Source organism: Folsomia candida, unplaced genomic scaffold (assembly GCF_002217175.1).
Source record: "Folsomia candida strain VU population unplaced genomic scaffold, ASM221717v1 Fcan01_Sc001, whole genome shotgun sequence".
In the NCBI taxonomy this organism is placed as follows: domain Eukaryota; kingdom Metazoa; phylum Arthropoda; class Collembola; order Entomobryomorpha; family Isotomidae; genus Folsomia; species Folsomia candida.
In genome coordinates, this window is record NW_019091193.1 from 4,164,969 (window position 1) to 4,434,109 (window position 269,141).

The following is a 269,141-nucleotide window of genomic DNA, read 5'->3' on the forward strand; positions in this document are numbered from 1 at the left end:
GATGGTTTCATGGTTGAGGGGCCAGGTATGAGACCAACCCTTGAACGGTATCCCGACTCGATTTACGTATTTTTGTTTCCATCAACCCCAAAACATCAATTTTCTCGGACATCTGTAAACCTCTATAACACCAAAATTCCCTTATTTGGCATAATATTCCCCCCTCCGGCGGGACCTCTAAATACATCTGAACTCTGCTTTCACCTACAGCCTATGATGGAGCCGAGATTGAAGTACTTCAAGTGTTTCGCAGACTTACGGATTGAAGATTATTTCCTATCTGATGAATCTCAATTTGCTCCCGATCTTGACCAATTTTGGATTAACCTGTCGCCCCAAAATGTGGATTATGATTTTTTTGCAAACTTTATAAAAAGAAGGAATAAAACGATTCTACATTACAAATGGTGTGCGCCATGTCCCCAAGCCGCCTTCATGTCGCAACAAAGTCCAACAAATTTTGTCTCTGGCCCCAACGAATATTTGATCTGGGTGATGACTTCCTTCGATGGGTTGACCTTTTTGTCCTGCTATACCGAACCAAGATTAGAATTCGCTGTTTTCTTGTCTCCCTTCGACTCCAAGGTTTGGGCCGGAATTGGACTGTCTATTCTAGCCGTTACGGTCCTGATAGACGCCCACTTCCGGTATTACCTCAGAATAATGAATTACTCCAGTTTACTATTTTTCTTCGCCCTTTTCCTCGAAGATATGACTTCCTTGCCGGAAAGGGTTCTAAAATCGGTCCCCTTTAAACAAGTCGTGGTCCCATGTTTGCTAATTGGCACCCTTCTTACCAACTGCTATACGGGGATGGTCATAACTAAATTGAATTCACCGCTGCCTGCGAAACAATTCGACACTTTTAAAGACATCATGTGCCTCCGTTCAGACAACGATATGGTCATAACGGAAGATGATTTCACGGATTTTATCAACCGATGGGATCCATTTGCACCGAATGGTGATTATGTGTACGACACCAAAGTCACGGTTTATCCTCCGAATTATTTTGAATGCTTTAGCCTCTTGTCTGCCGTTAATAGCGTTGTTCTACAGAAGTATTCGGCATTCAATCCCAAATTTTACCAGCTTTTTTCTGTCGCAGCGACCCCGTGGTTTGATGATATTCCCCAAAGGACTAAAAAGATTGCTTTTCTTCTTCATAACCTCAAGTCACGATGGTTTCCTGAAAATCTGCGAGATCCTCGTGATGACCCGGAAAAAGTTGGACAATACATCGAACAAGAACTCGTGACTTGTGGGAGGTCGGCATACATTGGATCGTCGAGTGAAGTTGGTGCTTACCACGAACATTTGGCAGAATTGCATCCCACCATCCAATTGTACAAGTCGAAGCAGCATGTGCTTGAATACTGGGTGGGATGGTTGTTCAGAGCTTGCAGCAAAATGTCAAAGATTAAAAGAGATTTCGAAAGAATTTTGGAAAGTGGGATTTACAAGAAACGTAAAGAATATAACGTGACTGGAGAGTGGGTGAAGCGGAAGAAGTTTGTGATTAGTAAAACTAGAAATGATGCAAGTATTAAAGATAAAGTGAAACCATTAAGTTTACAGAGTACTGTGCAAGCCGTTTTCGTTCTAGGAAGTAGCGGAATTGGGATAGGACTTGGTCTATTTTTTAGTGAGTATTGGTGTAAGTATGGAATGCTGATTTGTTTAGCAGGCTGGGAAAGGTTTAAACGATGCGTAAAATTTAGAAAGGCTAGGGGTAAGGTCATTGCAGACAAAGCAGCTAGTGAGCATTTAACGATACGTGACAAGTCCGCGATTTCTCAGCAGGAGTGATAAAATTGAAATATGTAAATATGTTACAGTAGAAGAGAAGAAAACCTTATCATGCAAAAGATTCCGTATCCTCACGGTTTTTAAAAAATTAGTGACTAAATATAAATATGTATGCGCACACCTCTTTAAGCTAACATTTTTTACATATGTATGTATCTACATATGTGATATGTATGATATGTGCATGCATCTTTTTGGAATAACCAAATCTCATCTGAATGTATCATTTTCCCATGTATATGAGTACATATCTAAATGTTTTAACCATGTAAATTACATGGTGTAATTTATTAAATCGTTGGATAAATTTTACATAACGTTGGACATTAAAAAAAATCTTTTCGTTGTGTAGTAGTAATATGGTGTAATAGTAAAAATAATTGATCGAGTTCTGTCGATTTCGTCGACAAAGTTAGATGACAAGTATTATGTATTATGCACTTATTAATAAATAAGTCTAAAAATTTAAATACCTACACATATTTACATATATTGTGCGCATGCTGCTACTGCATATTTACAAACATATATACATCTGCATGTACTTTATGTACATATGAATACACACATTGTCAAGATTACAGGTAATTATACAATTTATATTCATGTTGATATGTATGTATGTATATATGTTTGTAAGCAAGTAACTGCATGTACATATACATATTTACATACATCTACATTATTTTCTTAGGATGGCATTCCACATCCTTGATAACCACGGAATTGGACTTGAGGAAAATATGTATTTCTGGCTTTATAATGAGTGTGTGATTTAGTATGTGTAAGGCGTAGTTCGGATCTCAATAGAAGCGCATTTTTGCCAACGACATGAATATTGCAATCCTTTAATTAGTCTATTAGTGTAATTTGTTGTTACAATTCCTCCGCACGAAAATATTTGTTGCACTTTTTCTTAGGTGAGGCAAAAGTAAAAATAGGTGCCCGCAAAAAAGCGTCACCATGGTTACGGCGAAGCCTAAGTATGCTTTCGTATACACCCTTTGAAAATGTCAGCGAGGCTAGAGCCTAAACGGTTAATCCTACGCAAATGGAGTAAAGAGCAATCGTGCAGAGGAGAATTAGGAGATGTGGTTTTTCAATATGCCCGATATAAAAGTTTTATTCTTCGCTCTTAAATTTGGATTTGCAACTTTAAAATCAAAATTTGAGATACTTGTGTCACAGGACTATATGCATAAAACCTGATTTTATCATGCAGAAATCGGTTGTGCGTCATTTAAAACAAATCCGACTGAGATCGGTCCAAAACTGGAAAAGTTTTGATGGAAGCGTCTGAAACCATTCATGTTGCTAACCATTCTGCATCAGAATTATAATATTCCTAGTTGGTTGCTACTAGCTATCAATATAACAATTTTCCAAATACAAGTAGTTGTGTTACGCAATTTTAATTTGTCAAATTAATTGGCCAATTGTAATCTTCCTCCCTAATCCAGATTGTTCTCGTGAAATAACTAATCCCCGTAAAACCTAATATCTGAAAAATTATTTTCTGCTAAATTAATTTAAAAATTTAAATTATTTAATTCTTAATACCCTTTCAAATTAATTTTGCGACCCCCTGTACGTATTTTCAACTAATCTTGTAATGAAAAAGATTCAAGACATTCGGTCTTTATTTAAAAAGTTTAACAAGTTTGAGGTGCAATTAATTGTCTGAAAATGTGCATCACCTAAAATCCATGAAATAAAATAATTTTAAAAAAGCTTGCTTAGGCGAGGCGCTGCTAAAAGTGAAAAACAAGGGCATATCTTTTAAATATCTCGTACCTGTATCATTGTAACAGGAGTTGGTGGCTTTGCATCACCGCGAGGCCAAAAATTTTACGCCAAGCCTCTAGCAATAAAGAATATATTCTCAAGAATTCGCAAGAACCTAATCTGGGTTCACGAATTTCTCAAAATTATCATTTATCACTTTTTAATTTGTATTGAAAACTAGTTATTTTACTATGTAAATAAAATTAGAAAATACATCCTCGCGTGAAGTCCTCCTTATTCGAGTGTCAGCACCTTATTTTATTGAATAACACCTGCGGAATATTGTGCACGTCCATCAAATTTTATTGGCTACCTGAATTATTGGTTAACTCTTGAATTAAATTATGAGCTAAATAAACATTATTGATTATATTGGTCCTTCGCATAATACGTTTACAAGCTCCACTCAATTTAACAGCCCTTTCGAAGCAATAATCGTTTGTTTAAGCATTTATGTAGATATATACATACATAGATACAATTTTAATTAGCAATAATTGAATTTCTTAGCAGTAAATGTAAGTAATAAACGTCGTGGTATGGTAAACGGTAAAAATGTTTGGCCTCGCGGTGAGACAAAGCCACCAACTCCTGTTACAATGATAAAGGTACGAGATATTTAAAAGATATGCCCTTGTTTTTCACTTTTAGCAGCGCCTCGCCTAAGCAAGCTTTTTTAAAATTATTTTATTGTTAATAATAAAACAATTAGTAAAGTCTTTTAAGCGAGTTACAACTCTAAAACAAAGTATCTTATAGGACAATTTATTCAGGTATTTGATTTAATTGCAGGTAATTTTTTCGGTCAACAAATCCAAAATATTTTTTAGTGTGAACTAATTTCCTTTATGCAGCTCAACTTAATTGGCGAACTGTTGTTTAGATAATTAGTAATAATTAACATAAAGTATAAAACCGAACATGCGGATGGCATTTGGCACAGTTTGATCTAGTGAACTTCCACTTTTTTCCACAAATATTTCAAGTACGATTTTGAAATTATTTTTAAACTCTAACGAAGGAAATTGTGATACAATTTTGAAAAATAAAGTTAAGAATTTAACTCTGACAATTTCGTGCTGGACACCTCTCTTCGGAACATCAAAAAGGTATGCAAATTATTTAATTGCAAAAAATGTATCACAAATTTATTCGTTATTTTTTAAATGGTTTTTAGAGTTGAAAAGATGCAAAACATTTATTGGACATGTTTGGCACTGGTGTTGGTCCTATGCCAAACCCTGGCAAATTCTCTCACACTTCTGGATGAAGGACATTTACCAATGGTTGACGCAACACGAGGTCAAGGGGATGTCGGTGGGACGAAAGGGTTGTACAATGGGACGAGCCTGAAACGCGTTAAGAGGAATAAATCCCGGATACGTTTCCGAAATAAGAACATTAATCGAAGCGCAAATGAGTTTAATTTAGAGGGACATTAAATCTGGACACAAGTTAGTCTAACAGTGAGAATTACGTTTGTGATTAATTGTGCTTAATTCTTGATATAAATATTTGTAAGTACATAACATTAGGGGTCATATTATGTACACACATACATATGTATGTATCTAGTTCGAGTTATTGTAAATACGAATGTTTAGGAAACCAACATTTTTAAGAGTATGTAGTAGGGTTGCCCCGGGTACCGGGTAGCTACCCGGTACCCGGCATACCCGGCCTGTTTTGGGATACCCGGTACCCGGCCGGGTATATTTAGGTACCCGGTCTACCCGGCCGGGTAATTTAAATATTCAATTTTCTTACTTAAAATGCAAAATTATACAAAAATATAATCCGATGGATTTCAAAATTTTGTACTTGATATAAAATAATATATTTGGAAAGAATGGGTACAACCTCGGCCAGCACTTATTTGGAAATTACCATACAAATTTTAAAATTACTTTGAGCGCACTCACGTCAACGAGTTATCAATCAATGAATTTGCATATCTTGCACATAAGGCATGACTTGCGAAGTTTTTAGAAATCTACAAGATTTCTCAAAGCTTTTGCTAAAAAGCTATATTTTTTTCGTAACACTGTTTCGCAGACTCATCTTCGGGATCATCACCGAAAAATTTCGAACATCCATGACATCAAAATAGACTTATTTGATTTGCAAGACTTTCGAAGTGCTATCTTGCTAATCGATTCGCAGGATATCACCTCGAAAGTCTCGCAAAATTTGTTTTGTGAGGTGATACGAATCCCGTCAAGAAATAACTTTTTTAAGCCAAACAAGTTTGCTAAATGATTGCGATGATGTCGTGAGTACGCTCTTTGTGTGTCCAACATTATTCTTGGATTTCTGTAATATCCACGTTCTAGCTCGAATTATTAGCTTGAGACGTTGACATTTTTACCAAATGCATATTGGACAAAGATATAGGAAACAAGATAGGCTACATGGGTCACCTAGTTGACCTGTGGGGGCCGTATTGGTGGATTGGGGGAGCAAAGTGTAACCATAGTGAGTGTAACCATAGAGAAGGTGACCCATACCAATTTTTAAAAAATATTACTTTCATCTGAAATTTGGTATGGAGGTTGAAAATGAAGTCTGCACTGTAGAAATGTAACTTGTAATTTTTAAAGCTTATAAAATTGTTGCAAACTCAAGAAAAAGTAGAAAAATTCCCGTTATTTTAAAAATATATATGTTACCCGGCCGGGTAGCCGGGTACCCGGCAAAAATTTTAGGCCGAGTACCGGGTAGCCGGGTACCGGGTAGTAGCACTACCCGGGGCAACCCTAGTATGTAGAATTGTCTGGGGAATAATTTTATTATTTTTACGCAAGTAAATGCGACATTGACTATTTAATACACTCAAATGCGAACTCAAATTTACTCACAGTTTCTTCAATTGCATACGTAAATAGGTATGTAAATATAAATGCATGTACATATGTATACATATATACACACACACATTGTTCGATAACTTGTTTAATAATTTGAGCATGCAACTGGCTGCGGTCTTCTAGAAATTGATAGGTTTTTATTAATTTATCGTGGTGAAAAGAAATGAATAAAGGCAATTAAAATATATGTAAATATGTACATTTGTACACTGGAGATAAACTAATCTGTTTACAAGCATGGACCCCCCTATTTATTTATAATTATTTAATAACTATAAATGAATGTTTATCCTTATGTAAGCCCGAAATAATATTACGACATTATATTTGTGACATAAAGAGGCAAAGTGAGGTCAGGCTTTATACGGTACATCACCGAAGCGTGGTAGGCAAGGGACACAGTTGACGTCAGGTTACCGATCGTAGAAGATTTATAAAAGCAAGCACAATTTGACTCGTTGACCAGATATACGCATCAGCAATTCAAAAATAAAATAGACCTTAATTGATAAAGAGTTTTTTATGATTTATTTCTCTATTCACACATTGGGAAAAATTTTAGGGGTACAATTTCCTGCAAAATAAACAAAAATAAATTCTTATAAGACATGCATATTATTTAGTTTATTAGGTTGATAAACCTACCAATATTAAGTGGACGACAGGATAAAATAATGTTGCATTTGCCCTATTGTCGATTAATCCAGCAACAATTAAGTCTTGCTGAACCGGCAAAATCTCCAATAGATTGGACAGGTCCTACAATTTGGGCATCGTTGGTCCCATCGAAATCACCCCCAAGATCCACGTCGTCCACAAGGTCGGACGGATTTTCCACCAATTTTCTCCACGGGGCGGCTAAGGATGTTGCAGCCAAAGAAAAGGTGAGGACAATGACAAGCACAGTTTTCATGGTTTCCGAAAATTGAGGTGTATCGAGGCTGCGGATGAGTGAAGAATGGAACTGTCAATGGAGCGTCACTGACAATAAGGAACGTCTGGTGGAATATTTTCAGCATTTCAGGTTTGCAATGAAATTAATTCAGCAATTTTAATCTGGTTATGTGGATGTAAGCTAATTATGTCATATGTACATTACGAGTATCAAAAAATTATAAAACTCGCGAAAGTTTTGTATCTTTAAACGTTTTGGTTTTCATGTCTGATAAAAATAAATTTCTACATCATGGTATAATACGAGTATATCTAAATAGTGCATAATTTGCATATCACTAACAACAGGAATAACATATTTAGGTATTTAATATGTGATTCGCAGAATATTGTGATCGTATTTGAAAATGTCTATCAAATATTTGGAAAATATCAAAATATGCATGTAAGAGACGAGAAAATCCCCAACTTGGGCTATGCCAAGTCTACAGATACATACCTATGTGGAAGATTTTGGTTGTAGAATTCTTTTGTTTTAAAAATCTAATAATAGAATGCATTTGTATTTTATCTGTGTAATATTGGATGGATTAATGTTGAGCGTTGTAAATTAATGAAAAGAAGAGTAAGCACGTGTCAAGGCTTTGGTTTATTCTGTCGACATTAACACCTGCGAGGTTGTATAAATCATTGAATTGAAAATATGGAAACGTTGAAATTAGACTAGTGAAACGTTAGTATGTTAATTTATTGACAATCATGCATACATAATTAGGTGCTAAAAGTAGCGATCATATTCCGATTAGTCTTCTGTGTCATTGGTCCACCAAATACTTATGTATGACATCAAATGACATGATAATATGCAGCAACCCACCAAACCAAAAATTCATAATTTTTACCACCCCATGCAATGTTTTTATTTTACAGTGAGTGAGTTATGCAAGTTCCATCCCCAATAACTCTCGATGCGAATAATTTTACACTGAAATTTGTATGCCCATCATTTCAAATTTATTCATAAAACTTTTACGCGATTAATTCATTTTAAGCATTAAGTCGAATTGTGTTCCTAAAAAATAGAAATTACCCCAATTAATTGTGAACCATTCAAAAACCAAGTGCAAAAATATGTACCGATACTCACCCAGATTAAAAAGTTGGCAAACTTATATTTGATTTGTTTGTGGAAGATAAGCGCAAGTCGAATAATATTAATTTTTGAAATCTTAACTGATCCAATCTTTTGCCTAATATTCCAACAAGTTTATCCTCGCCAGCAGCCACACCCATTTTCTTGTTGCAAATCTAAATCTGCAACCTTTAGGGCGTCCACAACATCGCCATTTCCAAGCGATCGTTCCAAATTACCGTCGCTTATTAAATCTTTCCCAGCTTCTGCCAAATTTTCGGGTAGATTTCTTTCGGGGCAGCAAGTGATGTTGCTACTAAAGCGAGAAAAACAATTAGTAAAGTTTTCATTTTTGAGTCAAAGATTCTGAAAAAAATTAGAACTCGATTAGAGTTTAACACTGTACAGAATCTGAGTTAGTGACGTTAAAGGCTATCCAATCCAAATAAATACCTGCCTCACCACAATGACTTGATTGAAGAAAATCTGGCAGAATATTTTTTAATTTAATTTTACAAGGAAATCATGAGAATACTTGAGTTTTTATTTTGTAATGCAGATATACAGGTCTCATGACCCATGTAATAAATTTTTAAATCAGGGAGGTTTAATCCCAAAAAATGTGTGAATTTTAATCTGGTCATTACATAAAGGTTAGAAAATTTAAATATTTACCCAGAATTGTGTTTTACTAAATAAATATAAATATGTAAGGAATCCGGATGGAATATGGTTACCTACTTCACGGTGACGGTTCTACAAAATTGCAAGGACTTTTTATAAAAGAATTTATTCTGCCAAATGTGTTTGCAATAATGATTTACATTTGTATGAAAAAGTTGAATTACAAAAATGATTTTGTACGTCATACATACATAGAAACTCATATTTTATATGATGTGTATTGTTCTGCTAATAGAAGTTGAGCACGTGGAATTGCTGATGGGTTTGTGAATCGCTGCAAAAATTGTAGACAGACTGAGACGGGCATCATTTCATAAATAATATATACGAAAAAATACTCAACTAATGTGGAATCGTTATTTTAATGTCTTGTTTATGATATGATCTCATCCATCCTTCCGTCTCTCCTCTTCAACCATTAACTCGTTTACATAATACTCCTATGGGTTTATGCATTCTCAAATTTTCTTACATTTTGAATTTTTTCGTATTTTTGTACTGGAGATAAAGTTGAGCAAATTACCTTTGGGGAAACTAGGATGCAAGTCCTAGTCTTAACCCCCTCTAAGATACATTTATGCCCAGTATCACAAATAATTTTGTTACCTGCTTGAAGGATGAAATTGACATGATTGTTGCAGCTCAACTTTATCCTTCAAACAGGTAACAGTGTTATTTGTGATACTTAGGATTAGAATGAAAGAATTTCGGGTGGAAGAAAGAATTTATGAATGAATGAATGAATGAATGAATCTAAATGTATGGATGTATGAATGCATAAAGGATGGCCGAATGCATGGATGGGAGGGTAAATGAACCAGTCTGATCGACTGAATATGATTAACACTTGAATAAAGGTAAATTGAAATTGAATTGATTGCGAAATCATACGTGTAGTTAAGTATTTTTCCTATAAGAACTTAGGATTAGGGTGGTGGGGTAAACTTTGTGGGGCGACGGGTAGGGGGAAATGAAGCTGACTCACATAAGGAAGATTGATGATTAAATTATACAAAATTCGAGCCGCACTGGCAGATAAGTTGAGCAGATAAGCATAAATGTTAGCATGCAGGGAAGAGGACACATGTTACCTTTGTCACGTGCCGCCTCAAAAGGCCCCGGTGTGCAACAGACAGAACCCGTCAACCAAAAATCGGGAATGAGCCGGCCGGAGTTTTTCGCAGCTGATTCATTCATGGGTACTTTTTTGTGTGTATTTTTACATTGTTCCTTCTTCTGAAGAAGTTCTTCAGCGTCAGCCGGGGTTGCCATAAATTTTGATAGTGGAATTTTAAGGTGAATTTAATTACTTAATCATGCTTAGCATTGTTGCTAACTTAGCATTAAGCTGTATTAAATAAGGGGCCGTTCTTAAATTACGTAACGCTAAAAATTGTTTTTCTCGACCCCCCCCCCCTCTCCCCTTTAACATGGCGTACATAGGCACAATATCATTGGAGCCTAAACCCCCTCCCCTCCCTTCAAGCGTTACGTAATTTAAGAACAGCCCCTAAGTACTATTTACTTAGGAGTAGAAGGTCACTACTTGTCGGGCCCCGATTTCGATCTCCTTTGGATATGTTGTAGTACTACATGAGTGTAGAAAAAGTGAAGGAGGGTTAGACTCCATGAGCCCATTTACGCCCGCCACACCCCCTCAAAGCCGCCCAAACCCCCAGACTTGCCGCACTAAAATCATCGCCAAAAATCGAGTTTTGGTCAGATTTTCAAAAAATTTACGTTATTGTGATCCCAGATAGTTGCTTTATCATATCCAATAGCAAACTCAACTTTTTTGAAATTTTCAATATTTTCGAAAATTTTCTGACCAAGGGTATGTATTGAAAAAAATCGAAATTTCAAAAAAGTTGAGTTTGCTATTGGATATAATAGAGCAACTATCTGGGATCACAAAAATGTAAATTTTTTGAAAATCTGACCAAAACTCGATTTTTGGCGATGATTTTAGTGCGGCAACTCTGGGGGTTTGGGCGGCTTTGAGGGGGTGTGGCGGGCGTAAATGGGCTCATGGAGTCTAACCCTCCTTCACTTTTTCTACACTCATGTAGTACTACAACATATTCAAAGGAGATCGAAATCGGGGCCCGACAAGTAGTGACCTTCTACTCCTTAATATTATTTAAGTAGATGGTGCATAATAATCGCCGGAGCGTTTTCATGTCGTCTTCTTCCTCTTCGTCATCATCCGAAATGGACCAGCCACCTTCCAAAATTCTAAAATTGGAGTTGGACGACCCAATTAAAGTAAAATTATCGCAGTATCTCGACCAATTCACGACTTCCGTGAGATCTGGTGAATTTGTGGTGCAAACTAAACTACGTGATGTTCCGCCGATTGGACTAAGAGTTATCGAGGTAATTGTTTTAATTCATTCAACCACAAGTATAAATTTAAGATTCGACTTTCAACTTTAATCTTGAAGTGATAAATTATGACTCATTTATGTTGATATTTGGCGTGACTTTGACCTGAGAATTTTCTTTTACAGACTGGGAAACTGATTAAGTTTCCGCTACAAGAGGATGAAGTAATGATGGAGGAATTAGCAGCTTCACAGTTTGAGGTAATAAATTTATTTTTATTAATTATTTATAATAATATTTAACATAAGGTGTAATTACGTGATGTGATGTTGGTTAGTTTTAGGGGCCCTTCGTAAGTTATACGTATCACAAAAATCGCTATTATCTAGATCCCTTCAGTGGCCTTCAGGCCCCTCTCTCCTTTAACATGTGTGACATCACGATATCATTGGAGACTTAGACCCTCCCTCCCCCTCTCGCGCTACATGACTTATGAATGCCCCCTCAGTTCTTATTTAATTGTGCTTAATTCCGATTTTTTTCAGATAATGAATAACGAGGACTGGTCTACATTCGAGGAAAATCTGTTAGACGATATTCAAACCGAATTTGGTTTCGTTGACACGGACAACATTTCCGTTTCTTTACAAAAAGTCTTTTTCCAGAAACCCGGAAGCAAATTTCCCATCAATTTGGACCACTTGTTTACCACCACCGGATCAGACAAAGTTGATAATAATAACGGTGAAGAATCTTTGAAAAGGTCGGCACCTTTCGGCCATCTTGTCATCCAACTGCCCTCTCACTACACCGGCGGCAACTTCCACTTCCGGCATGACGGAAAGGAGAAAGAATTCGACATGTCGGCCAGCATGACGAAAAGAGAGGGATGGTCTGCTCAATATTCTCTCGCCTACTATGCGCACCTTGACCAGAATCATGTCAGCATCTTGTCCGGGGTCAGATCCTGCTTAATCTACAACTTGGAAATAGAACTGGATCACTCCAAGTCTGCTTTGCTTCCGAGGGCCCCCACGCTCAAAAACATTGTTCCCAGTTTTTTCCAAATAATCCAAGAATGGAAAGGCAGCGACAAAATGGGCAAGGTGTTACCTCTGCCGTGCACTAATGAGGTGATTACACACCATGATTTGCAAATCATGATTTACATACTATGATTTTTACCATCAATTTGAGCATCATGATTTTTAAAGTTAAGTTACTCACCATGATTTACACACGAACACTAGTTTACACCATGATTTACACAGTGTAAATCATAGCGTGTAACTATTGTACGTGTATAAATCATGGTATGTAAATCATGTGTGTGAAACGTTTGACAGGAGATCAACCCTTCCGTCATATCCACAATTCTCGGCCCCACTCTGCGGGACAATGGGGTCACCTTGTTTCACGGGAGAAAGGAGTCATCACCCGGAAATTCAGCCACCGATGATTCGATCGAGTTCATCAGCAGCTTGAGAATATTGGCAAGTGTAGACGTACAAGTGGAGGAAGCGTTTGCCAATTTTTTGCAAAATGAATCCAACGATAACGGGAACGACGATGGAGACGATGTCGGGTTGGAATTCGACCTGAAACAAGACAAAATTTCCAAATGTGTCAGTCCTCGTGGTGTAAGCATGTTTCTCTTCTTCTTGTCTGGCGATTCTGATGGTGACAATGACATTTTCGAGCATGAAGACTGGTTCAAGTCTCGAGAATTTTGGCGATTTCGGAGCCACTTGTTTCTCACCAAGTCCAAAAATGTGGGAAAAAATGACCCACAACTTTCCCACGCGGCGAACGCTCTCGTATCCCTGGAAACCGTGGTGGAGGAATACGAAGAAGATTTATTTCCTAAGACTGACCACTTTGAAAACCTCCTCGAAAAATTTCTCCTCCTCGAAGACGACACTCAACCTTTGGAACAACTGCTGAAAATTTGTCAAAATAAGTCCAACTTCTTGAAACTGTTTCCCGCCCTTGCGAAATCTGGGATGGACTGGACCATTTTGAAGTTTGCGTGGCAAGACTTCTTCTGCATGACGGAAATTGAGAATGGGTCACAATTTATGGAGAAAGTTAACAATTTCAGCATTCACATTTCAAATTGCAGCTTTTTGGGAGACAAGAATCGGCAGGAATTATACGTCGACACGTTTATAGAAATCCTAGAAAAGTTCAAAGTGTTACAAACGGAGGAAAAGTTTGACAGCATCTATGAGGAAACGCAAGCTGTGAGCGAGTTCTTTGGAATTGCGGAGGTTCTGCGGTACAATTTGTTTGCATTTATGAAATCGATGTCGGCCACTTTCGTCAAGCAAGTTTTTTGCTTGAGTAACGTGGATTCAGATGAGTTGGGCGTGGTGTGGGTCCGACTCGTCACGGATCTCTATTCCTGCACAAATTTGCTGAAATATTGGCCCGAGGAAGACGACGATCTTGACGAGTACACCCTTTTGCTCTCCTACTTCGAAGTCGTGGAGCGAGTGGGGGCAGACATCAAAGGGATTTTGGGTAAAGCTGTTTTTTCTGCACTCGCTTTTCTTAAGTCACACACTCTTAAAAATAATGTTACCCTTTTGAAAAGCAAAATGTACTTTGAATTTTAAATTAAGTAAACTATGTATACATACCAAATCCAGTCAGAGCAAACTTTTCTCTTTATCAAGTTGAAGTTTATCAAGTTACTCTGGATTTAGTATAGTTTACGTAATGTAGAAATGGAGTGAAGTGCATGTTGTTTTCGAGAGGGTAACATATTCATGATAAAGTCATATTTTTCATCGCAACAAATCCAATGGTTTTCAAGTAAAAGTTTTGCGAAATCTCGCAAATTTTGCAAGTTGTGTTGCCATGCTCAATTTACGATATTCGAAGTTTGACCTGAATACACTCATAATTTTTAAGAGTGTGTGACTTTTCCGTCACTGCAAACTAAATGTATAATACATGCTTGATTTTAGGAGATGCCAAGAAATACGGCGTCCTGGTGAAGGCCTTATCGCGCCATTCAAATATAAATGATGAAGACGACTGGGACTCTGATAACGATGAAGATGTCCAGCAACTTTCTAAATTTTGGGTTCCCTTTGCGACCAGGTTGGAGGCAAGAATCGAAGCTCTTCTCCCTTCCGAGGTGGACAAACGTCCCCAAAATGGAACTGATAATAATTGTGATCCTCCAGATCCCTCCGAGGAAATGGAAATGCTGAAGGAAATTCGAAAATTGCTAGCGAATGTTAAAACCGAAAATGATAAATGATCGAAAAATTAAGGACATTTATTTATTCCTAATTTTCCATATAATAGATGAAAAAATATAATATATATTTATATCTAATATATTTATAATATATTTATAATATATTACTTATACAGCATTCAAATTATTATTTTGAATGTTCTCTTGTTTTTTACTGGATATAAAATTCGGAAATTTATGTTCGTTTTGATTGAAAATTGCGAAGTCATGTGTATCTAGTTATGTATTTTACCTACGAACTGTGGGGAAGACCGGTGGGGGATGAAATGTTATTGAATCACATTTTAATGGCACTCATTATTCCAAATTTTTACAACAAAATCTATTTGTTTGTTATTCATGGGTATGTACCAGTTGGTTATATGTATTTTATTTACTGTAAATACGTACATGTATCATGTAATATAAACGTTTTTATTCAACAAGTTTAGTTACGACTATTTTGAAATACATAGAATAATAATTCGTCTTATAATCAAATTTGTACTATTGGATTTGTACATCCATTTATTTATAAACGCAAATTAAATCCAACTCAATGAATCATTACAGCTTTCGAAATGAACTGTGCCATGATTATTTCAACGCACATAGCTGCATTGTTTTTATACTCATTTAGGTTATTGTCGAATTATCAATGAGTAACAATAATAATCAAAACCGGAAGCTGGAGGGACACAAAAAAATCAAAAACATGAAATACTCAACAAGTTCAAAAAATTTCAAAACCAAACTAATATTTTTGTGACCAATTTCTTCGTTTCTCGAATTAAAAAAACACTCGATTCGGGTTTCGGGTGAAAAACTTACGAATCTTTTGGTTCTTGTAGCATTTCGATATCTTTCCCCATCATCTGACTAGATTAATGGCATCCAAATTCTCTGTAGTATGGCCATCCCCATCAAGCTGCATAACATCGTAGCACTTAAGGGGCCTTTTGCACAATGTTAAACTGTTCATGTAACACAATGCCCCACACCCCTACAAAAAGTGGACCCTTCCACCGCGAAATTCAAAAAATCCTGAGTTTCTCGTGCTTATCTGTTTATCAACCAAGCTACTCTCCACCGGTTTATCAAACGAATATTCGTTAAAAATTTCTTGATGACTTCTTGATGAATATGATGACCCACCTCTAAAATGTCCCATTTTTCTTGAATTTTCTCGCACAAATAAGAATTATAGTTCTCATCAGAGAGCTGGGTTACCAGGAATTTTGCAGGGACGGCCATCGTCACACTTCAATCTTATATAGTAATTCAAATATTATTAAATTCCTGACTTGAAATTTATAAATGTTCTTTACCAGATGTGAACAAAGAGTAAAACTTCTTTGACGAACGGAAGTCGGGTCGTGGTTCGTGGTCACTGCTTCGTGACAAGATAAGACTTTCTTACCGGTTTGTGGTTTTAGTGTCTCCACCAGCTTGCCACTCGGTAAGCTGGTGGAGAGAGATGATAAGCTTGTGGAGAGTAACTCGGTGATAAGCTTGATTAGTTGATGATGAAGATTTGGTTGTGATGGGAAAAAACAGCGAAGACAACCACATTTACCACGCTTCGTGGCGTACCATTTTGCCCCATTTTTGGGAAAAAAATGATAAAAAAACAGATTAAATTGCAATCAACTCATTCATTTTTGAATTAATTTTAATTTTGATTAATGTTTTAAAAATGTAATTTTCAGCTTCACAAACAAGTCGATTTCAAATTTTAAAATGTTCAAATTTGACACAGATACGAAGGTGTACCTCTGTCAAATTTGAAAAATTTGAAATTTGAAATCGACTTGTTTGTGACGCTAGAAATAAAGAAACTAGAATGAGTCCTGGGCATGACAATAAACTGCCCCTTCCTCGTGATGAAGTAAAACTCACGTATTATGACTTATCCGCCGTGGGCTTGGCAGGGTCAGCTTACCCCAATCTCGACAAAAATTAATAAAAACTATTTCAATTGTCATCATCTCCTTCATTTCTGCATCAAAATTAGTGAGGTGTGTTGCAATATGAGCTTAATTTATAGGTGAACAAACAAGTGTAGTTGAAATTTGCTAGAAATGAATTTGAGCTGAGATAAATCCTTTCTTAGGTTAATAAATTAAGAAAGGATTTATCTCAGCTCAAATTCATTTCTAGCAAATTTCAACTACACTTGTTTGTTCACCTATAAATTAAGCTCATATTGCAACACACCTCACTAATTTTGATGCAGAAATGAAGGAGATGATGACAATTGAAACTATACATGCATGCTTATGGGGCGGCACCCCTATTCAAGTCCAACTTGAATAGGGGTGTTAGGAATGTCGTCATCCAATTTCACCTTAAGCTAAGCTTCGTTCAGAAATATTTCATGCATGCATGATCATGAGCATGACATTAACTTTGGACGAAGCTTTATCTAATTGAGTTAATGAAATATGTACGAATTTACTTCCCAATATCCTTCAAGTAATCGTGCCAGCTAAAGAATTAATTCAAAAGATAGTTAGTTTAGTTACCTCTCCACAAATTGTAAGTAATTCAGCAAAGCGACAACTCCAGCAAAGAAAATGAAAATTATCCAAATACTCCCACCACAGAATGCACGAAATTGCATGTAAGCATCGAAACTAATAATGCCAATTTTTACGATGCAGATGCATGATACCTTGCTGGTACTTGTCAGGTATGATTTTAATATCGAGCAGAGAAATGGAGGCATGTAGGGATCCCTGATTAGCAGTGCAATCTCCGCAACAGGTACCAAGTATGTCGAAAAACAGAGAATTTCCATAAATATTGGAGTTATTTTTGCCAAAAGTTTGTTCTCACGGGACGCGTGATCTATATATTTAATAGAAACAAATCATAAATATATTTGAGTGAGTGTATGTATAAGCATCTGTTTACATAGTTTATAAGCAATATATGACATGTAGATACTCGCCCTATCACAATATGCCTTTTAAAGTTGTGGTCACATGGGGAGTAAATGAACGGATAATACCTGGTTTTAAAAGATTATCCTCTAAAGACACGAAAGAGTTGGCGATTTGAATTGGTTCGATGTCCAAGTTTGGGTTACCCAGTCCTGCCAAAAATATGAAGTTGCACGTAAGGAAAACAAAGCCCTGCAACTTTTCTGGTATTGGGAATTGACCCCAGATGAGAATCAGTAGCAAAACGAGACAATAGAAAAGTGAAATAAAGCATTGAATGTATAATTTTTTACGAGATTTGACTTTGATAAGTTTATCGCTCGTGGGTGATTCGAATTCGAGTGGGTTGCAGCCGAGAAAGCGAATTCGATTGAAATGACGTCGCATGATTGGGAGGATGAGGGTTGAATACATTTTTACAGGAGAAATCTAAATTATTCAACTTTTAAGAGTAATGATTGCATTTTATTACTAATTAGTTATTTTATAAAATATATGCAGAAAGCCAATTTTTGACATTGGTATCAAGAGAAACGTGTAGTAAATGAGGAGGCAGGTAAAAGATGAATGAGTCAACTTATCGATCTTATGTATGATTATATGAAAAAAATTACTACGTGTTTAAAATATTTATGTACATGCTTTAAGATCCATATTTACATAAAATCAATAAACACGAGCCTAATGGATAAATATTATACGAAGTATCCTTGTCCTTAGTGTGCATAATTAAACACTAGCCTAATGGATAAATAAGTATTATATGAAGTATTTGTATCTTTGACCTTAGTTAGTGTGCTAAATTTAATTTACTGGTTAATGTTGTACGCCATCTTGAATAAACAATCGAACATTAACCAATGAAGTATTTACTCATAACATCCGGCGTCCTGCACATGTATCCGGTGGTGGGAAGAGATTCAATATTGTAGACATTTTGACCCTTTGGTTTTGACGCATTATAAATAATACATTTTTTCACTTATACGCATATTTACCAATAGCCAGAAGTAAGTAATATTATTAATTTTACTTTTCAATGAGCAGAATTGTCGACTTTCAGAGAAAAGTTATGAATAAATAAATGTTAAAAAACAAACTTAGGTGAAGGACATGCTTATAATATTAAAACATGAAGCATTCAAAAATGCCATAATATTGTTTAATACTTACTAACTTTGACATACCGTGGGCCCAAACAATACACTCTAAGAAATCCAGCGATAAGCGTGACTCTACCGGGTCTTTTACCGTGTTGGTGGTGATATGCTTCGGCGTGGGGATGATTACCATTGAGCTGGTAGTTGGTTATTTCCATGTGGTGACCTCTGTTAGTAAGCCGGTAACAATTTACGGAAGTGTTTATACAAACTACCTAATGAGACAAAATGAGACAAAATTTGAGGTCAAATGGGATATTTTTACCCGGCCGGGAACACCAGATGAAAGCAAGCGGGCAAATTCGTTGTCTTCTTCGTCATTCGTTGGCGAGTCTAGTTTGTAGTTCGCAGTTCTCACACCCCAGCAAAATTACAAGTTTTATTTTCCGAACGGTTAATTATTCGACCATGGATAATTTCGATGGTGAACTGCTCAGCAGGACCTTTAGAGGCGTGCCGTACTGTTTCTGTTTTAAATGTTGTATGTTTGCCGGAATGCCGAGAAAATTGCCAAGTTTCATTCGACAAGTTGGAGGGAAGTTATGGAAACCTTTCGCAATTCTGTCAAATATTGAAGGTCAAAAGGTAACATCAATCAATATACATATTTCATCTGAAATTTAAATTTTCTAAAATAATTTTTATCATTTTGAATTGGTGTTTTTGTACTTATTTGCAGGTTACAATTGGAGAGACCTTCACCAATGGGGAAGAACAAGGGGAATTCATTTTCTGGAAACGTCCCATGAAGGATCAACTAAAGATTACAACAGGAGGAAACTTGCCAATTTGTGAGATCACCTGCGCCGAAAATAAGTACTGGATCACACCATTATTATCGAGGGTAAGAAAAATAAGATAAACTAAGGTTGTTTTGTAGAAATTATTTATATATTTTCATCTTTTCCAGGGGGAGGTGGTTGCCGTGAATGATGTCGAAATTCAGGACAGAACAGAGCTCAAATTTGGCGATTATTTATCCTTGGGGGTTCCTGCCACTCCAGAGGAATTGGGAAAATGGAAGAAGAGCCACGATAACTTTATCCCTTTTCCTTCTACTGATAACGAGGATGACCTGCCTGGCTGGGCTAAATTTGCCTTGGATGCTTTTGAAAGTACTCATCGTCTCGTTTTGTTGTTCCAGGTACATATGCTATTAATTCATTACAGTTCAACAATAATTTTTTTAACTGAGTTTGCAAGTATTACTATATTTCACTATTTTTGTAGAGGAGAGAATATGACTTCGATTTGTTCTGGAAGAAGGAGCTTGAAGAGAAAAGGATCAAAACGAGTAAGAGCGAAGGCGATGATGACCTGAATTTGGAACATGTCGAGAAGACAGAAGCAGGTTTTACTCCACAGTTGGACGAATTGGTAAATTAATAGGTTTATACACCGTTGTCTTGGTCAATTTAATAATTCTGTAATTGTTCATCATCCAGGTGGTGCCCCACATTTTGTCATATCTTCCGTTCGATGATCTGAAAAATGTGCGTTTCGTCTCAAAAGTTTGGAATCGAGAAGCTCTCCGCCTCATTAGGAAGAAGAGTTACGTGAAATTCGATTTTTTACTCGGTTACAAGAAATTGGACGATCCCACAAAACTGTTCCGATACAATCACGAAATGCAGGATAATCCAATCCCATGCTGGCAAATTGCTATCCCTTCTATCGGCTTGGAAGATTATCTGCACGAGGTTCGCCCAGATCAGGGAGAAAAAATCATCGCCGATTTTCACTGGTTTCTCGGATTGAAGACGCACAGCGTTACATGGTTACGGCTTGCAGGAAAGATTGCGTCTAAATTCGACTATAATACGCAAATCAAAATTTTGGGAATGTGTCCAACCCAAACTATTCAGCATTTCGAGTTGAACTGGGATTGGAGTACGATTAAAGCATCCGGACGAGGGTATCGATTTCCTTCAAGTATTAAATTCACAAACTTGGAAACCTTCGTCCTCTCGATGAATGTTGGGCACTATGATGTTCAAGGCGACGGTGGACCCAGTCATGACTGTTCTTCCCTGACCTGGTTGGCCCCACTAATTTCTGCCGTCCAAGGAGTACGCGTGCTTATTCTGGACACTTCCTCCCCACTTTTGGAAACATTCTATAACCAAGCTACACCATTCCAAAACTTGGACGAGATTACCATCCAAGAAAACCTTACACCAGAAGGGCTCAAATTTCTGAATAAATTGCAGCAACCCTTAACAAAAATGAATCTTGGCAGACTTGAACACTGGAAAAAACCACAATACCTCGGATTTGGACGACTCCTTCAGAACCATTCCCAGACTTTGACCTCACTGAAGATTACGCTTGGAAATTGTGTAAAGAGCAATACGATTCTTAGCCTGCCAATCTTTCCTTCGCTCAAAAAACTCCACGTGGACATGGATTCCATGGGCGAGCAATATGAAGAAGAAAAGTTTCCAATTGATGTGTCATTCGATGGAGATAATGACATCTCGTACGCCAAGCATTTCCCTTCCCTTAAATCCTTGGAGTTTGGGTACAACGATGGAGGTTTTCTTATGAGGAGGAATGAGAACGCAAATGATTATCTTTTCGATGTATTTTTGCCCCTCGGACATGGAGAAGATGGCGATGCAGGATTTCAAGTTTGCAAAACTTTGCGACATCTCGACCTCCCGACTAAAGCAATTTCGGAATCAGGTCAGCTGTTTGACAGATTAGGCGAAATTGCAAGAATGTTCCCGAATGTTCACAACCCGTGGATCAACAAGACTCGCGAATCATCAGAGAATCAGACTGAGCAAGTTTCTTCAGATTAAATTAAATGAACTACTTATTGACCTGAATTTTTGGATATGGACGGAGTCGACTCGACAAACATGATTTTTTTTACTTTGATTTCTTTCACCTTAATTCACCCATGTAATTGACTTTTTTTATTTATTGAAGGCTTTCATCCGTTCGAGATTGATTTTGTTATTCTTTTTTGTTACTCTTTCTTTATGATTTTAACTTCGATAGTTAATGCAAATAGCTAAAAATTGAATAATTAATAAACATACTGCATTCCTAATGTCTTGGTCTGTTTGACATAATGTTATAAATTAAATTGATGATTTAAAACTCTTGTTATAGTTTTGAAAAATTATTCATGCAAACCTCACATTTTTTGTATGCACATCACTAATCTTAAATTACATGAAATTTAAATTAAAACTTGGTAAAATTTCATGGAAGCATTATGTCGTAAGTATGTTTCAGCATGCATACAAACTTATTTTTTATTTTACACATAATTATAATGTCCTGCATTTAAGTTGCACTAAAAATTAATTAATTGCCATTAAAACCCACATCCCACACTTTCCACGTCATTCACCGTCTCGAGACAATATTCGCCCCCTCTGCTCCACCCACTCGCTGCACTGCTCCGCTTCCTCCTCCCACTCGGACCAGCCAGCCACGTGTTGGTCATGTCCTTCACGGGCATGTTGAGAAACCATGGATACGCCACGCCATCATGGCGTGACGCCCCGACACAATTATTTATGTCGGTCAGAACTTTCGCCACATCGCCGAGGAGACCGCCATACAACAGGCCGGAGCTTAAGTCATAGCCGGCACCGTCCTTACCTAGCCTAAAACATATTTTGCAATAATAAAAATTGCAAATGGTGCCAAATAAATTGTGCCAAATTGTACTCACCAAATGTCTTGAATATCGTTGCTAAAAAGCGGCAACATGGTGACTGTGAAGGTGTGGTGGTCATTGTAATAGTCTGAGAATCTCGTGTAACAATAACTATGCGCGTTGACCATCATTTTCCAAACGGTTTCCGTCAACGGTTCATTAATCACGACGCCAGATCCGTTACCGGCCCGAATTCCGGTCGCGTATTCGGGAACGGTGACGTTCACGATGGATGGCGCAGGGTCGGTCGGGTCGAGAAGGCGAAGGGTCTGATTGGAAGTGTACATCAACTGAGGGGCAAAAGAAATTAAAATTTTGAATGTTCCCAAATTTTTGAAATGTATATGAAGACTTACGTCATCGGCCCCTTCGCAATACTCGACCGGAACGGAGGGTGTTGTTCCCGTAGAATTTGTGCCATTTGTCTCTCCGCCACCGCCGCCGCCGATTGTCGTGACGTTTCTCTCTTTATAGAAAACGTGTGGTTTTGCATCCTGTACGCATCTCTTTAAGGCCGACTGGATTCGTAAAAAGGCCGGGTAGGAAATATACGTTTCGCGCAGGTGGAAAGTTTCCAGTTGTAAGTTTATGAATGCTGTGGTCGCCATGGTGAAGAAAGTGGGGGTGATGGCGGGACAAGTTTTCTGAAAGGGAGGATGGATTTTAAATTATTTTTAAGGCGGGGATACTTAATTATTTCTATTGCATACCTGCATTACTACTTTGGCCAACTCTAAAAGTCTGAGAATGGGATAGCGACGCTGTAGATTTTCTATGGAACGTGGATCCGTCGTTATGCCGACTAGGTTGGCGGTGGTGGCGAGGATGTAGCGTCCGATTTGGGTGCGCATGAGTTCATGGCCGATTTCTTCTTGGGTGGCGAGTGGCGTATCCTCGTCTAAGGCGGGGTCGATGGCTGGACCTTTTTAAGCATTAATTTACCGTTATTAATAATGGATTCCCAGGAAAAGTACATTCTTACGGTACTACCGGAATGGTAACAATTTTTAAATTCGCGAACAATTTGCTATAAATCACTACCAATCTGTTGCACTGTAAGAATATGTACGTGGAAAAAGTCGATAATTTGTTGTTTGCTTACCAGTCCCATTCCCTCCTAGAATTACAAATATGCAAATTATATAGGCAAAAACAGCGTTGATTATAAATTTGAGAATACTCACCTCCTCCTGCTGCCGTGTCGTTTGCGTCACGCTTGTAACGCGTCAAAATAATTTCTTCCTGATCGTTTTCTTCTTCAATTTTCTTTTTGGTACAGAATTTCTCCTCGTCAAAAATTTTGGAACACAGTAAACTTTCGTTTGAAACGCAATCGTCGATGGAGACAAATTTAAAGACTGCGTCGCTGTTTAAATTCCACTGACAGATTGAACTTTTTGCTCCTACTGCGACACAGATTTCTTTGTCTTTTCCATTAATTGAAGTTTTGATTTTCCAGGCGGATTCTAGAAACATTGGGATATTATTTTAAGCTATTGTTTATATACAATTTTAGTGCATGCATATTGATAAAATCGAGTAGGATATTTGTAACAGGAAGTAAGGGGCTGTTCTTAAATTACGTAACGCTTGAAGGGAGGGAGGGGGTTTAGACCCCAATGATATCGTGCCTATGTACGCCATGTTAGGGGGGAGGGGGGGGGTCGAGAAAATCAATTTTTAGCGTTACGTAATTTAAGAACGGCCCCTAAGTTGTGCACAATTACATATTTTACGAAATTTTGCAAAAACAAAGCGAACCAAATTTACATGTAAATATGTAAATTTACATTATTTGTAACTCATCCTATGAAAATTTAAATTCTGAAGATCTTCAGCTTACAATTTTATAAAATTTGCTAGGTTGCAAAGGTCTGCATGAATTTCATCGTTACGAAACTTTATTACCTCCGGAGAAAGCAAGACCGACAATATTTTCGGGTTCCACCACCTTCCTCCCGTCCATCCCGTACCCAATGGCGACCGGTTTTCCGGTCACTTCTCCAAGAAAGAAATGTTTCTCTCGATTACTTGTTTCGTAACAATATGTACTCGTCGTCATGGCAACCACCCTAATGTCCGTCTCCAGACAATTGTTTGAAGATGTTGTGATAGAATAACTGGATTAAAGATTTAAGAACATAAGACTTTTGTTTTAGAAATGTAATTATTTGTTCGGAAACAATTATTAAAAATGACTGTTAATTTTGTACGTAATTACATTCCTGGAGATGCCAAACAGACGCAATCCTCGTCATTGAAACCGCCGACAAACTTCCCATACTTGCACATTTGGGCGGAGGCACTTATTTGGGGAAGTAATGTCAAGAGGGGGAGGAGGAAGGGCAAAATTTTACTTTTGTAAGGCACGGACGTTGTCATGGTGACGGGCGAAATGAAAGTGAGGTGATTTGGTGAGAGTTTGAAATTTGATTGATAATTTAATTATTATGCAATTTGGGCATTGTTTTATTATGTGCGGTTGTATATTCATAACAGTGATGTAATTGAGAGGAGAAAGTGAATGCATTGTTTAAAATATGGGAATTTTTTAGTGTGTATGATGTAATGCGTTGGCATGAATTTATTACGGTTGAAATTTCCCGAAGGTTCCTTATCCCCTTATTCATGTCATGTGGTTTCTTGAAATTGATGCATCTTGTGGGTACGCATGCACGTAAATATTTACATACGGCTATGTTTGTCGGGGGGCTTATGACTCATAAGCCCTGCGACCCTTTAAGAAAATGATTTTTGTGGTTGGGCATGCATCAAAGAAAATTTAGTCACGAAATTTCGCTTGCATGCAAGTCCGATGGAGACCAAAAATTTGTGTTGTTATGAATTTTCCTCTTTGCCAGTTTGAACTCAGATACATATGTATACACAGCAGTGTTTTAGTTCACTAAAGCTTCCGGGAACTATTTATGTAGTCTTACCATTTTTATGGAAGTACATACGATATCCTACGATTAGAAGTAACAGTCAAAATAATTTTTTTATCCCAAAGATTTCTCAGAATGGCATGTGATGAGTGTCTTTGTTCAGAAAATATTTCTGAGCGGATAGAATTGCATCATTCACGTGTTAATTTCTCACAAACGTAAGTGAGAAAATAAATACTCAGAAGTTTTCCCATGCAAGTAAGCACAAGCATGCAAGTAAGTGGAAACTCATTGGCACAAAAGAACGACGTCCTCGCGACAAGGAATGCGCAAAAATTATATGCATGTATGCAACTGACAAGCCACGAGGAACATGGTTTTTTGACGAACTACAGACTAAACATATTGCTTAATGTATTTAATTAATTGCTTGCTCCATAAGACAATTCGTTTTGTTGAATTGCTGCAGGGAACAAGTATGAATGCTGGATATGCTTCTGGATTGTTACATGGAATAAATATGCAAGAAATTTTAAACCCTAGGGAATTATTCATCGATAAAATCTCACTCCCATCGGTTCCAGCCATTTTCATTCGACTGCCGCAAACTACAATTCATACATATGTATGTATGCACAGTTACATATGCATATGCATACGCATTTTCTACCATACAAACAAATAACTTGGAGACTGCATAAATACATACCATACTTCTCATAACGAACCTTTGCAAACGAAATGCAACAAAGGTGTGAAAACGCATGGAATACATTTCACATTTGTATGCTTTACCTCTCCTTATATTAACTAACGTCTGCATGGTTCGAAACTAAAAATTTGACATTTTATAGCTTTGACCCCGTTCAAAAGGTCACGGGGTCGTCGTATGTCAAAACTATGTAGATTTTTGAAATCCTCACCCCACCCCAGACTAGGTCTGAAACTAAAAATTCCACATTTTTCACCGTGGCACTGTGACCATGTCGCCTAAAAGTTCCCTCTTCGAACTTAACCCCTCCCCAAAAATTATGAGTACGCTTGTGAAGACCGCATGTCCAAATTCGAATCAGGTCTAAAGTAATCATGAATACGGACAGATCGACAGGACCGGCAAGACATTTCCATAAAAAGGTTTCCACCCATTAATAGATAATCATCTTGGAGTTTACCAAAACCTATGTATTCAATATGAATGGAAAATATCAAACTACACACTATCACTGTACGTTTCAACTTGGCAACAGGTACATAGGTCAACTTCAAAATAATCCTGACTGTATTAAATTTCTCTAAAAATGTTCCTCGCCTTGCACATAATTCTCCTTCAAGTTGTCGCTTTTCCACTATTCATGATATTTGGTCCGATAATTCGGATATGGAGATATATCTCTTTAGAAAGTGAATTTTGGTTGGAAACGAGCTTAAAGCGTCATGAAAAAGAAGTGGGAAAAATTGTGGAGCAGGTCAAAGTTTGGATACAGAGTGGACGAGGTTCGAAAATGACAACTGCTCGGCCAGGATGGAAAAACATTTCTTTAACGAAAACGGACAAATCCAAGTATTTCCAAGTTCATATTGGGCTCGATCGAATTATTACATGGAAGGAAAATGAAGAAGTAAATTATATAGTAAATCTCTTGAAATGCATAAATTGCAGAGATTTAGATTATTTTTTCCGCACAAGTCCATCACAGTCGAGCCAGGTGTGATAATTGGTCAATTGTCTCGCTATCTTTTCAAGAGGGGGTGGACCATCCCCGTTGTACCAGAATTGGACTCGCTCTCGATCGGTAAGTGCAACGTAAATACTGCTTTTTTGAGTTCTGTAAACTTGACAAAATTAACTTCAGGCGGATTAATCTGTGGCGTGGGAATTGAGTCCAGTTCTCATAAACGGGGTCTTTTTCACGAGACGGTGCTTTCGTATGAAGTTGTGCTTGCCGACGGCAGTGTCGTGACATGTTCCAAGGTCAGTTTTTTCTGAGGTATTCCATAAAATAAATTTGATTCACTTTAGTTGGGTTGTTTACACTGTAGGACAAGGAGTCGGACTTATTTCACGCCATGCCCGGATCATTCGCCACGATTGGATTCTTAACTGCGGTCACAATCCCGATAATTCCTGCAAAGCGGTACACGACCAACAGTACATAATTCCTAATTATAATAAATCATAAACAACAAATTGACCCAATTCATCCAGTGGTTAGTAAATTATGTACATGGTAAAATTCGTGCAGTTTAATTTTACAACAATTTTCACAAAAATCTTTCTACACTTTAGCTTGAACCAGACTACGGCCGTTTTTTTCTATAAAAGTTTTTAAACAATTCTCAACAATGACAGATTTTACAATGTTATCCAGCTTTAAGTTAATTTATAATTATTTCGCAGCTTCGTGAAGCTAAACTACCGACCAGCTTCCTCCATCGCCGGACTGAACTCTCTTTTAAGCTGCCCGGGATTGAGGCATAAAGAGAAAGCCCGGCACTCGCCAATCTCACTGTAGTGAGAAGAGCGAGAACCCCGTCAACCTCTCTTCTCACCACCACTACCATCATCATCACCACCAACCGCCATCCCACCATCCCACCGCACACTTCCTCTTGTTTTTATATAAAAAAATTTTTATAATAAAAATTATAAAAAAATAATGGGCCAGAGCGAGGGGGAATGCACCCCCACACCTTCACCCTTCAAGAAAAGCGGAAAAGGTGAGAGAGAGAGTATAAAAATACTCCAATCCCCCTCACCTTCTCAACTCTTGTTTTTTTTGTGCAGAAGCGGCCAAGGGGAGGATCCGCCATAGCAGATCCTCTATCCCCAGCCACCGCGCAACTCATCGCCAGTCCCCAGCAAGGAGCCGAGAACGTGGCGGACATGGAAAAGGTGAGCAGGGAGAGAGAGTATAAAAATACTCCCTCAATCCCCACCCACCTTCTCATATTGTTTTTTTTTGTTGCAGTGACCAAGGGGAGGACCCGCCAAAGCAGATCCTCTACCCCCAGCCACCGCGCAACACGCCACCACTCCCCAGCAAGGAGCAGAAGCTCGACTCGCCAAGAGAGTCGTGGCAAAGGAAAAGGTGAGAAGGGAGAGAGAGCAATATTACTCCCTCGTTTCACACCCATCTTCTCAACTTGTTTGTTTTTGTTGCAGCGTCCAGGGGGATGACTCGCCGAAGCAGGTCCTCAACCCCCAGTCGTCGCGCATCTTGCCGCCACTCCCCAGTCAGGAGTCCCAGGACAAGCCGGGACTCGACCCACCGAGAACGTGGTGCAAAAGAAAAAAGTGAGAAGGAGAGAGAGTATAAAAATACTCCCTCAATCCCCCCACCTTCTCAATTTGTTTTTTTTTGCAGCGACCAGAGGGAGGACCCGCCAAAGCAGGTCCTCAACCCCCAGTCGTCGCGCATCTTGCCGCCACTCCCCAGTGAGGAGTCCCAGGACAAGCCGGGACTCGACCCACCGAGAACGTGGTGGACAAGGAAAAGGTGAGAAGGGAGAGAGAGTATTAATACTCCCTCAATCCCCACCCACCTTCTCAACTTGTGTTTTTTTGTGCAGAAACGGTGAAGGGGAGGACCCAATGCTTATAGATATGGCCGTTTATTCCAACGGATGTTTAGGCGTCATTTTTTAACGAAACCGATATTGGATCGGTATTTCTGTGGGCAACATCGTTCCCACAGACATACCGATCCAATATCGGTTTCGTTAAAAAATGACGCATAAACATCCATTTTTTTGTATAATAATTTGCAAAACGGGGTGATGAGAGATACCAATTTTGCGGTAATCTCAACACCACACCATCATCATCATCATCAACAAAACAGCGTGACCACCACCATCACACCTCCTCCTCGATTGTAACCACCGCCACACCTCCTCCACGAGCGTGACCACCGCCACACCTCCGTCTCGATTGTGACCACCATCACACCTCCTTCTCGATTTTGACCAACATCACACCTCCTTCTCGATTGTGACCACCGCTACACCTCCTTCTCGAGCGTGACCACCGCCACACCTCCTTCTCGATTGTGACCACCGCCACAACTCCACGACCGTTACCACCGCCACAACTCCACGAGCGTGACCACCGCCACACCTCGTTCTCGATTGTGACCACCATCACACCTCCTTGTCGATTGTGACCACCGCCACAACTCCGCGAGCGTGACCACCACCATCACACCTCCTCCTCGATTGTGACCACCGCCACACCTCCGTCTCGATTGTGACCACCGCCACACCTCCTCGAGCGTGACCACCGCCACAACTCCACGAGCGTGACCACCGCCACACCTCCTTCTCGATTGTGACCACCGCCACACCTCCGTCTCGATTGTGACCACCGCCACACCTCCGTCTCGATTGAGACCACCGCCACAACTCCGTCTCGATTGTGACCACCGCCACACCTTCTTCTCGATTGTGACCACCATCACACCTCCTTGTCGATTGTGACCACCGCCACAACTCCGCGAGCGTGACCACCACCATCACACCTCCTCCTCGATTGTGACCACCGCCACACCTCCGTCTCGATTGTGACCACCGCCACAACTCCGTCTCGATTGTGACCACCGCCACACCTCCACGAGCGTGACCACCATCACCGCACCTCCTCCACCTCAACCAACGGGATCAAAATGAAAAGCAAGAGAAGATTGCAGTTACAGAAGGCGTCCAAACAACGCTGGGAGGACAATGTTTCCGAAAACAAGGAGGAAAACCAGATGGAATTGTCAACCCTACCGGCGACCTCACACTCTCCATCGAAACAATTGAGAACAATACATTCTCCGTCGAAAAAATTAACATCCATACACTCTTCACCGAAAAAATCAACATCCATCCTTTCTGCAAAACTCGAGCCGAGGAAACTAGTTCTCCGTCGAAGTCATCCTCTAAAATACAAATGCTATGGAAAACGTAGCGTGCCTACGTCATCGGTATCCGAATATATACAGGATCCTGTCGCAAATGATGTCCCTGTCGGGCGACGCCTAATCTCGATTCAGTCTCTGAACCAAATAATGTCTTTAGCTGCTGATCATGGAAGACAATGCTCATTTCCACTTTTGCAGATCGTAAAAGAAATTCGCAAAGGACTTCAGTCGACACTGACGGCGTCTTGTGAAACTTGCATGAAGCTGTTTCAGTTCAGTAATGACATTGGACCCTGCACTCTTCCTGTCAATGAGGCTGGCGTGTGGGCAGGGCACACCAACGGGGGAGGATTCACAATAATGAAACATTCCTTGACGGCATTGGATCTCCCTTTCATGGACAGCAAAACTTATACAAATCTGGAAAATAGGTTTTCAAAACAACTGCATAGCGCATTTCTCTCAGAGTTGCAACGAAATGGAGAGGAGGAAAAAAGAATGGCTATTGAACTAGGCCAGATTGACCACGATGGAGTTCCATGGACAGATGTCTTAGGAGATGGTCAATGGAGCAAAAGGTCGTTCAATCAACAAGGCAGAGCACTGTCAGGATCGGCCGTACTTATTGGATTGCTAACCAAGAAACCACTCTTCGTAGGGGTTAGGAACAAAGTTTGTTTCATTTGCAAAACTCAACCAGAGAAGGAACATGAGTGTTTCAAGAACTGGGACGGATCATCTTCTGCTATGGAAACGAACATTATTATGGAAGGCTTCAAACGCAGTATTGAAATGCATGGGATTCGTTACCGCCGCTTTGTAGGGGATGGTGACTCGAGTGTATATCAAGGCATAAAGGATACCTACCTAAATAAGGACTACTTCACTTGTGTGCAGAAAATTCAATGCTACCTTCACGGAATCCGAGCGATGAATAAAAATTTACTCCTCGCCATCAAAAATAGCAACAGGAACAGTGGTTACCCAAAATTTCACAGAGACTGTCTTGAAGACCGTGTTCATCTATTTGGCAAATACGCGAACTATCTGATAGCGTTACACATCCAGGAACGCCCAAACGGAACGAACTCTGACACACTGGCTGAGGATTTGATTCAAATGCCAAGACATATATTTGGGGACCACAGAAAATGTTCAAAAATAATGTGCAATAACGGGGAAATTGTTATCCCACAAAGCTACAGAAAGGAAGACCCGTCACCAGCAAGGACTCTAAAGAATCCGCCTTCTGCCTTTTTTACTGGTGCTTTATGGAAGGAAATAGAGGACATCACTGGAAGGCTTGCCACACTTTCCGTGTCATTGCTGTATAGGATGAATACCAATATTGCGGAGACCTTCCAGGCCCATGTCAACAAATTTGCTCAAGGCCGACGAACTAATAATATCCTTAGGGGCGGGTATAACAGGAAGGTTGAAGAGGCGACATTTTCTTTCATGTATGGACCGACCTGGTATGTTGACCTCTACCAGAAGATCGAAGAAAGGGAACCATCTTCAATTTGGTTACGGGCACGGGAAGCACAACAGAAAACTAGTTCTGCCAGGCGAGCCCGCCCACAGGCTAAACGTCCCCGACAATACCACGTCGGCAAAGGAAATACACCCCAGTTCTTCAGCAAAAGAAAACCAGAAGGTGATAAAGATGATGGTCCAAACGCCCAGCGCGAGGATCTTCCCGAGGAAGAAATGCAATTTCGGATTCAGCAGTTCTTAGTTCAGCATGGTGTAGAAACCAAGGAGGAGCAGTGGGAATTGCATAGCAACACTGTTGGACAATTCGACAACCCTACCTACGTGCAGCACAGACACGGAATGATAACAGCCAGCATAGCAGGGACCATCGCCGGACTGAAAAACTCAACCAGTAATGTCAGCGTTATCGACCAGATTCTCTGGATCTGAGCGGAAAGCCCGAGATTGCGTGGGGTCACACAAACGAAAGCAGGGCACGGGAACTTTACAGGAAAATGACTTCAACTGTTGTCGAAAATGCAGGGCTTTTTGTCTCGTTGGAATTTGGAGGACTAGCAGCCAGTCCTGATGCTTTAGTTGGGACAAACGGCATTCTAGAGATAAAATGCCCCTACATAGAAAGAAATCTGTTGCCTACGGCTGTCGCTGACAGGAAGAAGGGAAAATTTATAATTAGGACTAATGGACCTAATGGACCTGAATACCATCTATTAAAAACTCACCACTACTACAAGCAGGTTGTAATGCAGCTTCATATAACCGGGAGGGATTTTTGTGATGTCGTCGTATGGACACAAGGTGGAACAACGTCGGATGCCACCCAAGAAGAAATCCCCATTGTCCCGGAGGGGCACATACTCATAATCCGAGTCATGAGGAACGATGAAACCCTGAAGGTCTGGGAACGAATGAGAGAGAAGCTTACGATTTTTTTCAATGAGGACTTGGGACCAGAAATTGTCGATTCTAGGTACGAAAGGAACTTGGGTTACAGACAACCACCATATCGTTTTGCTGCAATTGAAGCTGCTGCAGCAAAAAAAGCCGAAAAGGCAGGAGCGTCGACTACAATGGAGCCGCACAAGAAACAAGTGGACACGCCAAACCTTTGTGGAGGATATGGACGTAGACGAATTACAGGGAGACTTACTGGCACAAAGATAACAGGAACCAACTACAATGGAACTGGAATAATACCATCTGGGGGCCCAGCATTCAATGAACACATAAGGATGGAGCCCAAAATAATGCTTACAGAAAGATGTAGTTTTATAACACTTTCTATTTGCATTTAGTTGGGCTACGTCTGGTTAGTTGTGTTTTATACAACATCGTTTTTTGGCAGAACCGATTTTGAGACTTCTGGGTATATATATAAATCTATGGGTCGAACAATTACAATTGCACTGAACTTACTTTTTCATTTCGTCACCTTTTTTGGGTGACAAAATTCTAAAATTTTGACCCCATTCTTTCAGCATGTTTTTCAACACCCTACCCCGAAGAACATCACATTATCAGCAGAAGAGTTCAAAACGGCAATGCTACGACCTATCAGCTCAGAACCAAAGTTGCGTCAAGGCGTCGTTATTTCTCGAACGTATGGACCTGCCGTTATCAAAACGAGCGAGGAGAAAATGATAGATGCCATTTTTGAAAGCTGTGTTTTCAAATGTGCCATGAGCTGTGTTTTCGGCAAGTTAGTTAGAGTACGAAAAATTTCATAAAAATATTCCCAAAGCACGTGTTTTTTTTCTATGAAACATAAAATTGTACTTTCCAATCAGGCTACGCCTTTGGTGGTGTCATCGGCCTTTTTTCCGCCTCCGTCAACCCCACAATTACCGGCGCAGATGCGAAACAACAAACTCCACGAGAAGTATTTCGCGACATGAGGACGACGAGGATGAGCCATGCGAAAAATTTCGCCATCGTGGGTGCCATGTTCGCTTCGACGGAGCGCGTCCTCTGCGTGTTCTTTCACTCTCTCTCTCTTCTGTGCTTTCTCTCTCTCTCTCTCTTCTGTGCTTTATTTCACTCCCTCTTTCTTTCTCTGTTTTCTCTCTTTTTTGTGCTTGCTTTCTCTCTCTCTCACTCTCTTCTGTGCTTTATTTCACTCTCTCTCGTTCTTTCTCTGCTTTCTCTCTTTTTTGTGCTTGCTTTCTCTCTATTTTGTGCTTTCTTTCTCCTTTTTCTCTCTGCTTTATCTTTCTCATCCCCCAAAAAAATAAAATTTAAAAAAAAACAATAGAAAAATTTATTTCATAAAAATTATAATGAACGTTGTCTCCTCCGAAGGGGACAACGTCGTCCTTTGGGGGGGGCACCGGGGCGGTGTTCCAGGGTCTCGCTTCACGCGAGCCTCATCCCTCTTGGCCGGCAACGTCGGCCGAGGGAAGTAGACCGCGTGGAAGGTGGAAGTGGCGCCTGGGTTGGGATGGCGGAGTTTTCTGCTGCGGGGTGAGGATCTTCCTTGGCGGGTCCTCCCCTTCACCGTTTCTGCACAAAAAAACACAAGTTGAGAAGGTGGGTGGGGATTGAGGGAGTATTTATACTCTCTCCCTTCTCACCTTTTCCTTGTCCACCACGTTCTCGGTGGGTCGAGTCCCGGCTTGTCCTGGGACTCCTCACTGGGGAGTGGCGGCAACATGCGCGACGACTGGGGGTTGAGGACCTGCTTCGGCGAGTCATCCCCCTGGACGCTGCAACAAAAACAAACAAGTTGAGAAGATGGGTGTGAATCGAGGGAGTAATATTGCTCTCTCTCCCTTCTCACCTTTTCCTTTGCCACGACTCTCTTGGCGAGTCGAGCTTCTGCTCCTTGCTGGGGAGTGGTGGCGTGTTGCGCGGTGGCTGGGGGTAGAGGATCTGCTTTGGCGGGTCCTCCCCTTGGTCACTGCAACAAAAAAAAACAATATGAGAAGGTGGGTGGGGATTGAGGGAGTATTTTTATACTCTCTCTCCCTGCTCACCTTTTCCATGTCCGCCACGTTCTCGGCTCCTTGCTGGGGACTGGCGATGAGTTGCGCGGTGGCTGGGGGTAGAGGATCTGCTATGGCGGATCCTCCCCTTGGCCGCTTCTGCACAAAAAAAACAAGAGTTGAGAAGGTGAGGGGGATTGGAGTATTTTTATACTCTCTCTCTCACCTCTCACCTTTTCATAATAATGTTCGTTTCCATAGCAGAAGATGATCCGTCCCAGTTCTTGAAACACTCATGTTCCTTCTCTGGTTGAGTTTTGCAAATGAAACAAACTTTGTTCCTAACCCCTACGAAGAGTGGTTTCTTGGTTAGCAATCCAATAAGTACGGCCGATCCTGACAGTGCTCTGCCTTGTTGATTGAACGACCTTTTGCTCCATTGACCATCTCCTAAGACATCTGTCCATGGAACTCCATCGTGGTCAATCTGGCCTAGTTCAATAGCCATTCTTTTTTCCTCCTCTCCATTTCGTTGCAACTCTGAGAGAAATGCGCTATGCAGTTGTTTTGAAAACCTATTTTCCAGATTTGTATAAGTTTTGCTGTCCATGAAAGGGAGATCCAATGCCGTCAAGGAATGTTTCATTATTGTGAATCCTCCCCCGTTGGTGTGCCCTGCCCACACGCCAGCCTCATTGACAGGAAGAGTGCAGGGTCCAATGTCATTACTGAACTGAAACAGCTTCATGCAAGTTTCACAAGACGCCGTCAGTGTCGACTGAAGTCCTTTGCGAATTTCTTTTACGATCTGCAAAAGTGGAAATGAGCATTGTCTTCCATGATCAGCAGCTAAAGACATTATTTGGTTCAGAGACTGAATCGAGATTAGGCGTCGCCCGACAGGGACATCATTTGCGACAGGATCCTGTATATATTCGGATACCGATGACGTAGGCACGCTACGTTTTCCATAGCATTTGTATTTTAGAGGATGACTTCGACGGAGAACTAGTTTCCTCGGCTCGAGTTTTGCAGAAAGGATGGATGTTGATTTTTTCGGTGAAGAGTGTATGGATGTTAATTTTTTCGACGGAGAATGTATTGTTCTCAATTGTTTCGATGGAGAGTGTGAGGTCGCCGGTAGGGTTGACAATTCCATCTGGTTTTCCTCCTTGTTTTCGGAAACATTGTCCTCCCAGCGTTGTTTGGACGCCTTCTGTAACTGCAATCTTCTCTTGCTTTTCATTTTGATCCCGTTGGTTGAGGTGGAGGAGGTGCGGTGATGGTGGTCACGCTCGTGGAGGTGTGGCGGTGGTCACAATCGAGACGGAGTTGTGGCGGTGGTCACAATCGAGACGGAGGTGTGGCGGTGGTCACAATCGAGGAGGAGGTGTGATGGTGGTGGTCACGCTCGCGGAGTTGTGGCGGTGGTCACAATCGACAAGGAGGTGTGATGGTGGTCACAATCGAGAAGAAGGTGTGGCGGTGGTCACAATCGAGACGGAGTTGTGGCGGTGGTCTCAATCGAGACGGAGGTGTGGCGGTGGTCACAATCGAGACGGAGGTGTGGCGGTGGTCACAATCGAGAAGGAGGTGTGGCGGTGGTCACGCTCGTGGAGTTGTGGCGGTGGTCACGCTCGAGGAGGTGTGGCGGTGGTCACAATCGAGACGGAGGTGTGGCGGTGGTCACAATCGAGGAGGAGGTGTGATGGTGGTGGTCACGCTCGCGGAGTTGTGGCGGTGGTCACAATCGACAAGGAGGTGTGATGGTGGTCACAATCGAGAACGAGGTGTGGCGGTGGTCACGCTCGTGGAGTTGTGGCGGTGGTAACGGTCGTGGAGTTGTGGCGGTGGTCACAATCGAGAAGGAGGTGTGGCGGTGGTCACGCTCGAGAAGGAGGTGTAGCGGTGGTCACAATCGAGAAGGAGGTGTGATGTTGGTCAAAATCGAGAAGGAGGTGTGATGGTGGTCACAATCGAGACGGAGGTGTGGCGGTGGTCACGCTCGTGGAGGAGGTGTGGCGGTGGTTACAATCGAGGAGGAGGTGTGATGGTGGTGGTCACGCTGTTTTGTTGATGATGATGATGATGGTGTGGTGTTGAGATTACCGCAAAATTGGTATCTCTCATCACCCCGTTTTGCAAATTATTATACAAAAAAATGGATGTTTATGCGTCATTTTTTAACGAAACCGATATTGGATCGGTATGTCTGTGGGAACGATGTTGCCCACAGAAATACCGATCCAATATCGGTTTCGTTAAAAAATGACGCCTAAACATCCGTTGGAATAAACGGCCATATCTATAAGCATTGGGTCCTCCCCTTCACCGTTTCTGCACAAAAAAACACAAGTTGAGAAGGTGGGTGGGGATTGAGGGAGTATTAATACTCTCTCTCCCTTCTCACCTTTTCCTTGTCCACCACGTTCTCGGTGGGTCGAGTCCCGGCTTGTCCTGGGACTCCTCACTGGGGAGTGGCGGCAAGATGCGCGACGACTGGGGGTTGAGGACCTGCTTTGGCGGGTCCTCCCTCTGGTCGCTGCAAAAAAAAACAAATTGAGAAGGTGGGGGGATTGAGGGAGTATTTTTATACTCTCTCTCCTTCTCACTTTTTTCTTTTGCACCACGTTCTCGGTGGGTCGAGTCCCGGCTTGTCCTGGGACTCCTGACTGGGGAGTGGCGGCAAGATGCGCGACGACTGGGGGTTGAGGACCTGCTTCGGCGAGTCATCCCCCTGGACGCTGCAACAAAAACAAACAAGTTGAGAAGATGGGTGTGAATCGAGGGAGTAATATTGCTCTCTCTCCCTTCTCACCTTTTCCTTTGCCACGACTCTCTTGGCGAGTCGAGCTTCTGCTCCTTGCTGGGGAGTGGTGGCGTGTTGCGCGGTGGCTGGGGGTAGAGGATCTGCTTTGGCGGGTCCTCCCCTTGGTCACTGCAACAAAAAAAAACAATATGAGAAGGTGGGTGGGGATTGAGGGAGTATTTTTATACTCTCTCTCCCTGCTCACCTTTTCCATGTCCGCCACGTTCTCGGCTCCTTGCTGGGGACTGGCGATGAGTTGCGCGGTGGCTGGGGATAGAGGATCTGCTATGGCGGATCCTCCCCTTGGCCGCTTCTGCACAAAAAAAACAAGAGTTGAGAAGGTGAGGGGGATTGGAGTATTTTTATACTCTCTCTCTCACCTTTTCCGCTTTTCTTGAAGGGTGAAGGTGTGGGGGTGCATTCCCCCTCGCTCTGGCCCATTATTTTTTTATAATTTTTATTATAAAAATTTTTTTATATAAAAACAAGAGGAAGTGTGCGGTGGGATGGTGGGATGGCGGTTGGTGGTGATGATGATGGTAGTGGTGGTGAGAAGAGAGGTTGACGGGGTTCTCGCTCTTCTCACTACAGTGAGATTGGCGAGTGCCGGGCTTTCTCTTTATGCCTCAATCCCGGGCAGGCTTAAACCGACCATGTATGAAAAAAGAGCCAGTGACAAATGTGCGTAAACTCTCAATAATTCGAGTTACATATGTATGTAAATGTGTACGTAACAATAAAATAAATGTTATGAGACTATAAACAGTAAAACTCCATCGCGTACATAAATCTGGTTTTCTTCCCTATTTAATTTGAGTACGAAGCCTACCGAATTTAGCATGGAATGCATTAAAAAAATAATTTGTTAATGGAATACCATAGAAATTGTGTATATGTATATTTTATGACATTAATACCCACTCCTGCAGAGGTAGATATACGAAAAGAAGGTTTGCACAATTAGTCAACAAATCAGTCTTTCATATTTGTCAGTCAAAAATTCTGAACCAACCACCCCACTCGACCTATAGGAAGGAATATATAGATTATCCTCATGCATAGAGGGGAATATTCGCATTATTAAGTAGCGTCAGCTACTTATTGTGATCGTTTTGTCCGTCCGTATGTCCGTCTGTCCGTCCGTCAGCAGGATATTTCCAGAACGAGTCAAGATAATCAAACGCGGTTTTCGCCATTCTGCTTCTAATTTTTAGTTCTCGGCCGAGTTCGAAAGTGGGGTCAATTGGACCACCCCCCACAGCGCCGGGGGGTGTGGTCCAAAATTAAATTCAGGTTAATTTTCATATGGGGTGTCATTTTAAAGGAAATTTGACCGCGATTTCAATGACGTTAATGTTTTTGACCTCATGGCCTTGTGGACGAGGTCACAGGTCAAAAAGATACTTAATTGTCATATGGGGTGTCATTTTAAAGGAAATTTGACCGCGATTTCATTGACGTTAATGTTTTTGACCTCATGACCTTGTGGACGAGGTCACAGGTCAAAAAGATACTTAATTGTCATATGGGATGTCATTTTAAAGGAAATTTGACCCCGATTTCAAGGACGTTAATATTTTTGACCTCATGACCATAAGGACGAGGTCAGGGGTCAAAAATACACAATTGTCAGATATGATGTCATTTTTAAGGAAATTTCGATCGTTCTGACGCTACTTTTTTATATTCGTTTGTAAGGGTTTATTAGTAATCTTATCGTATTACTTGAAATCATGTTATCGGCAGCCAAATCATCGACACGTCATTTATGTAACATAAAATCAAGTAGTTAGTCTACAGTGAATCTCATCATCCCACTCCTTGTAAATTATTTTGTACGTATAGCTGAAGCTTCATTCTTCCTGCCTGACACAACCACATACTGACATAGGGCCACAGAGCTAAGCTTCATATGACATATGCAAATATGTATTGACTTGCTGGGTGTACCCGTATAAATTTAATTTTATATTGAATATGTACATTGATTGTTTAACTTTTGTGCTTTTAAAAAACTTAGAGTACTAATTGTTATCTAATCTCACAGGTTAAAGTGATTAGACATGCATACTTAAATACGTCATATTTTGAAAGAGGTATTAATTGCATAATTAATCAATTCATCAAATATGCCGTGATTTAATCATACGTATTTTATGACCGTCATAATAAGTACCTATGTTACATTTTCCGTAAAACAGTCAGTACCTAATAAAGATAACTTAATGCACACACTTAGCTCACAATGCACATATTACATATTTAGCAGACTTAATTTTATCAGGTAAGCACTTTTTATTTGATTATGCATATCCTTTAATCCGAGCTTCCGTACCGATGCAACTCGGTTAAAGCATATACAACCATACATGAGTATCATCATTTGTACTGTACCCAGTATCTCCAAGCTCTCAAACACGCATTCAGAAATATATTATTTTCGTGCATAAACAGTAAAACTAGAGGTGCACATTTAGTATATATGTACGTGTAATTTACTCAAAAATGTGTTTCAAAGGTTTGTCTTCTATCTTCTGCGCTCTGACGTTTCTTACAATATGTCATAGTTTTAAGGTCCATCGAGCAGGTATGGAATTAATCGAGATACTTTGGTGCATACTGATTATTAATCAGTGATTAAAGTGTTATTCGTACAATGACGCATTGATGCGTCATAAGTTTGTCATCTCATTCTACCCGTGTCAAATCTGTTCACTTGCAAATTTCTAAAATGTCATCAGCTTCATGAATTTTGAGATGCAAAGTTAATTGTTGGTTGGTACTGTAAAACCTTGAACTTGAAAAAAAAATTATTTTTTAGGAAATTTAATGTGAAAAATGGCAAAACATAGACAATTTTTTGCAAGTTCAAGGTACCAAAATTAACTAAAAAACTACATAAAGCATCAAAGATTGTATTTACCTATCTCAAACCTTATGAAACTCAATTTTAGAAATTTACATTTAAAGGCATTGAATAGAGGTAGAGTGGGATTAAAAATCTCGCGTCATCCTATAGCCTTCGCCAATCTTTGGTATAATTGAACAATTTTTTTGACATTCAAGCAGGACCTGGCATACTTATCATTGGGGGAAGTCCTGCCGCACGAGGCGAATTCCCATGGCTCGTTTCCATCCAATTGAAGAGTCGTGGACATATTTGTGGAGGAACGATTTTCAATAGTGAATGGATTCTAACAGCGGTAATTTTAAATTTTGAAATTTTCATGAAAGCAACTAACTCATATGTATTGCACCCAGGCGCACTGCATGTTTGAAGACCTACCACGTGGATATCAAATCGTAGCAGGGGAACATTTACGAAATGAAACTGACCCTTCGGAACAGATCGTGGATGTCGAGGGCTTCTTTGTGCATGAAAGTTATGATGAGTGAGTAAATATATGCATAGAGTTCACAGTTGGTTAGCGTTTCACAGTCACGCTTTTCATAGTTTCTTAGGATATGCGATTCATAGCTGCATTTTACTGTACTATTTACTGTATTATAAATGCATGCTATGTAATACCTGACTTTCGAAAGACGACTAAATCTACCCGATCTAGACTCTGACTCATTAATACACGAAAACTTGTCTCGAGGAAAAGTCAGATACGCTCCCAGAACTATTTATTGACCACGCAAATTAATCAGTATCACAAATGTCTGATTTCTGACAAGCACACTATTTTACTTTACAGAATTATCCAAAACGGTATCGAGTTTTTTCTAGTCTATCACTTTCTACATATAACGCCATAGAAATGTCTGCCAATTATTTTACAATTAAATTATCTGTGTACATTACGTCATAATTTAACACAGACTATGAGAAGGCTTTGCAATGAAAACGAAACTATGAAAAGATGACTATAAAATGCATGAGACCGGAGTACGCAATTGTCGACTTATTGGTAAAACTCCTGTTATAATGCTTCACAGAGACAGCGCTCAAAATGACATTGGTCTAATTCGCCTAAAATCCCCCATTAATTTTCACGATTTTGTCAAACCTGGAGTGATTGGGGATAATACGACCACCGAAGAAAACCAGCTGATCGCAGCTGGTTGGGGTTACACACAGTCCGGGACTCCCTCCAGCAGTATCGAACTGCTCAAGGTGACCGTTCCACTCCGACCGAATGCTGACTGTGACCTAGCCTATGGCGAATTTGGATATACCGGCGTTAAGCAAATTTGTGCAGGGATTGGCGGGAAAGACAGCTGTTCCGGTGACTCTGGGGGCGGTTTGATTAACGCGGGAGACAAGACGGTTGTGGGCATAGTTTCATACGGTATAAAAAAATTATTGTCAAAGATTTTTTTCGATAGGATTCATTGATTTAATTTGCGAAAATTTCCAGGTATCGAATGCGGGCTTCAAGTATTTCCTGGAGTTTACACGAGAATTAGTTACTATCATGACTGGATTATGGCGACGATTAGTAAAGCAGAGAGTACGACGACGACAAGAAGAGTGGAGAGTACGACGAATGGATCCTCAGATAATATGGGCAACATTATCGGACTCTATACAAAACTTGCTGTATTGTTGGCATCCGTTTTCCAATTGTTATAAAATATTGAATAAATTTAAAAAATGTAGGATTCGATGGTAGCCATGTTTTTCGTTAAAATTAAGGAAACTAGTATTTTGAAACGAAGTAGTAAATAAAAGTGTAAAGTAAACCTACAAAAAGAATAGACAGCATGAATTATTTTCTATTCTTCTAAATTACGCGATATTTGCTAAAATATATTTGAAGTTTTTATATTGTATAAAGCATGCATATTAGCACATAATGACTCATTGGTTAGTAGACCGATTGAATGCATGTTTAACATTTACTGAGAGATATGTGCTACGAAACCCGTTTCCATATTTAGCGAGAGGCAGAGTGAGACTCGGATTCTGGATCATTTCTCAGTTCACTTGTCTATTGCTTAGTAACTATATTTTGTTACGGCTCTTGCCATATGTATAAGCCACTCCCTCAGAAACTTTTACCCCAAAAACCTCCTCGTACCCACACTTTTACTTCGCACTCTTAGAAATGTATCTAACTTAGCGCTGAGTTGCTTGCCTACATACACTGTACGGGGTATTGATAAGTCTACACAGGGTAAAGTGGCCAACCCTTCACCGGGTTTGCCCAAACTTTACTCTGTTTAGCCAACATTACTTGCGTTTACTCGAGCAAGAGTTGCCAATGCATATCTTACCCATGGCAGAGTTATCTGAGTTGGGCGCGAGGTCGGCTGGTAAACCACAAAGCACCTCATTCCACACTCAACCGCCTTCCGCATACGCTGCGAGTGTCATTTTGGCAGTGGAAATTTATTTATTTTCTGACCCCCATTTAATTTTAACCACCCCCACTCGAAAATGGCAACACAAGAAGTGCAAGGACTTCTACAGCAATTTGGATTACAAGAATCGTAAAAAATTGAGGGTAAATAGATATTTAAGTAATTCTTGCAAATTGTACAATAAATTTTATTCTTATAAATTTGATTTGAATTTTCCGTCTTATTTTCAGATCACCATATTACAGATGACGAATTACTAGAGCCATCGAAGGGGGAGAGACGAGGGATGAAATTTTAAAATTGATAAATAATTAATAAAATTTTAAATTGAAATTATGTAAGCAAAATTAAGTAGATTTCAAGTTATTTGCATATACCGCTCTCACAGAAATAGCCCGGTACCGAGTAAGCAGTACTCCTATGAGGGTTACCAATGCGCAGTGCCCTGGCTGGAAGCGTTACTCCGCTGAGAGTAACGCTGTATTTTCACGGAGTAAAACGCGTAACTCTTTTGCATTTAAGCTCCCACGTACACCATAGAGAGTGCAAACACTATTAACTCTGGCATGGATAGAATTTTACTCCGTGTGGGGTTATTTATTCTTACAGTGTACGCATAAATCATTAAAAAAACTCATGGTTCCCGCACTTTTACTTCTGACAACCTGATGCCAGATCTTTCTCCTTGAGAAGAACTATATTTTCAGCGTTTGTTGTCCGCACTGTAAGAATAAATAACCCCACACGGAGTAAAATTCTATCCATGCCAGAGTTAATAGTGTTTGCACTCTCTATGGTGTACGTGGGAGCTTAAATGCAAAAGAGTTACGCGTTTTACTCCGTGAAAATACAGCGTTACTCTCAGCGGAGTAACGCTTCCAGCCAGGGCACTGCGCATTGGTAACCCTCATAGGAGTACTGCTTACTCGGTACCGGGCTATTTCTGTGAGAGCGGTATATGCAAATAACTTGAAATCTACTTAATTTTGCTTACATAATTTCAATTTAAAATTTTATTAATTATTTATCAATTTTAAAATTTCATCCCTCGTCTCTCCCCTTCGATGGCTCTAGTAATTCGTCATCTGTAATATGGTGATCTGAAAATAAGACGGAAAATTCAAATCAAATTTATAAGAATAAAATTTATTGTACAATTTGCAAGAATTACTTAAATATCTATTTACCCTCAATTTTTTACGATTCTTGTAATCCAAATTGCTGTAGAAGTCCTTGCACTTCTTGTGTTGCCATTTTCGAGTGGGGGTGGTTAAAATTAAATGGGGGTCAGAAAATAAATAAATTTCCACTGCCAAAATGACACTCGCAGCGTATGCGGAAGGCGGTTGAGTGTGGAATGAGGTGCTTTGTGGTTTACCAGCCGACCTCGCGCCCAACTCAGATAACTCTGCCATGGGTAAGATATGCATTGGCAACTCTTGCTCGAGTAAACGCAAGTAATGTTGGCTAAACAGAGTAAAGTTTGGGCAAACCCGGTGAAGGGTTGGCCACTTTACCCTGTGTAGACTTATCAATACCCCGTACAGTGTATGTAGGCAAGCAACTCAGCGCTAAGTTAGATACATTTCTAAGAGTGTAGGTAAAAAAAATCGCCAATTTTCGAATCTTGAAACTTTTGATACATCATAACGTTCGTATTCATAGGACAAGTCAAATGTCAAATGCAAGTTATGTTGTTACCTAGTGTACATTGACTTTCTAATTTTTTCCAGTTTGTTTCCATAATTTCTGAAGGGAGTGGTGGTTTCAAATAATTCTAAAATAGCCATGCTACATTAATGGTTGCCACGGAAATGTTGTTTCCAAATTTTTGTATTTAATTCGATGAAATCGATGCAACGCGGCATGGCACATTTCCCTTAATATGCCTCTACAACGACATACAGAAAAAAAACTTAAATTACATGATTGTAACAAGTTTGCCGTTTGCGTTATTCCGTTTTTTGTATCCAAATTGTTTGAAATAATGTTCCTCGTAGACTTATGATCATGAGATTTAGTATTTCGGGGTCAACGTCAACGGTTTGTCTTGTCATTACTCATTACTTGGCATCATGTAAAAAGGGTGATGAGGTAAATAAAGTTTCTTCCCGATTTACCAGTCTGCATTTTTAATGAGGATGAGCATGAACATTTATTAGGAGGAGATTCATTGAAGCATTAAACGAGGTGATTAATGCATGGTGTAAATTATTTACATATGTATAAAAACAAATTCATCATTTCTACCTGACACAGGCACATATTGACAAATGTATCGACTTGCATGAATTTGATTCTATATATAGATTATGTGCTTTGATAACTTTTATGCTTTTGAACAACTTGGCGTACTAATTTTTACCTAATCTCACAAATTAAAGTGAAAAGGGCATGCGTATATACACGTCATAGATATTTAGTACGAGGTATTAGTTACATAATTAGTCATGTTCTCAATGTGTCGTGATTTCAATACACATTTTACAGAGGTGGGCAAAATCAAAGACCAAGATATTATAGCTTTTGATCTTGATTTCGAACTTCAACCGTCAACTGTATAGTCTTCTATCTTTATCTTTTAGTTCAAGATTAAAATTGCAAATATGAAAAGTATCGTTTTAAAACCTTTTACATACATTTTACATTTTATTGATCATATTGATAATTTTTATAAATTTTCGCCTATATTCAGTACTCTCATTGTATTCAAGAAAACGCAAAATATGAGATTTAATTTGTTTCCTGATCAATCATAAGAGTTGTTCATCGACGATCTATTCATGTATTTCCATACATATGCGAGCGTTTTTAAATCGTCACAAATTTATATGCCCCACACCCGCAAGTTACCAAGACGTGAAGTGTAAACCAAAGTTAAAACATCACAGCAAATGTTTGGGTAAGTATTAATACATACATAATTATAACCACGGAAAATGACTAAACTATGCGTAACGCGTGCCTGTATTTACCGATTGATTTGTATGAACAAATATTTGCAGAATGGCAGGATTTTAAATCTCGGCTTCATTCACTGTATACGTACATATGTATTCATATAATCTTATGATCCGGTAGTTGATCTTTTATCCTTTTATCTTCAGTATTAGACAAATTTATGTTTATCTGTGACAATTTTCTAGCGTAATGAGAAGATTATCTTGATCCTTTATCTTCATGTCCAAAAACTTTGATCTTGCCCATCTCTGATATTTCATAAGCGTCATGATATGTCGTATTTTCCGGGAAACAGTACTTAATAAAGACCGTTGGAATAAAAAGAATTAAATATGAGCACTGTAAATACAGTTAATGAGCAGAATTGTGTTTCATCAGTATTCACCTTTTATTTGATGATGCATCTGTTAAGTCAAACTTCCATAATTAGATATTATCTAAGTCGGCATAAGCATATAAAACCAGAGATGAGTATCGTAATTTTTATGCAGTATCTCTCAGCTCTCGTGCATACATTCACATATTTTCATGCATAAGAGCTGTAGTTTTGCATAATCATTTTATAAGTGTAATACTCAAAAATGTGTTTGAAAAATTTGCCATCTCTCCTATGTGCCTTGACACTTTTTACAATATGTCATAGTTTTAAGGTCGATCGAGCAGGTATATTTGATTACTTTGGTAAACAATAACCCATATTTGGTGCGAGTAATGGAACAATTAAAATAAAATTCAAGCAGGGCCTGGCACACTTATCGTCGGGGGCAGTCCCGCCGCAAGAGGCGAATTCCCATGGCTCGTTTCCATCCAATTGAAGGACTTTGGACATATTTGTGGAGGAACGATTTTGAATAGTGAATGGATTCTAACGGCGGTAATTTTAAATTTTGGCATTTTCATGAAAGCAACTAACTCATATGTATTGTACCCAGGCGCACTGCATGTTTGAAGAATATCAAAGTGAATATCAAATCGTAGCGGGAGATCATTTGCAAAACCAGACTGACCCTTCTGAACAGATCGTGGATGCCGAGGACTTCTTCGTTCATGGAAATTACGACGAGTGAGTAATATATGCATAGAGTGCCTTGGATTTTATGTTTGGTTAGCGTTTCAAAGTCACGCCTTTCATAGTTTCTTAGGATATGCGATTCATAGCTGCATTTTGCTATTTAAATTGCGACTGTATAAACGCATACTATGTAATACCTGACTATGAAAAGGCTTTGGTATGAAATCGAAACTGTGAAAAGATGACTGCATGACGCCGGAGTAATTAGATATTTGTCTACCTAAAACTTCCTGACACATAGCTAACAATAATTTTATAATGCTTCACAGCGATTATCTTAAAAATGACATTGGTCTAATCCGCCTAAAATCTCCCATCAAATTTGACGACGTTGTCAAAGCTGCCAAAATCGGGGATAACACGACGAGCGCAGAAAACCAGCTGATCACAGCTGGTTGGGGCGACACAGAGTATGGGACTCCCTCCAGCAGTATCCAGCTTCTCAAGGTGACCGTTCCACTCCGACCGAATGCTGACTGTGACCTAGCCTATGGCGAATTTGGATATACCGGCGTAAGGCAAATTTGTGCGGGGATTGGCGGGAAAGACAGCTGTTCCGGTGACTCTGGGGGCGGATTGATTAATGCGGGGGACAAGACGGTTGTGGGCATAGTTTCATATGGTATGCAAAAATAGCTGAGTACTAGGTTTTTGCGATAGGATTCATTGGATTAAATTTGCCAAAAATTTCCAGGTATCGAATGCGGGCTTCAAGCATTTCCTGGAGTTTACACGAGAATTAGTTACTATCATGACTGGATTATGACGACGATTAGTAAAGCAGAGAGTACGACGACGACTAGAAGAGTGGATAGCACGACGACGACGACTAGTCCAACAGACAGCACGAAGACGACTACGACAACTAGTCGAGTAGAGAGTACGACGACTGGACCCCCAGATAATAAGGGCAGTACTATCGCTCTACACACAAAATTTGCTGTATTTTTGGCATCCATTTTCCAAATGTTGTAAAATATTGAATAAATTTGAAAACTTTAATGTATGTTTCGATGGTAGCAAGGTTTTCATTAAAATTAAGCAAACTAGTATTTTGAGTACGTAAAGTATCTAAGTAGTAAATAAAAGTGTAAACCTACAAAAAATATAGGCAGCATGAATTATTTGCTACTCTTCCATATTACGCGATATTTTGCAAAGATATATTTGATGTTTTTATATTCTGGAACTGATATAAAGCATACATATACACATAATAACTAATTATTTGGTATATACATCAATTGAATGCATGTTTAATATTCCAATATTCGTGGGGAATTTGTAACTACAAATAAAAGTGTAAACCTACAAAAAGTATAGGCAGCATGAATTGTTTGCTACTCTTCCATATTACGCGATGTTTTCCCAAGATATACTTGAAGTTTTTATATTGTGGTAAACCAAGTGAATGCATGTTTAACATTCAAACTTTCGCGGAATTAGTAACTACACATGGAAAAAACTTAAATTACATAATTTCAAGTATTTAGTTTGCCAGAATTTTTCCATTTTTTTCATCCAAATTGTTGAAATAATGTTTCTCGTGGACTTTATGATCTCTTCCAAATTGGAATTTCCAATCACTTACTCATTTCTCTTTAGCTAAGGGAGTTGTGTATGACGAGATCATTGTATGTGATCGAATAAGTGCTACATGAGATTTAGTATTTCGGGATCAACGGTTTGCCTTGTCATTACCTGGCGTCATGTAAAAAAGGGTTTCCAGCACGCAACCAATCTTCCTGATTTACATGTAGTCTGCATTTTTAATGAGGATGAGCATGAAAATTTATAAGCTGGAGAAATTTTATGGAGAAATTTGAAATATACATATCTAGCAGTCGAGTGAAACCTTGCACTTTAGTTGACACATTCGTGGACGCATTAAACGAGGTGATTAAATTAACACATAGTGTAAATTATTTACATATTTACATATGTATAAAAACAAATTCATCCTTTCTATGTACCTGACACAGGCAGATATTTACAAATCAGATAAATGTATCAACTTGTATGAATTTTATTCTATAGATTATGTGCCTTGCTTGTTTAACTTTTGTGCTTTTGAACAACTTGGCGTACTAATTTTTATCTAATCTCACACATTAAAGTGATATGGATATGCATATTTATGTATATGCACGTCATATTTAGTACGAGGTATTAATTGCATAATTAGTCATGTCCTCAAGTGTGTCGTGATTTCAATACACATTTTACAGAGGTGGGCAAAATCAAAGACCAAGAAATATTATAGCTTTTGACCCGAATTTCGAACTTTAAAGTTCGTTTCACGCTGAGGAGGGGAGGTTGTGTACTATCAACTCCCGGATCTCGATGCCCTTTGGATATGTTGTAGTGTCCCATGAATGTACAACAACCCTGAAGTGGTTTGATTCCATGGCCACATTTGCGCCCGCCACACCCACTCAAAGGTGCCCAAAAATCGCTTTCACTCCAGCTTTCACTCACTCAAATCCACCTCAAAAATCCAATTTTACTCCGATTTTCAAATTTCTTTCACCATTATACTCCCAGATAGTTGCTTTCTTATTTCCAATATCAAACTCAACTTTTTGAATTTCTTAGTATTTTTAAAATTTAAAATTCTGAATGAGCATTGTTATAGTAATCAACAAAACAAATTATGCCTGCGAATTAATCATCAAAAAAGTTGAGTTTGATATTGGAAATAAGAAAGCAACTATCTGGGAGTATAATGGTGAAAGAAATTTGAAAATCGGAGTAAAATTGGATTTTTGAGGTGGATTTGAGTGAGTGAAAGCTGGAGTGAAAGCGATTTTTGGGCACCTTTGAGTGGGTGTGGCGGGCGCAAATGTGGCCATGGAATCAAACCACTTCAGGGTTGTTGTACATTCATGGGACACTACAACATATCCAAAGGGCATCGAGATCCGGGAGTTGATAGTACACAACCTCCCCTCCTGAGTGATCTCGGAATTTCTGCCGTCAAAATCACGTGCCCATTTACTTAACATTGGAGCCGGGCTGAAATTCTATTTGAATGTGCAATCAATCAGCGTGAAACGGAGTTTATCTTTACAGTCTTCTATTGATCTTCATCTTTGAGTTCACGATTAAAATCGCAAATATGAAAAGTATTGTTTTAAAACCTAAGTATTGATAATTTTTGTAAATTTTCGCCTTTGTTCAATACTCTAATTGTATTTTAGAAAACGCAAAACATGAGATTTAATTTGTTTCCTGATCAATCATACCAGTTGTTCAACGACGATCTATTTTTGTATTTCCATATATGCGAGTGTTTTGAACTCGTTACTAATTTATATGCCCGGCAACCGCAAGTTACCATGAAGTGAAATGTAAACCAAAGTTAAAACATCACAGCAAATGATTTTGGTAAGTATTAATAAATACATACACTTAATTATAACCATGTTGATGCTGTCAGCTTTGAATAACTATCTAATATAGGTATTGTGTCATATTTGTAGTGTTCGAAAAATTACTAAACTATGCGTAAAACGCGTGCCTGTATTTATCGGTTTATGTGAACAAATATTTTCAGGATGGCAGGGTTTTAAATCTCGGCTTCATTCACTGTATTCATTTGATCTTATGATCTGGTATTTGATCTTCTAACTTCAGTATTGGACAGATTTATGTTCATCTGTGACATTTTTTTTGCGTAACTTATCTTGATATTTTGTCTTGATGTCCAAAAACTTTGATCTTGCCCATCTCTGATATTTCATAACGGTCATGATATGTTGTTTTTTCCGGGAAAGAGTGCTTAATAAAGACCGTTGGAATAAAAATTATTAAATATGAGCACTGTAAATAAAGTTATTGAGCAGAATTTTGTTTTATCAGGTATTCACCTTTTATCTGATGATGCATCTTGTTGAGTCAAACTGCCATATCAAATTCGGCATAAACCAGAGATGAGTATCGTAATTTTTATTAAGTATCTCTCACCTCTCGTGCATGCATACATATATTTTCATGCATAAGAGTTGCACATATTTTTTTGCATATTTATTTCATACGTGTAGTACTCACAAATGTCTTTGATAAATTTGCCATTTCTCCTCTGTGCCCTGACACTTTTTACAATATGTCATAGTTTTAAGGTCGATCGAAGAGGTATATTTGAATACTTTATAAAACATTAGCCCATATTTAGTACGAGTAATTGAACAATTAAAATAAAATTCAAGCAGGGCCTGGCACATTGATCGTCGGGGGCAGTCCCGCCGCAAGAGGCGAATTCCCGTGGCTCGTTTCCATCCAATTGAAGGGCTTTGGACATATTTGTGGAGGAACGATTTTGAACAGTGAATGGATTCTAACGGCGGTAATTTTCAATTTTGACGTTATTGCGAAAGCAGCTATTTTAACTCATATGTATTGCACCCAGGCGCACTGCATGTTTGAAGACCTGCCACGTGGATATCAAATCGTAGCAGGAGAATATTTACGAAATGAGACTGACGCTTCTGAACAGATCGTGGATGTCGAGGGCTTCTTCGTGCATGAAAATTACAACGAGTGAGTAATTATGCAATTGTCGAATTAAACTTTCTGCTACATAGCTCAGATTGTATATGCTTCACAGAAACAACGTTCAAAATGACATTGGTCTAATCCGTCTAAAATCTTCCATCAAATTCGACGACGTCGTCAAAGCTGCCAAAATTGGGGATAAGGCTACCACCGCAGAAAACCAGCTGATCACAGCTGGTTGGGGGTACACAGAGTATGGGATTCCCTCCAGCAGTATCCAGCTTCTCAAGGTGACCGTTCCACTCCGACCGAATGTTGACTGCGACCAAGGCTATGGTCCAGGATATACCGGCGTGCAGCAAATTTGTGCGGGGATTGGCGGGAAAGACAGCTGTTCCGGTGACTCTGGTGGCGGTTTGATTAACGCGGGAGACAAGACGGTTGTGGGCATAGTTTCGTACGGTATGCAAAAATACGAAGTAATCGAGTGACAGGTTATTTCGATAGGATTCGTTGGCTTAAACTTATTTAAAATTTCCAGGTAACGAATGCGGGCTTCAAGAATACCCTGGAGTTTACACAAGAATAAGTTACTATCATGACTGGATTACTAAAACGATGGGAAGCTCAGGAAATATTGGCAACACTGTCGCACTCCACACAAAATTTGCTGTATTTTTGGCATGCATTTTCCAATTGTTATAAAATATTTAATGCATTTGACAAGTCTGACATATGTAGGACGCGATGGTAACAATGTTTTTCATTAAAATTTAGCAAACTATAGCTTATATAATAGTATTTTGAAACGAAATAGTAAAAATGCAAACCCACAAAATATTAGCACCGTGATCAACTTAATTAATTGTAATATTTTGCTACTCTTCCATATTATGCGATGTTCTGCCAAAAAATACCCATGTTACAATATGTCATTGCCCATCAGGAAAATAATGTCTGCAATTTGATGAGGTCCTTTTTCATTTCATTGATAAACATATATACAAACATATATTGCCGATCCGAAACTGCACGGTGTTTTTTGAAATTTTTATATTGTGGACTGATCATGTATAACTCCTTGGGTTGTATGTAGACCAATTGAATACATACATATTTAACATTAAAGGAAGACGAGATGAAATTTTGTTAAAATATTAGCTGAATTAGTAACTTTGATGACACATATGATATAAATTGTTCAGATAATGCTAAATTCCTCCTCCCGGCCTGAAACAACTAAATGTATATATGTATTTATGTATTTCTGTATACATATGTGTGTTACCTTGCTGTGCAATGTAGATAAGTATGTTGCTTGTTGTACTTGTACGTACATGGTGGCCATAAAGTTTCTGATGACTCAAAAAATTCCCAAACCCGTTCCTAAAACTTTGTTGTTGTTGTGTTCTCGGAACTAATTTTTTCCGAAAATGTCCCCTAGACGTTCGTCTTCATTTGTGGAAAAAATTATTAAAATAACTCAAGGTTTGGATGAATGACAGAAAACCCTCCGAAATTTGGGTTGCCTCAAATATTGTTAAGTTGTGGAGGAACCGGAAGTAGACATGGGACTAAATTCATCCAGGACGACCCACAAGACTCCTACCCATCATTTGGAATGCGGTATTAAAAAGAATGTCCCGAAAATCTGGTACTTCGACAATAAAGTGTAACGCAGTCCTAAATCGCACAGGTCGATTTAATGGACTAAGGTAGAAAATCTGTCGTTCCACTATGCAGAATCATGCAGAAACCAGTGAGTTGGGTCTCATAGCTTTCTAAAAGTTCCATCAAAATCACTTTTCGGACAAAATTTTCACAATCGACCTGGTTTTGGCGATTTTTTCGATAAACACGGCTGCTTGACTGCATTTGAAAAGAGGCTAGAAATTTTGTGTAAGCACAACACCTGAATACATGGTCATCCTGCGTCAAATCCTCACTATACAAGGTACTAAATTGTGGATAGAAACGGGGTTCACGAGACAAGGATTCCAAAAAAAGGACTACATGTAACGAGTTACGGTGGGCGCTGCTGTCGAGGCGTGATGGAGATGGACATCAGTTTTGCTGGTCAGTATGTGGACGGATCGTTTTGCAGCGACCACATCTTCCCTATCCATTAAGATACTATGGAGACTAAGCAATTTTTTCCAAATTCGAAAGAAATTCCATCTTGAGATGGCGGAACACCAGCCCACACTTCAAATTTTACGATTTGCTTTTTCGAGTGGCGGGCGTTAACCATACTGGCGAAGGTGTGTGGCTCGAAAGAAGACCGGACATGAACCAAATAAAAAATTTATGGTCCTACTTCAATTTCAAAGTGTTCGACAAACCAGTTCCAAGCGATAGTGCTTCCCAGTTTCGACTTTTTCAAACCACTTTGAAAAAAATTCTCAAAACAGTTTTGGAAAATCCGTCAGAAATTTTCAGGGCAAAACTTTAGAACCAACAAATTCGTCTGGAGGACGCACAAATTACTTGTGCAGAATATGCCATAAACGATTTGGCTAATAAAATTTTTTCCTTGCGAAAATAACACTCGTTTAAAACAATGCTTTGCCTCATCAGAAACTTTATGGCCACGATGTACATATTTAATTGTATGCATGTATGTACATATTGGGTTAAGTGTTCAACTTTTATGATTTCCAGTAACTTTTTCCGTACTAATTTTTTATCTAATCTCACCAATTAACGTGACACATACGTATTAGGTACATACATATGTACGAATGTATATTCGCATACACATTGACTAATACTATTTAGTATGAAATATAATTTGTCATTCCATTGAATGTATGTTGACGTCATTGCGTATTTTATTACGATACGCACCTAACCTCTCACCAAAATTGCGATGGGTAATTTTGTTGGCTTAATGGTGCGTATACATGTGGGTCTTTTTAGATACACATGTCCAATTAAAAATATATTTTTTACATTAGGTTTCCATTTAAAGCGAGCCATTTTATTCAATCAATTTTCCCTATGTTCTAAATTTTAAAACACTGTAACCTCTACAATGTCCCATTATAATAAACCTTAAACAATTCCCCGGTCGAATCAACGGTAACGATCATGTGTCCATTGTAGTCAAAGGTTACGCTCACGGGTCTGAAACATGTCGCTCTTTCACCATTGTTAACACACCGCTCCTTTTCCGGGTCATAGATCACGTTAAGTATTTCTCCCGTGGGGATAAGCGTGGCCTTATCGAAAGGGAGGTGAGCCACGCGATAACCGACGGGAGGCGTTGCTCCACAGCACGTCGAGCCATGGAAGGACACGAAGGCGTCTCCCCTCATAATGCAGGGAAACGAACCTTCCACACTATTACAGCCTCTCCCATCGTAGAAAGTTATCCCCAAGGGTGCCTCGTGTGCCGGCATGGCCAGGACGGGAGGCTCGACCTGATAATTATTTAAAAGGGGTAAGCGATGTACATATCTTAGATGGATAAGGATAATACCTAACAATGGAGGTCTCCAAGTGAATGCTCTCAGATTTTTGCAAAATTAATGTCAATAATGTAATTAATATTTACGACATTTGCAAAAAGATATTAACTGCCAATGCTCAGGTTTAGCAGAGATAGTTACATCTAAAGAGGAGAAAAAGTGCTCTAAAGTTAACAAATTTCAGGTACATATTCCAAATTTATTGAGGGTTTTCTCCTCTCCGGATGCAAATGCCTCGGTAAAACTGACAGATCTGTATTTTAAAGCTTTCATATTAATTAAATTTGTGATCGATTGATACTAATTTGGTCAAAATCAGAGACCATAAAGTACGCTGGGAGCCTTCCATGCTAATTGCAAAGCATGCTCAACCCAATTTTTGTTTGGTTCGATATTTTCCTACATACATAAGTGCACGAAAATTCAGCGACTTCTTGTCACTGGAAATTTACTGATTGTAAGACATCGCCAGTTTAAGGGTAGATTATAAGTGATTTTTGTACTTATTTATAACCTAACAAAGCAAGTGTATTGAGACGTTTGAGTTGGTAAAAAAAATCTTGTTAAACATGGTTTGCATTTGCATTGCGGAAATTATTTTATATAAAGTGAAATCTAATAATTTATTGCACATACATTTGATCGATTCCTGCACCATTCATCACTGTGAATACCGTCGTTCAAGAAGGAATGCCAGGCGAACTGTGTCCCAGGTGGGTTATCTTGCAACATATAACTACTGAAACAGTACGGATAACCGTAATGAGCCCCCGGTTTGTTAAAGCGGTTCAATTCTTCGGTCGGATTAAACATTGTGAAGTCATCAGTTCCGAGATCTGGCCTCGTTATTCCTCCAGTGATACCATTTTCTACGCCCCAAAGTGTCCCGGAAGCGTCAAAATCGACCCCTACTTCGTTTCGGACGCCATCTGCGAAAACCTTGGAGATTGATAATGATAAATATTTAGAATATCAAGTGAATCCAAAATGAATGCAGCGAGATAATTTTGAGCACGCAGAGAGATACACAAAATTGGCTTGTGATAAGGGGACACAATTTTGTTGAAATATGACAGTATTTTGACTAAACAAATTTGCTGTCTATGTACCTCTCCATTATCAAAGTCAATCGGGAAATTGTCACTATTCAAAACTCCGAACTTCCGTATCCTGGTACGATTTGAGTCAGGCTCCGGAGGAGTATTGACACCCGCCCCAACGCCAACGTAGAAATTCATCCTAGCATCAAAAATAACCGGTCGGGTGATAAACGCAGCCGATTCGGAGCCAGGAATATTGTGGACGACAAGCTGGGCTGGGACGTCAATCGTCCTTCGCTGTCCGGGTGTATACGGCCACCGATATACGGACGACTTACTGGAGGCGTACAGATATCCGGCCGAGTAGGTGAGGGCGTGATTCAGTTCGAGACCAGTTTCGTTCGTGATCTGTAGAACGACCGGGGTTCCTTCGGGGTCATCAAATACGGCGAAGATTTGGGCGACTGACCTGGAAACGAGAAGTACGTCGCCGAAGGAGTCCATCATGATGCCCCGTGGGGTCGGAACGTTGGCCCATTTAGCGGCGTAGAAGGATGGACCCGTCGTGAAGTTTGCCTGACCGTGGACAACAACGGCAAAAAATAAGGGGGCGAGAAGTACGGTTAGCGTGACACGGGATAAATTCGCCATAATTGATGGCAATCTAGTTATTTGCAGAGATGTGACGAGTGAAAAGGATCGACGGTAAATGAAGGATGTAATCAAGATATTTTTAGTACAGTAAAAGTGAAGTATCGAATCGCGTCACATTCCGGGTGTGAAGATCCAAAGATCAGGAATTAGTTTGAAAAGGGATGTTCCACATATGATAAGCTGTATGGACCCTATTGTATAATTGTGTGATTAAACTGTCACGCAGCTGTACATATTACATAATAACGAATATCTAATGAAACTAACGTACATATATATGTACATATGTAAGTAAACAAGTACTTGTGATTGTTGGAGATATGTATGTATGTGGTTGCCGAGATTAGCAATAAGCGTAGTAAATTAAAAATATGTTGACAAAGTTGATTAATTTTGATTGATGGTTTAGAGTTGTAAAAAGAATGCGTAGTTCAATTAATTTACAATTATGTAACGAATTATTATGCATGCCTAATGGTTAACTACTAAAGAAGCCCCTTCTCATACATAACTTGATTATAAAGCGACGTATATATGTACATATAAATGCACCGTTATTAAGGACAAAATGTTATTCTTTATTAAATAAAATAAATTCATATTCAAAGATAGTCAATAAATTGCATAAATACATAGTCATGGATATTGCTGTATCTATTATATCATGTCATGTAACAAATTTAATAAGTATAACTACGCATTGAGATACATAAGTATGTATTTAGGTACCATTCATATCAGCCAGTACCGAAAGATAACTTGCTTCTTGAAGCAAGTTGAAACTGGATTTCTACATCATATTACAAGCGTGTGTTAATGAGAATTTAAAAAGTGAAAGTCAACACACCAGAATAGCCAAGTTCTGTGGGACATGGAAATATCGAAAATGAAATTGTAGATATTGTAAATATTGCACTGGTAGATAAATATATTGAGCGCATAGATTAATTGGTCTTATTATAGTAAAAATACATATTTTTGGCAAATAATATCGTGTGAAGTATTGTATATGTACGAAATGTACATATATAAAAAATAATTCATTAAGCGTTTCTGAAAGAACTTAATTTTTTCGTGGCCTCTTGGTGAACGGTTCGTCTCTACCATTTGCCTCTGACGACCTCAAAGTACGGCGTTTAGGTGTCCCATCGACATTGTTGTTCAAGGTATTCCATTGTTGATTTTGCTGTCCTCCCGTCAAGGTTTTCAAATCGCTTTTCATCTTATCCAATTTTGTTTTCAAATTATTCGTCTTATTCGCCATGGTCGCTTGGTGTTCTTCAAGTTCTTGGATGTGTGGTCCGTTTCTTACTTGAACCTCTTCTCTCGCCACCATAGCTTCTTTCAGACTGGGAAGAAGTTGAAATATCTTCTGAATTTCGATTACTCTCGGATTTGGGGCTAAACCTAACTGGTAACGGTTTCCATTTTCTGGGACATGATTTTTCGACCCACCCATAATTCCCGAGCTTCTTACTAGATATCCATCACGTGTCAGAATGTTGGGACAGCTTGGTCCATTTCTTGTACTGTTGTATTCCTTCATGAATCTTGTAGCATGGGGGCGATCATCAATTATAATCACTTTGCCAAGGATATTGTTAAATACTTTTTCAATACTGGGCAACGATCTGCTGTCTCGATTTGTAAATCTTAACAGGGATCGTGCATAGACAGGATTTCCCGGTCCGACAAGAGGCGGAAAAGTGGGACAGAAATCGCGAACGATCTCCAGAACCATAAATTCTTCGCCAGGAAACCTGTTTGTGAGTTCGTGCCCTTTTTTCTCTGTTTCCACTACGACGACTTTCATTTGGCTCTGTAAATGCCAAGAGAGGACCCGTTGAATTTGCTGACAATTCTCACCACCTTAAATTTAAAAGGACAAATTAGATACTTTTTTGCTGCACAATAAATATTTTTTAATTATTTAAATGTTATGTACGTTACCATCAGAACTAATTTCAGCGAGAAGTCCAATCGGGCCAAGCACGTCCTGCTCACCAGCGCCTGGTCCACAGTGCACGTTTGATTTATACTGGTTTCTTTCGCGTTCCAATCTCTGGTGATCTTCTCGAAGGAAATTTTCATATCCAATGATATCGGAGGAAGCCCGTAAGTTCTGCATGTCATCTTGTGGGACGATCCTGCTCAGCTTCAATCTTTCCGAGTCTTCGTTTCTTTTGAATTGTGCATTCTCACTTTTATATAGATTAAGATCTTTCTTAACTTGGTCCAATGTCGAGCTACTGGTTTTAAGTTCTTGCTCAACATGAAGAATTTTAGCTTTAAGGTCACGAATCTCTTCCAGTTTACGAGCATCGTTGTAAAACCAAAATTCCAAGTCGTAACTCAACTTCTGGTTATTCTGAAGTGCTGCGGTGAATCGGATTTTGTGTTTTATATTTTCGTTCAAGATAAGATTTGGAGGGAGAATAAGGGGTGGAATTTTAACTTGTCCATTGCTGATTGGGATTGGTGAGTCGAATTGGTCATGATTTTGTAGTTCTACACAGGGCATAGCAGTGTTGAGCGATAATTGACCGACTGCGGACTGGATGGGATTCTCAAAACTGTCTGTAACTTGCAGGATGAGATCATTCACAATGACTCGGGATCCTACGTCGTTAGGGTCATTTGAAACGGATAAGTTGGAGACGTCTTTATTTGCGAGGAGGCCATGAATAGGTCCACAAGTCATTTCCAGTTCTTCGTTAAATTCTTGGCCAATGTTGATATTTGTGGTGGGATTGTTGTAAACGAATCTTGCATTGTATCGGCCTGCCTTGGTGGGAACCTTTCCAAAAGTATACACACCTTCACGAACATTTTGAGCTGGGCATTCATATTGTCCACCGGATGGGTCGTCCTTCCTGGTCAGGATGAGGGTCAAGTGATCTTTTTCTGCCAGAGCATATTTGCTCTCATCCTCTGCCTCCAGAGTGACACGTAAGTAGTTAAATGAAGAGTCAGCTTTGTAAGAAAATTTTCCAGTTCTCCCGTCATTGACAATTTTCAGATGGGAAGGAATATCGGATCGGCAAGTTATGTGTAAGTAGCATATTCCGGATACCTTTTTTCCTCCAAGTATGGCGTCAACCTGAATTAATACATTTTTTCCGTAACATTTTCCTCCACAGGATTCCACCCGGCAAGGGACCCCCAACTTTTGATTCTGTTGTTTCTTCACGGCCACCACAAACCCGTCAAAATTTACGGTTCCATTTCCATCCGGTCGTATGATGGCTTTCTGTCTGACTGGTTTGTCCAAAACGACCAAGTCATTCACCGATTTCAAGGACAATGTGACTTGTATGTTTTCCGTTGGCTTTGTCGTATTTTGGGCTACATCAATTAAACGGATACAAGTACGAATGTTGGACTGATTTTGGGTAGTGAATAATCCACGGTCTTTTTGAATTTCGTCATTAATTTCTAACAGGAACCGGTCCGGTGGTCCGGGAATGACGTTCAGGTTTATTGTTGTCTGAAATTGTTGTTTGAAGCAAACTGTGAATGTTATTTCTCCGAGGGGCAAATTATTATTGGTGGAAGTGGAGCAAATTTTAAGTTGTTCGATTGCAAAAGACCCATCGATTGCGTTACATTCTTCTGAATCTGTCACTACTTGATGGTCCACAATAACTTCGCCAATTGAGACTTCAACATACGAGGGTAATTCGTCTTGGTCAAATTGCTTGACAACATTTCCGTGACGATCGGTCAGCTTAGCAATCAAATTTGGGATGTTTTCTCCTAATGGCAGGTCCATAACGCGGGTGTCAGATCCTCCTACGAAGGTCACGCTCAGATTGGCAGGCTTTCGGGGGAACGACGTCAAAAAGAAGTCGTGTCGAATTTTTTCGGTATTTCCAGATATTTTCAAACTTGTCGTAATTTTCCTTCTGTGCTCTGCCATTTTCGGAATTTCCAATTTCGGTAAAATTCCATTTCCAGGGATATCCTCGGCCCAATTTAGTTTGATTTTGTGCTCATTTTCTTCAAATGGAATTTCATTATCGAGACAATCAAATAATTTGTAGCTGAGGTGCAACTTTTCGTTGACTTTGCATTTTATTTCGGACTGTTCTCCAATTTCGACTGGATCTCCGGAAGTCTGGTAGTATAATTTCAGCTTGACGGGTTTGGTGCTGGGGACCACCGTAATCTGCACGGGCTCTGATCGAATGGCTGGTTCTGAATCTTCCAGCCCTTCCAATCTTAGGGATATAACGCAAGATAGGATCATCTCTGGAAATTCCTTTGTTTTCAACTCTACAAGTTCGACGGCTTGATCCATTTCTTGCAGTTCGTTATCATTTGAGGTTGCCAATATTGAATATGAATAAATTAATTCCATTTCTCGGTGGTTAATATCTTTGTATTTTGAAATCTGGCAATCCAACAAGATTGGCTTGTCTTTGGTTTGTGTTCGTGTGATAATATTGTCGCAGACGTCGAGAACTTGGCACGCGAGGCGGACTTTGGATCCATTTTCTATTTGCACGTGATTCGTTGAGCAGGCTATCTTGACAGGGGTCCCAGGATAAAAACATAAGCGGGGCATGGCTGATTTTCGGAGATTTTGATCGATTAGTAACCCAACTTCGACTTTACAGTCCTTCTAAAAATTGTAAATAAATAAATTACATGGATTTTAGAGAATACATAAATGTGACAATTTTACCTGGAATTCATGTCCATCTAGTTTCCCTGACGCAACGACATCGACCACGACGAGTTGCCTGTCTTGAGCTCGGACAACTAAATCCCGGGAAGTAAATGAGAGTCGAGGGTCGGGACGCTTCCTGAAATCATATATACAATTTCCATAATAATATTTTACTATAATAGTTCATGATGAATTTATTAGGAATGTGTTTGAAATAGGCAAGGAAAACTATTGATATTTAACATAATTAACAATTTGCCGAACGAATTTTTTTCTTGAATTCCAATTCATAAACTGGCCAAATTTGTAACCCGAAAAACTTACTTGTTTGGGACTAAGGAAATACTCGGTATTTGATTCAGCATAGGTGGCCAATCTGTCGGATAAGTCATGTTTCCCTTCGAATCTTTGAATGACAATGTAATGTTGAATGGTTGGCCGATACGAAGTTTCACGTCTTCATCGCCTAATAATTAATAAAAAATAAAATTTATTATGTTCGCCATGAGAAATTCATCACTTGTCACAAAAACATCATAAATTTGCTCTATTTTTTAAATTTGATTTAATTAATTTAATTTGACGTTGAGGTGTCGTGTTGATAGAATTTCTGTATTTGTGTAATTTCATAATTACTTTTGCCTTGGTTAATAAATTTCAAAAAAACTTTAAAAACTTAGGAGTCACGCAAATAACGCTAAGTAGTAGTTTTACACGAAAATATGTAAGAAAGGATCCCGTACCTCAGCCATTGCAATTTCAAAATATGAAAACTCACCAAATTCTACGATTTCAAATTTGTGTGGTGGTCCAGCCACGATATTGAAGCGAATTGCATAATATGGCATTCTGATGAGTTCGTCGTCAACATTGAATATTTTCTTCCCAAGCGAATCTACTTCCTGGTTCCACTCTATTTCATAGGCTGGATCTACAACTCGTGTATTGGAATCGGCAAGAGAGGGTGTTTTAGGCCGTGAAGAACTGTCAACTGACGACACACGGCGGGATTGAGTTGGTGAAAACACGTCGGCTTTACCGGGCACAGTCCTTCTTCCAGGGGTCGACGCTGGCTGATTCCATTCAATGTATGAACGGAAGGTGATGATAAATTTGCCTGGCTCGTTCAAATCTATCATTTCTTTCAAATCTAATTAAACAATAAATTTAATTTATGAAGGTGAGATTTATGTATTTAGATAGGAAACACGAAATATGTGACATAAAATAAGGCTTACTTATGTTCTTAAAATAGTAAGCTTTGGAAAGATATTGGCAAAGTTTACTCGTATTGTAAAGCGTGTAGGTCCCATCTTCATCTGAAATACATAATCAGTTTCCATTTTTAGTCAGGGACTGGAGTAAGAAATTTGTTAAGGCTTTAGTAGATCTGCCACAAGAGGTGACGATAAAATAAATTCAAAACACTTACTAATTTTATGAACTCTTGCCACCATGAAAATATTCCTTTTATTTTTCCCTTCATAATACGGCAAATGTCCACCCACTGAGGTTCCATCTTCTTTCGTAATATCGAATGTGATTCGTTTCAGGAGAACGCCGTCCAGTGGAATATTAGACTCTCCATTTTCGTCCAGCGCTGGTTCGGCAGGTTCGACAATTTTCAACTTTAATCCCTTCAAGTCACTGAGTTGTTGAGCAATAATTTTCTTTGCGACTTTGTCGTCAGTATCTGTGTCAATAAGTCGCATTTCCATGATACGAGTAGACCCCTCTTCTTCAGGTTTTTGATAGTAAGGGGCTGGTTGTAGCTCAACTTCAACGAGGGAAAGGGGAGCGTGTACTTTGGACAGCTCGGTGCCGTCTTCAGACATGCACAATTTCTTCTCTACCAGAAAACATTTTACTATTCCGACCATCTCGGGGGTACTGCGTCCAGGCTTATTATTCTTGAACTTGATAGCACTTCCGACTTTCAGCTTCAAATTTTCCCATGCTGCCATTTCATAAGCGAGGAATATACCCTTCTTGGCGAGTGTGCGGGGTTCGACAAGGCCTAATTAAATAAATAAATGGATATGTAGCAATATGTAAAATTAGTTGCATTGCTCATATTAATATGCTTTTGGTTACCTTCTATTTTACGTAATTTTGAGAATGCAACTTGCTTATCCCATTGTTTGCACTTTTTGAGCCACTCTTCAAAAGTTGCTTTGGCACTGGGAGTCATTCTTTTGGCTGCAAGTTCTTTATTTCCTTGTCTTTTTACGGTCACGCGTTGAAATGTGGACTGCTGGGTTCCAATTTTTTTCTCGCTAAACATCTCTACCAACATATTTGTGGTGGTCAGGTTCAACTTGTTTTCAGAAATTTCGCTGATTTTAGAATTGAAGAAGAGTGAGCCAGAAATTCGCCCGTATGGTTTAAACAGTTGGTCAGTGCTCTTCATCCTTTCGCCGGGACTGCACCAGTTAAAAGAGTCAAGTTTCGTGTGTGGAATTAAGCGTCCGTTCCACCAAATTTGGAAAAACTCTTTGGATTTTCCAAAAATCTCGCCTTCTTGTGACCCTTCTTCGCTAGAATTCCCTTCATCGTCCAGAGTTACGACATCTTCATCGGTCTGTTTTCTCGCTACGATTCCAACCGGATTTGTTTCCCGGTCATATTGAAATGGATGATAGCGAATAATTCCGCCGACTTTGAAATTAGTGTCAGATTTTCGCGAGTTGTTATAATCTCGTACTTCAATCGTAAAAAGGAACGGGTCTGGGGCTGCACTGTGGACAAATTTGGATTCGAGATCAAGCATATTTCCATCATCCAGATCGCGTAGATTTGAAGACGAAACTAATTTTCCTCTAGCATCGAAACGTTTGACCCAAATTTGAACCGGATTTGGCAACGTGGCATTGCTCCGTCCGTGTAAATAATAGTAGTAAATGTGACCCAGTTGAGTCTCGATGCTGGGACCTTGTATGACCTTGTCGGTGTCGCGCCTTCGTAAAAGCAGGTACGGAGAATTGGCGTCACCTTGACAAATATTTTGTACGATGATGTGTGTAAAACTGAGATCTGATTTTGTAATTTCTTCTTGTATGATTTCCTTGATTATTTTGTTGTCATTAACGGCGACATCCCTTATTTCACCAGGGCTTCCAGAATACGTTTCGACCTCCCAGGGATCCTCGTCGATTACGAGTTCCTTCGCCTCCATGACTCTTTTGGATAAGTTGACTTCGCAAACGTTCTCGTTATCTTTCGTCTTTGTCATTATTCTTGTTTCGTTTCCCAAATAAAAGACGGCATGTTTCAGACCGGCGCCAAATTTTGAAATGTCTGAGTTTATGTAAAGTGGATGAATCTCGTCATCTGGATCTTCGGGTGGATCTAGTTGTTGCGCAGATGGAGGTAGGATTTGACTACGGTCTCTGTCTTCTTTTGGTGCTTTGAACTTTAAACTGGGCCTTAAAGTTTCAGAGTTCATGCCGGAGCCATTGTCCAACACGACCAGGCAAGAGTTGGGACCATCTTCGTGAAAACGGATTTCAATGACTCGTTCCCCATCGTTTCCGACGGTGGCCGCGAGGGCGTTGTCGACCAACTCGGCAAGAGCGAAAGCGGCTGCATTGTGTTCTAAAAATGTGCAAGTTTATATTTCAGTGGTTAAATATTTTGTGATAATTACATTCATTGATACAGTCTAATGATCCATTTTATTACACGATAACACTTCTCATTTCCACTCTCACGACTGATAAAATTAGCATTTTTAATTTTTTACATCATCGTTAACTTCCTTACCTGGTGATCCATAAAATTTCCCTGTTTGATCCGTCACTGCTCTCGTATGTGGGACGGTGGAATACTTCTGCTTGTACGTGAATGGGAATTTGGTTTGACCTTTGTCCCGAAGGATTAAATTGGCTTGATTTCCTAATTCCAGAATGTTGACGGCAGTAATTTGAACAAAATCTGGGGTGCAGATTTCAAACTTGGCAGTTTTTGATTTTTTTGCGACCTCGTCGCATAGATTTTTGAAGGAGGTGGATCCGTTGGCAGAAATAATGGATACATTGAACTTCCAGTCTTTTTGAATACGTTTTTCAGCAGGAACTTTCCTCCATGTGCTATCCCGGCAATCCGTAATGATTAAATCCACATTCCTGGTCTCGCCTCCCTCGTTTGATTGTTGGGTCGACATCTCTAATGAATCTGAAAACATAGTGGAAAAAAGAGTCATGATTATTTAGATCCTTACACAAAGATAAACTGTTTTAATTTTGCTCATATGTCACAGTACCTATTTATTATTTTGTTCATTAACTACATTGATTAATAGAGTGGGGTGACGAATCGTCACGTCTCCTTTAGGAAACTATTAGTCAAAAAGTAATTATGTTTTACGTATGTATTTATGTGGTTATTTATAACATGAAAATGACACTACTTACATATGCTACAACTGCAGTGAAATTGTTTTTGAAATACTTGTTTGTACAGGAATACGCTGGTCACTGGAATAGAATATTAGTTATTTATTATGTAATTAATTCCATCATTGCATACTGCGCACCTCTGCTTGTTTCATGTTTTAATTATTTTCACAAATTACAATATGAGATTTGTTCTGAGAATTTGGCTAAATGGTTTTTTTAATGGTATTTATGTCAGACTTACCTTTTCACTCGTGTTTTTCGCACCAACGAAATTTATCGTAATGAATGAAATGAATGTGTGCAGAGAGCGTAGAATTCACGATCTCCACTGATTCCCTAACTTGATATTTCACTTAATTAAAGTTTCAATCCAATTAGTAATTAATTCTGTAGGTAATTAGCAATGTTTTATTTATTTATTGGGTAAAATTGGATTTTGGTGGGATTATATTATACACTGCTCCCCGGTCTGGTGAGCACGGGCTGGCTTTGTGCCGGCTGAACTGCGTTGCTTGCTGGCAACTATACCTGTTGCATATATGTACAACCTGTCATATGTAAGACAGGTTGAATGTATGTACTATTTACTTGTTTCTTTGTAATTGTAATACATTGTATGTATGCTTAAGCAAAGATCTTCACAGATTATCATCCGACATTCCGACTTCCGAGTGTAAGTAAATTAAGCTTAATATGTATGTATAGCAAATTATGTACTTACGCCCACTAAATAACGTGCTATTGTTAAATATGACCATGTATATGTATAAGTAACTACTGATGCGTATGCATAAATATATATTTAATTTCTTAATTTCCCTTGGCTATCTAGCATGAAAACATTTTTTTCTGAAATTTTGTAAACATGAACAAAAAATACTTACAAATATGTTAAATGATAAATAATACGTTTTTAAGATAGCGCAAGACATGTAAGTACGACATATGAATGTTATCCTATAAGTTACAAGTTGGGATATTTGACTGAAAAGATTTACATACGTACGGTACGCATTTGTTATAAATTTACTTAATTCCTTAATGTACAGGGTGGTTAAAATGTCACGCAACAATGGACAATTTTTCGATGGGAAAAATTTGTAAATTTCCATTAGTTACCGAAATTTTGTCTCTAAAATTCAATGTTCTAAGAAGTTCGTCATCAGTTTTCCATCAGTTTTGATAATAATTATAAAAATCTTAATCCAAAATCTTGTAACTAATGGGGATTTAGGGATTTTTCCCATTGAAAAATTTTCCATTGTTGCGTGACATTTGAACCACCCTGTATATGTATGCATATGTATGTATATGTATATGCAGCGTCTTCAGTCTTCAGTATCCTCTTGTGTGATGGGGTTGATCTTGACCTGAATTACAAATAATTAATTACAGTTCAAAATCCCTCCAAATTTGCATCAAACAAAATGTATTTCTTACGTTGGTTCAATTCTCTTTCCAATTTTTTAACAAGCTTGGCAAGTACGTAAACCAAGTAAAATTGGACAACTCCGAAGTACACGTAATAAATTCGAGATACATGAATCGGTTTCCCCACAATATTTGAGGAATCTTCGGAGCTCCTTGGTATCCGTTGTACAAAATGATCCCAATCATTTCGCTGTACATCATGGTGGAACAAAATTTTGCGATCTTGGCGAGTCGCAGCGACCACTTTACGTCATCCACAAAGCAAGCCAATAATGTACATAAGCCGGAAACGTGGAGAAGAATGAAAATTGGTAAGAGTGCTAAAATCGTGGGGACATCATCGGGCAAGGGCGTTTTTTCTTCTTTATGGAAGTAGTACTCAATTTTTTTTAAAACCATTGGCGCCCAGCTTATCTAAATTTTGAATTTTGAAATAGTTAGTAAAATCTTATGAATGGATATTTGTTTGCAAGTTGGAAGTACGGTTCATTCACTATTATCAGTCGAAAATTGCAAATTTCTAGAATTCTTTAATTTTGGTTTTCATAAAATGCAATTAAATTGTTATGCGTCAGAAAATGTTTAATAATTTTTTGCAACTTGATTGAACCGTAGTTTATAAATACTTGGTTAGATAATTGGGTTATCTTACCATGTTGAAGACAGCGATGATACAAATGGCTATATGTTTATCCAAAACCGCCATTTTCTTAGTAATTTAAGTAATTTAAGTAATAGTAAGAAATAAATTGTTGGATCAAGTTGGATGGTTAGCTGAGGATGAGAGAGGGTGTACGTACATAAAATCACTTCTATGGTTTAAACACGTAAAATGTGTCTGGTTTTAGTGAGACGAAGTGGGAATGGGTAAGAATCACAGATTTTACAAAATATTAAGACTGATTAAAATGCATAAATTATTAGAAGGATATATCATTGGGAAAGGTTTGATTTTCCATGCATTTACTTGGATAACACATCATTGTGTCATATTTATATGTATGTATTTATTTACTCAGCTCACAAATTAGTACAATAAGTGCATAAATAAGTCAAATCGATAATGAAAATTAAATACAATAACTTTCTCAGCTAAAATATCATTACTTAAAATAACTTATGTAATACATAAATAGTTATTTTATGTACAGGACTTATTTAAGCTATTAAGGACAAAACAGTATCAGTTAAAATTAATCCGTAATCAATAAATGCAAACCCTTAATGAAATTGGGGAATAAAAGACATGAATTATTTAAGAAGCCTTCAAATATTCCTCCGTTCGACCATTCCAATTCTCTTTACAAGGAGCAGGTCCCTGCACAATGCCAGCATCCGTCACAATCATTGTGAGAAGAGCATCCGACATACTGCAAGTCCCACATGTTGCCCCGCGTCGTCCAGCACCACTGCTTGTGGTCGTCAGGCCGAATCCCGCACCACGCCCAGCAGCGACCCTTGTGACACCCGTAGTCCTGACATCCGTACGCGTACTGCAAGTTGTCAATGCTCCCGTAATCCGCTCGGCGTCTCGTCCGATTTCCTGGGGCTGCCTCCTCTTCCGGAAAATCGGGACCGTCCTCCGTTGGGAACGACGCACTGTTTTCAGCCAAAATGCAGAAGATGACAACCCCCAATTTAAGTTTTGTAGCAGTCAGCATCCTGAAAATTTACAAAATTAAAATCAATTTTTTGAAATTTTGTAGTCTAAAAGGCTAAGCAAGAAATATGACCTTACATATTTTTACTTTTTAATTCCCGTAGTACAACAAATGTAAATTTTTAAGTTTGAATTGGAGAAGATTGTTTGAATGATGAATTTACAGTGTTACGGGAGCATTTAAATACCTGAGTGGACACCCAATCTTCATAAGTAATTTCTTGGTAGAGTTTCTCTAAAAATAAAATGTGTGACGTGCTACATATTTATTTTCATCGATTTTCATTCATTTCCTTCGTTACTTGTTGTTCCCATTCATTCTGATGTGTAAACATTTTGACATGGTCGAGTTCTTTACCAATCGTGTTATGCATATCATAGATACTTATGAGCAGAGGAGTCAACAGTCCAAAGTATTCACATAAATGATGTCTTTGTATAACTGGGGATTAATAAACTTATGATTAGACCAAGTAATATGAACCCATTCACTCGTCCAATGATAAGGTGTCAACACCGTCACTTTTTCTCTGGATAAGAAGCAGAAATTGCACTGATGATGTTTGTTTTTTCAGCAATACGCAATGATGGTGAACTTATCCATATGCAAAAAATGTAACACACTACTTAACAACACTCCTATCATTTACGATCCATGTTTTTTGCCGTACTAAACGTGGTCCACATTTAATTAACGCAACATTTTTAGCCGATGTGTTTAGAAGCAATGTTGTCCTTTCGCTTAATTTAATTACTTATCTCATGCATGCAGAATGTGTGACATGTTTTTATCTCACCACTGAAATAAAACGCACATTCATCGCAACACGATGAATCTACTTGGAATTTATGAATCATATTTTGATCTTAAAATTTCGGACTAGAACTTTAATTCATGACGTCGAACGGTCTGGGTATTTATTGCCATAAGCAGCCGCAAATGGTCATCAGATTTTTTCTACAACCACTTCAACTATCTACAAACGCAACTTTTTACACAAATCTACCACTCATCTGCATACATTAAAAAAATCAGGTTTGTCCTTTTTCCATTAATTGGTATATTTTACGGACTTTCTCCCAAATTCAGGTTTAATTTTTTTCAGGATGCTGAAAACTACCATTGTTGTTGTGGGGGTGGCGGTACTTTTCTGCATAATTCGAGACATTAATTCGCACCCAACGTTGGAGGTTGCTGACGCCGAGGGGGTCGTAGGAGACGAGGAGCATGGAAACAGAACCAAGCGATCTCTGAGCTGCACGAATTACGGGTGTCACAAGAATTCCTGCTGGGCGTACTGCGGGACAAAACCGGAAGCTCATCGGGAATGGTGTTGGACGACGAGGGGAATCACGTGGGATTTGCAGTACGTCGGATGCACTTCCGACGCCCAATGTGACGGATGCTGGAGTTGTGCAGGGACGTGTTCCTTGTAAGAATGGGAGCCATAAATTGTGTACATTTTAATAGTTTAGATAAGTATGTAGAAATATATCCTAGGAATAAATATGTAATACTTTAATGTGTGTATCAATTAAAATTGCAAGTTAATGCTTTCGTCTTCATCAAGAGAAGATCACGTGACCTCACATCTTTCAAATGGAATGAAGATGCTGTTGACATTGTAGATTCATATACCTATCTAGGAGTGACTATGCATAGAAACGGGACTTTCAATCTAGCCCATAAAGAGTTCAAAGAAAAAGCAACTGCGGCCGTAGTGAAAGTCCTTCACATTACGAGAAGATCTGGTGTTCCACCCTTATCAACGCAATTTAAAATATTCAACTCCATTGCGCGGGCTACTCTACTTTACGGCTCATCAATCTGGGCCATGAAGTTTATAGATGACATTGACAAAATACAAATCCGTTTCCTAAAAAAGCTACTCAGACTTCCCCCATCGACTCCTGATTACTTTGTGCGATTGGAAACTGGTGCACGGGACACAAGAGTACAACATCTTGCCGACACATTGGGTTTCTGGGAGCGAATATTTAGAAAAAAAGAAGACTCCCCGTAAGACAATGTATGATTACGCAAATGAAGTGGACACGGCTCAACTCGTCAACAATGCAAAGGAACCATTGCTGGGGAGAAGACTTCCTTAATCTACTCAAGATCGCAAGATGTGAAAACCTTCCACTAACTCTGACTTCCCTAGTGACCATGAGGAAAACTCTCCTAACAAACTATGAGCTACATCTTAGGAATCAGGACGTCGTGAGGATGCAAAAATCCAACTTCATCCCACATTACCAACTCATCAAACCGAAAACTGACACAGAAGGATACTTCAATATGAACCACCCCATGCAGAAATGCAGTTTGATGACCCAATTGCGCCTCAATAAATTTAGTGTTAAAATCGGACAATTCTACATCCCTCTAAATTCAAGTTGTCCCTTATGAAGTGATAATTGTTCTGTTGAACATCTTATGTTTACATGTACTTCATTCAAATCTGAGCGCCAATCACTAATTTACCCATTAATTCCTAGTTATAATCCAACTGAATTTAACAATATGCAACTTTTTGTTGCTCTTTTTTCTGCTTCATATAGTGATAAATTAATGAATAACTTATTTCTCTTTTGGCACAAAGTCGCCAAATATTTTGACTTATGTTCTGACCAATAATTACTTTTACTTTTTTTACGATTTTATGATATCAATATTATGTAACCATTCATGATGTGCAAAGGCTGTTGGCTATGATGCAATAAATTATTATTAAGTTAATGCTTTCGTATTTTAAATTAATCCAAATTTATGTATACGTATGCGACATAATTGTACCTAGGTATACATATGTATGTATGTGTATTTCTGGGTAACTATATCGCGTGTGTACTGATTTTAAATTTAATTTATACAAGTGTTTTTACACCATGACGTGGACAGTGTTACTGAATAATTTAGTACTTGGTATATATGGTCAAATATTTTAGTACTTTTCTCATGTATGCAATAAAACTAAAAGCACACAATTTTTTACAAGCGTTTAAACCAACAATTTTTTCCGTACTTTTCTGTTACATTTTCCGCTTTACTTAATATGAATCCGTACTTTTTGGCTGGCTAAACTTCAATACGTAGGAATATTCATTACAAAAATGGAAGTGAAAGTCGAAATTTTCTTATTTTTTCTCTTCTGCATATTCAATCTACAAATAGTCAATGGTGAAATTATGAGTTATATTTATCCCACAAACTACATAAGTTTGACAGCCCACAACAATATTGGTCATTACTTGGTCCTCATGTTTTCCCACCAGGTTTCCAACCCGAAAGTGATTTTTAACCACAAATTCCTAGTTGAACCAAAACAAACCCGAATCCTATGGGTATCACGACACAGCATAAATTCTGGAATATGTTTCCTTCTCGGGAATCGAAATTTTATAAATTTCGACAACGAACTAAAAATCGGAGGATATTTCCCATCCTTTGTTCCCCTCCTTCCGAATGTTGTCTTCGTATTGTTTGTTGAAAGTGCCGACGTACCAGTCGTCTCGTGCGGTATCTGCACTATTCTGCCCTTGTCCCTTTACCTTCTTTTCTGGACACACCCCTTCAGAGAGGACATTGAAAACATTCCAATTCGACACTACTACTCGAGGCAATTTCAAAAATTTGAACCTATGGAGCGGAAAAATTTCTCTCTGCGGCACATCTATCAAGGTAATACAAAACTACCGTATTTTTCGGGTCAAAGACTTATTCCAAAAGAATGAGACAGTCTTGGATAAATATGTATCTATAAATAAAACTAACAGACCAATATTTCTTGAAGCTTGAAAACTTGAAACCTTTTGTATATGCTTCTTAGCAAACAATTATGTAAGCATTCAATTTAATTAGTAAGTAACTAAAGATTCCATACCTGCTTTACTAGAAAATTCAATTCAAAATATTCAAAATATTTTATGCGATTCTTCACCTTAAAGTCTGCATTTCTTGCACATGTAGATACATATATGTATCTACATATCTACTAATAATACATATATGTATTATTATAAGTTTCCTAACAAGGTTCGGTTTATCTTGAAGCCACAATTGGGCTTCTAAAACTGCAATGATTTTCAGATGTCACGTTGTTACAGTACATTTTGCACAAAGTAAACCTTAGCTGAATTAAAATATTCATACACTCGTAAAAGGGGTGTATTTTTTTTGGCACCAACAGGAGAGCTATTAAAATTATGTTTGAAAGAATGTTACATTTTGCTGTGAAATAGCGTTGCTAAATATTTAGAAATCGTCATAGAGTGCGCTGTCTCATTAATTAGGAGTAGCACATACTTAATTAATGTAAACCCTAGTTTCCTTATCCTTTTAAGGTACCCAACTTTTACCCACCGATGTTAATCATCAAGAACAAGTCGTTGACATATATCACCCAAGACCAGCTGGCCCCGTCACGTGCTATCTGATCCACACAGGAATTTCGTCCTTCTACGAAGGCGAAGATACTACTCGTAAATTCTGTGACCGAGTAACGGAAGAAATGGCATTTCTCTTCATAAACCTCAACTTAACTTATCACTACGTAAACGATAAGCCTGAAATCTCGTTACAATTTTCCACCCCGGACGAAACTGCATTCGGCCTGACAAGTAGGAATCTTTGGTGCGGAGACTCAGAAACTTTCGTGGTCTACTGTCGGCCTCACTCGTGGTTCAGCGGATCACTTCAGGATTGGATGAAACCTTTTCATGCTAACGTTTGGTTTGGACTTGGTCTTGTATTTTTGATCTCATCTGTGGCCAATAGGCATAATTCTGGACACAAATCGAATCTAATTCTCCTAGAATTTTATCCCCTATAAAATCCTCGCTTGAAACGTCCTACTTCTTATTCTCCCTCCTGATGAGGGAACCTATTCGAAATTTTACCCAGAAACATATACCCTTTGTCATTTTAGCAGTTTTATGAGGGCATCATAATCGGCATTTTAATGGCACCCTCGAGACCGTATCGGTACAAGGACGTTGGTGATTTCATTAATTCCTCGAAACAGGTTGTGGGATACTCTAGAAACTTAGTTTTGCCCGAGGCGATAAGTAAATTCAGTCCGGTATTCTTTAACGTGCTCAAAAGACATGGCGTACCCTTGGATCGAATTAAGGATTCATTTCATATCCTTCACATCTATGCATACATTACTGAGGACATTTTTGCGAAGTGGGACAATTTATCCCGTGTGGGCTATCTCGACGGAAGGGTGACAAACTATATCCCTTTTCGCATGGAGAAGCTACAAGTTTCCGTGGACATGATTACTTCAGAAAAGATGAAAAGTGAGGGTGAAAAGTATATTTGTGACAAGTTTATATTTGGGAATAGACAAACTTCCTATTCCTATTTTGGATTCGCACTGGCCAGAAGAGCCACTCAAATTCATGCGAGCTTGTTAGAATTTGGAATTCCGCTGTATTGGGATGACGTACTGTTCAATCACGACAGATTGCAAAATTTAAGAATCAAGAGAGAAAATAACAGGAAGGGTTGGGATGAAGAGGAAAGATATATTGGTTTAAAACACCAACGACAGTTCCTCGTCATGAATTTGGTAGCTTTATTGTTATGGGGCGGCGTGTTCATAGCGGAAAGGAGAGAAACCGTGATGAATTATGTTAGAGATGTATTTACGGGGTTTAGAATTAGGGTGAAAATTGTGGTATGCCAAGTTGTACAAGTTTTTATGGGAATGATAAGAAATGTGTAGGATGTGACAGGAAAGATAATCATTTATTTTAAATGATAGATCATACATTTGGATCTTACATATTTATTATTGGATTTTTAATCATATCCAATTTATGAGAATTTGCATAAATATGTAAGCTTATTAACACACATTTCACGAAATACTTTGGCAATCTTCGCATTAAAAGGTTGATTGGAATTTAGCTTCGGACATGCGGTACATAAGTACATTACATATATAATGGCTTCGTGGTTCTCAGCTCATAAAATCCGAGTTCGTCGTGTTGAAATTTCGTACATATAGGTATGTATGTACATGTATGTATATGCGTATTCATACATACATACTTACTCTATATTTAATTCACTATAACTTAATACTGTCCCCTCAATAATTTCGACATCAGAGCGATTAATGTGCTCCAGCTTTTGTGAATTTTTACATTTTTCTACAATAGCTAGAAATTCTTCAACTTTAACTGTTTTAGATTCACCAAATCGTCCATATCCAACTTGACACAGTCTGCCTAACTCCAATATTGACCGTGTATCGTCTTCTTGTAAAAAATAGCCTACAACTTTACCTATTAGCGTATCCGTTGCATCTGACAGGTCTTGTCAAATAGTATGTAGGAGGACTGATATTGCAATATTAACTGGAATTTTCCCCATGCCCCGTCCAATCTGTCGCTCAATGCATACATTACACAAGGTTTGCAAGTCTGCAAGATAAGATTCCGTAGTGACAGTGCTAATTAGCCCATCTCCGCTGAATTCCATAAGGTATTTTTTAATCGTGGAGAGGGATCGATTAGCCAAGTCTTCCGCGTAATATTTCAAAACATATGAACAAAATGCTTTCACAACTTCGGTAAACGTGTCTTCGGGGAAATCACCATTTCTATGAAAGTGTAACACATTTTCACAAAATTCTTTTAGATAATTAGAGTCTCCTCTGGTATTAAAGTAAAAGAAGGTCACCATTTCGGTAGTAATAACCGCACACGATTTTGCAGCCTGCGAAAACCGCATCAGTATCAAATGTAAGAAACCAAAATCCTTGATCGCACCTTTTGTTGGGCTATCATCCAAAAACGTCAGTTTTGAACAAATTTTCGACGTCAATGGCGCTATCCAAGCAGTCTCACCCGCCAATATCCTAATACTAGTTAAATCCGTTACGAAATCAAATATTGCGCTGCGAGAAAGATATACCCCTGACATGAACAATTCTGGCAAGTGTAAAACGACATGATCAAAAATATTTGGGGTTGTTTTACACTTTTCGATTATTTCAATAATAACCGGGGACAATTCTGCCTGCAATGTTTCCTTCATTAATTGTCGAACATATTCTCTATCGTGGCCAGATTTTCGTGATGTTTTTGCCAACCAGACGAAATCTCCTGATCGAACGGTTAGTTTATCCTGGTCTGAATTACTTTCTAGTTCAAGAGGTACTGTAGAGTTCATGGTTTCATTTACTAATTCACTGTTTGAGTCTGAGAAAAGTACGACTGCTCGCATTATTAATAAAAACTTTTGTAAGGTTTCGTCCCTTCCGAGCTCGTTTAGAGTTGTGGTTAGAGCCATTGTTTTATCTCTACCAAATAATCGATATTGACTTTTCATCACTTCCAGTTTGACCTGATATCCATAAGAGAATAGGATTCCTGACTCTGCTATGGTTTTGGTTATGAGGTTATCAAAATTTTTAAGTATAGCTTCCACTTTACTCCGTGACATGTCTGAGGTTTGTGACTTTTCATAAAAGGTTAGAATTGGCTTGAAGAAATCAGTGGGATGTTTTCCATGTGCAAATATGTCGTTAATAAAATTAACGAGGACGATGGACGGGTCATACTTCAGTCTGTGGCACACTTCCGACAGCAGCTCCATCTCTCGGAAGAAGTAATGTGTGTTAAATCCATGTGCAATATTGAACTGGGATTCATTGGAAAATATTGAATGAAGGGCGCCAATTATTGGGAACGAGTTTTGAAAGGCTGATCTATTAGATTTAGGTTGGCGGAGTGCGAGGATGTTTAACGTATGATAAATTAATCGTAGAGGGACTAAGAGTTGGTTGGGATACATAAACTTGATATCTGAGTAGTGATGGAGTAATGTCTCTGTGAGATGGACGAAACGTTCTGATATGCCAGAATTTCCGGTGGCAAGTTCCCAACTAATTATGGGTATGAGGAGGATGTCCAACTCCTGATCGTTAATTGGGATGCTATTCTGACGAAGACGGACATCCTCGAGATACTGCTCGACAAGGGCGTCTATTATGTCACCAAGGCCAGAATTGTTGACCAGCTTAAGCACGACGTGTTTTAACTTGTCCCCCATATCGAGAATCATGAAACGTTTTTCTGCAGAAATGCATTGATGGAATTACAAATAATACGTATATCCAGCAAAATTTGGTATTTTAGAAGTATTAAAATCTAACCTAGCCCTTGTCGGCGCTTCATCAAATCAGTATACTTTCTGACAGTTGAGCCGGTTCCATCAAACCAATTTGACAAGTCGTGAAACTCAACGGCAACAGTGGAAGGGTCATCTGATCCGAACTTACTTGTTAATTGGTCTGCAATCTTTGACCAATCGATTTGGTAATCATTCTTTTCAAACGACCAGTTTGGGTTGGGAATGTTAAATAATATGTCAATAGTTGCTTTCCGATAATCAGAGATTATAGCACCCCGCAAGTTGAAGTTGAACGATTGCGAGCAGTATGCCCACAAGTTGACTATCCCTGTTGACCTCAAAGAATCTGAATTGTTCATGTTTCGTATAAGCAAACTAATGAAGCCTGCTTCCATTCCGTTCTGGCGCAATAGCTGTTGAACAACGTCACAGTATAAATCAAAGACATATACGAAGGATTTTTTTTGTTCGGTCTCCTGGATTTGTAGAATGTTAAGATTTGCTAAGTGTAGCATAGATTCAAGTATTGCGCTGGAATCAATATCATCTAGTCGTTCTGTTAACCGTTTCACTGATTCGGACAAATCTTCCAATTTGATCCATTGTTTAGGAAGCAGTAAACCATAAGTTTGAGAATGTCAAAAGTAATAGACACATCTGGAGGTGGGACAATGAATTGTTGCAAGACATTGAAACATGCCTCAAATAAAGAAGGCTTTGAACTCTCGATTTGTTCTTTCAAGAATTCCTGCTTCCGCTCCCTCAAGTGCACCTGTACCTGCCCAATGTTGAAAAAACTGTGAGAACGTGATGATATCAGAGCTTGCAGGTGACGAACGGCCAAGTTGAGCATGACCGGGTGATGGCTCAAATTTGAAGCAATTACATCCACAACTAGTCTCTCTGCTTGGTTTAAATTGGTCATGAAGTCAATATATGGCTCGAGCCGCTCCGTTATGCATTGCTGACATGCTGCAGGGCTCAGCTCGTTAAGGGCTAACTTATGGTCAAAGTCTCCACTGCCCTTGCCACCGTTCGTCATGATTACAATGATAAAATCCACGTTGGCCTCGGTGCAGGCGGTGATGGTGCTGGAAACATGGTCGACATCAGGTTGAAAGACGTTGTCGATACACACGATGACACGTGATGTACCGTGTGGCGGTCTTTTTGGTATTTTCTTGATTAACTTCGACAAATTATGGTCAGGAGAAATGTCTAAGGATTTCGCCAGCCTATTAATCGCTTGCTCTTGCGTGTCTTTGCTACTCCCGTCGAACCATATGCAATGGCTCAGACCTTCTTTGACTAATGAATCGCAGAATTTCCGGACTATTTCAGTTTTTCCAATTCCTGGCATTCCGCTAACCATTAATGTGGTGGTGGGGGGACGACTAGCTATCCAGAAATTTTGCATTATCTTTAATTCTTCTTCCCGCCCAAAAAAGTCGTAGATAGACCTGCCGTCTTGGCTTAGAGGCTTGACCATCAGTGTCATGACTCAAAAAGCCAAGAGTTCGATTCCTCTTGAGTTGTATTATGCAGCAAAAAGTGTGGAACGAACTGGTATGGAAATACAAATTACTGTTCGGTGCCGGCAGATAATCTGCATAGGATTGTCTGGCCAAATCCTAAGATAGTTTGAATATCTCCTTATTTACATCCTATCCTGTTTCACCGTCCACCCCAATTTTCAATTTCAATAATTACTCCCTTTCCTCTACAGTACCTATCCTAGTAAACCTGACATGCCAGCCCTAACTATACCTTTCCTTGTAGTTGTTGATGTCAGTATCTATCCCTGTCTTGGTATTGGAAACGATGTGGCTCATATATCATATACCGCAGACGTAAAAGATTGAACACAACAGAACAGAACAGATAGGTGGGACTAATCCACAGCTGAACGTTGCATCTCGTCTCCGTTCCGACGACACCCTTTCCAGGAAGTTTTCTGCAGAATGTACAAATAAAAAAGTTTTAAATCCCCTGAGACCATAATTCTCCAAGAAAATTCCCTTGAGTGCGATACTGAATTCAGATCTGGTAGCAACCAATTAAATTTTCATGATTTCCTACTTATGAGAAGACACCTATACTTATTTCAGCCGGTTTCCAAGTTTTGAATTTTTTGACGAAAATCACGAAAAATCCACTTTTTAACATTGGTCGGTAAAGAGAAAATTCCAAAATTTGGGAAGAAAAATGCCCAAAAAAGTCAACCGTTTGCCATCGAGTTTTACCAAAGAAACACTCGTATTTTGGGAAATTTTGAAAAATCTACACTTTTGTAAATACGTAATATGACGTATTTGGTCCCCAAGGGGCAGTCGTCATAGTGCATCATAGGATGAATTTGGTATGCAATGGATTTTTTTTGATACGTGATATGATGTTGGATGTATTTGGTCTCTTTGAGACACATTTTGAAATACGTTATATGACGAATTTTGTCTAAATGAGGTTACAAACCAAAGTTATATTACATAATTTTTGGTCTACCTGGATTTTCCAAAGCTTCTAAGACTTGTTCAGCCTTGTATCGGGTGTCGGAAAAGTATGACGTCATTTTCTTAATCAAAGCAACTTCCATTGGAAAAATGAGAAGATCGGGACAATCCAGAACACTAGTTTGAACCTTCGTCTGAAGAAGGACGAAAACGTCACGGATATCTCGTACAAAAGTTATTGTTTCTGAGACAAATAAAAGTTGAAGGTAGACCAGCCCAGTTGAAAAAATGTCTGTTTTCTCCGAATAACGGCCATCCCCACGGAGCATTTCTGGGCTCTGATATCTAAACAAGCGAAACTAGTATCAAATTTAAAATCTACATTTTTTCATAATTTGTTTACAAATTATTTTTGAATTGTCAAATGCAAAAAAATTATAAAAATTCTACCAGTTGGCTAAAAATGATTTATTGGCAGACTTGAAATTTAAAAGGGACTATGTATTATACACAAAATTATTCAAAAACTAAAAAAATCCAGACTTTTAGTGTCTTAAAAAACGGGGTAAAAATTGAACGGCGATTCCTTAACAATTAAAAAATTGTACACCGGGAAAATCTGAGGTTATCAATTTAAATACGCCTTTTTTACAAAGCCCAAAATTACCTGGTAGATCCCACCCGCTCCGTCGTAACCTTACTTTTGTCCCCTTGTAACATTTTGCCAAGACCAAAATCTCCCAATTTAACTGTTGTAATTGATTCGATATTTGTGACGAAAATATTGTCAGGTTTAATGTCTCGATGAATTATTCGAAGGGAATGAACGTGAACCAACGCCCGGAGTACTTGCTTCAAGATTAACGCGACTTCGTCAACGTCCCGATCTTCCTGATTTGGTCGATCGACAAGCCAGCTCTTACGGTAAAAAATCACCAAGGTTAAAAAGATATTCAAATTACTAAAGATTTACGTATGCATATTTACAACCTGGAGGGTACTTCCACAAAGTTCCATTTCAATAAAGAGCCAATTTTTCGGGACTGGTGGAATATCAGGAGAATAGTCGCTGTCATCTAGTAGCGAGTGATTTAACGAGTCCAAGTCGTCCACATCCGGTCCTTCGAACCAATGGGTGAAATAATGTACAAAATTTTCTCCACAATTTTGACCACTTAGCGACACTAGGAGCTCAATCTCTCTCTTCATCCTGGTCACGGGATAGTCTTCCATGGGATAAACGTGTTTATAAAGTTCAATCGAAATTTGTTTGGTGGCAACAGAGTAATCTTTTTTCGTGGAAGGGTTGTATTTCTTAATTTCGAAAACCGTCCCAAATGCGCCAGTTCCCAGCTTTTTAATGCACGAGGGAAGACGACTGCCAAGTTGACGGGATTCGAAGCCATTTTTTTTAAAGTTGTATGAAAATTTCAGATTGGAAATTACAGTGTTTTTAGTGAATAAGTGTCTACACAGGGGAAAGATTTGTCATTTGTTGTGGAGTGGTACATATGTAATATTGTCGGTTAAACCTTATCAGAAAGTATTTATTACTCGTGAGGTGAGGGGTCATTCATAAATTATGTAACGCGAGAGGAGGAAGTAGTGGTCTGATGATAACGTGGCTATGTGAAATACGTTAAAAGGGGGATGTAGGAGGGGAAGGGCCTAGAAAATTGTGATTTTTGCGTTACGTAATTTATGAACGGCCCCTTATTCATGGCGCAGATAAGATTACAGCGGATATTGCACATTACTACAAATTACACAGATAGTAACATCACATACAGCAACCATGGAATTACTCTTTATATAGCTGGATATTCATTTGAACTAATCTCTTGAATTGAGATTCATAAATATAATGGCATACCTACAAATGTCTATGTCTGTACGAAACGAAGATTCTTACATAAAAATCATTTCTTCATTTCAGCCATCAGCATAATTATTATTTTAATGGTGCTAATCCTAAGTATAGTACAGTAAGGTCCAAGTTCCATGTAATAAGCTATTATTGAGTACTAATTTCCTAATAATTTGTGAATTTTGCAAAGTTAAAATTACACCACAGTTCCATTTTCATGCATGAATATGTATGTATATATGTGCATACTGAAGTTTTCATGATCTTGAGGAGAGGAGGTTGTTACGTAGAAGATCTTGCTAGGTGCCTTTTGGATATGCTATGTTGTAGTAAGTAACTGACAAATGTATGTACTAAAATTCCCAACAGGTTTTAGTCCATAGCTCCATTTACGCCCGCCACACCCACTCAAAGGCATTGCAACACAAAAGTCCTGTTTTCACCTTTCAAACTATTATCAAAACTTAAATTTAGCGGAGATTTAGGGTTAAAACTACACACGAAAATCTATTTAAGGATAAGCCACATGAATATTTACGATGCATTTCCTTAAGAAAGAAATATTGACTCTTATATATCCATGGGAATAAAAACAGGTCAAGTGTGCTTCCGTGCATGGTTACGCTGTTTCTCCAGTGCCTGATGGCTATTGATACATGAAATGTATCAATGCAACGCATAATCAGACAGAACAAAGTAGAACAGTAATCTTGGCCTGGTTAAGACTCTTTTAAATTGTCTGGAAAGCTGCCAGTGGCAACTGACATCCTGAATTTCATTTCTATCGTAAAGTTCGATGTGACCACATAATGAATCAATTTTTTGTGATTCCTCTATCACTAATTTTTTATTACTCCTCGAGTCAAACTGTACGTCAACCGGTAACAAAATGTCATCTTCTTCACGAGGTTAAAGATAATTTGTATTGGTCATAAATAACTTGTATTTATTTTTAGAGTACAAATTACATAATTAGAATTTTTGCCAAATTTTGCACTCAGTTTCCTTGCAAAAACGGAAAATGCATTCCCATCACTCAAATTTGCGATAAGACAAATGATTGTGGCGATTCATCGGACGAGGCAGAATGCAATTACATGACCGGATGTCGACAAGATCAGGCAAGTTCATTAAGTTATTACAAATATTAAAAGCATTTTTGTATTATCCCAAATTTATAAATATTCCAGTTTGCCTGCGATAACAAAATTTGTGTCAACAATGACACTCTTTGTGACGCCTTTGACCATTGCAGAGATGGATCGGATGAGAAAAATTGTGCTGATTTTGTATGCAAATCAAATCAGGTAAGTATATAAAAACCAGAAAGATTTGTAATTTCTGATTTATTTATTTATTTTTTCTCAACTCCAGTTTAAATGTGGGAACGGTGCTTGTATTAAGAACGACTTCCTTTGCGATGGGGAGTTTGATTGTCTTGATCGAAGCGACGAATTAAATTGTCCCTGCAAAAATGACAAGGTCCTAAAAAATTCGTCTCAAAAAAGACAAAAAATAGCGTAATCTTCATTTTTCATAGTCTACTTTCCAATGTGGTGGGGGGAATTGTATCGCCGTCCGTGGCGTCTGCGATGGCCGGAAGGATTGCAGTGATGGAAGTGACGAAGCTGAAGATTACTGTAAAATTAATGGTGGCTGTCGTCCCGACCAATTTTCCTGTGATAAAGGAAACACTTGTTATCAATCATACCACAAATGTGACATTATTCATGATTGCAGTGACGGTAGTGATGAAATTAGCTGTCCATGCAATCAAGGACAATATGAGGGTTACCAGGTAAAAGTATGGTAATGACAACTGGGTCATGTTTCAAGTTGACATTGATTTTGTTATTTTAGTTCGAGTGTGCTAATGGAGCCTGCATTTGGTGTAATGGAAGGTGCAATGGGAGTACGTGATAAAGCATAATTACAAATCGTTGTAGAAGGTGCAATATGTGCCATCCCACTATTTGGTATTTGGCTATATCCCGCAAAAAAGTGGGATATAACATATTTAATGCATCTTAACGAGATATGCATCGTAAACAAGGATGCAAATTTGAAAATTTAAGTTCTTGCTAATATGTAAGCAATACGTTTAGGGCTGGACTGCGGTGATGGGTCGGATGAAAAAAATTGTACAGAGCTTAAAATTTATTGGGATTTTCTGATCACTAACGATGTCATGGTGGAAGAGAAACCTTTGACCGATGGGAGAATATGCTTGTTGCGATGAGGTGTAACTTTAGTAACACATTTAACCGTATCAGTAGTTACATATGTATTTATATTCGCAGTTTAAAACTACCCATGAGGCATGGGTATCTAAATATGGATTTGTAATTATAAAATGAGAATATTTAAATGAAAATCAAGGAATACATATTTACATATGTACATCTCTGCACCTGCTTACGTAAGCCTATTCAAATTTACGAGCTCTTCGTTCCATTTAATAACAGTTTAGAGATTGATTCATCATAAAAAATTAACTCGTTGAACAATATGTAAATGTTTTATGTTCATTCAGATGAATTAAAGGTGCTTAGTGCCCCTCAAGATTTATACGTTAAGTTATGCAATAAGTGAACTATTCTTTCATATTTGGACTCCGTACATAAGGATGCCTCACGTTTGGGAATATTTCAAGTAGACGATCCACAACTCGGTTATAGGCATCTTTAGTAACTGCCAGGTTTCGAAACTCAACAGATAATACTTTAATCTGGGAAAGGACTACGTGCTTCCATTCATCTGAACAAAAAAATTCATGATCTTTGAATCCTCCAACCTTTAACTCGAGATGCGTCAGTTTTGGAAATTTGGTTTGAAAAGCAGTACCACCACCCTAAATAAATAAATATGCAACTTTTGCTGCAATCTCCATTTTATATTAAGCATGTGATATTTACTATTAAACTACTCTACCTGAATTATATTTGATGTGATTCTGTTGAAAATATCAAACCCATCAATACACCTTAGCAACTGGACACGACGATTGACTCCTCTCTCATTGAGGCGTCGTTTTGAGTTGCTCTGACGTCTATCGGATCCACGTGGATGACCTGTGAAAAAATTTAATTTTAATTCGATATTTAGTGTCAGCCATGATCAATGACTGTCTAAAATTAATTACAAATCACGCCACACGGCTCAGGTCCAAATTGTAATCGCCTTAATTCTGGAAGGTTCGGAATGTGGAGAATTTCCTCGGCAAATTGTTCATTCAGATCGAGTATTTGAAATCCAATTTCTAAAATGACTAAAGTTGCCGAGTTCCTTCCTAAAATTTCAGAAAGTGAGACAAACTCTGATTGGGGAACGTTACCAAGTTCGAAACGCTTCAGAGAAATATTTTCCCGGCCTAGTATTTTTTGAAGCATCCCAGGTCTGACATTTGGTAGACGTATGTGATTCAGGTTTGTTAAGTTTCTTGATTTTAGGACCTCTTCTAAAATAATGGACCCAATCGAGTCAGGTACTTTGGGATCGATCACTACTTCCAGTTTTTGAATGGCTTTGAATATCTCGAATTTGTTCAATACGGTGAACAAAGAGTGTGGTCGACCTAATTCCTCGCTTGATTTTAGAAAGACTCTAAGGAGTACATTTTTCAAAAATCCAAATTTTGGAATGATCCCTACATTTTCTTCAACTTCTTCTAATTGTAACATGGTTAGCGTAGTAAAATGAATCTCCAACACCTCGAGGTATTTAGTCAGAGGTAAAATGTTTAGACATTGTAAATCCCGAATCTCAATTCTCAAACTTAACCACCGAATATTTCCGGCATATTTCTGAAGGAGGTTTAAAACGGGTTGCCAGTTTTCGATAGGTCCACGGTTATGCCAAATTCTCAAGTTGGGATGAGCAAATATTTTCTCGGCGTCGGCAGCGGCTGTATAATTGGTGATTCTTGTTATGTCCCACGTTGGAAATTCCACGCATGAAAGTTTTAAAAGGTATTTGAGCCCCTCGTGTCCCCAGAAGGGGGAAACTAATCGAAAATTTTTCACGTCTCGAAGGGGAAGGTAAGGCAGAATTTTGTGTAGAATCTACATAAATGCAAAGAGATTATATGTATGTAACTCTCAACTGTAAGCCAATTTAATTTAACATGTAAGGTAGTGATTACTTTAATCTTACGACTTAAATATGGACTTACGAGAGAGTTTCCTACTACTGAAGCAGACAAGATTTCCAATTTTTCCATTGCAAGTTTCTAACTATTTTTATAGATACATGTACATATGTACTGGCTGAACAGAAATTATTTCCATCCGAGCAAATAAGTAAATGACAGGTGAGTGAACTGCTGAAAGTGTTCTCAGTTATCGTTATTCTGAATCACTTGGATTAGTACACACATACGTCAGTACATATGTACATACATACGTGTTACATGCATATGATTTTTGTATCACATTATTATGAGATTACATAATCTCGACAGAGAAAACTTTTACATGCCGTACACACAGAGTGAGGGGAATGGGAGTGGGGCATTTCCTACAGGAATTCGATGTCAACATATTTGCATTTGACATGCTTTAATACCACTGAAACAAATATGCATACAGCGTAGATATGTATATAGTGTATATTTATTTACAGATATGTACACCGTATGTACACATGTGTAAACGTTTAATTGTTGCATCACTCACGTTTCATGGATTTATGAAATCTAAATATGAATATACACGTGTCCTTCCTATGTAGTTATACTACTTATAATATAGTACTATATTAATATACATATGCTGCAAAAAAAATTATAGTGCACTCCATAAATTTTCGCTTATCCTACGAAATATATTTTTTACCGTCAGCTTCTGTATTATTGACACATATGTATGTAAATGTATTTAAGTCTGCATAAGTTATTGTTCTTCTATAATAATCCTGGCACCCATTTCACCCACCATCATGGATGGAATGTTCGTGTTGCCACTTGGTGTTCGGACCATGACCGAAGCGTCAATAACGCGAAGTCCACTAGTGCCAAATACTCTGGAAAAAGTTGCGAAAGGTCACTAAAATTGCAAATAATTTGCACTACTCTAATTCTCACCTCAACTTGGAGTCCACTCCTGCCACGGTGATGTTAGGTCCCATCCGACAGGTTGAGGTGCCATGATAGAACTCCGCGCCGGTCTGATGCACGGAACAACGCCAATGTTCCCGAGATGGAAAAGGGTACTCGGAACAGGCCGGAAGTAGAGGGACATTTTCACTCCACTTAATTCCGAGAGCTTGGAATGTGGACGAATTTAGGAAAATATCCGTCATGAATTCAACACCTGTGTAAAATATGTATGTATCCTTGAAATTTATTATTAAGGACAAAACCCAAAGCTACAAACTACAAGCTAAAAGTTGTACATTTTCAAAATTTTTAGTTCAGAAATCATGGAAATTTCAATGTAAAAAATAATATCTTCAGCTGGAGATATGAAATTGGTAAGTTTGTAAATTTGCGTTATCTTATCCTTCCATTTTTACACGTATTTGTTAATTCGTTTGAAAATTCCAAGATATTTTATGCTACACTGAAATTTAACTTACCATCAATAATTCTCTCCACGTCGTAAATATTTTCAAAGAATTTCCCATCGATTAGCACATCATCTGAATAATTCCCACTCGCCAATCGTACCGTTCCCACCTGTTCATGGCGATCTAGTTCAACATCGAAAAATAATACTTCCTCTTCCACCCCATTTCCCAGGGTGAGGATTTGTTCGTGGATATAAACATGCAAATCTGGCCAGTTCCTATCGTTGTAATCGGCGTGGGTGCTCGTAATGTAGCCATGGGCAACTTGTGGGGCAAAATTAGATGTTCCAATTGCCGTTGGGAACAGTAAGAGTGGTCCTGAAACAGAAATATATAATTAATCAAAACCTGAGAAATTTCAAGGGTCGTATTTTTTAAGTACCTTTCCCCGTGGTCACAAATTCCGCAACATTTTCCGGTGTTAAGTAATCCACTAATCCCAGCGACTTATTAATTGCGAGAGGGTACGACCCTACGCCGGGATGATCTTGGAAATTACTTCCAATCGCGGGAGAGTCAACGATTACAGGAATCTGTGCGATAAATTGTTAGAAAAATTTGGAAAATTTTTGCAAATAGAAAATTCCTCTTACTGAATGTTCCTCTAAATGTTGTCTTGGTCCGATACCGGAGAGCATGAGGAGTTTTGGTGTGTCAAAAACTCCAGCGGATAAAATGATCTCTTTCCTCGCACCGACGTATCGTTCTTGCCCATGTCTCACGTAAGACACTCCGATTGCATGGTTGGTTTCGTTGAAGTGAATCTGCAGATTAAAAATCGTATGTATGTATATATTTTAATATTTCCTTAATTACTATAGAAAAAATTAAATGTTTAGTACTTCCACTGACCTTTGTTGCCCACGCGTATCTATAAATCTTGAAATTTTCCCTGGCTTCAATTGGCTTGATAAAGGCGTGGTAAGTACTCCATCTTAATCCGTCCTTAATATTGTAGTCAAGTTTCGAAAAACCGTACGGAAAAAGGCCAGAATTTAGGTCACCAATCGGGACACCTTTTTCTTCCAGGGCTGCAAATAGTTCGTCCACGCCAGGGAGAAATTCCATCTTTTCGACATGCATTTCCCCCTCTATACCATGATTTGGACCTGACACACAAATTTAGTTACATTAAAATTTGGTTCAGGATTACAATTTTTTATTTAATTTTACTTGAATCATCTTCATAGAAGCCGTGATAATTTTCTAAGCTTTTGAATGCGTCCACCACACTGGCGAAGGACCATCTCGTATCGTTCGTAAATTCAGCCCAGTAATCGTAATCTTTTGGATTGCAGCGATTGTACAGGAGCCCATTTACAGAACTACTTCCTCCAAGTGCACGTCCGCGTGGAAATCTGCAAACCTGAAAAACGTTACATTTATTACAAACAACGAAGCATAATTTGCACGAATTTGTCAAATTTTGCAAAACGCACGATGCGTAAACCATGTAAAAAACGCATAAGCATTATAATTAGGAAGAAAGTACTAACTTACTCTCCAAGTTATGTAATTAAAACAACCCCTACCATTTTAAGGAAATGTCACATTGACAAAATTATTAATTAATTAAATGCTAAATTAAACAACACAGTTAAATATTGCTGCATTATAAATTAGTATAATTAAAATAAGAATCGTATTATGCAAAGATAAGATATGTAGATTACTGATAAGTTAAATAAATAATGGAAATTCCTACACTTATGTAAATACTTAGTATCCTTTTAATAAAAATTATACATTTTCGCAACAAAAATCAGCCAAATATTCTTCTTATTAACACTTATTTACTCACCCCACCATTTTGAAGGCACGCCCTCTCCTGCGGCACACCCGCATATTTCATCACCATTTCACTATCCCACAGCAACAATTGCCCGACTGGAATCTCACTCTCACTCACTGGAATCAATTGATTTGGGTCGCCCCCACCCTCGAGCAAAAGCACGGTGTAATTCCCATCGGCGGACAACCTATTCGCCACGACCGCGCCGGCCGCACCTCCACCGACAATTATGTAATCGTAATATTCCGTGGGTCCCTCGCCCTCCTTGTTCGCAGATGATAACGTGTGGTCACCTATCTTTAATATTTCATCGTACAGCTTAATCTGCTCGATGCCATCATTCTGGTGGACAGTTTGATTCGGATTTCCGGTAAGATGTATGACCGCGATGGCGAACGGAATGGAAAATCGGGCCAAAAAGTCAGCCAGCATTGTTACGAATGATAAATAAAATAAAATATGTTTCTGAAAAACCCACTCCGCAAAAAAAGGAAACTTGTTCCAGGTACAGGAACGTTTTAGTTTAAGTATCAAATGTCAGATGTGAGATTCCCAATATTATTATTAAATTCACACTCGGATAGATTATAGGTAGAGATCACTCTTAAATTTGCTTTTTATCAAAATAAAGCCATCGATTTCATTTGCATAATTATCTGTAATTATTACATCAATCAGATCTGTCTCCGGAATGTGAAACTTCATCCACCTCCCAAGTTTACGTGTTTTAGTACTTTGCAAACAAAAGTATGTACGTGTAAAAAACAGGCATATATACATATAATGCTTATACCAAATTTTGCAACAGTGTATTAATTGAATTACTCAATTTATATCTTCTTAAGTGTTAAACCAGATTCCGATCTTAAAGATGTGCAATTTAGCAATATGACTTGTACATGCATAACGTACATATAGACTATACGAATTCTGGGCGTACTCACGATAATTCCTTCTGTCGCATCGCAACTAATTGGCTCATTAGTTTGCGAAATGATCTTGCAAAGTAAAAACGTGTCATCTATCTCCGAAAAAATCACATGGTTTTCCAGCTTTGTAAAAGACCTGACAATTTGTATTAATACGTATCGGCGCTGTAGGTCCCTAAAGTGCCAAGTTCAAGTTGAAAACCAGTTGGTACCACTACATACCAAGACTTTTTGTGACCTTTCAGGAGAGCGTAAAACCCCAAACCACATACATAATTATAGTTGACCTATTGAACCCAGGAATTGACCTTAACTGCTTGATTTTTGAACTGTTTAATATTTAGTGTAAATTTAAGTTGCATCAAAACCATTAGTAATTTGGCGTAAATATGCATGAATATATTATTAATCATAATATCTCATAAATTCCCTTTCCTATAGCTACGAATTTTTCAGGAAAAAAATTAATGTTTCACAGGGCGCATATGTATGTACATACGTAGATTGGTCATCTTGTCGTATAATGTTTGGGGAGATTTTGGGAGACTTATGTGCAAATAGTATTTATTGAACACATTTGTTCAATCAAAAATAATCCCAAAATTTGTAATTGAAATATGATCTCTAATATTATGCTAATCCTAAATGTGGTAAGAATATTTTTGCATCTTAGGAGGGGAGCTTGCGAGGTTGATAATAACAGATCTCGATGCCCTTTGGGTATGTGATTGATTGATTGATTGATTAAGCTTTATTCAAGTGTCTACCAAGTTCACAGTAACAAACCATGCTCTTCCACAAGTGACACATAAAATATAAACAAATATGTAACTAACTAAAACATTCAAAATCTACTATACATTTCTTATCCATTCACCATATCAAACCATAAAAATTGTATGTAAAATCAACACAGGAATCCAAATTGTAACCTTAAAATCGATTAATTATGAAGGGAATCATATCTAACCTATTCCATAATCTTCAAATGTGTTCATAAATAAGTCATATTTTTTGCTAAAAAGTTTAATTGTAGAGTACATTTCATCATACTGGTTTCGTAAAGGAATCAACCTTCTTGCTAGTTTAAGGTATTTGTTCGGTTTAACAGTTTTTGGTTTACATTCAAAATCAGGAATACAATTAGGACACGCCCAGATTTTAGAAAGAAAACAGTTAAAAAACGACTGGGCCGACATAGACAAATTGCACCTGTTTTTGTGGAAATAATTAAAACAATAAACACATTGAAGCAATCCGTCCTTCCAACAAAAATCTTCAATTAAATCATCTTGGAACATAATATATATAATAGAGTCTTTGTACGTAATAGGGTTGGTATAATCATATACATCTTCACCACAAAGGTGGCACTCTGGTCCCATAAGTCGCTCGTCGTCCCATATTTGACCTTCCAGTAGATTATGCAGCTCCCTGTATTTATCATCCCCTCTACTACCAGAGAGGACCACTGAATTGGTTATCGGATGTGCCAGCTTCACTACATCCTCGACATGCATCAGATCCATTTTTTGTGTTTGAATTCTTATTCGAATCCGTTGATGTTGTTCAGAATTCTGTTCCTTTCCAGCACCGTTGTTGAAATTACTGGACAGAATTTATCAATTAATAGTTGGCCATAGAAATTTAAAAACTGGAACAATAGACCTGTTGAGGATCGAGATTTGTATAGCGCCGTCGTTCAGAGCGCTCTTGTTCAAGGGCAAATTAAACCGCTTTGCCCGCAGCTTTGCCCGGATTTTCAAATTTCTTGCACCATTACACTCCCAGATAGTTGCTTTCTTCAATCCAATATCAAACTCCATATCTTCGAAATTTTTGGTATTTTTAAAATTTAAATTCTGAACGAGCATTGTTGTAGCAATCAACAACGCAAATTATGCCTGCGAAATAATCATCAGCAAAATTGAGTTTGATATTGGATTGAAGAAAGCAATTATCTGGGAGTGTAATGGTGCAAGAAATTTGAAAATTCGAGTAAAATTGGATTTTTGGGGTGGATTTGAGTGAGTGAAAGCTGGAGTGTAAGCCATTTTTGGGCATTTTTGAGTGGGTGTGGCGGGCGCAAATGTGGCCATGGAATCAAACCACTTCAGGGTTTTAGTACACTCGAAGGGCATCGAGATCTGTTATTATCAACCTCGCAAGCTCCCCTCCTTAGTAGAAGTATATCTTCCATTAAAAATTGTCTCAAACACACTGGCTAAGTACGCCACCAGTACATATTATGCCGAACTACAATTATTATTAAGTTCTTAAAAAATTCGCAAATTTTGAAGCATTTATCTAACTCAAAACCGTAAAAAATACCTTATCTTGTATACATTAACCAAATTCGATACATGAATACGCTGCATGTACATGCGACTTTTTGATGTCATCAGTCATCATCAGTCACCATCAGTCAGATAAATATGTATGTACTTACCTATGCGGATGCTCGTCATACCAAGAAGTTGTTAATTATTTATCAACGCATCTCCTCGTCTCATGCAATCAGATTAATAGTTCTCCTTTTCTTGTCGGGATTCCCCCAGCAGCCAATTATTTAATTTCAATACGAGTTCATCACATTTCCAGAATTTCTCATAATATTAAAAGCCAATAATGACGTGGGGTAAGTACACATGAATCTACATACATAGTTGAAAGACTTGATTTGTTCGTTCCAGGTATTGTTGATACATTAATATGTACAAGTGTATGTGCATTCACATCTAATTGCATTACATGTGTGCAGATGTACATACGAAAGACAGACATTGATGCGAAAACCGACTGGAACCACTAATCAAGTGTTGCATACGCCTCCTTGGATCAGTTTTCAAGAAATTGTACATCATACCTCAATGTGAAGGATAAGGGGGAAGCGATGCGTTTTCGTAACAGGATAATCCATGTACATATATTGCTTTGAAAAATAAATAATTGCACATTATAATTTTGTGCAGACTGGTTTTGCAAGTTTATGTATTTGTCCATTAATTGGAAAGACGTCGGAGAGAACGGTTAGGAGCCTTGAGACTGGATTTGGTCTTTATAAATATTTTTAATTTGGAAATCAGATCATTTTTTTGAGATATTTTCATATTACTCAGTCGAAAAAATTGTACGATAATTTACTAAATTAGAGAAGTTTAAATACCGATAATTAGTGTCCCAAGAAATGCAGCAGTTACCAGGGAGGCTATTATTGATTGGGCTAATATGTTTGTTAACCACGATCGCACTTTTCTGGGTCGTAATTCCTGGAGCGATACGATGGCAATTGTCACAGGTAGCTCACATAATATTTAGTATGCGTAATTCTTTACTGATTTTTAGCACGTGTTTTCTTGGTTAAAAATTTTTATTTTATGCCTATTATATGATAACTAATTTACTCTATGCATTTAGATTATCCGATTCGAAGAGGGAAACGAGGTTTATGAGGAGTTTACCAACATTAAGGCAAAAATCTTATTTAGCGTTTACATTTACAACGTGACAAATGCAGAGGATGTTGCGTCAGGGAAAAGCTTACCCAAACTGGATGAGATTGGTCCGTACGTGTACGAGTAGGTGACGAAATTGTGATTTATGCATAAGTATGATTAAGGTGTTCATCAACTCACAGAATTTAGGCACAACTGAAGTGTAGACATATTTGGAAGAACTAAATTGACTAAATAACTGTCTCCTTTTGTATGTAGAGAGAAACGAATGAACATTCCGGTTAATTTGGACCCGGAAAATGATACTTTTACGTATCAGTCATTTATTCATTTCACCTTCCGTCCTGACCTATCGGCCGGATCGGATGAGGATTTCATCACTATGTTGAACGTCCCAATTGTGGTAAATTTTCAGAAAATTTTGGAATTGTACTTGACATGGGCAATTCAAAATTGTCATTGATCGGAAAGTTAAAATTTAAACTTTTTTAAATTTGGGCAGGCCATTGCACACGAATTGAAGGGAATGTCTCGCCTTATGCGATCCATGGCGCAAGAGTATATCGAATCCTACGACATGCCGCTCTTCGTAAGGCGAAAGGTGAAGACAGCTTTGTTCGAGGGGGTCCACTTGGATCTGGTGGAAACAGTTTCAAATCTCTTGGGCGTGGAGTACATGCCGAACAGCACGTTCGCATACTTTTACCACGTAGGTTTTATTTTTTGGAAAATTCGTACATTAGCAAAATTTTAAAAATTTTCATTTTTTGTTAGCTTAATGCGACCCTTTCCCGTCCATTCGTTGTAAACGCGGGATTAAAGGATACCTCAAAAATTGGATCCATCATCACCTTCGATGGAAAGAAAGCCGTTGACGTCTGGCCAGGTGAAAGTTGTAACGCCATCAACGGTTCGGATGGATCACTTTACCCCCCGTTTGTCACCCGAGATTCAGTTCTTCACGGATTTAATGCCGATATTTGCCGATCCGTGGCACTAGTTTATAAAAGGGACGATGAAATGGAGGGAATACCCGGGTATCGTTTCGGATTTCCGGATTCTTTTCTTGATTCCGGGGCGGAAGAGAATAAATGTTTTTGCGGGGAAGAGGATAGAAGTAAATGTCCGAAAAAAGGTGCACTTTCGTTAGCTCCGTGTAAATTTGGGGCACCATTGCTTATGTCGAGTCCCCACTTTTTGGGGGGAGATCCGTACTACAGGGAAATTACCGGGTTAAGCGAGGGAAATTCGGAAATGCATGAAACTTATGCAATCATTGAGCCGGTGAGTAACCGATTGACACATTTTCATATTTCGGTTCAAATTTACAATGGAAAATTATTAAGAATCTGATCAACTCTGAATTACGTAATTTCAACATTTTCTCCGGGTTTCATTGTTCTTTGCACGGTTGCTTTTCAGACGACTGGCATCGTTCTGAAGGCAGGAGCAAGATTGCAGTTAAACATCGAGATGACGAAATCCAAAGATATTAAAGAATTGAAGAAAGTGAAGGATACTGTATTCCCACTTTTTTGGGTGGACGAGGTAAATATTTTTCTAAAACTGATAACACGTACAAGTTCTATGTAGGTAGATATTTTGAGGAAATCGAGCAGAAAAGGTTCAAAAAAAGTGTAAAATATTTAATTATGCACTTGGAAAGTCGGAACTTTTGCCATTGTTCGTGTGAATTTTGATATGGAGATTTCATTATCTATATGTGGAAGTTATTAGTGGATATTATAATGAATAATTTCCCAAGTATTTAATGAAAATAAAGCCGGGTCCATAGCCGCATAAGGTAAAAATACATATGCATTAAATTTTCATGTATGCAACTGCGGATCCGGCTAAAAGTACTATGTAAGTCTTCTCTAGACGCATGTTATACTCTAAATCCAATTTGTAAAATCAAAAACTAGAATTTCGAAAGGTATAAATTTCAAACAAATTGGATTTGGGGCACGAAATTTTGAGAGCAGAAAATCACGGAAAAATCATGCCAATAAGTATTTTGGAATTATATGTATGTATGTAACTGGTCTAATTTTTTGCACTGATTTGTGTAGGTTGCTGTACACCCTCAGAAGGCGTATGACGATATCAGGTGGAAGATGTCGATACCCCTGAAAGTGGTAGAGATTGTGAAATGGGGCAGCTTTGTGGCCAGCATTCTGGTCGTAATAACAGGTGGGATGATTTTTATTCTGAGAACGAGAGACAAGAAGAAACTAGAGTACTACTAACTACATAATTTTACGAGGAAATCGAGTTTATTGGCAGGATGATATTGATGTGATAATGATGCCTACTTAAAATGTACGTGATTTACGTAGATACATTTCTTGCGAAGAGTTTTTACTTTTACATAATTAAAACTGCTTTTTTATAGCTCTCATTAATTTCAAATTGCTTTGGAATTGTGCAATTATTTTGAACATGAGGTTAAGTGTATGGATGAGGGAAAAATGCGCACTTTTATTGAGCCTAATTCCAATATATTTTATAAGTATGCAATCTTTTATATTTTGGTAATTTTACATTTTACATAAGGGGGACTCAAATATATTTAGGGATAAGCAGTTGTTAAGTCATGTATCTTGACATAAATACCTAGGTAAGTACATATATGTAACCCTTCCAACTTTTACTTATTATAATATATGTATATGTATATATAACATGTTTGATAAATAAGTGTGGATGTATGTACATATGTATCTACTTCAGTAAAAAGTTAAACTCTACATAGGTATGTAAATATATAATATTAGAATTTTATAAAATTAAAGGCAAGGATTATATACAACTGCGCAGTACAAATTCAGTATAGTTGATAGATTAAATCAATTATGAAGTTAATAAAATACTTAGATTAATGGCAATATAATCGAGTATTAAATATTTTACTTATATATATGTAGGTAGATATAATGACTGCTAGATTTATAATTATACATAATTCCGAGCATCATTGCATCTTTACACTAATTTATGTGCTGAGCTATCTAAATATTTTGCAAGTTTGTTGTCAGTCTTGATTATGTATGTATATGCGAGAAATCTGTGCAAAATTACTGGACTCGTAAATTGCGAGTCGCAATACTCCAGACTAAATATTAAATACACATATGTACATACATATGTGTAGTTGTAATTTACAACTTGTAAATGTGTTGCCTACATACATGTAAATCTAATGGATGTGCATACTGTGGGAAAAAAGAGTTATACAACGCTTAATTGAATTGCACAAGAATTCTTTATGATCGAGAATAATAAATTATGAGGATTTAATAGAAAATAGTTCGTAGTATAGGCAAATATGTAGGTAGCTATTTACGTCTTTTTATGTATCTGCGTTTATGCACATGTGCATCCATATGTGCATATGATATATATCTTCAATTAGATTTGCACACATTGTTTTCTTGCATTGCAATATTGCCTATGTACATACATACATTTAAGTATTTTCAGGTATTTGCAAACCCTGAGAAAATTCTGGTGGCCACTGCATCGGTGCTTTCTGGGAACTTCCCCATTATTGGTTTTTGTTCAAGGTGCATACAAGTTCAGGGTCAGGTATTATCTATTTTTCACACAATTTCTTCACTAACCTACCGTAACCAGCATACATAAATGTACATACCTATGTACAAATGTAAGTATCTACCCAGGACACATTAACAATACCAATACATAACATGTATATATGCTCAATTACTGGTGATTAGACATGATCATGTTGTATGGTATTTTATTCCAAGTTGCACTGAGGATGAGTCCATGGCCATGGCCATGGCATTGAGATGCCGTGCCCTATTTCACACCGTATTTAAATTACTCTATATTAAGTACTCTATATTTTATAAGGGAAATGGCACCCTTAAAAAATTCCCTGGACATTTATGCTCTTCTTATACTCCAAAACGCCCGGACTTTGTTTTTGCACCCGGGTATTGTACAACTCCATATTTCCGTCCACGATGCATAGGCATGCATACATAAAACCCGAAATGGATTCATTTATTTTTAGTGCAACAAATATGTAATGTATTGATGATGGTTTAATTAAATTCATACAACATTTTTTCCGGACTATTAAATGAGGTCCTAATTGGTCATAAAATATTGCCAGTAGCAAGATTTCAGACTTTCGCCGCTTATATAAAAACCTTTTTGGGAATGGTGTGATCTTCAGAAAGCATCTTTGAAGCAAAGGTAGTGAATGTTTAGGGGTATTTTAAGTTTGAGTAAATGCGAAGATTAATTTGTCAGCCTGTTTATATACATATACAAATAAATACTTGTTCAGTCCATATTCTATTTTCTAGTCAATAACTTTGTAAAAATAAAGACTTTAGAATCAGAAAATGTACAGTTCTTCAGGAAGAATATTTCTAGTCGGGATCGTATTGCTGGTCAGTACAATTACCATATTTTGGTTCCTGGTCCCGATCGCGACTCATTGGAAGATGTCACAGGTGTGATCAAATTAAGAGAAAAATCATAGGAAGATTATGCTTTGCTAAATAAATTGCTCTGAATTTTTAGTTGCAACGCTTAATAAATAACTCAAATTTGCACGAATTTTTACAGCTTCTCAGATTTGAGGAAGGAGGTGAGGTTTTTGAAGCGTTTAAAAACATCAAGGTGCAAATTTTCTCAAAAGTTTACATTTACAACGTGACAAACCCAGAGGATGTTGCGTCTGGGAAAAGTTTACCAAAATTTGTGGAAATTGGTCCATACGTGTATGAGTAAGTGGACCGGAAAATTTAGAATATTTTTATTCCTATAGTAAATTGAGGATGAGTAGGTTCGCAGTTACACAATATTCAAATTAATAGTTTGTATTTATTTGTTTTTAGGAAAACGCGGAAAACCATTCCGCTACGGTTGGATCCTGAAGAGGACACGTTTACTTATCAGACCAAATTTATTTTTCAATTTAGGCCGGATTTAAGTAATGGATCGGAGTGGGATAAAATTACAATTTTGAACGTTCCTCTTGTTGTAAGTATCATCATGCTTATCTACAATAAGACCTTAACCTTTGCAAAATATAATGGGTAAACTCAAGACATTACCCTAGATATTCGCACAGCTAGAAAACTTCGCAAATTGAGCACACCTTGCGAAATGGACATTTGAAAAACTTGTTTTTGCAAAACCAAGTTATTTTGTTTCCAAACTTTGGGCACATTTATGCATGCATATTTTGTAAGATAATTTTGCAATTTTTTTTTCTAAACGAGTAGCAAGCTATGATACCTCGGGTTATACGGATAAGCCATACCCGATAAGCCACACTACAAAAACAAGCCACCCGTGTGTCTGCGAATGCCATGCGAATTCGTAATCCCCCCATTTACAATCTATATAGATGAATATAAATTTTTTTTGTACATGAGGCAGATTTTATCACTATTAAGAACTCTTAACGGTTGCGGACCGGTTAACAGACAGAATGCCGGTTTAAATTATTTAATCTCAAAGGCTATTTCAAAAAAGCGATACATTTTTTTTACAGGCGATCGCCGATAAGTTGAAACAGATGCCACGACCGATACAAATCATTGCGCAAGAATACATCGATCTATTCGAAGCGCCACTATTTTTACATACAAATGTTAAGAGTGCTTTGTTCGACGGGATTCATTCAGACATTGTCGAATCAATATCAAATTTATTAGGGGTAGAAATTATGAGGAATAATACGTTTGGATATTTTACAGAGGTATGCACACAATTTATACAAATTCTTATGAGGAGGAAATTTACTCCAATTTTTATAACCCACCCATTTTTGTAAACTTATAAAAGTTTACAGAATTAAATTCAATTGAAAATTATTTAGATCAGAAGTCTAAATTTATAAAGTAATATCCTGATTTTCCTTAAATTTAGAAAAACGGCACTACTTCTCTCCCATACGTGGTAAATGCTGGATTACGTGATTTCACCAAACTTGGCAGCGTAATTTCCTTCAACGGTCAAACCTCCTTGGACGTTTGGCCAGATAAAAGATGCAATGCAATTAGTGGTTCGGATGGAGTTTTGTATTCTCCTTTTGTCACGAGAGAATCCATTTTGCGCGGATTCAATCCCGATATCTGTCGATCCTGGAGTTTGGACTACAAGGGGGACGAGGAATACGAGGGGATTTCCGGGTACCGATTTGGAATCCCGAAAAATTTCTATGACGTTTCCGCCCCCGAAAATGAGTGCTTTTGTGAGCACGAAGATAAATCGAAATGCCTAAAAAATGGCGCACTTTCTCTAACACCGTGCCTCGGGGCGCCAATGGTTTACTCAAATCCGCACTTTCTATATGGGCATCCTAATTATGGACAATTGGCAGGAAACCCGAATCCGGAAAGGGATGATACAGTCGTTATTATAGAGCCGGTAATTCATTTAAGAAGCGATCACCCTCGAAATTAGTGTATAATTATTTCTCTTAATAGACGACTGGAATTGTTCTCATGGGGTCGTTAAGAATGCAGTTGAATCTTGAGATCAAGAAATCAAAAGTTATTAAAGGATTGGGCAAAGTGAAGGATACGTTGTTCCCGTTATTCTGGGTGAATGAGGTACCTATGTAAATTTACAGCCTTAAATACGTACATGTGACAGTAGGGGCTTACAATTAGAGATGATCTGGATCATTAATGAGTATACTTTGGATTGGTTGTCCCAAAAATCTGACGGCGAAAAACAATCAAAATTAATCCAAATTCAATCTAGATTAGACTAAAATAGCTGAAGGTAGAGATTTTGCACCACTTTTCATATTTATCATTTACGAACAGAGCAGTCTACCACTTTTTGAGATACTTACCACTAGGTGTCAAAAAATACCAGTATCTGTATTTGCCACTGTTATGTACATATGTACCACTTTAAACACCGGTTCTGCTTAGGACTGACGAATTGTATTATTTATTTATAATTGATTCGATTGAACACTTTACTAAAATATTCTCAATTTCAATCCAGGTCGCCACCCACCTTCCAAAAGCATATGAAAATCTTAGATGGCGAGTCGCAATTCCACTAACCTTGGTGGAGATTGCAAAGTGGGCGAGCTTGGTGGCGAGCGTGTGTGCTATAATTGTCGGAGTGATAATTTTCTTTACGAGAGAAAAGCATCGAGACTGGTATGGATATCGATATACGTTTGGAGAAGAAATGCTATTTAAAAATGTGATATCTGTACATAAATTCGATACTTAATGAATACTTGGCTAGCGAGATAAAAAACTGGGTTTTTAGCTAATGAGTAATTAAGTAATTAAAACCAAATGGAATATAATTAATTTTTCACACGACGGGATCGTTAGTTGAAAAATCGTGTATAGTTTGAGTATGTAAATATAAGATACCTTGTAAAACCGTAAAGACAGATATTAACAAGCAACGTATGCAAATATATAAATATGTAACTTATTTAATGCATTATATTTATTTGCGACTTTTCAGAAACTCTGGTAACAAAATTCTCTAAATTTTTCTGCACTTCATGCCACTACCGCAGGACACTTAAAATCCCAAGGCTTATCAATAAAATAAATGTGTAGCGCTGCAGTCCCATATTTTTCGTTCGTTTCCATGATACACTTGGGTGTCCGATCCATTCCAATGATTGCCTAGAACATATATTTATATTATTTAGCCATCTCATATCTCAACGAAATTATCACTCAGAGATAAGACTGTTGCAAAGTAAACCTTGATAAGTCGGCTCGGAGGCACTTCAAATTGAGGGTTTGAAGATTTCGCCAAAATCTGGAACACGAATCCGATCATGGCGCCATCCCAGTTGTAGAGGAGTTGGATGGGCTGGACTTCCCGACAGTTGGTGTCATCCCATTTTTCCACCTGCCAAAAGTTATGGAATCCCATCCCAGGGAGGCATTCACAGTTGGTGTAGCCCTCAGCAGCCGCGTCGGGACGGTAGGTGGGGACGTCGACAACGTTGGAGGGATGTGGGGTGGGACCATTTTGAAAGTAGAGACCACTGCCTGTCCCCTCGGCATGGTAAGTCGTCGGATCACGCCCGGTGGTACAGATGATGGCTGAAAATGTGTCATTTTTTTAGAAGTTGTTCGTTTTTTAAATCTAAAAATGGAGAAAATTACGCATGTGTATGTACCTGGGTTGACGAAATATGCAGTTAGAAAGGTATACTGTTTTCCACGAATTGTCTCATTTTGGAACATTGGGAGTAAATCGAAACGATATGGATTGTTTTGTTTCATAATGTCGTCTTTGGCCAACTATGAAGAAAAATGTCGGCGTAAAAATTTGCAAATTATGTATATGTAAATAAATTAAGATGCATTGCTAAGTTTTATCCTTACCGACATTTGAATCCCTGCAATGACCCCGTTTTTATCAAAGAGTAAATAAATCCCGTCCGAATTTCGGTTTTTATACCGAAACCCGAAATATTTTCCTCCGTTGATGCACTCCGGGCTGGTGTTAACCATTCCTGCCGCAATTGCATTATTGACATTGGTAGGCATTCGTACGAAGGAATTTGTTTCAGTACGATTCTGTTGAGCAAATTAGAAATGTATGAAAATTTTAATTGTGTTTTTTTTACGGGAAGACCAATTTACCGCGGATGGCCCGAATTTAACTGGAATGTATTAAAAAAATGAATTTATTACAGATTTTTTATATTAACTCGGTCTATTTATGTATGTATTTAGTAACCTCTAAAGTCATCCCACAAAATGGCGGATATTTCTGCAAGATGAATTATGTATGTAAAAGTGAAGGAATATTTAATAAACTGAAAAATATGTACATATTATTCCTTTAAATTTTAATAACTCACGTATCGGAATTAAAACCCAGAATAAAAATTGAACTGAGAATGCTTTCAGCATTTTTCCTATCTTCGTGAACACTGATGTGGTGTGGCTTGGGTGTGTCAATCTGTACAATTAAATTGATAAATGGAAGTCTTTAATATTTAAGTCTTAAACTAAAAATATGTGCGTAAGTAGTTCGGTAAAATTATTGCGTTCTATTTGAGAGTTTAAATGACAGAAAAAACGAGTATTAAATAATAACTGTCTATTTACGATTAAAATGCTCTCGCAGAGACAAAATTGAGTTTATATATGTAGGCTAGCTTGGGTCAGAAAACGGAACAGAGTATGGCTAAACTATGTAGATAAGCACAATTGGATAAGTGAATTATGTTATCAATAAGATTGATTCGTTACACTTCTTGCGAGTATGCGTATAACGGAATTTTACGTATCTATCGCAAAACAAGGTCACTGTCCATGTCTCTGATTGACAATGACTCTGTAACAATGACGCTGTAACAAGCTTGGAGTTGTTTGGAATAACGTTTATGTTCATTTTTTGTATATTTTCTGGGTACTAAAGTTCCCCATGGAGTGAGACTCTTTCCGAATACATGTATGTCATACATACGTGTGTATGAAAAAATTTAACGATGGAAGATTAAGTTTGTTAAATAGGGTCAAGTGCATGGAATGTCAAACTGGTTGTATTTATGTATAATCAGGATATGTATGTTCAATGTCGACCATGAACTTGAATGAAGTATGTAAATATTAGGCAAAAGCATATCATGGAAGGTAAGTACATAATAATACATATGCATACATACTAATGACTTGGTATACAAACAAACGAGTTTTTATATTAGTTTGTACATGTATGTATTACACTTCGTTCTATGTTGGGAAAAATAATTATGTTAAGGTCTCACACTATAGAACTGACCTATAATAACTTAATTTCCGAGGTAAAAAGTGCGAAAAAGTTGGCCAACCCGAATATGATTTCCCATTTTATTTTTTTTATAATTCCTGCTAAACTGTTCTGCCAGGTCAGTTTTAAATTCTTTGTTCATACTTAACAACGTCAGAAAATTAATGGCTTTTGTTTCAAATTTGAAACATAACATGTACTTAATCTTCAAATAAAATATATTTTCCATGATATGCCTCACCTAAGAAAAAGCTACGAAGTATCACAGCGCCCCACTCAGGCACGAATGCGGAGAAGGTAGCCGGTCAGCTCAAATCAGTTGTCAATTACTGATTCTTCACTTTACGGTCTATTGTCCGCTGGTTCCTTCATTGTTCGATTTAAATTTTTGCCGGACAATTAACAAGCGATAAGATAAATAAAAGGTACCATTTTCAATAGGATTTAAAATTCAACAATAAGATTCACGAAATCAAAGTGTATTTTTTTCCATTTTTCAGATTTTCAAGTTGCACCAAAGTGAATTTTGATCATAATGGATATTCCTCTCACTAAAAAGCATTTAGACAATTTGGGGTTTGTGGACTCGGTAAGTTAAACTAAATAAATTGTTGTAATTCTTCAATTCAAATGTCAAACAAACTCTTTTCACTAAATGTCATGCTCTACTATTTCGCTTGACACGTACTATCATCATTAACTGAAAACGAGTCATAACTAATTATAACCTTGCTCTGTAGACGATCCAAATGGCGGACGCAACCCATCCAAAGACGAGGGTCAATCCTCACTTTTTGCGGGTCGAAAGGGAAGAGAATCGCAAGTGGAGTGCCATCCTCATCAAGACGCAGGTCTGCCGAAGCTATCCCAGGTACGTGACGTATTTATTTACATATTTGGTCATGAATAATGATCGCGATTCTACTCTAAATGAAATATTTGTGTACAATTTCATACCGAATTTTATTACCAAAGATGGGCAAACGTTGGGTTGGTTCCAGCCGTGCAACCGTTTACAATCTACCTTGGTGTGGTTCTTGACCGATGTAACCCGGCTAATAGACGGGTCATTATCATTGACCCGACAAACGCCCACTTTTACGAGGACGCTGCCACCATTCCACCCGAGTCGCGGATCTTTGCCGACGTAGGGGAAGAGATTGTGAAGAACATCCGCCATGCGGTTAGATGCAAATGTGCATCTGTGTCTGAATGCACCTGCGGGGACGGGTGGACTGTTGAATTTCTCCGATGCAAGGAGTTCAAGAAGAAGGAAAATGTCTCTTACATGACAATGGTGGACGAGTTGGGATCAGCCGGCTGGTTCAACAGCGTGTTTCTCCACTACATAAGCGAATTTTCGAAAGGAGCGGTGGTCACCTCATTTGGCAAGGAGGACAAAACCCGACCAACTTACTGGGCAAACGAGCTGTTTGAAGCCTCCCAAGAGATGCTAATCACTGATCTGATGTATGCGATGGGTTTTGGGTGAGTTGTCCTTATCAAAGTTGTACATCGTGTTAAACACTCTTTAGTTGAGTAACTCAACTTGAGCTGTTGCACATCAATTAGGCCACTTTTGGATCTTTATTAAGTATCATTTTCCAATTTGTTATTGATTTTCCTAATTTCTTGGTTAACTAATTTGTAGTATTATCGATTTCAGTATCACAGCTTCATTTGTACGTATTGTATTGGTGTTGTTTCGTTGGTTACTTATGGAAAATGATTTTTCTATTTAGGGACGCTGAGCCAATAAACCCAGCCCTGAAATGTGGCACTTGTTGGAAGGAGGATGTTTTCAAGGAGGGAATTCTGAAACGCTGTTCGCGATGCAAAGTGATCCGATACTGTTCAGAAAATTGTCAAAAACAAGACTGGCCGAACCACAAGAAAGTTTGTGTGGAGTCACCTCGCTAAAATTGGCGACCTGGTTTTACGAATCGGACCGTTATCTTTGTTACGACCACTCAATCTAATCTACTTAAAGTATGAGAATGATGATGAGGAAGTAAATGTTTAAGTAATTACTACCATGTTTTTAAAGTTGATAAAATTTTGTAAAATAATATGATTTCTTAACCAAGCATTTTCAAAATATTTAATAATTTCCGGAAATTTATTTCAAATATTTCATTTTAATTTTATCAGATATTAACAATGTAATAAAAAGTTAAGTTTGCGAAAATTATCGCACAAACTTCGAATCTGCTTTGCAAAATGTTTTGAAAATTATTTATGGAAAACAATCTCTACAAATGACGCGTCAGGCAAACTCATATAAACGTACAATTTCTTGTATGTGCTTAGTATGAAATGTATAATACAAATTAAAAATCTGCCTACTTTTCCTCACACCATTCGTTCTCCTTTCGAATTTGTTCCTGCTCCTGGGGCGTCAGATCATTCACGATGTTGAACATTGTGCGAATCTCATCTGCCGTCTTTCCTTTGATCATGTCCGCTACAATCTTGCACCCGAGGTCCAACAAGCCACTAATGTCGAGATAGTTTGCAGCCTAATCCAAGAGAAAGTAAAACATTAAAATATTATTTTTCTGACAAAGTACGCTAGCAATGCACTCAATTTCGCAATATTTTTGTTTGCAGGAAGCTTACCAGAATCAGGTCAAATAGCTGGATTTGTTCCATCTTTATGAAATTGGCATCCCACGTGGTAATATCGGTGCGTCGCTCCCGGGGTGGATCGTCCTCGTCATCATCAACGGATGGGAGATCATCCTGTACGTATTTAGTTAGTAATAGTCAATTTAATTTGCAATTCATTTAGCACATATGCAAATTTATAATCAAGAATGGTTTTATTTTTGCATACCTTGTGATGTTTGGCCCATGCAAGGACCTTATGCAGTGTTTCTGTACCAACATTTTGCAGGGGGACGACTTCGTTGTCATCTTCCAGCCCCAAGTGTTCTATGAGAGCGTTGATCGTTACAGAGCATTTAATCACGTCAACATCAACCTTGACCAAGTCCCCATCCGAAGATTCCAAATTGACGAAAGGCATCTGAAATTAATTCAAGTTGATTTTCATATTAAATCATGTAATTTACATGTTACTTTCACTCATGAGAATTATAGTGTAAGTATTTCAGAATAGTTAAAAAATGGGCAGGGTATTCAATTCAAAAGTTTAAATGCTCCAAATTAAAATAGTTTGAGAAATTTGGTATGGTATTATTTGCAGGTTTGTAGAATTAAATCTCGAATTTGAAATACTGTAATTTCAACTTTATTCTATTTCAATAAGTACTTACAATTGAGAGTAGTAGACTTGAAGGAAATTATGTACTTGTGTATTTACTCGAGCAAGAAAGTTTTACGAGTTAACTCCTCCGTATCAAAGTTGGAATGAGGCAGAATTTAATGTTGATACCTTTTTAAAGGCGTCGTGGTTAGGATTTTATAAATATGCTGGTAATAAAAATAAAGCTCCAGTATTGAGTGCTTGGTTTTGTGGAACTTGGAAACCTGATTTGGGATATATCATGCATACATTCGAAATGAAGTAAGTTTATTCATATGAAACGAACCCTTTTTAATCCTTACGTTAACCTGACCTTTCGTATGCCTCGGTTTACATTATGTACATTTGTTGTATATCCCCAACTGGATGAGTCCAATTCCACGAAAGGAAGCTACTAATTTTGACTTTTTGAGGATTTGTTGAGTTTAAGAGTTTTCTTTTTCGAACGAGTACTTATAAGTACTTCAATTAATTAATTGAACAAATACAGATATGTGTGTACGTACGTATGTATTTAGTTCTTGTCTCAACGTTTTTATGCTTTAAAAGTGCAAAAAATTTTGTACATGCACAACTTATATTTTATGACATGACATACTAAATCCATACACACAAAAGGTGTGGCTAAGTAAATTTAAGTGACGAGTGAAAAGGTAAAGGTTTTTTTTCACCAGCAAAATTATTTTTATTTCATCAATTAATTAACGGGTACAAAATTTTCGTTTGTAAATAGTAGGATAAATACTAATGTATAAACTACATATAATTAAATATACATAAAAATGCATGTTTTCGTAATTTGTTAAATAGCGTAAAAAAATATAAAAATTAAAGCCAAACTATTTGCTTAGAAATGTTTTAAAAATTCTTACCAATCTCTGAACAACGAATTTAGCTAACAAATTTCTTATTTTTTTAACACCTCGAGATATACCTAGTCGCCTAAATTCAAGTCCGCTTTTCTCCCCGCGTCTTCCCCCCTAATTTCCCTCACAAAACCTAACTCCTCCCCTAAATCGACCCACTGTTTCACCTTGGCCGCTCTTGCCCTTTCCCAGGCTCCCCCCATGGCCGCGTATCTCACCAAATTAGGAAAAACTGCGACCACCCTGTCCCAAAATTCGAAACACTCACATAAACCGATTTCCCTCCCGCACTCACACTCCGTAACTGTCACCAGTCTAAACTTGTCTCCTGGTGGGAACGGGACATCTAACTGTTTTACACTCAAACCAGGCGAATTACTTTCGTGCAAGAAAAAATCGTACAAAAACGACACGTTCGCTTCAAAATATTCCTGCTCGGTCATTCTATCCTCTGCCTTATCACAGCTGGACATTTCCGCTCTCAAAATTCTGATCGTTTCCAGAACTGGGAGATGAACCCTGTATTCCCATCGTTTCGTGGTGCTGTCAACCCCCACAAATTGTAGAAATAGGCCAGGTATCATGTTCGAGTTTTGATACATTTCCCTCTCCGTGCACTGATTTTGCACAAATTCGAAAACCCTTAATCTCGGCAGAATGGGAAGAAGAAGGAGATATTCGGAACCACGTGGTCTCCGGAGGGGATCCAGATTTGGCACTTCGCAGAATGTCAGATATTCCAAAGTTGCGGAAGCAATTTTCAGCAAGGCAGAAAACCCCGTCCTGCTCTGAAAATAGTGACCTATTTCTAACCGCGTCAGATTAAGCACATTTTGTCTCAGGGGGACGGTTAATTCCATGCTTACAAACTTCAAACGTGTCAAAGTTGGGAATAAATCGATACAATTTTGCACGACGGAATCACCAACGTCCGCGAACGAAAGGGCGACTAGATTTGGAAATAGGGGGGCAAATTGTGGTATTATTGAGGAGAAGAGGGCATCTAGTTCACCAGGTCGGGTACCATCGGACGGGAAATACGAGCAGATTTCGAGTTCCTTAACTTTCGAGAAGGAATACGTTTCTGGGGGGAATTGGGTTTCAGAAATTGACTCAGCGTCATCCCGTAGCGTTAGATTTAACACGAGAGAAGTCATATTGGGAAAGGAATTCGATAATGATTCCAAATATCGGGGCCATGCGGGGTTTGGTAGAGTTAAACCTGTCTCCAAAGTTTTGATTTTATGACCGTTCTCCGAAATAAAATCTACAAAAGCGTCGACCGTGAGGTATTTATCCAATTCAAAAAGTTCGATACTCCTGGGGCAGTTTTTTCGAACTTTTAAATGGTTCTGACTACAGGCGATAATATGTTCTGTGATGGCCCAACGCGATAAAGCCAGGATACGTTTCCGGATTTCAGTTTCCCACGCCGTGTTTATTAACGTGCACGTGAGGAGGTCAGATTTGGGGAGAAAGGTCGCAATCCTTCCCACAATCTAGAAATTATAAAAATAATTTATCAGGAAAAATTGATTTTTGTGCTTCATTGTTTAGAAATATATGTACATTCCAAACCGTATGAATTAAAAATATGATTTCGCAAATTTTGCAAAACTATAAAATCAATCTAACTATCCTACTTTGATTTAATTCCGTTCGATAAATTTCTGCAATTTTATCGCATCTGATTCTGATATGGAGATGAAAAAGGATAAGTTCATGTAATAATTCTCTGAATCTGAAATAAAAACAGGCGAACACAAATCCCATGATTTTTAACTGAAGTTTTGTGAAATCTCGCCATGATTTCCAAAACTTCGCAAGGTATGTTTCCAATACAAAATTTGCGAGATATATAAAGGTTGATGTGAGTTCGCTCATTATATATTTTTTAAACCTCAAAATTCCAAATATTAAATTCACAATTTGTTTCAGGTTAAATACCTCTGGGAGCATAAGGGCGAAATGGGGATTAGGGTCGTCATGGTTATTGCCCAAATCCATTGCGTTCAAAGTAATAGCCAGTAAAAGGTGTCAATCCACTTGTTTCATTCAAGGAGTGCTAAAAATATGATCTTAATTAATGACGTGTTCAAACCAATTTAAATTTCAAGTTGTATACCTTATTAACTACTACGAGTCTTGTACCGCTCTAGCTCACAAATTTCGTCAAGATATCGGTCAATCGATAAAGCAAATTGTCCAAAATCTAAAATAAAACATCACAAAAGTTAATCGTTTATTAAATGTTGAGTGGAAAAAACGTATATCAACAACAAACTGAGGATGAGTGATCTTAAATGATATACGTCTATTAAATAAATATGTAGTAATACAAATACCTATAGACTAAAAAATCAAGGCTGAGGAGTAGAAGGTCACTACTTGTCGGGCCCCGATTTCGATCTCCTTTGGATATGTTGTAGTACTACATGAGTCTAGAAAAAGTGAAGGAGGGTTAGACTCCATGAGCCCATTTACGCCCGCCACACCCCCTCAAAAGCGCCCAAACCCCCAGAGTTGCCGCACTAAAATCATCGCCAAAAATCGAGTTTTGGTCAGATTTTCAAGAAATTTACATTTTTGTGATCCCAGATAGTTGCTCTATCATATCCGATAGCAAACTCAATTTTTTTGAAATTTTCAATATTTTCGAAGATTTTCTGACCAAGGGTATGTATTGAAAAAATTCGAAATTTCAAAAAAATTGAGTTTGCTATCGGATATGATAGAGCAACTATCTGGGATCACAAAAATGTAAATTTCTTGAAAATCTGACCAAAACTCGATTTTTGGCGATGATTTTAGTGCGGCAACTCTGGGGGTTTGGGCGGCTTTGAGGGGGTGTGGCGGGCGTAAATGGGCTCATGGAGTCTAACCCTCCTTCACTTTTTCTACACTCATGTAGTACTACAACATATCCAAAGGAGATCGAAATCGGGGCCCGACAAGTAGTGACCTTCTACTCCTGAGTAAATTATAAAGTTTGAAGTTGTATATTTTTTACTTTTACACGATTACAAATTTCAACGTGCTCAATATTATATGATTTTTATAGAACCGGAGCTGTTGCTCGCGGTCTCTTTGTCTCGCTCGTCTTTGTCTCCTGCTTGGCATATTTCCATGAAAATTATCCATGTGGAACAAAGCGTGGCGACATAAATTTCGAAACAATATTTTTGAATACATTCACATACATCGCGGCAAGTTATTAAAGCGGATAATTAACAGAAAATCCACATTATTTATCATTCTTGTTCACATAATCGACTGCTTTGATCCGAAGGATTTCTAATATGCAAAAGTATGCAACAAAGATATGGAAAGTCATTAATCGCCTTGAAATACAAATAACCACTTTGATAAGGTCAAATGGAACCTTAGAGATGGATTGCACACGTAGAAAATTTGGGTTGTAGCATTTTTCGTTGCTACAAAAGTATAATATTACTGTCGGTTTTCAGTCTACAAAAAAACTCTTCTTGACCATCTTGGGGGGAGCAGAGGAAATCAAGTTCAAATTAGTCTGACTTTCTACAGCCAGGTTTTCTGGACCTTCTCGTATTGTCCTTTAATTTTGTAGTTTGATTACTAGTAACCAGGTTGGTAGCGTTACCTCAATCAAATGCTAATTCCAACGAGAAAATTATGCTCGGTCAAATACATGCATATTTACATATGGAGATGATTTGATTATTTGTCGAATCATATGCCAGCCTCATGTCCTGCCTACATAAAAGGAATGCGCACGCCCCACCTGGTTATCATTTATTAATTATTCTAAGCCATCTGCATATTTTCACTAGTCTGCATAATTTTTACCCGTGATCATCCGGATTCACAATGTAAATGTTTCACGATGCGACCATGTGAACAATAAATGCATATTTACATTGTGACGCTCTTTGTCCCTCGTGAACAGATAACTGCATAACTTTGTAATAAATCCCGTGACAGGAAAGCCCCCAGGATCTCATTATCTAATACAGACACGAGTAATTTCGTTCTTATTTAAGGAGTCTTCGTCTTTTGAGATTCACTCGATCTTTAGGACGTTCGAATCCTAAGAACAAAATAATAACAACTAGATTACTTCCTTTGCTGAAAAAAGTAATACCGACATAAATTACAAATTCTAAAACATGGACGGTATACAAATATTTTAAATAAATTATATTTGTCAACATACATATATTTAGTTAATTTTCTACTTACACAGTTTTCCAGTACATGATGTGGTGTCACAAGCAGCAATTGCTCGACGAGGTCAAGAAATCTGCGGAGGAGGAGCCGAAACCGTTTCATTTCAATGGGCACGATCCAAACAAAATCTCCAAAGCAATGGACAAAATAATGGGAGTCTTACCTGCAGCTAAATTCCCACCAGTGACCCTGGACAAAAATGGGAATCACATTCAACATCCGCCCAAACCGGAAGTGGGGACTAAACTGGTAGAAAGTAATCAATAACTTTCTTTCCAAAGACGACAATTTTATTTCCATGACAGGGAGCGCAAACTGAGCGAGTGGGTGGACCAGTCACGTACGGGTCAACCACGATCGCTAAACACTTTGAAAATTTCGGAAATTCTGAAAGGAATTCTGGGAATTCTGAAAGGGCGAAACATGTCATGGGAACGAAAGAATTGCCAAAATCGGATGACATGGTCATTAGTTTGGCTGACATGTGCCTTCTCGTGTCTGAGGTGGAATATGCTCTCGTGAAAAGGGTCCCATTTTAGACTGGTCAGCTAAATAATTGGTTATGCCCAGCATCTGAAACCCGTTTGACTTTGTGCCCCGAAAATTCTTCACTTTTTATAATAATTGAAGTATATTTTATCTTATCAATGGTTAATTAACTGATAATTTTGGAGCAGAGTCGTATATATACTTGTACATATGGACATAAATAATTACGTATATGTAGAAATCATGCAGTTTGCATTTGCATATCACGTGACTCGTGTTATATTAAATACTTAATTACATATTTATTGTCTATGTATACCTACATATTGCGGAATGTCATGCTGGAAAAATGAGCACCAAAATTATAAGATGGGACGAAATGCTTATGTAACTTGAACTTGGTATTGGCATACATAAAGTATTGCAGAGGAGGATATAAGTGGTCGTAACTAATGGAAATAAATATTTTTAAATTAAACAGTGTTGCAGGAATAACTGGTAATCTGTTTATTGGCTTATACACTTACAATTTAATTTGTATTCACACGACAATACAATATTCATAATATGCTTGTGTATGATGTATTATGTATACATACTGTACTGTATACGTCGCCTAACACATGTGTATAACGTACGTACGTACGTTGGCTCAATCTGTCTCAACCTGCCTCCCATGCCACTTTCCAGTATTAAATAGTGAAGTAATACTTCAGAAGTATGCATGAGAATTTGAGAACATTGCAATTTGCCATCTGATAATGAGGTGTATATATGAGATTCTCATATATACCGTGCATTGCTTTGTGTAAAATTTTCTGCAAATATACATCCATTCTAATTTCGCATTTATCGGGGTGACGCGCCGATGCTGTTGTTTGGTGACTTGGAGAGAGAGTATAATGTATGTACATATGCATGTGCAGCGGATATCGGATCAATTTACTCATGTTTTCCCCATACTTACATGATTTATTATTTAAAGAAGTACAAAACTCATTTAATTAAATACATCAAACATACCTAGTTGTCATGAAGTCATATATGTATATGCATGTACCAGTTTGCTAATTTAACCGATTTTAATGTACTAATTTGAAAATACTCTTCCTCAGATTTAGTAAGAAAATTAGTTCCAGAAAATAACAGTAAAATATATTTACATACAGACCCGTTGCTCGGTTCTACACCGGACAAAAAGTCCTCTTTTGATGGGAATCGAGCGTGCACGCGCTCTTCCCTACTTTTGCACCGAGTCATGTGAAATTTTAAACTTTGTCCTAGAGATGCTAAATTTGGCATGCACATGCACCAACATATGCTACATCATAATATAACATCAATTCCCGTTCCGTTCGCTATAAATTTTTCAGGAAAAATCAAAAACCAAACGGAATAGGGATGACATTTGGTTTTTGATTTTTCCTGAAAAATTTATAGCGAACGGAACGGGAATTGATGTTATATTATGATGCAGCATATGTTGGTGCATGTGCATGCCAAATTTAGCATCTCTAGGACAAAGTTTAAAATTTCACATGACTCGGTGCAAAAGTAGGGAAGAGCGCGTGCACGCTCGATTCCCATCAAAAGAGGACTTTTTGTCCGGTGTAGAACCGAGCAACGGGTCTGTATCTATCAAGCATTATATGTAACTTGAAGCTAAAGATATAATTTTAACTAGTTCAAAAATAAGTAGCTTACCTACTACTGCCATAAGTTTTGACCACTAAACAAATTAATGTAGCGGACTCAGTTTAGTGAATTTTAAAAAACGAACGACATCATGAGAAAGCCTATTAAATTCTCTACAAAATATACCGGGCACTTTTCAAAATTTCCTCCTTTCGAAGCTACAATAGCCCAAAGTCCAGATATCCACATCTCACTCGCGGTACGCACTCATTCCAAGGAATATTAGTCTCATTTCTAAGCGACAGATTTTTTCTCGGATTCCAAACTTATGTGGTGTTTAGCACATGTATCTAGCTTCAGTTTGGACCACATATCGTATTCCAGAAGGCTGAGGTTCGGCGACAGTGAATTTTATTCTTGATCCGAAATGGAGTAAGAAATTTTGGAATTTTACCCCATTTTTACTATTTTGGCCTTATCAGCAGGTCCTGAGCCCTGCTCGAATACTTAGCAGCTATTTTTTAATAGAGTGTGGTCCAGTGGTTCTTCCATTCGCTCGATAACTTCAAAAAATACTTTTTGACAAGAAATTTCACCCCCAGAGGAAGACAATTCACTTTTTTGACCAAATCCAATCTACGCCGAATAAAAAAATCACAGAATCTGGATGGTGGGTCCGATTAATATTTTAAAAAATTTTATTAATAATATGGACTGGTGGGGTGTGGACAAAGTGCTTTTGCTAATTTTATATGGCCTTTATTGTGAAAGTTTACTTATCTTTGAAAAATACTTATTTCAATTTTTCAAGCGCGTACCGCATGATCAGTGCCCGGCTTTCAAGGGTACTATTTTTACTTGGCGTGAAGTTAGCAAGTGTTTCTTTTCTCATCTTAAAGACATAAGTCCAAGGTCGAGCTTAGGGGCCAGGGACGTAGTTTTACTTGGACCGTTCATTTGTAGGGAAATTTTTCTTAGGATCCGGCGTGAATTCAGCCGAGTTCAGGTTTTGTGCGCCTTCGTGATTTTTTGTGAGCTTTTTGACCGTTCCCTTCAACTCGGTTTTCGGTTATCAACACTGCCAATGTTAGTGGATCATTTTATGGTATGGTCGACCATCTTGCAATTAGTTCCGATTTTTAATGATCTACTGAAAAATGCCGAATTTTTATGTTTGCAAAAATGTTTCTGAAAAATTGCAACACGTCGATTTGTCCGATCTGTCATTTTAGCACCTTGTATCACAAAAATTTCGGAAGATGGTTTCTGATAGACAATTGCATGGGGAATTCAATAAAAAATAGTACAACTGGCTAACGTAACTGCTACTGATGTTTTTTGCGCGCGGAATGCTTGAGACAGAATATATGGCAGTAGTAGGTACAGTTTCATCTATAAATTAGAAAAAATACAAAACATTTTGCTTGCTAAACTCTCGTTTTAATTTTAAGGTAACTGTTTAAGTTACTTATGTGTGTACCTATTAGGGTAGATTAATATTTCCCCCACATTGCCGTCCCTTCCAAAATTCCTGCTCCACTCTTATTTAAACCCAGTTTGCCTCGTTGTCCACTTTCATCCCCAAATACCTCTTGACCATGCTGTTCACCTTTTCGCCACCGTTGGCCGGCGTTACGAAAACTTCATTTTCCTCGAATTCCTCAAATTTTTTCCTAATTGCAAACCCCACTACCGTATTTCATAGTCCTTCCATCCCCCCGTGTTCACCATGTCTTCGTACATTTGCTGGATTTTATCCCCCGCTTCCTCCCTGGTCATCCCCATGTCGACATAGTAGTGTCGGAGGAGGTCCTTCTGTTCGGGGGAGTAGTTCTCGTTCCAATACGCCACGTAAGCGTCGAAACTCTCTTTGAGAATGTGTCCATGGTATCCAGTAAATTCCGGAGGGGTGGCAATCTCCAAGATTTGTTGCTTCCCAAGAATGTTCAGTTTTTCAAAGTAGGGTAGAATTTTATCCCCGTGGAGCTTGTTGTCGGGTTGGGAGGCCAGGACAAATTTCCAGAATCGTTTCTCCGCCGGGGCCAGGGCGAGATAAGTGGTGGAGCATTTTCGACAATCCTTAATCCCGGATATGTCAGAAGGTTGGGCGACCCATTCCTATCGAAAAGCTTGGTATTACATATGTATTGGTGAAATTTTAGATTGACAAGATTTTGGATGTCGCTGAGTATGAATTAAAAATCTATAAGGCCGAAAAAGGAAATTTGGCAAAAGAAAGTGGACAAGAATTTTATCTAAAAAAAAGTTCATAATTTTGAAATGATTGGATTTTGACACTTCTCTAGTTTTTCTATCTCTAATTAGCGTTTTAAAATGAATAGGTTACAGTTACAAGTACCCAGGGGTGGGCAAGATACTTGGTCAAGATACAAGATAAAAGATAGAAGATACAAGATAGTATCTTTATCTTGTATCTTCGTCGCCTGATCAGAGAAGTATCTTCTATCTTGTATCTTGTATCTTTTAGAAAGTCGAAAGTATCTTGTGTAAGTATCTTATCTAGATATGCTTGGCAGAAAAGTATCTTAAGATAGTTGACAAGATACAAGATACTTTTTCTCAAAATTCAGTCAAATCAAGTCAATTTCTTACTACTGGCAGTAAATTTGACCATGAATTTGTCGTAACCAAAATTTGGTGAATTTTTAGTTTACGTTTTGCCAATTGGTAACAAACTTGTACGTACATATATACATATATTCATATATATGTATATATGTTCATGTGTACTCTTACACTTGTACACATACATACGTTGCACATGCATGATAACTATGTACCTTCGCTGAACTAGTGTATAGACTTTATAGGGTTTAGTTTGAATAAGCAGGGAATATTGTAAAAATAATACCAACTTCTTAAAAATATACGTATGTCAGGTAGAGTTCTAGTTTTCGAAGTTTCGAAATTTTTCGAAGTATAAGCACTGGCAACAAAATTTGTAAAATGATTATAGAATGATTTTAAATTTTGTACTCACTAGATTTTTTCGTTTAAATGATTAAACATGACTAATTGGGCATGAATACCAAGCTAAGATAAGAAAGTATCTTATCTAATATAAAAGTATCTTAAGATACATATCTTGTATCTTGTATCTTGACTACTCAATTTTTAGGAAAGTATCTTGTATCTTGTATCTTGTGTACTTGAACAAGATGTATCTTTTTATCTTGTATCTTATATCTTATCCTAGAAAGTATCTTATCTTGTATCTTGTATCTTACGACCAAAGTATCTTGCCCACCCCTGCAAGTACCATAACCACCTGCCACACAAATTGTTACAATTATCGTATATATTCTCACCATGATAGTCGGATTAGAACTCATTGCTAGCACCGTCCCAGCAAAAGAAAGTAAAATTAGCAACTTCGTCTTTCCTTAGAAAATTCAACCCCCACTTCGAAATTAAAAGAACAAAAGTATAATTCAAAATTTAAAATAAATAAATATAACTTTAATTTCGACTACTGAAGTTTAAAAATATATTTAAGAGAGCAGGGAGCTATGCAAGAGGGTAGAAATTAGACTGCACCGTACAGAGAGGAGAATCGGAGTGGAGAATTAAGGTTTGTTGGCATTGGCAGCGGAAGCAGGGGGACAGGGGAAGATTGTCCCCACAAAAACTTTTAACAATCGTACCTTGCCCAGTTACCAATTTTAATAAGTCCCTCCTCCTCCAATACTAATGTCCCCATGCATGTGTCCCAAAACTTCCGACGTCACTGTATCGTTTGCAGGGTTGGCCAAGATACTTTGTTTCGAAGATACAAGATACAAGATACAAAATATTTGAACGAAACCCTAAGATACAAGATACTAAATACAAATAATTAGAGTTACACAAGATACAAGATACAAGATAGATTTTATCTGCTGTGATCCCAGATACAAGATACAAGATATTTATTTGAAATAATTTTTTCAAGATACAAGATAAATTATTCGAAGCTTGCAAAAAAAACATGAAATAACGAATCACCACTTGATTTTTTGTATTGTAGCCGAGTAACTTGTTAATAATGATAGTATAGACTCATAACTTACATTGTAATTTATAATGCAAGTCCCTGTTTTCAATTTATAAACAAACTAGCGTATAGCCCGGCCAAGGCCGGTTTCTAGAGTTCCAGTGGGGGGTGTGCCCAAAGCGAAAAATCCGTCATACTATACTTTAAATAATTCCCGGTGGAGACTTTGTCATACTACATACATACATCAGACTGAGGGTTTGCCCAAGTCATACTGCATTTTAATTAACCTGGTCAAAGTACAATTTGATTTCCCCCTGTGGGAGTAGTTGAATAGCTAATTACATAAATTCCCGTCGCGTGGGAGTAACTGCATAGCTAGCTATTTAAATTCCCACGCTTCACGCTCCCGTTAAGTTCCATAAACCCCGTTAACTTCTACAATTAACGCCAAGCTATTGACGGCGTTGGATTCAGCGTCAAAAGTACATTCGAATTGATATGCGACATCACGAATAAGCCATATTTACCCCCACGGTCACGGGAAGGTCACGCGGGCCTCGGAGATCAAAACCATTGACGGCGTTGGATTTGGCGTCAAAAGTACATTCGAATTGATATGCCACTCGCTGTGGGTGGAGTTTCTCAAACTAAAATAATTAATTAATAGTATTTATCACGATCACTTATCATGATAACCACTATTGATGAGTGATGTATGTATGTGGGGTACGGGTTCATGCATGCATTCATTCATGCAGTGGTTGCTCCGCTTCCTTCTTTGTCTCCGCTACGGGGCAACTTGCATCGCTTCACGCGACAGGCAGCCAGGCAGGCAGGCAGCCAGGGATCATACTACCACTTTATTAGAGTGGATATGAGGATTTCATCTGTGGTGACCCATACTGATTTTTTAAAATTATTCTATGGAGCTGAAATTATTATTACCAGTATATTCAGTTGAAATTTGGAATAATTGCTCTAATGGTTAGGAATATAATGCAAATTACAAAATTTGCCAACGTGCGAGGGTTTATTTACTGTGGATAAATAAATATAACGACGTTATACAACAGAACCTTGCATCCGGCTCGGCAAAGCTGTACACTGAGGTTTTTAAATCTTCATAATTCCAAGTTTTAATACTACCAGATATGCAAGTTTCCCGGTTTTCACTAAAAATTTATCTTGTATCTTGACTAGTATTTCAAATAAAATTTGATCGAAATAAATTCTCCAGATACAAGATACAAAATACTGTTTGAGAAACGTTCAGATACAAGATAAAAGATAAGATAAACTCCGTTACACAAGATACAAGATACAATATATATCTTGTATCTTGTTAAACTATCTTGGCCAACCCTGATCGTTTGTTAAGTCGCTTTCTTCATTCCCACGAAATTTGATACATCTATGATTTCTTATCGGTACTATATGTGCATACATATTCATACATACATATACGTAACACCCAACACCGTCAACCGTCTTTATCCAGTGTCTGACATCCAGATTGAAACACAAATAAAACTATGCACCACAAGTTCATACACATGAGTCACCACCTCAATTCTATTCTTCTTGATGTATATGTACTTATCTCTGATATGTATGACTCATTTTCCAATATACATATGTGTATGTACACATACATATTTTGTGAACGAAATCCGAGACTCGGTTACCCATTAAAGATGGTGTTAATTAAAATTTCATGTCTACATAGCTTACATATATACCAAGTTCAGGTTTGGGTAACTGCAAATTTCTTATGTATGTACTGAAAGTACATAAGTATGTACAATGGATAATAATGGCATAACTCATTTCATACTGAATATGTATCTGTGTGTACTTAAATTATTGCAGTTTCTAATTCAGAACTTGGTAATTTAATTATGTCATGAGTTTATTAAACAGTATATAGTTACAGTAAACAGTTGTATAGTTATTTATGTAAGCTGCCAATTTTATTACTTTCCTTGCACTTTATTGCATCATTGTACACATTTTTTACATATATTTTAATTTATTTTCATACTAATTGCATTTTCCTGTGCTAGTATATGTACATATTATCTAAGTTAGATAATCTAACTGCATGAAAAACTTTTCATACAAATTATAATAAAGAACTATAACCATTTTTAACCTCCATTTTTTCTTGGAGGGTCCCGGAAATGAAATCATATTGATATCACCAAGGTCACCGTGTAATACAGCAGCAATGACATAAACCTTGTCTTTGATTGTTTCTTTATTAGGTAAAATGGGCCCACACTGATCCCCAAAAGTCTACAACTGTCCAACATCTTCCGTCGGAAAGTCGATAGTTTTTGCGATTTCCAAAATTGTAAAAACTTTCCCGACTTGAACGTCATGTTTATCGCGATGGGAAACAGGAAGTGAGATGAGGCTGAAATCGTGAGTAGAACCCATACCGTCAAAAACGTTAGGGGATAGGGGACCGTCCAACTCAGCTTGATAAGAAGATATCCAGACACAGAGTAAGCACCGATTGCAACCAGTAATCCGACCGGAAGCATGTAAAATAGGGCCTGGTTATGTGCAACGTTGAGAATTTGAAGTTTTCGATATTTTCGAAAATATAGCGGGAATTTAGCAGTACTTCCAGTTTGGTGAATACATGGACCGTTTTCGATAACGTTCCTAGGGATGCAGTTTTCTTTAAAGATGAACAATTGGGATCGTCGTCTCGCTCTGTATGCTGAAATAGCCTCGGATTTGTTATTTCCCTCAGACAGGTATGAACTGGTAAAATGGAACTTGAGAGGTTGATGATAAACCCGAAAATTATGATGAGACCGTGAATGGAAAACAATACCGTGATGAGTACACGGATTAAGATTTTGACCGGAGGCCCGATAAAGAATGATATTTGGGCCATGTATGGCTTGTGTCTGGGAACTCTGGGAAAATTTGGAAAAAATTTGATGTGGGAAGTATACTTCGGCCCACCCTTGGCACAAAGGTGGTATGCCGAATGTCAACTGTGGACCACGATTGGCCCGTAGTTGAAACCCCAAGTTTGGTTTTATTATGTGTCCACACCGACGGGCCATACAAAATATTTACCAAGTTTCCCGAAAATGAAATTGCAAATGTGGCCCAGAAATGGGACATAGTAGATTTGCCCCAAGTCTGGCACAGTCCGGGATATCGTGCTTTGGCCCCGATGATCCAATCCCATCGTTGCCCCACGTTCCTTTGGCTAGCTGCTGGCCCTATCATTTTGGTGCGCTCGTGATTAACAAATTAGGTTTAGTTTTTTCACGTTGTCGTCGGGAAGCAAGATGTCTTCTCCGCACTTTTCGTCCAAGTTTTCCGTGGTAGAGTTTTTAGAGGAAAAGTCTTTTGCCGCTGTCCCCTCAACTTGCTTGTCTGAAGAGGACGATAAGCAAATGTGCTATTGGCCTAAGGTGTAAAGCTTTTGGAATTGATCCATTACTCAGAAAGTAAGCCCAAGTCAACTTGGAAAAACTTGGAGGTGAAGATTTTTCGATCCTTTGGAAGTGGTAAGTAAATCATATTTAGCAGTAATTATGTACATTGTAATATGAGAAAACATTATTATATTTAACCATATTTATAGATGACTACAAGAGAGCTAATTCGAATGTGGACGAAGCAAGATTTTTGAGTTCTGGCGAAACACAATCAAGCTCCAGTGACTCGGAAAATTTGAATTCGAGGAGAAATAAAATTCATTCGAAGAATCCAGTTGAAACAAACAATTTACCCTTCAAAGCACCGGGTAAGAACTCAAATGGTATTTTTTTAGTATGTTATTGTTTTTAATAATTAAGTTTATTTTCTAAGCATTCAATTTATTATCAGGCCAAGCGACTCCTTCCTCGTCATCGAGTTCAGCTGGATTTTACTCCTATTACAAATTCGACAACAGAAGAGGATCTCTCTGCCCCTGGCTCCGATTTAAATATCTCAGAAGTTACTCTATTTGTTATATACAGTTCCATCGGAGTTTGATAACAGTAATGCACATTAGTAATTTTTAGTTCATTTACAAGTTTTAATCACTACTTTTAGAAATAACCGGCATGGAAAAATATTTGACAGTCAATGTGATTTTTATAATTATCCGTGTCCTAGCAAAAATATCCAGGTTATTCTATGTAAAGGTATTCAGAAATTAATTTCTTTTAAAATTGAAGATATTTTACAAAAGTTATTTAATTCCAACCATATCTGTTAATGCGTATATATGTATGACTTAGCTTTAATTTAGTATGTAGCTAGAAATAGTACTAATTATGTATATTTGAAATTAACAAGGTGCAATAAAAATATGTATGTAAACAGGTATTCGGCAAACATGTGGCAAAGTTATGTCCAAAGTATGGCACCTTAATAGTAGATACAAGTGGCCCATATTAGGGCCAATTAGGGGCAACCACGAAAATGACTATGCGTCCCAGACTTGGGCCAGTTCTGTGCCTGATTCATATGATCTCGGGGAAAAGTATGGCCCAGCTTTTCCCCAACTATGGATCAAATAAGGCAATAATCTCCGGTGCACTATGTTTCCCTGATGTCAAACCGGTACATAGGCCATACTTGCGGGCTACTGTGCCCCAGACACGGCCCACAAATAAATTCTTTATCGGGGGGGAAATCCATGTAAAATTCCGGAACAAAAAATAGGTCGGGTCGATATTGCTGAGTAAGATTGGCGTTGTAGACACAAGAAATGCAACGACTAGCGGGGCGGGATTCATAAGATTTAAGAGTAGTCCGAGGGCGAAGTTGGATTCACCTTAAAAATGAGAAGATAGTATTGTTTTTTATTATAAATTAGCAAATTATTCCGCTTAACAACTATGTAAGTAAGTTTAAGGGAGATTGCACTCTAAATAATGAGATGCATGAGGGTGGAGGGCAAGGAAAATAGGAAATTGTTATATTTAAAATAATACAAATTCTGAAAATGTGAATGTTGAAATACAAATACAACTTGTACCTTCATTTTGACTAAGCGTCCTCATGTTTCCGAATATGAAACAGATTTCGTCTACTTTCAGCATAAATATGACCATGCAAACGATTGTCAGACTATTAAAGCACAAGTAAATGACTAGCATTAAGACTTGTGTTGAAGAAACATCCTTCTGGTAAGCGATTAGTTCTGAAATCGCAAGGCAAATAAAATGAGATGTCATAAAGATTGTCAAAATCGAGAAAAACCACAAAATCAGACACTTTATCGTAGTTGGTCTCGGTTTCCATGTCAACCTGTCCCACGTGATGTATTGAGGGTACAAATATTCGCTCCAGATTGCGAACCTTTCCACGGCGTCGAAAATTCCAAGAGGAAGAAGAGCAAGGTTTCTTGGGTGGAGGTTTTTAAAAATTCGTTTCAATTTTATAAACTTGACATTTTCTTTAAATTTAAAAAACCCCATGATTGCGATGACTAATGTGAATAAGAAATTAATGTGAATACTTCATGACTTCGACTCTGGGCCTTGAATTTATGGATTTTGTTGACTTAATTATGAATTAAGTTAACTAAGTCCGCACAATTAATAGCTTAAGTTAATTATTCAACTTGATTAGGTGAATTAACTATGTACTCAAATATTTAAAATAAAAAATTGACGAGGCTTATAAAGTTGCTTGAATGATCATTTATCTTATTGTCTATACTGCTTAGTGAAGCAGGAAGTTGATTTGATTACGATTACGTCAAGGACAATATATCAACATAATGCATTTTAGATAAAATGTTTTATTCTCAAAAATGATATTAACTCGTCTCATAAATAAATATTTATGCATAGATGTTTACATACATATTTTGAACAAGTACATATACATGCATTCTGCGCCATAACGAATACTAAAGGTTTTGAAATACATAGCCAGATATATTGATTTTGTCTAGAATTTTTAAAACTACGTATGTATTTACATGATTAAAAAAATGTAATCAAAGATTATGTAGATAAACAAATGCGTACATATTGATGAAGGAAATTTCATTAATATGAGGAAGGACTACATAGTACATACGCTGATTTTTTGTTATACCGAATATTTTCTAAGCAGTATTGCCCTTGGCGAAATTTTTCATGTTCATCCGAAGCCATAGAAACTTAATATTACATGAGACGCATGAGACCACGGAATGGTTGTCATGGTGATTCAAATTGAGCAAAAAATCGAAATAATGTTTCATAAGTACACAATAATTCAAACTACTAATTTGTGGTTGGTTGTCATATTTAGTAATTTATGCTTAAGTAAAGTTAAAGTAATGTAAGTTAAGTAAAGTAAAGTAATTAATTTTCATGAAAATGTTCAACTTTTACATATGGCGAATGTGAGACTATTCTCTGCGAATTAAATACTGGATGATGTACTACCTACCGCCTAACGCCTAGCTTCCTACCGCCTAGTGCCTACCAGGTACTTCCTACCGCCTAAAGACCTAGCGCCTACTTCCTAACGCCTAAAATATCTAGCGCCTACTTCCTAACGCCTAAAATATCTAGCGCCTACTTCCTAACGCCTAAAATATCTAGCGCCTACTTCCTAACGCCTAAACGCCTATCGCCTACTTATTAACGCCTAAAATGTTTACCGCCTAAATTTTTTTTACATTTTTCAACGTTTCACACTATTTTATTAGTGGGGTACTTCTAGCTAGCTCTCCTAGCTAGGAGTTCTAGCTAGGACTTCTAGGTAGATCTCCTTGCTGAATATTTCACGCTTTCCGCGTACCTAGTATAACTAACCTAACCTGCTCGCTTCGCTCGCTTAAAAACGAACAATACCCCAATGTGGGGCATAATTGTGACAATCGATGACACTTTACCGCAATAATCTCATAGTGCCCCACTGTTATAAGAAGAAATTATGATTTCCATGATATTAAATTTACAAAAATCTCAAAGTACCCCACTAATAGAATAGTGTGAAACGTTGAAAAATGTAAAAAAAATTTAGGCGGTAAACATTTTAGGCGTTAATAAGTAGGCGATAGGCGTTTAGGCGTTAGGAAGTAGGCGCTAGATATTTTAGGCGTTAGGAAGTAGGCGCTAGATATTTTAGGCGTTAGGAAGTAGGCGCTAGATATTTTAGGCGTTAGGAAGTAGGCGCTAGGTCTTTAGGCGGTAGGAAGTACCTGGTAGGCACTAGGCGGTAGGAAGCTAGGCGTTAGGCGGTAGGTAGTACATCATAATACTGGGAGTATTAAAAAATCCAATGTTATTAAATTGTGCAATCAGCTTTCACTCTTTCACTTTTCAGCTTTTACAAAGATTGCAGTTTTAGAGTTTCGAGTTTGTTAATTTGGAAAAGTTAATTAAATAAAACCACAAAGATAAATTGGTTTCTATGGGAAATATCCTTGGAAACCAACAGCCCGAGCAGAAACAATTATCCGCAATGGAGTTGAAAGAAATTCGTGGAAATTTGGAAAAAATGATCAAGGAAAATAAAGTCGTCGTCTTCTCAAAAACTTATTGTCCTTATGCGTATGTTATCATGAACTTATTTTAAATTAAATTTTGTACGTGGTATACTTATTTACTTATATTTTTTACAGGTTAAAAGCGAAGAAGGTAAATTACTTTTTCTCTTATGTGTTATGTAACATTATTGTATCCATGACAACGACAAATATATTTATTTTAACAGACATTGGACAACTTGACAAAAAATTATCTCGTGATTGAATTAAACGGACATCCACAAGGTATTACAAACAATAAATTTGTATAATAAACTATTTTTAACGAAAAAATTTGCTTAGGGAGTGAAATTCAAGAAATCTTGGCTCAGATGACAGGTGCCTCCACAGTTCCTCGAGTTTTCGTGGGAGGAGTTTGCATTGGGGGAGGAGATGACACGGTCCGATTGTATAAAAGCGGAGAGTTAGAAAAAATGCTTACAAACTGAATTACTTATATGGCAATAAATTTGTAAATTAATTTTTATTATAAAAAACAACAATCGATCGAATCATTATAAAAATAGTTTAAACATGGTAATTATTACTCTCCACCACCCCCACCCATCCTGGTTGGATCCATACTAGGATAATACACCACGCCCGGTGGTGCCATAACATCTGGTGCTAAATTTCCGGTAAAAAATCCACCCAAACCACTCCCACCTACGGCTCCGGTAAAGTCTGGTAATCCAGGCACACCCACAAGTTTACTCCCACCTGCACCTGATGGGTCGCTATCTTTTTTACCGCCCCCACGACCCCAACGCACTGTTAACCGTCGTCCGAGTAAAATAAGTTTGTTAAAACTTTTTTCACTCGCTAATTCTGCACTTTCACGCTTTGTAAATTGTACAAATGCACACTGTTGCTTAGCAACCATGGATATACTTCGGATTTCTCCTGTATAATCAAAGTCAAAATTAATTAGAATTAAATTATTCATCAATTAATTTATTACATTAGAAAATTATAACTAACCAAACTGATAGAAATGATCTCTCAAGTCCTGCTCAGTCATAAATTCTCCAGTATTTCCAATGTACAGGGTGGTAATGGATTTATCCTCCGGTGGTGTCAATGTGGGTAGCGCCGTTGCTCTTCGCAACAATTTGTCCGCCACGGGATCATTGGAACCATAGTAACGATCTCGAATATTTTGATCGGATAATGGATCGTCCGGATCCGTTGGTTTCTCGTGACGATAAGGACACTCTTCTCCTCTGCTGCATTCACCTAAAAAAATAATATGAATTACGTTGCCATGACAACTGAAGGTATTGAAAAATATATTTTATAACTATAACAATAAAAACGAACCTTTAACCCAAAAAGAGCAAACGTGTGGCCGATTTCTTTTATAATACGGCGTAGTTCGTGCTAATTTCATTAATAGATCAGACGGCGCCGTTGCCTTGCCAACCTCGCCCAACGCCACCGTGTTGTCCGTTGAGGAGGACTAAAAAATAATACATAAATTGTCATGGTAACCATTTCAATAAATAATTAGAAACATTGGCAACAAAACCTAAATACCTCCACATTCTGAAGATAATATTCCTTGTTGACATCGCTCCTTGGTAACGCATCTCGAACTTTGAGAGCATTATCTCGAACTTGAGTCGGCAATCCGTACTCCAAATCCAACAAACACGTCTGACAAACGTTTTTCAATTTTGCACATGTTTGGCAAACTTCTGTTTTCTTGAAACGCATTTTTGCTCCGGGACACCATCGGAAAATTGTGAAAGGTCGGTTGCAAATTTTACACTCTTGACCAAAACGATCCTTCGTCATTCGGACATATGGATTGTCTCCCAAACACGTTTCGCACAACAGGGGGAAGTCCTAATAAATTTAAAAAAAGTTAATTTCCACGTTTACTTAAAGTAAATTACTTTTATAATGAATTTTTAATTCTTTTACTTACCGAGTCTTCCCAATTTTGCCGATTATAAGTGTTGGTAGTCTTGGACATGGACATGTTGACTTTTGTATACGTAAAACTGGATGTGGTGATTAAAATTAAGGTGGAAATGTAATTGTATAATTGTGTAATTTAATTATTTTGAGGTGATGTGAAATTAAATTAAATTTCAAGGATTTTTTTTGTAAATATAAAATGCGTTTGTTTATTTATAAACTCGCCGGACAGAGTTTTGATTGCGCAGGATTTAGTCTTTGTTGGCGATGTGTAAGCTTTTTTTTGCATGAATAATTTTGCATGTAACACTTTACATAATAAAAATTAATTAACTAATTAATACTCCCAACAGATTAAATCGTGTTACTAATCCATACAGCATTGATTAATTGTAATAGAAAGCACTAATACGTAACGATTAAGTAAAAATAATATTTCATTATTTCTCCAGCCCTTAAAATCATGGATGTGCACATCATTTTAATTTATCAAATTTGTAAAGACCAAAAGAATAAATACATATTGATAAATATCACTTTGATCTTATTAATTTCAAATACCTCTCCTAATTAAATAGTCTTAAAAATATTCCTAATTAAACTTTCCATATTAAAAAAATATTATTCATGAGAAGCAAGAAACAAACAAAGAGAAGCAAGCCGCGATTCTCATGAGGAGCCATCTGGCCGTCAGCCGTCGTCAAGCTAGTCGTCAGCCGTACTCAACCTGGCCGTCAGCCGTCAAACAGTCAAGCTGACCGTCAGCCGTTAGCCGACTCAACCTGGCCGTCAAAAAAAATTTTTTTCAAGTTACCCCAAATAATTTTTTTCAATTTACCCCAAATTGAAAATTATTTCAAGCTACCCCAAATTGAAAATTTTTTCAAGTTACCCCAAAACATTTTATTTTCAAGTTACCCCAAATTGAAAATTTTTTCACGTTACCCCAAATTGAGAATTTTTTCAACTTACCCCAAATTGAAAAAGTTTTCAACTTGCCCCAAATTGAAAAATGTTACCCCACATCATCAATATTAGTAAAATGTTTTATTCAGGACTACTTGTATGAAGGTGTAAAGTTATATAAAATTGTAGATAGGAGACAAGTACGGTGAAAGTTCAATTACAAGTTAACAGTAAGTGCACCCATTATTTACATATCAAAAAAGTATGTGTAGTGTGTGGTTAGATATAGAGGAACTATAATTGAATTGAATTCGTTATTATATTTGTGTTACACACGGCCTCAGTGGATTAACCAAAGCTTAACCATCCATATAGTGCTGAGCCTGTGCCATTTTGGAGCATCCCCAATCTTGTAATTCGTAAGTGTCTGCGGGTTTAGTCCGTCATATTTATATAGTTTCCGTTGGTAGGAGAACACTGCAGTATAATGACTCCTGTACAAAAGAGTGTAGCCAAATAGAGTATATTTTGTTCCCAGTATGGTTTAAGTCTGTGGAACATCTTGCTCAGTTGGATATTCTTGCCCACCATGGACCAAAGGATAACAAATGAAAGGACAAGGACCCGATTCGGTCCAGGCGAAGGATGTCGTCATTACCGGCCCATCCTCTGGTCGGTTCGCGTTGGTGCAATTATCGCAGCAAGATTCTGATAAATTGTTCAACATTGTAGCAAAGAGGTCTGGGCTCCTGATACGCAAGTCCACCATAGGGTTAGTCACCACTGATCTATTTAAAGGGCAGCCATATGGGCATGAATATTTTGCCATTATTTGGACAAGAAATTTTATTGAATTTAAAAAGTTGTCCTCGGAATTAATTAGATCTCCGTCAGTTAGACTGTCGTTGCTTAATTCAAGTAAATCCAAGGGGGTCATTTTTCTAGCTTCTTCAAACTGGCCTTTCTCAATCTTCCTAAAAATTCCACACAGTTGATTCCCTTTAGCATGATTGGGCTTATCGAATTTATCGATATGTGCTTTTACGTGACGGAAGATAGAATTCATTGCATAGATAATCTGTGAAAAAGATTACTCTTAATTTTATGTATTCAATGTATGTATAAGTACATAGTAACCTGTAGCACACTGTCAATGTTACAAGTATTTGATAGTTTGATGATCCTGCTATTGTGCTTAATAGTTCCACCGTAAGGTATCCTTGGGACACCATGCAAAACGGTGAAACTTTGCGACATTACAGGGGGAGACTGGGGTCTTCTCCAACTTTCACTTTGTCGTTCAGGTTGACTGTTGTCTCTATGTTGAGATGCCACCTGGCCATCCTTGTGTTGTTCAGTTCGCCCTGTCTTTTGGGTAGTTGTCTTATTCTTTCAAACACCTCCTATGTAAGCAGGAACACATTTAATTAACTCCTGTGGGTTTGCTGCATAATATACTCACCGGTGCTTTTTCTCGCCGTCTATTTTTGTTGTTTTCTGTGCAGCTTGCTCTACCTGAAATGATGAAACTGCTGCAGGATCTACTCGCTGTTGTTTAGCAATTTCGTGTTTTACTAAGACATTCTCGAATTGAATAGCCCGGTCTGGTGCAAAATGGTAAATGAAATAAATCATCACTTTGACGCAATTAAATTCGTAGTTGTACCTTTGATAACCGTAGCCTGTTCTGCAATAAATCTAGACATTTTTATTGGTCGGTTTGTGTGCTCATCCTTCTTAACAATTTTATTCCAATTCTCGACAATGCTGTTCGTGTCTTCCTCCACTGCAATATTAATTGATAATTAGGCACACGATTAAAATTGCTAAGGATAACTTACCAGATAAACCGTTTGATACCATTAGTGAATGATCGAATAATGGTTGCATGACAAAGACATTTTCAATCAGGTATATTAACACTTGAGGTTGGTAATTCAGAATTCCAGGTCCTTGTGGTCCACCAGGAGCAACTTCATGTACTACACTTCAATACAACAACAGTTTTTAAAACCTGCTGAAGGTGAGTAAGGTGATCAAGGAAAGAAAAGCTAGTATATCTCGTTACAATTATTCATTAACTTGTTTAAGTACAACCTCGTTGCATACTTTGGATAAGCTTAAAAAATTTTCAATTTGGGGTAAATTGAAAAAATTTTCAATTTGGAGTAAGTTGAAAAAATTTTCAATTTGGGGTAATTTGAAAAAATATTCAATTTGGGGCAAGTTGAAAAATTTTTCAATTTGGGGTAACTTGAAAAAAAAAAATTTTGGGGTAACTTGAAAAAAAAATTTTTTGGGGTAACTTGAAAAAAAAATTTTTGACGGCCAGGTTGAGTCGGCTAACGGCTGACGGCCAGCTTGACTGTTTGACGGCTGACGGCTAGCTTGACTGTTTGACGGCTGACGTCCAGGTTGAGTCGGCTGCCGGCCAGATGGCACCTCATGCGATTCTCCCTCTCACTCTTCAAAGCAAAATATTTATTTGTTTACCTTTAAATTAATAATTAATGATGTTTCGTTCTTTAATGGTACTTTAAATTTTTAGAAGTTTTTCCATAATTTTAGAAACTATTTAAACTACAATCATGGCAGAAGAAATATCCAAAACAGGCCGGGGGACGGGAAATCTCTTTCAAGATTTACTTTCTTCTGTCGTCCTTGTGAAAAAGTGTGACAAGCATATAATTTCTAGTAATTCAATTAAACCTGACGTGAAATCTAAATTACAATCTTTACACTGCTTCATTTGTGGTGTCAAGCACCAGCATGGTCCATTATCTCAAATCAAAATTGAAATTTTACAAGAAATTATTTTAAGCGAAATGTTCGACAAGTTTTCCACGACTTCAACTTGTGCCGTGTGTTCGACAACGCTGGATAAACTGATCAATCTGAAAAAGGAAATTGAGGATATTTCTACCTGCATTCGGAGTGTGATTAAACTACGTCGAAACTTATCTGAAGTTGATGGTAAGCATTTGTATTGTATATAAAATCGGAAGTTTGAAGTTGCTCGAACGAAATCAATAACACTGAAACTTTGTAGGAAACCGATTAAGAACCAATTTGAGCAAGGATCCTGAAGAACATGACTCCATCATTGTTTCAAGAAGCGTAGATAACGTGACGTCCAATAATGATGTCGAAAAATGCGAAAGTGAGGAGTACGACTTTGTGGCAATAGATTGTCCTAACGCCTATTTGAACGAAGAATCATTAAGAAATGGCGATAACGTTGAGGATCTTGAAGTCAGACATGACGACGATACTGCGTCAAGAAATGATGGAAATTTCATGGACACGCCAGAATTAAAGCCAGTCCTTCCAATAGTTGATGATAACAGTGCACTCAATGATAACTTTAGTATAGATGAATGCGTGACGATAGGCGATCCTGTCGTAGGACTTGAGGATGAGGAGGAATCGATAAGAAGCGATAATACCGGTAACGACGATAAAGCTGGCCATCCTGAAGTCAAACTTGAAGATCCAATAAATCGCTCTGATAGAGATTGCATCGTGAACACGCTAGAATTACCCCTGACAGAAATTAATGACGAAGTTAAGCTCAGTGATAACGTTGACGTCGAAGAATTTGTGCAATGCAAAAATGAGTGCGACGATTTTGCGTCCACTAATAATCCTGTTCGAGATATCGTCCCTTGTGTGAAGGAACCGTCACGAGGACTACAAATAGCCAAAGTAAAAAACGAAGATGGCCAAGAAATCAAACTTTTCACAAACTTTGACGGCGTCTATGACGTTATCATCCCTGATGAGGCAATTATTGTTGAGTCGATGGAGCTCACCTTAGAAAGTCTGACCTGTCCCGAGTGCAATGTTTCATTTGACAAACCTTGGCAGCTTTACCGACACCAGAGGAACCCATGGTTGGACAGATCAGGAAAAGAAAATAGAAAGCGCAGGTAATTATCTTAATTGAGTAGCTAATTTAACATATGCATAGATATTAATGAAGTTTATAACTTACTTAACTGTCCATTAATTTTTAATTATTAATTATCTCAGCAATGAAACTGACCTACAGAATGATGCTAAGCGGCCAAGAGTTTCTAGAACTAGGGCGGAAGAACTGATTAAAAAGATGACAAGCCATGACAACCTTAATAGTTATGACAATCAGGACGATTCCGACTTTTATGACACATCGGACAGCAGTTCCAGTGATCAAGATTCGAGTAATGGAGAAGATAATAGGTCTTCCAAAAATTATTATCCAACATTATAATCATTCAGTTATCATTCATTTTAATTTATGCCCTGATGTATGATGAATTTAGTCCAGAATTAAGTATCGATGAGGATGACGCCGAGCTATACACGAAGTCCGAAGAATACAAGTGTCACAAGTGCAATATAACATTCGGTAGAAGGTACGACCTTGCTCGTCATCTTACAACCACTCTGGTACACGCTGAGGAAAACCTTCGTCACAAAGTAGGGTTGGCTGATAACCAGATAATCACACAGTCTGGAGAACATAAATGTCTCAAGTGCAATAAAACATATGTGAATAAGCACGATCTGATTCGTCACCTTATAACCTCTTGTGCACCCAAGCGATTAAAAGGATTTCGCCGTAGTTCTCGTGGGACATTGTAAATTCAACAATTTGATATAACATTTGTCTTGATAAGAACAACTGATAATTTCCCACATTTTTTCTTACTCCACAGCATTTTGAGTCCAACGGAAGATGAAATAGCTTCTTTGACCTGCACCGTTTGCGCCATCAAATTTGATGACCCGGCAACTTTAACCAAGCACAAATCCATGCATACGAATAAATGCGACATTTGTCGGCTAAAGTGTACGACAAGAAGAGGTCTGCGAAGACATTTGCAGACTCAGTCTCATGCCCTCGTGTTTAGGTATCAACTTGGAATATTGCAATAATAATATTGAATAATATTTGTAACTTTTAGGTTGAATTGACCCACTTGTTTGATAATCGGTATTTACTATTTAGAACGCTGGGCCCCACCGAGGAAGAACTCACCACTTTACAATGCACGATTTGTTCGAATAAATTTGACAACCTCCCAACCCTGATGAAACACAAAGTTTTACATTTACAAAAATGCGAAGTGTGTAATGTAACATATCCCAGCTTTCGAGATCACCTGCAGTCTAGGAAACATAAAATCGCAATTAGAACTAGAAGGTATGAAATACAATTTAGCTCGTGATCTTGATTAAATTTCCATCAACTTAATTGCTTAATTAAATGAAATTTAATCCTTTCCGGCAGAGTAAGTGATGACGGCGTCATTTCATTTTCCTGCGATAAATGTGATGATATCGAGTTTCCCAACTTGGCTAAAATATTAGAACACATAAAGAAAACTCATCAACGAATCAGTCAAAAGTTGTAAGCTACGTAGCCTTACAAATGCACTAAAATAATCTAAAATAAACTAAAATAAATAATAAAAATTGTGTTTCGCTAACAAATATTCATAGCTGCTGTATCTTTTTTAGATCTTTCGATCCAACGGAGGATGAAATATCATCATTGAAATGCTCCGTTTGTGCCAGAAAATTTAATGACGTGGCAACTTTAACCATACATAGAAACAAATATAAGGAAACATGTGAAATTTGTGATACCAAGTATTCAAAGACATTCAAGCTGCATAGCCAAACTCGGATTCATTCGGTCGCCCTAAGAACTCGAAAGTGAGTAAATGGTTGATCTGCCTTATTTAATTTGCATCAAACACTTACCTAAAATCAATGATATCCAATAATCTCTTAGATTTAATGACGATGACGTCGTTCTGTTTCGTTGCGATAAATGTGATGAGGCCGAGTTTCCTGATGCACTTGGAATATTTCAGCACGTGAAGCAAATGCATAAGTTGTAAGCTGAATTTACTCACTAAACTAACTTCTTAACGGAACAAAGTCTGCACCCATTTGGTCAAAATTTAGGTCTTTAGGTCCAATTGAGGAAGAAATTGCCACTTTGCGATGCACAATTTGCTGTGACAAATTCGATGACCTGATAACCCTCCTAAAACACAAAACTCTACATTTCGACAAATGTGAAATGTGCAACTATACCTGCCGTCGAATATATGAGCTTAAAGTTCATCTAAAGTCGAGGTTACATCAATCAGCACTTCGATGTAGACGGTAAGCAAATATATTGGACCCTTGCACTATGTAGTTGTCTCAACAAGTTTATGAGTAAGAATTAAATGATTCGACAAGCAGATCCGCCGACTATTTCAAAAGTACAAATACTCTATTGGATTATGTTCCCCACATGAAACGAATTAAAACTTAGCATTTTTTCGGGCGCCAAAATTTCCTTTGGGGGGGTTATGAGAATAATGGGAGATAAATGTGGTGCACATAGGGCACAGCATATCTATGAAATGGGTTGATGAAATTTCAAAAACAAAATTTTGTTACACTCTCTGGATCAGTACCCCGATAGGTTTTTCGAACTGAGGTGGAATTCCGACTTTGAGGGGTTTTTCACAGCGACGCAAAATTGACTCAGAAATTAATTTTTCGCTATAACGAAAAAGTATAACGAAATGTTCATACATTAGCTTTTCACCAATTTTTACTACATTGCAAATTATTAGTAGTAGAATAAAGGTTAAATTACCCAGAAAGTCGAAATCGACCTGCGTGACCTTTTTCGGGGATCGAAAGGTCACATAGCCACATAAATGGGGTATCGTTGGAAAGGTATTGGCGAGAGGATTCAGAATATGTATACTTTGTGGGGTCTGAAACCACTCCCTGCAAACATAGAGCCAAAAGAATATTTTTGAGTTTTTCCCATGCATGCTTCCGTGTTAGCTCCCAATCTACTGCTGTGTTAAATTCTGGACAACTGCCGATTTTCGTTCTTTGGCCTCTAGACTTGCAGGGAGTGGTTTCAGACCCCACAAAGTATATATATTCTGAATCCCCTCGCCAATACCTTTCCAACGATACCCCATTTATGGGGTAATGTGACCTTTGACATTGTGACCTTTCGATCCCCGAAAAAGGTCACGCATGTCGATTTCGACTTTCTTTGTAATTTAACCTTTATTCTACTACTAATAATTTGCAACGTAGTAAAAATTGGTGAAAAGCTAATGTATGAACATTTCGTCATACTTTTTCGTTATAGCGAAAAATTAATTTCTGAGTCAATTTTGCGTCGCTGTGAAAAGCCCCTCAAAGTCGGAATTCCACCTCAGTTCGAAAAACCTATGGGGGTACTGATCCAGAGAGTGTAACAAAATTTTGTTTTTGAAATTTCATCAACCCATTTCATAGATATGCTGTGCCCTATGTGCACCACATTTATCTCCCATTATTCTCATAACCCCCCAAAGGAAATTTTGGCGCCCGAAAAAATTGCTAAGTTTTAATTCGTTTCATGTGGGGAACATAATCCAATAGAGTATTTGTACTTTTGAAATAGTCGGCGGATCTGCTTGTCGAATCATTTAATTCTTACTCTTATATAATATAATTAAACAGGTACATTTACTCAATAATTTTAAACTTAGATTTGATCCCGAGAACAAAGTTAGTTTTGTTTGTGACCAATGCCCAGATGAGACACACTTCCCTGATCATCCGCAGCTTATAAATCACAAGAAAAAGTATCACCCTGAAAATATTTTCTGCAACTCAATCAAGCCGGTCAAGTCATGCGTCCCTTGCAACAAGAGTTTTAATACGAAGAAAGGTTACAAATCACATTTTCTGTCGGCTCTGCATGCCAAAAATGTTGAAGAGTCGGAAGAATTGGAAAAGAAAAAGTAACAAAAATTGTTTCTGAATCAGACTTAAGTAATTCAAAACATGTTTAGTTTTAACAACTCATTTTATAGGGTCTTCGCATGCACTCATTGTGACAGGAAATACGCCTCAAAATTCCTGCTCGAACGACATCTTAAAATTTATAACCGGACCTTGATCTGTGAAATATGTTCGCAGCGCTATCCTGGTTTGGTTGCTTTGAAGGCCCATCAAAAAACACATGGAGAGCCGAAAAAGACCCGTGTCAGGTAATCGGTCAAAATAAATATTTTCGTCACAAAAAAAAACTTGCGTATCACTCCATGTTTGCAGATTCATTCTACCAGAAGATAAACTTTATCCGTGCAAATTTTGTGACAAGCGGTTCACCACTTTATCGATACGCAGTCGGCACGTAGAATGTGCGCATAAAGAAATACGCCACAAGTGTGACCTGTGTCTACGAGAATTCAGGTCTCTAGCTGGATATAGGAGTCACCAGAAAAAAGTCCACAACTTGGAAAATAAAAATAAACGCTTGTATTCCAAGCAACCCGCACAGAAGGAGAAAGCTGTTCCCCAGAAATGCGACGTTTGCTCGAAAACTATGGTTAAAGGAAACATGGTACCCCACACTGAACTTGTCCACTTCCAAGATAAAAGCAAATGTCCTTATGGTTGCTCCGAGCTGGAATTTGAGACTGAACAGGACTGGATTCAACACTTGGAGGGATGTACTTCGGAAAAAATTGTGAGTTGACCAAGACTGTTTTTCATAAAAATAGAAAATTGGGTTGCTGAAAAAACTTGCCTATTTGTGATTTTCATCCTTTGCAGACTGAAGCTTCTCGGTGTTCCTGCTTCTTTTGTGGGGCCGTGTTTCGAAGCCAACTCCTCCGATTGTCCCACCACCTCCAAGCCCACAAAAACTTTAAATGTGAGATATGCTCCAAGGCATTCACACAACTAACAATATTGAACGTTCACAAATATTCGCATAAAGAATCCAAACCACATCTCTGCCCAAAGTGTGGAAAGCGATTTAAACAAGCTTGGAACCTCAAACTTCATTTAACATTGGTTTGCGGGGATGATGAAGAGGCGAGACAGAAAATGATCGAAAAAAGAAAAGCGCAGTATAAATCGTTCAGAGAAAAGAAGATGAATTTTAAGTGTGACGAGTGCTCTGAGGGATTCGTATCGGAGCGAAGGTTGGAACTGCATAAGAAGAAAATTCATGCCCACGACGATAAATCTGAGACAGAAGATAGCGACACGGATTAAACTGTCACGTTCGCCTTTAGGACAATTTAAAACGAAAAAAATCTGGCTCGTCGTCCTCCAATTCATTAAATCTGGAGTGAAAATCAGTCCCGAAATTTTATCACCGATTAATTTCAATCATTACCCCCTTTGAGCCTACCAGCCTTCTCATATTCACGCAATGTGCATACAACGATTTACATTGACTGGTTATACATAAATACATATATTTACCACCAGTTTTTCCAATAAATATGTACATATGCACAAATATTACTAGTGGATTTTAATTTAGAATACCAATTTTTAATATAAAAAAGACGAAATGTCAGACTACAGATAGATAAAATCCAACACATTGTTACATGAAACAATAAAATAACCATGTATTATTTGAAACTGTATTAACAAACAATCAAGACTTACTTTAATTCACGTATATATTTACCTACATAAATTTGTATAGCAAGATAATGGTAAATTTCCATTAACATTTATCCAGTGTAATTTGTACTAAATAACGCTAGATCACCAACAATAATGCATGCAAATATGTACTTATTTTTGCAGATACATATTCATAGGCCGGCATGTGGACATTTAATATATTTTTTGTTACAAAACCATCAATTTCGAACTGTACGACTCTATAATTATAATTAACCTTTAAATTTTCCATGTGCACCATTCGGTCACATTATTCAAAATATATTTACAACGATATTACCAAAGTGATCGTATAATACAACATCAACGAGATAAAATGCGTCCTTGAACTCTTGACGACGTAATAAAAATCCCCAATTGACACCTGAAGTGGGCGACAACTTTTAATCTGCCTCTTCCTGCAGCTCGAAAAAAATTGAAGTTTCCAAAATTTCAGGAACATTTCCGATTTGAGGGTCATATTTGATCCGAGAGGAAACAGGAAATGAGCCGCTCCGAATAAAATTATGATAACAACCATCGCCATGAGAGTTATCGTAAGTGGCACCCTAAAACTCAGCTTTATCCAAATGTAACCCACCACTGAGCACGTCACGAGCGAAATTAATAAAGAAATGGGCAGTATATACGTAGTTAATTGGTTGTAGGTCGTGTTTAAAATTTGAAGTTGTCGATATTTCAAAAAGTATTTTGGAAATCGTCCAATTCGCTCAAATTTGACGAACGCGGCACAACTTTGGGAAATGGTGGCGAAATCGATTAAATTCTGAGAAGGGTTTAAATCTGGCGTGGGATTTGAATTTATAACCGGCCCATGAAAAAGCTTTGGATTTGTCATCGATTTCAAACAAACGTGAATCGGGAGGGTGGCGTAAGTCAGGCAAATGACGAATGTAAAAACGAGTACACATCCGTGCAAGATGAACAGAAAGGTTGTCACGATTCTGAGAAATAATTTGGACAAGGGCGATAAGAAGGTGACGGGCAGAAAGACAAAATACATTGGGTCGATAGTGCTGAGTATTATCGGAATGGTGGACGCGCCCAAGGAAAACGCCAAGGGTGTGGGAACCATGGCATGGAGGAATATGCCTACGAGCAGTTGTGTCTGGTCGTGATCACTGGTGCGGTTATCTAATGAAAATTTCAAAATAAAATTTTCCACCAAATTTTTAAAGAGTTTTTTTTCGAAAAAGTTTATTACCATCCTCCTCCACCTGATCCTTTATCATTTGCACGTTGCTCATCAGGAAGCAAAATTCGTGAACTCTATCGAAAAAAGTTAAGACGCAAACCGTCGCCAGAAGTGAGAGGCAAATGTACCACACGCAAAGTAAAACTTGACGAGACGAAATGTCGGGATCTTTTCGAAAAACTACCAGTTCGTGGATTAGTATGAACATTAAGGCGACCGTGGTAATGGGGAGGAGCAGTGAGAGGATAACCCATGCGGTGAGGGAGACCGATTTTGGCGTTGGGCTAGGTTTCCAAGTTGTCCTGTTCCACGTGATGAATTGAGGGTAGAGAAATTCGGTAAAAATGGCGAATCGCTTAACGGCATGGGAAACAGTGAGGGATGGAAGGGAGACTGATTTAAGGGAGTTTTTGAAATTTTTGATACGTTTAAGAAATTTCATTCCCGATATTTTTGGGGAATTTGGCGAACATGTGAATTCTTGACGGTGTTGTTGTGGGGCTTGAAAGAATAAAGTATAAACATGTGTTTATATTCGTCCCTGAATTCGAAGTCTTATCAGACTTTTAATCTTTGCTTAATACCAATATTTAAATATTTCCTGGCAATTATCTATGTATGTACAATTATACTCATACGGGTTTCATTAAATTACTCGTGGTTTTCGTCAAGTCTTTTAATTTACATTGGCAGGATGCAATTTATAGAACTTGATGAATAAAAGTTGATGAAATACCGATAACGTTCACATTAAATTTCAAACTGTAAAAGTTAATGAAACCTTGCGAGTCACGGTATGCATATGAAAATAATATCATTTATTACAAATTCATGCAGCAATTCAACGTCAACGTATGCCTATGCATTTACCAGAATTCTTTCTAATCGATGAGACGTATAAATAGTTTCGGATGAGGATTTCAGAAATTCTTATGATAACCCCGTGACCAAGGTCTCTGCACTTGGGGGGCTGCTTTGGAGATGAATTCGATGCTACTATATAGGTTGTGTCAGTTTATTCGATTTTTTTTAATTAAAAAAATCCGGAGTTGGGGAATTCGCAAAATATATAGATATATATATAAAATATATATAGTGGTACGTATTAATATTTTATTTTATGACTGAACGTTGCATATGAAGTTTTACTTTCTTTTTCTCAGAAATAAAAAATAAAAAATAGCAATACTCACCAAAATTATAATATACCCAACTCATAACTTATTATTAGTCGACGCAATAATTTTACTATCAAAATGATATATCAATTATCATTAAATTACTATTTAACATTTTAATTTCTCGTTTTCATATGGCTCACCTAAGAAAAAGAACACAATCGGGGGAACCTGCTTTATGAGAAAGTTGAGTCGCGAGGGAATTTCTTCGCGAGGGAAAAAAACGTTGTGCTGCGTGCTCTTGCTTCTCCTCTCATTTATTCAGTTGCATCGCACATGAGCGGCCCAAATTCTCGATTTTAATTAATAGTTAATTAGTAACTTACAATTATTAACTGATTAAACTTTGTTTTAGTACTTACTTGAGCTGTCAAGAAGATGCAGAGTAACACTGGGAGGATACATACTCACGTTCAATGCCCGTATAATTTGTGTCACATTGAGCCGTAAGTAAAGTGGTGGTAGTTTCCTCGGTGAAATATTGTTATTCATTCTGTTTTTAATATTTTGTGTGTTTTTTTTAGAATTCCTGTATTCCCTGACCACCTGCTCAGGTGCAGGAGAGAGTATGAAAGGAAATGTGACCTGGAGGGGAAAGCAAAAACCTTGCGAGTCTGTAAGTTCAACGAAAACCACAAAGTGAACACTGTTGAAATTAAATTTCATGAAAAGTGGTGTGAAGATCGTTTCAATGCGGTGGAACCTGTACGTCAACGTGGTATGGATATCAATTTTATGTTTGTATGCGTATATTTCTTCTGGTATAAATTGTAAGGAAATTTTTACACACATAATTATCTAGGAAATGACCACCGACGGAAAGAACACCACTGGGATGGCAGAAACAGGCAGGACCGTGCTGATGAACAATCCCGATGGATACCATATCGCCTAATTCCAATCAGGCTGGAAAAACACGGTCCCATCCTGATTAAAGATTATGGCCATGGTATCCCCGTCAAGAATGCCAGCAGCAGGGGTCAAGGCGAGGCTGAAGATCCACGATTAATTTCTAAAGAAGCAAGGGTCAGGGATCAAAGTGGGATTAAAAAACTTCCGTATCGAGAATATACTGAGGTCGCTGAAAGTGCTCAAAGTCAATGCAAGTCTAGAGAAGATCAGAATCGAGATTATTCTGTGGTTACGGCTCAAAGAGAGGTTGATAAACTTCACCATCGAGATTATATTTTTGGGAGGGATCAAAGTCAGGGTAGAAAAGGTTCGTATCGGGAAAATTCTGCGCTTCAGGGTCAAGAGGACAGTAATTCCGGTTACCGTCAAGAGTATGGGATCAAGCGTAGAAGTGGTGGTGCAGGTCAGTATCCTCGCAGAGATATTAATAACAAATACGGTGGTCAGGGTATCGTTAAAAATTACGGAACTCACCCCCTTGCCTTCAACCATAACCAAGAGGAATTCAACGCGGTCTCGCCCAAGAAACCGAAACGTGCTAAGCCCATGGTGAATGAGGATCAGAAAAAGGAAAATATTTGGGGCGACGCTGCAGAAGATTGGGAGGCAGAAGCGAAGGCGTAAGTTTTATGTATAAATAAATGCAAGTATATTTTAGTGAAGAAAATCTTATTAAATAAACTTGAAAATAAACTTGAATTGTAATCCTAGAATTGAGGAAAAGGAAGTCGACCAACTGGAGGAGCTAGCTAAAGAACCTGAATTGATCCAGTATGAACCGTGGACACCACCACGCCCCGACTCGGAAGAGAAACAGTTTCAATACAAATCACGATTTTACGATTCTGGACAAGGGTCAGAGGGTGATGCAGATCTAGATCTTCCAGTGGAGATGGAGACGAGTTGTTATTCCAGAAATTTAGGACATGAAGAAGATTGGAACGATAACTGGGTCGAGTGTGCCCCTCGTTCTTCTCCGACGCAAGTCAATTATGAGGTGATGGTGTTCGAAAAAGTGGCTCCTCCAAGGCCCGAAGTCGAAGATTTGGAGAAGGAGGATGGAGAATGTAGTGAGGCTGAATTTGACGAATTCATTGGGGAAGATCCCTTCAGTGGTATTTAGGTATTTTTTTCATGATGACGACTTTAAGTTTTGACTGGACTTTATTAATTCAATTTAAACAAAATACTTAATTTTAGTTACATGTAGCGATCTTAGCTGTTGAAAAAATATTCTTTATTTCATGATGATGACTTTAGGTTTTGACTGGACTTTATTAGTTCAATTTAAAAAATACTTATTGTTAGTTTTAGTTGTATGTAGCGATCTTAGTTAGCTATTAAAAAAATATTTCTTTATTTCATGATGATGAGTCATCATTGATGACTTTAGATTTTAACTGGACTTTATTAGTTCAATTAAAAAAATACTTCTTGTTAGTTTTGGTTATATGTGGCGATCTTAGCTGTTTAAAAAATATTTCTTCAAAATTCATTCAATTTAAAAATTTGAAAATAATTGTTTACTCATTGTTAATTTATTCAAAATTTGAAAATAAATATTTATTCGTGATTCATTTTTGGTTTGCCATATTGACTTGAAATTTGGAACATAAATAGTTCATGCAAAAACGAAGGTTAAGTTCGAAGATGGGTACTGTAGGTCACACCTATCAAGGTCAAAAAGGTCATCAAACTAATTTGATACATATGTCAATTTGGTAGGAAATTTAACCCCGAATTCAATGGTAACCTCCATTTTGACCTCAAAGGTAACAGGAACGTCATCGATACATGGGCCACGACGTGTCAATTTTAACAGATTTTAGACTAACAAAAACAATATGATGATGTTCATTTTGACGTATGACACACTGGTTTCAATCCTTGGTTTGCAACGGTTTATTATTCACTATTTTTATAACGCTTGAAAATTAATTATTATTTTTTAAATATTTATTATTTAAAAATAAATAAGTATGAATAATTATTTATTATTTAACTATGCAGCCACCCCCACTTCCGGGGAATTTAAGATTTATGCAACGCAGTAACCCCACCAGGGGAATTAAGTAGTTGGTATGCAACACATTTAACTTAATGAAAGGCAGGGGCAAATCTTCCGCTGGAAACAAAGCGTTGCACCTCCATGAAATCCACTTCCGCAATATGTAAAAAAGACCCAATAACAACTGCAATATATTTTTTACATTTTGCTTTCAAAGGTATTGAATCCAAACACAAATACATAAGTAAGATCATTTTTGAGTAACACGTTTGGATTTATTTATTTAAAAGCATTAAAAAATTTTGAAACAATCGTAATGTATTTAGTTTGTACATAAGTCCAGATACAATTAAACGTGAAGAGAAGTACAATTTAAATTTGTCAAGAATCCTTAATTTAATTAATTAAAGTACGGAATTCAATTGGTTAAGCGCTGGAAAATTAAAGGGAGGATAATCCCCGTGATAAATACGATCGCATGACCCGGTTGCAGCTCCAAGGCTCCATTTTGCTCAGCCTGCATTCTTTCACAGGAACCATCAAATACTACCTTCACACCTTTATGCAAAAGTCGCAAGTTAATTACGGCATTTTAATTAATTAATTGCTTAATTAATATCAAATAACAACCTACCTGGCTCAGAAAGGCAATGCATAAAGCACATATTTTGATACGATTTCCCATCCGATCCGCACACCCAGGTGTACGAATCCAAACAACCACAACCCCCCTCAGTGGGGGCCACTGTGTAGGCAAGCACTACCACCAAGGCCAACAGGATGACGTGATGCGACCCGTAGTTCATTTTATTTTATGTGGAATTTGATCGATTTAATTCAATTGGCACAGTTACTTCGGCCGAGTTTGCATGCAAACTAAACTGGGAAGACCGAGTTAAAGTGTGAATAAATTCGCCTCTTGGTGAGATCACTTAAGATTAGTAAAATCTAGTGATTGATATAAATAGACGGGAAAGCAGATGCCACTGGGAGTAAATGGTGTTCATATGTATTTATGCATGTATGTATTGCGTATAAAGGTCACACGTGTATGCATACAAGTAAATGTGTGAGTATTTAGAATGCTTTAACGCCTTTAACTGACTTTAATTGATTTTTACTCAATTTTCAACTTGATCTATTTACATTAGGTGATGAGTTCAGCATGTAATTAAATATCTCGAGCAAACCAAGTTATGATTGACCTTGGCACCCTAAAATGTATGTATGTACTTGCAAAGACTTTGCATTTACAAGATGATGGGTATCTACTATGCAAGAAAGGAAAATACATTTGTGCATATGTATATAGTAATTCAGATTTACAGATGTAAAAATATGAATGCTAGATGCACATTAAATTATCATTTGATGTTAAATTAGTGAAGAACTAACGTATGCATGCACGCTTAATATTTATGTAAATATGTATTTATACATGACTGAATTATTTATTTTAAGAGTTTCTTGGAAATATATTAAAAGTATTTTGCATTAATTAAAAAACTTAATATGCATAATTAACAACTCATGCATACATATGTACATGTGTCTATAATTTCATTTGATAATGTAAAATAATAATAATGCTTGCTCTGTGAACACAATTTATATGTACTCCAATGAATAAAAACATACGGTAATTTAAGAAAAAATTAAATTACTAAATGTGTAAAAAAAATAGTTTTTACTGGGCTGGTCAAAGGCGTCGGATTCCATAATTGTTCATGTAACGAGGTCGATATTTATATGGGTTAAAATAGCGTTGACTACCAAATTGACCGTAATCTCCGCCATCACCATAACCAGGATAAGCTGGATTATAATCGTAGTGTCCACGCTGTGGGGCAGGATTGGCGTGGCGTGGGACTCGAAGAACGATTCCTTAATCAGGAAAGAAACAAATGTACTAAATTTGACACCATGTTTTCTATTTTAGATTTTGGGTAATGCATGTAAAAAGCATGTAATATATTTTTTTTAGGTTTTGGCCAAATAATAAATTGATAAAGCTGCTGATATCCTATTTAACATCCCAAAAATATATCGCATGCTTTGTTTGTATGCAATTATTACGTCGTCTCACCCCTTTACTTACCTGTTTGTAAGAAATTGTTCACGTCGTCGTTGGAATACGCAAGAGATGGACAGGACGCAACTACTAGAATTATACCCACCAAGGATGCAACCTGAGTCAGAATCATTGTTAAATCGTGTAAAATTGTTAACTTATTTTATCAAAAATGGCAGCAATAATTATGAAACTGTTTATTGAGTGAATATGTATTTAACTGTGGGATGATGAATTCTAATTAACTGTTACTCTTCAACTGGACTGAAAATCTTTATTTTGCGTGAGACTGGACAGATACGTGATGATGACCATGGAACGGCAATTATGTGCTTATTAAGTTATACATACGCCTTGTAACAAAATATAATTAGCAAACTTGTGCACCTTAGTGCAAGAATAAAATGAAATGTTCACGGTATGCTGATCATTTACCAGTTTTGTACGTACTTTTCTGTATACGTAAATCTGTGAAGGTCAAGAATTCATGTATGTATGTACATACATACGTCACAAATTTGCTCGCGCATATCTTGCGAATGAGAATCAGGAAATGCAATTGCATTATAATCCAGTATTATTAGGCTGCTTAGGTTTTGCTTCTCGTAATTTAAATATTTCCACGAATTTCGAGGATATGAAATGAGATGTGTTAAAAGAAAGCTAGGGCTTCAAAGAAAATGTAAAGCATGATTTTCGAATCTTCGCACACTACGCTTCGAGTAAGTTTTATTGACTAAATTACCATTTTTAAAGTTGGTAAGGATGGATTATCGTTAATGGATTATTTAATATTTTTAACTTTTTATGGGAGCACTGTCCAGTAATCATACAAACTACAGAGTATGTATTGCGTTGAATATAATCTGATTACTTAATCCGATAAGAGTAATCCCATCCCTGTAAATGTGGTATTGGAATGTAACGCTTACTGACGCCCAATTTATTACTTTAGACTTTTTGATTTCTTTGCGACAACTTTCGGAGCGTCCCGCATATCGATACTCGGTATCATCAAAATTTCAAAAAAGTTAAGTTTTATATTAGAAAATAAAGAAATATAATGAGCCTACTCACGTCAACCTTCGCATATCTCGCAAATTGAGCATAGTAACATAACTTGCGAGGTTTTGCGAGATATTTCAAAAATTTTGCTGGAAAACCATGGGATTTTTTCGCAAATTTACCCAGCAAGTGGGCATGTTCTTATTTCGCAAAATTATTTCGCAAACTCATCCTCACCATCTCCATTAGGAGAAATTATAGAAATCTATGGAAACAACATCGAAATAGGTGTTTTCAGTAGATTTGCGAGATTGGAGAGATTTGCGAATCCCCTCACGACAGAAATATTTTGATCTTCGCAAGTTTGCTAAATGAGTTGCGATGTGAAATAAGACGTTGTCGTGAGTACGCCCAATGTTGCAAGAATTTTTCAAAATCAGAGCAAAGTTGGATTTTTAGCGAACATTTGAGCAACTGGAAACAGATCTTTTCCCGTGTTTTTTGCCCCTTTTAGTGAGTGTGGTAGGCGTAAATGTGGCCATGGAGTCAAACTACACCAGGATTTTAGTATGCTTATCGGATACTACAGTATATCTAAAGGGCATCAAAATCTGTTATCGGCAAGTGCGGAAGTTCCCTTATTTATTTAATTGTGCACTACACAATGAAGGTGTATATTCGTGAGCCGTTTCGAATGTGAGGGACGAGGTGACCGAGTGGTTAAGGTGTTGGACTGCTAATCCAATGTGCTCTGCACGCGTGGGTTCGAATCCCATCCTCGTCGATTAATTTTTTTGCATTATTTGTTTTTGCAATTTTTTTTTGCATGTATCTAATTAAATTTTATTAGATTTTTTATCTTACATTTTCCTAGTATCATGAAAAACTATCATAGATATGTAAGTGTAAACGTCTCAATTAGCCCCGTTAATTCCCACCTGCCGATGTCTTAAACGATTAATAAATAAAAATACGGATGGATTTCGCTTTTTAATTTAAATCCTTCAAAATACCTATTTATTATTAAAACAGTGTGGTCACGTAATTTATGAATGTTTTCTAATGATAAGCCCGAATGCGAATGAGAATAAAATCTCATCTCGTTCGATGAGATCGCACGAGAACTGGGTTTTAGTCTCATTTTTCCCACTATTCGTAACCAATCTACAGCAGTTCAGTCTTCTCACTTGTCGTGAAAGAAAACAAGACACAAGACGAGTCTTGTTTTCAACATTTTTTGACAAGTCGCTTCTACCCAAAGCGACTTATCGAAAAGAACGAACTTTATGAGATTGTAGCAAATTTATTTACATCGCAATTTCTGAATTCACAGGAAATAATTCGCACATAAGGTAAGGCTGGACTAAACTTGAGGTATGAAAATATTTATTTATGAAGGAGATTCGCATTTCCATGATAATTTTGATTTTCTTCATTCCATGCCGATTCTACAATGTGTTTCCTTATTTGTCCTTGTCCCGTATATTGCAGGTCACATTGGACCTCAAGATGGCAACATCAAGCCAATCCTGCTCTAGGCAATCCGGAGTTAAATGTCCATCTTGTGAAGAGGTAAGTTTATGGTGAAGTAATTACAATTAATTCGTTATGTGTCACATACAAAGAATTTACACATTTTCCAGGAGGTAGCTACGGAGGAAGTTCACGAATTAGTGTGGAGTATTAGCAGGAACGAGATCCTCTACGCCGAAGAGCCTTCTGATCAGCAAACGGCCTACTTATCCTTCACAATTGGACAAACTATGGATGCGATCTCAAGGTGGAAGTTTTTTATACTCATGGACGACGAGACGGATGCTATTGACCTTTTCTTCAGACTGGAGGAGTACCCAGGTTTTGAAGGGCTGGTCGGGGTGGAGGTATCATTGGATAAGTTGTCGAGATCGCCGGAAAAGTGGGAGTTTAGTAAGTTGATGTTTTTCTAAGGCGAGACCCAAACGTAACCATGCACCCAAAAAAATACGTGCATGGTTACGGCGAAGCCATAGTATGCAGTTAAGTGGACACCTCAAAACAGTCCAACAAGATTGTGAGAGAACCATACGCCGTAGAGACATGCGGTTTCGACTGATGGGTAGTAAATTCTTTGTAGTATTGCGCGTATATCTCTGGCTTGATCGGTTCACACTTTCATGGCGTATTTCTCGTTTTAGTGACTTTTTTTCTGTATCTCAAAATATTCCGCTGAAAGTGAAAAATCGGCAAAGGAAAATCGAAAGAGCTTAAAAAATTATTAAGATCATTCTTTGGGGTCATGAAAATCGGATGCAAAATGACGAAGTTATGGAGGTTTGAAATTTTTTATATTCAGTTACATCCATAGCAACTTTAGTAAAGAAATTCTTTATATGTATGTGTAAATGATGGCCCGAGCCAGGGCTTATATAATCGTCACGTCCGTCTGTCTGTAAATTTGTAATGGCTCGTAATGGGATAATATGAATTAAGTAAAATCGGTCATCTGGGGGGACCCGAAAGGATTTATTTTAATCGTCGTATATATTGAACCGCAATTTGTTACATATGCTGTCAATTGCTACTAATGTAAGAATGTGAATTTAAATTAGAACCATTAGTTTTTATTTAAAAAAATATTGATATGCATTTATGAAAAAATTTTGTGCAAAACTTCGGATTGGGTGATAATTGCAACCTTTTCTTGACTCGGGCACTGCCTGATCAAGTCTGCACTGTGGGTTTTTAATGACGGAGTTAAAAAATTGTTCACTTAAAAACGACGAAATAAATGAATGTAAAAAAATAAAACTAAGGCGAGAGGCGCCATTAGAAACAAGCCCACCAACACCCCCGTCTCGCCGTGGCCCCATTAATATTTTTATATCTGGGGGGTGGTACCATAATTTATGATTCAAACCTTTAACTACTAATGTAAACTGCATTTAAAATTGATATATAGTACAATCTTATATTGCACTGCACTTTTAAAACCTATTACCTGTAGTTCTTACATTAATTTCAATTTAAACATGCAGTTTAGCATTAATCAACAGAGTCCGGATAAATATATTCTTATAAACCCCGAAACATTTATCTAAAATGTTTAATAAAAGCGACAAATATGTATAAAAACATTTTTTTAATTAAAGATTTTTGATTAAAGAAAATGTATACAACAGAACCAAGATACTAAAGTTTCAAGTCAATCGGTATTGTTGTTGAAAAAGTTTGGAAAAAATGAAATATTTACTTCTTAAACCCGACTTTTAACGTAGGCAATCATGTGATTAAATACATTCCAAATTTCCATTCAGAAATTTCAGAATTGAGCTAGCTGCTCTGGTAAACGAGTTAAATAAATAAGCTTTGTAGTCTGATTTTCGACATTTGTGTGACAATTTTTTGACACTTTCATGAAAATGACATGCACCCATGCTGGCATATATATCACATTATTGGTTTTTTAAATTGTGTATAATGCAGGAAAGAATTTCAAAAAATAAAATTGTGGTTACACCCCCCAGATATAAAAATATTAATGGGGCCACGGCGAGACGGGTGTTGGTTGGTGGGCTTGTTTCTTGTTTCTAATGGCGCCTCTCGCCTTAGTTTTATTTTTTTACATTCATTTATATTTGCGTTCATTTGAGGCAATCCGCATCGTAAAGATTACCAAGAGAAATCAGCTTACAATATTTTTATAATAGTTCAGTTTATGATTAAGTTATGTAAATTAAATTCCAAAATTTCGCAAATTTGGCCTGTTGCAAACATCCGGATTTGCTCCGTGCATTCTGTTGCATCTAGGACGTATTTCTTAGTTTAGTTTTCACAAGAAGAGTTGCAAAAAATTTTAAATAGTGTATATTTAGAGATTTTTGAAAATTTTTATAATTGTACTAATTAACTCTTTGTTTTTACAGAGTTGGCTCGTCACACTTTCACCTCAGCAGATGTCAAGAACGCTGCCCCGACCAAGTGTGTCTTCTACGAGTACAGATTATCGGAATATTCTACGTGGGTAAAGAAGGGCACTAAATCTTACACCCTGAACAAGATTGCTGAGAAGAGTGGTGACGAAGATCTTATGCAAGTTCGCATCCGATTCAAACTATTCGACACCAAAGGGATTGCGAACCTCAGAAAGCAATCTGATCTCCTCGTCATGCCAGAGCGCGTCGCGTGGGGCGAAATCCACAAGAAGGGAATGTTCGCCATGCTGCAGGAAGGGGCTGCTTCTACGATCACCCTAAGGGCGAAAAATGGGAAAGAATTCGTGGTCAACAAGGCCATCCTCGCAGCTCATAGCCCTGTATTTGCCGCCATGTTTTCCACGGACATGAAGGAGAAGAAGGATGGCGTCGTCGCCATTGACGACATCGGGGAGGGTGGATTAAAGATGTTTCTCTTGTATTTGTTCACTGGCGAAGTCGATAATAATTGGGGCGATCATTACGATGAAGTAATCAATGCCGCCGACAAGGTGACCGTGCATTACATAAATTCAATCTAGAATAATATGTATTTATTTGCCTGATTTAATTTTCAGTACGGAGTAACATTACTGAAGGAAACTTGTGACAAGTTGCTTCCGAGGTTGGTGACATGGGAAAATTGCGTCGAGTTATTGCACGTTGCCCGATTGTATACCTTGTCGACAGCGATTGAGAGGATTGAAAAGTTTATGAGAAGGTGATTTACATAATTAGTAATTATTAATTACATTCTTTGCTAATCATTTTATGGGTTGTGACTCTAATGTTTTGTTTTAGTGATCCGAAGAAATTAGTTGAGATAGCAATGGGGTCAGAGGCTGGGAAGATGAGTCGAAGCAATTTCTAAATTGATTATTATTTTATATAAGTAGTACTTCTCTTATGATTTATGATCCGGCATAATACTGTACATTTCTGGCTGTCTGTACTAACTAAATAGGTAGTTAATTTCGAATATTTTTACAAATTACGGCTAAGCTAAAGCGTATGTATGAATGATCTGTTACTAATATTTTTCCCATTTATTATTATTTATTAGAACTTAATTATGATGTTAGCGTTATTTTATTATCATTTGTCATATTAAATTATATATAATTTATCATATTTAATTATACTGTTGACATTTGTGGTATTAACAGGATAACACGAAACACTTCTCCCCATAAGAAATTCCCAACTTTACCGAGCCAAGAAAAGAGAAAGCTTTCTTTGTTCTTCTTCTTTGTGTCTTGTTCCAGCAGCTGCCTCCTTCATTCTTCATTCCACCTTCTCGTAGTTTGTGCTGTGTATAATGAGCCAGTAAATTAATATAAAATCCTAATAAATTCGTTTTTTGATAAATAATTTCTTAGTTAATCTGTAAATCATCGAATTCTTCATACTTATACTTACAATTTGTAAGTTACAAAGATTAAAAACAACAAAACAAGTGGATCAAAGATCAGTTAAAGTTTAAAAGTACGTACTTTTCTATTTCGTACATAAAATAATGAAATAGTTGTACTTTAATTTCCAATTAAATCAAATTCAATTGGTTCCAACCTAAACTTACGTTAAGTTTAATGCTAAAAGTAAATTGATGCTAATAATTAAATTCTTTTTGACCAACTATTCTAATATTTCAGGGTTGACTACTAACTAACTTGCAACATGGCAACCGCAGCACCGCCCCCCGAGCCAGTCAACGTCGTGGAACTCGAACTCGGCGAAGACTTGGACCTTGTTAACTACGCTCTCCGCGCCATCGGCGTCGTTCAGGCCGTCCAACATATGCCCAGTGTTCGACAGGTTGAGGAAAACTTGCCCGTTTTCCAGTCCAAGAAAGATATTCTTGTCGATATTGAAGCCTGCGGAAGTAGAAGTACAAAACCATCCACATTGTCAAAGAAGATATTCTCGTAAGATAATTTGTTACATATTTTAGCTGAGATTTTGTATATTTCTAATTGCAATTTTTAAACTCTCTCAGGCCCTTTAAAGCTACTAGACTCATTACGGACGACATATTTCCTCGTGATTCTGAGAAAGATCCCCTCGTCCCGTTTACGCCTCCTGATGAAATTGAAGCGCATGGAGTCAATAGCGTGTTTGAGATAAGGAATATTTACGCATTCATGGAGGCGTGGCAAATACGTCATCATATCTCAGAACCAGACGAAAAGGAATTTCCCCTTGCAGCAATGAGTGCCAAGAAGAAGGTGAATATTTACTGGGCCCTGACCTTACTGGGCAAAACGAATGCAATTGTGTTTGGAATTTTGGGCACAATTCCTACCTTGGCGAAACTGGGAGTAAAAAACTGGGTACTTCCCACAGGAGATAAGGTAACATATGGTAGTTATTAATTGATTGATACATATATTTATTATTCGACCTTGTATCATGTGACAGGTCCCTTTGGCATCTCTGCGAGCCGCAATGCTAGAAACGCTACCGTCCCTGATTTACACAGCCAATATGCTGGCTAACGTCGAAGCCGATGGTCCAGCAACTTGGCCGGGTGCGCAGCCATATGACCTTGAAGACCCCGATTTTCGCGGCCTTCACAAGAGGAAAGTTACCGCAAGGCTGGTACGCCAGGATCTCTTGGTGATTCGACATCCCGTCCTATTCGTCCAACTACCGAATGGAACTCATTACATTGTCGATCCCACCGGTAGGCTCTTTGGGTACGTTGGGGTCCATAGGAGTCTCATCGTCCATGGGAGTGAAGCCGCGTACAAGGCCAATTTCCCTGGGACCGTGATCGAGGTTAGTTTTTGCCAATTATCGTTATATGTAGAGTTATATATAACAAATAAATATTAAATTTTGATATTGATTTATTATTTTGCTAGGATGGGTTGGCGCCGCTCACCTTTCAGGATTACGAAGAAGGTCGGGATGCTCGTTACATCCCTGTTTTAAACCGACTGCTTGAGAAACATTTGAGGAAACGTATCTGCTGTTATTGCGGCCAGCTTGATGGCGTCCATCCATCGAATGAAACTGCACGGCTTCGCCCAATCGGCACGGACGGAAGGCTTCTCTTCGACCAAGAGCCTTGCATTTTGTGGACCTGCCAGCTGTGCGGAGTGGCACTGTATTGTAGCAGGTTTTGTCAAAAGTTTGACTGGAAGAGGCACAAGGAGGAGTGTAAAAAATTGGAATAGATTAATTTGATGGAATCTTTGATACACTGGAAGGATTGTGATTATTGAAATGGAAGTAATTCTTGAGTATGATTTTTTTTCTAAGCTTATTTATACCCCTATATTTTGGGAGATTATTTGTAATGTAATTGTGGCCTTGATTGTGATAAGGATATAAAATAATTCATTGTGTAAATTCAGTATATTTTTTGGTATTAATAAAATTGGCATGCTAAATGCATTATTTTTTCATGGAAATTTTTCATTCACCTTTTTATTTATCCAAAGCATAAATTTTATATATGTAACTGGTGACAATATGGGTGACAAATTTTGTGCAGTCCAAATGTTAAATACTTATTAAATTTGCGACTTATTCCATGCAAAATCGGATCATTTAATAAAACTTTTTATGCCGCAGATTTTATGACAGGTCAGAATATTGTACATAATAATCAAAACATTGTATGCAAATTGCAAATCAACCGATTCAACAAATTACCAACTTCTCGCTTTTGGAAGATCACTCGGATAGTTGACCGTTCTTCTAAATTCCTCCACGCTACAGCAATACGTGTACCCGAAGTCAACCTTTTCCCGTTCTACTTGCACCAACGTGGTCAGCCAAGGGACACGGTGGCAGATATCTTCGCACGGAATTCCATTTTGAAACAGCTCTTCATGCGTGGCGTGAGGATTGTTGACCTGCACAAGGACCACGCCATACTTGGAAACCATGTCGTACACAGCTTTCCAAAAGAATCTAGACATTCAATATAGTTTAGATATTTATGCATTAAAGACATGTAACATATTTTTTGGTATTTACACATAAAGATATTAAATTAGCAGATAATCTCAATTGCATGCAAATTTTGTATACAAAAAATGTGGCATTAGGCATTATGTTTTTAAATTTTAATTTTAATTAATGTCACCTGGGAACCGGGACGGCATTATTGCCCAAATACATATCAATCTGAACTCCTTGGTCGTTCGGCAAAGTAAGCAGGCCATAAGTGCCAGTCCAAACTTTCACCAAGGTGTTTCCACCTTGAGCATAGCTTCGAATGTCTTCTTCGAGTTTCTATCGAAAAAATGTGCATACTCTAATCATTAGAATGCTGTATGGAAAATTTTTAAACGGATAATACGCACATTCCAATTCCCTGAGTTCAAGAGACCCCATTGAGGCGCAGTATTGATGTAAAACATTGTAGACGCCTGACCATTTATAGTGTTCGCGTCGCTCCTCCGAAATAAGTGACCTCTACTAAACCAATATTTATCTTCTGGGAATAATCTCGCAGTGCTTGCTGGACCCAGCTGTAAACAAGATGTAGTAGGTTTGGTTTTGGCGACATACATAAATAACGTTATCAGCAACTAGGGGACATTCATATGGAGGAGGGGTCTAGAGAATCGCGATTTTTGCGTTACAAAATTTATGAACGTCCCCTTAAACAATTTGATTATGATTTGGTGATATAATTTTGACGACTGACGAACGTACCATCGTCGGTCGGGAAAACTTGAACTTTTGCGTTTTGCGGTCGTACAAATAGTCCCATCCTGTGTTAAAAAGCCGCTTCGCTTCTTCCCAAGGGGGCCTGGCTGGATGCACTAGAGTCGCCTGAGTTCCCAGGATGTGTCCCGTAGTATATAGCGTCTGCTTGGTCGTATCGTCAAAGCAGACAGAATATGTGGGACGGTCTTCAAACTAAGAATTAAAATTGTTGGAAATCCATGTAATTGGTCGATATATCTATGTACACGAAAGTTGCGAATATGATCTCACCGACATATCATTGGGGGCGCAATTTGCTTTCCTAGATTTTCAGGATTATGAGATGAAAATATAACATTTAACACGCAAATTATTTTTAATTAACGGAATTAATTACTAACTTTGGATAGACGTAAATGTAATACGAGTCTCCCTCACAGTTATATTTTATCTCTACTTTTCCTCTAGGCCCTTGCCAAATTCGGTTGACTGGGAGAGCGGTGAGAATATTGTTGGTCGAAATTCCTTGTGTTTTTTTAAAATTATAATGTTTAAATTATCTTAATTTTCCTAGAGCATGCCATGCTTTGTGTTTTTAAATATGTGCATACCATGCTCAGTTTTATTCCAAAGTGGGATATCTCCGGAGGGCTTGTGGTTGCTGAGAAGTCAAATGTGAACAAAATAATTTAATTATTTTTTATATATATAATTTAACCCAAATAATGTTACCTCGATGAAGGCGAGTTTTTAAATTGGTATGCAAAATGGAACAAAATAACGAGTACGAAGAGAACACAGAATGCCTTGACTTTGTAAAGTCCCATATTTTCAGATAAATAGTTTCTAAATTCATACGGACTTCTCTTGTCAGTGATTGGGAAGAGAATGACGAAAATTTTTATTTACATTTATGAGACGATCAATAACAATAATTAATTGATTTGTTAAAGACGAAATAAAACAAGGCAAGTATTTAAAATGCGGAGATAAATAATTGCAAATTTGCAACTTATCCACTTCCTTAATTCATGTCTGATTGATTAGTACCAGCGACTAGCGAGTCAATGAATCGTTTTGTTGGTCAATCAGGGGATTGAACTTTAATTGGTACATAATACACAGAATACTTTATTTTCGCTGACCCTAGCGTAGAGATGGGCAATAACTATGTACTATTCTTCACTTAATAAATAACTTATTCATTATTCAGCCAATTCAGGACAGGTTGGAATGCTTTGACAAAGTTGTGTTTTTGTTATCATGCACAAAATTGCAATTTCTGCAAAACACCGATCTTTGGGCTTGTCTCCTCAAGCATATTCGTACAAATGATTTGTAAGTAATTTTAGGCCAGTGATTTTTAGATGGCTCGAATACAGAAGACAGACTTTATTTTGTATGATCCAGTTGCAAATGCACACATGTTAAATACAATTGTGCATAAGTATTGTTTAATTAAAATGAATGAGGTTTGGATTATGTGCTTCTGAAGAGTTAAATGGATTCTTGCTCTCCGAATACATGGCCCAAGCTGAGAAATATTTTAAAAAAATTGAAGTTCTGGGGCAAAAACCAATCCCACGAGTAGTTTACATTTCGTCCGATAATACATCTGTGATTAATGAAGCAAGATCTTTGTAAGTTTAAATTAATGATGATAGAGACTTTAGAGGTTTATAAGGCTTGATTCTTCAGATATCCCACCTGGAAAGTGCTTGGATTTCACTCCTCCCTCTCAGAGTCATTTAGCAAAAGGAAGTTTGGCCTTTCCGAAATTGCCAGAGACATTTTACTCCTTACTGAATGTGAATACGTTGTATGTGGCTTATCTTCAAATGTAAATAACCCATGAAAAATTTGGTAGCATATTAATTTTCAAAAAATAAAAAAATATCTTTGCGCCTTCTTATACAGCTTTGCCGACTAATATTCGAGACGCAAACGTACAAAAAATTCAATCAGGATCCACCCCACCTCATGTCGTTGGACGGACAATATGAATACGCACTACATGGCCATCGCATACCTCGAGATTTTAGGACTCTTGGGAAAATTGGCGACCATGAAACAGCTTTATTTTGTGGTTTCCCTTAGTACTACATATAGAATTATGGTCATAGGTATACACTACCATTGTAAATTGAAGTTAAGGAAATACAAATTGTACAAAACATATAACAGATTAAGTACTTATGATTAATTATTAATAGTGTACAAACCTACTAAAAAACTCATTTACTCGCTTAAGCTCCTTGTAGTTTTATACATTGGCGCATAGTTCCTCTGACTGAAAGGTAAAACATAATTTGCAATTTTTAGATATATTTAGCGTTTTAATGGGACCATAGTCTATATCTAAATATAGATTGCGTGTCTTCCTCTGGATTACATTGTGAAGTTCACAATGTGAACATTACATAGATACATTCATAATGAATGATTCATTCAACGTTAAGATTGTCATAAATTTGCAAATGCTACATATATTGCAAAAAATATCACATGTGATATTTGCATGGTATTCGCATGCATGTGCTAAACTCATGTAAGTAATACGAGTAATTTATGTACATATGTATGTACATACTTATGTACTTACGCGTATACGCATGCGGTCCTGTATACCTACATATGTACGCTTAACTGATTTGTTGTTGCAAATAAATTTAACGGTTTTAGCAAGATTTGTTAGTTTAGTAAAATTCCCCAAGTTTCACAGTTACGATTGCTTAAAAAATTTTATGAGGAAATATTTGGATATTCCAGGATAATGGTGACATACCCACGACTCATCGGTACACACTGATATGTATTTGCATACACTATACTGACACTTGTAATTAGTATGAATCCGTACAAAATTAGACTAAAATTGTTACAATTAAGTACACTTTGTTGACAATTTAAATCATTTTTGAAACTTCTATGTAACTGATCAAGTATGTCGTTGCTTGCGATATTTACACGGGCTGTTTTATTTTTAACTCTCGGTGCTGGTCTTCAACTTGCATTTAGTAAGTCAAAAATCTTACTTAAAACTATAATCTTCCATTTATATTAATTGTTTGAAATGTATATGATAAACGAGGTTCTCCTCTGGAGAAACCTTGCACCCTTATTTATAATGGGCGTACAATTCGGATCGAATTGTTGGATAGGTCGGATCCAGTGCCTGGTTTTATTAGCCGTGATGAAAACGTGGCAATTATTCTCAAAGGGAAAAAGATCAGGGTGGAGTGCGTCGAGGACGACTACGTTTTCCAAGAGCTTAACGTTGGAATACTGGAACTAGGCTGTTTTTCTGGAAAATTAAAAAATTCGGTAATTTTTTAACAGTAAAAATACTTATTAATTTAATTATTAAAACACTATAGTATTTGGATATATGTTTATCTAGGATCACATTATTACTGCAAATCTTGATGCTGTAAGTCTCGACTGCGTTCATTCTAGCAGGGCCCCATTTGGCGAATTGACTCGCAATGGGACCTGTGTCACTGGAGCCACAAACATTGATGTACACGTCACTTCACACTCTGGGTATCCATATTTTTAGCCAATTTAAGTAAATTTAAATAAGCGTACGCACGAAAACCATCGCATATTTAAATATCTACTAACTTGCAAGTCTGTCAAGTTGAGAATATATGTAACACACATAAATTGTGGAATTATTTCGCTGAAACTTTACGAGTGACACTATGAGCTTTTTGTTTGCAAAGTTACTCAGCAAATGGACATTTGCGTATTTCGCAAGATTGCTACGCAAGCTATTTATTTGTTAAATATGTTGCGAGATGTGTAAAATAAGCACATGAGTAATTTTGGAAATCCTCCCACCAAGAAAAGAGTTTAATGGAATTTATTATATTCAAATCTGCCATGCATTTTAATATCATTATTAGCAAATAATTGAGAAATACACTGTTTTTTCAATGTTAAAAAAATGTTTTCTCATGAATAAGCCTAATATTTAAGCAAATTTCAGAGGAATTATTTTAAAAAAACAGCGAATCTCGTCACCTTTACTCGGTCTGTTTTGACGAGATCACGTCCACCACGTTGTACTCGAAAAGTAGCATCGATGGAAAATTGCTCGCTTCAGCGGGGTCGGAAACCCGGTTATTTCCAAGATCAAGGATTTTTTCCATTCGACTTGAAAAAAGCTTACACACGGAAACAACAGAAGATTACGTTGACAAATTTGGTAAATAATAAAAGTGGTAACAAAAGTAAAGTCGCCACGTTTTGTAGTGAGAACTTTATTCTAATTGGATAACAAATCGTTACTAATTGCAATTTTGTTACCACAACAATTACATACATATTAGTTGGAATTTGGCCTTGATTTCTGTACATTACTGGTTAAAGCTGGGAGCAAAAAAGTTTGCGGAATATGTGTCAAAACATGGAGAAAGCTATTTTCTTCAGAGGGGCCACCTTTACCCAAATGCTGATACGTTTTACAAATACGAAAGTTGGGGAACTTATTTCTTCATAAATGCCGTGCCGCAATGGGGGATTTTAAACTTGGGGAACTGGGAGGTTGTCACCTCATAACTTACGAGATAATAATTAATTACATTGGGGGGAACCGCATTGAACTCATTTTGCAATATTTCAGGCGGTGGAGATATCATTTCGCAAAATGGCAACCAAATTAGCATCTCACGTCACGATTTACACGGGAACACATAAAGTTCTCACATTAAAAGATGGTGCCGAAAGGGACGTCGAAATTTGGATAGGATTGGAAACAAAGGATAAAATTAAGCGACTTCCGGTTCCAAAGTGAGATTTATTTATATGTAGTTACAGCAAAAATTGACAAATCTTGTAGGAATATTGTAGGGTACAATTGCAATAAGTTTAGATATTTTTGCAAAAATAATTATGTGAAATGTGTCAACTTATTAATTAGATTCTTGTGGAAGGTGGGCTATAGTGAAGTAGAAGACGCAGCGATTACCGTCGTGCAAATAAATAATCCGTGGGAATTGAATAGAGACGATTACCTTCTTTGTCACGACATTTGTGACGAGTTGGATTGGTTTAAAGTGACGAAACGTTTTTCGGTCCAGCATGGATACACGTATTGCTGCGATGTCAATGCGTTACGAAAGCAAGTTAAAACTATTCCAGAATTTACGTACTCGAAAATTTTAAAAACCGTGGGAAATTCAGAATTTAATTTTGAAGAGATCAGCGAAGAAGTTGATGTCATATTCTGATCTATTTATATACGAATTGATTAATGTGCAAATTCTTTCATTTTTGCATTGAACTTCACCCGTTTTATTAAATCAGTCTTAATTTTCACAAATCAAAATTAATTATTTAACTATATTATTATCTATTTTCTACTTCTCCAAAAAAATAAAATTTTCTTAAACCCTTCCCTAAAATTAGTGTTGAATAAGCCATAAATAATCGGGTTCATTGCCGAATTACTGTACCCAATCGCCACCATGATCGGTTGAGCTATCATAGATTTCCTCCTATCCTCCGGAATAAATCCAATAATCGCATATCCCAGGGCGAACGGGGTCCAACTCAATGCAAACGCGGCGACAATAATCCCCAGCATTTTTGTCGCTTTGTAATCCTGACTAATTATCAAGTCTCGCGTGGCCCCACTTCCCACCGAAGTTGATCTTGATCCTGACCCATTGTCAAAAATTATGTGCAGGGTTCCCCTCGACCTGTAACACGACCGCCCAATCCCGTCCCCTCTTCTCCTAAGTTCCTTATGGATGGCGAAATAAGTTCCCGCGATGATTGAAAGTGGAAGAAATAAGTTTCCGAAGGCGACCGTCACGCCGAGATCGCGGGTCGTGTTGGCAATACAAAGCCCGCTCCCGATTTCTGTCCGGTCTCCGATCGCGTTCCAGTCTCGCATCGGAGGCACGATCAGATATCCGGCCAAAATCCAGATTAGGAGAATTCTCCTCAAAAATAAGGGAAATCGGCGTCTGGCGCGGTACGTGAGTGTGTCGAAAACGACGTGATACCTGTCCCTCGAGATGGCGACGAGGTGGAGGACCGACACGGTACAGAGGAGGAGTGCGATCATGATGTAAAACTGGCAATATGTTCGACCAAAGGGCCATTTATTTGAGGCAATTTCGCCAATCATGGAGGGAACGAGGAAGACGCCGACGAGAAAATCGGCGATGGCGAGGGAAAGGATGTAACTGTTTTGGGGGGTGCGGACAGGGGCGAGGATGAACCAGGAGAGGATGTCGAGGCCATTTCCGAGAAGGGAAGTGACCCCGACGACTGAGAGGAAGAAAACGAGGCTGACTTGAGACGGGAGGTTGAGGTTGGTCATTTTGGGTCTAGGGTAGCTCGTCGAAAACATGGTCGTCTGAAGGGTAACTCGCCGTTTGGGCAAGTGGTCGAAAATAATACTTGTCGAGAGTATTTTTTTTAATAAAATACGATTCTAAATATAAATTATAATTTTATAAAATAATATTTACATGAGAACTCTCAACAAAAATGCCAAACCGCCTGTTCCAGGCCTCCACTGCATTATTGGTTCTGGAAATATTATCTAATACACGTTGGTGCACATTCCAGAAGAGTATTGGAATCATTGGTGCATCGTACACCGATGTAGGTTTTTTGAACATAACTAAAAAATTCATCCAGTTCGAGTTTAGTTTGACCCTTAAAATTGAACGATACTTTCAATTCTCGCAATGCCACTCTTAAATCATCGGGCTGAACAAATGCGAGACCGAATATTTTTTATATTAATAATGCCATTGTAACGTCTTGGTCGTACTGGTTGTTTAAATTGTGTGCCAAATGTCTAAACAATGCTTGAGTATAGTGAAAATGACACCCGTGAAGTACGGCGTCTGGAAACGTGTCGTGTACAGCTGTATAGTGTTTTAAGTATTTTAGAATGTCCGCAGCGTATATCTGTCCCACGATGCACATGTATTGTGCATACTTGTGAACTCATTATATAGGTAAAATTAGTAAAGATGTTGCATGAAATTCGATGAGTTTTATGCCACCTAAATTCGACGACTTGCCTTTCTGACGAGTTTTCCGTTCGACAAGTTGATTTCGACGACTTACCTTTTCGACGACATAGGATTCGACAAGTAACCCGTATCCGCATGAGATCTATGTAAGAAAAATAAAAATATTGAGATTCGTAAACTAAATATTTACTATTTATATAAGGTTTCCAAAAATGTGTCCAAAAAATATATAGAAAACTCTGATTACAATTTTGCTGAATGACAAATGGCACTATCACTGTGCAAAATATTTGCATGAAATTTTCAATTGGAATTTTACTGACCCGTATATTAAAAAACTTACCCTTTGTCTAGGTCACTTTATGCAGAGAGTATCAACGAAATTACCATATTTTCTTTACGTTAAATATGAAAAGTTAGGGAAGCAGTTTTTTGTGCATATCAGTCAACTCAACAACGTTCGTCAATGTTATGAGCAAAAATACGTCATGTACATACTTATGAACGTACGTAAGTATTTAGGATCAGGTCAGCAAACTGATTACACAACATTGTTTATGCATACCAATTTGTGCGATTAATGAAATCTGGCTGTTTGTTTTGAGCTGGACATCATACGTATGAATCATGTAAAGTATGCATACTTTACATGATTCATTCCAGTTCTGGATTGAGGTTTATGTACATATCTACCAACGGAAAATAAGTATGCGACGCTGATAAGTGGGCAAAACTTGATATGCAAAAGATAACCGAAGTTTCGATGAATTTGCGGGTATCCAGAATTTTGCCCATTTATTAATCAATCAGTCTAACCAATCTTTTTCCTTTCTGGGATTTCATGTTATGTATTCCGTTATGTGTTTACTTACATTGATAAGAATTGAATTATCAGAATTATAGGAAATCTGCAATGTTTTTGTTCGGTGGTGTTGATAAGGTAGAATTTTTATAGTGTGTAATACTATACGCACAAGTAAAAATGGTACACAGGTCTCTACTTATTTGGCTTTTACTCTGCTGACGAACCCGACTGATCGTGAGGTGAATGATGAGTCTTCTTGACAACCCTTATCTGTATTCATTGGTATTCGTTGGTTAAAATTCGTCCCGAATTATAATCATGTTTTTTTTGCTGTTTGCGAGCTGGGAAATTTGTATTGTCTGACTAACACACATAGATGACAATCGGATGTTAAAATGGAGACAAGTCGTGATTTAAGTATTTAATAAAGCACGGTTGTGCAAATCATGACATGATTGATTAATAAATGGCTTTATAAATGCATGCTCAAATCAATTGCATAGCGACCGAAGTAAATAGCAACAATATTTAAATACTTATATTATGTAGATACAATGTGTGGAATCTTTCAATGTTATTATATTTTCATTTGTTTATGTATGTATCTATGTATGTACACTGCTAAAAACTGCGAAAAAAGTTGACAGATAATTTGCAAACTTGTAACGTAAAGTACAATTACACAACCTCTACATAAGCTCATTGTCAATCAGGATTATATTGTCTCAAGACTATTAAATTCGCGAGAGAAATTTTCACGACAATTTCACTAACACAATTATTATATGTGCATACATACTTTAAGGGAAATAAATGGATGCATTTTTATGGATAAAATGAGCCCCATTAAAATCAGACCTGAAAGACTTTGCTTTGTATGTTACATAAATATGTATGTCATATGTACACATGTATCTATTTTCACGGGCACAAAACATCTTCTAGTAGATAAGTAATTGAATTAAAAACTTACATAAGTATGTATGTGCAAGTAGATATAATTCATAACACTTTTTATGGTCAGTATCATTCTACGTTCAAGTTTAAACTTATATAGAAATAAGACATCATCAAGTAAGAATTGTTCACTTATCCATATTTAATTATTCTTTGGATAAATCATTAAATTCACCAAATTAAGTATATATGTATGTATAAGTAGCAATATCGCTCGAAAGAAAATTGACAATAAGATCAACGGGTAATAGTCAGAAATGCATCTAAAAATTGTAACAGAGTAGAGACACACGAATTTAGCATCCAGAGTTAATTAGTCAGTAAAGAATTCAATCCCAAATTTTGTTAACTCCTCCGGAATCGTGGGATGGTTTCCTGCACGGACATATTCCAAAGTACCGGTATACAAACGACAATATTTCCTCAATTCTTCGGTCCATTTTCTCAGCACGGCCCTTTCCTGGCCCATTCTCATGCAACAAACTAAAATCGTTGCAGCAACGTCGGGATGCATATTTCTGATTGGGACGTTCTGGAGGAGGGCGTAAATCCTGGTCAAGACGTACATACAGTTTGCATAACCATGTTGGTCCAATAACACGAGGTCAGCAATTACATAAATTCCAAAATTCGTCAATGCATAATTCAGATCTGGCGTCGCCGCACGAAGCCTTTCCACTTCGGCGATTGTATCCAAGTCGCGGGCGAAAGAGTCGCGTTCAAATTGGTACACATGCGTGACTGGATTGAAGGCAAGGCATTTGAGAAGTTTGTCTCTCTTCGCAATCACAACGGGACTTTCAGATCGGTCCAGTTCGCATAATCGACATTTACAGATGAAGCCTGTAATTAGGGTTGCCGCGGGTAACGGGTCGGGTACCCGTTACCCGCATACCCGCACGATTCTTGCGGGTACCCGTTATCTGCGGGTAGCGAGAACTACCCGCACGGGGAACGGGTAGTTCAGTTTTTATTTAATTTTCGTCAAAACTCAGTTCACAAAGAAAGTTAGCAGCTAGTTAGTCCATTTACCAACAAAAGCGTCAATTTATTATTTTTCCATTTCAAAATTTGTCATTTGTCAGCAACAAACGTTTATAGCCGGAGTCTCTTTTCGGAAGCCACAGAAGCCTATGCTAGCCTCAAATATATTTGACGTCCAGAAACTGCGGAGCAATTATTGTTTCTCAAGCATAGTTTGCCTGCTCTAAATATAGTAATAATTTGACTTGTATTTGTGTGTATTTATGTATGTAAGACTGACGAGATTTTAACATGTTCGAAGGTGAAAAACCTGAATCCGATTCAAAGCAAAAAATTTATTTGTAGATAATATTTTCGAATGAAAACTTAATTCAAATCAAAATTTGAAAAAATCAAACTAAAAATTGAACCTTTTTCAAGCCATACCAAGATTGCCCAGCGAGTATATAAAAAATTCAGGCCACAAATTAGGAATCGCGTGATACTTATCTTTCCGTTGAACGGCCCCTTCGAAGAAAAATATCGGCGGCAAAGTTTAATTTTCAAGTAAATGTTCCGTATTTTTTCCTCCATTAAACAAATACCATGGTGGACTTTGAACTCTCTATCCCATCCCAATAGTTTCCATTAAACGGGTCATTCAACGGAAAAATAAGTGTCATGTAATTCCTATTTTTTGGCTCAATTTTTTGATATATGTGCATAAATCGGTTTAGCTTGAAAAACGATTCAATGCAAGCCAAAATTGTTGGTTAGAAAAATAACGAGTGATATTTACGAGCAAATTATGGCATGCGTTACTTGCATAGCATTATCTTAAAGTACATATCAACCCAAATGAACAAATAATTGATCAAATCATATTTATTCTGAAGTTTGGTTAGTTTTTAACCTAATTCTCATAACGGGTAGCGGGTAACGGGTACCCGTGCGGGTACGGGTAGTTGTGCTGCGGGTAGCGGGTCGGGTAACGGGTAGCATTTTCGCTACCCGCGGCAACCCTACCTGTAATCAATAAAGACATGCAAATTTAAATCATTTTAAAATAGAAATAGCAACGCATAAAATCATTTGTCACCATGGGTCTCCATAAAATTTCGCATCGGCAACGGTCGCATCGCGTCGACATAACTGACGAGAATTTCTTCTCCTTTTTTCACCCTTTTGAAAGTTGTAACCATCATGATTAGGCTGGAGTCATGATTGCGATACATGGCGTTGGAATCAATGCAGCTGTGATTGATTTTGGACGAGGAGATCCAAACACCAGTGGAAATGAACCGTTCGCCGGTTTCAACACCTGAGCCTACCGAGGTGGAGTTAAATTTGCAAATATTTTCTATTCGAGTAATGTCCACTTTGGTCATTTTGAGGTCTTCATTCTCCGTCAAAGATTTGAGGTCAGGTCCAGCCCACATGGTGTAAATATCACGGCCAAGTTCAGGATCGAGCCGGATTTTGTTTGCAATCAGGCCGACAAGGTAGGCCCGAGTGGTCGAGTTCAATGAAAATGTCTTATGCTCCTCCGAGGGGACAAAGACCGCGGCGAACGGTCTGCAAACCAAAAGAACTTCTCCAGGTTCGAGATCTTGGGTGGCAAAGAGTCCTTCGCCCTCGCCAATCTTACTCTTCGCGAGTTGAATTGGTCCCCGAAATTCGGAGATGCGGTCCATCATCCCGACCGGTAAGTCTGGCTGAGCTCTGTTGGAATTCCTTGGCGCTGGGTTGAGTAATGCAAGGACAATTTCTTTCGCGGGTGGTTTACCCAGTTCGGAAACGATTGATCTTTATATCGAGAAATAAAAAAATCAAATATTAAAAAATTAAAATAAAATTCTAACATACTCAAATGTAATTAAATTTGTTTGTTGATGAATATATGTAATTTGGATTTTGAATCGCACCTCAATCTGAGAATATCTTTACTCTCGTCTCCAAGGGATGGGTGCTGCTTGAGCTTTTCGTCCAGAAATTCACCACCTTCAGAGTACCGTCCAAGTCCAATTAGTGCTTTGGCGTGACGATAGATCGCCTTGACATGAGCATTGTTGATCTCAAGAACTTTTCCAGTACAGATTAGGGCTGGATTAAAACAATCCAGTTTGATCAGAGCGGCCGCTTTGTTGGACAAGATGTCAACCAGGAGTATCGACGCTGCTGGAGGTATCTTCTTTTCCTCTTCTTCCACAGGTAGGTATTCTAGAGCAAGGTCGTAAAATCGGATTGCGTCGGTCGATCTGTTCTCGACGAAGGCCTTGTTTGCTACGTTCTTTAGCTTGGTGGCAATCTCTAGGTCACTTTCGTCAGGTGAAAACTCCCAGAGGACAGAATTAACCAGATATCGAGAATCATTGGGCAGATTTGACTTCCATTTAACCCCTAAGCAAAAAATACAAATAAAACAAATACAACGTAAGACAACAGAAGATATTTACAAATCGCATCCAAATCTTCACCTGGAAAGAGCAATTTCATTCGTTTTGGACTTAGGATCTCTACATCAGCCGGATTCTCAACAATCAGTCCAAACACGAACAATTCGTCAGAAGGCCGTTTAAACACGGGATTCTTCACGATCAGCATTGTTCCCAATGGAAGAACCGCTTCAAAATCTGACTTCCCCATTCGAGCATCCACGGAATAGTTGAATAGGGCTAGTCGCATGGCTTTCTTTCCTTCGACATCCTCCACACCGGCGTCCACTCCGACCATCTTGCTCGACGGGGTTATCGTTCGACAAAGCAAAAACTTCCCCTTCAAAACCTTTGATAAAAGGAAAATCAAGATTAAATTTGAATTTTAAATTACTTTTAACCCAGTCTCTATTTTACCTGCCCCACATTCTTCACCAGTGTTTCGATACTGACACAGTTTTCCATTTTCAATTCAACCTCCATACTCTCGTCGTAAGTGGAATGCTTATCGGTCGGACATGCTAGCAACATAAGTTCTTCCGGATCGAGGTCAGACGGAGGTTCCAATTTTAACGGACCGAGGACGTCGCGATGGACCCGATTCATCGCAGAAATGACGTTGCGCCTCTTTGTGTCAAGGAGGATGGATTCTTCTTCGGTGGGTTCACAATATCTTAACATTTGGAGTTTGCCATTTATCCATTCCATTTTTATATCGCCATTCTGTGGCGGCTGCATTTTTTTAGGACCCATGTTCTTGTGGATCGTAGTCGTCTACTATTCTGTTTTTTTTTGTGGTGGGGGTGTGCCAGAAGTGGAAATATTTATTTATTTATTTGTTGATGGCTACTCAGGATCAGTGCTCACTGCTCACTGATATTGCTTGACTGACTGGATCGTGCAATTCCTACTGTGCCCCAGGCTCTGACTCCACTCCTAAAAAATCTGTGCTTAGGGAGGAGAAAAGTTCATGAAATTATTTTTTTCTGCAGTATTATATTTCCATCGTTAATAGAAGTAAGTCGTGTTTAATTAGTAAATATCAGTAGAAGGAATTAATGTCTGCGACAGATCATATAATTTGGTGGCCGTAAATGTTAGCCGACTTTAAAGCAATATATATGTACGTATGCACATATTTAAGTTAAGTAATGCAGTTGCATAATTTGCAAATTTTCAGACAGTTTTCAATGCTCGCTAGTTAGATGCCGTAGTAATTAAATAAGTTAAATTTAAGTATTAAGGATTCATTACTTATTACATATGCAATCACTAATTATAAATTTAAGTACATCTTTAGTAGTGTCCATCATATTTGTCTTTGTGGACTTATGAATTGATGAGTAATTTAACATGATTGTGCGCATGCAAATACATGTATTCACATATATCTAAGAACGTACAAGCATATCAAACAGTCATTTTTTCGCTTTTCTCATTAAGTAATTTATTACCTTTAGACAGACACGAAGACATTTATCTAAATTAAATTGAATCAATAATTCATAAAACTCTTCTGTATATTTCTATAAGAACAGACGCAATTACAGTACAATAGTCTCAAAAATATATGCATATGTACGTAAGAACAATGTGTCCTTTTTTTCTTCGAGGTTTAAATACTTCTACCCTTATTAAATATTTGCCATACGTTCTTCATAATTTCCAAAATTGCTGGTTTTTCGAGATGCTAATAAGCATGCAAATACTTTGTCTTCTTCGGGGTTCAATCATCGTCACTTTACTTCTACATAAAATCCCAACTGTAAGCACGACGCACTCATTAAGAAATCTGCTTGCCCCACTTAACAGTGATTGTGACCTTCAGATAATTCGTGATACTGAAGATATCCAGGACAAGATCAGCGACAATTATCACTTTTCAAACCACCACCCCACAACGATTATTAAACATCTAAAATTAAATTGGAAACTCCCAGGAAGCATGAGTAATATTTTTCGGACCCGATTTTCTAAAATGTTTTCCAAGATAATTTTGATATTTTCACACATTTTAAACTCACACAAAATTTCCAACAAGTTCCAGCCACTTGGTTATTTAGTTGCAGTCTCAACAGCAAAATCTGAATATTATTATTACGTGGAACGTAGGAAAATAAAAGCATGGGTTAGACTGAACCCTTATATAATTTTGATTTCGACAAAATCCAAGGAATCTGTAACACCAATCGTACAAACCTCAGAATTGTATACGTATTCCTATGAGGAAGTCGAAAAAGCGAATTATTTCGCCGTCGCTTATTTCCGAAACTTTTCACTCGCAGAAATTTGCTTCTATCCTTTCGGTTTCCTCCATAAGCACCAAATTTCAGAAATAGTGTGCCTAAATTGGAAGGAAAATGAGAATACAAATATTATATCTCGCTTTCATGAAATTGCAAAACCACCAAAATTTTGGTACATACACGAGTACAATATGGCTCAGATTTACCTCTCTAGAACCAATCCGTTCCATCGGATCGGCGCAAATTACTCTTTTCTCCAGCACGTAGCAAATTGTGTGTTCGAAAATAATGAAAATATCACTGTAATTTCGACCCAGGAGCAAGTCAACGATCTTTTCGCCCCATCTCGTCCAAGATATGGAACGGTCCTTGCATCCAACATAAACCTCAACTTAGCAAGCTACTCCAAGACAACGATTGCCATAAAATACAGCGGTTATGAATTTTTGACCTGTTACGCCGAAAATTATATATCGTTTGAATTTTATTTAGCCCCTTTTCAACCCGAGTTGTGGTACGGTTTGGCAGTTTGTTTAGTCGTTTTGATCTCTGTTGTCTCAATTTACCTCCATTTCTCAAAGTTACCCACCTTTCCGGCATGGTTGTTCGTGATAGCGACGCTTTTTGAAGAGGGCTTCACCCTTCCGGGACAAGTTGAGAAAAAACAATATATCCGCCTTATTCTAGGCACTTGGTGTCTAATGTCCATAACGTTGACAAATTGTTACAATGGAATTATGATATCCGAGCTAAATTCACCATTAAAAGCGAGTCAACCAAACAAATTTTATGACCTGGTTTGTCACAAGATTCAAAATTCTAAGAGAAATCCAAACTTTATTTCGGCCAATTTTAACAACAATTTGTCACACCTTGACATATCCGCTCATAAGAAATATTTCAACGAGATTGCTGCTTTTAGAGAGGACAATAACTCTGATTGGAGACTAACTTTACAAAGTGATTTCCAAGACGGGGCATGTTTCAAGCTTTTATCTAATTTTATTCCAACCAGTAATGTCCCCATTCCGGAATTTCTTGATTTTCTTTACGGAGAACATTATTTATTCCTTTATTATTTTTTTACCTTTAGACCGCCTCGCATTTATTACAAGTATTTGACCCATGGAAACTCCTTTTTGACCTTTAACCTCTTAAACCCACTGCATAGCCATGTCCCGAAAGGGATACGGTACTCGGAGGAAGGTTATCAGTTGGATAACCTTCAAAAATTGGTGGAACAAGAGATCGTTTCCTGTGGAAAGAACGTTTTCACAAGCAAGTCAGACATGTTGGAGGCAGAATTCAAATTTTTAGAGAAACATTATTTTTCTAAAAATTTCTACAAGGGGAAAGTTCTAGATGAGAGTGAATTCTTAGGGTTGGTATTTCTACAGGTGGGGGTTTCCAGGGTGGTGAAATGGTACAAGTTTTTGGTGGAGGGGGGAATTTATGGTAGGTTGGAGAGGGAGGAGTGGGAAAATAAATATCTGCATAGGAAACCTGCCGTTAAAATTGGTGGGAGTGGTGAACGCGTGACACCGTTGGACCTGAGTGGAGCTATTGTGACGCTATTTATCCTGTGTGGAGGTTGGATTGGGGTGACAAGTTTGGTTTTTTGGGGCGAAGTTCGAGTTATAGTGGGTCATTGTTTAATTAAGTGGATTTGTGCGGTACATTTAATAATGCTAAAGGTCAAGGGGAAACGGAAAGTCAGGAAGCAAATCAGGGGGTGAAAAATTGTATTCGGTGCCTGGCTTTATAAAATTAATTTATTATGACTGTAGATGGAATAAATCAAGTTATAAATAGTTGAATAGATTTATCATTAAGAATTCACAGCGCTCCTCGGTCCTTTCTCGTGTAGAATGAATTTAATTACTTACTCGACATGTCATGTGCGTATGTATGTATGTATGAAGGGGTAAATTTATGTATCTATGTATTGATACACACATTTTCCAGTATGTTCTAAATACTTATATTGTTGCTGTTTGTACTCTCAAGTTGCAAAATAAAATTAATTACACAATTAATTAATTAAGTAATTAAATTAACTAGCTATGGAATTAAATTACGCATTGGGTTTTACATATGATGTTCAATGTAATTAGCTAAGAATTTGATAATCCATGGGATAATTAATGGCTTTAATTATTCGAGTATTTATGTACTAAATGCCTGATCATATTTAAATGAAAGTACACCAATTCCGATTATTCCGAGGTAGACCAGATTTAATATTTAAATGCATTTATTTATCACATAATATTTTCATAATATGAATTTTAAACTTACACAAGTCAAATTTTAAATTTTAATATGGCCACGCAAGGTCAATAAAATTTAGAAACTTTAAGAAGTTGGACAAATTTTACGCGAACGGAGTGACATCGTAGAGTGATAAGATATCGACTTGATCCATAAAATCTTGCAGTGACATTGGATCTCGCGACTTGTACGTTAATACTTTCGAGGATTCAATCATAATGAAACCATTATCGTTGAATTTTCCATTCGTGTGTTCCTTCAAGTTGACGAAGACGAAGGGGGCCACCTCCTGCGAGGAGAGAGTGATCGTAAAAGTTTTCAAATCTGGGGACGCTGTGTATTGGGTTGCCTGTAAAATTTACAAAAAAAATATTTGTAATATGGGTAAAATTAGGTATGAAATTAAGACAAAAATCAATAAAATTAACACAAAAAAATCAATAACGGAAGTCAAGGTTGGCGATTAGATATGTGGATTATAATCGATTCCTGATTATAATCGGGTCAAAATTCTCTATTGGCGATTAGATTATTTTTCACAAAAAACTGAACGTCGAAATTTACGATTATTTAGGATTATAATCGATTATTATACTATTTTGAAAAAAAAAATTAAAGAAAAATAACGGTGCCATAGCTACAATTGACTTATGCATTTTCGTTGCTGGAAGAAAATAAAATCTATTTCTCGTTGATCGGAGACCACTCACAGTTCCAGATTATAAGCATATGTAATCGACATAATCGTTAACCTTGACTACCGCTAATATTTAGTGTAAATTACATATGCAAATATGTCAACAATCTCCTTTCTCATGTCATGGTCATGAATAAAATTGGGTATGAAATTAACAAGACAGAAATAAATAAAAATTTCTAAAAAATCAATATTTAGTGTAAATTAAACATGTCAGCGTTCTTGTTTCTCGTGTCATGGCCAAAATTGGCTATGAAATTAGACAAAAATAAACAGAACAGTAAACAAAATCTATATTTAGTGTCGAGTGTTCTAGTTTCTCATGCAAATAAAATTAGGTAAATAATTCATTCCAATGTTTGTAATATAACGTAATAAGTAAACTTTGCTACTCCTGTGAAATTAAATTATCTTGCAAAATGTTTATCTATGTTACACCGGTAAGCCAGTCCTTCTTACGACTAGTTGTAAATTTCAGCATTACAAATATCCTAGCGAATTAAATGTTTATCATTAAATGTCCCTTACCCGAATACTGGGATTTTTCACCCACTCCTTATTCGTTGGGTATTGCAGCCATAGGAAATTATCGGGAATCTCCGGCTCCGCAAAGGACACGACGACAAAACAGGGCGACGCCGCGTTGGCTTCCCCACAACCAACAGCAGTCAATTCGTCCGCAGTGAATCGATAGACTTCCGGCGACGTGAGGTAACTCTGAAAAAATGATGTAATTAAGCAATTAATATTCTAACTAAATAAAATAATTAACTTTTCTGGTTACAGTTTCAACTCCTGCGCGGAGGTCGATCAAGGGTGTCAAGCTGGCCAAATTGAAGACGCGGAAGCGCATTTCTCCAGCGAAGGGAGCGACACGATCGGAAATCAGGTCGACGGAAACGTCCCCATTGTCCTGCTTGTAAGGGGAGGCCAGAATTGGGGAAAATGCACGCTGAATGTAGTACGCAAACATTTTCCAACGTCCGTTAATCTCTGCGGGATAAGTTAAACGGGATTAATCAATAGTAAAATTTGAATGATGAAAAACATTTTTGAAATTTTTTGAATAATTTTTAATTCGTTGGTGCACTCTAAATAATGTAGTATCAAAGATTAACAGTCTGTAAAGTGACGTGCGATTTCAAAAACTAAACGAGTTGCGATTCGGAATACAAAATTAACATGAGCACACCCATTGCAAATTTTTTGATCTTACCATTAATCACAATTGTCAAAACTTACCAAAAGTTGCCCATGAACATCCCTCCCAAATATCGTTCAACTGCCAGTACAGCGCACCCATGTTGAACCCAGTGCCATCGGTTTCGTTAAACTTGTCCACCAGTCGTCTGTAACGTTCTGTCTGCGTCTTTTGCGACATGGAGTGAATGATCTGAGCCATGTAAAGCATGGATGGGAAGGCTTCGCTGGAATTGTAATTGAGTGGAAACGGGAGATGTGATCGGGTCAGGTTACGGATTTCTTCCTGACCTCTGGGATGATGTTGACGATTCTCTGCAAAATCGGATTCCCACGTCCATTCAGCAAGATTGTCGGTAACCTTAATTTAAAAAATGGAGGCGTTAAGTTAAAAATGGATAATTTTTTACCTAATTTTGAAATTCCCTAAATTTCTAAAATCATAAAATTTCAAGGCTTGCATGTTGATTAATTTTAATCAACAAGCCTTGAAATTTTATGATTAGCAATTCTTTGCAATTCTATTCTTGATAATTTTATGATACCCAACTCTAAATAATTGGACATCGATTTGTTATAAATTCTCTAGGTATAAACTCTTACGAAAATTGTTGATAATCAAATTCGATGTCGATTAATTTCGAAGGTATTATTTATGCAAATGATTTGTAAATATTTAACTCAACAGATTTTGAGTAATTTCTAAATTTTACGTTAATATTCTCACCTTTCTTAGAGTCTCGATATATGGGAAGGATTGGTACCCGTATTCTGAGGTATAGCGTGGCTTTCTGAAAACCCGGTAATCCCATGAATCCGAAGTGTAGTCATATGGATGCACTTTTATCAAAAATTGTACATTTAATAAAAATCTGAGTTCATATAAATAAAATTCGAAATTACTTACTGTCACCGTAGCGCTGATCACCCGGGTTCTGGGCGACCCAACCCTCTAATTCGGATTGATATCCGTTCGTGGGACTGGACGAAATGCATTCTCGAGATGGATCCAAAAACGTGACGTTGGAGATGATCGTGTCAACATAAAGTTTGATAAAGTCGGCTTTATAAGTTTCAAATCTACTCTCCGTTCCGTACCAGTTTTGTCGGAGGGCGCCCTCGTTCTCATTGTTGGCCGCCCACATGGCCAAACTGGGGTGGTGCTGGAGACGCTTGACTTGCGTGTCGACTTCTTCCATCACATTGGCGAGAAAGTCAGGCGTGGCAGGGTACCTGGGACAGAAGCATAATTGGAAATTGGAATTAGCGAGATTGGAGGTATGGTGGTTATTTCGATCGAGCAGGGACCCCAATCACCCCAATTTTTCGAACGCAAGCTACTCTTCGTTTAAAAATAGAAACCAAAGCCCTGACATTTTTCTAAATTGTTGTGTGCCATATAACCAAACTCTTCCAGATAACCTCTCAGATATTGTTGTCTCTATTTTTTTAACAAACAACAGTGGATTAAAAAAAACGAATAACGTAACCACGTTATTCGTTTTTTTAATTTATGGTAGGAAATTTAGTCCCATTCGGTCGTGACACTCGACGCGACTCGTTTTGACGGTAATTCGTTGAAATTCTGATGTTTAAAAATTGTTACACATCGAATTTGAGCAATGTATAATTTCATAAACTTATTTGACATAAGGGGTTTAATTAAGTTACAAAAATAAAAATTTCAAACTTACATCGCGCAAGCGAACATGAAATCTTCCCAAATGAAGATTCCCATTTCATCAGCAAGCTATGGAATTACAGATTAATTTGATTCGGTGTCAAACTAAAATAAATAAATAGTTTTCATAATTATTTTTTGAACATGTTACGTCATAGAACACATCCGATTCGTACATCCCGCCACCCCAGACTCGAATCATGTTGGAATGAACTTCCTTCGCGGATTGTAACAACCACTGAGTCATTTCCGGCGTTATCCTTTCAGGCAGGACGTGGATGGGGATGGAATTCGACCCCTTCGAGTACAGTGGAAGGTCGTTAACCTTGAAATAAAAGTGGCGTCCTGGAAAAATTAAATTTCGTAAAATTTCATGAAATCCAAAATTTATAAAATTTATTTGTAGTAGTTTGTTTAACTAAATAAAAACCGACCCCAATCTGGCGTAGTCTCGTTGATAAGATCCTGAATTAAAACCACGGTACGAAATCCAACCCGTACGCTTTTTGTACTCGTTTCATTAAAGGAATCCGAAGAGTAGGAGATGTCATAAGTGTACAAATTTTGATCTCCGTAACCATTCGGCCACCACAATTTTGCGATGCTTCCCTAAAAAATAAATGTTTTATAACATCGAATCCCATTAAAAATCAAAAATTTCAAAAAAAATATTAAAACAAAATCGAGCAATTTTCAATTTCTAAAACGGTATCGTATTTTTATAGGAAATTAATATTTACTAACCGGCACCATAGCGGTCACATCGTGGACATTGCTCGAACTTGACAGTGTCACCGGTACACTGACCCCTTCCGCATCTCCGGACCGTTTCAGCGTCAAAGTTCCACTCTCCGACACCGGCGCAGATTCAAAGTAGACGCGTGCCGTAAGATTCCACACGGTCGCGTCCGTTTCGTCGGGTGGGGTTTGGCTAGAATTCGTAAAGATAAGAACGTCCCTTATCACGGCCCCGTTTAATCCCTCGATGAAGATGGATTTCCTAAATTTTTTCACATAAATAGATCAATCACTTTATTCACTTTGATGGATCATTTTGTTTACGGGAAGATAAGCCTGGTGGTGATAAGCACATTTACCAAATTCCAGTGGTTGGGTATGAAGGCCCCCAATCCCAGGAGAAGGTTGATTGTGTCTTTCTAATCATTTGAGCCTGGTTTTCACCCCGAAATTCGGGTACTAGGGCGTCGGGTAGGACCGGGTAGCCGTAGATTTGGTCGTGTCGAATATACCCGGACTGTGCATACTCAACCGGAGAACGGAACTCGACTCGTAAACTGTTGACGCCCAACTAGTTATTTATAAAAAAGGTCTTGAAGATTTTATGAGAAATTTTGAAATTGTTAAAAAAGGGGAAAATATTTATATTTTTCCAACCTGAATTGCAAACTTGATGTTGAAAATGTATCGGACAAATTGGTTCTGGCTGCTTCCGACGAGAATGTTGTTGACGTAGACGTCCGCCACGGTATCGAGTCCTTCGCATACGAGAACTATTCTCGATTTGGCGAGAAGCTCGTTGCTAGCTGACGGTATAGAAATATAGACAAAATAAGTCACGTGTGTATTTGCATATTTATTATTTGCATATCTAGGTACAAAACTTACGGGTAAATTGTCGCGAAAATGTCCAATTCGTTCGACCCACCCATTTTGACTCGAGGTCATTGTAGTCATGATAAATTGGCGTGGTTAGGACTTGATTCGCTTCCAGGTCGGAATATATTCCACCCGGAACTCCAGCAGCGACAGAATAGTCTGAAAACATTAAAATTAATTCCAGTTATAAATCCATGATTAAGTTTCTAATTAATTAAAAATATCACTAATAAATTTCCAATCTCACCTGTCGTTCCGTTCCTCCCGGTCGCCGTCCATACGCCCAAGTCACGCTCAGCGTTCAAATTTAGAGCAATTATGCCGGTATTAACGACCGGCGAGGTGACGACATGTGTCGTGTAGCAGGACACGACTAAAATTGCTATTAACCGAATCATCCTCACTTTTGGGATGATATATGTAAATTAGTTAAATTTCTAAACAAGTAAATACTTTGTCCGTCAACCAGACGCGACTGAGGTGAGGAGATAACTGGCTAATTTTAGTCAAAGTGGTGACCCCAGTGCTGCATATCTGCTTTGTAAAACTGGGGAGGATTTGACTTGATAAGCCGAGATGATGGATGGCCTAATTGATTTACATAACAAAGAAGAGCTAAGCTTGGCAATACAAATTGTATAATCCGAATGACACATCTGATTCCAAACCGTGTTAAGATTACGACTTGTTGGAGGATGAGTTAGTAAATATTATGTACATATCTAGACATGGAATAATAATTATTATAAGGAGACATAATACGACCAAGGTTTATATAATATGAACTTACTTATTGTATGCACAAATGTTGGTTTGGTGGTGCCGTTAACCTTTCCATGATAAAGGAATGTTTGTTATAGATAAGGTGAATTTCACTTATGTGTGTGGTGAGAAGTTTGGGCAGACGAAAGTGGTCTTTACGGTATTACATCCCGTGTTGAGGTTTGTCTTGGTCACAGAATTAGAGAAGTAATACTATATTACCTTGGTCTTGGTTTATGCATGAGAATGTTACATATTGGGCTTATTTACAAGTTTTGGCTGGGACATTTCGTAAAATTTGATAAATTTAACAAGTTGAACTTTCCTTAGCGAATTAACAGAAAAGAATATTTTGATAAATGTAAAACAAAAAATATTTCTACGTCGTGTCCCCCGTTTTCCTAATTGATTCGAACCTGCAAGAGAGCCGACAAAGATTTGCCGTACGTATACCTAAGTAAAAATAAATATACAAAATAACCGAGTAGATAAATACACCTGTTGTGTTGTCCGTATTTGCAATTTTTTCAACACGGATCGGTATTAAGGATAAGTAAATATATGTATGTACATATGGATTATGCGGAGGTGTGCATCTGGACGGCAAACGTGTATATACATATGTATGTATGCATGCATGTATATGTTGTACGGTAAACCGTTGTGTAAAGTACTGTGAAAGTAAAAACAACACGCAAATTTGGCAAATTCCGAATTTCCAATAGTTTATGAAAGCTTCACTTTAATACATATGTATCTATGTACATACATATTTGTATGTATGTTCATATGCATTTACAATATAGAACAACGGTTTAATTTAAGGTTAAAATATTAATCGTGGAATGCATAGGCCTGCCTGGACATTTTATGCACATGAGTGTTTGGTAATTGTACATATATACAGGCACGTATGCACATATGCACATATGCATTTCCAATTTGGAAACATGTATAGAGCCGGCGAATATGTAATGGGTTATGGGTTGAAATTTGTGTACATCTGAGCAAATCCGAAACTTAAACAACAGCTAAACTGTCCGTATAAATACATATATTGACAATTAGGCAACTCTATCCATCTCAACAATTGCTGTTTTTACTTCATTAATCTATAATTTCATTTTAGTTAAGTTACCTATTTATACGTACGAAAGTACATAAGTATGTACTACATACTATGTAGGTACATATGTATGTATGTCCATAAGTAATGTGCCCATAGTTTATGTGTTTATTCACCACATTGTCGACCAAAGTAACATGACAAGTAAAGAAGTTGAGTTTTTAACGTTGAATATCATTTTTCACCAATGATTAAATTAAAATATTGCTCGGAACTGTATCCCCTCTTGGGAATATTAAAGAAATAAGAAATATGTGCTTTATTCGTCCTCCCGAACTGTGTCATATACATATTATTTGCATTAGAACCATTCCGCAAAGTGTAACCCACGTCGAAAAACGATATCTTGCCTCTTTACGAGTTTGATTGATCAGTTACCTGCCTGAGTTGAAAAAAGAAAAACGTACCGTATCAGTCCTTCACTTGTTAATTTGGCGAATCATTCACCCTGAATGGTTACCCATTTGAACTGTTTGTGTGACGAGTTGACGTTGTTCAGTCCAAAAAATATACCTAATCATGCAATTGAAATACATAACCTACGTACATGTGTTCTACTAATTTGAGATACATTCAGAATAAAGTCCACGTACAACACATTTATCACAACAAAGATTAAAGATATGAAAAATATGATGAAACTGGGATGAATAAAAGGCCCTGAGAATCTCAGTAAATGCATCAGTCTTTTCTGCAAACTTGTCGCCATGAAAACAACCATCGTATTCATAACGCTTCTCGTCACCGCCGTGAACTCTCAGTGGTTCGCTAACCCGCCATTTTACGCCTCGCAGTACACCACTGTGGGCGTAGCGCGTGGCATAATTACCGACCCGGTGGGAGACTTGCTTATCTTGGGGAGAAGTCTTAACGGGATTGCGGTCGTGTACGAGAGAGACAATGGCGATGGCACGATTGACGTGGTCAATCAGAGAATCGTTGTAGTCAACGGGCTCAACCTGAACCATGGCGTGGCGTATAGTAATGGGTATATTTATGGAGGGAGTGCTCGGAATATTTACAGGTACGGGACCGGTTTATTTAAAAATTATTGTCGAACTGGATAAACGAACTGAACACCGAGTTGGTTTCCAAATTTAGAGAAATTTAAAGAGCTACTTTTTATTAATTAACGTTAAAAATGTTCGTAACACGGTTAGTTAAGAAACTTGAAAAAATTTGCTATAAGTATTTTTGCCCACGAAAATTTGGAACACAGATTTTAATTCATAATAGTCTTATATATTTGTAAATTGTTAAATAGTATGCACAAACGCAGATAATGTTAATTGGTAGATTCTGATTCGCTCTGCTCAATTTAACTTAATAATATGATACCGTGTACTTAATGGATTCGAAATTGAAATTTAATGAAATTTATATTTTGCTTATGTACAATTTACAGATGGCCTTACACTCCAGGAAACAGGACACAAATCGATATCGGAGAGGAAATCGTGGTCACAGGTCTCCCCGAAGGAAACCATGATTCACACGCAATCGTATTCGACGCACAAGGTCGACTCTATTGCAGTATCGGGTCCAGAAATAATATCGATCTGGACTCCAACCGGTCCAAAATTCTGAGATTTGAGCTGACAGGGAATTTACCGAAATTATATGAAGAAGGAGAGGTGTGAAACATATTTAATCTGATATTCTTAAAAAATCGCGTATGCTAATTGGTTTCTCGACCTTATGTTGTATAGCTTTTTGCCGACGGTCTCAGAAATGAGGGGGGTCTAGCCTTCGACAATAACGGCACCCTGTCGAAAACGGTGCGGACAACTTATACCGGGAAGATTTAGGTGGTGACATTCACGATTTGAACCCTGCCGAAGAGTTCAACCGTTTCGACGGACCGCTCGCAGAACACTTTGGTTATCCGTATTGTTTCAGTACGTATGGGTTACCTGGATACGCGGCAGGGACACAGTTCGCGTGGCCCGATTTTATGAACGATTCGATCCATAGTGACGATTGGTGCAGAAATGTGAACAATGTAAGTACTAAATTCTGTTTAAATGTAGACAAATTATTGTAACGATTTCGTTTTAGCACAAAAATATAAACAAGTATGCAAAATTATGAAAATGAATACAAATTTTGTTAAAAACTAAAATTCGGAAAGTCGGGTTTTCTTAGAGTATGTTTCTTAGAGTTTTGGTTTTGAAACATAATTCAATGTAGTTTGAATTTAATACATTTTCAGTACAATTTCCTCGATTTCACTTGCAATAAAATTTAGATACAAGTTTTTCAATCAGAGTTTAGTAAATTAGCGATTAAATTTTAAAGCTCGAAATTAGATATTAAGAAAATTGTATTGCTTTAAAGAATCGACCGCCCCTGATTGCCATGTCGGCGCACGAAGCCCCCCTTGGCTTTGACTTTTATCGGGGTCAAAACTGTGGCAATGGAGGTGGCGCGTTTCCGTGCAACATGACAGGCGACGCCTTCGTTTCCTTCCACGGGTCTGTCAATCGCACTCCGGCGTCGGGTTATCGAGTCGCACGTTTCCCATTCAACGCAGCCGGAAACGCAACGGGGGAGGAGCTCAATGTCATTAGCGAGCTGGATGTGGCTGGGTGCGCCGACGGGCCGTGTATTCGACCGGTCGATGCCGCCTTTAATGACAACGGTCATCTCTTCATTACTACGGATTATCCAGGAATTATTATTCGCGTAACGTACGGAACCCCTGGACCACGTGTGAGGAGAAATATTGATAGCTTGAACTAAGTTAATGATCCACTTGTTGCAATTCGTACTTAATTGGGAAATTTAATAAAAATCAAGTTAGAAAGTTCACAAGTTTGCACATCTTTACTGTTCATCCTTCTTTAATGTTGGCTAGTTAATTTGCACGCTATTTTCGTAAATTTTATGAGTCGATTACACGGATGTATAAATACTTTAAATGTATTGGCAGAGCGATTCATTTTATGTCTTATTGAATCATCCCTTGCGTATATACATATGTATAAACGCAAGGAAATAGCACGTGCTCCAAAAGTAAACCCAACACACAATAAACATACCGAAAACTGCATACATAGTTACATATAAATCGTATTACGATTTCTTCACTAACACAATTTGAAATCGTTACCTGGCTTAAAAAATATCTGTAGTGCTTAAGGTATATACCACAATAGAGTTGGCAAGGAATTATACCACCCACTTTGGTTGTAATATTCTCTGAAATTATAGTAGGTGGGAATTTGGTTCAAATACAAATTTAGTAAAAATATACTGCTCTAAATTTTGGTAAATGTCACCTTTTGCTGTTACTTATACTTACGTATTTATGGCCATTTATTACGTATTTTAGTCGAACATGATGCAATTTTTTTAAAACGTCCTAGCGTCAAAACCATCCGCAGCACAATGCCATATCGTGCGAAGTAGTTTTACATGGGGAGCTAATGGGTCTCATTTCCATATTGTCTTCCATACTTTTCGAAATAGCATTTCTATACTTGCCCTTCCATATTATTTTATGTTTCTGAGGACAAAAATGGTTCACATCTCATTACCTGACACAAATGAGCCCACAAACCGATTATACACCCTGCAGAAATATATAATGATTCCAAATATGTAACAACCATTATGACCTCAAAGTCCTCCCCCTCCATCTCGGGGAGCTCTTAAAAATACTCCAATGCCAATGTTGTTATGCGGAGCCGTACTTCATGTCTTGACTCATTTTCTCTAAAAAATCATGTTGCTAAGTCCAGAAAAAATTGAAATATTCAACCTCTTGTGGTACCTTAATATAAAAGTATTTATCCATGTATGTACATACATGCATATTTAGAATTATAGGTCACCCTATGACTTCGTCGGAGAATACATTTCACAGAAATAGAAGTAGTTGTGGATAATAATATTTAGAATGTACATATGTACATGTGTGCATGTTATGTACAGTGTACATTGTACACATAACATCTGTTTCGAAGGGGGAACGCTTCACCCCTCCTCCGTCCAGGGAAGATGCAATGCACTTACGAATCCTGAACCCTTGATACCGTTGCCATGATGCATACATCCCCTCATCTCATCTCCCCTACAGGAGAAACCAACCACAATACACAACATCGCTCATCTGCAACATCCCATCATATTGAAAATAGTTACATAAATCTTATTTTTTCTAATTCTTGGAAAAATTCGCTTGAAAATTATTACTCGAATCTAGTCAAAAAATATCTTCCCATTTTTTGCGATCATGTCAACCAACGTAGTTCCACAAGTCAATAATCACACAAGGCGCGACAATTTTCGGACTATAAAAACTTTATCCAAATGTCTGCTGGCAGTTTGGGTGACATTTTCTGTGTCATACCTTATAATGTGCTACTTTTTTTGGGGTCAATTCTTGGACAGGATATCCGTCGTGGACAAGGACGAATGGGACGGGGTCGAGTGGGACGGAAACGTGACATTCGAGACGTTGAGAAACGCCGGGTTTGGCGAGGAGGTCACCTTTCTCGAGAAGAATGTCATCGGACCCTTTGTTAATCGGGGTATTTACGCCATCACGGGACAGCGCGGGTTGGGCGGTCTGCTTCTGCACGGGGACACGAAAAGTTTCACGCTTTTTGCAACCGCGATTTGGAACGAGGTACGGAGAAGAAAGGGTGAAGTGACGCTTTATCGGAAAACGGGAGCATTGCTTCGATCCATATGTACGACACGGGAGAACACCTGGATAAAGGAATACTTTGAGCTGGTTTTCACTGGGGGGATGGAGCATCAACCGGCACTAATTTATTTGGGAAGAATCGACCCATTGTTTGGAAATGATTGGTGTAAGTTATTTATGTTTATGTTGAAATATCGTGTGTACTTGCAGCACAAAATTTAGTTACATACTTAATTAATTCTAACTTGACATATTTTTAATGATCATGAACAATTTGAACAAGACCCCATCCAAAGTGAAATGGGCTTTAAGTTCAAATTTAGTGACATATGTAAATATTGGGAGTGTCCTCACGACAGCGTCTGGTTTCCCGTCGCAACTCATTTTGCAAACCTTAATCGAAAAAAAATGTGGTGCGAGGATATTCTTATAATATGATATCGCAAATTTCTCAAACCTGTACAAATAGTTCTCTTAATTTGGTCTCCATGGAGTATTTGCAATTTCTAAAGAGGATGAGTTTTCGAAATAATTTTGCTAAATAAGAACATATCCAATTGCTGACTAAATTATAGATAAAATCCTATAGCAACAGTTTTGTGAAATCTCACAAATTTCTCAAATCTTCCGAAGTCATGCTGCTATGCTCAATTTGAGAGATATGCAAAGCTTGACGTTGAGTACGCTCATATCACATAAATTGTTCCTCAACAAAACCAATCTTTTTTTGCAGATCTAGGTGTTAACATAGCGGAAGATTTGTTCGAACGAATAGAAGACGCAAGGGATAAAGAAATCATGACAATTGCTGGTGTCGACTACATGTGGAAAGTGACACAATTTAATTTATACGAACCATTCAAAGCTTTCACTCAAGTGCTTCATATCCCGACATTGCTTTCTCTTTCGGAAAGGAGGACACTTTTGGAGGAATGTGTTGCCAAGTGGGTTCGGAAGCCGAGTGACGAGATGTTGGACTTGCTGGCAGACGCGACTGGGATCCTGGTACGCAACAAGTTTGATCTTGACGCCAAAATTGTGAAGGTTTGTCAAGTCGCGTATAAAAATGGGGTGGAAGGCTGGAAGAAGAAGAATCTTGGCGAGTCGATAATAAGAGGGGAAGATATCAATCCATCCTGGAAGGACTGGGAGGCTTCTTTCAGGTCGGTTTTGAAAGAAGAAGAATAATTGCTTATTTTTACTTTAATGAAGATTTTTTAATGGCTAGTGTAAGTCAGTTGAATTTTAGTTCTGTGTGAAATTTTAGATAAAATAAATGATTCTGTCGAAATTAAGTATGTGTTTGTATGCCTCTATTAAACTATGTGGTCAATAGTCAAGTTTTATATACAAATGTAGTTAAAATTGGAATAATACTAAATTGAACAGTTATTCATGCAGATGCATATGTGTATATGAGAGATGTACATATACATACGTATGGATGCGTGATGTATGTAAGATACATGTAAATATGTACGATGTATGTATCCATATCACAAAGTTTGGGTATACACCTCACGGTTTGCATGATTATCGATTACAAGAAGCATGTCGGAACAGCAGACCACAAAAGAGTCGTAATTAAAAACTATGACCTAAAAAACGAGTAAATATTTTAATTAAATAGTGTCGCCATTCTAAAACCAATTAAGTTCACGTTAAATGATTATTAAACAGCCTGTTTAAAAAATACCTTTATTTATCTTCTATGTTTTACATTGGCATATTATTAATTACTAAATTCCGATAATTAAATAGGCTTAAACAACACTTTATACAGTTTACTCTCTGTACTGAATAAGTCTTAATTCAATCGAACAATATTTCTCCTAATTGTGGGTCCAGGTGTTCCGTACGTGACACGAACAATGAACCCATTCGCGTCTGCGGTAATGAAGAGGTGACCGTTGTCATTAAAGGCGGCATCGACCGGTCGAATACACGGGCCGTTGGCGCAACCTGCCACATCCAGCTCGCTAATGACATTGAGCTCCTCCCCCGTTGCGTTTCCGGCTGCGTTGAATGGGAAACGTGCGACTCGATAACCCGACGCCGGAGTACGATTCCAAGATCCATGGAAGGAAACGAAAGCGTCGCCGGTCATGTTGCAGGGGAACGCGCCACCTCCGTTACCACAGTTCTGACCTCGGTAAAAGTCAAACCCAAGGGGAGCTTCGTGCGCCGACATGGCAATCAAGGGCGGTCGGTTCTTTAAAGCAATACAATTTTCTTAATAAGAGCTTTAAAATTTAATCGGGAATTTCCTAAACTCTAATTGAAAAAAAAGATATTCAAAAAATTTTATCTAAATTGAAATTGTGAAAATTCAACTGAAAATTTACTAAATTCAATGTTTCAAAATCGAAATAGATGTAGACAATCTAAGAAAACGTGACTTTTCGAATTTTAGTTTTTAACAGAATTTGCATCATTTTCAAAATTTGGGATAATCCTGTCGTGACCTAACAATGTTACAATGATAATGTGGATAACAATGTTATCTACATTTAAGCCGAATTTAGTACTTACATTGTTCACATTTTTGCACCAATCATCATTGTGGACACCGTCGTTCATGAAATCTGGCCACGCGAATTGCGTGCCTGGAGCATAACCAGGTAAATTGTACGTACTGAAGCAATACGGATAACCAAAATGTTGTCCGAGTGGTCCATCGAAACGGTTAAATTCTTCCGTGGGGTTCAAATCGTGAATGTCACCGCCTAAATCGGCACGATTTAAATTGTCCGCACCGTTTTCAACGCCGTGAAGGACACCATTATTGTCGAAGGCGAGACCCCCCTCATTTCTGAGACCTTCGGCAAAAAGCTGAATTCAAAGGGACAATATTAATATTTCTGATTTGTTTAGGGAATTTTAGAGAAGTAGATACTTACCTCTCCTTCTGCATATTGTTTTGGCAAATTTCCCGTCAACGTAAATCTCAAGAGTTTGGCACGACTGGAATTTTGATCGACATTATTTTGCGATCCAATACTGCAGTAGAATCGACCTTGCGAATCGAACACGATGGCGTGCGAATCATGACCTCCGGTGGGAAGGCCGGTCACTACTAATTCTTCTCCTACACTGATTTGAGTCCGGTTTCCAGGTGTGTAAGGCCACCTGTAAATTTATTAGACTGATACAAAATAGTTCAGTATTTAACACACAAATTTGCTAAATTTATGCAAATCCGTATAAATTTGGACAGAATAATAAATTTGGACAGAAATGCAATTTATGCAAACAGTGGAAGCGTGGATACAGAAGGACAATATCCTCACGGTTGTTCGATGTTCCCATCATTTGCTCATGTTATATAAACCCTTCCCTCCCCTATCCTACAATGTTACTGTCCCCACATCTTCCGCGGCCACTGCATGTTAACTTCTAACCTGTAAATTGAACTGGCACTGCCGGCATAAATGTATCCATCATTATACGCCACGCCATGATTGAGGTTTAATCCATTTCCGATTACGATCCTCTGATTCACCACGTCAATCGTGCCATCGCCATTTTGCGTCTCGTACACGACCGCAATCCCGTTAATGCTTCTCCCCAAGATAAGCAAGTCTCCCGCGGGGTCGGTGATTATTCCGCGGGCGCCACCCACGCCGGTGTACTGCGAAGCGTAAAATGGTGGACTTGCGAACCACTGAGAATTCACCGCAGCGAAAAGCGTTACTAACACGACGGTCGTTTTCATGACGATAAGGAGAGATTTATACTCGGAAAAGCATGGACTACTGATGACGATACGTGATTCTCACGAGATTTTATAGACTGGAGAAAACAATGCAAATTTTTTAAGAATACCGTAATCTCAAATCATTCATATCATTAATTGTGACGGTGACACCGAAGTTTTTTTAGCCAGGCGTTATCTCAAATTCATTACGTGATCACGAGGCATAATACAACTTTGTATGACAAATTTTTACACATGCATATTTATGCCTACTTTGTACGAGAAAATTGTAGGTATGCAACTGGTCACACGGCTGCAGCATGATTTTTGCTCTTCAGCAAGTTAATCAGTGATGAAATAAAGTCCTGATTAGCATTGAGGTGAGCAGAGTTTGCAGTTTGCACCTCTGGCCTGGTATTAACACAGATTTAGTTATTAATTAATCCATCAAATTTGCATACATACATATGACAATGTTAATGACGTCATATCATCGGCAAAGTGGAACAAAATGATGGATTGCATATTAAACTGCATCATATTTATGGGTTTATTTAAATACTATCAAATTGATGACCTAATAATTAGGATTCCAATGCAATGGACCGTGTGTATGTGCATATTTAGTTCATATCGATTATCAACTACGGTCTAGTTGAGTATCTAATCCAAACCTGGTCACATTTATCAAGTATGTTAATCAGGCGAAGCATTTATTTAATTTATGGTGACGTGATAAGTCATAATCTCCCAGTTACTATATATATTTTTATTTTAGTATGTAGTAGCATATATACATATTAGAAATAAGATATTGTAAAAGTAACATATTTCTAAACCTTAAGGTTTAGAAATGATAAGGTCAATGATAAGGATGCAAGATTGGGCCTTATCATGAAAATAAGTAAGTGTTTTCCCTTCTGAATTTTCAGCAAGAAAACATAATTTACAAGGGAATTTTTTTAGGCAATGAAGCATTTACTTACATATTTTCATGCGTAAGGCGTATCTCTGGATACTTACAATACTTACTTGTTAGTTATTGAGGACCTAAGGATAAGTTCTAGGTGCACGTTAATCATGCATAAGAGTGTGGAAACGTGCTACATAGATATATCAAAGGTTAGCTCTATTTTGTTAATCGCTTTTAACTCCAAATTGTTGAAGATAAAGTTGGTTCTTAATTCTCCAATTTAGAGTTGTTAAACATCTTTCTTGCCGAATACTTAACTACTTAAGTATGTATGTATGTATTCATCTTTGGGGCTAGATAGTAAGTTTTACTTTGTATCTAGCAAAATAATGTCATTAAAATGTAATGCAAACTCCATCCTGCATGCATATGTAGGTGCGAGTTAGTACACTACATGATACAATAGGTACATGTGTAAATTTGGTTATGTATTAACCAAATATATTTATACATATGTTTATTAAATTGTGTTACTAACCTAACAATTACTATTACAATTACTATTGTTTTTACTTTGAGCAATTACTTTGAGCAATTACTTTGAGCAAAAAAATGTATGATGTCATAAATGCAATGCTTTAATTCCCAGCGTGGAGAGTTTACCCCTGCAATTCTGCATTAAATGGGCTGCACTTGCATAACAAAACTAATTCCGCCCTGTGTTGCATAATACTTAAAATTTCGGGGACGTGAGGGTGACTGCGTGTTAGAGCTTTTCATGATCTATAAAAGTAAAGAAACACACGAACAAAGTTTAACCATCGGTCGGTGTCAAATGAAAAAGTTAAAAATAAATGTATAGCCTCTCTCTGTACGTAAATATGTATGTATGTACATACATACGTACGTAAGGTGAACGAAGTTGAGTGAAAGTGCAGCTTTCTTTTTGCCAGTCTTCAATCGTATATTAGTAAATGCTCATTTTCACAAACGTATGCAAGTACATATTTATTTATATACATGCTTATGTTTAATCACGTTCTCCAATCTTATCTTGCACTCTCCTAAGTATGTAACTAATGCGTCATTAAATTCTGCAACTAATACCAAGTTATTTTCATACCCTTTGCAGAAGATCTCTAGTACGAAAGTTTGAAGTGATTATCTTCACTATAGATCAGGACAAGGTTAAAGATATGTAGATATGTATATATATGTACATCGTATGCATGTGTATGTATGCACGTACATATTTATATTGCAAACAAGTTTTTCCAAGCCTAAATCAGACTAAAAACACTGTAAATTTGAACTTTATCAAAATAATATAAAGATAATTTGAAAAATTAAATATAACGTGCGGAATCATGATTCGCAATCTTTACTAAGACAAATAGATACTTGCCAAAATGACGAAACTTGTCTTTCCTTTCATTTTCTACAGCTACATATTTACATCCTTTCCAAAATTTCTAGAACAATTTTTTTTGCACCCAGGGCAATTCCAGTGTTCATGCGTAAATATTTTGGCCTTTATATGTAATTTCGTTGGTATTGTGAAACAATTCTTCAAGTTGTCAAATCCACACCTTTTCTGCAACATCAGTTCATTTCCCTTTCAAACCAGTTCATTGACTGGAGAAAAAGACCCCAGGAACAAACCAAAAGTTTACACATTTCGTAATATTTTCTTTAATTTACTTTCCCATTTTTCTAACGCACATAGTGCAAAAAATTTTGGCACATTTTTACGAATTTTCTCAACAAATTCTCGTACAAACACACCGTATTTATACATATATGTAGATCTCGGGTGAGATTAGGGATTCCAATCCCGGACGATTTTTTAAATCCCGGGAATCCCGGTTTAAGCCCTGACAAATACCGGGAAATCCCGGGATTTTTTTCCCGAAATTCAGATAAATTTTTTCCCGAAATTCAGGCATCAAGATCGGTCATTCTGTCGGTGAAGGGTTGTCCTCCTGAGTTGAGTTGAGTTGAGCTGAGTTGAGTTGAGGGTTAACTCAACTCAACTCAATAACAAAAATCACCGACTCAAACTCAACTCTAATGTTACTCAAATTAGTCTCAACTCAAACTCGACTCAACTCAAATGTTAGCGACTCAAACTCAACTCATATCATATTAGTCGACTAACCTTTTTTAGAGTTCAATATTTCACTCATTTCAAAGTGAGGTGAGTTACACTCTCGACTCAAACTCAACTCAACTCACTAACTCAATGAGTCAAATGAGTTGACTCGAACTCATTGGCAGTCCTAGTTACAAGTGATTTCGAATTTTAGTCGATGAATTTAAGACTGAATGAAAGGCTCTTTGACTGAACGAGGTAGTTCGTATATTTGAGCTTGAAATTTTTAAATTACCGAATTCCATATCCAATTTTAGTTTTTGAATAATTGTTCGCAATGTACGCCAAATAATACTGCTAAACGTAAGTTTTTTCTGGTTAACATGCTGGCCAATCCTTTATTAATTACTTATGTTTTCTGGAATGAAATTATCAAACTTTTTCTTATACCTCTCAAAGATAGAGGACGAAAATTGAGCTACCACAATACACCGAAATTTTACATTTGCCACAACATGCAAAACAATATGCTCGCTAATTTGTGTTGTTATCATATGTATTATGTGTAGGCCTGAAAATATACTTTATAATAATACTTATGCATGCACATATCTCGAAAACACATCAGTAAGTATGTAAATAAGTATTATAATTTATAAATGTGTTCAGGCTCGGTACTTTTAGAGCCATCCACCTTGTTTGCACCAAAATTTGACTAATTTCAAGTTATACGGTAATATCTGAATTTCGGGAAAAAAATCCCGGGATTTCCCGGTATTTGTCAGGGCTTAAACCGGGATTCCCGGGATTTAAAAAATCGTCCGGGATTGGAATCCCTAATCTCACCCGAGATCTACATATATGTATAAATACGGTGTGTTTGTACGAGAATTTGTTGAGAAAATTCGTAAAAATGTGCCAAAATTTTTTGCACTATGTGCGTTAGAAAAATGGGAAAGTAAATTAAAGAAAATATTACGAAATGTGTAAACTTTTGGTTTGTTCCTGGGGTCTTTTTCTCCAGTCAATGAACTGGTTTGAAAGGGAAATGAACTGATGTTGCAGAAAAGGTGTGGATTTGACAACTTGAAGAATTGTTTCACAATACCAACGAAATTACATATAAAGGCCAAAATATTTACGCATGAACACTGGAATTGCCCTGGGTGCAAAAAAAATTGTTCTAGAAATTTTGGAAAGGATGTAAATATGTAGCTGTAGAAAATGAAAGGAAAGACAAGTTTCGTCATTTTGGCAAGTATCTATTTGTCTTAGTAAAGATTGCGAATCATGATTCCGCACGTTATATTTAATTTTTCAAATTATCTTTATATTATTTTGATAAAGTTCAAATTTACAGTGAGGCAATTCACGCCCTCCTTCGTAACTACGTAAACAGCGTAAAATCCGTAAACTTACAAACGTTTACAAACTTTTACAAAAATTGTCAAGGAAAATCAGTTTACAAACTTTTGTAAACTTACGCAGCTCACAGGCGTCTTTTAATTTTGTAAAGTATTTTGTAAACTCAATTTGCGGAAGAAAAAAATTTGTTCGATACAGAAATTTGGCATAGAGGTTGCTAATGGCTCCTAATGAAAGAATATGAAGTGAAATTGGAAAATTTTTCATCTGGAGGTACCCGAAGGGGTGACCCATACCGATTTTTCAAAATCATCCAATCGAGCTGAAATTTGGTATAGAGGCTGCTAAAGGCTCCTAATGGAAGAATATGAAGTGGAATTGGTAAAAAAATTTGTAAAAAAATTGGTAAAAAAATGGAATTGTCTCAAAAAGCTAACTTGTCTCAAAAAGCTGACGGTGATAGCTTCTCATGAACGAATATGAAGTCAAAGATGAACAAAAAATAACCAGATGGGCAATAAGGGAGGGGCACCGATACCGATTTCTAAGAAGTTATATATTCAGCTAAGATTTAGTGTGATTTAGGATTAGAATTTAGGAGGGTTGAATTTCGAAATTTTTATAGGAACAGCCTTCACTGTTCGTGGTATTTATTATATCAATAAATGCAGCTCCACAAATTTCTTCCATTAATTTCCGTTTTCTGGAAATGATCGGCATTTTGTTTCAATTATCAGATAAATTTTTACGAAAATAATTGCGAAAGTGAATTCACGGGAAGCTGTTTGTAAACGTTTGTAAGTTTACGGATTTTACGCTGTTTACGTAGTTACCAAGGGTGCGTGAATACCCTCAGTGTTTTTAGTCTGATTTGGGCTTGGAAAAACTTATTTGCAATATAAATATGTACGTGCATACATACACATGCATACGATGTACATATATATACATATCTACATATCTTTAACCTTGTCCTGATCTATAGTGAAGATAATCACTTCAAACTTTCGTACAAGACATCTTCCGCAAAGGGTATGAAAATAACTTGGTATTAGTTGTAGAATTTAATGACGCTTAATGACAATATAATGACGATTAAATGACAATTTTTTTAATTTTTTGAGTATTTTCGAAAATTTCCTGACCAGGGTATGCCTTCGAAAAAATCAAAATTTCAAAAAAATTGAGTTTGCTATTGAATATGATAAATCAACTATCTAAGATCACAAAAACGCTTAAATTTTGAAAATCCGATCAAAATTGGATTTTTGGTGATTTTTTGAATGAACGAAAACAGGGTATTTTTCGTGTTTTTCGCACCTTTGAGTGGGTGTGGCGGGCGCAAATGGGGCCATGGAATGAAATCCTTCTTCACTTTTGCTAGACTCACCTAGGACTACAGCATATCCAAATGGCATCAAGATCGGTAATTCTGTAGGTGAAGGGTTGTCCTCCTCAGCTCAACTCAACTCATTGGCAGTCCTACTTGTAACGTTTTTGTATTTTTGGGCATACGTGATTTCAGATCCCATAATTATACCGAAAATACAGTGTTCTTGTTGCTTCAATTTAAAATCTGACTTCTAAATTAGAAAAGTTTAAGTTTCATCTTGTATTTAAAATTTTACTTGTGAATTAAATACAAAATTTATATAGATGAATATGCGAAAAATATGGCTACCAAAATTGTTTAAGATTTAAATTTTCGACTTCAGGATCAATTTTGACTAGTTATGCTCTTCGAAGCTTTTTCTTACCAACCATATAATCGAAAATTATATAAAACTACTATTAAAATAGTAAATTATAAGCAATTTCACTTCTGAATGACAAATTGAAAAATCCCGAAATCCCGGGATTTCAGTTCTTTAAATCCCGGGATTTCGGGATCCCGTTTCCCGGGAATTCCCGGGAATAAAATCCCGAAAAATCCCGGGACTGGAACCCCTAGGTGAGATTTTACATTATGCACGTGCGTATTAAGGTTTTCTTGCATTTTTACACCCTAGACAATTTGTTTTCAGTCTCTAGTCTAGTCATGCATGCCACGTTGTTTTGTCTATTTCAGTATTTCGTGTCTGAAAATTGAATAAAGGATTACATGTTAGTGAATACAAAAAGCATGGGACACTTGCTTATTAATTGTTACATATTGTCATTAATTACCATTATAAGATTTATGCAAATGAGATGACTTGTTATAAATAATGGGCACAGTACTATCCTCGCACTCAGGACTGGCACCTCATTTGCATAAATCTCACTATGCCCATTTTCGGCGATACCGGTTTTCCATGTTGAATAAACTCTGTCTCTCGCGAATACGTCAAAATATACAAATGAGGTGCCAGTCCTGAGTGCGAGGACTATATATATGAATATACATACATACATGATACCATTGTTGCATAGTAAGTTCATCCGCCTTGGATTATAATTTTTCATAACAAGCTGAAAAATATTAATCCATATTTGTACTTATCTGAACATATCGCATAGCTCATGTAAATACAGATACATATGTAGCTTATTACTTACATAATTTAGTTATTTCGCTTAATATCAAATTTGCTTCGTTTATATTGTGTTGGCAGATGAAAGTAAGCATTTTACGCTTCACTGATTTCTAAATGTCATATTAACTATCCTCGGATTCGAACATGAACTATTGTTTCTCTCCCTAAAATGTTGAGTTGCTTAAGATTATATACATACACACATATACTTATTTATACATAGGTATGTATGTACACACAAATACATACATATATTTGTACTAATCTACAAACAGTCCCGTATAATACATATGCACAGAAGTATAGGTATTTTACCTAGATGGCCAATCAAACCATTTAATCCACGTGCCCCATCCATTATAATGGAAGGGACACGTGGGTATGCTTTACCATGAATAATAATTCAACATTTTCAGTGCAGATGAACTTTGCCACTTTGTGCGAACGAGTATAATTATCCTTTTATTAAACTTAAACTAGACTAATTAGACTGAAACTTGCTCGATTAATGCAAATATTCCCTCTCCTCAATAACATGAATATGGATAGGTCACTTTTGGTAAGAAAGAGTTATGACCTTCAATTGTCTTCTTCCCTTGAATGAAACACTATTCATTTTTTCTAAGCTTCGTCTGGTGACTCGTAATGAAATCTTGGTACCGAATTTAGCATATTTAAAAAGTAAAATATTATTCAAGTTGAACTTATTTATGATTTCGTATAAAAGCTTGTTTACTTGAAAGTATACATATGTAAAAATATATGAAAATACTTATGTAAGTATCCACACATCATCTTCCACAATCTCATTTCGCTATCTCTTTCCTAGTCATTCGTTAAATTTGCTATCGTCAAATTATTTTCTTATTATTGGCCCAAGGATACTAAACATTGTCCGTAAAGTTCGACGAGTGTACACTGTACACATATGAATGCACACATACATCAATACTGTACAATAATTTTAAGGCGTAAATAGAAATTAATTCTAAAAGTTGTTTCCCGGCAATATCGGATAAAACGATAAAATGAACTTTATCAAAACAATACACAATTCGTGGTTTCTCAGACGCAAATTGCACAATCGAGATTAACAATCACAAAAATATTAAAACTTCTATGCACTTTTCTGCCCAAATACCTACCAACCCTTCCAAAAAATTCCAGAACAATTTATTTGCATCGCCCAGTGTATTGGCATTTGTAGTTTTGTCGGCATTGTGAAATAGTTCCTCGACCCATCTACTTCCTTTCGGTTTCTACATAGATACATACACAGGGTTCATTCCCATTTCATTGACTGGAAAAATGACGCCACGAATAAACCGGAAATTTACACATTTTCTACTATTTCTTATTTTGTTTCCCCATTTTTCGAATGCCCTGACCCAAACTAATTTCGGCACATTTGAGCAACCCCACCTCGCCAACATAATCTCTCAAACGTCCCCCTGCATCACCAACATTATCCAACACAACCTGGATTTCCATAACTACGATCAAGCCAAAGTTGCCCATCCCATCGCCACAACTTCCGCTCCCACCACCCTCTCCTGGCCAGAGGAATACCGGGATTTCCTTGTAAACGTAACCAAGAAACATTCCCACGTCCAACACACCCTTCGTCACCAGCCCTTCTGCCATTTTTTCTTCTTCTACTCAAACCCGCCCTTTGACCCCGACACCCTCGGGCACCTCTTGCGTCTCCACGTTTTGCTATTCTACTCGATTCATACCTCTAAAATTAAATGGTGGACCTTTGGAACGTACCAAACCCCATATTTTTACACCGTATTGATCACCTCAATACTTCAATATGTACCAGACGAAAACAAAATTTACGCATTTATGCTACAAGACGCGATAATACGACCCAACTCTGATAGAACTAAGGAAGTCTCGATTATACAAGATTTCGGAGTCCTGTTCTTATCCGAGGATACCTCTTCGTCAGTGATGTGCACACATTCGCCACAAATGTCGGAACCCCTCTATTCAAATCTGGCCTGTTCCCGCGGACAAGGCGGCAATATATGGGAAATACTTAGGGGAGCCGAACCACAAAGTGTATTCCTAATAGATCAAGATTTTCCTGGATATTCTTCCATGGAAAAGGTGGCACTGGGTGTGAAGCGGTTAAACCAAATCCAGTGGGCAGACATGTACATCCTGGTCGTAGCGTTGGGACCATCCCTCAACATTACGGTGCTCAAATGGTGCAGACGTTTCGTAAAGTTTGACTGCTACATTCAAGAGTTCATAGAGGCAGATGCTAAGCCGAGACACTGGGAACACTACAGTTGGTCGATCTCAAAGGTGGCCACGGGACAAAGAAATATTCACTTTTTGACATGCCATTCAAGGGTGGAAGGAAGTTTTAACCTCTTCGTGAAACCGTTTAGTGGGGGAACTTGGGCTGGAGTGGCTATATCAGTGCTGGCAGTGGCGGTTGGTCTCAAATTGATGGAACCAGCCAGGTTGGAAGGCGGCAAGGATAAGTCTCACAATACGTTACATACGCTTACTTTACTCTACTGGGTACTTTGCACGTTGCTCGAACAAATGGATGGACTGGGGAAGAAAGTGGAACGTTTTTGGGCATTTAGAGTCCTAATCGGAGTTTGGGTCTTGGCCTGTACGGTGATCACGAATGGGTATAGGAGTTTGGTCATCACGAGTTTAAATGAACCGTTGAAACTCATTTTTCCCGACACATTTGAGGTAAGACCGTTGGGGCGAAGTAAATTCGGACGGTTTGAAAATTATACTGGTGTGAAGAGGCTCAAAACATTAGCGAAACTATGTGAATATTTAGAGCCTCCTAGGATTTTTGAACTTATGTATAAACCCAGGGGAAACATATGTATGCATATATTATTGAGATGTTACTAGCGATGTACGTCTCATGCATGGGTGTGCCAGACTTGTTCCTTCTAGTTTTTTATTGCAACATGCACGTATGTATAATTCCACACATATGTATGTCTGTATGTATACTAAATATAAGTAACTTTTACTTCAAAACTCGGGCCAGTACGCAAGAAAATACCGGTTTTTCAACTTTAATAAAAAAATGTGTCCCCTTTTCAATAAGGGAGTCATTGTTTGTACTATACTGGTTTGAGGATACGGAATCCATCAATTCCGATGTGGAAATGGGAGTATTTTACTTATTTTAAAGATAAAAAAATTAGCTTACTGGTCCGAGTTTTGAACCAAAAATTGTTTGTATTTATGTACATATGAAGATGTGCGGAATTATATGTACAAATTGAAAAAAATTCTGGAAGGAGAAAACCTGTCACCCATTGTTAGTACCTATCTTACGTATCTATTGCACATGTCGTCTGTGTAATAATAGAACCAGACCAGAGATAACTGAATTTCTAATGCTATTATTAATATTTTTTAAAATATTTAACCGACGATAAGTATGTATTTTTTTACTTTAGGAAATCTCATGTCGGGCGGCTGGACCTATTCCGACTTATACCGCTGTTCCATCTAGATTCCAAAAAGGGAGCAAATTTACTCGAAACACTCCAATTGCTTGGGCGAAGCTTTGTGAAGGACCCTTTATACCAAAAGGATCTTGTCGAAGCCATTTCAAATTAGTATTCCTACCTGGAAATGTTTTTTTACGTTGAAATTAAGCCTTTAGCCTTAGCATTTAACTAACATTCAGGTTCTTGGGTTTTAATGAACGTGAGGTTAGGTCAGGGTAGGTTACCCTGAATTATACATGATTAGATTTTGAAGTAGAAGACCGAAAAAGATACAGATTGTAGATTTCCAATTTAATTAAAGCAGGTATGGTATAATTTCATTGCAAATTGCATAGTGGAGTTATGATACATAGTTATTGCGGATCACTTCATTTGCATATGTAAAACTCAATGCCCATCTTCGGCCACACAGGATTTAATAAATTTGACGTATTTCTCTAATGCGTCAAAATATGCAAATGAGGTGACCCTCAACAATAATATTACTGTATATGTGTACATATACATATTTATGTACACTTGTTCATACAGTTTGCAACTATTTGTAAATATGTTACGGTCGATAGCTTACACGCCTGAAAATATAATTCCCGACGGATTTACTAAGATTCACATAGATATTTCAGCCAAATTCCAAATAGCAAAGCTTAATACTTGCCCCAAATCTTCTTAAGCTTACCGAGTGTTTCACGTAAATTTGAACTCTCCATTTTGAACGTAGGATTAGGTAACTCATCGCCTGTGACGTCACAGGTCTAAAAATCTGAACATCTTTACGCATTTCTCCGTTCTGGGAATTTATTTTTCTTAGTGAGGCAAATACCTAACAACGAAAAAAATTACTAAGTATGCATTTGACCCACCCCAAAAAAGTGACCATCTGCGATATCTCAGTCATTTCTCAACCGATTTTGATGAAATTTTGCACCGATTATTGTTACATAATATAGAAACGGGATCTGATCCGACTAAGCGATTACGTGATCTTGACCGGAATTATGGGCAAAAATGTAGCCTTAGAAACACATTTGTAATTATTGCTAGTTACTAGCAAACTTTATCAACAGTTTGATACCCACGAATTGTAGGGCAGTTTATCCCGAAAATTTTAAGTATAAATATATCAAAATCCGTTAAGAATTGGCTTAGTTATTCCAATTTGAAGTTCAGAAATTCCTGCTCGTGCTACGAATCATTGTCATTGACAACGACGCAAGACTAATAAATTGAAAACAAATTGCATTCAAAACTGTAAACAGCACAACTAATCGTTGCTTCTGTAACATGCTTGGTAAACTGCGTGAAATTGTTGTTGTTGGTTTTGCACCTCCAGATCAGGTCTTTTGGTGTTTAGTAATCTAGGCCGGACATTTTGACCAAAATGATATAAATCGGTTAAGAAATGACGGATTTATTCAATTTTAAACACCCAGCATTCAATAAAATTATTCCGGGCCAAACTACTGAAAAGGGGTAGTGCAATGCAGTCATCCAATGGAGAATCTAATCACCCAATTAAACGTTATAAATAAACAAGGTCCCTAAAAAGGGGAAATCTTAGTGAGGGAGTGCAATCACAACTAATAAATAAAATTAGATTGGAGAATTTTTGCATCACCGCTCTCGGTACCATTTTTACTGGAAGCATTAATCGTTTAAATAGAACACTTGCTCCCTCAAAAGGTTCGATGATTTTGCATAGAGTAGCCAAATTAATATATCAAATTGAAATTTGTATATTTTTTTAAACAAATACGTAGCTCATAATTATTTAGCCATCATATCTTACATATCTACCTCAGTTAATTTAACCCACTTCTCGTTCACTACACAGTAAAAATGTATTCCTTCCTCAATTTATTCAATAAAATATTCAATAAAAGAATTCATGCGTATGCAAAGAAAAATTTATACTGCATCCAGTAAAAAAGGTACCGAGAGCGGTGGTGCAAAAATTCTTCAATCTAATTTTATTTATTTGTTGTGATTGCACTCCCTCACTAAGATTTCCCCTTTTTAGGGACATTGTTTATTAAATTCCGTCAAATACGTCAAGTGACTTCACTCTTTTTGGGTTTCTTCCTCCAGAACTTGTCAAAATCTAGAGTACATATTTTTAATAAATTGGTACTGACCTGGTCTACAAATGGATTTGACGGAATTTCAAAATAAATTCCCAGAACGGACAAATGCGTAAAGATGTTGAGATTTTTAGACCTGTAACGTCACCTAATCCTACGTTAAGATAAATCCCAGCCTTTGCACTACTATAAAATACTCATGTTGGCACAAATACATCCAAACGTTACGGAATACCGGAAGTCTGTTATCACCAACTCATCCTGCTACAGTACGCTTTCAGCCCCTTATCCCTACCCACTTTACGACTATCTCAACACCTTCAGTTACTTTTTCCTGATTAATCTCGAATCTGTTATTTACGCCGCTTGGGCAAGAAATTCCTCCCAAGGAGATTTATTTCGACGGCTCTTTGACCCCAGGCAGCGATCATTTCCAATGAAATTGCTCCCCCAGTTGGACAAAGCATATCCAATCGGAGGGATTTCATATGACGAAATTTGGCCCGGGATTGAGGAGGAAATAGTTCAGTGCGGGAAAGTAGTGTACGTCGGAAGCAAACCGGACACAGAAGCGTACAAGGATTACTTGGAAAAGAAATATCCCACCGCCAAAAAATTTCGCATAAGTCGAGACCATATTAAAGTTCCGATAACTGGTTGGACTTTCCCGGCTGACGAGAGACATCGAATTGTACGAGGCTTACGGCGTTTTTTGGATTCTGGGATTTACCACCAATTAAATTGGTATGAGAAATACAATCATATCGGTAAGAATAATGTGAATGTGAAAATGGACCAGGGCGTGAGGAGGGGGGCGTCACGTGGGAGGACGAGTGAAGGGCTGCAAATCGTATTTTTAGCCTGGGTGGTGGGACTCACGGTGAGCTTAATGATTGAAATTGGGCAACAGATTTTGATAAGGGGTAGGTTAACGGGGGAAGAAGGGTTATCAAGTGTGCCAGTGTATATGGCTTAAGTGCTCCTATGCACATACATACATAGATGCGGAACTATGGATAAGAACGTGTTTAATGTTTCTCTAATCTGAAGCTGCATTTATCTGCATGGATATGTCTGCTCATCCTGCGATTCCTCAAGAGTTTCAGAGGTGTGGGTGTTTTATGAACACATTCTGACACATATTACTTTTGGAGAAGTATTAAAATAATAATAGTAATACAATTCGGTCTGCGAAATGGTTAATTAAGATTAAAAGGAATACTTAACGCCACTGCAAGTCATACGTACATACATACATATTATGTTTGTACATGATATAAAGTTATGAAATTATGTGCATAGCATACATTTTAAAATATTTGTAATTACACGAATTAATAAATAATTCATTAAACTCAAACCAGGAAAAAATTGCAAAATAAATTTGAAGAAAAACATTTATTTATTTTCTTTATTTATGAGTACACAATTCCATGGAACTAACTTCTCGAATAAAGTGAGATTAAATAATATGGAATACAATGGAGTACATTGATTGATGTATTTGCAATTAAGCTCCCTTCACGCCTCATGGTAAAAACACATGTCATTATTACAAGTTTAAAGTTAAGAATCATTGCATTTTGCACCGTTTAATGAATTCCTGATGTATGTACAGGTGTAATTAAATATTTATGTAAACATGTACAAACTATGATATAAGTACATATGCCTACATGTATGTATGTATGTATAGCCTACAAAGTAAATTTCTAATCGGATTTAGCAGCTTATCTAGAGCATGTAAATAATTGTATATTAACGAAATAAAATTTGTTGTTATATATGTCGTATGGTTTAACATAATTAACATAATTACATGATTAACATAATCATCTAAATTATAGGTATGTGTACATACAAAGGACAAACATGTGTTTCTGGCATTTTTGACTCGTTTCCGACATATTTTTATCTTGCTGGATACGGGCAACAGAAGAGGTCGGGTGCAGGACATCCATTTGCAGGTAGTGCCAAGGTGTAACAATCCAGGAGGCCTGAGCAAATACCCGGCTCATTAAGAACTGTTGTGCATGATCCACTCTCAATTCCCACATCTATAGAATTATTATTTATAATAAACATGATTTTATTATTCATATACACAAAAATTGCACACATGAAGGTTACATCAGCAAGTAGCTTTATAAGCTAAAGATTATTTACTAAGATTGGCTTCTTGTTTTTATTTGGTAAACTATTTTGAGGATACGAAGAAAACTGAATACCCTCATTACTAAATAGCTATTTCATTCTTGTAATATATTTAGTTTCACCGTCTAGCTTTAACTGGATTCTAAATTTTTAATTAAATGGTTACTCACATAAATTTTTGAATGCGTTTCACAGCCGGTTTCTAAATATAATCATGTCGTCAACATGCTTTTCAATTATAAAATTTCTTAAAAAATTTAATTTCCAAAACTGTAAGGAAAACCAAATTTATTTATGGAGCCAAGTCCTTCGAATAGTGTGAGCAAAATCCGTTTGAAATTATCGTCAAATAACCGTTCGCACATTTTATCGTATTAGTGCAAATAATGAGGGTATTCGTTATTTCTTCGTGTTCTTACTGTTCTTCGTATCGTACATAAAATAACTTCCGACGGTTACGAGATTTTGTGAGCGTCGTAAGATTCTATCATCGAAAGTCACGTTACTACGCTTACGATTTTTATGAAAATATGTTTTTCTTCGTAAACTATTTTACGATACAAAGGATACGAAGAAATATGTATGTAATGAATACCCTCATTACTTTAATGTGATTATTTATGTTTAACGACATGCAATTTTTTTAATTACCAGAACTTGGTCGGGCGCTAGAGGCAGCTAAGAGACTGCACATGGTCAGAATGAAATTCATTGTATATAAATTGGAAAAGCTATATTAGAAATTGGAAATTGAAATCGGAAATTTTATATAATTTACTTTCCACAATTTTTCTGCAATTGAGCACTTCGCTTACACTGGTGCAGCCTTTTATGCAGATTTGCTTCCTGGTTTAATATATTGCATATGTATGTATGTATTTACAAACTATTAAGTTATTCTGACTTTGCTGTCAAAATCACCAGATAAGAATGTCATAGATGCGTGTATTTATGTATGTGAGAGTGAATTACCATCAAGAATTTGATACACAACTGGGGTCAACGAAATAGCAATAAATTTGACATTTCCCAAGTATGAGATTGCGAAACGACGAAAATAATTTTGTTTACTTTCCTCAATATGCGTCTCACAAGTTTGCTTATCTATATAGAATTATTATTTACTCTCGAATATCACTTTGTCTAGATACTTAGTTATGTTGTATGTTGACAGTTATTAAAGATTTAGCCGTAGCTAGATACTTTAATGAACTTTCTCGGTTCTGTTCGTCCGCCTGATTTCTAAACGATTTTGTTAGAATTGGAAAGTAGTAATATGAAGTTTATTCATGCATCTAATGAATGAAATGACGACCAATGTCATTATTGTAAATGTTGGTCAACGGCATTGGCAGCGGAAGTTTTGGGGACGTAGGGGACATTAGTAGCATTGTGCGATAAAAGGGGATTATTAATATTGTCAAGATAGGATTATTCTGAATTTCTGGGGGACAATTTCCCCTGTCTCCACGCTTTCGCCGCAATTGGTCAATGGCCAAAGAGTTTTGAATGGCAATCAGTATCAACTTTTTTACATCACTTCATCAGTGGAAATGTTTGGTGAAGGGTCACACAAAATTTGATTTTTTACCACCCCAGAACATTATAGTTCTGACAAAAAAATGGTCTTTGCTCCCTTATGAGGTGTTATAATTATCGATACTTTTGCACATATGCTTATCAGAGTTTATTGTCGATAAACTATAAGCTGTTTAAGTAAAATTATAGGAAGGTCTTGAGAAATGACGAAACTTTATTTTCCAGGCATTTTTCCTTAAGAGTACATATGCGAATACACATGTACGTAAATATGTACCCGTCGGTGTACTCACATTAATCATTAATTCAACTTATTGATTACATAAGGAAAACGCTCCGATAATTTAATTCTATTCGTTATATATGTTTACATACTTTCATATTTAAATACTTTGGTAGTATAAGGAAACTAGCTAAATTCGTTTATCCAATCTGTCAGATAATTCAAATCTTTGAATTAAGTGTGTTATAAATTTTATGTCTGAAATTCCACAAGGAGCTGATTAAATACTTATTATGCAAAATGTGTATTTACATACCCGATTCTGGTTACTATGCATGCATCACAGTCGCAGATAAGTTTCAAATGATTCCGTAAATTCACTTTTACCAATAAATTAATTTATTAAATGACATATGGACTTTGCCCTCATCATGCTTACAAATAGGTAAACGTTAGTTACAAAATTGAGTTGAAGTTTATCAGAAAAGTAGTCACAAAGGTCAAAATCAGTTTTACCAATTGTATTTCAAATTTTGTTTTTTTTGTTCAAATTTAATTTCCGACCTGGAGAAGATTTCGATCAAGCTGAAATTGATACACACTTTCTAAGCCAATGATTACTTTGGCACGACTACATATTTGGCACGGTTATTTTAGCTGACTTTTAAGGATTTTTCCAAATTCTACTATAATTGATAATTATCCGAGGACGGCGCGAAGCGCCGGACGACGGATAATTGTAATTATCCGAAGTAATACGGAATCTTGAGGTATTAGTCAATTGGTAGTTGTCTCCTGACAAGGCCCAGCTCCCATCTATATAAAACACATAAAAAGAAAAGTGTGCCATGCATGCCCGGGCTAGTATATCACCTCACAGTCCAAAACACATTTTCGAATGAACAATCGGGTGGGTGGGTGAGGCGCTAATACCTCAAGGTTCCGTATTACTTCGGATAATTACAATTATCCGTATATCCGCAATAATTTGCATGTAAAACCAAAAAACTTTGGATTTTAGAAATTTCACGAATTCAGGATACCATGCCTGAGTACACCAGTTTGGAAAGACTACGATGCCAGTTGCCCCTTCCTGTTTTATTTTATTTATTGTACGCGAAATCTGATAAAAGGGTGGAAATGCATAACAATAATATTCAAGGATTTCTGATCCAAAGAATTATCCTTCTTATCAATCTCTTCTCTGGATTGTTTGTCCGCTATATAATTCTGTGTACTAAAATATTGCAATTAGATGAACTCTAGCATAATGATTTTAACCCATTAATCACTGCAATCAATTCAAGTGTATTTATATGAAGAAGCTTTTCCTCTGTTGACCAGAAACCCCGTGTAACTTGTGACTCAGTGTGGGCACCCCAAACCAGTGGTCAACGTCAAGATAAAGCTGACCGATCTTATAGTTTCAAAAGAATTTGGCAACTTTCTCTGCCACCACTGAATGTCTGCTCGACATTGTGAATTTATTGTGCATTCTCCATTATAATTGCCATTACACTGAATTAATGCTGCATTTCTCAGCGATTCTAAACTTGACCTATTTACCTATGTAAGTAGTCATAAACCTTCTCTTTCTTAATAATGCCACTATTGGTCTAAATATCTTAGTAAAAAGTCTTGGAGCACATGCAATTTCAAAGGCAAGGCAAGTAAATTGGTACAAATTACATTCAAATTCAAATCTTAAAAATATTTGTGCACCGGAATGGCATGATAAGCAACCGTTAGGTCTAAAGTTGCCATCCAACAATTATTTTCTATAATACTTATAACTGATTTTAAATTTTCCAATTTAAAATGAGGAGATATAATATACTCATTCAAAGATTTAAGATTAATCACTAATCGGTAAGAATTGGGCTCCTTCTTTGGCACAAGAAATATTCTTGAAACAATTTGACCTTCGCAAGGCAACACTTTAACAACTGCACCAGTATCTAATAACGTTTGTACACATTTTGTAGCATATGGTAACTCTACCTCAGAAAATGGCTCTGGTGCATTACTTTGGCATAGAATACTCACAAACGGTATGCGAAAATTTTCGATTACTTCTAAAATTTCTTTGTCTTTGTAATTTTTTCCCAACTTTGATAAAATATAAACTTAATTTTCTTGCCCTGCTTACATTTACTGGTCGACACAATGGTCTTCATGGTCTGCTCGGAAAACAGGAAAATCCTCTCCGGTTTTTTCCAACCGTGGTAGCGGCTTCGATGGTGTCACAAACACTGTCTCAAAACAGTAGCTCAGGTGTTGATGGCGTGTTACACACTGCCACAATTTCAGTGCTTAATGCAGGTTTAATATCCTGCTTCCGCTTAATATTGATATCTTGCCTCAATTTTGAATTCAATGTTGCAGCTTGAATAGTCCGCCTCAGAAGATCTTGACTCTGGGGGCATCTTTTTAGAATTCAACATCACTTTTCTGCTAAATGAGCCAATGCAACTGTTGAGCTTGAAAGAATTGCTAGCATTTGGTGGGATTGGAAATCTCCCTGTTTTGATTTCTGAGGCAATACGGTCCATATTTCGGGGTTTACCTTTGGAACCCCAAGAAGTTTACAATTAGCTGGTGTAAGAAAGGTTTTCCTTAATTCTTCGATCCTCTCTTTGGATAACACTGTTTTCCCTAAATTCGAAAAAGAATTGGCCACGTTGACGTGCAAATCCGGTCCAAATTCAGGTTCAAGCTGACTTTTATTTAATATATCTAAGGAGGAGAGCGTCACCACCTGCCCTTCACAGATCTCGATGCCCTTTGGATATGTGGTAGGGTCCTATGAGTGTACTATAACCCTGAAGTGGTTTGACTCCATGGCCACATTTGCGCCCGCCACAACCACTCAAAGGGATGAAAACTACAAAAGTTACCAACTTCAAAAATCCACCAAAAATCCAATTTTGATCGGATTTTGATAAAATTTACATTTTTGTAATCCCAGATACTTGTTTGATCATATCTAGTAGCAATCTCAACTTTTTTGAAATTTTCGAAATTTTCGGGCATTTTCGGGCTGATGAATTATTCGAAAAAATTAAAAATTTCAAAAAAGTTGAGATTGCTACTGGATATGATCAAGCAAGTATCTGGGATCACAAAAATGTAAATTTTACCAAAATCCGAGCAAAATTGGATTTGTGGCGAGGGTTTGAACAAGTGAGAACAGGGCTTTTTTCGTGTTTTTGGCGCCTTTGAGTGGGTGTGGTGGGCGTAACTGTGGCCATGGAGTCAAATCACTTCAGGGTTTTAGTACACTCACGGGACATTACCACATGTCCAAAGCACATCAAGATCTGAGAAGGGCAGGTGGTGAAGCTCCCCTCCTAAGAGCTCAGGTATCGGTCCATCGTCAACGAGAGTGGAATCAATCACTTCTATGAGCAGATATATCATCTCTGAATACCTCATTTATTTTAATATTCCAGTATTTACAAACCTTTCTCATGCTGGAGCAAACTTTGCATTGTGTCGTCAACAACGCCCACTGAATTCCGTTGGCCATTACTTTGTGTGCCCAGCAATATTTCTTTAATTTGTCTAACCTCATTAGGAAGTGATTGAAGCTCAGCAATAGCTTTTAAATGAGAGGCCAAATTTGACACCCAACTCTTGTTCGGTTTGGGAGGACCAGCGGTCACGTCATCAGCACTAGTGATTATCATAATAATATATGTTCAAGGATGATTTTTTTAAAAGATTTTCAATGCTTTTTAAACTTCATAATGAGGGACTACGTCCTCTCAAAAAAAAATAAATTTGAGGTAACTACGTTATCCTCTTTCACTGGAGTGACTACGTCATCTCCATTCCTTTTAAATTGTGCGACTACGTCGTCACAAAAGGATGTAAAAATTATATAACTCTTTGCCCTTAGGTTTAATATAATAGCAAAACATGGCTTACCTGTCCCCTTTGGAGGTTGATGACATCTTCTTAATTTGCACAAGGTTAAATATTCGGCGAATTTGTCGAAAATATCACGAGCTAAAATTTAGTGATGTGAGCTGGGTCTGCATCAAAAAGACTGTGAGGTGATATACTAGCCCGGGCATGCATGGCACACTTTTCTTTTTATGTGTTTTATATAGATGGGAGCTGGGCCTTGTCAGGAGACAACTACCAATTGACTAATACCGATAGATGGAGTATACTGTAGGATTAATTGATAATAGGTCCATGGCCGGAGAATTCTGATTCAGAATTTCTGAATAGCAAATTGGTTTACTAACTTTATTTTTCAGGAATTTTTGCCTAAGAGTATGCACATGCACATATGTAAGCATGTATTTATGTATTTATGTAGGTAATCACATACTTACATACATGCATGCATAGGTATATATGTACGTAATACGTATGTTCATGCATAAATACATATGTGGATATGTAAATAAATGTATTTAGTTCTAGTATAGCTTATAGTTTTGTATCTGCAAATAATTTTTTTTCAATTTAAGCAACCTATTTACTGCAGGGTTACTGCAACTGTTTTGGTGTAGGTCAAGTCATGCTTCTCTAATGTCTTTCATCCATACAAACTTAGGATTTGTTTATTTGCATCATTTATCCATACATTTATTTCTCTATATATATACATATATGTAACATTAATCTGCCTTGTGGTATGTACATACGTACATGCATACATATTTATATCCAGCTAAATATATGTATGTATGGTAATCACAAATTGTAAATACAAAACTCTATTTAATACTTCAGTTAATAAACGATTGCTTAATTTCTTTCTCTCTTATTAATTGTTTTGCATGACTCATTGGATTATGCATATTGCATAAAGTTATACATATGTGTGTTTGCATATATAGACAAACACAAACATGTACCTACATAGATCATGCATGATGCACATGGTACCCATCTAACTTAGGTTATCACGCACGGTTCAATTTCTTTAAGAACAGGACCAAATAGCAAATTACGGATCCATGAAGAATTTTGCAATACTTTATTTCCTTCACTGGACGGCTGTACCGGAAAATGTGTCATCGTTCCTGTCACACCCAGTCCTAGATCTACTTCATAGCTGTCACTCAAAGTTGGAGGCTCTTGTTCTCGTATGTATAATCCTGTACATACATAAAATATTTATGTGTGCAATGGGGAACATATCTAATTTTACTCTGAATTTAACATAGGTATATAAATATTTTTTAATCATATGTACCAAATTCCACCGGAGTTTGGCCTGATTGCTGATTTGGCTTGCAAGTTAATGAAAATTGATACAAACGCCCAGATTTTAGTTCAACGTGAGGGTCCAGGGGTATTCCTGGGAACGCGTTTGAACACATTCCATACGATAATGATCCAGCTACAACTATGTCTCCATTCTCAGTTGCAATTGAAAGCTCGAAAAGAACAGACCCACTTAATGTCTTCATAAATTCGTCCAATAATTCAATCGCGTTTATAATTACTCCCCGTAAAGTTATGTCCTTCGATGTGCGTAACCTACATAATTATTTACGACAAACGTATGTGTATAATCAAGATGAGCATATGGATTTGTAAATATAAAGTGACATTAATTTACGAAAATTCTGGACCAATTTGAGAATCAATTTCTGTAACTGGACACTTTGTTATCCAGCCTTTGTTCGAAATACGCGAATATACGTCAAATTGTACAGTTTCACTGATGTGTCGCAAACGGGGAGAAGAATTGAATCTTGTTTGACCAACGCTATAATTCAGGCGAGATTAATAAATATGTATGTACGTATGTACGTTTTTCTTGTCAGAAAAAAAATGCTACCAATCAATACCAATACGGATAGAGTATATGCATATGTGACTCTACCAGATTTAAAAAAATGTAGATTGCGATCTTAATTTGTGCTATATATGTTTACATACCTTTGCTTATCGAAGATTATAAACACTTGATCAACGTCACAATCAGATAATATATTACTGGGTACGACTTCCTGTTCAAATAGTTCCCTTCTCATGGACGAGAAACGTATTAGAGACACCAATTCTGGCAATTGCTTCGACTTATGTGCAATGTTATTTGGATGATTGGTCCATCTACAAGTTTTATATGATGAGATAAAACTCGAATTTACTTGTTTATCAGTTATTACATGAGAATGGCTTTGAATAAATCGATTTCTCGGATCTCCAAGCAATCCTGGCTTAACACGTCTTTCACCTGGTTAAAATCCCATGTCAAACATTTTCCAGAGGTCCATTCCGATCGAATTTTTCTGGTAATAAATATGTATTTATGCGCGTATTTAAGAATTTCAAGGTGTGCTTATGTATTTATGAATTTTGAAAATATGTACATCTATAATTACCTGAGGAAACATTCGAAACTACGTTTGCCTACATACATATAGCTGACTCTCCGGGAAATTTCGAGGCACGCTATGGCATCAACTTGCTCAATTTGACTCATTAATTGATCGGCGATAGGGAACAAGAGGTCGAATGCGTGGTAAGTGCATGACATGTCCATAACTTCGAGGGCTTGCTTGTAATTTTCTGTCTGTGCGAATTCCCCAGTGTGCAGAAACTGGGGCATGAATTTGGTTAAGAAATGGAAACAGGATGTCAGTTTATGGCTTTTGCTTACTTATTACCTTAATAAGTATGCTAAACGCTCCTACGGAATGATTTGGGAGATGAAGAACGGTTTTAGTTTGTCCATCCTCGCCAACCTCAACGTCACCATTGTCAATTAGATTTTTTAGCCAGGGTGACTTTTCTACCAGAATTGACTTATGCAAATTAAATGGAGTCCTTTCCGTTCCGACGAATACTGTCAAATCGTAATGTGACATTTTTAGTGGTGTCTAAATTTGGAATAATGTGAAAATAAGCTAAATGTTAAGAGTTTATGTACAATTGTTATCTGTTACGGAAAAATAAATATGTATGTGTGCGTTTTTAGTTTTGTGCTTATATGGATACACAAAATAATTAGTAAGGCAAGTTACATAGCTGTGGTATCAGCTGAAATTCTATGACGTAACACTGTGACTAATCCCTACATAGATATGTATGTTATCCTTATGGGGGACATATGCACATACATAATGATTTATGTATGTATGTACATATGCTACAGGACCATGCAAAGCTTTTTTTTGGGTATCACGAGAATGAATATACGATCATATTATTCGAAGATAAAGTAATCGGAATGCAAATATATATTTACACCCTGGAACAAACACCGTGTTTTTTTATGAGAAATTTATTATTTTCTGCATGTAGAGAACAGAGAAAAAGTATTGAGATACTTTTGTATTTTGGCGGGAAAGTAGTCAAAAATACTTTTTTGAATCTGAAATTTTTGTGCAGCATTCGAAATATATTCACCGGTTTAAGTCCAAAATTTCAAAACTATTAAATAAAACATAAATTTCCTACACCGTTTCAAAGCGGCGAACTCGCGAAACGAGTTTTTCGTAAGCACCAAAACTTGGGTTTCAAAGACTCGAAGAAGACTTAACTACATTTCAACGCGGAAGGATGCGGTCGTGCAAAAATTAAGACATGCATAAAAAAGTATGGAGAATCCGAAAATGTCAACTTGAAATAAGCATCACGAGAAGAAACCATCGTATCGACCCCTCGAAATTCAAAAACGATTAAATTTTTTTAAGAAAATTTCCCATCCACGTCCATGCCTGATGCGGCCATGAAGTCAAAGATTAATACAAACTATTTGTATCATATTAAGACCCATAATTTGTGGGTCATAACGTATGCAAAAATATCTGCAGCAAAATGTACAGAAGGCCAATAACAAATGGTAAACGCAACGCTTCTCAAGCTTTACAACAAAATTTCACCAAAAAAGTTGGTCATTGGTGATGAGCCCTACATCGTTAAAATACTGCCACAAACTCCGGGAAGGCCATTTTTTCATGGCAAATATATCTCTCAACTGAAAACAGGCGAGGAATTAAAATGTTGTTTAAAATATCTCAAGAAATTCTCGATTTTTCTGGCATTTATCCAAATTGGGCATGTTTGTGACCCTTAAGTTCACATGGACTGTGTGGGAGCACAGGTTAGTTTCCAAAAATGGGTAATAGACCGTCTGATTCCTTTCATAAAGAGGTATCATAAAATACAAAATGTAATTTTTTGGACCGACCTTCGACCATTCCACCATGCAAAAACTATCATGGAAGGAATTGAAAAAAAGTTCAGTTTTATGTTGAAAATTAATAACCTCACATTCAACCCTTATCTTCGCGTAATAAAAAAATGTGGACCATATGTAAGAAGACATACTCCCAGCTTTGTGAAACAGTCGATACTTTAAAAAAATTTCTATTTACGTAGGAGATAATTCACATTGAAGTTGCAAAGTCTTCCGAAAATGCAGTAATGGCGGGCGTGAAGAAGAACATTCAATACGAAGTGGACAATGCACTCAAGTTTTATTGGTTCCGGACCCTGAACGCTATATATATTTACAATATCCTACACAAATTTAAGATTTCTAGAACATGTTTTTGACCTTTTACAGGACCAAATTCTAAGTGTCTCAATACTTTTTCTCTGCTCTCTACATATGTAGAAGGGAGAAACTCAGGAGACCATGCCTACATTTGACCTTTAATTAGACGATATACATATTTTCTACAATAAATATTCAAAAATCTCTCAAGTTGTTTAAATTGTGGATCAAAGATTAGTTAACACAAACGAAATATCTTCGTTAAACTTGAAACGATGTGTGAACCATGCCTATAAATAAGGGCATACATACATAAGCACTGATCTAAATTCAATTCGTTTGCAAATTAAGTATTTAAGTATTTCCATTTACGAGAAAATAAAAGATATATCATATCAGATATACATATATGTATATGGAGCAAACTTAGGATTTTTTTTTCATTTTGTAATTCATGAATTACAAAATGAAAAAAATCCTAAGTTTTGCGACTGCAGTCGCAAAACTTTCGGAAATAAAAACGAGAATCTATCAATATTATGAAATCATTTGTCATAAATAATCCTTTATTGATCGAATTAATTTGATTCGTTTCGGAAATATGGAAACCGGGATGTCCCACCAGCCACCAGGGTGATATATCCTATATATAACGTCGTTATCACGTCTGTCAAAGTACGAATTCACAAAGAATAAATAAGTATAAAATTAATTCATGAGTTTTATAACGATTATGAAATAGTTCAACCTTATACATATTTTTTAGCCTCTTTAAAACAGGAATTGCCAATTTTGCGTTGTCAAACCAATCAATAAACATTAATTGTCATTTCCATTTTGCATTATATTACCAAAGGTGATTTACGTTAAATGGGGCGATTTTGAAGCTTAATAACTTAGGCGCTATATGTAATATCGCTTTGAAATTTTAGGCCTTAGTAGATCCTATTCTCATCATTGTTGGTTCAAAATTTCAAGTCGCTAGTGTAAAAAGGGCCTGAGATACAAACATCCGAAAAAAAAGTCACGAAAAAATGTTTTTCAAAACACCCAAAATTTTGAGGTTTAGAATATTTTAAAATTCTCTAAAATTGTTAATTGTTTATAGAATTTGATATCGATGGTATCAAAATTGTTGGCACTTATCTAGCTTTCATAAACAACTTAAAATCGGGTAAAAAAAAGTTTCACCTCTTTGAATACCAGGCCCAAAACCATTCAGAAACTTTTTTTTTGATAAAATGGAACTATATAACTCACCATATTTGAAATTTTTCTATGATTATTATTTTGTCAGTTAGAGGAGGCCTTTCTTAATATAATGGCACCTGGTTGGTTTTCTAAGTTTTAAATTCAATGTTTGGTATGGATTTGAAGTAGACCGATGACGCTTAAATCGCGTGGGGGCTATTTTTAGGTTTTCTCCAAAAATACAGCCAGTTGTATTTGGGAGAAACAATTAATTGTTTTGAGTTCCCTGCACACTGGGGCATAATATATGCCACATTTTAGTTTTTTTACTTCGTCAAGAACTTTTGTAGGCAGCAATTGGGAGTTGGAAAAAGTGTTCTCCACACCCTCTTGCTCTGGGGTCTTTTGGGGGGGTCATTTCTGTCTTGGGAGTTAATTTTTGGTACAGACACATAGCCTTGGGTCACATGTTATTATGCTCAAAATTTGGGGTCAAAAGTCTAACCAGTTTCGGAGTTGTTGAACTTCAAAGTCGCCCCATTTAACGTAAATCACCTTTAGTATATGATGATTCATACAATACATGTTACGTAATGGTTTCTTGCCCTTCGCAGTTGAAAACAATAGTAATGCTTGCTTTTTTACAACGTGTTTGTCGTTATGACGTTTCAACCTATTGTCAGACCAACCTTTCAAATTACTAGGTTGAAGGATACTGGAACTCGGGTCAAATAAAATAAATGCAAACTGCCAACATTTACATATCTCCGTTTTGATTTGAAACTGGAATCATGTCCAAATTCGCATTAATTTGTTTTCTCGTGATAGTAAGTCCATTATACAAAGTTAATTATTTATTAAGTAATTGAAAAATGTAAATTTTTATATTAAAAAAATCCATTTTCCCAATTAAACTTTCGGTTTGTTTTCAGGTAGCATTTTGCTGCTCGGTCTCCGCCTCTCCAGAGCCAATTCCTTATCCGGACGTGGAAGAAGCAGCTGGTGAACGATTAAATAATTGCAAATATTTCAATTAAAATATCTAAACTTCAAAATTTCACAATTTTGACAGGTGGAGCGGGCTTAAATCTTGCTCGAGCAAAACGCCATGGATACGGGTGGGGACGGCCACCTTATGACTACGCGGATTACGCATTCCCAGGCAGAGGGGCGTGGCGATGTAACAACAAATATTGTGGATAAGGCGGAATTACGATGGGGATGAATAATTTGATTATCTAGGGAAATTAAACTCCGGCTTGTTCAATTATGTATTTTTTTCACGTAAATTCGTTTATTGACCACAACGAAATTAAATTGCTGATTTCTTTAGATATACATTTTTATCCCTGTTTGTATTATTGTCGTAAATTCGAATATTGAACACCTAAAGTCAGTACAAAGTCTAAATAATATTTACTTAAATTTATAACGTACAAATTGATTGGTGGATTAATTATACAAAATACGGACTGTTTTACTAAAAAGATTTAGCTTTTTTAGTGGGGGAAATAATATGACATTGTGAAAGTATGTATCTGGAAAATATAAAATTGGAATGAATTAAATTTTTCTAGTTGAGACCACGAGTTTACTGATTATGTTGCGAATTGGGTTGGGTCGTGTTGGTTAATTGATGTGCCCAGTTGTCCATACTCAAAATAAATGGATTCACAAATTCCTAAATTAATTAGTGAATTAATTACAAATAATTCACAAATTCCACAAATTTTAGATTATAAGGATTCAAAAATTCATAAGCAAGCATATCGCACGTATTTATTTCTGTATGAATTTTTTGCATGCATATCTCTGAACAAAGATCCTGATCGCAGCCTGCCCGCGGGAAATAACGACTCTGTGATTTTACTTCTTGTATGTGTTAATTGAAAAATTATTTTTGACCGACACGGTTTGTCGTTTAATTTGTAATTCATTTAAACTTGAACATTAATTTAGTTGAAGAGTCAAGGTAAGGAAGTTGGTTACCTTCAGTAAATTGTATTTTGATTGTACCTTAATAATAAATTTTGAAGCTGAGAAATTGTAAAGATAGATAAATTTTACTTTAAGCAATAATTTATTTTAAATATTACAGATTGCAGCACCATTTTTTAATAAACTGGTAAAGTGTGGTATTTCTTATCCTTTGTCCTTTCAACTCCTGTGAGTTTTTAGTATGAACATTTAAAATTTAAAGGTAAGTACAAACTTGTACTAATTTTGTTTTGAATATCAATAACTAAATTTTCATTTTCTTAGGATGACGTCAATGTTGTGCACCTCCGGGGGTGGGGGTCGATGTTCTATCTGTTCAAAATACTATGTCGCCAATACCATACCGACAAATTCTAAACCACCACCATGTCTGCCACAACTCTGCACCCTTGTTGAATTCAGCCTGGATTTTTGTTGCCTTTGTGACCTCTGTCACCCAGAGGTGACTCGACTCCTCGACATTATCAAAGAGTTGGAGAAACTACAGATGCAGTTGAAGAGAGGGGTTAATTCGCTAAAGAGGAAGAAACAAGAGGAAGTTGTTGGTAAATTTAATAGTTAAGTTACTATGAACTGAAATTACAATTTATTCTTAACTAGCTTAATAAATTTTACAGATTTGGCTACACCAACCGACATACCAACACCGACAACAACGCATGATCCTTTTCCCACTGTTAACCTCACGGCGATACAACTACCTCCTCAATTTTCGCAAATTTCTCCGCCTCAATTCACTTTCCAACTTGTCACCCCACCTCAACCACCTCCACCTGTTTTGACTTTTACTACAGGAAACTATTACCTGGGATCCGTCCCCTTTATCCCAACCGCACCTCCACAACAAGAATTTCATCACGAAGAAGAAGAACAAATCTCAAACAATAATAATGACATTTCTACTCAAAATGACCAAGAACAAGGCGACGATCCTGATTATTCGCCAGATTATTCTCCACCAGGAGAAGATGATGATGACATGAATCGAGAAGATAATTCTCCAGCGTCCCCCAAACAATCAACGAGATACGCCACTCATAACAGAAAAAAGTATCCGAAATGGTCCGCTGAAAAGAAAGCTGTCATGCTCGCCAAGCGGAAATGCGCTAAGGTCGAAAGCCTCGGCACGATCGAGACCAACGAAGATGGTCGCCACTATTACGAAGGGTTTGAAATACTAAAAGATGGGGACTCTTATTCTTGCGCGTCGTGTTCTTGGAACGATTCCCTCCTTCAAGTTCGCGAGGGACAAAGTTGTCCCAATTGGAGGAAAATGAGAGCCATCAAGCTCCACATACGGGGAGTCCACATGCGTAAGTGAACTGATTATGTTTATATTTGCATAAATTAAAGTTTCGTCATTAAAAGATGGATATTTCGTTTCTAGTCATGTACCATTGTGAACCGTGCGAAAAGCATTTTACGTCTGCAAAAGGTTTAGAACTTCACCGCAAGAACGGGACCTGCTCATACCTGTCCAAAACTAAGCCATTGGTTCCTTGCCAGATCTGTGGAAAACCTGTCACTGAGCTCGAGGCTCATCTTTGGACGCATAAGAATGCAGATGAACAGAAGGCGGCCAATTCCAGTAGAAATTTTTACGAGTGCTACAAATGTGGCAAGAGTTTTTCACAACGTAGCAACATGCTAACGCATCGCGGCGGTTGCAAAGGGACACTGGAACCAGTAGATGAAGGTAAAAAAGAGCAATAATATCTTACATAATTTACGAGTTAACAAGTTAAAATTTGTACAGAACCGAAAATGCCAAAGGTTAAGAAGAATGATACACGCTATCAGAAAACACCTTGTCCCATCTGCGGCCGACCCTGCGCGTCGATTTACCTCCCATGTCACGTTTGGTCGCATAAGAGCTCTGCAGAAAAAGAAACCGCTCTTAAATTTGGACAAGCACCCAAGCTTCGGGTCAAAGAAGAACTCCCCTTGCCCAAATTGGAGTGCCCGATATGTGCCAAGTTTGTCTGGAAGCCGTACCTCCGTCGACACATGGATACCCACAAAAGTCCCGAGGATCGAGCCATAATTCCGTGTCCGAGGGAGGGGTGTTCCTACACTGCTACATATATCGGGTTACTCACCCAGCATATTCAGAGGGTGCATGACAAAGATAGGATAATGAAACACATTTGTCCTGGTACGTAATTAATTATTTTTCGTCCACCGAGTTGAGCAAAATATTTTTACAACAATTTAATAACGAGTATTTTAGTTTCAGGGTGCACCCGGAAGTTCCTCACCAAGAAACAACTCACCGCTCACAACGCTAACGCTCACCACCCCGAACTTAAAAAATTCCGCTGTACGATTTGCGCTTCTAGTTTCCTCCGGCAACTACAATATGAGCATCATATGAAGAATCACCCGCCAAAAGTGGAATTTACCTTCCTCTGCGCCCAATGCCCACGCAAATTTCATCTTGAATCCAGCCTAAAAACGCATAACGTAGTGCAACATGGCGAGCCGAGTAAATGGCGGGATAAGAACAATAAGAAGAAGAAACTTAAGGTTCCACGTGTCCCGAAAATGTAGTCATGAAATTGTATAACTCACGAAGAAATTTATAATGATTGATTTATTTTTACAATTTCAGCAAGAAACCGAAACCAGAGAAAAAACCAAAACCGGAGAAAAAACCAAAACCTGGAAAGAAGCAGCCAAAGCCAAAAGTTTCGTCCATTAAGCGGTATATAATTTTAATTTAAAAAATTGCATGCACATTTGTTGACAATTTCTCTCGCACTTGTAGAACGACACCTGTCAAGAGACCTAGGGAAACCATAAAAATAACGAATTTGGATAACTCTGAGAAGGAAAAAAACATTAAAATTGTACAAGTTCGTGGCAACGTGACCTTAGCACCACCAAATAGTCCCCTTGCTTCGACCATTAAACCTGCCGGACGGAAAATGGGAGAGGTGAAAGTTACCGATATGGGTCCTCCGTTCTTAAAACTACAACCAATCCATACCACACCCTCTGACAAAAAATCCTCTGGTGGTGGCGTAGTTGTCAAAGTTCAGGATAATAGTGCTCCGTTTCTCGTCCTGCGACACCTCCCTCACCAGTTGCTGGGTGGGAATAGACTGCGTGTAATTTCGGATCAAGTAGTCAGCCTGGTTACTACTTCGGGAGGCTTTGAGATTGTTACGTTGCCTGAATAATAGTAAAATATGAATGCTATGATTTACGATACATCAATGGAAGATGGCAAAAATTAAAAATAAAATTTAAATATGATTAAATTATCAAGTATTTAAGACTCTTAAATTAAGAGGAATCTAACTAATTCCAAGTCACTGATTGCCTTATTATACAGTAGTTTTGTCCATTCGCTCTATTCATAAATGCAATATATACACAACTACTTGTGACATTGTGCTTTACGAAATATATACATAATACTAAAATAACGATTCTAATTAATTTCAACTCTCTATTTTACCAATAATAATGCTCCCAGGCAGTTAAAAATAAGTTAAAAAGGCATTATACATGTATATCACTGTACGCCGTTAATTAGCCATAATGAAGCTTGGGGATCAAATCAGTATTGAGTTACATATGTAAATAACCAATTTTAACAATTTCCCTTCATTCCACACCATTTACTGTACAATTTGAAACTGCAAGTGCAAGTTTACGAACAAGAAACATGGATTTTGCAACAATGAAACTCGTATTTATTTTGGTACTTATAAAAATCTACATTTACATAAGCACACAATTGCATTAATTTCGCAATTTATATATTTCCCAGGTATCGAATCTGCTCGGTTTCACTCTTATCACTGCATTGCCACTCGATCAACATGCTCACGGTAAAGGTCACCAAAGGGTCAACGAGGTAATATCCAACACTAAATCATTCCCCGACGCTTCCGCCCCCGATGCGGTTGGAGATCACAAAATGATCGTGAACGACAACCACAACCACGCCAACACGGGCGACCCCTTGACCAACAATAACAACAACCTCTTAAAATCTGGCTCCATCGTGAACAACAATTACAACAATGACGACGGTGTCGGGGCGGATTTTAATAACAACAATAACAACATAATTTTGAGGGAGGGTTCCATCGTGAACAACAATTATAACGAGATTGGCGGCCCCACCTCTAGTTTTAATAACAACAATAACAACTTCAATTTCAGAGGAGCAGTGTTCAACAATAATGACAATGGCGTCAAGATGGTGAGGTTTGGGACGAATGTAAAATCCAAGGGGGACAGTAACATGCATAATATGAACTCGAATGTGGGCATGGTGGGTGCGTACCATAATATGGACTATGAGGTTCCATCCGGTTATGGGAAATCTTATATGAACAAGAACATGAACGATGGTGGGGTGGGTTCTGTTTTCAATGGTAACAATTTGTAATATGGGTGTCCTAACAGCATAATTTTAGTATATACATCAAATGGTTTTTAAGAAAATGGCAATAAACATTTCAACCTCGCCTATAAATTTATTAGTTATTTTGTACCATTTCCATCTTTCCATGTTATGCATGGGCACACAGACGTTCACTTAATCACCAAGAGATCCGACATTTACGATGATTACAATATTTACATATTTCTAAAATATAGGTCACGAATGGTGGTATAAAAAATTACCAAAACTTACAACTATTAGTTGTATTTAGTCACCTAAAATTAGTTATCAAGAATTTGTTCGATAAACTGCTTCACTCCACTCCGAATCATGATCCGTCCTCCGTCGCCTCCACAACCTCTCTCTTTGATCTAGGCAATCTTTCTTTCTTCTCTGTCGTCACTCCCACACCATGACTCACCTTCAAATGCTGATTTAACATCGTCTGTAGCACGAACCCAGTTCCACACTCTTCGCAGATGAAGGGCCTCTCACCCGTGTGGGCGGAACGGATGTGACCGTCGAGATAAGACTTACGTGGGAAGGCTTTATCGCAGTGGGGACACTTGTGGGGCGTGGGTCTCACAAAGCTTGGGTTGTGTATCCGATTAACATGTTCTCTCCTCTGGTTTTTCGTTTTAAACGACTTTTCGCAGTGGGGACAGGGGTTAGGTCGTTCTCCCGAATGTGATTTGAGATGCTCCCGCAAGGTTTGACTTCTGAGGAAACGGGCGTCACAAAACTGTCAAAGAAATAAGCAAATCAGTATTAGTAAGTAACACATCAATAAGAAAATTAAAACGTTGCGCTTAGTATAGACATTTGTTAAAAAATTTAGTAAATTGTCCACCGAAGTATATTTACGAAAATTTTGAGCTTTATCAAAACTTACATCGCATTTGAACGGCTTAATTCCCGTGTGAATCTCCTTGTGACGTTTTAACATATGCTGTGAGCCGAATAATGCCCCACTAGATCACATTCCATTAATTTTTTAATTCACCGTGAAATGAATACATACATACATATGTTAAATGACAGCATAAACTTGACTGAAAACTAACCACTCGTCACAAATTATTGGATCAGCGCCATGCATCTTGACGCGATGTGCCTCAAGTGTATTTTTATACTTAAATGTTTCCCCGCAGGTATCGCAGACAGCTTGATACTTCCCCGCGTGCCGGTCAAGATGGTTCTTGAGATCGCAGGGAAGATAGAATGCCTTCCCGCAAATGTGGCAAATATGTGATGCAGGGGTGTTGGAGTGCTCCTTAGCAATGTGTCGGTCCACAGTTAGTTTGTCGCGAAAGGGAGCATCGCATATGGAACATTTCTCTCCCATTTCACGCGTGTGGGTGCGCACATGTCTAGCGAAATCGTAAAGAGAATGAATATATCAGTGCGAAAACTAGCAAATTATATAATCGCTAAAGTTACTATATTTTATGCCACCTTGCCAACATTTGTACAGATTGACATCTCTGCCCGCACTGCTCACACCGGTACTTTGGCAAATGAGAATTCATATGGGTCTGGAGTCGTTCCTCATTCTCAAATCTGCAGTCGCACACGTCGCACACGACCGGTTTGATCTCGTCGAATTCATGCAGTTCTAAATGACGCTTAAAATTTTCCTCCAGGGCGAAACCCTTTTCGCATTTAGGGCAGGACAATTTCTTTTCTCCATTTTCGTGGCGGATGAACATGTGCGCCAGAAGTCTGTGTTGGCGATTAAAGTTGCTTCCGCAGATGGTACAATGATACGCACCAATGTTGTGGATTTGTCTCATGTGGGCGACCTTGTCCTTCATCATGTTAAACTTGGCGTCACACACGTGGCATGAGATCGATGAATGAGTTCGCTGCATGTGGAGAGTAAGGGCAAAATGAGTGGATAAAGTGGCGTCGCACACGGTGCACTTAAGCTCGAGAGTTTTTTTGATAGGTTTCTTGACTTTGGGAATTTTTGCTGGAGAAGGAGGAGGAGGAGCAATACTCTTTATGCGGGGAGAAGATCGTGTCCGTTCCAAAACTGGCCGAGGTTCACGTTTTATACGTTTAGGTTGTTTAACTTCCGGTGAGAGGGACCGTTTCCTAGTGCTATAGATTAATGCGTAATAAACATATCTTGAAATCAAGATAATCACGTTTGGTCATGATGAACTAAACTAGATTACTTACCGTAGTGATGTCTTCGTTTTTGACTTTCTACCCTTGGCTGCGACACGTTTCGACTTTTTTTGCGAATGTGGAATGATGCAAAAGTCAGAATCGTCATCCTCAAGTGAATCAATATCGTCTTCTACTTTTAGACTAGGCTCATAATTCAAAGTCGTCTCCTCCTCCCCGTAGGAATTATTGTCATCAAAGAATTGGTCATCGACGTCATGATTTACTTCTTGTTCTACTTTGACTTGAAATTCGTGTGTCAAGAAATTATCGTCCGGCAAGATGGGAACCTTTCCTAATAATATTATAGCAAACAATTTAATTAATTTGATTCTAAAAATATTTACACTGCTTTACTAACCAACCTGAACTTGTCGCTTGAAGTATACGGGTCCTAATTTCAAAAATCGTGTCCCCCTCATCCCCACGGAAAGAAGACGAACAGTTCGAAATTGTTTCTTTTATCTGCCTAACTTTCCTCTCAACTTGACTCTCCAAGATGGAAATTTGTTGACGTATTTTTTCCACTTCTTCCAGAACAGAACAACAATTCAAGCAGAATTCGCAAGTCTCGCTCTCATCAAATAGACCTTGATAAGAAATTGGATTGTTTTGATTGTGACGAGAAGGAGCTATTAATTCGCACAGGGTTGCGATTTGTATTTTCCTCGTGGGGTTTTCAACACCACTTTCTTCGACCAGGTGTAAACAGAGGAGACAAAGATTGCCGGTCATCATGGTGAATCTAAAAATTCAGAGAATGATAAGTAATAGACAATATCTAAATTATTCTAAATAATAAATACGAAAGAACATTTTGAAAATGTAGTTAAAAATATGAAGTACAAAACTAATCTATATGGATATGAGTACTACTTACCTTGCACCTGGTCCGCCCCTCCTCAGGGGGGGGGATCACACTATGAAAAAGCTAGTTTTGAAGAAAAATCTGAAAATTTAAATTCCTGCCGGAGATGAGAAAGTTTTGAGCATATGGAATCAAACTCGTGCCAGGAGAGAATTTTATGGAGCGTGAAAGCTTGAGATTCGGCTTTTTCAGAGTCTATCTACTTTACAATGTAAAGTTTACATACATAGTCTCAAATTTTGAGACTGGAAATTTCAATAAGTTGAGAATATACACTACGATATGATGGTATAAATACAACATAACGTTTTCTTTATGTTAAACATATCGTTGTAGAATAATAAGGCACATGACTTATGGTTGAAGTAAACTTGGTGAGGCTCGATAACCTTTATGTAGTAAATAGAATGTAATGTAATGATCTACTTATAAATATAAGGTTACTGATAAGCACTGGATCATGATCAAGGATCAAGATCATCTGGAAATGCAGCTAGGTTCTGTGTAATGGATGATCAATGGTAGCAAGACTTGTCGACACTGCGGTCATGCCTCCAGCATCAATAGCACGTCCCTACACAAAACGGTCATATTGGCCAGGAATTACATATTTCCGTATGTACACTTCTATACGATTTTGTGAAGCATCACATAATCGTGGAATCAGCCCACAGATGTAGTGCAATCAGCCCGAGCCACAATTACATGGTGAACAAATATGTACATAGATATTTATTTTGTCCAGGTAGTCCAAGGCGTCAAATGTTCCATCCGGGTTCGAAATTTTCAGGCACATGTACATATTCTTCGACGAGTTGTAGTCGGCAGGATAAAATTTCCTCGAAAACAATGTCCACTTTGGCACTTGCATATTTACAAGGGATAAGGGCACCTACATGTATTCCTTATCCGTCATAAAGGAAGCTAAAACCATCGTTACAAATGCACATATCTATTTATTTATACATGTGTAACCAAATGGTGAAAGTTTATGTAGTACATACATAAATACTTCTGCGAAGTTTAGATTAAAGAAAAGTGAAAACTTAACCTGCAAACGTTTTAATTAAGATAAATTTGTAATCCATTATAAACAGATGACTTAAACATTGATGAAGTTTGCTCTGAACTCTGAGGTGACAATTTACGGAAATAAAGGGCCAAGTAATAAATAGGGTTAAATTTAATGCACCACCGAATAAGCTGAAATTTGCCACAAATTTTAGCTGAATTCGCCACCGGATGAATTTTTTCCAACTTTAGCCTTTTCAGCCACCGATTTAGATGGTGGTTACCACAAATTTAGATGAGCTGCCATCACCACATTTAATGACGAAAAAACATGGGTAATATATTTGTACAAAAATATAAGCACACTAATCTCAAGAAATCATGCTAATTTCCTGATTGCTAACCTTATTGCTGCATGTACCTGTGTTACACAGGTACATGCAGCATATATATTTGTATACACAGGCTGTGTATACAAATATATATATATATTTATATATATATATTTGTATATCATTGACTAGACTGGGCAGGAGAAGTGACGTATGTATTACCTTTCGGGTGGTCATCACTACTCTTACAGTTGTCCTGCAGTTAAAATATATCTATCTGAACAACGTCTTTTAAAACCAAAGAAATGACGTATTCGCAAGTTTTTAATTAGACCAGTGATACCGAATACTCTCTTTCTGAGGAAAATTCTCCCAAATTTTAGAAACTCAAGCCCAGTTGCGTCTAATATTCCTTTAGAGAGTACTAGGAGATATACTTTACCGGATTAATCCAATCCGAATCCGACAGCGTAGAATTGGCTTGATTTTGTCTGACCCAATAAAGTTGGATCGGATCGGATTTTTTATGACCCGACCAAGTCGGATCAGATCGGATCGGATTGGATTTGAAAAAACATCAATCCGACTATACTATAGAACAGTAGGCTATCGAATTTAATCCGACTAATCCAGTCCAATCCGAATCCGACAGTTCGGATTGGGTCGGATTATTTTAGGATCCGACCAGGTCAGATTGGATCGGATTTTATAAGGATCCGACCAAGTCGGATCGAATCGGATTTAAAAAAATCGATCCGATTACACTCTGGTTTCCTGTGCTAGTAGTGGGGGTCTCTTAAAAAACCGAACTTTTCACCCAACCAGTATTGCCGTTACGGCTGGAGAGACATCTAGCAATTTTAAATTTCTGTTATAAATAAATTTCTGTTGGAAGACCTGGAAAAATGGACGCAAGGAAATAATTGGTTTAGAAGTTCAGAATACGCGTTTCGATGTTAGACCAGAAGCCAAAACCGTTCCATTTGGTCAAAAGCGTAAGAAAGTAGGGTTGCGAAAGCTAAAAAAGCGCTTAGGTTATTTAATTTCAGGTGTATTTATAAAAGAGACATGTATACAGAGGTATTATACAAATAAATAAATCATATTATTGTAAATTATATTGCTTTTATAATCCTATGCTCATTAAATATGGTAATGGCAAATCATCTAAATTTGTGGTAACCACCATCTAAATCGGTGGCTAAAAAGGCTAATGTTGGAAAAAATTCATTCGGTGGCGAATTCAGCTAAAATTTGTGGTAGATTTCAGCTTATTGGGTGGTGCATTAAATTTAACCCTAATAAATATGTATGTCCAGCTAAATTGATTTCCTTATATAATGATGAACTCTAATGACTTATTCACCAATGAATTATGGTTTGCTTGATGATTAAATTGATCTGGTATTGATTCGCCTCCCAGTCTTAGGAATGTCAAAGTTAGTGCGTTCTGAACCGTAGCTCGAGTAAATATTTGTCATTCTACAATTTCGTCTGGAATCAAAATAACAAACATGTTGATTTCTTCGATTGTTCAGCAAAATGAATATCAACTAAGGCTTATCTCTTTTTTTATCAAGCCCCCAATTTTTGTCGAAATTTCAACAAATAAAAAGGGTATAACTAATCTCAAGTATACACTAACCTCTACTCCGCCGAACAAAGAAATCACATCCTTTTTACTAAAACGTCCGAAACTGATAATTTTAACAGGTTACATGATTTTCTTATTTTTAAACGGAATTTACGCCACGAGATCTTCTCACGTCGACTTTAACGTGAAAGTTTCAGCGACGATATTTTCCATACTTTTGCCAGTGTCTGTTTTCATCATAATCATTTTATGGTTCTGGGATCCAAGAAATTTAGTCGATCTACTAAACATGTTTCTCGAATATGAAAAAAATCATTACTTTAGTGAAAAGAGGTGGAAAATATGGCGAATTTCACTCAAGTATTTCATCTGGATTTTCGGATTTGGATTTTCCCTCCTTGCCCCGATTAGTTTGGCTTCCTTAAATGTACTGGAAACAGATCGTCTTCCATTTTTAGGATCGCTAATTCCACGGGAAGAAAGTATGGAATTGCGAATGGTTTTCGCACATGGAGTAATTATTGTGTTTCAAACCTGGCAATATTACTTAGCCTTTCCGTCATACGTTTTGATTACGACGAACATATTTATCGCATCGATTCTGAGTTTGTTACTTTATCTGGGAGAAATTAGCAGGTGAGTTAATTTGCAAATTTTCATAAAAGTTGCAAATATAATTATTTGTATTAATTTTCTTCAGGAAGATCTGTAACCCTTCTAGCAACAAATTGATTCATGTAACCCAACAACTTAACGAATTGAGACAACTAAAAATATTGGAGGCTCAAGTTAACGCCACGTTTCGTAAGCTATTTCTTCCCGGGACATTCTTCTTGTTTTGCTTTGGAAACGTGGTCTCCAACTTTTTATGCATATCTTACCACGCCACGTTATTCGATAACTTGGGACATCTTGCCTTTTTCGGGATATGCTTGGAATCCTGGGTGGGGATTTTATGTCTGGGAACGCTGTCCGGCCATGTAAACAAGAGGTCAAGGTTAATTTTGGTCAAGTTGAGACAGCAGCAGTGCAACGTTGGAGATTGGAAGGAAGAGAAGATATTTCGAAAAGGTGTTGGTGCCTGTGCTCAGATGAAGATAAGAGTTGGAAGCAACTTTGTCGGAATTCTGACCCCGTTGGTAATGATGAGCTTTTGTTTAAAATTATCGGTGAGGTTGCTTCTGTTTCATTGATGGATTAAAAATGCAAGGAGTGAAGTGACGAAATATGAAAACGGTATAAAATAATGGATATTCCACTGTGCCAGATTACATGCAAATCATGTTAAATTAGTTTAGAAGCTTCTGCAAAATAAAAAGACGCCAAGTTCTGTATTCAAGATTTGTAATCTAATTATCGCTCGAAAGTGTTGAATATAAACATTGTGTAATACGTAATTATTGATTTTGAAGTAGTAAATAAAAATATGTGTCTACACGTATATTGGTGGATGTATCTATATTTATTTATGTAATACTGTGGACGAAATGATGTCTGTTATTCAAGCAGACATTTTGTTTGGGCTCGGTCGGCACCAATTTTACAAAGCTAAAAATGATATTTATTTTATTTCCTTGCAGCTAATAGATTCTTCGAAAAATTGACCTCCGCGGTGCATTGTACTGAGGACGACCCACATAAAATACGAGAAGAAAGCAGGTTACAGGACCGATGACGCAAAGCAAAATCATCACCAATACTCCAAATTTAACCCAGGCAGATCGAATTTTTTGATGTTGTTTAGTTTGAAAAGCTGGATATGCATTATTACAGTTAATGGCTGTAAAAATAAAATCAATTCATTTAGTAGAAAAATTATGAATTACTTATTAATTTTCATAATTTAAAATCCCACCTGGACTAAAGTCCTCATAACCTGGTTGGGTTTGCCGGAACGCTTCCATCCTAAAGTTATGTGTGGCTAAAGTACCGTAATTATTTCCCGGAAGATAAACGTCCTGACATGTGTATGAGTAATTAAGCTTCGGTGTGACCAAATCGTGTAATGGTTTTACAGACTCAAATTCAAAGTGTGTCCTTTTCGGATCGGGATCCGTCTCATTCGTAAAAATTGAAGGATCCTTCCAAATCCGGCAGGTAACATTTTGTAGGTTGTAATGAGTCTCATTTTTTGCAAAATAAAATCGGATCATATTTAAATCTTCTGCATCCCAAAGTAAATCCAGGATTCCAAGGGCACAATTTCCTCCCACAGCGACACACCCGTCAGGAAGCGAAATGACGATGGTGGGTTTCTTGAGAAATAATTTTAATTTAATTTAATGTAAATATTCATAAGAAAAATATTTTGCATGACTACATAAAAACAAACCATGGGCAATCTGAGCTGAATCTCAACTGCTGCCTGGATCTTGATGCAGGCAACTTTATTATGGTCAAACAAGGTATAAGTATCCTCATTTAATGGGAAACGTTGTAAACGTTGTATCGTGGTAAAGTTTAGTAGCACGATGATGATAGTGTAGATCAAAACAAGGGAACAAAATAGGCACAGTTTTGGAATTAACATTTCCGGAAATACGGAGTTTTGAATGCAGTTTTTAAAAATTTATTTTGAGATTGATTCAATCATTGTTGTTAAAGGTTATGCTATATTACAATTGTGCAGGTTTGCATGCATACATATGTATGAATAGGCGTGCATATGTATTCAACCGATGGTCATACATAATTTGACATTGACAAAGGACACGGGAGTAGTTGCGTGCGTGAGACAATTGGGTCTCATCTTGATGATACAAATGAAAACTATGTTGTATGCATCGTCAACAGAAATCTGTAATTTCCTGTTTCCTGATGTATCTGTACATAGATATGTACCATGTAGCCTTAGAGACGCGCAAGTTCACAAATGTATTTTAGGCAATTTTTTTTTGCGAACTTTGATTTTTTGTTAACGTTGCTAATGATGCGAACTCGTAATGAATATTCCCAATATAATTGTTTATCTTACGAACGTTTTATTCTATGCGTAGTTACGCAAATTGCTTAATAGAAATTCTCATCTGAGACTAATGAATAAAACACATACGTACATATGTAACTGTGAAGAACAGATATTCTTAATATAAGAATGTCAAGGACATTTCTAAGTATTTACTTGTTCCAAAATAAGTTCATTTCGCATATTTACATATGAAAAAGATTTTTCATCGGCGCCCAGTTCTGATTTATTTTAACAGTCCGAAACGTGGGCTGATGTTTCTATGTATCACCATTGAAGGAATCAATTAGTGAGAAATGTTGACACGATGACGGAATCAGATAACATTGATTTATTGATTAAAAGCATACCGTGTGTTTGTTTAATTAGGATGTTCTAACAAAAATTTTATTGTCATTATTTCTGCCTGAAATCAAAAGGTAAATAACAACTAGGCCACAAGCAATGGCGAAAATATTCCCAACAATACTCAGCAGAAAAATTACGTTAGTTTGAAGAGTTGTTGAATTCGGACACTGGATAGCTGAAATAATGAAGTAGAAAAATAAGAGTCGTGCCTGCATACGCAATAAACAAGTGCATATTCGCAAATCCTCAAATATGTTCCAAAATTTTCACCGAGTGCATCGTTCTATTGGTAAAGATATTACAAAATTTTTATCTCGACATGATACCGTAATGTTTCAACTTTGAAACTCTGTACAAAAATGTCAAAACTATCTGCCGACAATTTCCTCGTCGGCGATTTTAAAACTCGACGACGAGGAAATTATCACAACAATCGAAGTACCGTAAATACTCTATTTATAGCCGGGCTAAAATCCAAAACTGAGGGTCACGGACCCGGCTACAATTAGAGACCTCTATAATTAGAGACCCGGCTAAATTTTGTTCCGTCAAAAATTTTAGATGTTACAAAATCATGCTGGCTCAAATTGAGCTTCCTTATTTAGCAAGATTGTCATCAGTAACCCATTCACTTTAAATCTACATCAGTGAACGAGGTTTAGCAGTTTTTTTAATTTTCTTTCATGATTATATCCATTAATAACTTGAAATTAAAATGTAAAAATTAGTAGGTCAACTTATTCGTTGATTAGCATAATGTGCAACATTTTACTTGAATGGGCTACGAACGGGGACACAGCCGACAAGACAGGCCATAATTAGAGACCGGTCATAATTGGGGACCCGGCTATAATTAGAGACCCGGCTAAAATTTTGAAATCTTGGTCTCTAGACCCGGCTATATATGGAGACCGGCTATAATTAGAATAGGGCTATAAATAGAGGTTTTACGGTAAGTAGATCCTCATATTGCTTACATTCGGTGACAACTTTGTTACCAACTTACTTGATGTGCAAAAAATTTAAATTTTCAACTAACCTGGCCCACATGACGTCGGGTTCGGGTACAGACTTTCTCGAAACGCCTGAACCTTCAAGTGAGCCAGTCTAATTGTAAAGTTGTTCCCAGCAATTGTAACGACTTCTTCGCAATGGTACGAATGATCTAGTGGTGTCTCAAACATAACGTGTCTTTTAAGATTATGCTCAAAATGAAAATATGCCTTCTGAAATTTATCGCCTCCTGGCAAGTAAAATTGTCCAGAAACATTTTGTAAGGCAAAGTGTGTCCCCTGTTTTACTTTCGTGAAGTTAAATGCTACATGGCCAAAGTTTCCGTTGTCCACCGGCCAAGAAAGTTTAATCACGCCAAGGGAACAGTTACCAGATGTATCTGTAAGGGTGTTTAAATATGGGTCGACACTTTCAAGGTGGCGCTGTCATTGTAGAAAACAAAATGTCCGTAAAAAATAGGTTTTTTAAATGAAATTTAATTTAAAATTTTTACCGTGTGATTTGCATCGTAATACGGGAAGGAAATTTGAATGGCGGATTGCAAAATTATGCAAGCACTTCCGTTCGCATCTCTGACGATGTAGTCCTCAACATTATCTGGGAAGAAACGCGCTGGGTGGTAGCGGGGAGCAGTTTCCAAGGACGATTTTGATGCTGAACGAGGAATTAAGTTATTCGGGAGAGATGAAACAAAATTAGGGCTCGATTGGAATATTAAAGACAAGTAGGTAACGAGAAAAGGAAAAGACATGGTTAGTTTGTGATTTTTATGTATAAATAAATTTAATTGTGCAAGTTTGGGAGACGAATCTAATGAATATATCTACAAATACTACACAAATATTCTGTGTAGTACTATTTACAATACGGGATGGCTGCTGATTTCAAGCAAAAATAATTGGGAAATATGTATGGTAAAAAATATTCATATTTACTTGTACATAAATATTGTGTATTTATGAACATACGTGTTTCAAAAATTTGACTAAATCAATCACGAACGTCACGCAACCACTCAAGTGAGACACATGTCGTTTATATATATATTTAACTGAAAGGCGACTTGTTTAGACTAGGGTGACCATATTTGTCCTGACTAAAACCGGGACATTTTTTGGCAAAAAAAATTTTCCATAATATCTAGTGCTTGGTGAAAATTTTTTCCATAATATCTAGTGCTTGGCGAAAATTTTTTCCATAATATCTAGTGCTTGGCGAAAAAATTTCCAATAATATCTAGTGCTTGGTGGTTCAGATATCACCGCATTTTTAGAAAGAATCAGGAAAGCCAATTAAGTAAATGTTGCATGCACGTTCCTGGTATTTATGTGCTAAAATCTACTTTTTCATCAATATTTTGGGGAAAAAGTGACATAATTTAATTTTTTCATACAATTTTGAAAACCGGGACACTTTGTCAAAACCGGGACATTTTCGGGACACCGGGACAGGTTTTGAAAACCGGGACGTATGGTCACCCTAGTTTAGACGTATATACATACAAGTTTTTATCCATAAATCATAATTAAATAAAACTGAAGAGAGTTGGCCCCATAGATACATAGGTTATATTGATTTGGAAAAACCTTCTCGCAATGTGTAATGAAAACCCCCAATATAAATTGTTTATCTTATAAAGGTTTTATTCTATGCATAATTGCTTAAAATAGAAATTCTCGTCGGAGACTAATAAATAATACAAGCATATATACGTAAGGGAGCGTCCATAAATCACGTGATCGATTTTTGGACAATTTTGACCCCCTCCCCCCCTTGGTGACCAATGGTGATAAATCCATTACCCCCCCCCTCTCCGTGGTCACGTGACAGGTTACACATTAAACCTAACTTACTGTAAAACGCATGAAACCTATTTTTCGCCAAGTGTGATTTTTTGTGGCGGATTTTTTTCGCTAAAAGTTTTTTCGCTAAACTGACCTATTTCCGACATGACAACCCATAGCACAAATTAATCCAATAATAATATTCCTGTGTTTTTTTAAAATCCAGTTAAATTAAATTTTAAAATTATCGAAAGAATTATTTAATACTAATGAGTAAGTATACAAAGTAATTTAACATTCATGACATCTTAAGGACAACTGCATACACTTTATTTCTGAAAGAATAATGAGAGTTCTATTAATGTTTACTGAAATTTGGAAGAGTGGTACATATATGCAAACCAGACCCAAGAATGTCAAGTAAAAATTTAAAAATACGCCGCATAACGAATTTTAGATAAAAGAGGTTCGCTATTAAGTAAATACATATTATTAAATTTATTTAAGGCGCGTGATAGTATGCGAAGAGACTTTATTGTTACTCTCTTCACATTTACTGACCTCAGAAATTAAAAGAAAAACTTTTCGTGGCATGTCACGTGACTGCCGACCATTACCCCCCCCCCCCTTGGTGATAATTGGTGACAAATTTCAGACCCCTCCCCCTCTATGATCGATCACGTGATTTATGGACACTCCCTAACTGAGAAGAACAGGTACCTATTCTTAATAAGATTTTTTATTTTATTCATTAAAATCATATGTAACGCGAGTTTATTTTTCAATTAGGATGTTTTAACAAGAATTTCCTTGGTATTATCTCTGCGTGAAATTAATAGATAAATAACAACTAGGCCACAAGCAATGGCGAAAATATTTCCAAAAATACTCGTCAGAAAAATTACGTTAATTTGACGTGTTGTTGAATCCGGACACTGGACAGCTGAAATAATGAAATGAAAAAGTACATGAGTCACTAACAAGTAAGTCGTTCTTGCATACATTTGCAAAAAATAATGTTGTTGCAAAATTTTCACCGAATGCATTGTCCTTTAATGTAGTATTAGTAAAGATATGTTCCAAAATGTTTGCAACATGGATTGCAAGTGGAAACAGAATTCAAACTTGTTACGACCCTTTGCTCAGTGATCAATCTGCATATTTTCATCTACATACCCCGTGGACAATTATACAAGAAATCGACGTAGACCCTCATATTGCTTACATACATTCGGTGACAAATTTTTACCAGCTTAAATTTCATGTGTACAATTTTAAACATTCAACTACCCGGTCCAAATGACTCCCACCAATCAATTTGATTTTCTCGAAACGCCTGAACCTTCTAGTGAGCCAGTCTAATTGTAAGTTGTTCCCAGCAATTGTAACGACTTCTTCGCAATGGTACGAATAATCGAGTGGTGTCTCGAACTTAGCGTGTCCTTCAAGATTATTATGTTCAAACTGAAAATATACCTTTTCAGAGTAAAATTTTCCAGAAACGTTCTGTAGGGCGAAATGTGTCCCCTGTTTAACTTTAGTAAAGTGAAATGTAACGTGGCTGAAGTCATGCTTGCCCATTTGCCAAGACAGTTTAATCACACCAAGGGAACAGTTTCCAGATGTATCGGTCTGCTTACCGAGGTCGATACTTACAAGGCGGCGCTGTAATGACGGGAAACTAGAATGTCTGTAAGAAATGTATTTTTTAAATGGGTCGCCAATTTTTTACCGTGTGATTTGCATCATAGTACGAGAAGGAAATTTGAATGGCAGACTGCAACATTATTTGGCACCGATCTCCGTTCGTATCTAGGAGGCTGTAGTCGACAACATTGTCAGGGAAATAGGCTCCATTGGGAAGAGATGACACAAAATTGTGCATCGATTGGAATATTAAGGATAAGTAGGTAAAGTGCAAAGGAAACGACATGCTGCTTTGTGATTTTTAAGTATAAATAGTTGACAAAGTTCGGAATACAAATGTAATGGATGTATTACACAGGTATTTTGTATTAGTACTATTTACAATATGGAATAGTTGCTGATTTCACGCAAAAATAATTGTGAGGCGAGTAAATATACATGGAAAAATAATCCTATTTATGTTTACGTAAATATTGTGTATTTATTTACATACATACATGTTTCAACAATTTGAGTAAATCAATCACGAGTGTCACGCAAGTCGGCCACATGAAGTTCTTTCAAGTGAAATATGATTGGTTTATACGTACAAATTTTTAAATGCCTTATCAATGAAATCATACCTAATTTAGTAAAACTGAAAATCAATCCTTTGATCCCATATTTTATTTTCCTTTGTGAATTAAGTGAAAATATAAGATGCATTATGTCAAATGCTTATGTAGAATCCACAAATTTATGAAATATGAAATTGATTGTATTGTTCAAACATGTTTAGTCATGTCTAATCATGAAAGTCTTTTCCACGTCCAGTGTAACCAAATTGTTTAAAACACTGTCTCATGCGTCATCCTTAAAGATGAAGAAACAAAAAACTGGCTACATGACGTATTTTTTATTTGACAAAATTAGACTCCAATTCCGAATTCCAACAAAATGAGATAAATACATATCTAGTATAATTCTGGGCTAACAGTATTTACCAAACATAGATCTCACCCTAGCATTATAGCGAGGATTACTCATATAAAAGAGCAAATGGAAGAAACTAAATACCACGAAGATGCCAAATATGATCATTGCATTCCTTATAAAATTCTCCCAGGCAGATTTAACATGTCTCTGCGGCACGGGTGTTTGAGGATCGTAACAGTCGATAACTGAAAAAAATACATACTTAATATGCGAATAATGTGTACAAATCCATTTGACTCCGGTAGAATTATTGGTTGCGGGTCACCTCATTTGCATATTTTGACGAGAGACAGAGTTATTCACATGGAAGGCCCATGTCGCGGAAAATGGGTATGTTGAGATTTATGCAAATGAGGTGACCCGCAACAATAATTCTACTATAAGTTATAACCTTCTCACCTTTTCCGAAATTTGCGTCGCCAGGTTTCGTCTTTCTAAACGCTTCCATAAGAAAACTGTGTGTCGCCAGACCAGTATAATTACTCGCCGTCAAGTACAACTCTTCACACTTGTAGGAATATTGTAGCAGTGGCGTCACCATCGAAGCCATTGGTTGTAGAGCCACAAAACTGATAAAGTCCTGGGGCGTGTAGATTATTCCAGTAAAATTTTGCAGGCTGTAATGACTTTCATTTTTTCGGAAGGAAAATTCAATCCAGTTTTTGTTCTGGATGTGGCTGGCGTTCCATGAGAGGTGCAATTTGCCCCCGTCGCAGTCGCCCGTGACCGTAACGTGACCCACGGGAAGGGGAAAGGTCATGATGTTGACCTGAATTAGAAGGGTCGCGTGTAAATAGAAAATTTAAATTTCTGAAAAATGTTATCTATCAAACCCCGGGAGGATTGTATTGTATCTCGAATGCTGAATGGATCATGATGCAAGCAACGCCATTCTTGTCCTTGAGGATGTAATTGTCCTCGTTTGATGGAAATTGGGTCGCAGTTGGTTGAGAGAATCCTTCCGTGATGAGAAATAAAAGTAGGAGCAGATTTACAAAAACTGGGTTTCCGGTTGAACTTGACATTACTTTTTGTGTAAATAATTTTAAAAAATACTTTACTGTAAATATGTATAATTAAAAGACTTTCGAGTTTAATTTGTGGCCTGATGGGAATTAAAACTAATTCTTGAAATCTTTATGAAATATAATAAATTCAACTGAAATTTTAAATATGGTTTATTGCTAAAAGCAACAATTAGTGATTCGCTTGCATAGCGTGACTAATAAATGGACCACCAAAGTGGATACAATAACAATTTCGTGATCTTGATCTACTGATACATAAATTCATTCGACCATTGTGTGTTACATAGATGATATGATGATTTGCATATAATTTAGCATAGTATTGAACTTTATAATGTATGGATAAATCGGTGCTATTGTTTGGAATTTCTGCAAATTCAAAATCCTTGCAAGGTGCGTGCAACTTGTCATCGTAAAGTAGATACATATGTACGTAGTAACAAACAATTATTTTACAGATTTTTGTGGGTGGTTTTAAACATTTATTAGATGTTACGTGATGAAATTGCATATGTGCCTGTTAGATACATATGTATCTAACAGGCACATGTGTACAAATATATGTACATATATATATTCAATTATAATTGAATATATATTGCGATATCTAAATAAATGTAATACATACATACAATGAGACAGGACATGAATTATTGGACTTTTATTTTTGTTTGTAGTCTTAAAGTGTGCAAAGTTTATCAGATTTAACAACTATTTATTGTATTATTTATTTAATACTAACATACATATCCGCTTAACCAAAATTAAGTATATTAATTGACAAAATTATTCTTATCTTTACTTAAACAAATACTTATTACCTAACATGAAATTTTTGTATTTATTTAATGCTAAAATTATCAAGCAGAGAAATTCTACCGTCATCTTAATTTTCAATATTCCCATAAAATTTACTACTCTTTACTTGGACTCGGTACGCATTGTTGAATTGATTTTTTCCTTCCCCTGAAGCAGCAGACATGCGCACAAGCCCCAACTCCCACGATGAAATAGACGAGAAGAATATTTCCCCCGATGGCGACAAGAACAATGCCAGTGATCAGTTGGAAAGATAGGACGGAACATTTTACAGCTAAAAACAATCTGATTATGAATAAGCCAATTTATATTTAAAATAAATATGTATATTTTGCATCTTAAATCACTAACCCGGTCCAAATACTAAATTCCAGGGAACACTCTTTCTAAATGCTTCCACCTTGAAATGCCTCAAGTTAACGGTGGACCCATTATTTCCAGAAATTACGACTTCTTCCCGACAGTAGTACGAGTGATTGAATGAAGCTTCTACGTGATGATTGGCGTTTTCCGACTGAAAAATGAAATAAGTTTCCAGTTCCGTCACATTTTCTTCTGGGGGAGGATCAAACCACCAAATCTTTCCAGTAACATATTGTAAATCGTAATGACTTTCATTAACAGCGAAGTAAAATACGAGGTCATTCGTCTTATTGGTAAACGTATCCCAAGATAAGGTAAGCCTGCCCAAGGAGCAATTTCCCGTAATAGTAACGGCATGCAATGGAAGGTCGACTGTTTCAAGGTAGAAGAACTGTGTTTGCAAAAGATCATGAAATAGGGAAAGTTCCCAGAAAATATAAAATTTTACATATACTTACTTGATCATTTTCGTTTTTGACCGGAAACGAGATTTGAATAGCGGAATGTAGCATGATGCATGCCACCATGTTCTTATCGAATAAAACGTAATTGTCGATATTATGGGGGAACCATGATGGCTTATGGGAAATTGGATCGAGTTGCTGCACTTGATTAAGGGCAGGTTCAAGGGCAGGTATGGATCTGAATTTTATGGTCAGTAATATGAATAGCAATGACAGTGTTGATTTCCGTACTTGCAACATGGTAAATATAATTAATTAATTCGAGAACACTGGCAGGATTTAATAAATGAAAGGAAGAAAGAGCCCTCTAAGTAAATAAATATTTGCAAACCTACTTATGTACATAGGTGTTGAAAATTGCCGTAACCCATATGAAAAATGTTCGGATGGACACTACGGAGCGGTTTCAAAATCGGCTGGTATAAATACGTATAAATTAAGTATATAAATTAATGCTAAAATATAAATAGTATGTAAAAATTCAAGTTAGTAAACTAACGTTTACTCTTGTCATAAAATACTTCTCCGTGTATGGTTGCTTTCAAGCGTGTTGCATGGATGCATGTCATACATAATATTTACATACCTTATGTATGCATTTGCTTATTCATAAACATAACGAAAATGGCATTATGGAATTGATCTGAACAATAGTTGACATGCATATTTTTATAAATACACGGATCGTAGCCGATTCATCATTTGTTACACTTAAATTTAAACATGCCAACGTTAATCATGAATAAGCGTCATAAATAAAGTAAATGCATGCAATACTTTAAGTACAGATAAAAATACCAATGATACGATTAAGGGGTTCATGATGGCTATGTTACGGTATATAACGTATGCATGTAGGTATGTAAATAGCGTAGATTAAATCCGAACAAAGTTAGGAAAAATTTTTGAATCTTTCAATACTACATGCGTAGATACATTTAGTAAATATTGAAGTATTTAATTGTCCAAGCAAGACTTATTTAAATCTGAGGATAGTGTGCTAGACTAGAGCCCTTCTACTGAGAAATTTATCTATATGTAGGAACTGATCCTTGGCCAACTAGAGTTTAATTTTAGATTGACCTCAGTTCCAGGAATTCAATTTGTGATGTAGAACGATTGCATATATCTACATGCGTACATCCGAATATTAAGAATTTAATGACCCAAACGAAATATAATGTTTTCCTTGCAACGCCAGGGTAGACAAACTGCTAAAAGCATCCTTGCTGGATATCAATTTCTTGTATTGTTTGCATTTTTGACAATTCCGTCGGTCTCAGTCAGTACACGATATTTCTTAGGAAATATATTCCTTAGTTTAATAATTTCATATATTTCGCCGCATGAGCACGTCATGCGGGGAAAAATCTATCAGGCTCCTTAATGCACATATTTATTAAGTAGCTTCAGCTACTTTATGTGAAGACTTTGTCTGTCTGTCTGTCTGTCTGTCTGTCCGTCTGTCTGTCAGCAGGATATCAGGAGAACGGATCGAGATAATCGAAATCGGTTTTCGCCATCATACATAGGACCCCAGGGGGAGGATCCTATCAACTTTTGGGGGCAACCGGACCACACCCCCTTTGGCGACAGGGGGTGTGGTCGGGGCAAAATGAGATTTTTAGTGCAATTTAATCTATAGATGAAATAGAGTGAAATTAAGTGTTCCCGAGTTGTTCCACACCCCCTCGGCGCCAGGGGGTGTGGTTGGGGCAAAATGAGATTTTTAGTGCAATTTAATCTATAGATGAAATAGAGTGAAATTAAGTGTTCCCGAGTTGTTCCACACCCCCTCGGCGCCAGGGGGTGTGGTTGGGGCAAAATGAGATTTTTAGTGCAATTTAATCTATGGGTAAAATTAGGTAAAATTGAGTGAAATTAAATGAAATTAAGTGAAATTAAGTGCTTCCCCGATTGTGCCACACCCCCTCGGCCCCAGGGGATGTGGTTGGGGCAAAATGAGATTTTTAGTGCAATTTATTCTATGGGTAAAATTAAGTGAAATTGAGTGAAATTAAATGAAATTAAGTGAAATTAAGTGAAATTGAGTGAAATTAAATGAAATTAAGTGAAATTAAGTGAAATTGAGTGAAATTAAATGAAATTAAGTGAAATTAAGTGAAATTGAGTGAAATTAAATGAAATTAAGTGAAATTAAGTGAAATTGAGTGTTTCCCCGATTTTGCCGCACCCCTTCGGCGCCAGCGGGTGTGGTTGGGGCAAAATGAGATTTTTAGTGCAATTTAATCTATAGGTGAAATAGAGTAAAATTATGTGTTCCGGAGTTGTGCCACACCCCCTAGGCGCCAGGGGTGTGGTTGGGGCAAAATGAGATTTTTATAAAAAATTAATCTATAGATGAAATAGAGTGAAATTAAGTGTTCCCGAGTTGTTCCACACCCCCTCGTCGCCAGGGGGTGTGGTCGGGGCAAAATGAGATTTTTACAAAAAATTAATCTATAGGTGAAATAGAGTGAAATTAAGTGTTCCCGAGTTGTGGTGGGACCGTTTGGGGTGAAGTACGTCTGAAGCTACTTCCGTATGCGCGTTTGCGACGGTTTATTATTTTAAGGGTATATTTAGAAGTATGTAGTAGATACATAAAACTACAAATAAATATGTATGTAAGAATAATAAATTCATGGTCAATCGGACGAATGCCTTTACCTTTTTAGATAAATGACTAATGGCTTTATCCCACAAATGCACAAGTACATACAGACCCGTTGCTCGTTTCTACGCCGGACAAAAAGTCCTCTTTTGATGGGAATTCGAGCGTGCACGCGCTCTTCCCTACTTTTGCACGGAGTCATGTGAAATTTTAAACTTTGTCCTAGAGATGCGAAATTTGGCACGCACATGCACCAACATATGCTGCATCATAATATAACATCAATTCCCGTTCCGTTCGCTATAAATTTTTCAGGAAAAATCAAAAACCAAATGTCACCCCTATTCCTTTTGGTTTTTGATTTTTCCTGAAAACTTTATAGCGAACGGAACGGGAATTGATGTTATATTATGATGCAGCATAGCTTGGTGCATGTGCATGCCAAATTTCGCATCTCTAGGACAAAGTTTAAAATTTCACATGACTCCGTGCAAAAGTAGGGAAGATCGCGTGCACGCTCGATTCCCATCAAAAGAGGACTTTTTGTCCGGCGTAGAACCGAGCAACGGGTCTGTACTTACTTAGCAGAAGAAACATATGGAACCACACCTGTCTAAAATCTCTGGAAAAAGGTTAAAACATTTTATGATGGAATCCTTGCATGCATTACATGAAGGATCTACAAAATATTTTACATTTTGTCTCATAAAATGGGAATATTTGTGTATGAAGGAATATCACTATCAAACCGTCTTGGCACTTGTATTTTCCAGGTTTTCTTCCACCTTAAATACAACCAGTAACTATTTAAGACAAGGTTACATTCAAACTGAAACCTCCATCCAAGTAACAACGAGTATTTTTCTCTCTTCAAGACAAATCTAAAATCATCATGAAAGCATTCTCAATTTTTCCCACGTTGTGGTCAGTGCTCGCCCTTCAAGCTGTTTTTTCGGTAATTTTAGGTGTATGCTTTTAAAGTAATTACAACTGACTAAGGACAATCTCAATTTTTTTGTGTTTCAGCATGCGGAACGCTTGCTTTTGTTGGTCGGCACACATCTCGAACCGCCAGCTTTCGAAGTATTGCGTGATCGTCCATCCTTCAATGAAAAGTTGCAGAAATGGACGCCAGAACTGCAGAGGAAGACGCTGGTAAGCTTAAAGATTAGGATGTACGTAAATTTACGTATGAAAACGAATATTTTTTCTAATTCATGTTAAAAAGTTATAGTTTTTTTTACTTATCGTCTGCAGTATTAATTAGTTAATTACTTGTCTCGCTCAACCCCGTAGTTAATTAATTAACTAATTATTTCCAGGCAGAAGCTCCATCTACTGAGGAGATGTGCAGCGACGCGGAAACTGAGAAGCTTGCATTGAAGGATGCAATCCAACGAGCCGTAAACTTTTATGAGGCCCATGTTTCCGAGCTGAATACCTTAGATGCAGCAGTTGGACTACAAGTTGTCCAAGGTCTGTGCATAATGTGTGAATATCATTCAGAATTTGTAGAACTTTAAGAAAACGTGTCTTAAAATCCGAATTCGGACATTTCTTAGGTATTTCTCAGCACCTGGAGGACAGAGGACTCACGCACCTCCTCTCTGCGCTAATTACTGATATTGTAAAGAAGGCCATAGCGGCCATGAGCAATCCTGTAGACCGTGAAGGTAAACTGTTAACTAGTATTTGTGAGTTATGTATCATGCTAATTGCATATGCACTTACAAGGGAACATACCGAGGTGTCCAACGAGTTAAGGGTCGACACCTATACCAAAATGACCACAATACATGACTTATTAAACAAACTGAAGGAATTTCCGTGTAAAATTCACTTTTCGTCAAGTTGTGACGATATTTGTGACGAGCGCAGAGCCATCGGGTTGCCAGCCGGAGAGGTCGGCCGCTGAACGATCAGGTCGACCACAGAGAAGCGTCGTCGTCTTCACGTCGTCTTCAGAGATTTTGAATTCTTTCAAATTTTGAAAACATCTTGAAATTTTGAAAAAAAATTTGAGAAAATTTTGAAAATTTGAGAAAATTTTGAAAATTTGAGAAAATTTTGAAATTTTGAGAAAATTTTGAAAATTTGAGAAAATTTTAAAAATTTGAGAAAATTTTGAAATTTTGAAGAAATTTTTGAAATTTTGAAGAAATTTTTTCAAAATTTCAAGTGGTTTTCAAAATTTGATAGAATTTGAAATCTCTGAAGACGACGACGCTTCTTTATGTTTGACCTGATCGTTCAGCGGCCGATCTCTCCCACTGGCAACCCGATGGTCAAGCGCTCGTCACAAATATCGTCACAACGTGACGAAAAGTGAATTTTACACGGAAATTCCTTCAGTTTGTTTAATAAGTCATGCATTGTGGTGATTTTGGTATAGGTGTCGACCCTTAACTCGTTGGACACCTCGGTATGTTTCCTTGTTAGTTAAATATTCAGAATAATGAGGTTTGTTTGTAGTTCATGTCACTCAGTCAATCCGTTGTTTTGATTGGGCAGAATTTTTGTTTTCACATTTTTTACTTTTCCCAACCAATGAAAATTATTTAGATTTGGCCGAGTGAGTTGACGATGACTTGAAATATGTATATGTTAGCATTTTTTCATACAATATGCATAATTTATCGATAAAAATGAAATAATGCGAAACTTTCATTGTTGTTTTGTTTCCAGGCGCCATTACCGCGATGAACGCTACTTATTCCCCTTTTTCTGGGCAAAACTTTCCTGGTTGGTCACCCCATGAAATTATTGCGCAGCAATCTGCAGCATTTCCATCCGTGGGAGATGACCCGGAAATAGTTTGGGGGCGGCTCAACTCTGCTTGTTTCGTGTCGCTGATGAATTCTTGTGAAGTTCCGACGCTGTGCAGAAATACTTATCTCGACCCAGAGCCACAGTCGCAGTACATGCTCACTCATCAAGTCCTCTACAGACTGATGGCTCGTTCGGTTAGAAACATACCTTAATTTAAACTTGGCGATGGAATAATTTTGAAATTTTTGTTAGCTATCGTGTGACATTAAACATCGCAAACTTTTTATTGAGAATGAGGAGAATTTGGAACTTCTATGTGCCAAGATGTACGCGGAGGCAGAGATGTTGGCCGAGTACGGGTTTCCGGTGTGGGGACGGGATTTGTTTTCGGAATATGGTAAATATTTAACCATTTCATATATTATCTAAATAAGGCGGCCATTTTGAGATAGCGAGGAAATAGGATGAGATCCTTGTAAGTTTACAAGATGTAACGCCATAAACTGCGTAAACTTCGTAGGGTACCCTACTGAAATTCAAACGGATGTTCATACGTATGAACATCCGTTTGAATTTCAGTAATTTAATCAACAAAACTATTTTATGTATAGTATTCATCTCTGGACTTGCCGGTTTCCCGAACCTCCTTCGAACAGATTGGACCCAAGAGATCGCATCATGGCAAAGCAAAAGTGAGTTCGGATGTTTTGTGAATCCTGACTTCGAACGGTATTTTTCAACGGAAGTTGAAATTCAACGCGAGCAAACCTCTACATATGAAGAGACGTCAGAGACCTGCTTGACCCATTTCACGTCAACCTCGTTATCCGCACTGGCAATAAAATTGGGTTGGTTGAGCGATAATTGTTAAAAAATTATCCTGTAATTTATGTTTAGTACATATCTAATGATTAATATGAATAAAACGACTGATTTATTTGGCTATGTTTTATATAATTAAACTGTTTAATTGATTAACAGAAGCAGATTTCGATTAAAATTTAGCATTAAAAATTTAAATTCACTCAACAGTTTGCACGTATTGCGTAATCGCGTTTTCAAGTTGGGAAAAATCCGGTCTCTGATCTGGATCGGAAAGCCAGCAACTCTGCATCAATGCAACTCTACAAATACAATTCAGATAGAATTTAGTTCAAATATTTTATGGTTTCTTCAGTCAAAAATACAACTTGCAAAGACAATTTTACTGGAGGAAGATGGCTAAATCTGTTGAAATTATGCACGACTCACAATTCGTCGGGGCAATTGGTTGGTGGTGAAAGTCGCAGCCCAGCGGTGAGACTTTCGATGAAGTAATCGTTCCACGTGAGCGTCGGATATGGCAGGCCTCCAAAACTGAAAATCTCCCACATGGTCACTCCGTACGACCAGACGTCCGACTTGACCGAGAATTGGAACAATTTTAGTGACTCGAGACTCATCCAACGCCAGGGGAGCAGGGCCTTGATAAATATTTTGATAATTAAGCTGCTAATAAATACATATTACAGCGTTATCATGTGAAAATCAAGTAATTAAGTACTTTGCCCTTCTTGACGTAATTTCCATAATCGTATAGTTTCCGAGATAGGCCAAAATCAGTAATCTTGATGGAAAGTTGTCCATCCAAAAGACAATTCCTTGCCGCTAGGTCGCCGTGGAGGACCTGCACAAAATCTTCGGCAATAGTTCCAGGTTTTATTATAATAAACATTATTAGCCAACCTTGTTATTTGCAAGGAAATCCATTCCTTTAGCAATTTCTTTGCACCACGTCACAAGTTTTTTACGGTTGAAACACTCCATATTTTCGTAATTTGGCCCTCCATCCTCCGGGGGATTTGCTACATTTGCATTTCCTCCTTTCTCGAATTGTTTGGCATGATCTCGAACGTATTTCAGGAGACTTCCGTTCTCACATAATTCTAAAATTATGCTCACTTTGCCTATTGCACAGGATAACATACTTATATAAATTATTTACATATTTTTAGGTTAAGGAATAAATTTATATACACTAAATCACTTACGCCGTTGCACTTCTGCGATGCAGAATCCCAAAAACTCAACAATATGGGGATGCTTCCCAACGAACATGTTGATCTTAATCTCTGCCAAAAGTGCCCTAATTTGCTCAATCGTAACACCAATTCGTGGCATTTTTATAGCAACATCCTTGATAATGGGAAGACCTGACACTTCGTCAAAACCCTTGTGTAACACACCCTGAACTACAACCCCAAATGTACCCCTTCCCAGCACAATGGGCGACTTGTCCTCCGAATTTGAATTTGCTAGGAACAATAGCATATAGTACAGATATTAAATTACCAAGAATTTCACAGTTCGGAAGGCTTTCTTACCCCAAATGAAATCCTTTGGCAACAACTCGTACTCTCGGTTGACCGCCATGTTCTGAACAGCGTCGTCATTATTAGCACTCACGGCATCAGAACCATTATAGAAAGCGTCGATTTCCGACTTGCACAACTTCCTTTTCCTCGAAGAATTTCGCATGATTAAGGCAAAAGCTATCGTTCCAATTGCAACCAGGATAATCACAGGGATTCCGACGTACAGTAAAACATTGCTACTTTCTTTCGTTATGTTTGTGCCGAAATCATTTTCAAGATTTCCACGAGCCACTGTTTGCGCCCATGAATAGGCGCTGCATGTGACCACCGATTTAGGGACATACTTGGGATTAGACCACAAACCGCTTTGGCTGAAATTTGTCAAGATGATTCCCTCTGTATCCGTAATATTGAGCAGGTATGGCTTCAAGTTAGGGGGCTCCATTTTACAGTCTATATCGTTAAAGACATAAACACAGGCCGTCTTGGAAGTCACTAGCTGAATGGAGTCATGCGCCCACTTGTGGTTGCGATCGTGCGGTTCACAACTTATGATTTGCATAAAGCTTTGGGTAATTCCTATTTAAGAGCAATTATTTAGGACATGTATTTAAACAAAAATACGATTTGAAATCCACAGTTTCTACACAAAAATACTTTGTGCATCACCATGCAAATATTTCTGGTGTCGTTTGTTTACAATCGCACTTTAATTTTACAATAAAAAATTGTTAAGTATCCACCCAGCGGTAAATTATGAATACCTGATTTAAAAAGAAGTACAATTCGGTCAGGGTGATTTTCCCATTCTTGATTTTCCTCTTTCCATACCATTTTCTTTCCTCCGTTGAAATTACACTTACTAAAAGATCCAATTGGGGTACCGAATTGTATGTGTGATTGGAAATCGTCAAAATTCCATCTCTCGAGATCACTGGCGTCAAAGTTGGGTCGGATTCGGACAGATTGTGCGTATGGGGAACAGTTGATGTCTCGATAGATTTGGATGCATCCTTCATGCACGATGACCGATCGGACGCCACCGGAACGATAGTAGAATGGGATTTCCCAACAGGTGGCTGCTTTATTATAATTACTGTTTGTTGAGTTAATCGTCCAGCTAGAATATTCTAGTCAAATTCGAAATAAGGTCAAATGTCGGTAAATAAATTAAATTTTTTGGTAATTCCTACCGAATTTATGGGTCGTCATGGTAAACGAATATGGACCGTTATCTCGTAGATGATCTTCGTCCCTGCATTTTCGAAGACTCTGAATTTGCCCATGCGTCTTGAGAAGGTTGAAATGTCGAAGAACTGGAGATCCCGGAAACAAGATATTACTTTTACCGGTGCAGTTCAATCCAGTAAATAAGGTAACACAGGAATGGTGCGTATCCATGGATGCGATAGAAAAATTATTCCTTGGAAGCAGGAGACAGTCAGTCGTGGAAAAATCGAAATCTTCTCCTAGATGTATTTCAGGTACATTCAAAAAAATTCTCAAGAGTTTCATGAGTTTTGGAAGTTTTGAACATATGCCACAATTACTACAAAAATTATACATTGCTGGGGTCACCTCATTTGCATAAATCTCACTGTGCACGATGCGGGTGACGGGGTATTATTTTTATTAAGCTTATTATTACGTCAAATTATGCAAATGAGGCGACACGTCAGAATAATTCTAGAGTATATACATACATAATTGTAGTGTACATATGTACATCCGAGGAATAAGTTACATTATGTATGTACATAAGTGTTAGGATTAGCGATACATCATATTTATAAACAGCTCAACCATTACCCCGTGTTTATACTCGTCATTTCATTTTCATTTAGTTTTAATTTCACTATAGCTTTCGCGTCATTTTCATCTTTCTAATTTATACTTTTTCACAGAAATTCATGAAACATTAATTTTCCGATCATTTCAATTTGCTTTCACAGCAACTAAAAATTAAAATCCTGAATTTGGAAGGAATCCAAATTGTTGCCCTAAACTACGGTGCAGAAAAGCAAAATACGATAAAATATTTAATATGTCACAAAATAAAACCTTGGATACATGACGTAACAAGTAAAAATACAATAAACAAACCTACAATGCAGCCTGATATAGTGCGACCATAGTTACAGTTGATTATAAAGAAATTAACGCCATTTTCATTTTCTAAAAGTTGAAACACTTTCAACTTTGGAAATCGGCGTGAAAATGAAACCAAAATGAAGGAAAAATGAAATGAATTCAACTATAAATTGCAATCATTTTGCTGTTGGCATGGCGTTAATTTTTCGTGAAAGCAAAATGAAACCGAAAAAGTATAAATTGAGTTGATCGTGAAAATGAAATGAAAATGACGCTAAAATGACGAGTATAAATTAGGCCTTAGGAATTATGTACACAAACTCGTTTTATACGTATATATGTATTTATTACCTTTGAAATCGTCCAAGTCGAAGACAGTAATTTCCAGGATTTCCGAACTTGGGGGTAAATATTCTGAAACAGTGGCTGAATGAGCTTCTGATTTTGACACTTCGGAACAAGGCATAACCGATTTCACTCCAGAAAAATCGCTCCGATTGCTGAAATCGATTACGTTGATGGAATCCAGCCGGGTAGTGAAAAATATTGTGGGACGATAAACGGTGGGATATCTGTTGCAATAATTGTTGGGGTAGAGCACGAGACACAAACCGTACCCACCGACGCGAAGAACTCGCGAATCATCTTTTTCGAACGTGTTGTAACATTTGTAAAGGTTGAGAATGTAGTCACTAACATCGCCCCGATTACCTAAAAAAGGTAATAATCACTGTCAGGGCGTTGGCAACGTTTATAATTTTAAGAAACTCGGATAATTCGCACAGTCATTGGTACATAACTTGTAAAATCCGCAAGTTTAACAAATTAAAAAGACGCCGCCTTTGATTCTACGATGAGTAAGCTTACAAAAAGTTAAAAGCTAATTTTCCTTAGAAATATTTGTGAAATTTTGTTATAGCCTGTGGACTTATAGAATTTACGGATTCTACAATGTTTCCAAGCCCTGTGTGAATTGCCTCTCTATACTTTATGTAGAAAATTGTCTTCGTAAAATATACTAATTCTTTGGGGAAAAGTGGTGCTATATTAAACTCTTGACATAACATTTATAGAAATAGAGAAAATTATTTTAAAATGGCCTAAATGGAAATTTCATAATAAAATGTCCCCGTATTAGATATATTTCTATGTTAATGTGCAAACACGTGTCGCACTCTTGCAGTGTTATGACATGCATAAATCTGTATTCCTTTATTAAATTTATCAATGAAACCCGCCCAATTATACGGCGAAGCTATATACATAGATAGATTGTACAACTTACCGGATTCGTAAACTAACCGGAAACCAACACCTCCCGGCTCATCTTCCAAAATCCGTCTCCCCTCTGCATTTCTGACAGAAATTTTGTTTATGCATTTTGAGTTGCAATGACTGAAAGATCTCACAGGAGAGCGGAATCCCCTCTGTGTCAGTTCCCTCGTGTCGTAGGTCACCAGTAGCTGAACGTCTTCACCGCTACAGTCATTATTGCTGTAGAATTGGACACATCCTTTACGCACATGAACCGTCAAATTTTGAATGGCAGTAAATTCGGTAGGAATAACGCCACAAGAATCGGTTTGGTTGAGTGAAATGAACTCAGACGAACTGAACACCCAGCGGTTACCTAAAAAACAGCAATCATTTTAAATGAAAATATCTGAGAATAATTTAATAAATCATGTAACTCATTTTCAAGAAACAGGTTGTCGATTTTTTTACTCTGCGCTAAAATTCGAAAAGTTACAGGATTTTGAAACCCCGCTGTTGTGGCAGGAAGCCAGTTAAAAACTCACGATTCCGCGCCTAAAATTAGCGCATTATGAAAAATAATAAAATACAGATGTTTATTTTTTATGGTGAGCAAAATAAAATTTATCCCATTGAAATCTGCGTTTTACACGTAGAAGACCTGCATTGTGAGTGAAAGTGGTCAAATTACGCTAATATATTTAGCATTTAAATTAAGGTTTGAATGAAGATTTTAATGCACCTAAAAATCGATAATTTTTTGGTTTACAAAGTTAGGATGGTGTAATTTTGATTTTTTTTCATGAGAAAATAAATATAAAATAGATGGAAAATAATTAGTAAAACTTAAATATTTTCTCATGAAAACAAAAAATTAAAATCACACCATCCTAACTTTGTGAACCTAAAAATTATCGATTTTTAGGTGCATTAAAATCTTCATATTTCAAAAAACTCACGGAGATGAACAGGTTTCAAAATCGCCATTTGAATATATGGAAGAAAGGAAAGTTGAGACACAACAATTCAAACTCAAAATCCGCATACTATACCACCTTAAGTAATTTTCTGAAATTTTTTCTCGCCTGTTGTCATATTCACACCGCTTCCCATTACGAAAGAGTATCTTCCCACATCCTGGCCGCTTTGGATTAAACAATCGTAACATTTGCTAATTGAGACAACGCCGGGTTTAGCGACGAAGTCATAGGCAGATAAATCCGAACCGGAGATGACATCATCTGATGGGATTTTTAAGATCCTGGACGAGTTGCATTTCTCGCTATCATAAAGAATGACACAATTTCCAAAAGTTTTAATGGAGGAAATCTTTTCCTTTAAATTATCCGGAATTTCGGGTAAGCAATCATTCACAAACAGTTTGGCTTGAGATCCTAAAGTGATTTTTAAAGCTGTACATTTCTAGTAGAAATTTTCTATCGTTAAAATTTACAATTTTGACATGGTTACATACTTACCTTTGAAATTGGGCTCAGTGTAGGCAGAAATGTGGAAACACTTAACAAATGTAAGTGTAAGAAATATTATGCAAGTTGTGATCAGTATCTTGTTGAAGATGTAGTTATGACGCAAACGAATATTTAGTTTTTTGGACAACATGGCAGATCGGTGAAGACACTAAATATGCATATTCACAGAAATTGTCTATAATATATTCTTAACGATGGCGATAGTGAACGTGTTTTGCTACCATTGGACGCAGGCTGGAATTCAACGGAAAACCACATCTCAGGAAAATTGGTCAAGTTCAATAAAAAGTTCCTTAAATTATAATTAGATGGTGTAACATTACATAAGTTTAGAAAGCAATTGGAGTTGTTTTGATACGTAAGTTTGTGTCAATTCTTGTTTATTTAAATGCAAATGTGCATAATATGTAAATACGTTAGAAATGCTGTATTCCCATACATATTTATACCGTGGGTTACCTAGCTTTAGCTATTTTATTTAGTTTCTAATTTGACTAAAACAATACAATTGATATATTGATAGTAATATTCAATTGCTAAACGTGTTTTGCTATTTGTGAGATGCAGACTAATCACAATTAAATGTATGTTTCCTAATAAATAAACCGTCACAACGAATGTAACCAAGGGGTGAAAGAAGTGTGTTATCCGTATTTCAATTCAAATTGATGCATGTATGCAATTTGACCTTTAAATGACATTTCATGACCTTTTGACCTTGATGGGTGTGACCTACAGTGCCCATCTTCGAACTCGTCCTCTCTATTGACGTTAGGAGTTTACGTTCAAAATTTCAAGTGTCTATGTCTTTTCGTTCAAAAGTTATCGGAGCTACGGACAGACAGACGGACGGACGGACGGACAGACAGACGGACATAACGATCTTATAAAGGGCTTTCACCCCTTAATAATCAACTCCTTGTAGGATTTTAAGACAAAAAAATATACATAACCCACTTAACTGATTGATATGACAAAGCTTTTAATTATTAAAAATTATATACGATGAAAATGCAAAATGCTGATTCAAAGTATTTTAAAGCTGCTGTTATTCAACTCCACAAATATTTATATTAATCAATAATTTAAGTACGGTGCAAATTCGTAGATACATATGAGCACAGATCAAAAATCTTATCCGCTCGGAAATCTTGTAGTGTTCGAGACTGAATAGATGACTCTTTCATGATGCACATTTGACAAAGTCTAATCAGTGGATGGATTGGGGAAAATGTGTTTTTCTTAATTTTTATTTATTCCACCTGTTTAAAAAAATTGTACCGATTTTTGATAAATTTACAGTTGCTAAAGTTCTAAAGATTTTTGAGAAATTATGCCTTTCTTTAAATTATACAAAATTTTTAGAAAATATATCTTCTTTTTGAAGTTGGATGGATTTTGTAAAATTATATATTTTTAAAGTTATACAGTTTTTTTTGGAAATTGTCTATTTGAAAAATTACATATGTAGATTTTTGTAAATCATCTATTTTTAAAGTACAGATATTTGATAAATTAACTTAAAGTTCGACATATTTTTGAAAAATTGTGTCCTCTTTTAAAGTTATGTAGATTTTGAAAACATCTATTTTTAAAATTATGCAGATTTTGTTAAACTACGTATTTTTAAAGTAATACAGATTTTTGAAAAATTGTGATTTTAATTAGTACGTAATAAATTGAATATTTCTGAAAATAACGGAGTGATAATTCTCTCACAATTACATGTTTATTAAAGAAATGAGCATCCACTCCCACTGCTGGGCGCTGGAGAATGACGTCCAATCCGAGGCGGCGTCATGTAGGAAAAGGGGTCGAGGACGACTCTGTTCCGGTCCGAGACGGGTTGTCCATCCCCGAAAAATCGGGCCCGGATCTCTTCTCTCTTCTGGAGAAGATTTCCAACTTGAATTTGCCTAAATAAATACGGGTAAAAAAAATTGTATTTAATGGTTGCAAAACATCCAAAATTTTGCACAATGAAGATCTCCCAGCTTAAATATGCTCTCCGATTTTGAGGAAATTAGTGTGAATCAATAACAAATTTAGTTAGTATGAAATTTACGAAAAACACGATCTCACGATGGGCACGTTTGACAGAAATATTTGCATCCGAAGAGGTAAAAATGCACAGTCAATTGAAAAGTTTAAGATTTGTTAGGCCAGTTTTCTCCTCTTGGGATGCAAACATATTTATCTGCCAAACGTGCCAATTGGGATATCGTGTCTTTCATAAATTTCATGCCAAGTAAATCTGTAATCGGGAGACACTAATTTGCTCAAACTTGAAGAGATGTCCATTGCTAAATGTGTGCCATGAGTGTTGACCATGTATCAAACATGACACGATGTCAAAATGCGCACGTTTGGCGTAGATATTTGCACCCAAAGAGGAGAAAAAGACCAGTTTAAAATTAGTCGACTTAAAGACGCGTTTTTCTCCTATCCGGATGCAAATATCTGCGCCAAACGTGCCCATTGCAAGATTGTGTCTGTCGCAAAATTGGCATTGGTCACAAAAATCCAAAATTTTTCAGAAATACGTACAAAAAAAAGATGCTTAGTTTCTCACCTGGGATACTTTTTTCCAAAGTGGGTTTGGACAAACTCGTGGCATTTGACGACTCCTCCCGTGAAGGATGGGTCGTTGTCATACTTGTCGAAGAGATCCTCCACGGGGGCCGGTTCACGACGGTAATTTCCTCTCCTCCTGCGCATCTCCACATTTTTGAACCTTCCTTTTCCCCCGACGGACTCACACGTGGTGGTCACGTGGTGATGGCTGGAAGACGAAAATGATGACGACGACGAGGGCGCGGTCACATACCGGCTTGAAGAAGACGACGACGAGGGCGCGGGCGCGGTCACGTACCGACTCGAAGATGTCGACGATCTTGAAGAAAGGACAAATTTGTGTTGATTTCGTCCGTAAATTGAGGACGGGGCTTGTGATGAAGATGTCCGGGTATCCTCCGACTTGTCCGATCCCCCCGAGATGGTGGACACTGGTCGGGTGAAGCCCCACTCGGACGGGGTTTCAAAGGGGGTGAGGGGGGTGGAATAGGCCACTTTTTGGCGACGGTGTGCTCGAGACATGGCGCAAAGAGAGGGGGAAAAAATTTGTAGAAATTGTTCGGAATTCGAGATCCTTTCGCTACGGAGGACAACGTTGAACTGAAATGATAACTTATCGATTAAGGATACGTTCAAGAGACTCGTGTTATTTATACGATATTTGCTTATCAGTATTAAATTTACATATTTCCATTCTTCGATACGTTTGTAGTGTGGGCGTGCAGTGGTACGCGTATTACTTTCTCTTTATTCTCTTATAAATAATGATATGCAAATTAGAGCTCGGAATTCGAGATCCTTTCCGTACCCTTGAACTGAAATGAGTATGAGAAAAGCTTATAGATGATAAGGTAAATAAAATGCGACGGATTTTCTTATCGGTATTAAATTTACATATTTATTTCAATTCTTTGATACATATATAGCGTGCACCCGGGCGCACATTGCTTACTTTCCTCTCTCTCTCTCTCCTATCTGATTTCTTCTTATCAATAATGATATGCAAATTAATGCTCAGAATTACGAAATGAATGTAATGAAATTGTAATGTCCTCCAAAAAATTCAATATTTTTTGTTGTTTTCAGCTTTCTTATTTTATAATTTTAGAAAACTGTAAGATTTCGAAACCCAATAAAAATTCTGTGAATTTTTTTCATTTTTAATGAAATGATTCCAATAATAAAGATAAGTGAAAAAATCATGTATAAAGTGTGACATATTTATTGATGAGTGGAACTGCCTAATTTGCATATCATCATATTGATAAGAAGATATCTACCTTCATGCGTGCGAGAAGAAATAAATCGATTAAGAGAGAGAAGGAAAGGAATGTACATATGTAAATTAGCTTATCGCTACTCAATTTACATAATATGCACACTCATTTCCTTTCTCTTTTCTTCTCTCTCACGCGTGAAGATTTGTTCTTATCAGTGATATGCAAATTAGAAATTCAACTCATCTCTAGCGAGATTAATGTATTATTGAGTTATTAGTTTTATCATCACAACAAATAAGATTCGTAATAATTCGTCCATTATAAATAAATTTGATGCATTTTATTTCCATGATTTTTTAAACTTGTCGATTTATTTTCATTGGAATTAGTTCATTTTAAAATTTAAACAATTTGACAGAATTTTTATTGGGTTTTAAAATCTTACACTTTTCTTAAATTATGTCTGAAATAAGAAATAAAAACATAGCATCCTTGAATTTTTTTAATTTTTAAGGAGATTTTAATTTCATTGCAGTAAGTTCTCTCATCCTCAGGACGGAAAGCATCTCGGAATTCCGAGCATTAATTTGCATATCGTTATTGATAAGAAGAAATCTGATAAGAGGGGAAAGGAATGTCATGTCCACGATACGCATCAAATAATGGAAATATGATAAGAAAATCCGTCGCATTTTATTTACACGATTTCTTTGAGCTTATCCTTAATCGATAAGTTACCATTTCAGTTCAACGGTGTCCTCAGTCCCGAAAGGATCTCGAATTCCGAACAATTTCTACAAATTTTTTCTGTGTCTGCCATGTCTCGAAAAGGATTTTAGTGTTCGACGCCGCTCCCTCAATATGAAACTCCGTGGGGGTGGGGGTCACCGTCATCGACACCGTCCACAATCTGCGGGGAAAACAGAGTTACCAACTTTGTCCCTTCTTCAAGTTCGTCATCGTCGTCGTCATCAGAGTGTCGTCGCGACCAGAGGACGCTAGAGGTGACGCCTCCGGTGTCGTCATCATTCGCGCACGTGACCGGGCCAGAGTTCAAAAATGTGAACACGTGCAGGAGGAGAGGAAATTCAAAACGAACTCAATTTTTTCCAAAATTGGATGTCGACATGAAAAAAAAAATTATGCGTTTATGGAGAGGTAGGGGAGTATTTGGTTTGAATTTGAGCGCTATACAGTCATGTCGAAATTTCGACATGTCGATGTCGTTCCATGACGACATGGCTCAATTTCACCTGCGACGTACTTTTTAGGACCAGCTGAAGCTAGATATTAAATTTTATCGCTCTACGTCATGTTTGATTTCGCCCGTTTTGGACAATTTCGCCAAGATTTTTTTCAATGTTCTTTTTTTCAATCTTTTTTTTCAACAGTTTTTTTCAATCTTATGGACCGAATTGGTTGAAATTTTTACTGAAAGTGTATAATCGTTTGGGCTACAAATTTCGTTTGGGCGATTGGCCATAAACCCACTAGGAAAGAACCTTACCCAAAGTGGGTGTGGCTCGTCGAATTTTTTATGAACACATCCTAGGCCACCCAGGGCTCCGAATATGCAAAAATATTAGGAGAAAAGTGCTCGGGGACTTATTTCCTCAAATCTGGCCACTTTGGACAATGTGCAATAGTGGAATTAATGAATGATGTGAGGAAATGTATTACCCTGGCTACACACAAGTACATATGTACATATTCAGACTTAAATTGAGTAAATGCCCTCATCACTGGTTTTTGGTTTAATCAATCTGGATCTGATAACAGGAAGTCTGGCCCGAAAATTGGGAAACGAGGCACGTACGCTTTTAGGCTTACCTGAGCTACATAAGAGCTATTTCTACCCCAAAACATTTTCACCCGTCAAACTAAATACATCTTCAACTTTCCTTTGTCAACGAAATGATTGTTTTCGCTTCCGAGAAATACTTGTCTCTTCAACTTTCACTTTGTGGGCGTTTTTCCTGTCTAGATTTCTCCTGGGATGCGCTGCACAAAAAAATTGTGCAGGTGTCCAGAAATTCCACGCTGCACAAGAAGATAAAGCTTAGCAGAGCAATCAACCTATTTTACGTCGTACTCCAATTGTCATCAATTATGGGGAACAATAATTCTGCCCCACAAAAAATCGAGGCATCTCTCTTCTCCGTGATATACATGACGGGGGCAGCGGTACGATTAGGACACGTTGGCCTCACCCCGGGACAAATGCTCAATTCACTATCACTTTTAGAGGAAAAATTGAGGAAAAATTACGGTACGTTATACAGAAAATATGTAAATCGTGCATTAAAGCACCTTTCTCGTTATTAGGCTTGAAACTATCACCTGCCGGAAAGGACTTTCTCGTAATTTGCTTGCAACCCTTGGCATATATCAACTGCCTCGCCGTTCCGGTGTCGATCACCTTTCTGCTGTACAATCGTCCATGTCAACCTCCATTTATGGGCTCCATTCTACTCCCATCTTGTAAATATGGGGGCGATTTGTGCGGAATTTGTCAACCCAGCCTAGTCAACCTGGCAAGATTCGTCATTTTATTTGTGGAATATGTCATCTTTTCCCAGACGGTTATCTCTGGCTCGTGGTACATCATATACGTCGTCATCGCGGGAATCTGCAGCATTTCGAAGTACACGGGATCCTTCTCATACCACCCCGGCCCTAGTGCGGATGGATTCAGGGAATTTCGAATTCTTCAAGTTGCAACTACCCATGTTAACGATTGCATAAAACACGCCATTTTTCCCGCATGTATCGTAGGCCCGCCAATGCTCCAAATGTTGGGAACGTTTGCATGTGTAAAGCTACGAAATGAAATAAATTGGCCACTATTCGGCCTCTTCCCGCTAATTGTGGGGTTGTCCTTGATCCAGGGTATTCCGACCTGGGTTTTAATGGGTTGGGTTTTATTGGGTTTTAATGGGTTTTAATGGGTTGTAAATGAATAAAACCCACTGGGTTTTACCATGTTAAGTGGGTTTTATTTGGGTTTTAATGGGTTTTATTGGGTTTTAATTGAATTTTACCTTAAAACTACATTCTTAAGGTCAAATACATCTCCTATGCGTAAGAAGACGTTATCTTAAGTTACCTTATCTTCACTTAAGCAGTTTATTTCATTACTACTCTACTATATGAAAATCCGGAACAAATCAACAATTGACTCCATCCTATAGAATAACAGATTTCAAGTGTTATAGAACAAAAATAATTTCAGAATAGATACAAATTCCGAATTATTTTTGTTAAGTGATTGCTTAAAACCTAATAAAACCCAATAAAACCCAATAAAACCCATTAATACCCATTAAAACCCAAATAAAACCCAATTAACATGGTAAAACCCATTAAAACCCATGGGTTTTATAATTTTTGATTAAAACCCTGGGTTTTTCCGAACCCTGCCTTGATCCTCACGGTGATGCCGCTGCTGGCTACGGGAAAAATATTTGTGACCTCGTGCGAAGTCATGAAACGCTTTGAGGGATGGAGGTCAGATAAGAATGTGATGGAAAATAAGTGCTGGAGGAGGATGGTGAGGTCCATTCGGCCGTTAAGGATTCATTTCGGTGGTAATTTTGTTGACGCGTGTAATCCGCTTGTTGTTCAGGATTTCTGTATGAGACAGACCGCGTCCTTGTTAATGTATTCGAAAACAAAGTAAGCTTAATGGATACATTACATACATTGAGGGTATTCATTATTTCTTCGTATCCTTAGTATTCTTCGTATCGTAAAATAACTTACGAAGCTTACGAGATTTTGTAAGCGTCGTAAGATTTTCTCATCGAAAATCACGTTACTACGCTTACGATTTTTACTAAACCTGACCCCTTGTTTTTTCTTCGTAAACTATTTTACGATACGATGGATACGAAGAAATAATGAATACCCTCATTATTTCCTTGGTGAAAGGAGGAAGTTTGTCAAAATGTGAAATAGTACGCATATAGAATGCATGTATAAATACATATGTGTGTAAATACTTAAATACATAAGGAAATAGTATAGGGTTGATGAACCATTGTGTAACTGAATGGATCAAGATAAGCGAATGTAAGATAAGGCGATTAAATAGGCCAGGGTAGATATACATAGCGCTGTTATATAAAGTTGCCAAATTCTTAATTAAGAAAATTACTGGAAAGGCTACTTCAAATTTATGCAATTCCGTAGTAAAAGCGTATGTATTATATGCTTTATCGTGCTACTTATACAGAAGTCCGACTTATGCATGTTTGTAGTTCATTTAAAGTGATTGTATCTGTACAATGTATATACATACATAATTAGAAAACAGAACTTAGACAAATAAGAATTTAAACTACATATTATTATTGAAAAATAAAAACCATAAACTATATCTTAAGATACATGGAGGATATTCATTAATTTTTAGTATCTTTAATATCGTAAAATAGTTTACGAAGAAAAAACAATGTGTCAAGCTTCGTAAAAATCGCAAGCGTAGTAACGTGACTTTCAATGACAAAATCTTACGACGCTTATAAAATTCCGTGACCGCCGTAAGTTAAGTTACATATTTTACTATACGAAGAATACTAAGGATAAGACGAAATAGTGAATACCATCATAAATATGTAACAGAATCAAGATTTTGAAATATTAAATAATACTTTTTCCCATAATTTGCAAATTAGAAATTGTATATATATGTGTCAATATAGGTATACGTATTTATGAAGTAGAAATTTCTGTGCATCTGTATTTATGCAAAATCTAACCACTTTCCTCATTTACACACAACTTACACACGTTACACACTAGTATGTTCTTTCCAAATTTCTGTACGTAATGCTATACAATACCATATTACGATTTGATTTATTTTAATTCAACTTGGCCAACTTTTCCGGAAATTGTGGTTTTCCGTGGAATTCTAACCTGCGTCCAAAAATGTGGGCTGTTATTGACGAACATACATAATACGCACGCGACATTTGTAACAAAGAATGTTCATTGTCCATAAAAATATATTTCAGATAATTTCTACGAGTATCTTATCAAATAAATAACTGCTCGAATTTGTCATGTTGCCCAAAAAATTACAAATTCTTCCGCGTCACAACGACATTTTTTACAAGATACTGATCACAACTTGCATCACATTTCTCACGTTCAGATTTGTTAATTGCTTCCACATTTCTGCCTACACTGAGCCAAATTTCAAAGGTCAGCCATGTCAAAATTGCTAATTTTAGCGGTAGAAATTTACATCTCTAAAAATTACTTTAGGAACTGAAACCAAACTATTTGTGAATGATTGCTTGCCCGAAATTCCGGAACATTTAAAGGAGAAAATTGTCTCTCTTAAAACCTTTGGGAATTGTGTCATTGTTTACGAAGGCGAGCGATGCAACGCTTCAAGGATGTTAAAAATCGCGTCAGACGATATTACCTCCAGTTCGGATTTGTCTCGGAACTATTTCGTCACTGATCCCGGAGTTCTTTCAGTTAGCAAATGTTACGATTGTTTATTTCAACCTGGTACTGCAAATTGGGAGAAGGTGGAGACGTACATTTTCACAATGGGAAACGGAGTCAATATGACGGCAGGTACGTACATATGTGGGGAAGAGAGATGTTATTTTTATTGCCGTTTTTCTGATTACCCTTTCGAAACTGGATCGACAAATTCCTTACTATAAACGCATGGCAAGGCTGAATTTGGACCAGAGTACTATTTGTGCCTAGTTAATTACGCTACAAGTACTATACTCTAGGGAACGTTCATAAAATACATAACGCTAAATCTGCGATTTTTTACCCCTCCCTCCCCCCATGTGGCGCAAATTTGTCTGTAACGCAACATCCCCCCCTCCGATGCGTTACGTATTTTTTGAACGATCCCCTACTGCAAAAATTTACAGTAAAATTATTTGCGTACATATACCTAGGTACGTTGGGAATTTATGTACATATGCAAATCCACAATGTTACTGTGCCCCAATTATATTTCAAGGAAATCGCTGGATGTTCAACTCGTCTGAATTCACCTCCCTCTACAACAATACTTGCGGCGTTATCCCCACCGACGTTAGCACCTTTTCAAATTTAGCGGTCAATGTGGTTGACGTATGTGTCCAATTCTACAGCAATCCTGACTGTAGCGGAGAAGACATTCAGCTATTGGGGACCCATGACACGAGGGAACTGACGCAGAGAGGATTTCACTCTCCTGTGAGATCTTTCAGTCATTGCAATTCAAAATGTGTGGACAACCCGGTCGTGAGAAATGCGATTGGTAGACTGATTTTGGAAGGGGAGCCGGATGATACCGGTTTCCGGTTGCTTCATGAATCGGGCAAGTGAACTGATAATAAATACATTTCATAGTTAACTTTAAGAATTTTTATAAAAACACGTGTCCCCATGAAAAAATGTAGCATTTCCCGCGGCAGGTAGTGCTATTCCCGGGTCGAGCATGACCGAGGCTCGATAATAAACTAGCCGAGCTGAGGTACTCCCTCGGCTAGAGCTCAAATTTTTAAAAGCCGGGTTGAGCTGGCTAGAGTTTTAAAATGCGAATTAAGCGATTGAACAGGCTTGGCTCGGCTCGTCATTTTCTTGGCGCAGCTTGTTTTATAAGAAAAATTAAGCTCGCCCGATTATTAATCGAGCTGCTTTGGATCGGCTCGTCGTAATTGAGCCCAACTTTCTGAAGTTCGTGAACAGCACTAGAGGCAGGGCATAAACCTTATATCGTTATTATCAAGTTCTCACAACGCTAATAATTTTTAGGTAAAACCCACGATGTCGGAGATTACATTCTCGACATTTACAAATGTTACAATACATTTGAGGAAGACAGATCTAGGGTTCGTCGCGTCGGAACGTCCGGTTTGTGTCTCGTGCTCTACCCCAACAGTTATTGCAACAGATATCCCACCGTTTATCGTCCCACCGTATTAAACGGTACTCTGTCAGGATCTCACAATATCATGGATTTTGACAACCCGAGTGATTCTTCTGGCGTGAAATCGGTCATGCTTTGTTCCGAAGTGCTCAAATCAGAAGCATACCCCGCCACGTTAGCAGGATTTTTATCTCCGACTCTGGAATTATTCGAAATTTCGATTTTCAACAACACCGATTTCCAAGGTAAGTATCTACATATATGTACATATGCATGCATCAAATAGTTTGTAACCATTACCAAGCAAAAGATGTTTGGAAGCGAAAGTTATTGGATCAAAATGGCTTGAAAAAGATTCTTGATAAAATTAATACAGTCAAACATTAACCAAAAACGATCCGAAAGCTCTGGTTCCAAATTGCTATTAATCTGAAAACCTTCTCCTGTACACCGACCAGATTTTCTAAAACCATTAAAAACATTTCATTTTCATATCCTAGGACATAATAATTCTTTTTCGACTACTGACTGTATCCTGCTTCCCAGCAATAATTTTCCTCTCGATTCAATGGTAACGCACCATTCCTGTGTTACGGTATTTACTGGATTGAACTGCACCGGACCAAGTGATACCCTGTTTCCTGGGTCTCCGATTCTTCGCGATTTCGGCCTTATCAGTACTCAATGGAAAATTCGGAGTGTTCGAAAGTGCAGGGATGAAGATCATCTACGAGATAACGGTCCATATTCGTTTACCATGACGACCCATCAGTTCGGTAGCAATTACATACGAACTGAAAATAAAATTAGAATTTTAAATTATAAATTTATTTATTTGTCGAAATTTCACCGTGAACAATATTTCGAATTTAACAAACAGATTCCGCTTGGACGATTAACTCAACAAACAGTACTTCTAGTGAGGACAACTGTTGGGAAATCCCATTCTATTACCGCTCAGGAAGTGTCCGATCGGTCTTCGTGCATGAAGGATGTGTCCAAATCTATCGAGATATCAACTGTTCCCCGTACGCACAATCTGTCCGAATCCGACCCAACTTTGACGCCAGTGATCTGGGGAGATGGAATTTCGAAAATTTCTTCAAGTCAAACACCGTGATCGGGTCTTTCAGTAGGTGTAATTTTAACGGAAGCAAGAAAATGGTGTTGAAAGAGGAAAATCAAGAATGGGAGCATCACCACGAGGGAATCGTACTACTTTTTAAATCAGGTAATTAAATTCCCCTAATAAGTATTTCTGAAGAAATTGTTTTTTTTGGCAAAACGATGCAAAATTTATGTATTGATTAATCACCGACATGGATATTAAATCCTTAAAACACGTGTTTATGTATATACCTATTACCGTTTTTATAGCATTTTGTTATACCTCAATTACCAGGTGTTACCCAAGCCTTCTCCCTCATCTCATACTGTGAAGCTCTCGATGAAGACCACAATTGGGCTGAGGACTCCTTACAATTGATCACTGCTAAATCTGTCTGCATTTATCTTTACACCGAGAAAGAGTGTAAAATGGCGTCCAACTTGACGCCTCATGTACTAAACATTACGGATACAGAGGGAGTCGTGACGATAAATTTTACCGGAAATCCGCTCTGGTCAAATCCAAACTATTTGCCGAGATCCGCGAGTAGCTGTAAAATTTATTCATGGGCGCATTCAGTGGCTCGTGCAAATCTTAGAAATGATTTCGGCCCGAACGTAACGCAGGAAAGTAGCAACGTGCTACTATACGTCGGAATCCCAGTGATTATCCTGGTGTCAATCGGAACGATAGCTTTTGTCTTAATTATGCGAAATTCTTCGAGGAAGAGGAAACTATGCAAGTCGGAGATCGACGCGTTCTACAATGGTTCTGATGCTGTGAGTGCAAATAATGACGACGCCATTCAGAACATGGCGGTCAACCGAGTGTACGAAATATTGCCGAAGGATTTCATTTACGGTAGGAAAACTCCCAGATAAATTGTGAAATCTTAGGTAATTCAGTATATGCTATTGTCCTTAGCCAATTCTGAGGACAAGTCACCCATTGTGCTGGGAAGTGGTACATTCGGTGTGGTTGTTCAAGGGGTATTGCACAGCGGTTTCGTTGAAGAATCAGGTCTTCCCATTATCAAGGACGTCGCCATAAAAACGCCACGAATTGGTATAACTGTGGAGCAAATTAGGGCGCTTTTGGCGGAGATTAAGATCAACATGTTCGTTGGCAAGCATCCCCATATCGTCGAGTTTTTGGGATTCTGCATCGCAGAAGTGCATCGAGGTAAATGACATGTATTCGCTAAATAAACACCTACAGATAATTGTCCCATTCTATAGGCAAAGTAAGCATAATTTTAGAATTATGTGAAAATGGAAGTCTCCTGAAATACGTTCGAGATCATGCCAAACAATTCGAAGAAGGAGGAAATCTAAGAGTAGTAAATGCCCCGGAGGATGGAGGACCAAATTATGAAAATATGGAGTGTTTCAGCCGTAAACAACTTGTGACGTGGTGCAAAGAAATCGCTGAAGGGATGGATTTCCTTGCAAATAACAAGGTTTGCTGCTAATTTTTAATATGGAAAAATTGCTTAATATTTTTCGACAGGTCCTCCACGGCGACCTAGCGGCGAGGAATTGTCTACTTGATGGGAAACTTTCCATCAAGATTACTGATTTTGGACTATCTCGGAAACTATACGATTATGGAAATTACGTCAAAAAGGGCAAGGTACTTAATCTCAGATTTTCAGATGATAATTATGCAATACTGGCAGTTATTCTACTGAAATATTTATCAAGGCCTTGCTCCCCTGGCGCTGGATGAGTCTCGAGTCACTAAAATTGTTCCAATTTTCCGTCAAGTCGGACGTCTGGTCATACGGAGTGACCATGTGGGAGATTTTCAGTTTTGGAGGCCTGCCATATCCGACGCTCACGTGGAACGATTATTTTATCGAAAGTCTCACCGCTGGGCTGCGACTTTCACCACCAACCAATTGCCCCGACGAATTGTGAGTCGTGCGTAATTTAATCAGATTTAGCGATCTTTCTACAATTCAATTCAATCGTGTAACACGATTCGTGTTCACAATTTACATTTTTACCTGAAGAAACTGTAAATGACATTATTTAATTGTTTCCTTAATTACAGAGTTGCACTGATGCAGAGTTGCTGGCTTTCCGATCCAGATCAGAGACCAGATTTTTCTCAACTTGCAAACACGATTGCAGAATACTTGAAAACTGTGGAGTGAAATTAAAATTTGCCTTAATAAATTTAAATCAGAATTTGCTTCTTCAATTCTTCATCATTTAAATAGTTAAATCATTTAAAACAGATATAAACAAATTGGTAGCTTAACCTCCTTGTTACCAGTTATTTTTCGGGAATATTCCGTTGCGTACCAGTTACACATATTTGTGTAACGATTTTTTATCACGTAGCTATCAATCCATTTTTCGCAATATTACTTTGCCTACCAATTACACATATTTGTTTAGCAAAATTATTTCCATTAGCTACCCACACGAGATCGTTTTCCATTGCTTACCAATTACACAAATGTGTGTAATATATTGCGGATTTTTAAAATTCCGATAGATAATGGAAATCTATCAAGTTGTAAAATGCCGGACCACATAAAATTTCCAAAAAATATTTTGGTAGCCAAGAAAAATAATTTTGCTACACAAATGTGTGTAATTGGTAGGCAAAGTAACATTTGGAAAAATAGTTTATGGAAGTCAAGTGATAAAAATCGTTACACAAATGTGTGGTAGCCAAGAGGTTAATTCAAATTAATAACTATGTGGTCAATAAATATAAATTCAACGATAATTGTCAACTCTAAAGGACATAGTGCTGTACTGCTGTAATAAAATACCCGTTAGTCTGCCCGTGTGGGAAGAAATACTTATCTATTACTTTTTGCAGATATCTATCAGCTCTGTAATTACATACTTAGGAGGGAGGTTGTGTACTATCAACTCCCGGATCTCGATGCCCTTTGGATATGTTGTAGTGTCCCATGAATGAGCAATAACCCTGAAGTGGTTTGATTCCATGGCCACATTTGCGCCCGCCACACCCACTCAAAGGTGCCCAAAAATCGCTTTCACTCCAGTTTTCACTCATTCAAAACGACGCCAAAAATCCAATTTTACTCCGATTTTCAAATTTCTTTCACACTCCCAGATAGTTGCTTTCTTATTTCCAACATCAAACTCAACTTTTTTGATGATTATTTCGCAGGCATAATTTGTTTTGTTGATTACTAATATCAACTCAGTTTTTCTTTTCCATCCCGCGCTGGTATCCTTCCCATACTATTAGTATGGTAGGGATACGAAGCGGGAATCAAATTTTTGGTGAAGTAATTCTGAGTAAGTAGTACAACAGTGCTCATTCAGAATTTTAAATTTTAAAAATACTAAGAATTTAAAAAAGTTGAGTTTGATGTTGGAAATAAGAAAGCAACTATCTGGGAGTATAATGGTGAAAGAAATTTGAAAATCGGAGTAAAATTGGATTTTTGGCGTCGTTTTGAATGAGTGAAAGCTGGAGTAAAAGCGATTTTTGGGCACCTTTGAGTGGGTGTGGCGGGCGCAAATGTGGCCATGGAATCAAACCACTTCAGGGTTCTTGTACATTCATGGGACACTACAAAATATCCAAAGGTATCGAGACCCGGGAGTTGATACAGGGGTGGGACAGAAGAAGGAGCCACTTTGCCTAAATTTATTGCGGCCTTATTATTCGTTTGTGAAGTTTGGTAATTGGTTCAGTGTGAAGCCCTTTAGTTTATCTAACGAGCCTCAGTCGCTTTTTCCAACCAGTCATGTCAAAGGTCATGACCTTTGACACCATTTTCAGAGTGATTCTGCACCACTCGTCCTGAACACTTTTCCAAAGTGCATCAAAACGTGCGCGTTTTCCTTTCAAGAAGGCTCCATTTTAAGTACCCGAATCCAAAAAAAACATCGGATTGATATCAGAGGAACTAACGAGAGTTTCTGTAGTAGGAGTAATTGTTATACCCAAACCTTTTTAAAAATCGTTCGCGTAGGCTGCTATTTTGTGAGAAATAAGTTGGGTTGCGAGCATGATCTCGGGATTTCCTACGAGTCACTTGCTGTAGGTCATTGTGAATGACTCTAGAAATAGAACTCTCTGGCTCAATATGTCTTTGGAAAACACTTTTATGCGTGCCTCGCACTCTGGGGGGTGCTGTAGGGGCATTTTTAACCGTAGGGAAAATCTGAATAGTGCTAAATTTTCGTTATCTATCTGGGTATGACATATGCAAATTTTGAAAATGCCGCGACTGTGCATCACACGCCACCCCTAAAATTCAAGTGGCTCCTTCTTCTGTCCCAACCCTCTGTAGTACACAACTTCCCCTCCTTACGAGGGAACCTCTTATAGTGCTCGGAGCTCCCAGCATAACCACTATGTGCATTCGACGTAGATTTTAATACTACTCCGATGATGTGACAAAATTTCCGTGTCAAAATGACATTTCGTCAAGTGGTGACGACTTTAGTGACGCACCGAACGGTCACTTTCGCCATGAAGAGGAACGCTTTTCACCACTCGCTCCTCACTCATCTCACTTAAATCTCAACCCATTTACTCATTGAGTAAACTCGCATCCAATTTAACTGTGTTGACAATATGATCCTTGTTTACTATTTGTAGCCTTTTAATATTTTTTTTTTAATATTCGGAGTTTAAAAATTATAGAACGTCTATAATTGTATCTATTTGTGAGGCTGTTCTTAAAATCGCCAAGGACAGGTATTCGGGAGATTTCAACGCTTCATCAATTCCAGTTAACAATGTTGAAATTGTCGACCGGGTTTTGCGTTTTGTGGAAGATTTAGTTAATAATTCAAATACGGACTTTGAATCTTCTATTGCTTTAGAATTTGACTATGATTGTGATATTGACACATATGTCGAGGGATACGATTTAATTAGTGATACAATAAATGAATTTCATGAGGATTCTGAAGATGAGTAAGACGTCGAGGAAGCTTCTGCAAGTCTGTCGCAACGAGTCTCACAGAAATGGGAGGAAGAAGATGTCGACGGTGTCAATTTTACCTATCAAGAGCTGGTCAATATTCACATTAGCAGCAGACATATTGAAGGCAATGCTTGTGAATTTGTCCAAATGGTGAATGAGAAGAGGGCACAAATAAATCCGTAAATTGTAAAGATATAGGAAAATCCCTTGTGAGTAAATGGGTTGAGATTTAAGTGAGATAAGTGAGGAGCGAGTGGTGAAAAGCGTTCCTCTTTTGAAAGCATGGGCGAAAGTGACCGTTCGGCGCGTCACTAAAGTCGTCACCACTTGACGAAATGTCATTTTGACACGGAAATTTTGTCACATCATCGCACACGATCAGTTATATATGGATAGATAGCTCAGCTCGCGGTGGTGGCTCTGAAATGTGCGAAAAACACATTTTGAGCACGCTTAAATTCGTTTTATCCCATTTCGGGGTCGTGGGTTCCAATGCTAGTCGGGGCAATTGTTTTTTTTGCATTTTTGTTTACTGGCTTAGACAGTATTTGGGACAGAGGTTTCAAAAATGACCACTATTTTGACCAATGATTAACTGCTTCAAATTTGCTCAGGTTTAATGCATATTAAGCATATATGCAAATTCATATGTACCTGTATGTATAAATACTTAAACTCATAAATTTTTTGGGGGGTAATGTAAGATTTCTAGCTTTTAGCGAATGTTGAATGTCGATCATTTTGTTAGCTTCGCACAGTGCTAGGGAGCCATCCTAGCTACCAATCCTAGAATCTTAGCTAGCCATCCTAGCTAGCCATCCTAGGTAGCAATCCTAGCTAGCCATCCTAGGTAGCAATCCTAGCTAGCCATCCTAGGTAGCAATCCTAGCTAGCCATCCTAGGTAGCAATCCTAGCTAGCCATCCTAGGTAGCAATCCTAGCTAGCCATCCTAGGTAGCAATCCTAGCTAGCCATCCTAGCTAGCCATCCTAGGTAGCAATCCTAGGTAGCAATCCTAGCTAGCCATCCTAGCTAGCAATCCTACCTAGCCATCCTAAATATCTTTACTAGCTAGCAATCCTACCTAGCCATCCTAAATATCTTTACTAGCTAGCTATCCTACCTAGCTACCACAATATGGAGCATTATAACTTTACCCTAATAATTAATAATTAGTATTAATTTGTGCTCCAAAAATTTACCGCCTTACATAAAAACATGTATATTCGTTATTCTACAAGAAAAACAACAAATCTTACAATACCCCAAAAATTTCCCGCCTGGGGGAAGTAAGACAAGGTCTTAAAATTCTCTAAAACGTCCAAAAATAGAATAAAAATTTTAACCTCTGACCTTTTTTATGACCTTAATATACGTTTGCTGGCCTTAATAAGTTATTTTATATATTCCTGAGCAGTATGAAGAACCCTTCATTTTGGTGTATCACATTTCCCTATCGGAGAGGAGTCCCTGTGATTGTTTTATACCTTGAATTTTATAAACTATTTTTATTGAAAACAAAATTGAAATCGGTTGATTAATTTGACTATATATCGTAATTTTGAATAAATTATACCCCATACAATGAAAGATTTTAATTCAGATCATTGTATTATTATGCACACTTTTCTGTGTGGACGTGCTCTGGTGCTAAGTGTTGGAAAGGCCCGTGCACCGCACCAAGTTGAGGCGAGTTGAGCTATCTATCTAACAAAGCTACATTTCTTATCGTGTGACATCATCGGACTAGTATTAAAATCTTCGTCGAATGTACATAGTGGTTATGCTGGGAGCTCCGGGCACTATAAGAGGTTCCCTCGTTAGATGTGTACATACATATCTCGTGTCGTAACTAACATAACATAAATAATATATGTATAATATATAAATAACATAACATAAATAACATAATAATATGTTATATATGTATACTCGTAAGTAATATGAAAACCAGACACCAATCTTTGATCGACATATGTATTAATAAATAAATAAATTGTATAATCTAAATTAAATAATGTACGGTTATACAATTTCATGAATTTTGAGTAAATGTCAAACTTTATGTACATACATATGCACTACCTTTCCTTCTATCGTATAGAAAGTAGAAACTGACACTATGTAACACTTATGTAACTGTCTTATATCAATGAAATGTCTAATACATAGCTACGTAATATTATTATTATGATATGATTTATCTGAGAGAAATTAATGCAATGTACATTTAAGTCATACTTCAATAGGTGAACTAGTGCATGCATTATGACAATGATTTTACTCTCAAGTCAACATGTCAAGGATGAACTGAGCAAATAAATAGTTGTTGAAATTGCGAACCAATTGTCTAATTTATAACACGCAATTTCTTCTGACCATGTGTCACCGCAAAATTTCTTCGGTGACGTTGGTATAGCCGACAAACTTATACAACAATGTTGAAAATTATTGAGGGTTTTCACGTCGCCTTCGTAACTGTAGTTAACGTCGTAAATATGTATGTACCGTAAATTTAAGATATTTCCGAAAATTTATACTCCTGGAGCTTAGTAAATATACATATTTATGCAACGCTGACGTGTCCTTTTCCTTCGTAAAAATATTTTTTGTAGGAATCTACAGTTACGAAGGTCATGAAAACCCCCATTGTTTACCTGAGGTACACAAGTCATTAATACATAAATGGTGAAATGGAAGCATGCTTAACAAACATATTTATACATTGAAAAGTTGACAGGCATCAGAACTAAAAGTGTCACTGGAAATATTAATTAAGTATTTATGATTGTTCCACCGCCCGTGTCTTTGTTGGCACATCCGATTACCAAACTGCTGAAATATAATTTGCATATGTACATAAATTGATCAATTGTCTAGCACATTCAAGCTCGAGTTATGGCTGGTAATGGTGGGGCTATAAACCGTATCCAGTAAGAACGCTGAGTGACTTCAGAGGTTAAAAATTTGAAAAAAATGCTGGTACTTGTTTCCAAAACGTATATAAAACTCCAGCTTTCCCTCTGCGCCAAATTCCGTTGCATTGAATACTTTTGGGATGAAGAGAAGGAGAAAGTTGGCCGTTTTAGAAAGACTTCATATCAAGCAGTGCTCGCGAAATTGAGCAAATTGGTAAACTTGACCTACGTCTCGTTACAACTGTGGACTATTGCAGTATCGGGATATTCTACAGCGACGAAAATAGAAGCCTTACTGTTCTTCATTATCTACTCGACGGGAGCCTTGTTACGTTTGGGATATGTTGGACTAGGTCCGGACAAAATGTTTAACATGTTGACAGATTTGGAGACACATTTTCGAGACATATACGGTATGTAAGATTATAAATATATACACATTCATTGGGCATACTTTTATTGGACAACAAATTTCGATTCAGAATTATTTTTTTAAATGATTTAACATTAATAAAATGTGTCTGTTTTTGACATAATTTTGTATTTTAAATTTTAGATAGGCAAATTATGTTTAATGATTATTTAACAGGGTCACACCTAGAATCACGCGGAATTGTTGAATACGTCATTTACTCAGTGCAAGTATTGTCGTACGTCAACGGTCTCCATGTCCCAGTCATGATTTCTTTACTACTCTTGATCCGTCCATGCCAGCCCCCCTTCTTGGCTTCCTTCCTGCTACCTTCGTGTACCTTAGGATCTCTCGAACCTATCGAAACTTGTTGGCCTTTAAAGCTTCTCATCCTCCTCGTTGAATACGTGATCTTTGGCCAGACCGTCATTTCAGGATCATTCTACCTGAACTATGTCATCATCGCGGGAATATGTTGCATCTCAAAGTACACGTGCACATTCTCATTCAACCCAGGTCATAAAAATGACGGATTCTCCGAATACCGCGCCCTGCAAGTGGCGTCCTGCCATGTAAATGATTGTTTGAGATATGTTCTATTCCCCGCGTGCATAGTTGGACCACCA

At 37.4% G+C, this 269,141-nt stretch overlaps 48 protein-coding genes, 2 long non-coding RNA genes and 1 other non-coding gene across 81 annotated transcripts; 25 read left to right on the plus strand and 26 right to left on the minus strand.

Moving 5' to 3' along the window:
• Positions 1-6,966: 6,966 nt before the first annotated feature.
• Positions 6,967-7,576, minus strand: LOC110842270. Its single transcript, XR_002547327.2, has 2 exons — positions 7,107-7,576; positions 6,967-7,035 (listed from the first exon to the last, which is right to left on the minus strand). It is a non-coding gene; the product is annotated as an uncharacterized LOC110842270 (long non-coding RNA).
• A 770-nt stretch (positions 7,577-8,346) lies between these two features.
• LOC110842071 lies at positions 8,347-8,917 on the minus strand. Its single transcript, XR_002547285.2, has 2 exons — positions 8,503-8,917; positions 8,347-8,427 (listed from the first exon to the last, which is right to left on the minus strand). It is a non-coding gene; the product is annotated as an uncharacterized LOC110842071 (long non-coding RNA).
• A 1,365-nt stretch (positions 8,918-10,282) lies between these two features.
• LOC110851808 lies at positions 10,283-15,310 on the plus strand. Its single transcript, XM_022099755.2, has 6 exons — positions 10,283-10,467; positions 11,320-11,547; positions 11,682-11,756; positions 12,042-12,629; positions 12,843-14,019; positions 14,469-15,310. The coding sequence occupies exons 2-6, from the start codon at positions 11,320-11,322 to the stop codon at positions 14,765-14,767; spliced, it is 2,367 nt and encodes a 788-aa protein (XP_021955447.1). The 5' UTR covers positions 10,283-10,467; the 3' UTR covers positions 14,768-15,310.
• A 3,814-nt stretch (positions 15,311-19,124) lies between these two features.
• LOC118434103 lies at positions 19,125-21,945 on the plus strand. The gene is made up of 5 exons (XM_035846897.1): positions 19,125-19,436; positions 19,531-19,695; positions 19,762-19,995; positions 20,082-20,228; positions 20,297-21,945. The coding sequence occupies exons 1-5, from the start codon at positions 19,134-19,136 to the stop codon at positions 21,653-21,655; spliced, it is 2,208 nt and encodes a 735-aa protein (XP_035702790.1). The 5' UTR covers positions 19,125-19,133; the 3' UTR covers positions 21,656-21,945.
• Positions 21,946-26,641: 4,696 nt separating this feature from the next.
• Positions 26,642-38,311, plus strand: LOC110851903 (delta(24)-sterol reductase). Of its 2 annotated transcripts, none has more exons than XM_035856305.1 (6): positions 26,642-27,031; positions 27,100-27,205; positions 27,266-27,384; positions 27,453-27,547; positions 27,811-27,885; positions 38,181-38,311. In XM_035856305.1, exons 1-6 carry the CDS (start codon positions 26,711-26,713, stop codon positions 38,227-38,229), a joined length of 765 nt encoding a protein of 254 aa, XP_035712198.1. In that variant the 5' UTR covers positions 26,642-26,710; the 3' UTR covers positions 38,230-38,311. The 2 variants fall into 2 exon arrangements, with proteins under 2 accessions (XP_035712198.1, XP_035712202.1); XM_035856309.1 differs by lacking the exon at positions 38,181-38,311 and adding an exon at positions 28,576-31,169 and having other exon boundaries at positions 27,811-28,501.
• Positions 33,985-38,187, minus strand: LOC118437330. Of its 5 annotated transcripts, none has more exons than XR_004836036.1 (2): positions 34,587-38,187; positions 33,985-34,512 (listed from the first exon to the last, which is right to left on the minus strand). XR_004836036.1 is itself a non-coding variant. In XM_035856281.1 (2 exons), exon 2 carries the CDS (start codon positions 35,975-35,977, stop codon positions 34,961-34,963), a length of 1,017 nt encoding a protein of 338 aa, XP_035712174.1. In that variant the 5' UTR covers positions 35,978-37,853; positions 37,921-38,187; the 3' UTR covers positions 33,986-34,960. The 5 variants fall into 5 exon arrangements, 3 of the variants coding, with proteins under 3 accessions (XP_035712174.1, XP_035712175.1, XP_035712172.1); XR_004836034.1 differs by having other exon boundaries at positions 33,985-34,309; positions 34,381-38,187; XM_035856281.1 differs by having other exon boundaries at positions 33,986-37,853; positions 37,921-38,187.
• A 1,593-nt stretch (positions 38,312-39,904) lies between the features above and the next one.
• On the plus strand, positions 39,905-42,239 carry LOC110856015 (trypsin-1). Of its 2 annotated transcripts, none has more exons than XM_022104460.2 (5): positions 39,905-40,127; positions 40,607-40,743; positions 40,802-40,932; positions 41,483-41,835; positions 41,905-42,239. In XM_022104460.2, exons 1-5 carry the CDS (start codon positions 40,046-40,048, stop codon positions 42,117-42,119), a joined length of 918 nt encoding a protein of 305 aa, XP_021960152.1. In that variant the 5' UTR covers positions 39,905-40,045; the 3' UTR covers positions 42,120-42,239. The 2 variants fall into 2 exon arrangements, with proteins under 2 accessions (XP_021960152.1, XP_021960160.1); XM_022104468.2 differs by having other exon boundaries at positions 40,610-40,743.
• Positions 42,240-46,315: 4,076 nt separating this feature from the next.
• On the plus strand, positions 46,316-47,936 carry LOC110851995 (trypsin-1). The gene is made up of 5 exons (XM_022099986.2): positions 46,316-46,474; positions 46,549-46,685; positions 46,744-46,874; positions 47,153-47,505; positions 47,578-47,936. The coding sequence occupies exons 1-5, from the start codon at positions 46,393-46,395 to the stop codon at positions 47,856-47,858; spliced, it is 984 nt and encodes a 327-aa protein (XP_021955678.1). The 5' UTR covers positions 46,316-46,392; the 3' UTR covers positions 47,859-47,936.
• Positions 47,937-50,803: 2,867 nt separating this feature from the next.
• LOC110856032 (trypsin-1) lies at positions 50,804-52,215 on the plus strand. 2 transcript variants are annotated; one of them, XM_022104485.2, is made up of 5 exons: positions 50,804-51,017; positions 51,095-51,228; positions 51,292-51,422; positions 51,490-51,839; positions 51,919-52,215. In XM_022104485.2, the coding sequence occupies exons 1-5, from the start codon at positions 50,936-50,938 to the stop codon at positions 52,080-52,082; spliced, it is 861 nt and encodes a 286-aa protein (XP_021960177.1). In that variant the 5' UTR covers positions 50,804-50,935; the 3' UTR covers positions 52,083-52,215. The 2 variants fall into 2 exon arrangements, with proteins under 2 accessions (XP_021960177.1, XP_021960169.1); XM_022104477.2 differs by having other exon boundaries at positions 50,805-51,017; positions 51,092-51,228.
• Positions 52,216-54,335: 2,120 nt separating this feature from the next.
• LOC110863136 (uncharacterized protein BB_0024) lies at positions 54,336-56,740 on the minus strand. The gene is made up of 3 exons (XM_022112384.2): positions 55,957-56,740; positions 55,484-55,786; positions 54,336-54,799 (listed from the first exon to the last, which is right to left on the minus strand). Exons 1-3 carry the CDS (start codon positions 56,536-56,538, stop codon positions 54,407-54,409), a joined length of 1,278 nt encoding a protein of 425 aa, XP_021968076.1. The 5' UTR covers positions 56,539-56,740; the 3' UTR covers positions 54,336-54,406.
• A 358-nt stretch (positions 56,741-57,098) lies between these two features.
• LOC110859954 (structural maintenance of chromosomes flexible hinge domain-containing protein 1) lies at positions 57,099-80,783 on the minus strand. Of its 4 annotated transcripts, none has more exons than XM_035847880.1 (18): positions 80,294-80,783; positions 79,971-80,221; positions 79,356-79,648; positions 67,694-68,703; positions 67,051-67,455; positions 66,895-66,980; positions 65,852-66,639; positions 65,626-65,688; positions 65,475-65,549; positions 64,976-65,386; positions 63,308-64,807; positions 62,646-63,230; positions 62,452-62,532; positions 61,992-62,363; positions 61,538-61,679; positions 61,229-61,349; positions 58,492-61,165; positions 57,099-58,410 (listed from the first exon to the last, which is right to left on the minus strand). In XM_035847880.1, exons 10-18 carry the CDS (start codon positions 65,373-65,375, stop codon positions 57,605-57,607), a joined length of 6,681 nt encoding a protein of 2,226 aa, XP_035703773.1. In that variant the 5' UTR covers positions 65,376-65,386; positions 65,475-65,549; positions 65,626-65,688; positions 65,852-66,639; positions 66,895-66,980; positions 67,051-67,455; positions 67,694-68,703; positions 79,356-79,648; positions 79,971-80,221; positions 80,294-80,783; the 3' UTR covers positions 57,099-57,604. The 4 variants fall into 4 exon arrangements, with proteins under 4 accessions (XP_035703773.1, XP_035703770.1, XP_035703764.1 ...); XM_035847877.1 differs by having other exon boundaries at positions 65,852-66,647; XM_035847871.1 differs by having other exon boundaries at positions 65,852-66,980; positions 79,971-80,783.
• On the minus strand, positions 78,689-80,536 carry LOC110852088 (interferon-induced, double-stranded RNA-activated protein kinase). Its single transcript, XM_022100100.2, has 4 exons — positions 80,294-80,536; positions 79,971-80,221; positions 79,356-79,648; positions 78,689-78,807 (listed from the first exon to the last, which is right to left on the minus strand). The coding sequence occupies exons 1-4, from the start codon at positions 80,534-80,536 to the stop codon at positions 78,689-78,691; spliced, it is 906 nt and encodes a 301-aa protein (XP_021955792.2).
• A 136-nt stretch (positions 80,784-80,919) lies between the features above and the next one.
• LOC110852185 (very low-density lipoprotein receptor) lies at positions 80,920-83,746 on the plus strand. The gene is made up of 8 exons (XM_022100217.2): positions 80,920-82,078; positions 82,172-82,291; positions 82,361-82,477; positions 82,545-82,652; positions 82,711-82,968; positions 83,031-83,082; positions 83,276-83,410; positions 83,471-83,746. The coding sequence occupies exons 1-7, from the start codon at positions 81,980-81,982 to the stop codon at positions 83,407-83,409; spliced, it is 888 nt and encodes a 295-aa protein (XP_021955909.2). The 5' UTR covers positions 80,920-81,979; the 3' UTR covers position 83,410; positions 83,471-83,746.
• On the minus strand, positions 82,502-85,607 carry LOC110863322. 4 transcript variants are annotated; one of them, XM_035847893.1, is made up of 5 exons: positions 85,342-85,607; positions 84,313-85,231; positions 84,102-84,241; positions 83,965-84,021; positions 82,502-82,847 (listed from the first exon to the last, which is right to left on the minus strand). In XM_035847893.1, exons 1-5 carry the CDS (start codon positions 85,387-85,389, stop codon positions 82,806-82,808), a joined length of 1,206 nt encoding a protein of 401 aa, XP_035703786.1. In that variant the 5' UTR covers positions 85,390-85,607; the 3' UTR covers positions 82,502-82,805. The 4 variants fall into 4 exon arrangements, with proteins under 4 accessions (XP_035703786.1, XP_035703781.1, XP_021968289.2 ...); XM_035847888.1 differs by having other exon boundaries at positions 83,806-84,021; positions 85,342-85,605; XM_022112597.2 differs by having other exon boundaries at positions 83,791-84,021; positions 85,342-85,605.
• Positions 85,608-85,975: 368 nt separating this feature from the next.
• Positions 85,976-89,003, minus strand: LOC110852277 (uncharacterized GMC-type oxidoreductase Mb1310). The gene is made up of 8 exons (XM_022100338.2): positions 88,537-89,003; positions 87,909-88,101; positions 87,588-87,844; positions 87,329-87,499; positions 87,118-87,268; positions 86,745-87,053; positions 86,251-86,479; positions 85,976-86,189 (listed from the first exon to the last, which is right to left on the minus strand). The coding sequence occupies exons 1-8, from the start codon at positions 88,957-88,959 to the stop codon at positions 86,060-86,062; spliced, it is 1,863 nt and encodes a 620-aa protein (XP_021956030.1). The 5' UTR covers positions 88,960-89,003; the 3' UTR covers positions 85,976-86,059.
• Positions 89,004-92,234: 3,231 nt separating this feature from the next.
• LOC110852365 (sensory neuron membrane protein 2) lies at positions 92,235-95,799 on the plus strand. The gene is made up of 7 exons (XM_022100457.2): positions 92,235-92,754; positions 92,874-93,034; positions 93,170-93,314; positions 93,414-93,620; positions 93,686-94,195; positions 94,334-94,459; positions 94,984-95,799. The coding sequence occupies exons 1-7, from the start codon at positions 92,644-92,646 to the stop codon at positions 95,158-95,160; spliced, it is 1,437 nt and encodes a 478-aa protein (XP_021956149.1). The 5' UTR covers positions 92,235-92,643; the 3' UTR covers positions 95,161-95,799.
• Positions 95,800-95,985: 186 nt separating this feature from the next.
• On the plus strand, positions 95,986-100,351 carry LOC110852454 (sensory neuron membrane protein 2-like). Of its 2 annotated transcripts, XM_035858192.1 has the most exons (8): positions 95,986-97,401; positions 97,517-97,538; positions 97,617-97,677; positions 97,789-97,933; positions 98,451-98,657; positions 98,828-99,328; positions 99,388-99,513; positions 99,920-100,351. In XM_035858192.1, the coding sequence occupies exons 1-8, from the start codon at positions 97,291-97,293 to the stop codon at positions 100,154-100,156; spliced, it is 1,410 nt and encodes a 469-aa protein (XP_035714085.1). In that variant the 5' UTR covers positions 95,986-97,290; the 3' UTR covers positions 100,157-100,351. The 2 variants fall into 2 exon arrangements, with proteins under 2 accessions (XP_035714085.1, XP_021956262.2); XM_022100570.2 differs by having other exon boundaries at positions 97,517-97,677.
• A 9-nt stretch (positions 100,352-100,360) lies between these two features.
• LOC110863034 lies at positions 100,361-102,258 on the minus strand. 2 transcript variants are annotated; one of them, XM_022112246.2, is made up of 8 exons: positions 102,016-102,258; positions 101,766-101,866; positions 101,642-101,674; positions 101,545-101,564; positions 101,284-101,478; positions 101,076-101,199; positions 100,652-100,998; positions 100,361-100,569 (listed from the first exon to the last, which is right to left on the minus strand). In XM_022112246.2, the coding sequence occupies exons 2-8, from the start codon at positions 101,815-101,817 to the stop codon at positions 100,441-100,443; spliced, it is 900 nt and encodes a 299-aa protein (XP_021967938.1). In that variant the 5' UTR covers positions 101,818-101,866; positions 102,016-102,258; the 3' UTR covers positions 100,361-100,440. The 2 variants fall into 2 exon arrangements, with proteins under 2 accessions (XP_021967938.1, XP_035714095.1); XM_035858202.1 differs by having other exon boundaries at positions 101,766-102,258.
• A 402-nt stretch (positions 102,259-102,660) lies between these two features.
• On the plus strand, positions 102,661-104,886 carry LOC110854147. 2 transcript variants are annotated; one of them, XM_035846274.1, is made up of 6 exons: positions 102,661-102,797; positions 102,926-103,104; positions 103,180-103,268; positions 103,420-103,550; positions 103,655-104,167; positions 104,422-104,886. In XM_035846274.1, exons 3-6 carry the CDS (start codon positions 103,215-103,217, stop codon positions 104,597-104,599), a joined length of 876 nt encoding a protein of 291 aa, XP_035702167.1. In that variant the 5' UTR covers positions 102,661-102,797; positions 102,926-103,104; positions 103,180-103,214; the 3' UTR covers positions 104,600-104,886. The 2 variants fall into 2 exon arrangements, with proteins under 2 accessions (XP_035702167.1, XP_021958244.1); XM_022102552.2 differs by lacking the exon at positions 102,661-102,797 and having other exon boundaries at positions 102,836-103,104.
• On the minus strand, positions 104,769-106,112 carry LOC110854160 (S-phase kinase-associated protein 1). The gene is made up of 4 exons (XM_022102562.2): positions 105,958-106,112; positions 105,516-105,707; positions 105,299-105,421; positions 104,769-105,198 (listed from the first exon to the last, which is right to left on the minus strand). The coding sequence occupies exons 2-4, from the start codon at positions 105,705-105,707 to the stop codon at positions 105,022-105,024; spliced, it is 492 nt and encodes a 163-aa protein (XP_021958254.1). The 5' UTR covers positions 105,958-106,112; the 3' UTR covers positions 104,769-105,021.
• A 495-nt stretch (positions 106,113-106,607) lies between these two features.
• Positions 106,608-111,324, minus strand: LOC118433919. 3 transcript variants are annotated; one of them, XM_035846426.1, is made up of 7 exons: positions 111,183-111,324; positions 111,032-111,092; positions 109,783-110,879; positions 109,159-109,165; positions 108,939-109,025; positions 108,761-108,878; positions 106,608-108,312 (listed from the first exon to the last, which is right to left on the minus strand). In XM_035846426.1, the coding sequence occupies exons 6-7, from the start codon at positions 108,818-108,820 to the stop codon at positions 106,882-106,884; spliced, it is 1,491 nt and encodes a 496-aa protein (XP_035702319.1). In that variant the 5' UTR covers positions 108,821-108,878; positions 108,939-109,025; positions 109,159-109,165; positions 109,783-110,879; positions 111,032-111,092; positions 111,183-111,324; the 3' UTR covers positions 106,608-106,881. The 3 variants fall into 3 exon arrangements, with proteins under 3 accessions (XP_035702319.1, XP_035702318.1, XP_035702317.1); XM_035846425.1 differs by having other exon boundaries at positions 109,776-110,879; XM_035846424.1 differs by having other exon boundaries at positions 109,159-109,179; positions 109,776-110,879.
• LOC110852542 lies at positions 111,092-111,675 on the plus strand. The gene is made up of 2 exons (XM_035846427.1): positions 111,092-111,268; positions 111,325-111,675. The coding sequence occupies exons 1-2, from the start codon at positions 111,158-111,160 to the stop codon at positions 111,556-111,558; spliced, it is 345 nt and encodes a 114-aa protein (XP_035702320.1). The 5' UTR covers positions 111,092-111,157; the 3' UTR covers positions 111,559-111,675.
• A 12,694-nt stretch (positions 111,676-124,369) lies between these two features.
• Positions 124,370-125,135, plus strand: LOC110863500 (glutaredoxin). The gene is made up of 4 exons (XM_022112831.2): positions 124,370-124,657; positions 124,729-124,744; positions 124,821-124,878; positions 124,936-125,135. Exons 1-4 carry the CDS (start codon positions 124,518-124,520, stop codon positions 125,079-125,081), a joined length of 360 nt encoding a protein of 119 aa, XP_021968523.1. The 5' UTR covers positions 124,370-124,517; the 3' UTR covers positions 125,082-125,135.
• Positions 125,098-126,772, minus strand: LOC110863498 (pre-mRNA-splicing factor RBM22). Its single transcript, XM_022112830.2, has 5 exons — positions 126,563-126,772; positions 126,169-126,480; positions 125,953-126,091; positions 125,614-125,868; positions 125,098-125,535 (listed from the first exon to the last, which is right to left on the minus strand). Exons 1-5 carry the CDS (start codon positions 126,614-126,616, stop codon positions 125,177-125,179), a joined length of 1,119 nt encoding a protein of 372 aa, XP_021968522.1. The 5' UTR covers positions 126,617-126,772; the 3' UTR covers positions 125,098-125,176.
• A 3,144-nt stretch (positions 126,773-129,916) lies between these two features.
• On the plus strand, positions 129,917-136,914 carry LOC110862898 (zinc finger protein 91). 2 transcript variants are annotated; one of them, XM_022112112.2, is made up of 14 exons: positions 129,917-130,434; positions 130,511-131,390; positions 131,494-131,682; positions 131,766-132,083; positions 132,162-132,356; positions 132,455-132,649; positions 132,737-132,856; positions 132,967-133,164; positions 133,244-133,348; positions 133,420-133,623; positions 135,009-135,263; positions 135,336-135,512; positions 135,577-135,994; positions 136,081-136,914. In XM_022112112.2, exons 1-14 carry the CDS (start codon positions 130,050-130,052, stop codon positions 136,525-136,527), a joined length of 4,086 nt encoding a protein of 1,361 aa, XP_021967804.1. In that variant the 5' UTR covers positions 129,917-130,049; the 3' UTR covers positions 136,528-136,914. The 2 variants fall into 2 exon arrangements, with proteins under 2 accessions (XP_021967804.1, XP_035709598.1); XM_035853705.1 differs by lacking the exon at positions 132,737-132,856.
• A 2,629-nt stretch (positions 136,915-139,543) lies between these two features.
• Positions 139,544-141,796, plus strand: LOC110861411. The gene is made up of 4 exons (XM_022110522.2): positions 139,544-139,772; positions 139,851-140,044; positions 140,129-140,858; positions 140,950-141,796. The coding sequence occupies exons 1-4, from the start codon at positions 139,705-139,707 to the stop codon at positions 141,359-141,361; spliced, it is 1,404 nt and encodes a 467-aa protein (XP_021966214.1). The 5' UTR covers positions 139,544-139,704; the 3' UTR covers positions 141,362-141,796.
• Positions 141,797-146,024: 4,228 nt separating this feature from the next.
• Trnas-gcu lies at positions 146,025-146,106 on the plus strand. The gene has a single exon. It is a non-coding gene; the product is annotated as a tRNA-Ser (tRNA).
• A 429-nt stretch (positions 146,107-146,535) lies between these two features.
• On the plus strand, positions 146,536-150,539 carry LOC110852642. The gene is made up of 7 exons (XM_022100786.2): positions 146,536-146,674; positions 146,814-146,894; positions 146,966-147,248; positions 149,225-149,784; positions 149,851-149,993; positions 150,074-150,236; positions 150,439-150,539. The coding sequence occupies exons 2-6, from the start codon at positions 146,832-146,834 to the stop codon at positions 150,141-150,143; spliced, it is 1,119 nt and encodes a 372-aa protein (XP_021956478.1). The 5' UTR covers positions 146,536-146,674; positions 146,814-146,831; the 3' UTR covers positions 150,144-150,236; positions 150,439-150,539.
• A 28-nt stretch (positions 150,540-150,567) lies between these two features.
• Positions 150,568-152,688, plus strand: LOC110863193. The gene is made up of 5 exons (XM_022112446.2): positions 150,568-150,757; positions 150,925-151,197; positions 151,269-151,623; positions 151,691-152,050; positions 152,137-152,688. Exons 2-5 carry the CDS (start codon positions 150,950-150,952, stop codon positions 152,449-152,451), a joined length of 1,278 nt encoding a protein of 425 aa, XP_021968138.1. The 5' UTR covers positions 150,568-150,757; positions 150,925-150,949; the 3' UTR covers positions 152,452-152,688.
• LOC110863194 lies at positions 152,684-155,084 on the minus strand. Its single transcript, XM_022112447.2, has 8 exons — positions 154,670-155,084; positions 154,549-154,598; positions 154,339-154,462; positions 154,229-154,259; positions 153,944-154,150; positions 153,589-153,756; positions 153,369-153,517; positions 152,684-153,193 (listed from the first exon to the last, which is right to left on the minus strand). Exons 1-8 carry the CDS (start codon positions 154,762-154,764, stop codon positions 152,929-152,931), a joined length of 1,089 nt encoding a protein of 362 aa, XP_021968139.1. The 5' UTR covers positions 154,765-155,084; the 3' UTR covers positions 152,684-152,928.
• A 76-nt stretch (positions 155,085-155,160) lies between these two features.
• On the plus strand, positions 155,161-156,220 carry LOC118432870 (alpha-(1,6)-fucosyltransferase-like). The gene is made up of 3 exons (XM_035853957.1): positions 155,161-155,577; positions 155,636-155,777; positions 155,855-156,220. Exons 1-3 carry the CDS (start codon positions 155,405-155,407, stop codon positions 156,032-156,034), a joined length of 495 nt encoding a protein of 164 aa, XP_035709850.1. The 5' UTR covers positions 155,161-155,404; the 3' UTR covers positions 156,035-156,220.
• Positions 156,221-156,708: 488 nt separating this feature from the next.
• On the plus strand, positions 156,709-159,253 carry LOC110852750. The gene is made up of 8 exons (XM_035851370.1): positions 156,709-156,954; positions 157,029-157,261; positions 157,338-157,480; positions 157,951-158,147; positions 158,312-158,485; positions 158,565-158,731; positions 158,862-159,111; positions 159,248-159,253. Exons 3-8 carry the CDS (start codon positions 157,423-157,425, stop codon positions 159,251-159,253), a joined length of 852 nt encoding a protein of 283 aa, XP_035707263.1. The 5' UTR covers positions 156,709-156,954; positions 157,029-157,261; positions 157,338-157,422.
• Positions 159,046-161,949, minus strand: LOC110863379 (tyramine receptor 1). 4 transcript variants are annotated; one of them, XM_035853953.1, is made up of 3 exons: positions 161,811-161,949; positions 161,033-161,080; positions 159,046-160,278 (listed from the first exon to the last, which is right to left on the minus strand). In XM_035853953.1, the coding sequence occupies exons 2-3, from the start codon at positions 161,044-161,046 to the stop codon at positions 159,294-159,296; spliced, it is 999 nt and encodes a 332-aa protein (XP_035709846.1). In that variant the 5' UTR covers positions 161,047-161,080; positions 161,811-161,949; the 3' UTR covers positions 159,046-159,293. The 4 variants fall into 4 exon arrangements, with proteins under 4 accessions (XP_035709846.1, XP_021968368.1, XP_035709841.1 ...); XM_022112676.2 differs by lacking the exon at positions 161,811-161,949 and adding an exon at positions 161,282-161,420; XM_035853948.1 differs by having other exon boundaries at positions 159,046-161,080; positions 161,811-161,945.
• An 8,637-nt stretch (positions 161,950-170,586) lies between these two features.
• Positions 170,587-177,017, minus strand: LOC110863442 (beta-mannosidase). The gene is made up of 15 exons (XM_022112752.2): positions 176,601-177,017; positions 176,058-176,532; positions 175,820-175,969; positions 175,589-175,737; positions 175,291-175,502; positions 174,938-175,193; positions 174,628-174,802; positions 174,345-174,538; positions 174,207-174,262; positions 173,420-173,745; positions 173,240-173,352; positions 172,555-172,873; positions 172,097-172,305; positions 171,841-172,029; positions 170,587-170,964 (listed from the first exon to the last, which is right to left on the minus strand). The coding sequence occupies exons 2-15, from the start codon at positions 176,206-176,208 to the stop codon at positions 170,719-170,721; spliced, it is 2,745 nt and encodes a 914-aa protein (XP_021968444.1). The 5' UTR covers positions 176,209-176,532; positions 176,601-177,017; the 3' UTR covers positions 170,587-170,718.
• Positions 177,018-177,587: 570 nt separating this feature from the next.
• Positions 177,588-180,509, plus strand: LOC110852843. Its single transcript, XM_035855795.1, has 4 exons — positions 177,588-178,722; positions 179,104-179,332; positions 179,408-179,700; positions 180,036-180,509. Exons 1-3 carry the CDS (start codon positions 178,406-178,408, stop codon positions 179,504-179,506), a joined length of 645 nt encoding a protein of 214 aa, XP_035711688.1. The 5' UTR covers positions 177,588-178,405; the 3' UTR covers positions 179,507-179,700; positions 180,036-180,509.
• Positions 180,510-181,789: 1,280 nt separating this feature from the next.
• LOC118435399 lies at positions 181,790-183,540 on the plus strand. The gene is made up of 2 exons (XM_035851434.1): positions 181,790-182,518; positions 183,086-183,540. Exons 1-2 carry the CDS (start codon positions 181,936-181,938, stop codon positions 183,538-183,540), a joined length of 1,038 nt encoding a protein of 345 aa, XP_035707327.1. The 5' UTR covers positions 181,790-181,935.
• Positions 183,541-184,018: 478 nt separating this feature from the next.
• LOC110852917 (L-sorbosone dehydrogenase) lies at positions 184,019-186,120 on the minus strand. Its single transcript, XM_022101129.2, has 4 exons — positions 185,754-186,120; positions 185,253-185,481; positions 184,885-185,184; positions 184,019-184,564 (listed from the first exon to the last, which is right to left on the minus strand). The coding sequence occupies exons 1-4, from the start codon at positions 186,065-186,067 to the stop codon at positions 184,160-184,162; spliced, it is 1,248 nt and encodes a 415-aa protein (XP_021956821.1). The 5' UTR covers positions 186,068-186,120; the 3' UTR covers positions 184,019-184,159.
• Positions 186,121-199,901: 13,781 nt separating this feature from the next.
• On the minus strand, positions 199,902-206,623 carry LOC110853005. 3 transcript variants are annotated; one of them, XR_004837010.1, is made up of 5 exons: positions 206,369-206,618; positions 206,008-206,113; positions 205,902-205,949; positions 204,588-205,174; positions 199,902-200,579 (listed from the first exon to the last, which is right to left on the minus strand). XR_004837010.1 is itself a non-coding variant. In XM_022101250.2 (3 exons), the coding sequence occupies exons 1-3, from the start codon at positions 206,392-206,394 to the stop codon at positions 205,721-205,723; spliced, it is 357 nt and encodes a 118-aa protein (XP_021956942.1). In that variant the 5' UTR covers positions 206,395-206,623; the 3' UTR covers positions 205,513-205,720. The 3 variants fall into 3 exon arrangements, 1 of the variants encoding a protein (XP_021956942.1); XR_004837008.1 differs by having other exon boundaries at positions 205,902-206,113; XM_022101250.2 differs by lacking the exons at positions 199,902-200,579; positions 204,588-205,174 and adding an exon at positions 205,513-205,839 and having other exon boundaries at positions 205,902-206,113; positions 206,369-206,623.
• A 361-nt stretch (positions 206,624-206,984) lies between these two features.
• LOC110863589 lies at positions 206,985-209,455 on the minus strand. 3 transcript variants are annotated; one of them, XM_035846729.1, is made up of 8 exons: positions 209,340-209,455; positions 209,077-209,255; positions 208,792-209,009; positions 208,576-208,698; positions 208,346-208,519; positions 208,023-208,172; positions 207,654-207,940; positions 206,985-207,555 (listed from the first exon to the last, which is right to left on the minus strand). In XM_035846729.1, the coding sequence occupies exons 3-8, from the start codon at positions 208,950-208,952 to the stop codon at positions 207,353-207,355; spliced, it is 1,098 nt and encodes a 365-aa protein (XP_035702622.1). In that variant the 5' UTR covers positions 208,953-209,009; positions 209,077-209,255; positions 209,340-209,455; the 3' UTR covers positions 206,985-207,352. The 3 variants fall into 3 exon arrangements, with proteins under 3 accessions (XP_035702622.1, XP_021968625.1, XP_035702621.1); XM_022112933.2 differs by having other exon boundaries at positions 209,077-209,440; XM_035846728.1 differs by lacking the exon at positions 208,023-208,172 and having other exon boundaries at positions 209,077-209,442.
• A 4,466-nt stretch (positions 209,456-213,921) lies between these two features.
• LOC110852450 (zinc finger protein 431) lies at positions 213,922-217,388 on the plus strand. 2 transcript variants are annotated; one of them, XM_035853715.1, is made up of 9 exons: positions 213,922-214,074; positions 214,201-214,302; positions 214,365-214,645; positions 214,718-215,413; positions 215,488-215,796; positions 215,857-216,255; positions 216,331-216,626; positions 216,712-216,804; positions 216,868-216,931. In XM_035853715.1, the coding sequence occupies exons 3-8, from the start codon at positions 214,366-214,368 to the stop codon at positions 216,799-216,801; spliced, it is 2,070 nt and encodes a 689-aa protein (XP_035709608.1). In that variant the 5' UTR covers positions 213,922-214,074; positions 214,201-214,302; position 214,365; the 3' UTR covers positions 216,802-216,804; positions 216,868-216,931. The 2 variants fall into 2 exon arrangements, with proteins under 2 accessions (XP_035709608.1, XP_021956221.1); XM_022100529.2 differs by having other exon boundaries at positions 213,924-214,074; positions 216,331-216,646; positions 216,868-217,388.
• A 284-nt stretch (positions 217,389-217,672) lies between these two features.
• LOC110852469 (AAC-rich mRNA clone AAC11 protein-like) lies at positions 217,673-218,592 on the plus strand. The gene is made up of 2 exons (XM_022100553.2): positions 217,673-217,809; positions 217,879-218,592. Exons 1-2 carry the CDS (start codon positions 217,774-217,776, stop codon positions 218,503-218,505), a joined length of 663 nt encoding a protein of 220 aa, XP_021956245.1. The 5' UTR covers positions 217,673-217,773; the 3' UTR covers positions 218,506-218,592.
• On the minus strand, positions 218,574-221,715 carry LOC110852459 (zinc finger protein 737). Its single transcript, XM_022100542.2, has 7 exons — positions 221,555-221,715; positions 221,040-221,419; positions 220,687-220,969; positions 219,958-220,605; positions 219,567-219,872; positions 219,395-219,473; positions 218,574-219,244 (listed from the first exon to the last, which is right to left on the minus strand). Exons 2-7 carry the CDS (start codon positions 221,410-221,412, stop codon positions 218,831-218,833), a joined length of 2,103 nt encoding a protein of 700 aa, XP_021956234.1. The 5' UTR covers positions 221,413-221,419; positions 221,555-221,715; the 3' UTR covers positions 218,574-218,830.
• Positions 221,716-225,922: 4,207 nt separating this feature from the next.
• Positions 225,923-227,071, minus strand: LOC118433750. Its single transcript, XM_035845985.1, has 3 exons — positions 226,812-227,071; positions 226,335-226,734; positions 225,923-226,259 (listed from the first exon to the last, which is right to left on the minus strand). The coding sequence occupies exons 1-3, from the start codon at positions 227,007-227,009 to the stop codon at positions 226,060-226,062; spliced, it is 798 nt and encodes a 265-aa protein (XP_035701878.1). The 5' UTR covers positions 227,010-227,071; the 3' UTR covers positions 225,923-226,059.
• Positions 227,072-227,759: 688 nt separating this feature from the next.
• Positions 227,760-229,692, minus strand: LOC118433853 (lysosome-associated membrane glycoprotein 1-like). The gene is made up of 3 exons (XM_035846210.1): positions 229,300-229,692; positions 228,832-229,228; positions 227,760-227,967 (listed from the first exon to the last, which is right to left on the minus strand). Exons 1-3 carry the CDS (start codon positions 229,555-229,557, stop codon positions 227,810-227,812), a joined length of 813 nt encoding a protein of 270 aa, XP_035702103.1. The 5' UTR covers positions 229,558-229,692; the 3' UTR covers positions 227,760-227,809.
• Positions 229,693-231,399: 1,707 nt separating this feature from the next.
• LOC118433980 lies at positions 231,400-232,551 on the minus strand. The gene is made up of 3 exons (XM_035846537.1): positions 232,323-232,551; positions 231,881-232,255; positions 231,400-231,533 (listed from the first exon to the last, which is right to left on the minus strand). The coding sequence occupies exons 1-3, from the start codon at positions 232,521-232,523 to the stop codon at positions 231,492-231,494; spliced, it is 618 nt and encodes a 205-aa protein (XP_035702430.1). The 5' UTR covers positions 232,524-232,551; the 3' UTR covers positions 231,400-231,491.
• Positions 232,552-233,117: 566 nt separating this feature from the next.
• LOC118433811 lies at positions 233,118-234,488 on the minus strand. The gene is made up of 3 exons (XM_035846089.1): positions 234,046-234,488; positions 233,612-233,981; positions 233,118-233,397 (listed from the first exon to the last, which is right to left on the minus strand). Exons 1-3 carry the CDS (start codon positions 234,235-234,237, stop codon positions 233,207-233,209), a joined length of 753 nt encoding a protein of 250 aa, XP_035701982.1. The 5' UTR covers positions 234,238-234,488; the 3' UTR covers positions 233,118-233,206.
• Positions 234,489-234,877: 389 nt separating this feature from the next.
• LOC118434486 lies at positions 234,878-236,898 on the minus strand. The gene is made up of 3 exons (XM_035848202.1): positions 235,881-236,898; positions 235,411-235,813; positions 234,878-235,333 (listed from the first exon to the last, which is right to left on the minus strand). Exons 1-3 carry the CDS (start codon positions 236,124-236,126, stop codon positions 235,155-235,157), a joined length of 828 nt encoding a protein of 275 aa, XP_035704095.1. The 5' UTR covers positions 236,127-236,898; the 3' UTR covers positions 234,878-235,154.
• Positions 236,899-239,009: 2,111 nt separating this feature from the next.
• Positions 239,010-242,226, plus strand: LOC110863064 (UPF0764 protein C16orf89). 2 transcript variants are annotated; one of them, XM_022112290.2, is made up of 8 exons: positions 239,010-239,132; positions 239,274-239,455; positions 239,527-239,655; positions 239,823-239,976; positions 240,063-240,173; positions 241,186-241,463; positions 241,522-241,666; positions 241,881-242,226. In XM_022112290.2, the coding sequence occupies exons 2-8, from the start codon at positions 239,393-239,395 to the stop codon at positions 242,138-242,140; spliced, it is 1,140 nt and encodes a 379-aa protein (XP_021967982.1). In that variant the 5' UTR covers positions 239,010-239,132; positions 239,274-239,392; the 3' UTR covers positions 242,141-242,226. The 2 variants fall into 2 exon arrangements, with proteins under 2 accessions (XP_021967982.1, XP_021967983.1); XM_022112291.2 differs by lacking the exon at positions 239,010-239,132 and having other exon boundaries at positions 239,198-239,455.
• Positions 242,114-247,955, minus strand: LOC118435425 (vascular endothelial growth factor receptor 2-like). Its single transcript, XM_035851479.1, has 11 exons — positions 247,928-247,955; positions 247,000-247,344; positions 246,066-246,425; positions 244,817-245,092; positions 244,388-244,753; positions 243,633-244,202; positions 243,300-243,563; positions 242,995-243,215; positions 242,813-242,935; positions 242,521-242,732; positions 242,114-242,393 (listed from the first exon to the last, which is right to left on the minus strand). The coding sequence occupies exons 1-11, from the start codon at positions 247,953-247,955 to the stop codon at positions 242,291-242,293; spliced, it is 2,868 nt and encodes a 955-aa protein (XP_035707372.1). The 3' UTR covers positions 242,114-242,290.
• Positions 247,956-250,036: 2,081 nt separating this feature from the next.
• LOC110842455 (uncharacterized protein DDB_G0271670) lies at positions 250,037-251,626 on the minus strand. Of its 3 annotated transcripts, XM_035860041.1 has the most exons (3): positions 251,286-251,626; positions 251,031-251,168; positions 250,037-250,374 (listed from the first exon to the last, which is right to left on the minus strand). In XM_035860041.1, the coding sequence occupies exons 1-3, from the start codon at positions 251,552-251,554 to the stop codon at positions 250,191-250,193; spliced, it is 591 nt and encodes a 196-aa protein (XP_035715934.1). In that variant the 5' UTR covers positions 251,555-251,626; the 3' UTR covers positions 250,037-250,190. The 3 variants fall into 3 exon arrangements, with proteins under 3 accessions (XP_035715934.1, XP_035715936.1, XP_021943893.2); XM_035860043.1 differs by having other exon boundaries at positions 250,037-250,346; positions 251,067-251,626; XM_022088201.2 differs by having other exon boundaries at positions 250,038-250,374; positions 251,031-251,626.
• A 5,457-nt stretch (positions 251,627-257,083) lies between these two features.
• LOC110853096 lies at positions 257,084-262,457 on the plus strand. The gene is made up of 12 exons (XM_035846732.1): positions 257,084-257,460; positions 257,524-257,844; positions 258,251-258,592; positions 259,030-259,389; positions 259,645-259,920; positions 260,025-260,375; positions 260,547-261,113; positions 261,177-261,434; positions 261,491-261,711; positions 261,762-261,884; positions 261,956-262,167; positions 262,308-262,457. Exons 1-12 carry the CDS (start codon positions 257,319-257,321, stop codon positions 262,408-262,410), a joined length of 3,276 nt encoding a protein of 1,091 aa, XP_035702625.1. The 5' UTR covers positions 257,084-257,318; the 3' UTR covers positions 262,411-262,457.
• Positions 262,458-269,141: the final 6,684 nt, after the last annotated feature.

Excerpts from the sequence above, each read along its gene's own strand:
- LOC110851808 (XM_022099755.2), top strand. The coding sequence starts at position 11,320 with ATGGTGCATAATAATCGCCGGAGCGTTTTCATGTCGTCTTCTTCCTCT. Across the intron at positions 11,548-11,681 it reads TTGGACTAAGAGTTATCGAG|ACTGGGAAACTGATTAAGTT; the intron begins GTAATTGTTTTA and ends TTTCTTTTACAG. Across the intron at positions 12,630-12,842 it reads CTCTGCCGTGCACTAATGAG|GAGATCAACCCTTCCGTCAT; the intron begins GTGATTACACAC and ends AACGTTTGACAG.
- LOC118434103 (XM_035846897.1), top strand. The coding sequence starts at position 19,134 with ATGAAAGCAAGCGGGCAAATTCGTTGTCTTCTTCGTCATTCGTTGGCG. Across the intron at positions 19,437-19,530 it reads CAAATATTGAAGGTCAAAAG|GTTACAATTGGAGAGACCTT; the intron begins GTAACATCAATC and ends ACTTATTTGCAG. Across the intron at positions 19,696-19,761 it reads TCACACCATTATTATCGAGG|GGGGAGGTGGTTGCCGTGAA; the intron begins GTAAGAAAAATA and ends CATCTTTTCCAG.
- LOC110851903 (XM_035856305.1), top strand. The coding sequence starts at position 26,711 with ATGTTCCTCGCCTTGCACATAATTCTCCTTCAAGTTGTCGCTTTTCCA. Across the intron at positions 27,032-27,099 it reads CATGGAAGGAAAATGAAGAA|TCCATCACAGTCGAGCCAGG; the intron begins GTAAATTATATA and ends TTTCCGCACAAG. Across the intron at positions 27,206-27,265 it reads ATTGGACTCGCTCTCGATCG|GCGGATTAATCTGTGGCGTG; the intron begins GTAAGTGCAACG and ends AATTAACTTCAG.
- LOC118437330 (XM_035856281.1), bottom strand. The coding sequence starts at position 35,977 with ATGAAAAGCAAGAGAAGATTGCAGTTACAGAAGGCGTCCAAACAACGC.
- LOC110856015 (XM_022104460.2), top strand. The coding sequence starts at position 40,046 with ATGTGTTTCAAAGGTTTGTCTTCTATCTTCTGCGCTCTGACGTTTCTT. Across the intron at positions 40,128-40,606 it reads TTTTAAGGTCCATCGAGCAG|CAGGACCTGGCATACTTATC; the intron begins GTATGGAATTAA and ends TTGACATTCAAG. Across the intron at positions 40,744-40,801 it reads GTGAATGGATTCTAACAGCG|GCGCACTGCATGTTTGAAGA; the intron begins GTAATTTTAAAT and ends TATTGCACCCAG.
- LOC110851995 (XM_022099986.2), top strand. The coding sequence starts at position 46,393 with ATGTGTTTGAAAAATTTGCCATCTCTCCTATGTGCCTTGACACTTTTT. Across the intron at positions 46,475-46,548 it reads TTTTAAGGTCGATCGAGCAG|CAGGGCCTGGCACACTTATC; the intron begins GTATATTTGATT and ends ATAAAATTCAAG. Across the intron at positions 46,875-47,152 it reads GTTCATGGAAATTACGACGA|CGATTATCTTAAAAATGACA; the intron begins GTGAGTAATATA and ends AATGCTTCACAG.
- LOC110856032 (XM_022104477.2), top strand. The coding sequence starts at position 50,936 with ATGTCTTTGATAAATTTGCCATTTCTCCTCTGTGCCCTGACACTTTTT. Across the intron at positions 51,018-51,091 it reads TTTTAAGGTCGATCGAAGAG|CAGGGCCTGGCACATTGATC; the intron begins GTATATTTGAAT and ends ATAAAATTCAAG. Across the intron at positions 51,423-51,489 it reads GTGCATGAAAATTACAACGA|AAACAACGTTCAAAATGACA; the intron begins GTGAGTAATTAT and ends TATGCTTCACAG.
- LOC110863136 (XM_022112384.2), bottom strand. The coding sequence starts at position 56,538 with ATGGCGAATTTATCCCGTGTCACGCTAACCGTACTTCTCGCCCCCTTA. Across the intron at positions 55,787-55,956 it reads TTGACTTTGATAATGGAGAG|GTTTTCGCAGATGGCGTCCG; the intron begins GTACATAGACAG and ends TCAATCTCCAAG. Across the intron at positions 54,800-55,483 it reads GGTGCAGGAATCGATCAAAT|GTCGAGCCTCCCGTCCTGGC; the intron begins GTATGTGCAATA and ends AATAATTATCAG.
- LOC110859954 (XM_035847880.1), bottom strand. The coding sequence starts at position 65,375 with ATGTCGACCCAACAATCAAACGAGGGAGGCGAGACCAGGAATGTGGAT. Across the intron at positions 62,533-62,645 it reads GGCAAGAGTTCATAAAATTA|ATGAAGATGGGACCTACACG; the intron begins GTAAGTGTTTTG and ends TATGTATTTCAG. Across the intron at positions 61,350-61,537 it reads ATTTCCTTAGTCCCAAACAA|GAAGCGTCCCGACCCTCGAC; the intron begins GTAAGTTTTTCG and ends ATATGATTTCAG.
- LOC110852088 (XM_022100100.2), bottom strand. The coding sequence starts at position 80,536 with ATGGAAGACTATCCCGTGACCAGGATGAAGAGAGAGATTGAGCTCCTA. Across the intron at positions 80,222-80,293 it reads TTTGTGGAAGTACCCTCCAG|AGCTGGCTTGTCGATCGACC; the intron begins GTTGTAAATATG and ends TTTTACCGTAAG. Across the intron at positions 78,808-79,355 it reads AGAAGCTTTGGAAAATCCAG|AAAACTTCCTGGAAAGGGTG; the intron begins GTAGACCAAAAA and ends TACATTCTGCAG.
- LOC110852185 (XM_022100217.2), top strand. The coding sequence starts at position 81,980 with ATGAATCAATTTTTTGTGATTCCTCTATCACTAATTTTTTATTACTCC. Across the intron at positions 82,079-82,171 it reads AATGTCATCTTCTTCACGAG|TTTCCTTGCAAAAACGGAAA; the intron begins GTTAAAGATAAT and ends TTTTGCACTCAG. Across the intron at positions 82,292-82,360 it reads CCGGATGTCGACAAGATCAG|TTTGCCTGCGATAACAAAAT; the intron begins GCAAGTTCATTA and ends TAAATATTCCAG.
- LOC110863322 (XM_022112597.2), bottom strand. The coding sequence starts at position 85,389 with ATGGAAAAATTGGAAATCTTGTCTGCTTCAGTAGTAGGAAACTCTCTC. Across the intron at positions 85,232-85,341 it reads CAGTAGTAGGAAACTCTCTC|ATTCTACACAAAATTCTGCC; the intron begins GTAAGTCCATAT and ends GCATTTATGTAG. Across the intron at positions 84,022-84,101 it reads TCACATCAAATATAATTCAG|GGTGGTGGTACTGCTTTTCA; the intron begins GTAGAGTAGTTT and ends TTATTTATTTAG.
- LOC110852277 (XM_022100338.2), bottom strand. The coding sequence starts at position 88,959 with ATGCTGGCTGACTTTTTGGCCCGATTTTCCATTCCGTTCGCCATCGCG. Across the intron at positions 88,102-88,536 it reads CGTGCCTTCAAAATGGTGGG|GTTTGCAGATTTCCACGCGG; the intron begins GTGAGTAAATAA and ends AACGTTTTTCAG. Across the intron at positions 87,500-87,587 it reads GATACGCGTGGGCAACAAAG|ATTCACTTCAACGAAACCAA; the intron begins GTCAGTGGAAGT and ends TTTAATCTGCAG.
- LOC110852365 (XM_022100457.2), top strand. The coding sequence starts at position 92,644 with ATGCAGCAGTTACCAGGGAGGCTATTATTGATTGGGCTAATATGTTTG. Across the intron at positions 92,755-92,873 it reads TACGATGGCAATTGTCACAG|ATTATCCGATTCGAAGAGGG; the intron begins GTAGCTCACATA and ends CTATGCATTTAG. Across the intron at positions 94,196-94,333 it reads CTTATGCAATCATTGAGCCG|ACGACTGGCATCGTTCTGAA; the intron begins GTGAGTAACCGA and ends GTTGCTTTTCAG.
- LOC110852454 (XM_022100570.2), top strand. The coding sequence starts at position 97,291 with ATGTACAGTTCTTCAGGAAGAATATTTCTAGTCGGGATCGTATTGCTG. Across the intron at positions 98,658-98,827 it reads CGTTTGGATATTTTACAGAG|AAAAACGGCACTACTTCTCT; the intron begins GTATGCACACAA and ends CCTTAAATTTAG. Across the intron at positions 99,514-99,919 it reads CGTTATTCTGGGTGAATGAG|GTCGCCACCCACCTTCCAAA; the intron begins GTACCTATGTAA and ends ATTTCAATCCAG.
- LOC110863034 (XM_022112246.2), bottom strand. The coding sequence starts at position 101,817 with ATGCTGAAAGCATTCTCAGTTCAATTTTTATTCTGGGTTTTAATTCCG. Across the intron at positions 101,479-101,544 it reads TTAAATTCGGGCCATCCGCG|AATCGTACTGAAACAAATTC; the intron begins GTAAATTGGTCT and ends TTTGCTCAACAG. Across the intron at positions 100,999-101,075 it reads TGCATATTTCGTCAACCCAG|CCATCATCTGTACCACCGGG; the intron begins GTACATACACAT and ends ACACATTTTCAG.
- LOC110854147 (XM_035846274.1), top strand. The coding sequence starts at position 103,215 with ATGGATATTCCTCTCACTAAAAAGCATTTAGACAATTTGGGGTTTGTG. Across the intron at positions 103,269-103,419 it reads ATTTGGGGTTTGTGGACTCG|ACGATCCAAATGGCGGACGC; the intron begins GTAAGTTAAACT and ends CTTGCTCTGTAG. Across the intron at positions 104,168-104,421 it reads ATGTATGCGATGGGTTTTGG|GGACGCTGAGCCAATAAACC; the intron begins GTGAGTTGTCCT and ends TTTTCTATTTAG.
- LOC110854160 (XM_022102562.2), bottom strand. The coding sequence starts at position 105,707 with ATGCCTTTCGTCAATTTGGAATCTTCGGATGGGGACTTGGTCAAGGTT. Across the intron at positions 105,422-105,515 it reads CATGGGCCAAACATCACAAG|GATGATCTCCCATCCGTTGA; the intron begins GTATGCAAAAAT and ends AAATACGTACAG. Across the intron at positions 105,199-105,298 it reads AGCTATTTGACCTGATTCTG|GCTGCAAACTATCTCGACAT; the intron begins GTAAGCTTCCTG and ends CTCTTGGATTAG.
- LOC118433919 (XM_035846426.1), bottom strand. The coding sequence starts at position 108,820 with ATGGATTTGGGCAATAACCATGACGACCCTAATCCCCATTTCGCCCTT. Across the intron at positions 108,313-108,760 it reads TCGCCCTTATGCTCCCAGAG|ATTGTGGGAAGGATTGCGAC; the intron begins GTATTTAACCTG and ends TATAATTTCTAG.
- LOC110852542 (XM_035846427.1), top strand. The coding sequence starts at position 111,158 with ATGGACAAAATAATGGGAGTCTTACCTGCAGCTAAATTCCCACCAGTG. Across the intron at positions 111,269-111,324 it reads CGGAAGTGGGGACTAAACTG|GGAGCGCAAACTGAGCGAGT; the intron begins GTAGAAAGTAAT and ends TTTCCATGACAG.
- LOC110863500 (XM_022112831.2), top strand. The coding sequence starts at position 124,518 with ATGGGAAATATCCTTGGAAACCAACAGCCCGAGCAGAAACAATTATCC. Across the intron at positions 124,879-124,935 it reads ATTAAACGGACATCCACAAG|GGAGTGAAATTCAAGAAATC; the intron begins GTATTACAAACA and ends AAATTTGCTTAG.
- LOC110863498 (XM_022112830.2), bottom strand. The coding sequence starts at position 126,616 with ATGTCCATGTCCAAGACTACCAACACTTATAATCGGCAAAATTGGGAA. Across the intron at positions 126,481-126,562 it reads GGCAAAATTGGGAAGACTCG|GACTTCCCCCTGTTGTGCGA; the intron begins GTAAGTAAAAGA and ends TAAATTTATTAG. Across the intron at positions 126,092-126,168 it reads ATTATCTTCAGAATGTGGAG|TCCTCCTCAACGGACAACAC; the intron begins GTATTTAGGTTT and ends ATTATTTTTTAG.
- LOC110862898 (XM_022112112.2), top strand. The coding sequence starts at position 130,050 with ATGGCAGAAGAAATATCCAAAACAGGCCGGGGGACGGGAAATCTCTTT. Across the intron at positions 130,435-130,510 it reads AAACTTATCTGAAGTTGATG|GAAACCGATTAAGAACCAAT; the intron begins GTAAGCATTTGT and ends GAAACTTTGTAG. Across the intron at positions 135,513-135,576 it reads CCGAAAAAGACCCGTGTCAG|ATTCATTCTACCAGAAGATA; the intron begins GTAATCGGTCAA and ends CCATGTTTGCAG.
- LOC110861411 (XM_022110522.2), top strand. The coding sequence starts at position 139,705 with ATGCAGAGTAACACTGGGAGGATACATACTCACGTTCAATGCCCGTAT. Across the intron at positions 139,773-139,850 it reads AATTTGTGTCACATTGAGCC|AATTCCTGTATTCCCTGACC; the intron begins GTAAGTAAAGTG and ends TGTTTTTTTTAG. Across the intron at positions 140,859-140,949 it reads TGGGAGGCAGAAGCGAAGGC|AATTGAGGAAAAGGAAGTCG; the intron begins GTAAGTTTTATG and ends TTGTAATCCTAG.
- LOC110852642 (XM_022100786.2), top strand. The coding sequence starts at position 146,832 with ATGGCAACATCAAGCCAATCCTGCTCTAGGCAATCCGGAGTTAAATGT. Across the intron at positions 146,895-146,965 it reads AATGTCCATCTTGTGAAGAG|GAGGTAGCTACGGAGGAAGT; the intron begins GTAAGTTTATGG and ends CACATTTTCCAG. Across the intron at positions 147,249-149,224 it reads GCCGGAAAAGTGGGAGTTTA|AGTTGGCTCGTCACACTTTC; the intron begins GTAAGTTGATGT and ends TTGTTTTTACAG.
- LOC110863193 (XM_022112446.2), top strand. The coding sequence starts at position 150,950 with ATGGCAACCGCAGCACCGCCCCCCGAGCCAGTCAACGTCGTGGAACTC. Across the intron at positions 151,198-151,268 it reads TTGTCAAAGAAGATATTCTC|GCCCTTTAAAGCTACTAGAC; the intron begins GTAAGATAATTT and ends AAACTCTCTCAG. Across the intron at positions 151,624-151,690 it reads TACTTCCCACAGGAGATAAG|GTCCCTTTGGCATCTCTGCG; the intron begins GTAACATATGGT and ends ATCATGTGACAG.
- LOC110863194 (XM_022112447.2), bottom strand. The coding sequence starts at position 154,764 with ATGGGACTTTACAAAGTCAAGGCATTCTGTGTTCTCTTCGTACTCGTT. Across the intron at positions 154,260-154,338 it reads TACATTTACGTCTATCCAAA|GAAAGCAAATTGCGCCCCCA; the intron begins GTTAGTAATTAA and ends CTGAAAATCTAG. Across the intron at positions 153,194-153,368 it reads AATGCCGTCCCGGTTCCCAG|ATTCTTTTGGAAAGCTGTGT; the intron begins GTGACATTAATT and ends TTGAATGTCTAG.
- LOC118432870 (XM_035853957.1), top strand. The coding sequence starts at position 155,405 with ATGAGGTTTGGATTATGTGCTTCTGAAGAGTTAAATGGATTCTTGCTC. Across the intron at positions 155,578-155,635 it reads ATTAATGAAGCAAGATCTTT|ATATCCCACCTGGAAAGTGC; the intron begins GTAAGTTTAAAT and ends TTGATTCTTCAG. Across the intron at positions 155,778-155,854 it reads TATGTGGCTTATCTTCAAAT|CTTTGCCGACTAATATTCGA; the intron begins GTAAATAACCCA and ends CTTCTTATACAG.
- LOC110852750 (XM_035851370.1), top strand. The coding sequence starts at position 157,423 with ATGGGACCTGTGTCACTGGAGCCACAAACATTGATGTACACGTCACTT. Across the intron at positions 158,148-158,311 it reads AGATTACGTTGACAAATTTG|CTGGGAGCAAAAAAGTTTGC; the intron begins GTAAATAATAAA and ends TACTGGTTAAAG. Across the intron at positions 158,486-158,564 it reads TAAACTTGGGGAACTGGGAG|GCGGTGGAGATATCATTTCG; the intron begins GTTGTCACCTCA and ends GCAATATTTCAG.
- LOC110863379 (XM_035853948.1), bottom strand. The coding sequence starts at position 160,301 with ATGTTTTCGACGAGCTACCCTAGACCCAAAATGACCAACCTCAACCTC.
- LOC110863442 (XM_022112752.2), bottom strand. The coding sequence starts at position 176,208 with ATGATTCGGTTAATAGCAATTTTAGTCGTGTCCTGCTACACGACACAT. Across the intron at positions 175,503-175,588 it reads ACATCAAGTTTGCAATTCAG|TTGGGCGTCAACAGTTTACG; the intron begins GTTGGAAAAATA and ends ATAAATAACTAG. Across the intron at positions 174,263-174,344 it reads AATCGGATGTGTTCTATGAC|CTTGCTGATGAAATGGGAAT; the intron begins GTAACATGTTCA and ends GTAATTCCATAG.
- LOC110852843 (XM_035855795.1), top strand. The coding sequence starts at position 178,406 with ATGAAAACAACCATCGTATTCATAACGCTTCTCGTCACCGCCGTGAAC. Across the intron at positions 178,723-179,103 it reads AGTGCTCGGAATATTTACAG|ATGGCCTTACACTCCAGGAA; the intron begins GTACGGGACCGG and ends TACAATTTACAG. Across the intron at positions 179,333-179,407 it reads AATTATATGAAGAAGGAGAG|CTTTTTGCCGACGGTCTCAG; the intron begins GTGTGAAACATA and ends TATGTTGTATAG.
- LOC118435399 (XM_035851434.1), top strand. The coding sequence starts at position 181,936 with ATGTCAACCAACGTAGTTCCACAAGTCAATAATCACACAAGGCGCGAC. Across the intron at positions 182,519-183,085 it reads ATTGTTTGGAAATGATTGGT|ATCTAGGTGTTAACATAGCG; the intron begins GTAAGTTATTTA and ends CTTTTTTTGCAG.
- LOC110852917 (XM_022101129.2), bottom strand. The coding sequence starts at position 186,067 with ATGAAAACGACCGTCGTGTTAGTAACGCTTTTCGCTGCGGTGAATTCT. Across the intron at positions 185,482-185,753 it reads AGTGCCAGTTCAATTTACAG|GTGGCCTTACACACCTGGAA; the intron begins GTTAGAAGTTAA and ends ATAAATTTACAG. Across the intron at positions 184,565-184,884 it reads GGTGCAAAAATGTGAACAAT|AACCGACCGCCCTTGATTGC; the intron begins GTAAGTACTAAA and ends ATTGCTTTAAAG.
- LOC110853005 (XM_022101250.2), bottom strand. The coding sequence starts at position 206,394 with ATGTCATCAACCTCCAAAGGGGACAG. Across the intron at positions 206,114-206,368 it reads TCAACCTCCAAAGGGGACAG|TGCTGATGACGTGACCGCTG; the intron begins GTAAGCCATGTT and ends GATAATCACTAG. Across the intron at positions 205,840-205,901 it reads TTTGCTCCAGCATGAGAAAG|AAGTGATTGATTCCACTCTC; the intron begins GTTTGTAAATAC and ends ATCTGCTCATAG.
- LOC110863589 (XM_022112933.2), bottom strand. The coding sequence starts at position 209,277 with ATGTCACATTACGATTTGACAGTATTCGTCGGAACGGAAAGGACTCCA. Across the intron at positions 208,699-208,791 it reads AGTTTCGAATGTTTCCTCAG|AAAAATTCGATCGGAATGGA; the intron begins GTAATTATAGAT and ends ATTTATTACCAG. Across the intron at positions 208,173-208,345 it reads ATAATCTTCGATAAGCAAAG|CGTTGGTCAAACAAGATTCA; the intron begins GTATGTAAACAT and ends CCTGAATTATAG.
- LOC110852450 (XM_022100529.2), top strand. The coding sequence starts at position 214,366 with ATGACGTCAATGTTGTGCACCTCCGGGGGTGGGGGTCGATGTTCTATC. Across the intron at positions 214,646-214,717 it reads GAAACAAGAGGAAGTTGTTG|ATTTGGCTACACCAACCGAC; the intron begins GTAAATTTAATA and ends TAAATTTTACAG. Across the intron at positions 216,805-216,867 it reads AAAGTTTCGTCCATTAAGCG|AACGACACCTGTCAAGAGAC; the intron begins GTATATAATTTT and ends TCGCACTTGTAG.
- LOC110852469 (XM_022100553.2), top strand. The coding sequence starts at position 217,774 with ATGGATTTTGCAACAATGAAACTCGTATTTATTTTG. Across the intron at positions 217,810-217,878 it reads TGAAACTCGTATTTATTTTG|GTATCGAATCTGCTCGGTTT; the intron begins GTACTTATAAAA and ends TATATTTCCCAG.
- LOC110852459 (XM_022100542.2), bottom strand. The coding sequence starts at position 221,412 with ATGATGACCGGCAATCTTTGTCTCCTCTGTTTACACCTGGTCGAAGAA. Across the intron at positions 220,970-221,039 it reads ACTTCAAGCGACAAGTTCAG|GAAAGGTTCCCATCTTGCCG; the intron begins GTTGGTTAGTAA and ends TAATATTATTAG. Across the intron at positions 219,245-219,394 it reads TTAAGCCGTTCAAATGCGAT|TTTTGTGACGCCCGTTTCCT; the intron begins GTAAGTTTTGAT and ends TTTCTTTGACAG.
- LOC118433750 (XM_035845985.1), bottom strand. The coding sequence starts at position 227,009 with ATGTTAATTCCAAAACTGTGCCTATTTTGTTCCCTTGTTTTGATCTAC. Across the intron at positions 226,735-226,811 it reads TTCAGCTCAGATTGCCCATG|AAACCCACCATCGTCATTTC; the intron begins GTTTGTTTTTAT and ends TTATTTCTCAAG. Across the intron at positions 226,260-226,334 it reads TTATGAGGACTTTAGTCCAG|CCATTAACTGTAATAATGCA; the intron begins GTGGGATTTTAA and ends TTATTTTTACAG.
- LOC118433853 (XM_035846210.1), bottom strand. The coding sequence starts at position 229,557 with ATGTCTTTTCCTTTTCTCGTTACCTACTTGTCTTTAATATTCCAATCG. Across the intron at positions 229,229-229,299 it reads ATTACGATGCAAATCACACG|CGCCACCTTGAAAGTGTCGA; the intron begins GTAAAAATTTTA and ends CTACAATGACAG. Across the intron at positions 227,968-228,831 it reads CCCGACGTCATGTGGGCCAG|CTATCCAGTGTCCGAATTCA; the intron begins GTTAGTTGAAAA and ends TCATTATTTCAG.
- LOC118433980 (XM_035846537.1), bottom strand. The coding sequence starts at position 232,523 with ATGTCGTTTCCTTTGCACTTTACCTACTTATCCTTAATATTCCAATCG. Across the intron at positions 232,256-232,322 it reads ACTATGATGCAAATCACACG|CGCCGCCTTGTAAGTATCGA; the intron begins GTAAAAAATTGG and ends CCGTCATTACAG. Across the intron at positions 231,534-231,880 it reads GTGGGAGTCATTTGGACCGG|CTGTCCAGTGTCCGGATTCA; the intron begins GTAGTTGAATGT and ends TCATTATTTCAG.
- LOC118433811 (XM_035846089.1), bottom strand. The coding sequence starts at position 234,237 with ATGTCAAGTTCAACCGGAAACCCAGTTTTTGTAAATCTGCTCCTACTT. Across the intron at positions 233,982-234,045 it reads TACAATACAATCCTCCCGGG|GTCAACATCATGACCTTTCC; the intron begins GTTTGATAGATA and ends CTTCTAATTCAG. Across the intron at positions 233,398-233,611 it reads CGACGCAAATTTCGGAAAAG|TTATCGACTGTTACGATCCT; the intron begins GTGAGAAGGTTA and ends TATTTTTTTCAG.
- LOC118434486 (XM_035848202.1), bottom strand. The coding sequence starts at position 236,126 with ATGTTGCAAGTACGGAAATCAACACTGTCATTGCTATTCATATTACTG. Across the intron at positions 235,814-235,880 it reads TCAAAAACGAAAATGATCAA|TTCTTCTACCTTGAAACAGT; the intron begins GTAAGTATATGT and ends TTGCAAACACAG. Across the intron at positions 235,334-235,410 it reads GAATTTAGTATTTGGACCGG|CTGTAAAATGTTCCGTCCTA; the intron begins GTTAGTGATTTA and ends GATTGTTTTTAG.
- LOC110863064 (XM_022112290.2), top strand. The coding sequence starts at position 239,393 with ATGAAAGCATTCTCAATTTTTCCCACGTTGTGGTCAGTGCTCGCCCTT. Across the intron at positions 239,456-239,526 it reads CCCTTCAAGCTGTTTTTTCG|CATGCGGAACGCTTGCTTTT; the intron begins GTAATTTTAGGT and ends TTTGTGTTTCAG. Across the intron at positions 241,667-241,880 it reads GGATTTGTTTTCGGAATATG|TATTCATCTCTGGACTTGCC; the intron begins GTAAATATTTAA and ends TTTTATGTATAG.
- LOC118435425 (XM_035851479.1), bottom strand. The coding sequence starts at position 247,955 with ATGGCGATTTTGAAACCTGTTCATCTCC. Across the intron at positions 245,093-246,065 it reads CGACTTGGACGATTTCAAAG|GAGAAGATTTCGATTTTTCC; the intron begins GTAATAAATACA and ends AAATACATCTAG. Across the intron at positions 243,216-243,299 it reads CATCGCAGAAGTGCAACGGC|GCAAAGTGAGCATAATTTTA; the intron begins GTAAGTGATTTA and ends CCTGTGCAATAG.
- LOC110842455 (XM_022088201.2), bottom strand. The coding sequence starts at position 251,554 with ATGTCTCGAGCACACCGTCGCCAAAAAGTGGCCTATTCCACCCCCCTC. Across the intron at positions 250,375-251,030 it reads TTTGGAAAAAAGTATCCCAG|GCAAATTCAAGTTGGAAATC; the intron begins GTGAGAAACTAA and ends GTATTTATTTAG.
- LOC110853096 (XM_035846732.1), top strand. The coding sequence starts at position 257,319 with ATGTTGCCCAAAAAATTACAAATTCTTCCGCGTCACAACGACATTTTT. Across the intron at positions 259,390-259,644 it reads CAACAACACCGATTTCCAAG|GACATAATAATTCTTTTTCG; the intron begins GTAAGTATCTAC and ends TTCATATCCTAG. Across the intron at positions 259,921-260,024 it reads CATGACGACCCATCAGTTCG|ATTCCGCTTGGACGATTAAC; the intron begins GTAGCAATTACA and ends TTTAACAAACAG.